Raw genomic sequence first — 253,012 nt, 5'->3', positions numbered from 1 at the left:
CCAGTTCTATATTTTACTGTACTGAGGATTTCATAAATGCCATTGCAGTGATGTTGGAGAAGCAAATACCAAGTATTTTAATTTGGACTACCTGCCTTTAGTCAGCTTAATTGAACTCTTATCCCTAGCCAAAACAGTCCCAGTGCCTGCATATAAAAACTGCTCCATAGAGACTATAAAGATTCTGAACCCTAAACCATGAAATCCCAGTAGCCAAATTTTTACTTGATGAATCCCTGGAACATTCAAGAACTACCACGAGTTAGATTTTTCATTGGACTAGTTTTATTATTTGAATGATTGCGTACTATTATATATAGCTCTTGGCTACTTTAAGGAGAAACAATCCATTCATCAAAATTATAAATGGAACCTATTGACCCACACTGTCATGAAGTTCATTGACAAAAAAAAAAACTCTTTCAGCAGCTGAAAGAGACTTTGTTCCTATATGATAAGAATACTAAGTAAAGAAACAAAATCATTTTAACTCCTCTCTACACCAGGAAGCACTAGTGCTCCCCACTCCACCAAATGAAATGGGAGGATCAAATCCTTTGGTTTTCCTCCTTGCCCAAAGCAGCAATGGATTCACCATAGGTCATTAACTCAGTATGGCAAACCTTAGCAAGATGAATATTAAGCTGGGAAATGCATCTCTCCCCCCCCCCACTTTTTTTTTTTTTTTTTCAATAAAAACTTAATATGTTGAAATACTTAATAACAGAAGTTTCACAGAAAAGCTTATTTCCTTACATTTGTACTACATAGTGTAAAAATGTTTTAGAATTATCCTAAAACATTTCTTCCATTAAAATTGATGGTGCATATACATTAATTATATTCATTAGGTTGAATGTTCACTTTTATTTTCATCATTCCTCTGTGCTGAATGAATACAACAGGAAAATGATCCTGTGATTTGCTCCATGTGCATGCTTGCATGCTCTACCAATGTAAATATAATATTTATCAGCCAAATCTTGAATACTTCATTTATTTCCTAGTTCAAGCTTGATATGCTTGCTAGCATTTTCTCTTTTAAAATCTTAATTAGAAGCTGTTAGTTTTACTCCAGTGCTAATTAGTATTAGATTAGCATACATATTTTTAATTACCATCATGAAAAATAAAGTTTATAAAGTTTTAGTTAAATGAAATGTTCTTTCAGCATAGAATTTCTTCATGTATATTAACGTTCAAGTTTTAAACATTTGCTCATTGCTCTCTAATATAGTTGCTGCATGTATGTTTTCTTAATAATCACAGTAATCTCCCAATTTACAAATGCCATGCATTCCTGAAGAGTAATTTGTATATTGAAAGTTTAAGCTGGGAGTGTGTTGTTGTTTTTTTTTTTTTTTCCTCAGCCTATCACTTCTCTCATACACATAAATAATATGACATGAGGATGTGTGCCAGAAACAATTTTTACCATCTTTTTTATAGTATTGTTGATACATTTGATGTGCTGGGGGGAAGAGCTTATAGCCCACCCCCATTTGGTCAAAATAGCATGAATAAAGTGTAGTACTGTATTATTTGTGCAGGAAAGAACAAGAATATTGAAATAACTAATAATATGCTTCATTCAAAAATCTGTGTTTATTTTAAATTTCTTTACTGAAATTGTATAAAAAACAATTTACTTATAATAAACAAAAACAATATGCATATTTTTTTATATGCAAATATATAAACATTATATATTTTTATTCATAGTACACTATGCATAAAAATACATAAATGTTTTAAAGTATTTTATTCTCATTCATTTTATTTTCAAATGGTGGTATTGTGTGGGGTTACTGAATTTGAGCAAAGTGTGCAAGATTGAGCTAAGAGTTCATTTTGAATTTCTGCTGTCAAAAATTCTTAATAAGATTTGAAAGTTTATAAATTGGTTGTTCTTAAATGGGGAGATTACTGTATATATCAGTTTGAAATCTTGTAATCTAGTAAAAGCTAATAATATACTTTTAAAATTTTCTAAAATTAATTGTAAAATAAAACATTCTTCACTTATAAAGTTAGTTAAGAGTGTTACATTTCAAATAGCATTTACTCTGAAAGTCACTTAGATTTGAATTGCAACTGAATTTATTAATTTTTCTTAAAACTGTTTTTACTCATTTTTTTTTCTTTAATGAGCATGATCAGTTATACGATATTTATAAGCAAAAAAAAAGGGAAAAAACACTATTCTGAGAGGGAAGTAATGAAAACTCTAGTTGGATCATTATAGAGGGTTGCCAAATTATTATACTTACCTGAGTGGTTAACTAACCTCTTTGGTGTTTTTGCAAGGATTATGAATAGTATTATATTTTTAATGATTTCTTTTTGTAACAGAATCAAACAAAAGTGTAATAAAACGAATAACAGAACTTTATATTTTTTAAAAAATTTGTTCGCATATCAGTATTTAGCAAAACCATCGTTTTCAATTTTTAGAGCTTCATTTCTTCTGGCCATGCTAGAAATGCATTTCTTAGGTCTTGGTTAAATCTGTCTAATTAGTTATTTCCTTTGAAATTTCTCTTTTAAAACTTTCACAAACATAACATTCTGAATTTGTTATATTGGGAGAGGTCCCCAACCAACTTATGGCAGCATAGTTTAGAATCATTGCAGTTTAGATACTATTCTTTTAATTTGGGTAGGAGTCTGGTTTCCAAAACATTTAATTAGAGAGAGAGAGAGAGAGAGAGAGAGAGAGAGAGAGAGAGAGAGAGTGAGTGTCTTTATTGCAACAACATTTCATTGTAGCTGGTTACAAGGTTAAAACAGTGTTGCACTTTCCCTTCATGGCCAAAAGGCCAGGGATTTACAGATAAGGTGTTAAAAAAACATTAAATAACATAAGAACAATTTTTGGTAAGTGACATTAAATGATATAGGGTGCTGTTAATTTACATAAGACATTAAGGTGACTAGAACTGCCATTAAACAAATTACATTACAAAGATAGTGTACAATGAGATTTAGAACATTAAACTTAAATTAACCAAATGACAACTGATACACATACGATTTACATTAGTGACTATTGTCCTCACAGTTCATGGGAGAGAGCAGTGACAGGCTCATTTTCCATTGTGCTCATTAGTTAATTCACGGGGATCTCCAAGTATGCTGCCTTTGGATGTGAAGAAAGAAGGCTTTTCCTTGTGCACACTGTCTGAACAAATGTAGAGTATTCCTTACTGGGAGCAATGGTGGCACCACTTCTCCTAGGGTTGCCATTCCCTGTTTTAGGAGTTCGGTGATTGGCAGGTATGGCTAACAGTTCACGGTCTATGGGTGTGTGTGGGGCCAAGTATTCCACATCTATATCATCAGTTAACAGCATATTTCTGAAGGTCGTCATCGATGTCCTGTATTCATCTGACCATCTAGTATGGTAAGAAACAATCTGATAGGTAGAAGCGTGAATGAAAAGGGCAAATAGTTGGTGGCTCTGAGCTGGGCAGGTGGAATCCTCCAGCCACAGAGATTCCAGAATGCAGATGTGATCAGACTGGACAACATTTTTACTGTGATTACCAGTCTTTTTTTCATCAGTAAAAGAGGGCAGCCTGGGGATTCCCAGGACCTGGGTCATTTTGGTCGTATGAACATGGGGTGGTAACCTATGCTTGTAGGTTTCCCATTTGAAGAGCCAATGCTGCCCAGATTTCAGCTGCATAAAGTAGTGGGGAGTATATAATGGTCCTGACATATTTTGTTGCTGTGACCCTGCCTGAGATGTAATACAGGTGTTTACACATTTATGTAATGCATTACTGGTTTTTGATGCATTATACCATTTACATCGAGACACCTGTTTCATTTTCTGCTAAGAAAGACCATATTGTGATATATATATATAAAGGATATTTTACTCTTTCCATGCACTCCTGGTTGCATTTTTCATTCAGCTTTAGATGGATAGACTTTTTATCTGGTAATATTTTATTTTATCGAGGACTCATCTGAGAAGCAAACCTATGAATGAAAATCAAAAATATGGCTAGGTTCAGTTTTAAAGAAAAAAAAAAAAAAAGAATACATCTTTTATACATGAAAAAATACGCAAACATTATTCCTGTCATTTTCAGTACAGTTCAAATGCTTTTTTTTTTCCTCTCATTAAGTTTTTCAGAGGTCTACAACATTTGAATTCCGATACAATCTGATACACCTATACAAGCATCCTGAACAATTTTTCTTATTATTTCTGTAGGTTTTTGTCTGTTTTCCAAACAAATGCACTGAATCTGAATATTACTTTTGCTTCTTGGTATTGTAATGCATTTTCTGCTGAATTTACCAACACTTAGTTTTGAAGGACTTGTTATTTTTCATTTTACTATTTATATACAGTCAATTCTGGTTATTTGGGACACATCGGGACTAGTGCATTTTGGCCCAATTAAGCAGCTGTCCCAATTATCTGAAGTTTCATGTAAAAGAAGTTAAAAATACAATGGACCCCCGCTTTACAATTGGTTCACTGTACGATCAAATCACATTACGATGGAGTCACCATAGTAAAGTACCATTCACTATTCGATGTATAGTAAGTGCTGGTCATTGTGATCACATTTGTGAATTGAATTTTAATTCTATTAAACAGTGATTCTAATTAGCGAAAATAGGAGGAATATTATGCACAGGCTATAAAAGTAAAGATATATTAAGCACAAATTTACCCTTTATTACCTTACCAATTAAAAAATTAAATGATACATGAAAATCGGAAGAATATATGTGATAATCGAAATAATTAATACGTACTGTAATATGTACATACTAACTAGTTGACATTTCCGTTCACTGAGGCGCCTCTGTAGCCAGGTGGGCAGAAGCAGCAGTGTCTAGCACACGCTTCTTGATTAGACCGGGGTTCGAGTCCATGACCACCAAATATGGCGGATGCAGAAAGGTCAGGGAATGACCACCGCATATCCCCGGAGCAATATGGCCTTAGTTGCTAATGCTCCTAAAAACCAAATAAAAACAAACAAAAATAAACTGTTCCCTGACATTTGTGGGTGGGAATTAAAATTTAAAACAGTAAAAAGATAAGTAAGCAATAACAAAGAACATGGCACACACAAATTGTAAGTAACGTGCAAATGAGAACGGAGTAACAGGTTACAAAGCTTTACAAATAGGACTGAAGAGAAGATTCTGAAAATTTATTTTTTTATATGATTGAAGATTCCATGGAAGTGTAAACATATTTCACCATAATAACCCACAGAATTCTAGCTGTCGGTATTATCGCTAATTCAATAAGATTGAGTTTACTATCCATTTATGATAGATTGCACTAACAGAAAAGCCCAATAAACAGGTGACTGCTAATTGTTTTATGGTTGTGACCTCCAGAAATCCAGCCGAACCAGGTGGTACGGCCGGAGACAATCGTAGGGTAATCTCCAGTGCTTGCAGTCTCCTACCCCGATTAAATGACATGTTGTCCCAATTAAGCGAAGTAAACCCTGGCTATTTTCTCGATTAGGTTCTGTTTTTTAAGATTTGTCCCAAATAAACGGCTGCCCCGATTACCGGTGGCCCAAATAACCGGAGTCCACTGTGTGTGTGTGTGTGTGTGTGTGTGTGTGTGTGTGTGTGTGTGTGTGTATAATGTTATGTGGTTATTACGTTTTAGATGTATATATTATTTTAGATTTGCGTGTTCTTCTGTGCTGCGTTAATGCCATTGTATTTTTGTCATAGGCCAATTGTACTTATACGCCCTAGTATATATTCGTTTAATTGTAGATTGTTACTGATTATTGAGGTTTTTCATATAAGTATTAGTGTTCATACAAATCAATCTACAATTAAACGAATATATGCTGGCGCGTATAATGTACAATTGGCCTATGGCAAAAATACAGTGGCATTAATGCAGCACAGAAGAACACACAAATCTAAAAGAATACATACATCTAAACATAATAATCACATAAGATAACCAAACTAGGATAACTTGATTACAAATTTGTATAAACACTAATACTTATATGAAAAACACCAATAATCAGTAACAATCTACAATTAAACGAATATATATATATATATTTTTTTTTTTTCAATTTGTGCAAAAAAGAAATACCAATTACAATGCATGAAGATAAACCAATAAATTCAGAATACATAATAGAACACATTGAAATATTGTAAAATAACAAATTTAAAATATTCAGAATATTCATAAAAGAGCTGAACATAAAATTATAAATAGCCAAAAATACGATGTTTTAATACAAATAAAAATTAAACAAGTTTAACCTGCTAGCATTCTACATTTCTTCTAGCTCTTGTATTGATGATCTTTGTAAACCACCTCTTTCCATTCCCAGGAAAAATCTTGACCAACCTTAGCACATTTATTGGAAAACTGTGGTTTAGATAAATGGTGGAGTATGGAATAAAGGATGATCTGAGGTGCCTAGAGGACCACTCACCTCAGCCATGTACTTGAAGGGTTGTTTGTGAGAAAAAGATCAAGATGTCTGGAACAATCTGTGCGAGATCATTAGTAATTACAAAAGCCTCGGCATCTCAACCAGCAGGTCCGTGTGACTAGAAAATGGAAGCCAGTTAAAGTTGTGAACATTAAAATTGCTGAGGAAAAATTACCCCACTGTTAGGACAGTTGGACTGGAGAAAGTGAAGCCTTAAAGAAAGGAAGTCAGAGTTCCAAGTGATTAGTGGAGTTGTGAAAACAATAGAGGCAACAGATGAATTTAACAGAATGGGGTAGAGAGAGATTTTCAGCCAGAGAAGATTGAAAAGAGGAGATTCCAAATTACTAAGTCTCTAATGGGGATATCAGATCAGACATCTGCCAACATGCCACCTTTGAAGTGAGAGAAATTGTACAGCAAATAATTAGGACAACTGAGATGAGCAGGTTGTTGAATCAACTAATAATTGGCTTCTCTCAGAAAAAAGTAAGTGGGACTTGGCAAACTGTAAATGGAAATGGACATCCTTGGAATTGGAACCAAGACCATGAATATTAGAATGAATAAGGAAGTGTTTAGGAAGTTTAGATCTTTTTGCAGGTAAGTTTGTTCAATTAGTTTGACTATTCATGATGTATTCAGTAGTAAGGAAATGTAGGGAGAACAGGCTGTATGAATTAATGAAATTTTTGCCATGGTAAAAATTATACACATGGAAAATTATACCCATCTCCTTGACATGGTAAAAATTATACACATGGAAAATTATACCCATATCCTTGACATAATGTTACCTCTACAATGTCCCTTCCCTCTCACTTACACACTACTTGGTCTCCCTCCAGTATTATACACTACCTGATTTGGATGCCTCCTTAGAGTTACCGGTAAGTTCCGGTGGACAAGCTAGTAGGTGGCCTGTGAACTCTGTTTTAGACCTGTACCCTCAAATTGTAAGGAAGATTGGATCTTGCCATGATGTCCATTATAACCTCAAAAGACATACATCAATCAAACTGCATGATGGAAGAGATGAGGGGTGGGTGGAGCTCTGCAGACTAAACACAAATTTCACCACTTCAAGTGTAGTCTCACCGGTTCAGGTGTAGTCTGTGTGAAAAGATAAGGTTCTGTCTGACAGTTTTCTGCAAGTGACTCAGAAATTTATAAGAAGGAAGAGGTTGGAACAGATGTCATGAAGTTTAGTGATGGTTCTTTGTGAGAAGAGCACAGCTATTACATCATTAAATGAGTGAATCAAAGTGCTAGGAGGCCAATAAGCTAAGTCAACGATGGTAGAAATATTGTTAGGGTCACATGGTATGGAGTAAGATAATTATGAGTATTGTGTTTTAATTTTATGAATAGAAAAACTAATATTAAATATTTCCCTCAAGAAAAAAAAAAACATTAAGAATATCAGCTGTGACACATTGGGAAAAGCTTAGAAACAAAGAAAAAAAAATAAATTTGTTTTAGGAATGAGGATGCAAAATTGTTTTTCAAAAATTAATCAAATTGGATTTAATTGATAACATTATTTCACATTAACAGTTCATTCAATTTTCTGTTTTTAAACAGTGGTGTAGGGTTGAGGATATATACAATAAATATTGTTATGGGCATCACTAAATAGTGTATAAGAAAATATATTTATATAATATCAGTGTAAATACACCATAGATAATGCTTAAGAAACTACGATGGTAGTGTGGGGGGGCATCCTTTGCTCTGTATCTCATATTGTGCTCTTCCTTCACAATGAGTTGCCATGGTATTGCACTACCTCTAATAAGTAATGCTTCACTAACAGAGAAGACTAGACTATTGTTACTTATTCTCAGTGAGTACTATTAGTGAAGCGTTACTTATTTCGAGGTAGTGCAATACCTCGAATTCGTTGTGAAGGAAGAGCACAATATGAGATACAGAGCAAATGATGCCTCTCACACTACCATCGTAGTTTATTAAGAGTTGTCTATGGTGTATTTACACCGATATTATATAGATATTAAACTCTTATTCTTAACGTATTATGCATTTAGTTATTTTTAAAGTAAATATATTGCACATAATCTCCACCACCAAGCAAAGGATGGTTTAAAGTTGGAATTGCGAATACTTGAAGAGGTCCCCTCTCATCGTATGGTTGAGTAATCAGTGCATTCAGCTGCCAAAGCAAATGGATCTTTTGAGGCATAAGGTGAGTTTCAGAGTGTTTGCTGTCAATTGGCAAGAGAACCTTCATAGAGACTGGAACAGAATGATTGAGCATTAAAGATTAGTATTAGTAGTGGCAAATGAGGCAAGAAAGCAGATTGTGGAGTAAAGAAAGAAGATTGTGGACAGTTACAAGCAGCACTGACAAATGCTTTTGATACTCTGTACCTAAATTTAGTGGAACATCCCTGGTTGGTCAGAGGGTCCCTAATGGAAGTATGTGCATCGTCGGTAGATGATCAATTTTGCGAGAAAAAGTTGAGGAATATCAAATGTTTCACTAAATCTTCAGCAGTGGAGTTAAATTCGCTGTGTATGTTATGCAATGATAATGTAATTGTATAATGAGAATGCTGTCTTTCAGGGGATCGGTAATGGTAAACTTAAAGAATTTCATGAGTATAATAATTTGGCAAGTCTTTGTATGTTAAAACAGTATTATTACCACTTCAATATACTTCACTTAATCTTTCAAGGACATTTATTTTTATTTCTTGATTTTTAATATAGGTCTATTATATGTATTGTCTGATTATGTCCGTTAAGGTAAGGTTATGAGGGGAAGATTGACATGATTTAATATGTACACAATACCCAAGAAGTTATTTAACACATTTGCTGACATAATATACAAGTGAAAGTGATGTGCTATGATAGGAAGAACATGATAAAATGATGAAATTTTGATGTTTTAAATTAACAAAAGTTTATTACATGTACATAAACTAAACTCAGAACAAGCACAGAACAAATAAAACTTGTACTGAGTTTTTACTGTACACGGTTGATGAGAGAGAGATATATATATATATATATATATATATATCTATTTAAAAAAAGAAAAGATGCATTGTTGCAGATAGCACAGAATTGAATGTTCTGATATCAGGTGGTTTTTAATTTCATGCGCTTTTACTTTTACAGCACTCATTTATTGACCTTTTAAGAATGACTATATGTGGTCATCCGTTACTTTCCTGAGTGATGTGCATCACAGCACATCACTCAGCATATATTTATATCTATATCAGCAGCAGCAGCAGCAAGGGTGTTGATACTTATAAACAACAATATTTCTTTAACAAACAAACCTACATATGTCAAATTAGCCATTCTGTTGTCCTGGTGTGTGTGCACAGAATCAGCAGTGTTCATTCCACATCCATTGAAATTTCTTTTTTTTAAATTTTTTTATTGTTCTTTATATATTTTGTATGTTCTTCTTTTATATAAAATACTATGTGTTTATTGTGGTGTAATAATATATGTAAATTTAATTTCTGTTTGGATAACTCATGAAAGTTCCAGCTAGAAATTAAAAAGTAATCCTGATTTCATGAAGACCCTAGAAATCAAATAAAAGTAGTCTTGATTTTGTCAAGGTGCTTGTTTCACCCAAATACCATTCCTTGCATGCAATATATAATGTAAAAGTACATCTTTTATGGCAAGTTATTATGTAGCACAGAGCAAAATGGAAGACAAAATAAAATAAATGACAAGTTTAATGTTAAATTGTAAAACAATCTTTTGATGCTTTGCATGACACACGATGTGCTATCGATTTTGACAGACCTTTAAATGCCACTTCTATTATTCTAGATGCCTGTTTTGAAAACTCTTGAACTATCTTAGTTGATTGTCTTGGTATTATCAGCCAATCTGTATGCTCAGAATCAGCAGTGTTCTGCACCATTCTTTTCTGTATAAGAAATAGCAGTAGTCAGAAAATTTGATCCTAATAGCAGATGTAGATCAGATGATGTTTTATTAAGGCTGTTGTGGTAGACTTTTGCCAACCATATTACCTTTGCTAACACAATGTGAACTTCATTATGTCTGAATGGTGTCATTATTGCTGAATTGTCATATTCTGGTCTTACTACTATCACTTCTGTCTGTTTTATGCTTGTGTGGTGTATATACTTTTCAAAATTGTTTCCACAGTCACAGGGCCTATGCCATCACCAGGACTTTTATACTTATAGCTGTATATGTTGGCCTCCCCTTTCAAGGTTTGAGACTAAAGGTATAAATCAATTTAAGAAAATAAAAAAGTTAAATTAATAAACAATAATATATATGGTATAAGAGTTTTTTAGACATCATTAGTTTTAAAACTGTCTAGTAGTGTGTGTATTTACTCCTTATTTTTTACTGTAATCAAAGATATTTTAGTTAATTTTGTTGCAAGTTGTAGAAAAGTTTCTAAATTTTACTTTATTATAGTTTTATATGAAAACTACAGTTAAACAAATTATAAGATCAGAAATGTGTAATACAGTTTGCCATTTTTGTGTTATATATAGGTTTTAAGGAAATAGAATTTTGAAAATTAATTTATCAGAGCTACTACTATTTTGTCAATCATTTTTTCATATCTGCTCAACCAAAGTATCAAATTCTAAAGACTTCTTGTGTGTTCATAGTAATATATGCCATTTATAACTTAGAATAGAAAATTGCACACAGGTATAATACCAACACAGACTGTTGGTATTATACCTGTCGTGGTATATTTCAAGTATATGATAATTCAGTAAAGATTGTGTTGAATTCTGCCCATCTGCTCTTTACATGAGACATCACCCAGATTTAATGATGGCTAGGAAGTAAGTTATGATGAACCTGGGTCAGCTAAGTAGACCACATATCTGAATATATGTATAATGAAGATAAACATATGTTGATAAACTTAATATCTGAACCAGAGAAAGCAAAAAAGGAATGGAATTACAGTAATGATATTCAATGTAGAAAGAAAATAAAATTAAAACAGAAACCAAAAATATGGTGAAGGTTAACGGAACACTTATAAACACAAGTGAAAATTTACTGTACAAGAGAAAATTAGATAGTATGAATCAGAGCTGTAATACTCAATATGTTCTACGTTGATAATAATATTAGTAAATTAATAAGAGGAGTTTACCTCAATATAGTACGTGGAACACTTCCGTATGATACCCTCCAGAAATTAAAACGGAAAAAACGAAAAAATCGACAACTTACCGGTCCATTAAAGTAAAATATAAATAATTAAAGTAAAATATAAATAATTAAATAATCAATTTAACACAATTCAAAATCAATTCAAAACAATTAAAATTCAAATTAACGCAATTAAAAGAATAACGAAAATATTCAAAACGATCTTCCTTCCTGAAGCTGACAATGCTTTTCGACCGACTGTCGTGATCACAGGAATGAAAATCACCGAATCAGGCAAAACCTGCAACTTAAATAGTGATTATGTGTCTTCGCGCATGCGCGTAAAGGTCCACGCATCGGAGATCAAATATGGCCGCCGAACATTAACAGAATTCTCGTGTAATTTAATTTCAATGGTTTCTGCAATTAATAGTCGCGTATAATTACGTTGAACGTTAAGTATTTTGGCCTCGTTAAATAAAAAAGTATGTTTTTCGTTAATGGCATGAAAGGCTAATTCTGACGCTGCTGAACGAGAAGCACGAACTGAGGCTTCGTGTTGATTTACACGAATATTAAGAGAAAACCGCGTCGAACCCTGATAAGACGAGTCGCAATCACCGCAAGAAATGTTGTATACTAGATCATTAATTTGTGTTGCGAACGCGGAAAGAACCGAGCGATTGTTCAGTATAGTGTGTAACTTCCGTATAGGCCTAGCTATAATTTTAAATTCGGTATCTTTAAAGAATCTGTTAAGCTGTTTGTGCCACTGTTCAACGTATGGGACAGAAATAAAGTATTTTTTGATATTACTATTGTTGATTGGTGCAGTATTTTGTATCCTATCCTTAGCTTGTACCCTAATTCGATTTATTGTGTTAATGGGATAACCCCTGTTCAAGAATCTGCTAGTTAATATTTGTATTTCTGAGTCCAAAGCAGAATCGGTCGTTGAATATTTATAGGCATTTAGAAATTGATTAAAGATAATCGATCTTTTGTAGGTGAACGGGTGGTAGCTATTATAATGTAGAAGCATACCGGTGTTTGTGGGTTTTCGATAGATGCTAAATTGTATTTTGTTCGAGTCCCGGGTAAGCGTGAAATTTAGAAAGTTTAATGATTTAGTATCCGTATCTTCCCTTTCCAATGTAAATTTGAGTCTAGAATGAATATTATTAAACGAATGTAAAATGTCTTGGATAGTACTACTATCGGTAATAACTAGAACATCGTCTAAATACCTCCCATAGTATGTGATACGGGGACGAAAAGGTGTCAAATGTATCTGCTCAATCGTTGAGGTAGATCTCTGACATTAAGCCACTCAGGCTCAAACCCATTGGTAATCCAAAAATTTGTTTGTACACCTTGTCTCGAAAGGTGATGTAGTTAGCCTCAACTAATAGTTTAATTAAGTGAAAAATTTCCTTAATAGGCAGCTTCGTATAATTAGTCGGTGTCGAGTTTTTATTTAACATATCCCAAATAATATCTAATGTGTATTCAACGTTTACATTCGTATATAATGATGTAACATCTAATGAGAATAAATTGTCATTGTCGCCGAGTCTACAGTCTTTAAGATTATTAAATAATGTATCGTAATTCTTAATCCCAAATTGTATAACCTGTCTAAAAGGTTTTATAATGTTATATACATATGTGGCTAAGGCTGAAAATGCCGAGTTCCTGTAGGAAACAATAGGTCGAATCGGAAATCCAGGCTTGTGTAATTTTACCTGACCAAAAAGTGCAGGAATATTGTATGTTCTGGACTTCAATTCCTTCAACTTTAAAAATGTACAAGAGAAAGGAAAACATATGTGGAAATATTTTGACATTTGGTGGTCTCCAAAACTTTCGAATGATTGGGACATTCTTGCAGTCTTTTGGACAAGCTTATTATTGTTTGATTCCATTCCACTTTTTTTTTTTTATGTGAAATATCTTTAGGGGCACCTCAACAGACTAAATCTGATCGGTCAAGAAAAATGCAATGCGGAAGTGACACCATCTGCAGCTTCCGCCAAAGATGAATTATTGTAAATCATACAAGTATGATTGCAACAATACAAGTATTTGATTACAAACACTTGGATTTTGTACAATCAGGCTACAGCGAAATGGGTAATTAGGCCGTTGGTTTGGTTTCACTAATCTCTTCCAAGCCAAGGATGGATGTTTCACATAAAACCATCTACCGTGTGTGCCCAGCACGTGTTTTTTATATATATATATATATATATGAACAAGTCATTAGGTCTGTTGAGCCAGTAAAGTAGACTTGTCCATAGTGAACTGACAATCATTGCATTGGCATGCAGTGTGTGCCATAGCAGCAGCTTCTAATAAATTTACTAACACCTTTAAATAGGTAGATGAGTAGAATTAAGTCCATTCTTTACTGATTTCTCATGTACAAATGATCTTTCAATATTATTTGAAACATTTATTAAGCAGGTAATATGCATGGTGCACATAAGAAAGATGGTATCGAGAAGGATAACAAAGTTTTTGTTCACTATCTATAACAGCTTGACTATTGACACTGTCAGCTGATCACATCAAAACAGTATTCCACTTTGTTAAATGGCATCGTGGTCAATTTTTTTTCTGTAAATGAAACAGGCATAATTTGTCTTTAACATATCCCAAAAAAGCAAGAAATCCACAAAAGATAAATTGGAATTGCTTAGAATATATGGAATGGGACTGCACATCTCTGTGAATTAAGTAATGCTTCATTCAAAAGTGCATAATATTAAGGAAAGGGGATTTAGCAGTTCAACTTAAAAAAATCACATTTAGAATATTCTCCAGTAATTATGACACCAGACTCAGTAAATATTAAGTTAATTTCTCACATTGGTTTTGCACTCTGTAGAGAAGAAAGAACATCTACTTTTTTTTAGGGAACTGCACAGAATATGAACCTTAAAATAATTCTCTTAAATATCTCTTACATTCATACATATATGCAGATTTTTCCTTTTTAGATGTGAATGTTCTGTTAATTCTCACATTCAAATATGCAGCCTGATTACTAAAGGCAATCAAAAACATTCTGCTCTGTTAGGCATAAATGCCTACATGTACAGTTTAGTTTTCAGGCAGTTACTCGGCAAAAATTTAATGGATGGATGTGAATTTAATGGATGGATGTGTTTTTTGATGTGAAACATCCTTGTGGGCACCTACAGAAATTTCAACCAAGTAAATCTGATTGGTCACAAAAACGTGTGTCATGGAAGTGATTATCATCCACAGCCTTCACCAGAGGTGCTTCCAGCACTCCCACCACTAGTCTATGCCGAGCACTCAATGCGAAGGTAGTGTGATTAGAGTGTGTTATGCATATTTTCGTGACCAGTATGATATATCAAGTTCTAGTGAACCAATTAACAAAATTCAAACACCATTCATTTAAATTTCATCAAACTGCATTAGTAAAATATAATAAAACAAATAATTTTCAAAAATAAAATTTACATGTTCAATGATGCCGAAGTCAAGTTCAGCGCATTCTCAAGAGTATCAAATAAGAATGAAAGTGACAAGACCTAAGAAAATAAAGATGAAGGTAGCAATGAGTGCATGATAACGAAAAAGACTTGAGATTGTAAAAGACAAAAAATCAAGCATTGGATTTAGCAGTGCCACTCCATCTAACACTGATATACCCAAAGTGACTATTAATTATGCACAACAGAACATTTCTCCAATTGCAGAGCAGATGAGTTTAAGTTATCAAGCTCCCTTTCCTTATGCCAACTATTGTTTACATAAGAATGTTCACCCAGCCGATTTCATTGACATTCACAGTCTTATGTAACCGAGCTGTCTAATCATAGCGGATAGATCATGCTTACATTGAGCCCAGTAGTAGCTAGAGTTTGGAATTGTCTTTAGGAAGGCTGCTGTTCAAGTTCATTGCATTCACAAGTATACATCTCTTACTTTAACTATCATAACCCCATTGTACCTTGTCTTCTAGCTGAAATTATGGAAATTTGTGAATGATCAATAAAATATTTACAATGCAAAAGCTCATTTCGTAATTAATATATACAAATCAAAATACCTAAAAGAGATACGAAGGATGTTTCACATAAAATCATCTACCATACATTCTTGGCACATGCACATTTTTTTTTTTCTCTGTATATACACCTTCTCTGTGACATCTTTTACCAATCATGAATGGGAGATTTTGGTGAATAACTTCTTCTGCTAAGTTGAATTATTACTATGCACTTTTCACTGATTCCATTTCATAAAATGCTGTTGTCTTGATCAGACCGGGTTTTGAGCCCGTGACCACCAAATACGGATGATGTAGAAAAGTCAGGAAATGACCACTGCATATTCCCAGAGCAATATGGCCTTAGTTGCTAATGCTCCTAAAAACTAAATAACAACAACAACAGCTGCTGTCTTGCATACCATACTCTGGCAGAGGGAGTAAAACTCCCTAGTTAGTTATTCCAGCTTTGTCAGTTTGCATAAACATGCACATCACGAACATGCACAAGATTGCCTAGTGTGCCGTCTTGCAGAATTGGCATTGCATTATTGCAGAACTTTAGGAACAGTGACTAATGTCATCAAAATATGTAGGAGTTTGAGTTGCTCTTCCAAGTGCTGTTTTCTTATATACTGTGCATATTATTTGAGCAGTAAATTTCAAATATGAAAAATCAGTCGTGCACAAGTGTTTTGCTTCCATTCCATTACAGTTAACTGTATCTGTTATATCTTTTGATGCATATATTATTACCATATTCTGTATTTCAAGTTACATCAGGCAAGTTTTTTTTTTTTTATGTTTGCATGTATTTTTATCTTGCCCAAATTACTTTACTGTAGTTGTCATTTTATATTATATTTCTATAGATATTTTTCTTATTATAATTATACTGCACTGATCATGGTCTTAAGTTTTAGCTTTATAATTAAAGCAGTTTAGTTATAATACTTCTAAAAACTCAAGTTGTCTGATAAGGTAAATAATATTTTATGTTGCACTTTCATTTCATTTCAATGTTTCATTTCAGACGTTTGTGTATTACTTTATTGAATTATTAACAATTTACATTGCGTTTAATAAAATCCCTTAAATAAGCAGGTTGGTGGTATTTTTGTTTTTTGTATATTTAATATGGATTGTTACTTAAATTGCATATGTCTAAATTAACAAAAAATATGGAGTAAATATTTCACACTAACGTCTTCCAGGTGTTAGTTAATGCATAGGAAAGATGAAGTTCTTCCTACCATTCTCTGCATGTTATACTGCCATAATGTGTCTGTCATTCTGCTTGTACATAAAAAAAATTTATATAAAAATTGCAGTTATTTGAGGCAAGTTAATTTTACCATCAAGTGCAGAGAACTACTTAAAAAAAAAAAAAAAAAACAATATTTCTAATATATAGGTATAAAGTCTTCCTGTAATACACTCCAATTCCCTTTTGTTTTCCTTTAAGTTTACTATTCTTAATTTTTTGAGGAAATGTCTTTGCACACAGGCTCATTGCAACAAGTCATCCTGAAAAATTACCCTGAATGTGCATTATTTATAAATGAACAGAAATTATAAATTTAATTGTCAGATTTAAACATCTTAATCTCAAAATTTACTGGTTTTGTTACTTTGCTTTTCTAATGCTTTCTGATGGTGAACAAGATATACCACAACTACATCTTTTCTGAAAGCAAATATTTGAATTGGGAAAGGTTTTTCTCTATTAGTCTGGCCCTAATTAATAAAAGTAGTCAATGACCTGACAACTATTTTGATGGTTATTATATTAAGTATAGATGTAAGTTTCCCTGTTTTTAATAGTATCCTAAATGAGCATGATTTTATTAAGATCTTTGGTATTTGTAAAATTCCCTCCTGAATAATTCATCTTGATCACTTATGATAATATAATTACATCATTATTATTTCTCATTATATTACAAAGTGCAGGTTCTTTTCCATTCTTTCATGAATGCCAATTCCACTTATTCATTTTTACATTCAATTGATTCCCTCCAGAATGGAAAAAGGATTATCGATTCTTTAGATATTTTGCATTATCTGTAGTAATGATGACTATTATTTAAACCGTGCTGCTTCATATTGAATATACGTAACAGATAGTAGAATAAATAAAACAGCTATAATGCTCAATGAGTCCTACATTTTTATTAATATACAGAAATAGAGGAATTTACCTCAATGCTTTTTTATAGGATGCTTCACTACAATACTCTCCCAAATTTAAACAGACGTAAAATTATCACTCAATGTCTTCCTTCCCCCACAGACATATAAATGGTCCGACGTATCCATGATCGTTAGTCGAGATCTCCCAACCCGACCACCACATAACCCTGAGAGTCAGAAAACATCTTATATAATATTAAAATCAGTGAAATGATCGTGGCGTATAAAAGTTAAAATTCAAAATAGCTAAAATAATTTAACCCAATTTTGAATAACTTCTCTTCCTAAAGCCGACTGGGACTTTTCGGCTGTCTGTCTTGGTCACAGAATAGAAGTAACATAATGGGAAATTCTTAAACCCTTTGAGATTATTTAATATCTTTTTTACTTTTATACGCCATGACCATTTCATTGATTTTAATATTAGACAAGATGTCTTCTGACTCCTCGGGTTATGTGGTGGTGGTGGTTTGATATGTTGGTGGTCGGGTTGGGAGATCTTGACTAATGATCACGGATACGTCAGACCATTCATATGTCTGTGGGGGAAGGATGCCGTTGAGTGATAATTTTACATCTTTGAATTCGGGAGAGTATTGTAGTGAAGCATTCTACAAAAAAGCATTGAGGTAAATTCCGCTTTATTTCTGTATAGATAATAAGAATCAACATCTTTTAATTGGTATTAAGACTACATAATGAATTCTTCTACTATTTGTAATTATATTCATAATTCCAAATGATAGAATCTCTAATAAGCACAAAAAAAATTGTTATAATAATAAAACTTAAGTTTTATTATACCATGGTAACTTAACTGCTTTATTCTTCATCATAATATTACAGAAGCACAATGTTTCAACCCCTATGTCTGATCCAAAACGGCAACCTTCTCTTTACTGTTTGCTATCTGCAGGTCCAGCATGGTGCCTGAAATATATTTCTGCATAGTTTTGTTGCATAATAAAATAGTAAGTTTTCACGATTCCAGAGTTATTTCTGTAATGAGCAGTGCTGTATTCCCATTAGAATCAAATTTCATTTAAAGAAATGAAAGATTTTTAAATCAACTTTTTTTTTTTTTTTTTTTGTTCTTGATTAAGTTTGTTCTAAAAATTAAGTTCAAAAATTGACAAAATAGCTTTTAAAAATTTAAACTTACTTCTACTATTGAGAAAAACTTCAAAAATAAGCTTTTTAAATCCTGCTTTTTTTCATATAAAAGATATTAGATATTATCACAATTCTGTACATAAATAAATGGTTGTGCTGAATGACTATGCCAGGATTTCAATTGTGAGCTCCAGTTGTATTTTAACCATGTGTATATCATTTCTTTTAAGCATGATGTTAGCTAATGAATATATATAAATAAAAAAATTTTATTTTATTATTAAAATAAATAACAAAATTGTTTATTTTTATTTATTTTTTTTAGGCAAAATGTTTATTAAAGTAACAAATAGTTTAACTACTCTTGGAGCTATTAATCTAGCCAGTTTTCTTAACAGTTAAATGTTAATAATGGTTACTGATAAATTTAAATGTAAACTGTTATTGGAGTTAGTTTTTTTAGAGACATCTGAACTGATCTGTAGTTTTGAAGATATGAATTTGTTAGGTTTACATGTAGGTTGTAGCATGACAGTATCTTTATATAACCTGGAAATGAGGGTAATATTAATTGTAGAAATTTGAATAGACAAACCTGAGAGAGCACAGATTTAGAATCACAAACATATATATATATATATATATATAAATGCAGTTGTCTTGAACATATTCAGATATGCTTTTAAATTAGCTATTTTTCCCATCAAAAGATAAAAAGAGCTATGCCCGTATGCCACAGTAATAAAATGTTTATTTTGGGAGCAGTTTTACAGAACCAAACATTATTATGTGGGATCTGTTCCAGTCTTTGATCACATGCATGACAACCAAAATAAAAGTTGCATAAAATTCTTCTGTAGTGTTTGTGTGTATTGAAAATGACATCACACTTCTTCTAAGGGCGTGTATATATGTATGTTATCTCTATAATTAGAGCCAACTTCCTGCAACCTAGTTGACTCTAATCACAGTGATAACAGGTGTACAGGAAATGTGAGGCTTTAATGTATGTAAATTGCAAAGAGGAATTTAAATAACTAATTTCATTTTTCTTGCTGTTATGCATGTGATCAAAGAACTGGGATAGATTCCATAATATGATGGATAATTCTGTAAAGCTTCTTGCAGAATTAATAATTTTATTTGTGACACATGTATAGTTCTCTTTATTTCATGATATTGAAAACCAGTTCATTAGAGGAAAGTGTAGAAAAATCCCAGTTGTATCAAGTGATATATGAATGATAGATAGTAGAAATTATGATCTTATAAAAGCTGTGAATTCTTAATTACGTGAATTGTAATTTGGATGGTACATTGTGTGAAAGCTGTGTTGAGAAAGGAAAAAAATTGATTAGAAACAAATAAGGATAATTAAGATAAATTCTGCATTGGTTAGAGAATTATAATGCCTTGACAGCTTCATTACTGGAAGTATAAGAACAAACTCAGATGCTTTGTGCCATGCTCATTTAAATAAACTTGCTGACCTTTGTGTTAATTATATAGCATTATATAATGCTATATAATTTATAGCATTTTATTCAAAAGAATTACATTACATATACAAATTAAAATGACTGGAAAATGCATGAAAAATTTATTTATTTTGCAAATTTTTATTTATTTATTTTGACTGTTATTAGACCAAAAAAACCTAACTGATATATGTTTATAACCAGTTAAGTTAACATGTAGTTGATATGCATCAAGATTTGATCATAAGCAAAGAAATCATAAATAAGAGGTATAAAAGAAGAATAATAAAGAAAGGCAGAGCAAGGTTATAAAATTAAGAGGTGGTCAAAATTAAAATCATGATAACTTGATATTTATCCTTACCAGTGTGTTGGTTTATATAATATCACAAGTTAATTATTACACTGTTTTTATGCATTTAACTATTGCTTATTATATATTTCATAACCAAACAGAATGATGGTACACTCCAATTCAGATTTATGTGTATATTATGCCTTTAGAAACTTGTGTTTACAGGAAGAAATCCTTCACCTCTACACTCCTTTTCACTCAGGTCTAATTTTAGAGACCTGAGCAAAAAAGGAGTGTCCAAAGAAATTCCTTCATTTACCAACAAGATTTGAGCACAGGCCTTTCCAAATGAATTTACTTAAAGCAGTTTTGTTTCCCCCCTTCCAGTTTCAGATATTCTTGAATAGTGAATATAGAAAATCAGGTTAAGTGACATAATTTCCAGAATATTTGATTCAGTAACTTGAATTATGATTGTCATTTTGTAATTCACTGAGATTTCACCTATATATGAAATCTGTAATGTAATAACTTCTTATCAGTCTGAAATATTAATATTGTTGTGTAGTGAATATACAGAATATCCTAGTAAAATAATATCACACTTTGGCACTCTCCTTGAAGTGGAAATTTAGCTTAGCTCATATTGGAACTAAACAAGTTACAGCAATCACTTCCTAGTTTGTCTTCTTCAGATAGTCATCAGTCTGGGTGATGTCATTTAGAAATTATATCACATAAGGAATTATATTACCAACAAGAAGAAGCCCTTGAAAGTATTCAAAATGGCCACTCTCAGTATCCATGCATGATCTGCAGTGACCACCAAAAGGGTATAGAGAGAGGGGATGCACTTCTAAAAAATAATGTATATATTAGTAGTCTCTTGAGTTCATTTGTTGCAGGCCTTTGTAGAATGTGCCGTATTCCCAAAGGAATAACTTTTGCACCACATTCCCAAAATATATAAAGCATGAATAGGTAAAGCATCTGTAATTGCCTTAGTCTTGTTCCTACTGTTCATCTGTCCTTCAAATGCCGTTATATATCCAGTCTTGAAAATGATGGGTTGATGAACACTGGCAAAACACCAAGCATAATCATTACTACTTTTATTAAAGTTTCTGTAATGAAAATTTCATCGTGTTGCATGACTACATCACATTACAGACATACTGTGGTATTACAAGGGCCGCATGGCAAGTTGCAAAGATATGTCATTAAAGCTAAGAATTCTGTGCCTTGTGAAAAGCATAGTTTTATTTGTGTATTTTAATTTGTATATTTTGTTTCAGCCATGGTTTGATTTATAGTCGAGGCATTCTATGTGGCAAAATGAGATACCGAAAGATATCATTTCCTCAATAACAAGTACACAGTAATGGTGCACAGGAGATTTAGATAATTATCACCTGTTACTCCATGATCAAAGAAAAATGGGAACCAATACATATGACAAGACCTAGATGATTTATTGACATTCCTCATAAAATGATGGGATTAGTAATTTGTCTATTCTGTTTATATTTCCCATTCAGATTAAGGTTTACTTTATTTGGCTGGAGAATGCTGTAAGCAAAGCCTGTCATCTAGGTTGTTTGGTCTGATATCATATTTAAAATTTCTACTTACCAGTACAAATCATTGTTTGCTGTTTGTAAACGTAGAGGAATGTATGGTTTCTAGGATGTACATGTCAGGAAATGGCTCTGTATTTACTCACTCAAGACCTGGAACATCGTGTGGATTTCTTCTGTAGTTGTTAAATCTTGCTAGCACCTCTGCAATATTCTGTTAACTCCGTGCATTACATCTTCCATTGTTGCATTTTCATTTATTTTTTACTGTTTCATCATCATTAAATTTGTTTCAATATCATATGATTGCTTAACAAGATAGTGAATGGGATCTAAATCATACCCATGTATCTGGTGCTACCACTCTATTCTTGAATTTCATTGCCACTTCATCATATTATTCAAAACATTCTCTGCTGTTGAGATAACTTCATTGTGCAGAGCCCATTATTTGTGATGATAGCCTTATTTTCTTCATCTATAAGGCATTTCAAATATAACAAGTCCCATTACTTAGATACCCCTTCACAGCAACATGTCAAAGTTTGATAATATTTTCTGGCATACTTATATCTGTTAACTGAGACACAAAGATTTATCAAAACAAATACTTTAAAAAAAAAAAAAAAGTGAAGAAATATATTGCTAATAGAATTTTATCCTTGTGAAATGATTTAACTGTACACATGAACAACTCTGTGTGTATACTTTCATTATGATGTGTTTTTTTTTTTTTCCTTTCATTTTGACTAGTAATATTATCCAGATTAAACTGATTTTGTTATTCAAAATTGGAATTGTATAATAATTTTCTATGTGTACAAAATGTGATAACAGATGTCATTTTGCTTCTGCTTTTTGAATATATAAAGCACATAATGGTACTTTTGTAGATCAGAAGTACCTTTATGATATTCATCTTGATTTCAGTTCTGACATTTATTTTTATTTCTTATTTTAATCATGAAACGTTATACACTCTGTATTTTAAAACCTGTAAAAATCTTCAAATGTTCAGTTTCTGTACTTGTTAAATAGAAGAAATATGTGCAGCCATGTGAATCTAATCTTCTAAATGCTTTAACGAAATGGGAATTTGTCATACAGTATGTTACATTGTCATAGAAAAATTTATTGGTGCATGTTTTTATATGAATATGTGTACTATTTGAGCAATTTGATTATATATCATTTAAGATCCTGTGAAGAGAAACAATTTTGTTTTATATTGTAAATAAAAATTGGTCACCAAAGGTTTTATATATTATTGCCCTTTTTTTTTTTTTTCTTTTTTTTTTGTTTACAGCTTTTAGAGCATTGTATTTTGAAGAGCTCTAGTGATGACCTGTTTTACAAACAATCATATTAACCATAAAAGTATTAATACTGAAAAAATAAAAATCTGTTAAAATAGGGTGTGAAAGACTGCCATAAAATAATTCTCTATCTTTTGCTATGATATGGTTGATATTGTACCTGTTTGAAAAATATGGATTTATTTTATATATATATATATATATATATATATATATATATATATATATATATATATATATACAGTACAGCTTTCGTTGATCTATACAGTACATTTCATTGATACTGTAGGTATAATGTGGTGACTTTTCTATTTTCATCGTTTTCGATATATAATTTTTCCCTCTCTTTCTCTCTCTTTCTGTATATGACTCAACTTGTTGAATGCAAAATATATTTTTCATCAGCTATTCTTTGTACTTCATTTTTACTAATTCACATATAGCACTTTTATTCATGTTACAAATACAGGAAATTAAAATCTGGAACCTAAAAATATGGAATTCTTTAAATTCTAGCACATTTTACAAAAAAAAAAAAAAAAAAATCATTTTAATCTGAAAACATTTAAGAAAGTGATCTGGCATTCAGCAATCACATTTTTCTTGAACAAAAAAGTGGGGGGGGGGAGCTTCATTTTTCTCTCTTTTATTGCTATTGCTTATTCAGTAAAATTTTTTAACTTGGTGTGAACTGCTCCTGCATATTACAGCTATACAGCATGTGTATGAGCTATTGGCTAGTAAGACTTCATTTTAGAACAGCTGAGAGCAAAAAGACATGGAAAATGCCAAATTGAGAGCATAGTTGTAAAGATATATGCTTCATTAAATCTATAGTTAATCTCCTTCATAAACAGCAACCTACTGATGCACACAACCAAGCTTTTGCTGCTATATAACTAGTGATACAGTTCAACTGCATAGCAAGCTATAATGGCAGAAAAACCAAACTTAGCAATCTTTATTATTACATGTGAGAAACTGATTGATTAAATTTCTCTACAGTACATTATTAAAATCAAAACATATGAATTGATAAAGATTTTCACATGCCTCTTAATTATTCCTTAAGAAGAACAATGAATATTATTTTTTTTTATCCTCCAGTGTGAAAGTAATTTTTCTGCGAAGCACATTCATTAACATTCTCTCTGATAATAGGTGTGTATTTAAAATGAAAATGTTATCTACGTTACAGTAGATAACATTTCAATTATTATCATCATTTGTTTTTATTTAACAAATTTGAAGTGTAATTTACATTATAATCACTAGTTTTACCTGTTAGTCATTGCAAATGTTTATAGATGTAAATAAGTTTAGTTTTTAGTGCTTAATTTGCTCCAAAATTTAAATGTGCTTCAAAATTGCTCAATTGCTAGATGTACCTCTTTAATATCTAGTACGTCTCATTCCCCAGGAGTGCTGAATTTTCAGGTGCTAAATAAAATTGGACTGAAGATTGATATAAACACTGCACTCCTAAGTATTCAGACATTAGTATTGTTTCAAGAAACTGATGCTTACTCAGGAAATCAATAATGTTCAGATCCCTTCCTGGCCTTAATGATAGCAATGATTCTTTTGGAAATTTATAATAGTTGGCAGCTGATTATTTTATTGCATTCTTCTCTTAGAGCAGTCATCAACTTCACATTCAAAAAGTTTCTTGTCCCCTGATCTGGTTCCAGTTTATCTAAGGGTTGTTTTTGTCAGGAATCAGTGCCAGTGAGGCAAATTCTGTAATATCATTTTCCTGAAAATCTGCTAAGTAGAAGTATGTGAATGTTGCAAAATTACAGATAATGGGGTTGCTTGTCTGTTTCAGCACTAATCTAACTTCTCTCTTCACCCATTTTCCCTATTTTTTTTTTTCTTGTTAATTTATTCTATCTTATTTTATTGTTTATCTGTTTTACTTTATAGTTTCTCTCACTTTTTCTTTATATATATATATATATAAAATTTTATGTATAAAATATTGTGAGTAGAACGTGTGAAGGAGATTTTATTGAAAAATCTAATGAATATACGGTATACATTGGGAGTGATATATGGTACGAAAAAGAGGAAGAAATGGACCGGAAATTAAAATAAAGATAAGAATTGAATATTTTAATTTCTGGTCCATTTCTTCCTCTTTTTCATAACATATATCACTCCCAGTGTATACCGTATATTCATTAGATTTAATTCAATAAAATCTCCTTCACGCGTTCTACTTACAATATTTTATACATAAAATTTTATATATATATATATATATATATATATATATATATATATATATACACATTATGGCTGTAGGGTACGTTTTGCTAATGCAGTGTCCCTGATCCATAAGTTATGTTATCTCCTTTTAGTACAGGCACATTTCCCTCCCTATATTAATTAGCTTCTCAATACCATTATTCTTGATTTTTTTTATATATATATATATCCGATAATAACCAATTATAAATGATAATAAATTAAATCAAATTATAAATATATGCCAGTAGCATGGCAAAACTGTAGAGCGAAAATTTAACTTAAAATTAAATCAACGGGGGGGGGGAGCAAAGGTGACAAGACAAACTGTAGCCGAAAGCCTCCAAATAATTTAGAAATTCAGTTAAATCCAATTAATAGTAAGGCCAATTATATATAAATTTAGCGGCACCCCCCCCCCTTGTAATGTACCAGTTCTGAGAGATGCGAAATATCACCAAAAATGGGACTAAATTGAACTACTAAAATAAAACAAAGTAACAAAATAATAGACTGACCATTGTGCCCCCATATCGATGGAGGACCACGAGGCCAATAATGGTCATGGAATCGCTACATTTCAATCGCTAGACAAATTGTCGCAAAGGCGAACGATTAAAGGACCAAACCACCCCTCCATCGTCCGATCAAACCACAAATGCAGAGGATTTGCATAGCAGTGGTCCTTATGCAGCGATTTTTATGTTAAATTTTTGCTCTACAGTTTTGCCATACTACTGGCATATGTTTTAATTTGATTTTAATTTATTATCTCCTATAATTGGTTATTATCGGAGATGTAATGGGCATCATGTGGAGAATGTATAATTTTGCTGCATCTAATGATAGCTTTATATTTATTTTCTTATTTATTTCATTTTATTTTCTTAATGTCATTATTCAAACATATATGTATTCTGTTGGAGGATTTTAGAGCAATCTCAGGGAACCACCTAGGCAGAAATAAATGATATATATATATCACTCACTGGCTGCAATAGTGGCACAACTAAAAATTCTTAATTTTTGAGTTAATACAACTGAGTTAACAATGAGGTTGGTAAAGTGGACTCTACATTTATGCAATTAACAGTACAAAGTGAGTTCAATATTTCCTCACTAGTGGCACAAATATTGTTATACCATCTGAGTTTTTACTGCATTGAAAAGCATCAACAGTGGCACTTCTTCAGTATGTCCCCAACCAGTGGCGGATCCAGAAAAAAATGACAGGGGGAGCACCATTTTGTGGCTTGTTTGTGCATAGACAAGGCACAAAATAATGCACAAAACAAATGACACTCAAACGTAATGTGACTGGCTAACATAGGCACACAGCTAAACTTTGAATTACTTTGAAGTAAACATTACACACAACCAAACTGTGACGCCTCAAATTAAAATGGTGATCACATCAGCATCAGCGTTGCCAACTGTAGTCAGTTGAAAACAGCTGAGCCAAAATGCAAAAATAGATAAAATCCTATCTTAACAATGGAAAAAAAAAAAAATTTTTTTTGTAGCTAAAGAGAATTTAAACGATTGGTGTATATTCTCCAAAAAATGACAGGGCATGTGTCCCTACCCTGAATCTGCCTATGCCCCCAACCTTGGGAGTGAATGGAGTGCGTTCTCTTTCTCTCTCTTTGTGTGCGTGTACATGCACGTGCAGCAGTGACCATTTTTGATATGTCAGTATTGGAGTGTAATGCAACCTTCTTGCTTATAATATCAGTTGACATTATTTTAGTTGAGCCACGATTGTACTCAATTTATTATAACAACCTATTTTTATGCTGTGGCGAACTTTCGAATCAAAATTGTTACACACGAATTTCTTGTTTTAGAGCATATGCAAAGTGAGGGTGACTGTGCACACTCATTAATATAGAAAAATATTAAACGACTGCTGAAGTCTGGTCCTGTATTTGTCCCATCCTAATATGGTACATTAGTTAGAACTACCAGAAAGACAGGAAACCCTTTCAAGGGGTGCCTTCGTGGGCAGGAGCAGCAGTGCAGAGCACATGCTTCTTGATTAGACCGGGGTTCGAGCCCTTGACCACCAAATACGGAGGATGCGGAAAGGTCAGGGAATGACCACCGCATATCCCCAGAGCAATATGGCCTTAGTTGCTAATGCTCCTAAAAACCAAACAACAACCCTTTCAAGGTGACAGAGATGAGTCATTACAATTTTTATGACCTGGAAGATTTGCCCTGACAAACTTCTACAAAATTTAATGAAAATACTGATGAAGTGAAGTTCTACTTCAATGATATTGCTATCTTTAAAGCAGAAAAACAGCATTTAGACTTTCTTTTATAATCCGTCATACAAACAGGACAATTAGAAATCAGTTAATGTTAAAGCTAGTAAAACAAGAAAACCTTTGGAGTCATTTGTAGATTTTTAATTTTTTTCGTAATTGTAGATTTTGCCAAGTTTTTCTCATCGATTATCTCAGAATTATGATTTTTGAGTTAATGCCACTATTGGCACTATTGCAGCCAGTGAGTGATATATACACATACATATAATGCAGGATATAGCCATGAGTGCTCCAGGCACGAGAAGCAGCCTTAGAGAGCGAGAGTGCTAGAGAAGCACAGAGGTGTGACCATTCCAAACCAGGTACCTTAAGTTGCTTTTTTTTTTTTTTTTTTTTTTGTATCACCATCAAAAACCAAAGAATGGAACAACAGATCAACATCAAGTTTTCTAAAAAGCTGGGGAAAAGTCCCGCTGAGACACTGAAATGTTAAGAACAACTTGTGGAAATGAGGCTCTCTTGACACAAACATTTAGATGTTTTAAAGACTGCAGAGAGGCTGCAGCAAACAATCCAAGTGGACAACCGAAAATGGTCTGCAGCTCCAAATTGGACAAAATGTGCAATTTGCTAGCGACTGATTGCAAATTAACACTGAAAATACTAGCAAGTTAAATGTGAACAAATAATCAATTACAAGACTTGTGGAAAAAAAAATCTGTGCAAAGCTTATTCTACACTGTTTGTGTGATGAGAAGGAACTTGCTAATCTCAAGCAGGTTACGTGCTCAACAATACCCTTCTGATTTGGCTCCAGCAGACTTTTGTTAACCACATTAGTGTGCTTTCAGTCTCAATTTTTAAAATTGAGACTGAAAGCACACCAATTTGATAGTTATGACATTCAGAAGAATGTGACATCAGAACTATGATGTCTTTTCCAAGTCTCCAAAACTTGTATGAATGCTGTAACAAGTGTATTCGGTCTCTTAGAGAGGACTATTTTGAGGGAGACAAAAGATAATAGTAATGGAGGCATGTGATGCAAGAAAGCAACATATGAACTTATGTAGCATTAGCCAAAAAAAAAAAAATTTCACACCTTCATTTCCTCTAAAAATTTGTCCAGTTCCTCCTTGAATTTATTTAAGAGCTGTCAACTTCAACAACAACAAATGGAAATTTATTTTGGCAATTAACCACCCGCTGGCTAAAGGCAAATTTCTGCACATCTATTCTAGAACTGTCTTTTCTCAATTTGAATTTATGCCCCCTCAGGTTCATAATTAGCATTTAGCATTAGTGGAGGCATTTGATGCAAGAAAGCAAGCTTATGCAGCATCAGCCAGTAAAATAAATAAAATAAAATAAAATAAATAAATAATAAATAAATAAATAAAAATAACCACTTCCACTTCACCCCTCTGTTCGTTTGAAATACCTGTCCAGCTGAGCCTTAAATTTATTTATGCTATCAACCTCCACGACAAGGGATGGAAGTCTGTTCCACCAACCAACTACCCGCTGGCTAAAGGTAAATTTCCACACATCTATCCCACATCTGTCTTTTCACAATTTGAATTTATGCCCTCTCAGGCGATTATTCTGAGCAAGAGGAAGAATCCCATCAGCATTGAGAATGCTCAAACCATTCAAAGCTTTATACACCTCTATCAGATCACCTTGCCGGTGCCTAGTCTCCAGACACTGTAATTTGCAAAAAACTTAAGCCTTTCTTCGTAAGAGTACCCCTTTGTTCCAATCACTAATCTTGTTGGCCTTCTCTGTACTCGTTCCAGCAGCTCTACATCCTTCTTGAAATGAGGCCTCCAGACCTGTATACAGTACTCGAGGTGTGGCCTGACCATTGCCTTATACAAGGGAATAATCACCTCCTTATCCCTGCTAGAAAAATTCCTGTATATCATTGACAAGACACCATGAGCTACTCTTGCAGCCCGTTGCATTGCTCAGAGAACTTCATATCTGCCTGCACAATTACCCCCAGGTCCTTTTCATTCTCTACCACTGTCAGTGTAAACTTTAACTTATGTTTAACTTGAACAATTTCTCCTCCACTTTGCTCTCAGTTATTACAAAATCATTAAGCACGCTGTGGCATTTTGCTCCTTAATAACTCCTCGTGTGAATGTAGATGCAAAAAGCTCATTCAGATTATCAGCTATCTGAGCAGGATCATCAACAGTCGAACCATTGATATCAAGTGTACCAGTCTGATTCATCCCTTCCTTCTAGAGTTTATATAAGTAAAGCAGTCCTTGCTGTTTTTTTTTAGCATCCTTTGCCAAAGATTTCTCGTAATCTGCCTTTGCTTGCCTAATCTCCTTTGTGACTTGATTACAGACTAGCTAATATCTGCTATAAGCTTCTGTGTCAACTGATAATTTATATGCATCCCATGCATTTTTCTTCTCTTCCACGAGTCTCATTGGTTCACCTGACGTCCATTTAGGCCTAAACCTTGAACAATATTTCTTAATCGGTATGAAAAGCCTAGTAGCTTCCACGATTAGTTCCCTGAATGCTTCCCACATAGAATGGAAAGGTAACATCATTCGTTGGTCCTACTGAGAATTTAAAAACTGAGACCACTGTAGTCACCTTTACTGAAGCAAAAATCCTTCCTTTTGCCCCTGATGGTAATTATATCTTTAAATACATCCCACATCAGTACACTATAATCACTGCCACCTAGTGGTTCCTTTATCTGCAAATTCTTAATGCACGAATAATCACTGCTGATAACCAGATCAAGAGTATTACACTCTTGTTGCCTCTCGAACATGCTGCTGCTGCAAAAAAAAACAATCATCTAATAAATCGCAAAAGTCCTGCTAGTGTGTGAGTGACCAACTCACTAGTTCCAGTCAATATGTGGGAAGTTAAAATCCCCGATTATAACACATTTTGATTTACTGGCCCATTCTCATTAGAGTCATTAGACCTGTAATACACTCATATTCTCATTTTTTCTTTCCCAGTTCTTATGTCACACCAAACTGACTTAGCTTTGCACTGTCCATCTATGTCAACTGGATGCACTTCCTTGGATTTTATATTTTTCATAATTAACAGCATAACCCCTCCTCCCTTCCTATCTATTCCCCAAATTCCAATTCTGCACTGCTTATACAGTATCTGTGTGACACCACGTTTCTGATATCCTAAAAGTATCTACCTTTGATGTCATGACCAGTACTTCAAATTCATCAAATTTATTTACTATACTTCTAGCATTGGTGTGCATGCAAATATGCAGGCACTTATTCTTAGTTAACCTAACACAGCCCATGTATTTATTTGTCTCATGATGACCCCCAGCACCCTACCCTCTGGGTTACTGCTCATTCTATTAGAAGCAGTGCAAGAATCACTTTCACCTCTGCCTGCGGCTAATTTTAACCTTTTTCTGTGAATCCCCCCCCCAAAGCTAGCAGTTTTCCAACCCACCTTACACTGCCTTGATAGCATCAGCAAACTCTTGCATCCCTTCTATTTAAGTGTATCCCATCCATGTAGAAGTAGTCTCTCCTGTTAACAAACACAGACCACACTGAGAAAAATTATATCCCATGAGCCTTGCAAAATCCCTCCAGGGCCGAATTGATTGACAAGGCTCTCAATATTCATATTTTCGTTTTATATTCATATTTTGTATTATTTGAATTCAGTTTCATTACTTTTTTCAAAACACCACACTGTATGGTGTTTTGCAGGCAGATCTCTGAAACTCCATAAGACTTTTTATGGCCTGAATTGCTAATGATATCTGTGGTGTTCTTTGACTGTTTTACATCTGTTTTTTGTATGATTCAGAACTACTTCCAGTAGTGTACATGTAGCAAAGTAGTGCAATGTCCGCTACCAAGGGGGTAGCGGACATTGCACTATTTGCTACATGTACACTAAAAAGTATGCTACTCCAAGTGGATCTAGATAAGTTGGGCAAATGGGCTGAAAAGTGGCAACTGAAGTTTAACATTGACAAATGCAAAGTACTGCATCTGGCTAGCAATAACCGAAGAGAAACGTACCAACTGTGTGGTACTATCAGGGAAGTGGAAAGTGAAAAAGACCTGGGGGTAATTATGTAGTCAAATATGAAGTTCGCTAAGCAGTGCAGATGGGCTGCGAGGGCAATTCATGGAGTCTTATCATATTCTGTACGATTTCGGTTGTGAAAATTCTCCTTTGCGGGTTGAAATAAACACATCCGTCCGTGATCAGCAAAGGTGGCAAACAGCAGATTCCCGTGCACATGTATTTGCAGCAGTAGCAGTTCAATTCCACATTCTCTCATCATCTTCAGCAAGTAACAGTTTCATTGAGGCTTTTGTTGAGGTAGCAAAGGATGCCATCATCTCCAGAGTAGCAGATTCCCACGACATGTATTTGCAGCACTAGCAGTAGCAGTTCAATTCCACATTCTCTCGTCTGTTACTTGCTGTAGATGACAGCAAGTAACAGGTTCATTGAGGCGTTCTTTAAGGTAACAAAGGATGCCATCATCTCCAGAGTAGCAGATTCCCACGACATGTATTTGCAGCAGTAGCAGTAGTAGTTCAATTCCACATTCTCTCGTCATCTACAGCAAGTAACAGGTTCATTGAGGCATTCTTTAAGGTAACAAAGGATGCCATCATCTCCTGAGTAGCAGATTCCCACGACATGTATTTGCAGCAGTAGCAGTTCAATTCCACATTCTCGTCATCTACAGCAAGTAACAAGTTCATTGAGGCGTTCGTTGAGGTAGCAAAGGATGCCATCATCTCCAGAGTAACAGATTCCCACAACATGTATTTGCATCAGTAGCAGTTCAATTCCACATTCTCTCATCATCTACAGCAAGTAACAGGTTCATAGAGGCGTTCGTTGAAGCAGCAAAGGATGCCATCATCTCCAGAGTAGAAGATTCCCAGGCACATGTATTTGCAGCAGTAGCAGTTAAATTCCACAATTTCTCATCATCTGCAGCAAGTAATAGGTTCATTGAGGTATCAATGGATGCCATCATCTTCAGAGTAGCAGATTCCACGACATGTATTGGCAGCAGTAGCAGTTCAATTCCACATTCTCTCGTCACCTACAGCAAGTAACAGGTTCATTGAGGCGTTCGTTGAGGTAGCAAAGGATGCCATCATCTCCAGAGTAGCAGATTCCCGTGCACATGTATTTGCAGCAGTAGCAGTTCAATTCCACATTCTCTCATCATCTACATGTAACAGGTTCATTGAGGCGTTCGTTGAGGTAGCAAAGGATGCCATCATCTCCAGAATATCAGATTCCCACGCACATGTATTTGCAGCAATAGCAGTTCAATTCCACATTCTCTCATCATCTACATGTAACAAGTTCATTGACGCGTTCGTTGAGGTAGCAAAGGATGCCATCATCTCCACAGTAGCACCCATAGATCCATTCGACCAGTGACTCTCGCTATCAGATGAAACTGTAGTTTAACTGTTAAACTGTAGTGTTCTGTCTTCATCTGCACAATGGCAGCAACAGTACATTCTGTACGATTTCGGTTGGGAAAATTCTCCTTTGCAGGTTGAAATAAACACATCCATCCGTGATCAGTAAAGGTTGCAAACAGCAGATTCCCAGGAACATGTATGTGAAGCAGTAGCAGTTCAATTCCACATTCTCTCATCATCATCTGCAGCAAGTAACAGATTCATTGAGGCGTTCGTTGAGGTAGCAAAGAATTCATTGAGGTATTCGAGAAGGTAAATATAATTGATTAGCAATGGGATAATGAAAAAAAAAAAAATAAGAACAATAGTCCATTGAAATTTTCTGTATCTTGAGAATTTAGAAAGCAGATAGCCTGCTGGTAGTTGTCAGAAAAAAGTTGAGCACGCAGGAAAGATGCTCCATTGTATTAGATAAATTTTGACAAGTGTGCTCAACGCCGAAATCTCAAACTACACTATTTGAACATCAGAATTCTCTGAGACATAAATCTTAGCCAGAATTTGGCACCACACTTTTTCTTCTTTTCCTTTATTTTAAGCTGGTTAGCGAAGCGTTCTGCAGCATTATACAGAGTTCGTACAACCCGATGATCCTCAGCTAATTCTTCAAGAAATGTGATGTTTTCATCATCGTATCTGTAATGGAAATTAGCACGATTAAGTTCGTTTGAATTTAATAAACAAAAACAAGAAAATACATTAGGGACAGGCGCTTAATAATTTATAGTGAAATGCCTCGTCATAAATAGCAAGTGTGGTGCCAACAGCTATCAACACCAATTCCATTCCTTTTTTCTTTTCATTTCTGTTATCTTCTCCCTGTATATGTAATGCCCATGTGTGCTGAGTTGTTTGATACGTCTTTGAGCACAGGCGAATCTTAATGTAATTTGCTCACAATATATTGAATTGAGAAATATTTTTAATCTCGAATTAAAAAAATAAATGCACAGCATTTTTTTTTTTTTTTTTTTTTTGAAAAGATTCGCCCATACTAGCTGCACGATGTGCAATATTCGTCATAATATTGTTTTGAGAATTCATTTTCCATCTAAAGGTAGAATAATAGATGGTTCTTCGCTGATTTCCTGATACATAAGGCTTTATGATGTTATCCAACTTATTGATGCACACTATCTCTTCAATACCATCTACGTAATACGCTAATAAAGAGAACCCCCAGTTAAAATTTCTCTTCTGACGGTCCACCGCGCCTGAGTCATGCAATGTATTTTTAAGGATTCATTCCTGTACGTGAGTGCAGTTGTGAGGGCAGGGAACAACATTTATTCTGAAATCTTTAAGCAAGATCCTAGCAATGCAAATCGCAGATGGCAAACCGCCTGATTTTAGTTGGCAGTGGAAATAAACGAAACGTACCACGAAGTCTTGTTATTTGATTCTGCAATTCGTACAGCAGTTGCGTTCAGTGAAATACTGCAGATGTTAGAGCAGCAGCCTAATTACTACTGTACCTCAACACCTCTTGCTCTTATCGCCCCCCTCTAAAAACCGTACTACTCAGGTGTCATGACTGCTGTTGACATCATCCGTTGCTGCGTGCAAATTTGACAATAGAGAAGACAAAGGTTGTTACCTCAGCCGGGTGAAGTAATGTAGAAAGTTTTACGAAGATTTAGAAAGCTATGGATATTTAGATGTGTAATACACACTCCTTGCTATTTTTAATCTCTATGTAGTTGAAGTAATAACTAAATAACTATGAAGTAATAACTAAAACAGATTTGAAAGAGGTGTTCCTTTTTTTCCCTTTTAGTTTTACTAAAAGGTGTTCCTTTTAGTTTTATTCTCTTTGGATTACGATTAAAATGTAACTTCTTTAAAGTCTCCTTGCAATTATTTCCTGAATTTGATTTTAAAAGCTCACCAAAGTAAACGAATTTAGTCAATACTTACCCAATGAGATGCGACAGATCGATGTCATCTCTATTCAGCCTTATAAGTCTGAAGTCTGAATCGACAGAAAGAACTTCATCTTGTTCTATCCCAAAGTCCCCGTTGTTAAAATAAATTTCTTCTATAATGCTTGAACTTTCTGTAATTGCAGCCTGAGTTTCATCGTCATCTCGGTTGTAACCAGAGGTTCCTGGGATTTCTTCCCAAGCTACATCCCCAAAAACAGCTTTATCAGATAACTGAGTCGGATCCTGTTGAATAGCGGAAACTTCCGTTTCAGACGCGTTCTTGTCCGGTGTTTATAAGATTTGAATAATTAAGATTTATACAAATCTTATTTATACAATATTTTTGTGTAAATAAGATTTGTTTCTCCACAGAAGGAGACTTTTCCAGTACTTCAATATCGGATCCGACGCTGTTGCTCAGGTCATCATCTGACAGAGTGTATGACCCTCCAATACGACCCTCCGATGGAAATCGGCATTAACGACGAAAGTAGTTTCAGGTTTAACTGGAACCGTAACGGAGTACTCCACTTTGTCGAACCTACATACACAGTCTTTCCCTTCACTGTCTCCATGTTCGTCGAACTCAAACTCTGATTTTTGTAAATCTGCATCTAGCAGCCACAAGCCCCTGTTAAATACAATGAAGAAATATGTTTGGTAAAGAACAGTTTTAAGTCGGGCAGTTAAACAACAAACATCGATTGTTAAGAAGGGTTAATCAGTAAAACTCCTCGCAATTTAACTGCTAAAAAGTATTCTTGTTAATGAAAGGAAATTCGAGTAAATAAAGTAACAAATCAATTCCGACAAACAGGATTCAATATGAATAGTTACTTTGTAGAAAATACTTACTCTGAAATAATTTTCTCGTGATTCCCATTTTTCTCCTTTTTTTGTTGATCCTCGTATCTTTGACAAATTTGATTCCTAATTTTTAATTGCTGAAAACTATTCCGTTTTAAACCACCTCAAATTAAATGTATAAGATCCCCTTCCTTGCTGTGTCTGAGTGACAATCTTAATTTGTCGACAGAGTAAATAAATGAAAGGATTATTATTATTTAAACCGGAAGGAACGATTCAGTTTATTTTTATTTTTTTAAAAAAGTACTTTTTGTTTCTTTATTAGAATGAGTCAATCATCTTTGCGTCATAAGAAATTATTGAAGAGAAATATAAGTAAAACGAAAACCATTCAAGGAGTTTCCACGTAACCCACATTTTGGGGTTATTCCTTTATTGCGGGAACAGAGTGGAGGACAGTATCGAGAACCTTCATCAACTTGTATCATAATAAGAAGGATTTTGATATGCTCGCGCTAGTCAGAGTTGGTGTAATCTTGCTCCTGCTCCTCCCACCTAAAGTTTGAACCATTTAAATGACGCTAGGAATTCGATTGGATCTTTTTAGCATTGTAGTTGAGTTCGTTTCTCTCAGGCGTTGGTAACAGTGGTTTCTTTCTCGAGAAATATCGGGTCCTTCGTCCAGAAACATACAGTCCACCACAGAACACACGCCATATGCTGACATATTATATTCGACGCAATATGGCTCTAAATTGCTTATGCGCTTAGAGCCTTTGACAAATAACCGACAGTAAATTAAATTTATTTTTTAATAAATTAATTATTAAATTCATCAATTATATCATTAATAAACTCAGCTTCGCAAAAGTTGGAGAACGATGATTACAAACTTTTGATACACTCAAGGGCGTCGAGATAAAGCGTTGTGTAGTTTGAAATGGGGCGATTCCTCCACAAGAAGCGTATAATTCGACTAACGAAAGATTCAAATGTAAGCTAGGAAAACCGTTTAAGGCACATTTGCAGAAATCCATTCTTAAACTGCAGGTTTAATTGGACAGCGAAACACTAAACGCGGATTATTCGGAAGAGTGAATCTGCGAACCCTCTCACAATTCAACTGCTTAAAATTATTATTTTAAACCAAAGAAACAAGATTAACTAAACCAACAATTCATTTTCGGCCACTGATTGAATATCAATATTTATTCAGAGAAAATACTCACTTTGAAGAAATGCTTTAATTTTACCCATTATCTCCTGTTGTTCTAAAACAGATTTTATTATTTGTGGCACCTTTGACTTCCTAATATTTAATTCTGAAAACTATTCAATCTTCTACCGTTTAAGTTAAAGTAGTCTTAACACGTTCAGTTGAGCTGTGAGAGTGAGAAAGAGCGATTGTTGGCAGAGATGAACGGATTGAGAAATTGTTGTTATGGAACCCTAAGCAACAATTCTATTCATTTGGTCTGTAGTCGTAATAGTAGGTTACGTCATCATTATTGGAATGGGCCAATCATGTTTGTTTCACCAGGAAAAAAAATAATAAATAAAATGAAAAAAAAAAAGCCGGTTTATGAGGCTTTTTCTGTTACTGCAAGCCATTATAAACTCGATCTTCTTGCATTTGCGAAAATACCGATAGCTGGAATTGTCTGGTTTTTACGTTATTATTGTGAAATGTATTTTCCCCTTTACTGAAATCTTCAATCATATGAAAACATAAATAAATTTTCCTAATCTTCTCTTCATTAATTTTTTTAAGCTTCGTAAACTTGTTACTCCGCGCAAATCGTGTTAGTTGCAATTTGTGTGTGCCGTTAAAAAATGCTTATTCGTGCAATCGTGAAATTTATAATTAAAAGGGAAGATTATGTTAGAACCAAACAGCTCTTGAAACATTTCTGAAGAATACGACTCCTTGTGCAACAAACCAACGAGTGCCGAGCCAATAATAAGTAATCAATATTTACAACGTTAATTTCAATTAATCATTTTCTCAATCTCTATTTAAAAAATTTGGATTGAGTAGAGTCAATATACATAAAAAGAGAAACAAGTCCATTCATTGGCTAAATTGTTCCACCGAATACCGTCCTGGATCTCACACAGGTGAACCACGTTCTACTTGGCACTAACCGAAATCTGTTAAAAAAACATTTTTAGGAATACACATAACAAAAAAGCTTAAAATTAAGGTGATTTACAAATAAAAGTGGTAAATTATCTCTGTCTAGGGTACAGACCCCTCTCTCAAGCTGACTTCATAGCGAAACATAGAATGGACAGAGGACAATGATATGACTGCCAGCCTCCATCTCCGCGCAAAAGAAAAGGCCAGAAGGAACTTAGCTCAATTTAATTAGTCTAGACCTTAGGCTGTGCTCCATCCGAAAGGAAGAGGGATACAAATTGAATTGGTGCGAGGGTCTAACCCGTAATTCACAGAAGAGACTGAGAGCGAGAATATGAACATCTCTCTGCTATTCTCAGAGCTGTTCCAGCGAGTGTGCCATGTATTTACAACCAAACCATACATTGTTCTCCAGTCTACTGAAGCCACTGCCTCACTGGCCCCACCCAATCTGAGCACGATCGAACACCTAACACCAACGCTGGGTTACCCCGTGCGAGGTCACACAAGTCCAGTACGAATGACCAACAAGTCAGCAGGCAATTTACCTGAAAAAACCTGTATGTCATTTATAGGTTCGGTGCGATAAACACGGCCAACACCTAAAAGAGCGAATGTCTGGGCCGAAAGAAGATGTTTCTGTATTATTCAGTTTTAAGCCTTCATAAACTAATCTCTGTGGGCATGCGCGATTATGAGGAATAAAATACTTTTGTGTAATAGATTTAAACGACGTCCCTTAATTCCCCCTTTCGCCCTGCTAACCCCCTAAGCTTAGCCTAAAATAATTTAATTTTCTGGAGGAGTTTACTTATGAATGGGTAATGCACACACATCACTTCTTCTACTACTAACGTAGTTTCAATGCATCGTTTAAATTATATCTCATATTGTGAGTGCCTTCACGGCGAGTTTCCGTGGTATTGAACTACCCCGAATAAGTAATGCTTCACCTATGGAGAAGACTAATGTGGAGTTATAATTCATAACTGTGTTTTTACTATTGCAACAGCCGGGATATCTGCCCACCCACCGATGAGAAACCAATAAACTTCGAAACCGTTCCGCCTGGAGAGGGGTTTTGATGGGCCCTCGTTACCCCGAATAGGCAAACACGGTCTACTCTAATGGGAAAGGGTTGCTGACTAAGTTGGTTTATGAGTGGTTTAGTTCAGTGAATGAGTGTGAGGAGTAACTGTCCCTCTCCTCTTTGGACGGCGTTTCTTCCTCTCCCTCTCCTACCATCACTTTTGCTAAGTGGAATAGGGACAGCATATGGATAACACAGTGATTTATCCCACACTATTTTTCGAACGTTGCCCACTGGGTGGTGGTATTCGCCAGGAATAAATAACAGTAGTCTTCTCCTATGGTGATGCGTTACTTATTCTAGGTGGTGCGCATGACCATGGCAACTCGTTGCGAAGGTGATCACAGTATGAGATATAATTAAGACGATGCCAATTAAACAGATGTAATTACAGTAACATCTACGTTAGTCATTCTACCACGTAGCATGAGGCTGTTGCCCTAAAATTTCGATGCAGGGCTCAGAAAATAACGGGTGGTATATCTCGATAAGAATGCTGTGGAAAGAATAGATTTATGTTTAGTATTAAAGCTATAGAGAAACAATAATATTATAATTTCACACTACTTAACGATTTCACGGCTCAAAAATTAATTTGTGCGGTCTCCTCTCATCTAGACACCAATTACTGTATATAATACGTCTAACAGAATAGTATGCTGCACTGCCATCTATCATCTACTATGAAAACTACTAATATTCTTTAAATTTACAATTGTTTGTAAATTAATCATTTTCTGCACGATGTTACTGGTTTTTTACTAAGCTCGAATAAACTTTATTCCCTTCATTTGGCAATGTGGTGGGGGGGTATAGAGATACAGGTGAAAGCCTAACTCACAAGCGAAAATGAAATATTTCTCTCTAAAAGGTTTGACAGAGATCTGGAAGAGAGAAAAATATTGACAATTGATACCTCAGAAGAGGGCACAAAACATCATAGAAAGCAGAGATACTAAATGTTTTTCAAATATAGACATGTTGTTTAACTTCATAATTTCGACACTGTTCAGTGCAGTGTCGAGTCAGTTTGGTGTGACATAAGCATTAGGAGATTAGGACTGTTTTATAGGCCTAAAGACTGATGAGAATAATAAGGAACTGTACAGGGAAATAGAGTGGGCCAATAAATCAGACAGTCTTATAATGGGAGATTTTAATTTCTCAGTTATTGAATGGAATTTGTGGGTTGGTCACTCACACACTAGCAAGGCTTTTGTGGATTTATTGGATGATTGTTTTCTACATCAGCATGTTTGGGAGACAACTAGAGGAAGTAATACTCTTGGTCTGATTATCAGTAGTGATTCTTCATGCATCAAAAAAAATCTGCAGATAAAGGAACCACTAGGTGGCAGTGATCACAGTGTGCTGAAGTGGGATTTACTCAAAGAGGTAACTACCATTAGGGGTAAAGGGAAGGGTTTTTGCTTTCGTTAAGGCGACTACGATGGTCTGAGACAGTATTTAAATTCTCTACAGTGGGACCAACTGATGATGTTACCAACAGCAAATTCAAAATGGGAAGCATTCAAAGAACTTATCTTGGAAGCTACTAGGCTTTACATACCAACTAAGAAATATTGTTCAAGGTTTAGGCCTAAATGGATGTCAGATGAAATAATGAGACATATGGCAGAGAAGAAACATGAATGGGATACATATAAATTAACACGTGACACAGAAGCCTATGAGAGATATAATTTGATCTGTAACCAAGTCACAAAGGAGATTAGGCAGGCAAAGGCAGATTATGAGAAATCCTTGGCAAAGGATGCAAAGAAAAACAGAAAAGGGTTCTTTACCAATGTAAACTCTAGAAGGAAAGGGATGAATCAGATTGGTTTCCTGGATATTGATGGTTCAACTGTTGATGATCCTGCTCAGGTAGAACCTTACTGAAAGGTAAAACCAAATTAAATAAATTAAAGAACAGAAACAGTATTCATAACAAGAAACATAAGTTTAATAAACAAAGAGTTTTCATACGTGTGAGATATGGGCAATGATTTTTAACTGACAAGAAAGCATTATAAACATTACAGACCATCATTTACTTAGCGTGGACCTCTAGACAACTAGTATAGAATAAGTTCCATTTAACTTTATTATACTTTTTGAGTTAATGATTGTCTCCAGTTTTCAATCAAGGGAACATCTCATAACAATTTGATACCCATTAAAACTTACACGGGTAACTAACCTTAGAAAGAGATAGTGAGGCTGGAGAACACTGGTGTGCAAAATTTAAGAACCAGTCAGGTTTTCCCCTGTAGTGTTCCACAGGGGTTCTTCTGCTGGACATCATTCATTAAATGGAAATTAAGGCAATCAACTCTTACTATTATTCAATGTATACAATAAGGTTTCTGGACAAATTAGCATTAGCATTAGCATTAGTAGAGGCATTTGATGCAAGAAAGCAAGCTTATGCAGCATCAGCCAAAAAAAAAAAAAAAAAAAAAAAAAAGTAACATAAATAAATAAAAATAACCACTTCCACTTCACCCCTCTGTTCGTTCGAAATACCTGTCCAGCTGAGCCTTAAACTTATTTAGGCTATCAACTTCCACGACAAGGGATGGAAGTCTGTTCCACCCACCAACCACCCGCTGGCTAAAGGCAAATTTCCGCACATCTATCCTACATCTGTCTTTCCTCAATTTGAATTTATGCCCTCTCAGGTGATTTTTCTGAGCTAGAGGAAGAATCCCATCAGCATTGAGCATGCTCAAACCATTCAAGGCTTTGTACACCTCTATCAGATCACCCCGCTGGTGCCTAGTTTCCAGACACTGTAATTTGCAAAACTTAAGCCTTTCTTCGTAAGAGAACCCCTTTGTCCCATTCACCAATCTAGTTGCCCTTCTCTGTACTCGTTCCAGCAGCTCTACATCCTTCCTGAAATGAGGCCTCCAGGCCTGTATACAGTACTCTAGGTGTGGCCTGACCATTGCCTTATACAAGGGAATTCATTCGGGTATTGATGTTCCAGAAAACGCCTGTGTTTTAAATGATCGATTAATGGTTTATATTTTAGGACAACAATCTCGTGTTCTCAAGATCTATTCTGAATCGTGGAGAATAGACTCGCAACATCAAAATCGGCGTTATGTTTATTCATTCTGAAATCTTTCTATTAGTTAGACCTCAAAATGCCGCATAACGTGGTTCTTTTAATACAAAACGTGCTGTGGATAACGTGTAGCAAGAGAATGGCTAGAGGCAAGGAAGATCAAATAAAACATGGTTTATTAATCATAGCATACAGATAGTATAAGAATCAAATTGTTACATCTTTCGTAGAGTAAAATAAAAACTCTTTACCTCTTATTAATGAATAAATAATAGATTAATCGGATAATAATGCATATGTACAAGCTTGTCTGCGTTCTTCATGTAATCTTTAATTAGCACTGCTGCTCGTACTCTATGGAGCCAACAATCATCTCGCTATTCGAGTATTTGGATACAAGTGTAAGTGTACTGTACAGGTTTAACAGTATGGTAATCTATTAGTACAAATGGATCTTAAAAAAAAGGTAAAGTGCAGCCATTATCAACCCACTGCAGGGTGGAAGCCTCCTCAACAATTCATGCTGAGGGAAATGGACCGTAATCTGCCACGCTGGTCCAGTGCGGGTTGGCAGATCGACCGTATTTAGCAGTTAGGGGCTTGAACCCCGGTCTACTCAAAGAGCGCGTGCTACTGCACTCCCGCTCCTGACCACTTGGCTACGGAGGCCCTTAAACTAACTTCTAAGTGTTGTAAGATAGACGCTACCTTAGTGAGTGTTCCTATGAGGAGGATTGTTTCTCCTGGGACTCTATTAAATAAAGAGTTATGTATTAACGTCTGACACTTTCATTCTATTAATTATCGTGGGGTGAAATATAGGGTGAAACTTACCAGAATAGACTTTGCAATGTTCAGGGATTGATGACTAAGAGCAGGAGCCAGCAGCACAAGAGAAGTGCTTCCTCAGGATACGACTCTCTTCGTATCTTCTCTCTCTCTCTCTCTCTCTCTCTCTCTCTCTCTCTCTCTCTCTCTCTCTCTCTCTCTCTCTCTGGGTTTCTCCTCGTTTTCCGTCCTGTCTCTCTGTGCGTCCGGGCTCTAACCCCCCTCTCTGTCTCCCATCTGCATATACTGTATATATGTCCCCCCCCCTTCAAGGATCACACAGAAACTATGGGTGATACAATTAAAATAGTTTCCGTAGAACGAATAAAATTTCCATACAACGAATGGATTTCGAGAGATCCAGCTACACATTGTTCGCACCTCCGGCCTTTAGGCAATAAAGCTATTACTGTAGAATGCACAAATTAAGAACTAAAGGGACGTTCCACAATTTAGTAGTGTCCATAACCCATTTACAACTGACTCCCACATTCTGTGCGGAGAAGTCGCGCTGGTCAACTGCTTTCTTGTGTTCATAGTTAGTGGAAAAGATTAAGGCATATTCCCCACGCAGATCATAGCCGTGATCATCCTGTGTTCTTCTGTTACACCAGAATTAGGAGAGAATGATTTTCCTTTATTCTGGAAATTAATCTGTTCTTTTGCAGATATAAGTCATCCACACTTCCAGTAAATTCGTCTTTCTCTGTTTACATGGATGTAAAGTGGGCCCTAGTTTAGATCAGGGTGTTAAAAGAAGAAATCACTTTAAAATTTTGAGGATTACAAAGACTATGCGAGGCTTCCCCCTCTAAGGTGAGGTCCAAGGCTAGCGCCTATTCATAAGTATTAATTTTTAAAATCCCTTCCACGAGTACTTGTATCTACAAGATGAACAAATTACATTGCTTTCTCAGAGTTCGACAACTCAGACATACGAGGCAAAGAAGAGTCACCTAGACTGCATATATTTCCTGAACTAGAGACATCCTTCCAACTACTGATTAATAAGCTCTCAACAACACTCAGTCTTCATAATAAGCTCTCAACAACACTCAGTCCTCATAACCACGGGATCTGACTATCAACTCTGACTGCTAAATGCAAACCTCTTCTGAGGTGGGATTTCATCCTGGCACTACACTAGTGAGGGACCTTCCTTCTTACAAACCCATTCAGCGGTAGCATTGATGCTGACAATACTGCTTCTGAGTGTAGGATTTCACCGTTTTAGGCCTTAGATCAGGAATACTGACATCTAAACGCTAATCTCATTTGAGGTAGGATACAATGCAGGCACAATAAAGGTGCGGTACTTATCACTTTATTGCAAACCCCTTTTGGAGTAAAATAAATGTCTGATACTGTTTCTGCAGTGTGGGGTCCCCACAGTCATTGGATCTACAATGGCGATCAAGTGGAAACACCTGTTCCCTATGAACTTTTCTCCCCCTCTCCCTCATTTCTTCTAGAGGACCATCTTCTTTTCGGCCCAGTACTTTAACTCCCCTCATTCTTGTCTATTCCCAGAGGTCTTTTCTTAATAAAAACTTTTTTTTTATTTGATCTCTACCAGGAAGCTCAGATGACCCTGGCAAAGACTACCCAAAGAATGATGGACAGCCTAGCTCACCTTTTAGTGGTGTGTATGGGCAATGTGTGGTTTCGCTAGGGCCTTGCAGCCAAAAGCCAGAAGAACAACAGAACATAACGTCTAATCAGACAATGACCTTTTAGTTTTGTAAAATAGGTTTGTGAATGCCCTGCAATTTAAAGAAGCTGTTTAATTATCATTTTATGATTCCCCGAAATCAGTATGATTTTAACAATGATTTATTGAAAAGTTTGGTTTTCTTAAAAATAAATAAATAAATAAAACTTAAAGATGGTACTATAATGTGAAATTATCTAATTTATAGTCTGATGTCAACGATGAACCAACCGCTAAACTTCATATCATCGTACTTACTCTCAAGACACTTGCAGCTGTGACTGTTTTCCAGCTATGTCAGTTCTTTTTCATTTAAGATGCAGTTTTCAGTATTAATAAATTATGGCAAGGTTTTCCCTTTTCTTTTTCTTTAGAATTTTTAACCTTTCCGACCTCGTACATCTTTGCATGTACACCAATGCTACGGGTATAGTAAATAAATCTGAGGAATTTTAGGTGCTGGTGAAGGCATCAAAGACTGATGTGGGTTGGGATATCAGAGATATGATGTCACACAGATATAAGCAGTACAGAATTGGAATTTGGGGAGTACAATTTATACAGAAAGAATAGACTCGATAGGAAGGGAGGAGGGTTTACGCTCTAAATTAAGAAAAACATAAAATCTAAGGAAGTGCATCCAGCATAGATAGACAGACCGACCGGGCTAGCCGAGTGGGTAAAGTACCTGCCCGGCAACCCAAAGGTCGCGGGTTCGATTCCCGCCTCGGGCTTGGATCAAAGTACTGCAAAAAACCTTGGGAGGTGCAATATGGCCACAGAAGCCGATGCGCCAACAACTACCAAATAAAAAAAAAAAAAAAAAATCATAGATAGACAGTGCAAAGTTGAGTCAGTTTGGTGTGACATGAGCACTGGGAAAGCGAAAGTGAGAGAAGGAAGTGTTATGGACCTAATGACACTGATTAGTACAATGAACAACTTTACAGTGAAATTACAGTGGGTGGTAAATTAGATTGTCTTATAATGGGGGATTTTAACTTCCCAGATATAGATTGGAACTTGTGGATTGTATTAATCACACACTAGCAAGAATTTGGTGGATTGATTGGATGACTGTTTTCTACAGCAGCATGTTCGAGAGGCAACCAGAAGGAGTAATCTTCTTGATCTGATTTTCAGCAGTGATTTTTTCTGCATTAAGAATCTGCAAGATAAAGGAACTACTAAGGTGGCAGTGATCATAGTGTACTGATGTGGGATTTACTGAAGATGTAACTACCATCAAGGGTAAAGGGAAGGGTTTTTTCCTTTCATAAAGGTAACTACAGTGGTCTCAGAGATTTATTTAAATTTTATATTGCGGGACCAACTGGCGATGTTAACAACAAGCGAATTCTAAATGGAAGCATTCAAGGAATTAATCTTGGAAGCTACTAGACTTTTATTACCCTCAAAGAAAGGATAGGTACGAGGTTGATCAAATCCATCTGGCTGGAGGCACCGGAAAGTGTTTTTATGCTGCCGTTCTTACTGGCTGTACAACTGGAAGATCTACCCTTTTCTTGATCTCTCTCTTCCTCCCCCCCCTTGGTTTTTCCCTTTTCACTTTTTTGATATAAATATATATGTATGTATGTTTGCGTATATATGCTAAAAACCAATATATAATAATATTTTTTTTTTCTATTATTTATTTACTTTTTTTTTATTATTATTATTTTATTTTATTTTTTTGTTATCTTAGTTAATTATTTTTATTCATCATTATTTTAATCATTATTTTTATTCACTCTTCCTTTCGGGTTTTTTAAATTTTTTTTTTTTATTTTTATTATTTATTTTTTCTCCCTCTGTAGTGGGCCCCAGAGAAGGAAAAATTTTTTTTATTTATTATTTTTTTTTTTATTTGGTCTCATACTCTGAGACCATAGGTGTCCCATCTACTGGAACTGGCCCACCTTCCCGTGGTGTGGACGAGTGCCCAGAATCATCTGTCCAGGTGACTGATGCTTCTGGGTAGCCTAAGCGGTCAGAACAGAACACACACACACATAATACACACAAACCGACGTCACACACATCTGGCCCATTTGTAGTGATACTGTTCTTCACAGAGATACGAGGCGGAGTTGAACTGATGTTCTAGGAGCCGCCCCTTACATAAACACATGTCCACATGTCCACCATCAAAGAAATGCTGTTTAAAGTTTAGGCATAAACAGATGTCAGATTGACCTAATGAGACTCGCGACAGAGAAGAAAAATGCATGGGGTGCATATAAATTATATGGCATATGTGTCTATGGCAGATAGTCTGTATCAAGTCACGAAGAACGTTAGGGGAACCAAAGGCAGATTACGAGAAATCTTTGGCAAATAATGCAAAGAAAAACAGTAAAGACTTCTTTAATTATGTAAACTCTAGAAGGAAGGAGATGAATCAGAATGGTCAACTTGACATCGACGGTTAGATTGTTGGTGAACCTACTGGGGTAGCTGACAAACTGAATGAGTATTTTGCATCTACATTTACACATGATGAGGTCTGTAGGGAAATGGAGGCCAGAAGCATATCAAACTCTGACAGGGAGCTAAATGATTTTATAATAACTGAGAGTAAATTCGAGGAGAAATTCTTGAAATTGAACCTAAGAAAGGCACCTGTGGTGATGGGATCTATTCAATTATATTACAGAAGGTGGGGTGGCAAAGGAAGAAAACAAACCCTTATCCATAATTATTAAAACTTCCTTGGACTCAGACGAGGTCCTCATGAATGGGTGATGTGGAAATGTGGCCCCAATACACAAAGGGGGTTCAAAGGGGTGACACAAGTAATTACAAACCTGTTAGTCTAACTTCTGTTCCAGGAAAAATAATGGAGTCACTGGTTAAGTTAGTGATGCAGGATCATCTAGACAAGGCTTGCAGTTATAGTTCAGATGTAGCATGGATCTGTTAAGGAAAAGTCTTGTCTGACAAATTTGATTGGACAATATGGTATGGTCACAAAGGAACTGGATGCAAAAAATAATTTTGCTATTATATACTAGGATTTTAGGAAAGCTTTTGATACATGGAAGACTACTGTACAAATTGGAGGAGCATGGCATTAAGGGCAAGTTGCTACAATGGATAAAAGGATGGTTGAGTCGGAGAAGACAGAAAGTGGATATCAATGGACACTACTCTTATTGACTAATGTTATTAGTGGAGTCTCCCAGGGTTCGGTGTTGGGCCCATTGTTGTTTTCGGCATTTATCAATGATATTGATGAAGGTATATCAGGGTCTAAGTTTTTAGACGAGACGAAGGTTGGCAGGGTTGTTAATGACAGTAATGATTGCATGCCATTGCAACAGGATCTGGAAAAGTTGAGCAGATGGAGCAGATGGGCTGAGAGGTGTCGACTGAAGTTTAACATTGACAAATGTAAAGTACTGCATAAGGGTTCACACGGTATTCTGTGTTGTCCCAGAATACCGTATCAATTGGGTGGTACTACACTCAGGATAGTGGAGAATGAAAAGGATCTGGTGGTAATTGTGCAGTCAAATATGAAGTTTTCTTAACAAAAAAAAGGCTGAAAGAGTAGCTCATGGTGTCTTGTCAATGATATACAGGAATTTTGCTAGCGGGGATAAGGGGTGATTGTCCCCTTGTATAAGGCAATGGTCAGGCCACACTTTGAATACTGTATACAGGTCTGGAGGCCTCATTTTAGAAAGGATGCAGATTTGTTTGAGCCTGTACAGGGAAAGGCAACAAGATTAGTGAGGGGAAGAAAGGGGTCCTCTTACCAAGAAATGCTTCAGTTCTGCAAATTGCAGCTTCTGGAGACTAAACACCAGTGAAGTGACTTAATGGAGATGTATAAAACCTTGAGTGGTTTGAGCAAGCTCAGTGCTAATGGGAATCTGACTCTTGCTCAAATTACTCACCTGAAGGGACATAAATTCAAATTCAGGAAAAACAATTGTAGACTAGATGTGCCGAAATTCGCCTTTAGACAGCGGGTGGTTGATAATTGAAAGAAACGCCCATCTGTTGTAATGGATGCGAACAACTTAAATAAGTTCAAGACAGAACTAAACAAGCATTTGGAGTGAATGGATGGGTGAAATGGGAGGTTTTTTTTTTTTTTTTTTTTGGCTGATGCTATTTAAGCATGCTTTCTTGCATCATTGGCGTCTGGGCCTCTGCTAATGCTAATCTCATTAGGTGGCCACGCAAGAATAGTATATCCCACAGATCTGGACCATCACTGTTTTAATTGCAATAATTTCTTAATAAATAATTAATTTTTAAAACTCTAAAAGCTGAAAATTAAAAATTACAATTTTTATTTTTATTTTCTTTTAAACCAGCACACACACACACACGGTTTTATCAACGATTTTATCTTGCGGATCTAGTTGGCGCAGTCCGGATCCGCAGGAAAAACTGCTGGGTAGGAGTGAGATTGGCCTCCTATTAACGCTACCCTGTTACATCGAGGTTATTTTCTTATTTTGCTATTTTCTGAAAATCTGGTCACTTTAATTCTGACAGGAGATCAAAGAGATGTGGCATATGAAACAAGTAACGACCATTCCGATCATCGTGTCAACCGGTCAATAGGTCTCCCAGCGAACACCTACAAGGAACTCCAGAAAATCGAAATCCTGAACACCTGTAGGATTGTCAGAGAGTTCCTCGACCAACAGTAATACCAGACACTACAACAACCCTGTGTACATTGTAGCAGTACCCGTCACGGACTGGAATCCCATAATCAGGGAGAAATAATATAAATTATTATTATTATTATTACTGCTGTTATATTATTTTTCCGTGATTGGGGGTTCCACGTCGTGACAGGTATTGCTACCAAGTAAACAGGGTGGTTGTTGTTTATATCTGGTGTTACTCTTGGTTGAGAAACTCTCTGACTAATTTCATAGTATGCTTGCATGATGTACGTATTCATTTCGATGCTCCACTTCATGCGTTGGCGTTTTCTCCATTCCTGGGTGGTCACTAGCGTAGTTGCGCAAGAAGCACTTCCAGTTGGTGGGGTTGGATGGTCTTGCCCTTCTATTGTGGTAGCCATACAGGGGATAGCGCCACTTGCTCAACTGTCTTCCTTGGGTGACTCTCTCTGATTTTTAGAATCGACCCCTCTGCCTTAGGCCTGAACGCGAGTGACTTTATCCTGGGCCACACTCGATGCAGTAGGATTAATATTTCTCTGCAACATCATCCATTTATGGAGGAGGACCTGTTTAACTTCAGCTTATGTCCAGTGGTAGTTCTCGGGAGTGATGCCAGATGCCGCCACAATCTACCCTAGCCCTCATTCCTACCTTGGGGTAGGTAGGCCATTGGAGCAACTTTCACAATGTTTATTTATTCATTAATTTTTATTACTATTAATTAATTTATTATTATTATTATTCTAATTTTATTACTACTGTATTATTATACCAGTCTCCCAGGTGATGGAGCCGCGTTCGCTTCCGCCAAGGCGGTACTCGAACCTGGGTCCATCAGGCTGGTAGTTCAGTGCTGTAACCACTAATAATAATTATTATTATTTCTCCCTGGTTGTGGGATTCCACTCCGTGACGAGTACTGCTACCAAGTACACAGGGTGGTTGTAATGTCTGGTGTTACTGTCGGTCGAGGAAATCTCTGACTATCCTACAGGTGTTCAGGATTGCGACTTTCTGGAGTTCCTTGTAGGTGTTCTCTGGGAGGGAGGGAGGGGTTTCCTCACTTAGTTGAGTGGGGTATACCACTTGTCTATCTTCCTTATATCCTGGTGGAGTGGTGCTGTGTTGTTCTGGAAGTAATCCTTCAGGTTAACTATCGCTGTTTTGTGTTGTTCTATCAGGTCTCAGGCCCCTTCCTCCCTCTTTCCGAAGTATTGTTATTCTCTCCACTGCTGCCTTTGGGTGGTGTTGGAGACTCTTGGTCATCATTGTCCTCGTCTTTCGCATGATATCTTCCTGCTCGGTGTTAGTCAAATCTATGACACCGAATGTGTATGGTAGTACTGGAGCTGCATAGATGTTTATGGCTTTAACTGTGTTCCCTCCATTCAATTTTGCTTTCGGTAGGCTTCTGTGTCTCGGATGATATTTTTCGGTCAGGCCCTTCTTGATTTCTTTGTGTTCTAACTACTCAGCCTGCATCATCCCTAGATATTTGTCGGTCTCTCCTTCTCTCATAGGTTCCATCTCTTTACCAGTCAGCAGCTGGTAGTTTCGGCCAACTAATTTTCCATGGTACACTGTGTGGGTCTTGCATTTTTCTAGACCAAATTCCATCCTGATGTCCTTGCTGAATTTTTCGGTGATCCGGAGTAGTGCTGGAGTTGCTTCTCGGTTGTTGCATAGAGCTTGATGTCATTCATGTACATCAGGTGGGTGAGGATGTACAGGTTCTTTCTTCCTTCTTTGAGGTTATATCTATACTTGTTGCCGTTAAGCATGGTGGACAGCAGGTTGAGTGCTAGACAGAACCATAGTGGGCTCAGAGCATTTCCCTGAAAGATTCCTTATCTAATGGGGATTGGCCTGGTTGTGATGGTCTCGACCTTAATGGTGGTACTCCATTTCTCCATTGTTGCTTGTAGGAAGTTTGTCACTATCGGATTGACCTTGTAGATCTTCAGGGTCTCTATTGGCCAGCTATGAGGTACGGAGTCGAAGGCCTTGCGGTAATCGATGTAGGCTGTGTATAGGTTGCGGTGCTTCTTAAAGGCTTGCTCCATAACTGCGGCATCTATGGTTAATTGCTCCTTGCATCCTTTACTCCTCCGTTTGCATCCTTTCTGCTGTTCGGTCATTATGTTCTGACTCTCTAAGTGGTCTGATATCTTCTTGGTTATGCAGCTGGTCAGGATCTTGTACATCGTTGGGAGGCAGGTGATTGCTTTGTATTTCGCCGGGTTTCTTGTATCTTCGTTTTTAGGCTTCAGATATGTGACTTCTTCAGTGAGAAACTTCTGGATTTTCTCCGGGTGCCTTATCATTCGAGTGAACTGCTCTGCTAGGTGCTTGTGTATGCAGGTAAGCTTCTTGTGCCAGTAGTTGTGGATGTTATCAATTCCCGGGGTTCGCCAGTTCTGGGTGTTCCTGATCGACTGTTTTACTTCTTCTTCTCGTATCTCCCACTCTCTCATCTCTTGTATGTCCTTGGTTTTCTTCTGTTCTACTTCTATTCAGGGTGCTCTGCTGTTATATCTTACTTTACTGTTCCAGATATTACCTCATAACTCTTCGATCGTCGTCTTCTCGTGTGGTCCGTTTCCTGCTTTCTCATCTTCACTCAGTTTCCTGTAGAAAGCTCTTTGGTTTTCATCGAAAATTCGGTTGTTTATTTTCCTCTGGGAGCTCTCTTTGTATCGGTGTAGTCTCTTTCTGAGTGCGAGGTGGTTCTGCTTCAGTGTGTCCAAGTATTCTCCTATTCTCTGATTTGTGGTCTCATATTTGCTGTGGACGCTGTCTCTGTGGAGGATGCTCTTCACCTTTCCCATCAATTTCTTACTTCTATTACCCTGTTGGTACTGGGTGAACTGACCTATCTTGACTCTTAATTCTTCTATCTTCTGCTGAAGTCTTCTTTCCCAAGCTGGTGATTCCTTCTGTTTTCGGTTTTTCTGCTGCTGGTCTCTCGTTTCTTTTCCATTAATCCTAGTGGCTGCTATGGCAGCACAGGATACGGCCGTGTGGATAGCCTCGAGCATTGCACCATTGTTGTCAAGGTAATGTGGCATTATTTGCCGATTGAGGTCGCCTGTTACTCTCCACAGGATTTTATTTGGCCTCTGCTTAGGTATTATGTGAGTTCTTGTGTGGTCCATTCCTTCGAATTCTGTTAGGGCTTTCTTCCACTTGTCTTCTGTTCTGGATAGCATGACTTCGTCTCTTTCCACTTCGGCTACTCTGGGTTGTATTTTTTCTTGCTGTTTCTTCTCTTGTACCATGGTATGATGTTCCTCCTCTGGTTCCATATTAACCATATTCTTTGTGCTCTGTAGGTGATCGCTGACATTCTCCTTGATTTTTTCCAAGATGGCAGGAACTATTAGGTTCTTCGTGATGATGGTCCTTCTTTGGACCATCTGGGTCATCTCGCTGTTCAGTGATCTGAATATCTGGGTATTGTTCTAACCACTTGGTATGCAGTTGCTATCTGTACATTGTCATAACGGTCTCTAGCCTGGTTATTTCATAGTATGCTCGCATGATGTATGCATTCATTTCAATGCTCAACTTCATGCGTTGGCGTTTTCTTCCTTCCTGGGTCGTCACTAGCGCAGTTGCGCAGGAAACACTTTCAGTTTGTGGGGCTGGATGGTCTTGCCCTTCTCTTCTGGTAGCCTTATGGGGGACAGCGCCACTTGCTCCACTGTTTTACTCGGGAGAATATCTCCAACTTTTCGAACCGACCCCTCTGCCTAAGGCCTGAAAGCAAGTGACTTTATCTGACACTCGATGCAGAATGAATAATATTTATCTGCAACATCATCCATCTATAGAGGTTGACTTGTTTAGCTTCGGCTTATGTCCAGTGGTTTATTTATTTAGTTCTTGCGAGTGACACCAGATGGCGCCACTATCTGCCTCAGTCGTCACTATTACCTTGGGGAAGGTAAGGCCAATGGGGTAACTTTCGCGATGTTTTTTTTTTAACGGTCCCAGAGCATAATACAGCCGCGCTCGCTTCCACCAATGCGGGATTCGAACCCGGTTCCACCAGGCTGGTAGTCGTGTCTTAACCACTGGGTCATCTCGCCCATTATTATTATTATTATTATTATTATTATTATTATTATTCTTTCTTCTTCTTTTTCTTCTTCTTCTTCTTCCTCCCCATTTGGGGTTGTACCACCTCGTGTCAGGTAATTCTACCCAGTACACAGGGTAGTTGTTGTTTGGTGTTACTGTTGGTCGAGGAACTCTCCGACTATCGTACAGGTATTCAGGATTGCGACTTTCTTGAGTTCCTTGTAGGTGTTCTCTAGGAGAGCTCTTCTGCTAGGTTGGCACCATACTGGTGGACGACACGATAATCGGGATGGTTGTTACTTCTTGCATATGCCACATCTCCTTGACCTCATGTCTCAGGTTCGTGTGCTTCCTAATTTTTTCCTCATGGGTTTTCTGGACATTGCTAGCGTTGGGCACCGCTATGCCAATCAGTTAGGTAGCCTTTTCCATCTTGTCCACAAGGGTTATGTCCTGTCTGTTGTGCTTGATGATCTTATCCATTATTATGGCGCGGTGCCAGTACAGCTCTTGGGTTTGGGTCTCTAGTATTGCCTGGGGTTCGTACTTGTAGTATGGTACACTTTATTTGGTCGATGGTATTTCCTCGCTAGCTTCTGATGTATTATCCTGGCTACGAGCTGTATCTGTGTCTATGAGCATACTCAGTTTGGGTGATAACCTTGCACTCCATTTGATGTGTTGGATCGTTTCTGAGGCCAGGTGGCATCGTCGACATGTGTCATCTGACATTCGGGGCTCCTTTTGCGATGTATTTTCTATAGTTTCTGGTGTTGATTACCTGGTCTTGGATGACTAGCATGAGTCCTTCAATCTCGGGGATGAGCGTTCCGCTTGTGAGCCATGCATTCGAAGCAATGTTATCAATGTGATCTTGATGGAGGTAATTGTAGTGTCTGCCATGGAGTGTCTTCTTTGCCCATCTTTCTAGCTTCGTTTCTTGGTCCGTCTGCGAGAGGGGGCTCCTCGCTTAGGTTGAGTGGAGTGTACCACTTATCTATCTTCCTTATGGCCTGGTGGAGTGGTGCTGGTTGTTCTGAAAGTAATCCTTCAGGTTAACTATCGCTGTTTTCTGTTGCTCTATCAGGTCTATCAGGCCCCTTCCTCCCTCCTTCCGAGGTATTGTTAGTCTCACCACTGCTGACTTCAGGTGGTGTTGGTGACTCTTGGTCATCACTGTCCTTGTCTTTTGCATGAAAGTCTCTAGCTTGGTGTTAGTCCAATCTAAGACCCTAAAGTACTGGAGCTGCATAGGTGTTTATGGCTTTAACTGTATTCCCTCCTTTCAATTTTTCTTTCAGCAGGCTTCTGAGACTCTGACGAAATTTTTCTGTCAGGCACTTCTTGATTTCCTTGTGCTCTAACTGCTGAGCCTGCATCATCCCTAGATATTTGTAGGTCTCTCCTTCTCTCATAGCTTCGATCTCTTTACCAGTCAGCAGCTGGTAGTTTCAGCCGACTAATTTACCCTGGTGCAGTGCGTTATTATTATTATTTATTTGTTTATTAGTATTTTTTTTTTTAAATCAGGGACCTTACCATCTGTTTGCAAGGTCATGAATACGCCACGGACATTGAGCGCCACCTATTGACACTTCAGGAATAGCGTAAATATTACTATGGCGTACGGTTTCCTGTGTGTTAATGTGAAGTGCAGCGTAATTTTAGCGTGCTTTGCTTTTCTTGCAACATTTATTTTAGATCTTGCAAGTAAGTTAGTATGCAGTTTGTTTTCTGTTAATATTTTTTTGTAGCGTGCAATTAGTCGGATAGCATATTTTTGAATTCTGCAGTGCTGAAGATGCTAACTACTGCAGTAGTTGTAGCGGTAGATGTTAAATTAGCGATTTCTGTTTGCCTGTGCACTTGTAGCATTGTGTGATTCTTAGATAAAAGTAGCAAACCATTCGCGGTGCTATCCATTCAAATTTAAATTACACAAGAAAAGAAGCGAAGTATTTTTTGATCCCCTCTCCATGTCAGTCCTTCTGTTGTACGCACTCTCTTATAGAATTGATAAGTAAATAACGTTCCGTTTTTGCAGGTGATGTAGAGCTACATTTGTCTCATATGGTCAGGATACGCTGCTCTTCACAAATTATCATTTAACCGTAATCACAGCAATTAAACTAATTTATTTTACGTGGTTAATAAGCAACGGGGGTTAGTAAAAACGTTGACAAGTTTAATGATTTATAAGAGTAGATTTTCTTTTTCTCCTTTTTTATGGATAAAAAATGAGTTCCCCACTACGATTTTTTTACAATGCAAAATACAAGCTGGCTCTTTTTTTGTGCATATTCATCACTGTTTTTTTTTTCATAATTAATTAGACCGGTGCTTCCCAAAGTATAAATTACGTTGCCCAACAGAAATGAATAGATGGATCTATGGTATTTCTCCACTGCGATGGCCCATAATATCAATTGATTAGTAGTTCTATTAATTGGTGTTATGCAAAAAACAAAACAAAACGAACTGTTCATAATCCTGTGGAAGGTATGCCTCTGATTAAAATATATGGTTGATATATGCTGGAACAAACTTCCATCTGTCATATTAGTTGATAGCTTAAATATATTCAAGGTGGAATTAGACAAACATTTGGAGCGAGTGAATGGGTGAAATGAGGTGTTTTTTTTTTTTTTTTTGGCTAATGCTATATGTTTGTTTTCTTGCATTGTGTGCCTTTCCTAATGCTAATTAGCATTAGCATATGATGCAAAAAAAGCAAGCTTATGCAGCATCAGCCAAAAAAAAAAACTGCTCCCATTTCACTCCTCCATTCGTTCCAAATACCTGTCCAGCTCAGCCTTAAATTTATTTACGCTATAAACTTCCAAAACCCTGCTCAAGAATAATGTTATTCCTGAACACAACCCATTTGAAATTAAATAAGTTGTTAATATTAACAGCTTATTTAATTTCATCTACTCAAATGAGTTTATTAAATTTGATACATTATTGTCTGATGCATATGCTGTCCTATCCTAATACTATATTGGCATAGCTCTACACATCATAACTTTTCCTGTAACTGTGACCTCTTTTGAGTGAAAAATTTATTGGTGACATAATCTACACCAAGATTACCCTAAATTCAGAAAGCAATTGCTTTCTAACCCTAAATTTTTATACCTCAAGATCTATTAGAGTAATTGCTATGGCCTTTCTTATTCTTACCTCCTTTCCCCCTTATGTCAGCATAAGCTTTCTTTTGCACCTGTATGTAATAAAAACATCACAGCTCAAGTGATATTTATGGTTGGCTCTCATTTTCTGTATTATTTGTTTCAAACTTGTCAGGCCATCTGTTATCTTGCCTGTTTGCTGTTAAATTTAAGTATAGACTACCTTAATGTTTATAATTTGGATCTAGTTAAACAGGTAGATAACAAACAGAAACAGATAGCCTTGCTAATTATTGACTGGATATATTGAATGGTGCTAGCCCTCGAAGAAGTGACATTCGAGGTATCTAAGTCTTTATGGGTTATTTTTGCCTAATGGACTGCTTTGTACTCTTATACTTTTATGCTAAAGTTTTATTGTACATCTGCTCTTTTGGGTTTGTAGACTCACTTTGAGCCCCTATATGTTACAAATTACACTCTTACAGAGTAATTAGATTACAGACTGATGTTTTTTTTTTTTTTTTTTTGGTAGTTGTTGGCGCATTGGCTTCTGTGGCCATAATGCACCTCCCAAAGTTTTTGCATTTTACTCTGATCCAAGCCCGAGGCGGGATTCAAACCCGCAACCTTTGGGTTGCCAGGCAGGCACTTTTCCCACCTAACTAGCCCGGTCGGCACAGACGGATGTAATGTTTAATCTATAATTGAATTGCATTAATCTGATTGATATACATTTTACCACTCTTCCTTTTACTGCCTTTATATTATTTCATAATAGATTAAATACATACATATACGTGTGTGTTGTGTATATATATACAGGGTGATTCACTACCAGTGCGACAAACTTGCAGGAGGTGTAGGGGGCACAAAGACGAATCGGAATCACATAGCATTGCAGGGTCCGAAATGCCTTCGTCATGCGGTAGAGGACGTTGAACGGGAGGTCGCGCTGTGAACAGCGATCCCGCTGGAAGTCAGCATTTGCGAACCGTTTCTGTTGAAGAAACCAAGTAGCAAAAGTCCTCCGGAGTGGATAATCCGCAGGCTCCAATGATTGGACGCGTTGCAGATGGTATGAACTCATTTGGTTTGTTGACAGTATCCTCCATACAGTGGATTGGGAAATACCCAATCGTTGGCCTATCGCTCGAGTACTCGTACTCGGATTGCCTTCTGCAAGACGTAGGACATTCTCCTCATTGTCTGGCGTCCTTGTCATTCGCTCTTGATTTATAGTATCTCTCGTGAAACAACTAGTCTCACGTAACCTTCTGTGCACACGTGCGAAAATCGTATGATGAGGAGCACGCCTGTGCGGGAAACGTTCCTGGTACAAGCGCAGAGTGGCGCGCCCGTTACAGTCCGCAGCTCCATACGCGAGTGCATGTCGGCCAGTTCAACGTTTGAATACTCCTCCATCCTACTCCCTCGGGAACCGGTTCACAAATGCTGACTTCCAGCGGGATCGCTGTTCATGCGACCTCCCATTCAACGTCCTCTACTGCATGACGAAGGCATTTCGGACCCTACAATGCTATATGATTCCGATTCGTCTTTGTGCCCCCTACACCTCCTGCAAGTTTGTCGCACTAGTAGTGAATCACCCTGTATATACTGTATACCTCGCTTAACACTGCGTCAAACAGCACGGGTTTTGCTATAAGACTGTTTTCAATTAAGTTTAATTTGAAAAGTTACTGTACATATATGCTGCGGTATCTCTAACTCACATGCACATATTCCAATAGCTCTCCTCAGGCAGCCAGTGGCAATGTGCAACAGTGTTCAGTATTCTTAATTCCAACCTGACAAGACGACATGATAGCTTTTCAAACTTTTCATTTAACAATTTATTTTTTACCCCTATAAATACGAAATGATGAATCAAAAAAAGGAAAAGTAATAAAAGAAGAGGTGGAGCTACTAAATGTAAACAGCTTACATTCAGAGAAAAACTTGATATTATCAAGTGCCATGAAGATGGTGCATCATATGCTAAAATCGTGTGGGAAAATGGAATTAATTAAGGATCAGTGTAAAGAGCAAGGAATTTCTGAAGCATCTTACATGACGAAAGTGGACTAAACAAATAGTTTGCTGTTGATTAATATGGAACATCTTTTTTAATATGGATCTAGAAGATTGTAATTAAAGTTGAGACAATTACCAAGGACATATCACTCACACAGTAGCAAGGCTTTTGTGGATTTATTGGATGATTGTTTTCTACATCAGCATGTTCGGGAGGCAACTAGAGGGAGTAATACTCTTGATTTGATTATCAGTAGTGATTCTTCATGCATTAAGAATCTGCAGATAAATGAACCACTTGGTGGCAGTGATCACAGTGTGCTGAAGTGGGAGTTACTCAAAGAGGTAACTACCATTAGGGGTAAAGGGAAGGGGTATTGCTTTCGTAAAGGCGACTACAATGGACTGAGACAGTATTTAAATTCTATACAGTGGGATCAACTGATGATATTGCCAACAGCAAATTCAAAATGGGAAGCATTCAAAGAACTTATCGTGGAAGCTACTAGGCTTTACATACCAACTAAGAAATATTGTTCAAGGTTTAGGCCTCAATGGTTGTCAGATGAACTAATGAGGCATATGGCAGAGAAGAAAAATGCATGGGATACATACAAATTAACACGTGACATGGACGCCTATGATAGATACAAGTTGATCTGTAACCAAGTTACAAAGGAGGTTAGGCAGGCGAAGGCAGATTACGAGAGATCCTTGGCAAGGGATGCGAAGAAAAACAGCAAAGAGTTCTTTACTTATGTAAACTCTAGAAGGAAGGGGATGAATCAGATTGGTCCACTTGAGATCGATGGGTCAACTGTTGATGACCCTGCTCGGGTAGCTAACAAACTAAATGAATATTTTGCATCGACATTCACACATGAGGAGTTATTCAGCGAGGGGAATGCCAGAGGTGTATTCAACTCTAGCAGTAAGCTAGAGAATCTTGTAATAACTGAGAGCAAAGTGGAGGAGAAATTGTTTAAGATAAACACAAGAAAGGCACCTGGGGTGGATGGGATCTATCCAGTTATATTAAAGGAGGCAGCAAAGGAGGTAAGCAAACCCTTAGCCATAATTATGAGAGCTTCCTTGGACTCAGGGGAGGTACCCATTGACTGGAGATGTGCAAATGTGACCCCAATTCACAAAGGGGGATCAAAGGCTGACACAAGTAATTATAGACCTGTGAGTTTAACTTCTGTTCCCGGAAAATTAATGGAGGCACTGGTGAAAGAAGCACTGCAGGATCATCTAGACAAGACTTCAGTTATAGCTAGGACACAGCATGGTTTTGTTAAGGGGAAGTCTTGCCTGACCAATTTGATTGGATACTATGATGCAGTCACAAAAGAACTGGATGCAGGGAATAACTTTGATATTATATACTTGGATCTTAGAAAGGCTTTTGATACTGTTGCACATGGAAGACTGCTGCACAAATTGGAGCAGTGTGGCATTGGAGGCAAGTTGCTGCTATGGATAAAGGGGTGGTTGAGGGGGAGAAGACAGAGAGTGGTAATCAATGGACACTGCTCATCGTGGACTAATGTTATTAGTGGAGTCCCTCAGGGTTCAGTATTGGGGCCTTTATTGTTTTCTGTATTTATAAATGATATTGATGATGGTATATCAGGCTTAATGTCCAAGTTTGCAGACGATACGAAGGTTGGCAGGGTTGTCAAGGACACTACTGACACTATGCTGCTGCAACAGGATTTGGAAAGGTTGAGCAGATGGGCTTCGAGGTGGCAAATGAAGTTTAACATTGACAAATGTAAAGTACTACATATGGGAAACAGCAACCCCAGAGCAACGTATCAACTCTGTGGTACTACACTGACAGTGGTAGAGAATGAAAGGGACCTGGGGGTGGTGGTGCAGGCAGATATGAAGTTCTCTGAGCAGTGCAGACGAGCTGCAAGAGTAGCTCATGGTGTATTGTCAATGATATATAGGAATTTTTCTAGCAGGGATAAGGAGGTGATTATTCCCTTGTATAAGGCAATGGTCAGGCCACACCTAGAGTACTGTATACAGGCCTGGAGGCCTCATTTCAGGAAGGATGTAGAGCTGCTGGAACGAGTACAGAGAAAGGCAACTAGATTGGTGAATGGGACAAAGGGGTTCTCTTACGAAGAAAGGCTTAAGTTTTGCAAATTACAGTGTCTGGAAACTAGGCACCAGCGGGGTGATCTGATAGAGGTGTACAAAGCCTTGAATGGTTTGAGCATGCTCAATGCTGATGGGATTCTTCCTCTAGCTCAGAAAAATCACCTGAGAGGGCATAAATTCAAATTGAGGAAAGACAGATGTAGGATAGATGTGCGGAAATTTGCCTTTAGCCAGCGGGTGGTTGGTGGGTGGAACAGACTTCCATCCCTTGTCGTGGAAGTTGATAGCCTAAATAAGTTTAAGGCTCAGCTGGACAGGTATTTCGAACGAACAGAGGGGTGAAGTGGAAGTGGTTATTTTTATTTATTTATGTTACTTTTTTTTTTTTTTTTTTTGGCTGATGCTGCATAAGCTTGCTTTCTTGCATCAAATGCCTCTACTAATGCTAAAAAATGCTAATGCTAAAACATTGTGAAGATTGGAAAGCGTGGGATTTGAAACTTTGGACACTGCCAATGTAAAGTGACCACATTGACTCACATGCAAATAACTTAGATGATATAACTCTCCTTGGCGCCTCCGTAGCCAGGTGGGAAGGAGCAGCAGTGCGTAGCACATGCTTCTTGATTAGACCGGGGTTCGAACCCGTCACCACCAAATACGGAGTATGCGGAAAGGTCAAGGAATGACCACCGCATATCCCGGAGCAATATGGCCTTAGTTGCTAATGCTCCTAAAAACCAAACAACGACAACGATAACTCTCCTTGAAATTGACAAGCAAACTGCATATGAAGAAGAGGAAGACAATTCTGAAGCAGATAACACTGAAGAGGCCCCAAAAGAATTTTCAACAGAAGAATTAGAGAAAGTTTTACAGGGGGGGTGACATCACCTGCAAGGCGATTATGAATGGAGATCCGAATGTTGAACGTAGCATCAAGATACGTCAAATTTTACAAGATGGGATTCAATGCTACAGTGACTTGTCGCTTCTTTTTCTTGGCATACAACTTCACCAGACTTCATTATTGAAATAACTAAATAAAGTTTTTTTTCTCATTTCCCATGATGTTACCTTTTCATTAATAAAATTTTTGCAATATTTCTTATTTCAAATACTTTTAATTGGCAAATTAAAATTAATTTAAATGCAAATTGTATATAGATTTATTATAATTTGTTTAGAGACTGTGTCTATGCATTCAGTTAAAACCCATTATAGTCATACCTCAATCAGCAAGGTTTCAAATAACACGGAAAAGTTTCGGTACCAATTATTAGTGCTATGTGGAGTATTGCTGTATACATATATGAATTCACCTAAAATTTGTCAAGAAATAATTTAGAATTGTTCACTTTTTGATGCCTTCTTTATTTTAAAACTACGATGAATACAACTCTGGAAAATACTTTTTTTATATATATATATATATATATTTTTTTTATATTTATATTATCAATTTTTGATAATATAAATATACAAACAGCTAAGTATGCAAACAGCTGTACAGAGAAATATTGGGGCAGTAAATCAGAATGTGTTATAACAGGGATCGAAAATTTCCAGATATTGACTGGAACTTTTTTTTTTTATGTAAACCCCAAACACTAGAGGTATTAGAACCTATAGTACTTAGTACTGTGCTTGGGTTGGAGATTGAGAAGATGAAAGAAGATATTTGTTGACATTGGACTTGAACTTCTGTAGACTGTAATTTTCAAGAAATATGTATGAAGGAAGGTTGTTCCAGAAAACGGCAGTTGAATGAATAAACGAGGAAGATCAAAAGTTGGTTCTGTGAGTTTGAATTTGGACAGTAAATGGATGTTGGCTGGTTGCGGCAGGTGTTCGAACTGTTTTGAAAGAGAGAGCGGGAATTATAGAAGCCAATTCAGAAGAACAGCACCCATGGAAGTATCTGTAGAAGAGGCATTCAGCAGAAACAGTACGTCTATGAGACAGTGAGTGGAGAGACTGATAGAGATGAATCATTAATTAACCTAACTGCCCTCTTCTGAATGGAATCAAGAAGCCTGAGAGAGGTTTTGGGGGCACCACCCCAGATGTGGGAACAATATTCCATGGCTGGGTGGATTTGCGATTTATACAGAGTGATCAACTGTTTGGAAGAAAAGTAACGCCGAGAGCGAAAGAGAAAATCAAGTTTTTTTAGATGCAGAGGAAGCAATATTTGTAATGTGCTTGTGCCAAGAGAGATTAGAAGTCAGGGTAATCCCCAAAAGAGATATATCATTTTGCCTAGAAATCTGAGTGTCACTAAAGATAAGCACAGGAGCAGAAGAATCCTTTTTGTGAGATATAAGACAAGACTGAGTTTTAGAAGGGTTGAAATCAACTAAGTTGTCTTTGCCCCACTGGAGAATTACCTGAAGATCAGCATTTAAGGCATTGGTAGCAGATTTTCGAGAAGTTGAAGCTGATTGAACAGGGCAGAGTTTCTCAAAATGGAAAGTGGAATGCAATGTGCTATCATTGACAAAACTATGGATAGGATTTCCAGTCAATGGAAGAAGGGCATTAATATACAAGAGGAAAATAGTGGGGGAAAGAACTGAACCTTGGGGGACATCGGCATTAGTGGAGAAGTTAGAAGACAGAGAGCCATCTACCATCACCCCCAGTGAGCAATCAGAGAGAAAACAATAACCAATTACTAAAAACAATTGGCAAACCATAAGCTGGAAGCTTGTTTAGAAGACCTTTATGCCAAACACGATCGAAAGCCTTTGAGATATCAAGAGCAACTACTTGTGTTTCTCCGAACCTTTCCATTGAATTAGCCTTTGAGATAACAAGAGCAACTACTTGTGTTTCTCCGAACCTTTCCATTGAATTAGTCCGTAAATGGGTAACATAAGCCGGAATATCACCAGTGGATCGACATTGACAGAATCCGTACTGGCGATCATTGATCAGATGGAAGGTTTCTAAGTAGTTTAAGAGTTAGCGGTTAATTGCTTTCTCCATTACTTTAGAAAGAGTAGAAGTAATTGCAATGGGACGATAATTGAATGGGAGGGATATGGCACCCTTTTTAGGAACTGGCTGGATATGAGCAAATTTCCAAGCAGAAGGAAAAACACCTTTGGAATAAGAAAGTGAAAAAAAAGGCGGCAAAGAATAGGAGTAAGTTCAGGAGCACAGGTTTTGAGAACAAGTGGAGAAATACCATCGGGACCCAGAGCTTTCTTAGCATCAAGATTCGTCAAAATCCTTCTGACATCCTTTTGACGGAAGACCACAGGAGGAATTGAATGGATTATGTTGGGAATGGTGGGATGTATTTTACCAAGATCATTAATACATCTGTTGGAAGAAAAATGGGATGCTAGCAGGTCAGCTTTATCCTTGGCTGACCCACTTTTGCCCACAGAGGTGGGCAAAAGTCGCGGCCAATAGCTTTGGCAAGAGACCAGAATGCTCGGCTACCATTAGGGCAAGAAGCAAGTTTTCTACTCTTAGCATATTCAAACTCTAGTTTGGACTGATTAATAACTGCTTTACAATTGTTGCGAGCTTTGGTGTAGGCAGAAAATGAAACTGGAGAATTGGAAACAAGCCAATTACGATATGCAACATTCTTCTCTTGAACAGCCTTAGCACATTTATTGAAAAACCAAGGTTTATTTAAAGGACGAGATTTTAAAGTGGAGTGTGGGATAAAGGATTCCATTCCTGCAAGAATAATTTCACTGACACGATCTGAGCAAACGTTGACATCAAAAGTTTTGAAACAGTAATCTGACCAAGAAAAAGAAGAAAAGAAATCTCGCAGCTCATCCCATTTTGCATTCTTGTAATGCCAAACAACACGAGGTTGGGAATAGCCACGAGATAAAGGTTCCATTGGAGAAGAGACAATCACCAAGTTGTGATCTGAAGTGCCTAAAGGACCTCTCACATTGACCGTTTACTTAGAAGGGTTGTTTGTGAGAAAAAGATCAAGCGTATTGGCTGTATGATTAGGATTGTCCGGTATTCTTGTAGGTAAATGAACAATCTGTGCAAGGTCATTAGTAATTGCAAAAGCCTCAGCATCTCGACCAGCTGGGTCAGTGTGACTAGAAAATGGAAGCCAGCTGGAGTTGTGAACATTAAAATCACCAAAGAAAATTACCTCACTGTTAGGAAAGTCGGACTGGAGAAAGTCAGGTTGCAAAGAGCTCTAAGTGATTAGTGGAGTTGGGAGAACGGTAGAGACAACAGATGAATTTTACACAATGAGGTAGAGAGATTTTAAGCCAGAGAAGATCAAAGAGAGGAAATTCCAAATTGCCAAGTCTCTGACAGGGAATATCAGAACGGACATATGCACAAGAACCACCTTTGAGGCGAAAGGAATCATACAGCGAATAATTTGGGCATCTGAGATGAGCAGTAGTTGAATCAACTGATAACAGAGATTCTGTCAGAAAAAGTACATGGGGTTTGGCAGACTGCAAGTGGAAATGGACATAGTTGAGATTAGAATTGAGACCATGTATATTTGTGAAATGAATTAGGAAGTGCGTGGGAGGTTTAGATCTTTTCGCAGGTAAGCTTGCTCTATTAGCTAGACAATTCATGGTGTATTCAATAGTAAGAAAAAGTGAGTGGGACATGCTGTATGAAGTAATGAAATTTTTGGATATGCCGTACACATGGTAAGAATATACCCAGATCCTTGACATAACGTGGCCTCGACAATGCTCCCCGCATACACACTACTCCGACTCCCTTCAGTCACCATCTGGCAGAGTAGAGGGTACAGCTCTAAAACACCGTTTTAGAGCTGTACCCTTGAAATGTAAGGAATATTGGATCTCGCCACGATGTTCATCATAACCTCAAAAGTCATCAATCATACTGCATGATGGAAGAGATAGGGAAGGGTTGACCGGAACTTAGCTCTAGAGACTAAACATGGGTTCCACCACTTCAAGCCTCCAATAAGCAAAATGGTGGTATTGCACTGGTTGATGAGTCATCTACCACCTAGTACTGCCTGGTAACATAGAGGGGCGGCATTCCTCCATGTGGTGTGGGCGCCACACCTCGACCCCTGCTTACGTTGGTTCACACCTGGATGGTTATCCACATTTACTTGTGCATGGAGGTTACACCCAGGAATACTAAAAGTCCCACCATCGTGAAGGTGCAAGCAGAGGATTTGGCTGTTACAGACCGTCCGGACTTTGCCGAAATTGGGCCCCTTGACTTGAGTGTCACCCGAATATCAGTTCCATCAGTGTTTTAGACTCCCAGGTAGCAAGTACAGTGTGTCTGGCATTAGCATTAGTAGAGGCATTTGATGCAAGAAATCAAGCTTATGCAGCATCAGCCAAAAAAAGAAAAAAAAAAAAAAACACTTCCACTTCACCCCTCTGTTCGTTCAAAATACCTGTCCAGCTGAGCCTTAAACTTATTTAGGCTATCAACTTCCATGACAAGGGATGGAAGCCTGTTCCACCAACCAACCACCCGCTGGCTAAAGGCAAATTTCCGCACGTCTATCCTACATCTGTCTTTCCTCAATTTGAATTGGTGCCCTCTCAGGTGATAATTCTGAGCGAGAGGAAGAATCCCATCAGCATTGAGCATGCTCAAACCATTCAAGGCTTTATACACCTCTATCAGATCACCTTGCTGGTGCCTAGTCTCCAGACACTGTAATTTGCAAAACTTAAGCCTTTCTTCATAAGAGCACCCCTTCGTTCCATTCACTAATCTTGTTGCCCTTCTCAGTACTCGTTCCAGCAGCTCTACATCCTTCTTGAAATGAGGCCTCCAGACCTGTATACAGTACTCTAGGTGTGGCCTGACCATTGCCTTATACAAGGGAATAATCACCTCCTTATCCCTGCTAGAAAAATTCCTATATATCATTGACAATACACCATGAGCTACTCTTGCAGCCCGTCTGCACTGCTCAGAGAACTTCATATCTGCCTGCACGACCACCCTCAGGTCCCTTTCATTCTCTACCACTGTGAGTGTAGTACCACAGAGTTGATAAGTTGCTCTGGGTTGCTATTTCCCATGTGTAGTACTTTACATTTGCCAATGTTAAACTTCATTTGCCACCTCTCAGCCCATCTGTTCAACCTTTCCAGATCCTGTTGCAGCAGCATAGTGTCAGTAGTGTCCTTGACAACCCTGCCTACCTTTGTATCGTCTGCAAACTTCGACATTAAGTTTGATATACCATCATCAATATCATTTATAAATACAGAAAACAATAATGGACCCAACACTGATCCCTGAGGGACTCCACTAATAACATTAGTCCACGACGAGCAGTGGCCATTGATTACCTCCCTGTCTTCTCCCCCTCAGCCACCCCTTTATCCACAGCAGCAATTTTCCTCCAATGCCACACTGCTCCAATTTGTGCAGCAGTCTTCCATGTGCAACAGTATCAGAAGCCTTTCTAAGATCCAAGTATATAATATCAAAGTTATTCCCTGCATCTAGTTCCTTTGTGACTGCATCATAGTATCCAATCAAATTGGTCAGGCAAGACTTCCCCTTAACAAAACCATGCTGTGTCCGAGCTACAACTGAAGTCTTGTCTAAATGATCCTGCAGTGTTTCTTTAACTAGTGCCTCCATTAATTTTCCTGTAACAGAAGTTAAACTCACAGCTCTATAATTACTTGTGTCAGCCTTTGATCCTCCTTTGTGAATTGGGGTCACATTTGCACATCTCCAGTCTGTGGGTACCTCCCCTGAGTCCAAGGAAGCTCTCATAAATATGGCTAAGGGTTTGCTTACTTCCTCTGCTGCCTCCTTTAATATAACTGGATAGATCCCATCCACCCCGGGTGCCTTTCTTGTGTTTATCTTCAACAATTTCTCCTCCACTTTACTCTCAGTTATTACATGATTCTCTAGCTTACTGCTAGAGTTGAATACACCTCTGGCTTTCCCCTCGCTAAATAACTCCTCATGTGCGAATGTCGATGCAAAATATTCATTTAGTTTGTTAGCTACCTGAGCAGGATCATCAACAGTTGACCCATCGATATCAAGTGGACCAATCTGATTCATCCCCTTCCTTCTAGAGTTTTCATAAGTAAAGAACTCTTTGCTGTTTTTCTTTGTATCCCTTGCCAAAGATTTCTCATAATCTGCCTTCGCCTGCCTAACCTCCTTGGTAACTTGGTTACAGATCAACTTGTATCTATCATAGGCTTCTGTGTTATGTGTTAATTTGTATGTATCCCATGCATGTTTCTTCTCAGCCATATGCCTCATTAGTTCATCTGACATCCATTTAGGCCTAAACCTTGAACAATATTTGTTAGTTGGTATGTAAAGCTTAGTAGCTTCCAAGATGAGTTCTTTGAATGCTTCCCATTTTGCATTTGCTATTGGTAACACCATCAGTTGGTCCCACTGTATAGAATTTAAATACTGTCTCATTCCATCGTAGTCGCCTTTACGAAAGCAATAACCCTTCCCTTTACCCCTATTGGTAGTTACCTCTTTGAGTAAATACCACTTCAGCACAGTGTGATCACTGCCACCTAGTGGTTCATTTACCTGCAGATTCTTAATGCATGAAGAATCACTACTCATAATCAAATCAAGAGTGTTACTCCCTCGAGTTGCCTCCCAAACATGCTGATGTAGAAAACAATCATCCAATAAATCCACAAAAGCCTTGCTAGTGTGTGAGTGACCAGCCCCTAGCGTATCTGAGAGAATGTCTGTGACAACCTCAAGCACTAATTTTGGGGCTAAATTTGAAAGTGTCTGCAATTCTGCCCAGACACGATAGGAGGGACTATATGATGAGATACTTTTTGATCAATTCAGCCCTGGAGAGATTATGCAAAGCTCAAGGGGTAGAAATTTTCTCAGCTTTGTCTGTGCTTGTTAACAGGAGAGACTGCTTCTACAGGGATGGGATACACTTAAACAGAAATGGTGCAAGAATATTTGCTGATACTATTGAGGCAGTATTAGGTGGATCGAAAAACTGCTAGTTTGGTGGGGGTTATACACGAACTTATAGATTAACAGTAGCTGCTGGCAGTGGTGAAAGTGATTCTTGCACTGCTTTCTATTGGGATGAGCAGCAGGCTGGAAAACAAGGTGAAGAGGATTTCAGAGACTGCTGGGAGTCATTGCAGAACAAGTAAATACATGGGCTGTTAGGGTAGCTTAGAATAAGAACAGGTGTATGTATACTTCCGTGTACACCAATGCTAGGAGTTTGGTAATTAAATTGGGTGAATTTCAGGTGTTGGTCAAAACATCAAAGGTAGATATTGTTGGAATATCAGAGGTATAAAGAATTGGAATTTGGGTAGTACAATGTGTACAGGAAGGATAGACAGGATAAGAAGGGAGGAGGGGTTGTGCTATTAGTTTGGGACAAGTGCAGAATGCGCTGGTCCCAAAGGAACTAGTAGTTGTTGGTGACTCTATTGTCAGGGAAACTGGAACATGCTTTGTAAAAAGGATAGGTGGAACAGGACCAGGGTATGTGTGCCAGTGGCAAAGGTTGATGACGTTGTAGAGCGGATATCATCTTTTAAGGGCACAAAAGGTGATATAATTAGTACACGTTGGCAATAATGATATCAAGAGTAGGAGACCGGCATAATTGCTTAACAAGTACAGGTCACTGTTGAAAAAAAGCCGTGAAATAGGGTTGAATTTGAAAGTGTCTGCAATTCTGCCCAGACACGATAGGAGGGAGTATATGATGAGAGCCTTGTTGATCAATTCGGCCCTGGAAAGATTGTGCAAGGCTCAAGGGGTAGAATTTTTTTCAGCCTGGACTGTACTTGTTAACAGGAGAGATTGCTTCTACAGGTATGGGATACACTTAAATAGAAAGGGTGCAAGAATATTTGCTGATGCTATCGAGGCAGTGTTAGGTGGGTCAGAAAACTGCTAGCTTGGGGGGAGACAAAGACGAATAGATTAACAGTAGCCACTGGCAGAGGGGAAAGAGATTCTTGCACTGCTTCTATTGGAATGAGCAGAAGCCTGAAAAACAAGATGCAGGATATTTCAGAGACTGCTGGGAGTCAGTGCGGTACAAGTAAACACATGGATTGTGTTAGGGTAGCTAAGAATAGAAATAGGTGCATGTATACTTGCGTGTACACCAATGCTAGGAGTTTACTAAATAAATTTGATGAATTTGAGGTATTGTTCAAAACATCAAAGGCAGATATTGTTGGGATATCAGAGACGTGGTGTCACACAGATATAAGGAATGCAGAATTGGAATTTGGGGAGTACAACGTCTACAGAAAGGATAGACTGGATAGGAAGGGAGGAGGGGTTATGCTATTAGTTAAGAAATACATAAAATCCAAGGAAGTGAAGCCAGTGGACATCGCTGGACAGTGCAGTGGCGAGTCAGTTTGGTGTGACATAAGCATTGGGAGATCAAAATTGAGAGTAGGAGTGTGCTATAAGCCTAATGACTCTGATGAGTATAATAAGATACTGTCCAGGGAAATAGAGTGGGCCAGTAAATCAGAGAGTCTTATAATGGGAGATTTTAATTTCCCAGATATTGACTGGAATTTGTGGGCTGGTCACTCACACACTAGCAAGGCTTTTGTGGATTTATTGGATGATTGTTTTCTACATCAGCATGTTCAGGAGGCAACTAGAGGGAAGAATACTCTTGATTTGATTATCAGCAGTGATTCTTCATGCATTAAGAATCTGCAGATAAATGAACCACTAGGTGGCAGTGATCACAGTGTGCTGAAGTGGGATTTACTCAAAGAGGTAACTACCATTAGGGGTAAAGGGAAGGGTTATTACTTTCGTAAAGGCGACTACGATGGACTGAGACAGTATTTAAATTCTATACAGTGGGACCAACTGATGATGTTACCAACAGCAAATGCAAAATGGGAAGCATTCAAAGAACTTATCTTGGAAGCTACTAGGCTTTACATACCAACTAAGAAATATTGTTCAAGGTTTAGGCCTAAATGGATGTCAGATGAACTGATAAGGCATATAGCAGAGAAGAAACATGCATGGGATACATACAAATTAACACATGATGCAGAAGCCTATGATAGATACAAGTCGATCTGTAACCAAGTTACAAAGGAGGTTAGGCAGGCGAAGGCAGATTACGAGAAATCTTTGGCAAGGGATGCAAAGAAAAACAGCAAAGAGTTCTTTACTTATGTAAACTCTAGAAGTAAGGGGATGAATCAGATTGGTCCACTTGATATCGATGGGTTAACTGTTGATGATCCTGCTCAGGTAGCTAACAAACTAAATGAATATTTTGCATCGACATTCACACTTGAGGAGTTATTTAGCGAGGGCAAAGCCAGAGGTGTATTCATCTCTAGCAGTAAGCTAGAGAATCTTGTAATAACTGAGAGTAAAGTGGAGGAGAAATTGTTGAAGATAAACACAAGAAAGGCACCCGGGGTGGATGGGATCTATCCAGTTATATTAAAGGAGGCAGCAAAGGAAGTAAGCAAACCCTTAGCCATAATTATGAGAGCTTCCTTGGACTCAGGGGAGGTACCCAGAGACTGGAGATGTGCAAATGTCACCCCAATTCACAAAGGAGGATCAAAGGCTGACACAAGTAATTATAGACCTGTGAGTTTAACTTCTGTTCCAGGAAAATTAATGGAGGCACTACTTAAAGAAGCAGTGCATTATCATTTAGACAAGACTTCAGCTATAGCTCGGACACAGCATGGTTTTGTTAAGGGGAAGTCTTGCCTGACCAATTTGATTGGATACTATGATGCAGTCACAAAGGTACTGGATGCAGGGAATAACTTTGATATTATATACTTGGATCTTAGAAAGGCTTTTGATACTGTTGCACATGGAAAACTGCTGCACAAATTGGAGCAGTGTGGCATTGGAGGCAAATTGCTGCTGTGGATAAAGGGGTGGCTGAGGGGGAGAAGACCGAGAGTGGTAATCAATGGACACTGCTCGTCGTGGACTAATGTTATTAGTGGAGTCCGTCAGGGCTCAGTGTTGGGTCCATTATTGTTTTCTGTATTCATAAATGATATTGATGAGGGTATATCAAGCTTAATGTTGAAGTTTGCAGACGATATAAAGGTAGGCAGTGTTGTCAAGGGCACTACTGACACTATGCTACTGCAACAGGATGTGGCAAGGTTGAGCAGATGGGCTGAGAGGTGGCAAATGAAGTTTAACATTGACAAATGTAAAGTACTACACATGGGAAACAGCAACTCCAGAGCAACGTATCAACTCTGTGGTACTACACTGACAGTGGTAGAGAATGAAAGGGACCTGGGGGTGGTTGTGCAGGCAGATATGAAGTTCTCTGAGCAGTGCAGATCGGCTGCAAGAATAGCTCATGGTGATATATAGGAATTTTTCTAGCAGGGATAAGGAGGTGATTATTCCCTTGTATAAGGCAATGGTCAGGCCACACCTAGAGTACTGTATACAGATCTGGAGGCCTCATTTCAAGAAGGATGTAGAGCTGCTGGAACGAGTACAGAGAAGGGCAACAAGATTAGACTGCCTCCCAGAAGATCCAAAGAAGTCATCAGGAGCAAAACCTGCCAAATTGCACCTTTTCGCGATCACAAAACTCACATATGGGGTCCTCGCGCTCGAGACCGGATAATGCTCTGGCTGCGGAAGTACATCACAATTGTGGCTCCACCTCAAACAACGTGAGGGGTAACCAATATACAGGGACTACGATTGTATCTAATGTAAAGACCCATAGAGACACTACAACGTATGCAATGATTGCAAGCCAACGAACAAAAGAACAAACACTGACCCGTAATCCAACTCTTAAGGAACTGAGCCCCAATCTTAAAGTTATTGGAACCAATTTGCACTTCAGCAAGATGCAAATTGCGAACACTAGATTGATGGACAAGCAGATGCGTAATGTCTTCATTAGTAGGCTCTCCCCTGCTACCTCAGCCGATGATGTGGAAAACCTTCTTGCTGCATTCAAAATGAATGGTAGAGTCACTAAGCTGTCCACGAAATATCCCACCTACGCCTCCTTTAAGATCGATGTAGCTGATGCAGATTTTGAAGCACTCTTCAATCCTGAAATCTGGCCTGCTGGAGCTCTTGTTATGCCATATCTTGGGCAGCGATATAGACATAATGGAAAGGACTTCCACCAATGGTACCCTGATTCATAGCAGTCCCAGATCTTGTTACCGCAACCAGAATCACAGACACAGAACACCAATATGCCGATCCCTGTGCTCATCAGTCCTAGAGACACCCTGCTGAATCGAGTAGTGCCATGTCAGAGACCACCCGTCCGTATCAAAGTACCCAGAGTACCTGCCTGCACCATCTTTTATCAGAATGTGCGTAGTCTTAGGAACAAGCTTGATACTATGGAGCAAATTCTGCTCCCCGGACATTTTGACCTGCTTGCCATCACCGAAACCTGGCTGAATGATGATGAAGAATTCCTAGCGGCAGCTGCCCCAGCTGATTATGGGGTCGTATTCACATCTTGGATTGCACGCAAGGGTGGAGGCGTCGCATTATTCTACAAGAAATCCGCTTTCAAGCTGTTGGATAATAAATCCAGTAACTCTCCTAACTATGAAGCAATCCTCGTTACGTTAGGATACAACTTCGTGACGTTTGACGTCTGTGTGCTGTATATACCCCCAAAGCCGTCCCAGCAAATCATCCTTGAAGTTTCCAACTGGTTAATCAATCAGCTGCATCCCACAGCTTCTCACTTAGTTTGTGGTGATTTCAATTTACCTCCTCAGCTATCTAATCTGAAAAAGGATCTTCTGACACACTTGAGATGTGCTGACCTACAACTTATTAATGAAGCTCCAACCAAGAGGAATAACCTCTTAGATCTAGTTCTAGCCTCTTTTCCTTGCACCCTTGATTACAGAAACGTCATTTGACTCTGATCATGTCCCGATACATGTGACCGCATATCTGCCAGCCCCCAAATTAGAAGCCAGAAGGACAACAACAAAGGTTGACATTACTAGCCCCAACTTACTTGACGTAGATAAGTGCATCAGAGCCGCCTCTCTCATTCCCTGGGTGGCCTTAGAGACTTGTGACCCAGAACTAGCTGTGAACATTCTCACAAACTGGATCAACACGGTTGCCAAATATGCTGCTTCTAAAAAGATCACAATCAGTCCATATACAAGACTTTGGTGGAATTCTGAACTCAAAATGAGTTTCCAGCTGAAGCAACAGCTCTATCGCACATGGAAACAATCTCAAAATATCAATGATCATATCGTTTATTCAAGGGCACGGGCTCAATTTAATTGCATGAAATCTGAGGCAATCAAATTATATGTTAACCGTGAGCTGGCTAAAGGAAAAATTCCATACAAGAAAGTGAACCCTCATTTTCCTTTACAACTTGATCCTGAATTGTGGCTCGATTTCGTCACAAGATTTAACCGTAATCCTATGCCAAACTCAGATCTAGCTCTACTAACAGAGCCCATCCAGCAAGAAGTTTTGAACAACATACAGATTACAAAACAACAACTGATCGTAGCCATCAATTCTCTACCTGCCTCGTCAACCACCGGTGATGATGGAGTTCCCCAATTCATGCCCAAATGCCTAAGTCCGTACATTATTCAGCCACTTTTAATTATCTTCAACCAGTTACTCTCGAACAAAATTTTCCCACAGCAGTGAAAAAACTATCTCATCAAACCTTTAGCCAAAGTTCAGTCGCCATCGAAACCTAAACACTTCCGACCCATCTCCAACTTCTCCAGCCTGCTGAAGCTCCTGGAGAAGGCCTTGCTCCCCATCCTCACTAAGCAGATCTTGCCCAGTAATCCAGCCCAAATTCACTACTCCCTTCCAAACAGATCAACGATCACCAATCTGCTAGCCACCACGAATACTATCTTGTCAGCATTGGAGAATAGGCAGGAACTAGCTGTGACTTACTTAGACATTGAGGCTGCATTTGATGCCGTCCAAGTAAACCAACTTCTCACTCTCCTGGAATGCTACTTCCAGATCACAGGGAACATATTATGCTTTCTCTCCTCTCTTCTGAATAACAGAGTTATAAAGCTTCATACAGGAGATAGCACCCTTACTAGATCCATCACCGCAGGAGTCCCACAAGGCCTTCTGTTTTCATCCATTATCTTCCCACTGGTTGCACATTCTCGATGTCTACTGAGCTATGCGGACGATATCAAGATACTCACTCCCATCATTCCCGGTAAAGACCTAGATCTGGTAAAAGTGGAAATTAACAACACTCTCACCACAGTCACATCTTACCTCTGCCAGTTTGGGCTCAAGATCAATCCTGCTAAGTCCGAATTCATGGTGTATTCATTGAAGCAAACTCCTTCTCTCCAGCCTTCGGTCGGCAACACCCTCATCCCAATTGTGTCCAGCCATCGTGATCTGGGCGTTGTATTCGACCCAAAACTTCGATTCAACGCCCACATGGATATGCTCCTCACACGTGCTTCAAGACTCCGGTGGATAGCAAAACAACATCTCCTTCATATCACAGATAAAAAGATAACCGTGAGGTACATAAGAACAGTTATCTTTCCACCTTTACTCTATGCTGCTGAAATTTGGGCGTCAGTGGCACCGTCAATAAAGAAACCACTCTTTGTCACAGAATTCTGGCTCCTAAAGTGGGCCAACAGGAAGCACAACCTTCCAGCTCTGATTTGTACCACACAGCTTGCCAACTCTCTCGGAATTCCACGCCTTCCCACCTTAGTCGACGACCAACGCCTGAGGTGAATTAAACTCTGGCAGTGAACTAAATGATTTTGTAATAACTCAGAGTAAAGTGGAGAAAAAATTGTTGAAGATAAATGTAAGAAAGGTATCTGGGGTGGATGGGATCTATCCAGTTATATTAAAGGAGGCAGCAAAGGAAGTAAGCAAACCTTTAACCATAACTATGAGAGCTTCCTTGGACTCAGGGGGAAGTACCCATGGACTGGAGATGTGCAAATGTGACTCCAATTTATAAAGGAGGATCAAATGGTGACATAAGTAATTACAGACCTGTTAGTTTTACTTCTGTTAAAACGAAAATTAATGGGGGCACTGGTTAAAGAAGCACCGCAAGATCATTTAGCCGAACTTTAGTTATAGCTCAGACACAGCATGGGTTTGTTAAGGGGAAGTCTTGTCTGACCAATTTGATTAGATACTGTGGTGTGGTCACAAAAGAACTGGATGCAGAGAGTAATTTTGATATCATATACTTGGATCTTAGGAAGGCTTTTGATTTTGTTGCACATGGAAGACTGCTGATCAATTGGAGCAGTGTGGCATTGGAGGCAAATTGCTGCTAATGATAAAGGGATGGTTGAGTGGGAGTGACAGAGAGTGGTAATCAATGGATGCTGCTCTTCGTGGACTAAAGTTATTGGTAGAGTTCCCCAGGGTTCATTGTTGGGTCCATTTTTGTTTTCTGTATTTATTAATGATATTGATGGTGGAATATCAACAATATCATTAATAAATACAGAAAATTTCTAAGTTTACAGATGATGAGAAGGTTGGTAGGGTTGTTAATGACAGTATGCTACTCCAACAAGATCTAGAAAAGTTGAGCAGGTGGGCTGAGAGGTGGCAACTGAAGTGTAAATTTGACAAATGTAATGTACTGCATATGGGTAGCAGTAACCCCCCCCCCCAGAGTAATGTATTAACTGTGTGGTGCTACATGAGGGTGGTAGAGAATGAAAAGGACGTGGGGGTAATTGTGCAGTCAGATATGAAGTTTTCTAAGCAGTGTAGACAGTCTGCAAGGGTAGATCATGGTGTCTTGTCGATATACAGGAATTTTTCTATCAGGGAAAAGGATGTGATTATCTCCTTGTATAAGGCAATGGTCAGGCCACACCTTCAGTACTGTATACAGGTCTGGAGGCCACATTTTAGGAAGGGTGTAGAGCTGCTGGAACGAGTACAGCGAAGGGCAACAGGATTATTGAATGTAACAAAGGGTTGCTCTTACGAAGAAAGACTTAAGTTTTGTAAACAGTGAGTACTGTAATTTATAAAAGGAGACTAGGAGCCTAGTCTTCTTTTGTCCTCGTAGGTGCCTAGTCTCCTTTTCTGGAGACTAGCCACCTACGAGGTGATCTGATTGAAGTTTATAAGGCCTTGAATGGTTTGAGCATGCTCAGTGCTGATGGGATTCTTCCTCTTGCCCAGATTCGCCTGAGGTGACATAAATTCAAATTGAGGAAAGACAGTTGTAGAATAGATGTGCGGTAATTTGCCTTTAGTCAGTGGGTGGTTGATTGATGGAACAAACTTCCATCTGTCATTATAGCAGTTGACAGCTTAAAAATTCAAGGCAGAACTAGACAAACATTTTGGAGCAAATGGCTGGGTGTAATGGGAAGGTTTTTTTTTTTTTGCTTTCTTGCATCATATGCCTCTGTTAATGCTAATTATAACACCTGCATATAATGCTCTCCCACTTTTAATGATCTTTTCTTTTGGCCCATTGAGAATCTTATGAAATGTCATGCATATTTTAGTAGCTATAGCACTTGCATTTAAAAATGGTTTCCATGTTATATTGTATTTTTTAAGGTCCCAAGAAATGACAAACCCCAGTTTAAACCTTATTGCTCTTGATTTTAGTTTTGTGTTAAGGTATGATAGACTAAATTCTGTGAATTTTTTTTTTTTTTTTTTGGTATAGGTGATGTTTGTTCATTTTATATTTAACTCATAGGTCTGAATGTATAAATGCTGCTCTTTGCAACTTTATGTCCAAGCATTTATTTTTTGCGTTTGCTTGCCCCTTTTTAAATTCAACTTTGTTGGCGTTGTAATTAGTATCTTTTTATGTGTATATGTTTTAGCATGACATCAGTAAGTTTTGTTACTGAGTGTTCTTATTATTATTTTGTTAATACTCCATTTATCATGTTTATAATACTCAAGATATGTTTCGTTTGAAAATTTTTAAAAATATTTTATTAAATAATTCTTTTTAATAGCATGCAAAGTAATTGAAGATGACAAAAAGCAAGCAGAGTACATTATGCAAGCATTTTTTAAAATTTACATATAAAGCATTGCTTCATAACACTGCTAAAAAAAACTGAAAAATTAGCCTACCAAAATGTTGATATATAGACCTCCTACTTATAGTGCTTTTTGGACTAGCATTCTTAGAATGCACTAAAATTGAGTCTACTCTCATATCCATAATCTGTTCAGGTCCTTGTTAGAAGAAAGTCAAGGATATTTGTGCCATTTGTAGCTTACTTGACATGGTGAAATAAGTCATCTATTCATTAAAAAAATATTATTCTTGTTAGGTGAGTGGTCCATCTACAAGTTTCAGTCAAAAGCTAAAAGTTTGTCTCCCTTAACAAGACCCTCACATTTACTTGCACACTCAAGTTGCCTATAAAGACATTGCATTTCTTGTTATTTATTGAGTAGCAATATTAGCATTAGCAGAGGCATATGATGCAAGAAAGCAAGCTTATACAGCATCAGCCAAAAAAAAAACAAAAAAAACCCGTCCCATTTCACCCAACCATTCCCTCCAAATGTTTGTCTAGTTCTGCCTTGAATTTATTTAAGCTTTCAATTTCTATAACGACAGATGAAAGTTTGTTCCAGCAATCAACCACCTGCTGACTAAAGGCAAACTTCTGCACATCTATTCTACGACTGTCTGTCCTTAATTTGAATTTATCCATTCAGGCAATCTGGGCAAGAGGAAGAATTCCATCAGTTCAACCCATTCAAGGCCTCATACACTTCAATCAGATCACCTTGCAGGTGCCTAGTCTCCAGACACTGTAATTTGCAAAACTTAAGGCTTTCTTTGTAAGAGCAACCATTTGCCATTCCCTAATCTTGTTTCCCTTCTCTGTATTTGTTCCAGCAGCTCTGCATGCTTCCTAAAATGAGGCCTCGAGACCTGTATACAGTACTCAAGGCGTTGCCTGACCATTGCCTTATAAATATGTCCCAACCCACTCATTCTTCATTATTAACTCATACTGCACGGACTTGATTAACACATGGTCTCCTTCAGTATTTGATGTTGCCCTCTCCTTCCTTGCCTTCTCTTCTGCACACATTCAGGCTATAATGAAATTCAGCTTCTACTGTCTCAGGGAGACACCATCATCTCTATTACTTCTGTTACATCTGCATTTGTCAACTAGACCAATAGCCCAGATTCATCCATTTTATTGACTTCACTCTTGATATTACTAGGTTAAATTTTTCAATTCCCCACACAGTGAATTTCTAGATCACTCACAAGAACCAGTATAATTTGCCACCAACTTTTTTTTTTTTTTTTTTTGTTATTTTGTCCTCCCATTTAGCCAGTTCCTTGAATTCCTCGATGGCAGCAGCAAAGACTGCATCTCTTCTGTTTAAGTGGATTTCATTTACATAGGCCACATTCTACCAGTTAATTAATGTAAGCTATGCTGAAAAATCCCCCCCCACTTCCCAGTGAACCTTCTTGCAACCATTTATGTTAATCAAGGTTCTCATCATATTCTTGAAATTCATTGACTAGTAATATGCACCCCCTCCACCACTCATTTCTTCATTACTAGACTGCATAGATTTGCTGTATATGTGGGCTTGTATCAGGCTTAATGTCTAAGTCTGCACTTGATACAAGCTGGCAGGGGTGGTATGGTTAATGACAGTAATCAGGGTATTATACTGCAAAAAGATTTTTAAAAATTTGGCAGATGGGCTCAAAAAATGCAATTGAAGTTTAACGTTGACAAATACAAGGTACTGCATATAGTCAGCAATAATCCCAGATTAATGCACCAACTATGTGATGCTAGACTCAGATTAGTGGAAAATACCCTGGGGGTAATTGTGCAGTCAGGTATGAAGTTCTCTAAACAGTACAGTACTCAAGATGTGGCCTAATCACTGCCGAAACAGCTCATGGGGTTTTGTCAATGATACAGGAATTTTGCTAGCAGGGATAAGGAAGTGATTATTCCATTGTGTAAGGCAGTGATTAGGCCACATCTTGAGTACCATGCAGGTCTGGATGCTGCATTTTAGGAAGGATGCGGATCTATGAATGGGTGCAAAGGACAATGAGCTGGGTGAGGTAACAAAAGGGTGCTCTTACCAGGAAAGGCTTTAGTTCTGCAAATTGCAGCATCTGGAAAATAGGTATATGTGTGGTGATCTAATTGAGGTTTTTAATGAATTGAGTATGCTAAATGCTGAAGCCATCCTTTCTCTTGCTCTGACAACACACATTGAGGTAGCATAAATTAAATTGAAGACTTGGTTGCAGGATACATGCACAGAAATTTGCTTTCAGCATGTGGATAGTTGATTGTTGAAACAATTTACATCTGGTGTTGTGGAAGTAAGTAGTCTGATTAAATATAAGGAAGAACTAAGCAAACTGTTGAGGGGAATGGACAGGTGATATGGAAAGTGTTGTTTATTTATTTATTTTTTTCTGATGCTGTATAAGCTTTCTTTATTGCATCACTTGCCACAAATAATACTAATATACTCCTGTTGTCTGAGCAATAACCACACACTCTTTAGTACAAGAAATGGCAACTGTTTAGTAACGTTTCTGTTTCTGCTCTAGGTAGATACACTTTCAGTTCCATTCTGTCTTTATTGAAAATAATTTCCCTCTTCCTTACAGTAATTTCCTCCAGTAAAACAACCTTCTCTGGAACCAGAGCATTCTGCACCAGATGAATTAGATGTATATCTGTTTCTTTAATTTTTTTTTTTTTTTTTAACAAACTTCGTAATACTTAATCTTGAGTTTTTGTTAAATAAAAATGATATGATTTTTTATGAAACTTATTCATTTTCATTTTAAATAGAGAAAAAATATTTCTGTTGTATCAAAATTTTTTTAACAAAACCTGCAAGCATCAGAGGTAAAAAAAAAAATAATAAAAATAAATTAATTATTGAAGTGCAAAACTGCATCATACCTCTAACAGATAAAAAAAATTGCACTATAAACACTTCAATCCCTGCATAAATCCCTGAGACTTATTTTTGCTCTAGTGTAAGTTTTGACTCAGTCATCATGTTTCTCTAACACACAAAAATGCATAATTTTCAGTTAGAGCCAAAGCCTAGCTTACCTGGTTGTAGCACTCCTGTTACATTTTATATGGCAGAAAACAGATCACAGTAAAACACAATTATAAACTCAATACTATTTACCAAATGTACTCTTTAATGAAAACAGAATAGTTCAAATAACTGTTTTGTTTTTAGATTGTTGTTAACTGAATGTTTTTTTCTCTGTAGAGCTGTTATTCTTGTCATACATGACATCTCTCTGAGCTCTGACAGTTCTCTTAATTATTTAAGCTATAACAGAAAATTATAGCATGGCTATTTATCTTCAAGAGTGCTGCCATTAGTTTAGCGTATATAGCAGTTTGCACTTGGTGATCAGACAAGGCATGAATCAGACAAGCGCATCAGACAAGGCATGAATTTCAGAAGTTACATCTGCAGAGACAATAAAATGCTGCAGAAAATAGTCACCATAGTGACATGGTACCTAGGATTCTGCCTTCTGCCATGCAGTTAGACTGATTAGAATTGCATTGTTATGTAGAACATGAAGAAAGTTTTTCTACATGACTTCTCAAGCTGCAGTCTCTGTAACTGGATTTTTCAAGCTGTAGAGACTACCATCAACAGTTTCATAAAATATCATGGTAAACTGAGACAAAATAAAATATTTTTCTTGTTTGTCAAGGATAAACATCTATTGCCAAAAAACTGTAGACTGCAAGCTTAACTATTAAGGAACTGGATCTGATCTCTTTTATGTACATGCAATATATGTTGTCTCATTAAGATCATGAAGTTGTTTTATCACAATCACTGAAATATTTACAAGGAGGGGTTCAAATAAGATTTGTTCACCCAGAAGTGATAGAAAGATAATTTTTGTTTGATACATTTCTGTAGCATCCCCACACATTTTTTTTTTTCCCCTTTGCAGCACTGAATGAAGCATAGTCACAGTGGATAAAGTGGAATGCAGATCAGTGGTTCAGTTCCTCTTTCTGCAAAGGAAAACAATCCATGAAGAAATGGTTGCTGTATATGGAGACTGCTCATGTTAGTGTTTTTGCACATTGGTATAAACAAATTAAATGTGGAAGAACCTCAGTGCAATAAGGAAATCGTAGGACACCCAGCAACTGCTATAATAGAAGAGAGAGTGCTACAAAAATTGAGGCATTAATCAAAGAAGATTGCAAAAAAAATTTTGTATTAGCATCAAAGAACTAATACAAAAGCTCTTTGATGATAAATTAGTGTAGGGTTTGTGGAGAATATCATCCATCAACAGTTGCATATGAGTAAAGTGTCTACCATGACTTCCGACCCATTACCAGAAGAAGAAAATGGTGCAATGTACACATATAATGTGGTTTCCTAGCATACCAACATATAATATGTTGGTATGCTAGGAAAAGAAACGGAAGTTTTTTTCAGCTAGTCACATGGATGAAACTTGGAACCATCACTATGATCCTGAAATTAAACAAATGTCAAAACAATGGAAGCATGCAAATCATCTCCCAAAAAGGCAAAGGTGCAACCAAGTGCTGGCAAGATGATGCGGTGGAGTATTATTTCAATCTCCTCATAAAGCTAAATGCTGCTGTAAAAGAAAAGATGGGAAAAGCTGTGCACCTGTTCCATGATAATGTCCCTGCACATTCTTCACTTGCTGCAGTGAAGTGTACCCACAAATGTGGGTTTGAAATATTGCTGCATCCTGCTTATTCACCTGACCCTTGGATTTCCTCCTCTTTCCTGCCCCGATGTCCTTTCTTCATGGTAAACACTTTGCTCCTGCTGATGAGATGAGATGATTTCTGTTGCCGAGTTGTGGTTGAAGGGCAGTAAGAGGACTTTGACAAAAACTGGCCTGTGGAAGTATATTGAGAGATGGGAAAGATGTCATTTTGTCTGGTGTCATGTTAAAAAGTTTAATACATGGTGTTTAGTTCAACCTTCTGTTGCAATTATTTCTGGGTGAATACAAATCTTTTTTTAATTCTCCTTGTATTTTTAGTTGAACTTTGCATGTACCAGTTCCATCCATATCGTCCAATCCATGAGTAAGCATAGCAAAGTTGAGCAACATGTTAAAATCAAGTTTTCTGTGATCTAAAGAATTCTCCATCTGAAGATTTTCCAGGTACTGCACCAGTTTGTGATACATTGCTTTGTAAAAAAAAAAAAAAAAAAAACAAGCAAAAAAGCATTTTTGCAGTTCCTAAGAAGATAGCAGTAATGATGCCCGAATTGATTGGCTTTTGATGATCATGATGGAGGACTTGCATTCCAGTTGTCTAGTCTTCATAAAATAATTTTTGGATAACAATGCTGAGAAAGTAAAAAAAAATAAATTTTTTTTAGTAAATGTTATGTTCTTGCTCAAGTATGAATATAATGAAATCCTTTCTATCTTCCAAACTTGATATCATTTCCAATTATAATGGAACTCAAATCTTTGAGTTTGTCTTATCACTGTGGGTGAAGTGTAGATCCTGCAATTCAAACTCATAATTTATTATGATCCAACAAGGTATACATGTGTAATTAAATGGAATAGAAATGTTCATTTCTATTTCACAGAGTGCATATTGAATTTGTATCAGTTTCTGTTATAGCACTTAGACCTTGAGAGGAAATTCATTTCTCTGTAGCCACTTGTAGAGGTAAAAGTGAGGTCACTGATTCAGAGTGCACATGTGTTTTTTATGATAGTTTTCTATCTACCATAAGGTCATGCTTCTATACCTCAAGATGTGCCAGACTTAATCTTGATTTCATCCCACAGAAATTTCCTCTAGGCTGACATTGAGAGGAATATAATTAGGTTGCTGAAACAGTTCCTAATCAGAAATGTCTTCAGCAGTTATACACAACTGTTTTCAAAGAGATCACTGCAAGCTGAGTTGTGTGTTTGTGTGTGTGTGTGTGTGTGTGCATGTATATATATATATATATAGGTGCTCATCAGTTCTGTGAATTTAGTGATGGACATAATAATAATAATGACCTTTTGTTTATATGTTAGTAATGATTTTAGCGATATGATATTGATAGTATTATTTGTACCAAATAACTAATTATCATTTAAGAAAGATTAATTTTCTTATTTGATTTTTTTATTATCAGATCACTTCAACTATTTTTCATCCAATTGCAGAATTTAAGTGGTATTAGACAAAGAAAGTGCTCAATAATAGGTGACCATTTGGAAGTGGTTACCTGTTTATCAGCTGTAACATGTGCTTTAGGAAACTGGCTGCTATTTGCATAATACTGTGCATGTGTGTTGTGGAGTCAGTATTCTTATGAAAATAAAGATCTATGATGGGGTTTTGTTTTGTCTAGTTTATGGAGGGTATATACTGTAATACCATACAAGTTTTAAAACTGCAATACCATAACAAGTTTTAAAACTTGTTATTCTGGAGTGCTGTGCTTAAATTTCAGTTTATTTGAAGAGACTTTGATATTGATTGAATTTAAAGATCCTTAAATGAAAGAAGTACAGGGAAAAAACTCTAAAGACAGAGAAATAAAAGTTTAAAGATCCTCAAGTAAAAGAAGTATTGACCACCATGAAGGAACAGAAAGAAGTCTGATGAGGCTAGTTCTGATAAAAAGGTGAGTGTGCGGCAGCAGTTCGTACCCTCTCTGATATATTTAGTCATTGCAATTGCTGATGTGTGAGCAGGAGAATTTTTTTTTGTAATTCAAGTGTTCTCTTGTCAGCATTCCTTTTCTTTTAGACTTGATAGCATCTCATAATTGATGTAATGATGCAAAGTGTACTTCTGTTACAGTTTGTCCTGTTGAAACAGTTCATCATTATTTCAATAATAAATCACCATTTCCAGCCAGTGGAAACTGTTTTAACCTTTATTGTAGGCAGTGAACTCTGTCTTTGTTGTTTGGGCTACTGCTTTGATCAGGCTGATGGTGAAGTGGATCCATACCTTAGTCATGGTTACAAACCTTGCCTAAAATTTTTGAGATTTGCTTTGTATTGTGTCAGCAATTCTTAGGAAGTCTTGGTACCAATCACATTTTTGATCAGATGTTAAATGATATGGGACCCAGCTTACAGAAACCTTTAGTAAACCCAGTTCCTTTGTCAGAATGTTTTTTTGCAACCATTCATATGAGATGTCTCTTGTCCATACTGTTTTGTGCATTGATAATCACCCACAATCACCATATCATATGATGCATCAGTGGAATGTTTTCTTTAAAATTACCCATTTGTCATTTGCTTGAAGATCATCTTTGATTCCCCCCCATTCCCTCCTTTGAATTTTGCTATTCATATTTTTCACCATGGCATACAATGGATTTTATATACTCAAACATATATACCACATCATCATGGATTTCTTTTGGTGTTAAATCATTGTTCTGTGTGTATCTTATGACAGCTTGATGTTCATTGATTTCTCAACAGAACATAAAGTTAAACTTGTATTTTGGCATTTGTTTATAAAAAGGACCAACAAATCAAATAAGATGTTCTTCATTTTATCATTATTTCTATGTGAGGCTTTAAACTTTTCAATACTTCTTTTGTAAATAATATTTACTTTATGTTGGTAATTTATACATGAACCATCAGCATTAACAGAATCCTTGTAGGCCTGCAGTGTTAGATCTAATGTTAGATATGACAACAGCAAATTAGTTATGCATAAAACTGATTGATTGACATGCGCTATTCCCAACTAGTAAAATCACCTGGGAACGTGATTGATTGAGAGATGCTTCCAGGCTAATGAACATGTAACTAAGACAGTTTCCTGTGTAGACATAAATAACCAATAGCCAAAGGTTAGGTTTGGCACCATGATGGGTGAAGTGTGATCACGAACCACGAGTAATCAAAGCAGCTATCTAAAATCCATAAAACAGGGTCTTAAAACTTACCATTAATAAACAAGTCAGAGAATGGTAAAGCTTCAAACTGCAAGATTTTACTGTATAAGATCCTCACATTGCATTTCATTAAATGGTCTTATTAATTCCACAAACATAATTAACCCTAACAGTTAAAAAATTTTAAAAATATGTTAGCTTTGGAAGTATATTTTACTCTTTCAGTGACTTATATTTGGAAATTATGCATTTCCAAGCTGAATAAGGTCATTTACTTTGTTTCAGGCTGTCATATCATTAGGACACAGTCCGATGTAGACATAAATAGTGCTGACAGAAGGGTTTTGACAGATAATAAAGCAGTGGCTTGGTTTACAGAGACTTCTTCCTATAGCTTCCAATCAACTGTTCAACAACCTGGTGATGTAAAGGAAGTAACATTTGAAACCACTCAAACGCCTGTTGTGCCAAATTATCATTATACATCGAATGTCCATCTTATTCCAAACATATATAAGATAGTTGTGGTAATTTTTTATTTTTGTTTTTTTTATTTTTCTGTTAAAATAGCAGTTATGCATGAAAATTATTGCAGAAAACATTGATCTGACATCCATTACTGATACTAAAATAGTATTAGTATTTTTTGTATAATGAGATTTTTTTTCTTCTTTCTTCTGAATATTACCTGTTCAAGCTTTTGCAAACAGGAGTAATAGAATAAAGAAGAAAACAGGAGAGAAACTAGTGAAGCAAAAATTCTTGAATTACATTAAAAATTTTGTAATAAACAATATACAGTTAGACCTCAGGTTATACATTTTCAGATTATGCTGTTAAACCTGTGTTTTATATAATGTGATCAATGTTTCAAAATATGTGGAACCCTGCTTCATATTTATGCAGTACATGTTATTTTGATTACATTTACCAATTTTGTTTTTGCCAAATTTCATTTACTGGCCAAGTCTGCTGTTTGTGGCCAGCCAGTGCATCACAAAATTCCATTTATTCATCTGGTTTCTTATCACTAGCATCATCTCTTATCTCCTTGCAGTTTTTTGGTTAATTTAATCCCTGAAAAAGTATAATTTCATTGAAGGAAAACTTGTCCTGTGGGCCCAAGAGTGTGCAATTTTAACGCAACCAATAAAGTAGAAACCCTGGATGGTGCTGGATTGATTGCCAAAATGATTGCCAAGTTGATTGAATTCACAATTTAAAAGAAATGGTGAAATATTTAGCATTAATCAGGTCAAGTGATGCAAGGAAGCAAGCTTATTGCATGAGCAAAAAAAAAAAAAATAATATATATATAAAACCCTTCTGAATCGATCACAATTAATTCAACTTTGAAATTCAGATTATTTACTTCATCTACCTTGGGAGGCAACTTATTTCAGCAATGTACTGCCTACGTGAAATCTAATCTTATAGTACTTCCCAAAACTTTGTTTGTTCCCTTGTTCTCGTTTCATAAGTTAACATTGAAATTACCTCCCTCGTTCATTCTGCTTATTCTTTTAAGGGCTATAAACATCTATATCAGGTCACTCCTCAGGTGATTGATCTCTAGGTGTTTGTCTACATCTTCCTGGGTGTTTCTCATAAGGTCACACCTAGATTTCTTTTCTCCAAATGCAAAATGTTATTAAACTGTAGTTTGCATCATTCATACAATATATGTAATTGATCTGCCCTTCTGAAGTAGTATAGCCATCTCCAGTTGCAAACCATCATACCTACTTTTAACTCATCAGAAAACTTTAACAGCTTTCCTTGTATATCCTATTAATATCATTGTAGAAAATCAGAAGCAAGAGCAAGCACCAACACTGAACCCTAAGAGATTCACCTCCTGCATTAATCCATTCCAGAGAATGCTCACCCTGTATGTCCTCTCATTTAGCCAGATCATAATACACTTAGTATTATTAAATTACATTGGAAACATGTTTATACAGCATTAGCAAAAAAAAAACCACATGCCCAACCCCCTAATAATAGTTTATCTAATCTTTCCATGTACCAGAGTATAACTGATTTTCCAACAATCAATTACGCTTTGACTGAAAGCAAACATCTGTCCTGCAACCATCCTTTTTCAATTTATGTTCCTTTACAGGTCATCTAAAAAAAAAAAAAAAAAATAGTAAAAATACCATTAGGATTTAGTTCAGTTGATTCATTTAAAGCTGTAAACACTTCAGTCAGGAATGCCTGAAGGTTCCTAGTACAGTCTGTCCTCGTATAGCACGATAGTTGCGTTCCTAGAAACCCTTGTGCAATGCAAAATCGTGCAATATAAACAACAGGCCCTATGGGAAAAGTAGGGTTAGGTGCCGACCACCCAAGATTGAACACACATTTGGAACCAAAACATTACCAAACACAATAAATAATCGGGTAATTTTAATCGTTATAAAATACTTACATATTTTATAACGATTAAAATACGTAATAAAAATAATATTATATTATAATAAAGTATTTTTAGTATTTTTTAATACTAAAAAAGTATTTTTTACGGATAAAATACGTATTTTATTCGTAAAAAATTTATTATATTAAATAAAATAGTCGTAATAAAATACTTACTTATTTTATAATACCTAAGTATAAATTATAATACGTAAGTCGTAATAAAATATTGCTAATGCTTTTGCTTCTATCGTAAGCAAACTTGCTTTTTGTTTGATTTTCTATCCAAACAGATGATAGCCGTTCCATCTCTTCCAATTTCTTTGTGTCTTAATCTAATGGATTTTAATTACACTTTGAGTTGTTCCCGCTATGAAAGTTGTTTTTATTTTCTCTGCATTCTTTGTAATTCTCCGCGTTGCCTCATTTAGGTCTGTAGCACGTGCAATATCACATGGTCTTTCATTTCGCTCAAAGTGTTTCAAAATTTCATATTTTTTCTCTATCGACAGAAGCGGACTGGCCATAAGCCTTACGGGGGAAACCACGGTGGGCCGGAGGCCGGTGTGATTTTGGCCATAAACCGTAGTATGAGGCCACTACAAATTTTCCCGGGTAAGAATTTTTGAACCAGTCCGCCTCTGTTTATCGATATTGCTTCTTTTTTTTTCTCTCTGAATCTACAGTGTCTTAGCCAAGACGCTTCCTTTTCACACCTTTTAAGTATTTTACTAATTTTTAGGGAATAAAGCACAATTACAAACAAGGTGGCACGCTTGATACACAGAAACAAAGCTGTGCGCGTGTAGCAACTGAATAAACAACACCGTAAAGGCCGAGATACACTATTAACACCTCACATTTTACTAAAGCACATTTCTGGGGGTTACTACCATAAAACAATAAAAACAATTTCCAGTTGCGTTTCTGCTAGTGGAATCTGTTATAAACTGGTAGTAAACTCCATAGCTGGAATTGTTGGTTTTTACGTTATTATGGTGAAATGTGTTTCCCCTTCACTGATATAAAACACATAAATACATTTTCAGAATCTTCTTCGTTCCTATCGTGTTGCGTTCAGTTGGGGTGATTCCGCATTCGACTGCCATTTCTTGTAAACACAAAGGCGAATCGTGTATAAGCGAATTCGGTTCGTGTTATATAAGATAACGTTCCCCTATTTATAAATCGTGTACGATCGAATTCGTGTAATGCAAACACGTGTTATACGAGGACCGACTGTATACTCTTTTGTACCCCTTATCATCTTATTGCTCTTCTGCACCTGTTTTGAAAATGAGGCTTCCAGACCTGTGTGCAGTACTGAAGTACAATCTAACCGTTGTCTTATGTAACAGGATAATAAGCTCCTTGTCCCTGCTGGTAAAGTTCCTTTGCATCAATGGAACTCCCTAACTTGTCTAGAAACTTGTCTTTGCCGGTCAGAGAACTTCATATTGGACTGTAAAATGTTCCTAGGTCTTTTTCATTCTCCACTGCTGTGATGGTGACAGCACAATTGGAATGTTATTCTAGGTTTACTGCTATCTGTATCCAGTTCCTTACATTGATTAGTGTTAAACTTTAATTGCCACATCTTGGCCCATCTCCCTAATTTCTCTAGATCCTGTTGCAGTAGCAAACCCTGATTCTCATTAACCATCCTGCCAAGCTTTTTCATCAACAAACTTACAACATTAGACTTGATATTGCTTCATCCTTATGTTTAATAAATATTGAAAACAGTAAGGATAAAAACATTGAACCCCCAAGCGACTCCACCCATAACATTAGTCCAGGAAGAGCAGTATCCATTAATAACCACTCAATGTCTTCTGCTACTCAACCATCCCCTTATCCTCAGCAGTAACTCGGTGGCACTGATGCCACATTTTTGCAGTCTTTCATGTGGAATAGTGTCAAAAGCTTTACTAATATCAAAGTATATGGTCCTTGAGATCAGTCATAGACATTCTCTTAGGTATGAAAAGCCTGGGCTTATTACCTGGGAGTCTAAAATGCCAATAGAACTAATATTCAGGTGATACTTGACTTAAATGGACCAAAGTTTGGTGAAGTCTGGTTCTGCAACAACCGTATCTTCTACTTGCACCTTCACAATGGTTGGACTTAGTTACCCTAGGTATAACTCCCATTTGCAAGTCTCAAAAGGTGTGAACCAACATAAGGAGGGGTTGAGATGTAGTCTTCACCACATGCCACCCCTTTATATTATCAGGCAATGCTTAGATGATGACTCTTATCAACCAATGCAATATTACCATTCTGTGAATTGGAGGTATGAAATATTGAAACCTACGTTTAGCTGCAGCAACCCCCATCTCTTCCATCATGCAGTATGTCCGATGTCTTTGAGGTTCTGATGAACATCATGTGAAATCCAGTCTTTCTTACATTTCAAGGATACACTCAAAAATAGTGTTCACAGACCAGCCACTAGGTAGTCCACCAGATCAAACCTCTATTGGTAAGTCTCTAGGTGGCACCTCAATCAGTTAGTGTATAATCTTACTACATCTGCTCTGCCAGATGACTAAAGAGTCCATGTAGTGAGTATGCTGCTGTTGGGGGGGAAGAGATTGTTGAGGCCACATGCCAAGAATCTGGGTGTATGCCATTATCTAAAAATTTCATTACTTCATACATGTCATTCCCCGCCTTTTCTTTACTAGTAAATACATCATGAACTGGCAAACTAATAGAACACAAACTTATTTGCGAAAAGATCAAACCTCCAAACACTTCCTCATTCATTTCTGAAATGTGTGTGGTCTCGGTTCAATTCTCGATGACATCCATTTCCACTTACATTTTGCCAAAACCTACTTGCTTTTTTTAACAGAATCTCAATTATCAGTTTCTTCAACCACTACTCATGGCAGTTTACCTAATTATTCACTATATGATTCCTTTTGCTACAAAGGTGGTAACTGTGAATATGCCCACTCTGATATTCCCTGTTAGAGATTGATGGTCCTTATTTGAAATCTCCTCTTTTTGATCTTCTCTGGATTAACATCTCTACTTCACTCTGTCAAATTCATCTGCTGTCTCTATTGATCTCCCAGTTCCACTAATCACTTAGAAATCTTGACTACCTTCATCTGAAAAACTGCTTTCTCCAGTCCAACTTTCCTAACAGTGATTAATTTTCCTTGCTAATTTTAGTATTCACAACTCCAGCTGGCTTCGGTTTTCTAGTCAAATGGACCCAGCTAGTTGAGATGCTGAGACTTTTGCAATTACAAATGACCTCACACAGATTGTTCATTCACTTACCAGAATATCAGACAATCTTAACCACACAGCCAACACTCTTGATCTTTTTCTTACAAACAAACCTTCCAAGTATGTGGTCAAGGCGAGTGGGTCTCAAGCACATCAGTTCAAATCTCAGTGATGTTCTCTTTTCCAGTGGAGACTTTTTCCCATGGTCATTCTCAGCCTTGTGTTGTTTGACATTACAAGATTGCAAACTGGGATGATCTGCGAAATTTCTGTTCTTCTTTTGCTTGGTTCAATTTCTGTTTTAAATCTTCTGGTGCCAATGTTTACTTAAATTGTCAGTGAAATTATTCTTGAAAGGATGAAATCCTTTATTCCACACTCCACCTTGAAATATCATCCTTTATCTAAACCTTAGTTTTCTAATAAATGTGCAAAGTCTGTTCAAGATAAGAATGTTGCATATTGCAATTGACTTGTATCCAAATCTCCAGCTCTGGATGCTTGCAATTGTGATATGCAACAACAATTTTAAAACAGTTATTAATCAGTCCAAACTAAATTTGAACAGGCTAAGAGTAGAAAACTTGCTTCTTGTTCAAATGGTAGTAGCCCTCTTCTGGTCTCTTGCCAAAGCTGTTGGCTGCAACTTTTGCTCATCTCTATTCCCACCTCTGTCAAAACTAGATGGTTCTGTTGCTACTTCAATCAAAGATAAAGTTATCATGCTAGCATCCTACTTTTCTTCTAACTTGTGTATTGATGATCTTAGTAAACCACCTCCTGCCACCCTCCAGTACACTCCATTTAATGCCTCCTGTAGTCTTCCATCAAAAGGATGACAGAATTTTGAATGGTCCTGATACCAAGAAAGCACCTCCTAATGCTGTTTTTCTATTATCAAAACTTGTGCTTATGGAGTAAGGTCCTGAGCTTACTCCTGTTCTGTGTCCTCTTTTTTTTTTCACTTTCTTATTCCACTAGTGTTTTCCCCCTTTTGTTTAGAAATTTGCTGATATCCAACCAGTTCCTAAAAAGGATGACAAATCTCTCCCATCAAATTGTCATCCCATTGCATTTACTTATACTTTTTCTAAAGTAGTGGAGAAATCAATTAACCAACTCTTAAGCTATCTAGAAACCTATCATCTGATCCGTGATTGCCAATATGGATCCGTGAGTGTTGATCCATTGGTGATATACTGGCTTAAGTTACTCATCTGTGGAAAAACTTGGTGAAACTCAAGCAGTTGCTCTTGACATTTCTAAGAATTTTTATGGTGTTTGGCATAAAAGCCTTCTGAACAAATTTCCATCTTATGGATTGCTTACTGTTTTTTGCAGTTGGGTGTCCAGTTTTCTCTCTGACTGCTCACTGCAGGTGATAGTTGATGTCTACTAACTTCTCCACTAATGCTGGTCTTTTCTCAAGATTAGTTTTTCTTCCACTGTTTTTCCTCTTGTATATTAATGATATTCTTCAAATGACTGGAAAACCTATCTGTAGTTTTACTGATAGTAGCACATTGCATTCCACTTTCCAGTTTGTGAAACCTTGCTCTACACAATTTCATGTTCTTGAATATCCACCACCAATTCCTTAAATGCTGATCTCCAAGTAATTCTGTAGTGTAACAAGAATAAGTTCCTTAATTTCAGTCCTAAAACTGAGTCCATTCTTGTTAAAAGAATTCTACTGCTCCTACAGTTATCTTTGATGACACTTAGATTTCTAGACAAGACCATTTTTATTAAAGACTACCCTGACTTCTAATCTCTTTTGAAATAAACATATCACAAATATTGCATCCTCTGCATCTAAAAAAAATGTTTTTCTCTTTTGCTCTTGAGGTTAATTTTCTGCTAAACAATTAATCACTGTGTACAGATCTCAAATCTTCCCTAACTTACAATATTGTTCCAACATGGTGGAACAATATTCTAAGGCATGGAAGCCTGTGATAGATAAAAGCTGGTCTGTAACCAAGTCACAAAGGAGATTAGGCAGATTATGAGAAATCCTTGGCAAAGGATGCAAAGAAAAACAACAAAGTTCTTTACCTATGTAAACTCTAGAAGGAAAGGGATGAATTAGATTGGTCCACTGATATTGATGGTTCAACTGTTGATAATCCTGCTCAGGTGGCTAACAAACTAAATGAGTATTTTGCATCTACATTCACCCATGAGGAGTTATTCAGGGAGAGGAGTGTCAGAGGTGATTTAAACTCTGGTAGTGAGCTGGATGATTTTGTAATAACTGAGAGGAAAGTGGAGGAGAAATTGTTGAAGATAAACATAAAAAAGGCACCCGGGGTGGAAGGGATCTATCCAGTTATATTAAAGGAAGCAGCAAAGGAAGTAAGCAAACCCTTAGCCATAATTATGAGAGCTTCTTTGGACTCAAGGGAGGTACCCATGGACTGGAGATGTGCAAATGTGATCCCAGTTCACAAAGGAGGATCAAAGAGCAACACAAGTAATTATAGACCCGTTAGGTTCCAGGAAAATTAATGGAGGCACTGGTTAAAGAAGCACTTCAGGATCATCTAGACAAGACTTCAGTTATAGCTCGGACACAGCATAGTTTTGTTAAGGGAAAGTCTTGCCTGACCAATTTGATTGGATACTATGATTTGGTCACAAAGAAACTGGATGCAGGGAATAACTTTGATATCATAGATTTGGATCTTAGAAAGGCTTTTGATACTGCTGCACATGGAAGACTGCTGCACAAATTGGAGCAGTGTGGCATTGGAGGCAAATTGCTGCTGTGGATAAAGGGATGTTTGAGTGGGAGAAGACAGAGAGTGGTAATCAATGGACACTGCTCATCGTGGACTAATGTTATTAGTGGAGTCCCTCAGGGTTCAGTATTGGGTCCATTGTTGTTTTCTGTTTTTATAAATGATATTGATGATGGGTATATCAAGCTTAATGTCCAAGTTTGCAGACGATATGAAGGTTGGCAGGGTTGTTAAGGACACTAATGACAGTATGCTGCTGCAATAGGATCTAGAAAAGTTGAGCAGATGGGATGAGAGATGGCAAATGAAGTTTAACATTGACAAATGTAAAGAACTACATATGGGAAGCAGCAACTCCAGAGTGACGTATCAACTCTGTGGTACTACACTGACAGTGATAGAGAATGAAAAGGACCTGGGGGTAATTGTGCAGGCAGATATGAAGTTTTCTGAGCAGTGCAGACGGTCTGCTAGAGTAGCTCATGGTGTCTTGTCAATGATATACAGGAATTTTTCAAGCAGGGATAAGGAGGTGATTATCCCCTTATTATAAGGGAATAATCACCTTTATATAAGGTGTGGCCTGACCACACCTTGAGTACTGTATACAGGTCTGGAGACCTCATTTTAAGAAGGATGTAGAGCCGTTGGAAAAAGTACAGAGAAGGGCAACAAGATTAGTGAATGGAACAAAGGGTTGCTCTTATGAAGAAAGGCTTAAATTTTTGCAAATTACAGTGTCTGGAGACTAGGCACCTGCGAGGTGATGTGATTAAGGTGTATAAAGCCTTGAATGGCTTGAGGATGCTCATTGCTGATGGAATTCTTCCTCTTGCTCAGAATAATCAATTGAGAGGGCATAAATTCAAATTGAGGAAAGACAGATGTAGGATAGATGTGCGGAAGTTTGTCTTTAGCCACTGGGTGGTTGGTTGGTGGAACAGACTTCCATCCTTTGTTGTGGAAGTTGATAGCCTAAATAAATTTAAGGTTGAGCTGGACAGGTACTTGGAACGAACGGAGGGGTGAAATGGGAGCATGTTTTTTTTTTTTTTTTTTTTTTCTGTGTCTGATGCTGCATAAGCTTGCTTTCTTGCATCATATACCTCTGCTAATGCTAACATCTGGAGTGATGCCCCCAGAACCTTTCTTGAGCTTCTAGGCCCCCATTCAAAAGAGTTAGGCTAATTAGTGACCCATTTTTACTAATTCTCTCCACTCTCTATCTACTAGGCATTCTGTTTCTGCTACATGCCTTTTCTGTAGATACTTCCATGCAGGCCTGGCACTAGGGGTGTGCAAGTAAGGCACTTTCCACAGGCATTCCTAAAATAAGTGCTGCTAGATGCACTACTGGATATATATGCAAGTTAAGATAAAATATGAATTAGACACTGTTACAGGGTTTTGCATCAGGCGCCACAAATGCTAGCACCAGTCCTGCTTCCATGCACACTTGCTTTTCTGAATTGGCTTATGTAATTCCTCCTCTCACTTAAAAAGTAGTTGAAACACATGCCACAACCAGTCAGCATCTATTTACTGTCTGGATTTAAACTTACAGAACCAACTTTTCTTCTTCATCATTTATTCCTTCAATTTCTGTTTTCTGGAATAACCTCCCTTCATACATATTTCATATAATTATTTGAAAATTACAATCTACAGAAATTTAATGTCAAGTATCTGTTTCTGTTTTCTGGAAATCTGATATCTTACTTTCTGGATGCCTATACCTGCTACTGATCTATCAGTCGCTGTATTTCCTCTTGTCCCCCTCCCTATCTAACAGTTTATTGACCCATGCAACAGAACCTCAATAGCATCAGCAAATATTCTAGCACCTCTTATATCTAATCTCTGTAAAAACGGTCTCTCCTGTTAATAAGTATAAACCACTCTTAGAAAAATTCTGCCCTATGTTTCTTACACTTTTGATCCTTCTTTGGATGACAGCCTGGCTTAAAGTTAGATGACAGAGGGTAGTCATAAATGGATATTCATAGCAGACCAGTATAGGAATCAGTGCTGGAACTCTTGTTTCTGATTTTCCTTAATGGCACTGATGAGTAAGCACAGGAGAAGCTGTAAAAGTTCACTATTGGAATGGCCATTGATGGCCAGAACCATTCCATGTTGCTGATAATTTTTATAAAAAAGGCACTAAAGTTTAATTCTTCTAAATGTAGGATTTTTCACTTCGGGAAATCAGGAATTAAAGCTGAGGGGAGTGGAGTTATAAGTGGTTAGAGACAAAAAAAATACTTGCAGTTATGGTACAATCACATGAAATTTACCATTTAGTGTAAACAGGTTCCTAGAGAGCACTTGGTTTGCTGTCTATGATTTATATGGACTTGTAAGTCAGGAGAAGGATGCTGTTGTTCCTGTGTGTAAGGTGCTGACTGAAAATCTTGGAAATTGGATGTCTTGGGGGGACCTGAGATGTTTAAAAGGCCTTAAATGGGATTGTAAAGTTAACAATGGAGATATACTCTCATGTGTAGCAGAGGTAAGAACCATGCAGCTGAAATATAAACTCTTATGAAGTAACAGAAACTTATAAGTCCATAATGTGCTGTCCAAAGGTAGCACATTGTGGATCACTGGAATAAATAACTTACTAAGTAACCAAGGCAGAGTTTGGTAAAGTTTAAAACATAATTGGATGGTCACTTTTTGGTGTTGGGATAGTTCTGCAGCTTGATAATATTTGAAGAAACACCTTATTTTGCATGTGTTTTAACAGGAAATCCAACATGTTTATTTTAACAGTATTTATTTTCTTATATTTTTAATTTGTTTTTATAGTTTTATATATAATATTCAATTTTTGTAGTAATTTAACATTAATCATATTGTGCATTTTATCTTATATATATTTGGAGGGATTCATTGCCAGTACAGCATAATTGACAGTACTTGCAATCTCTGTGTGGTAAGTGAACAGTAGCAAGAGAGGTACATGGATGATCAGTCATCAGTTAATTATTTGAAAGGATGTAGTGACACCAAAGTTTGATAGACAGGCAATGCTCAAAAATGTTTGTCTTTTCATCTCCTCAATGCATCTTTTTTATCAGTGGCAAGTTTGTAATTTGAAACCCTGATTGAAAGCAGTCTCAGGAGAGCATTGAACCAGTGTAGTATAAAATGTTTAGTGGCAAAAAAAAGTTATTGGGATGTGCTACAGACTACATGATAAGTCTCTATATGCAACTTGAATTAGCCTAAATGCTTTCTTCTATGATTTTTCAACTTATTTCATCGATTGCAAATTGAGGATTGATAATTTCACTGCAGGATATGTTTAAAGCATTCATATTTATCCCATCATAGAATGGAGTCACCACTTTAAGAGGGAGTTTTGAACTTTCATCTTCCATTTTACAAGGAGCAACAGAAGTAACTGACAGAAGAAAATATAAGGTAATGGAGAATTATCTCTTCCTTCAAGGCTCAACTGGCTCTTCTGGGACTGCCATTTTAGGAGAATCAGCCATGTGATCCTTCTTTGGATGATAGCCTGGCTTAAAGGTAGATGACAGAGGGTAGTCATAAATCGACATTAGTAGAGTCTGATATGTGAATATATCCGACTTTAGCCATAATTATGAGAGAATCCTTGGACTTAGGGGGAAGTCCCCATGGACTGGAGGTGTGCCATTTTCACCCCAATTCAAAAATGGTATCAAAGGGTGACACGAGTAATTACACACCTGTTAGTTTAACTTCTGTTCCGGGGGAAATAATGGAGTCGCTAGTTAAAGAAGCATTGCAGGATCATCTAGACAAGACTGCAGTCATAATTCAGACAGCATGGGTTTGTTAGAAGTATTGTCTTACCAATTTTATTAGATACTATGTGGTCACAAAGGAACTGGAGGCAAAAAATAATTTTGATATCATATACTTGGATTTCAGGAATGCTTTTGATACTATTGCACATGGAAAACTGCTATACATATTGGAGCAGTATGGCATTAAGAATCTGCAGGTAAATGAACCACTAGGTGGCAGTGATCACAGTGTGCTGAAGTGGGATTTACTCCAAGAGGTAACTACCATTAGGGGTAAAGGGAAGGGTTATTGCTTTCGTAAAGGCGACTACAATGGACTGAGACAGTATTTAAATTCTATACAGTGGGACCAACTGATGGTGTTACCAACAGCAAATTCAAAATGGGAAGCATTCAAAGAACTTATCTTGGAAGCTACTAGGCTTTACATACCAACTAAGAAATATTGTTCAAGGTTTAGGCCTAAGTGGATGTCAGATGAACTAATGAGACATATGGCAGAGAAATAAAATGCATGGGATACATAAAAATTAACACGTGACACAGCACAGAAGCCTATGATAGATACAAGTTGATCTGTAACCAAGTTACAAAGGTGGTTAGGCAGGCGAAGGCAGATTACGAGAAATCTTTGGCAAGGGATGCAAAGAAAAACACCAAAGAGTTCTTTACTCATGTAAACTCTAGAAGGAAGGGGATGAATCAGATTGGTCCACTTGATATCGATGGGTCAACTGTTGATGATCCGGCTCAGGTAACTAACAAACTAAATGAATATTTTGCATTGACATTCACACATGAGGAGTTATTCAGCGAGGGGAATGCCAGAGGTGTATTCAACTCTGGCAGTAAGCTAGAGAACCTTGTAATAACTGAGAGTAAAGTGGAGGAGAAATTGTTGAAGATAAATACAAGAAAGGCACCTGGGGTGGATGGGATCTATCCAGTTATATTAAAGGAGGCAGCGAAGGAAGTAAGCAAAACCCTTAGCCATAATTATGAGAGCTTCCTTGGACTCAGGGGAGGTACCCATGGACTGGAGATGTGCAAATGTGACCCAAATTCACAAAGGAGGATCAAAGGCTGACACAAGTAATTATAGACCTGTTAGGTTCCAGGAAAATTAATGGAGCCACTGGTTAAAGAAGCACTTCAGGATCATCTAGACAAGACTTCAGTTATAGCTCGGACACAGCATGGTTTTGTTAAGAGGAAGTCTTGCCTGACCAGTCTGATTGGATACTATGATGTGGTCACAAAGGAACTGGATGCAGGGAATAACTTTGATATCATAGATTTGGATCTTAGAAAGGCTTTTGATACTGTTGCATGGAAGACTGCTGCACAAATTGGAGCAGTGTGGCATTGGAGGCAAATTGCTGCTGTGGATAAAGGGGTGGTTGAGGGGGAGAAGACAGAGAGTGGTAATCAATGGACACTGCTCATCGTGGACTAATGTTATTAGTGGAGTACCTCAGGGATCAGTATTGGGTCCATTATTGTTTTCTGTATTTATAAATGATATTGATGATGGTATATCAAGCTTAATGTCCAAGTTTGCAGACGATACGAAGGTTGGCAGGGTTGTCAAGGACACTACTGACACTATGCTACTGCAACAGGATGTGGAAAGGTTGAGCAGATGGGCTGAGAGGTGGCAAATGAAGTTTAACATTGACAAATGTAAAGTACTACATATGGGAAACAGCAACCCCAGAGCAATGTATCAACTCTGTGGTACTACACTGACAGTGGTAGAGAATGAAAGGGAACTGGAGATGGTTGTGCAGGCAGATATGAAGTTTTCTGAGCAGTGCAGACGGGCGGCAAGAGTAGCTCATGGTGTATTGTCGATGATATATAGGAATTTTTCTAGCAGGGATAAGGACGTGATTATTCCCTTGTATAAGGCAATGGTCAGGCCACACCTAGAGTACTGTATACAGGTCTGGAGGCCTGATTTCAAGAAGGATGTAGAGATGCTGGAACGAGTACAGAGAAGGGCAACAAGATTAGTGAATGGAACAAAGAGGTGCTCTTACGAAGAAAGACCTAAGTTTTGCAAATTACAGTGTCTGGAGACTAGGCACCAGCGAGGTGATCTGATAGAGGTGTATAAAGCCTTGAATGGTTTGAGCATGCTCAATGCTGATGGGATTCTTCCTCTTGCTCAGAATAATCACCTGAGAGGGCATTAATTCAAATTGAGGAAAGACAGATGTAGGATAGACGTGAGGAAATTTGCCTTTAGCCAGCGGGTGGTTTGTTGGTGGAACAGACTTCCATCCCTTGTGGTGGAGGTTGATAGCCTAAATAAGTTTAAGGCTCAGCTGGACAGGTATTTTGAACGAACAGAGGGGTGAAGTGGAAGTGGGGGTTTTTTTTTTTTTTTGGCTAATGCTGCATAAGCTTGCTTTCTTGCATCAAATGCCTCTACTAATGCTAATTCTAATGCCAAGTTGTTACAATGGATAAAAGGATGGTTGAGTTGGAGAAAATGGCGGTAATTAATAGACAATGCTCTTCTTGGAGTAATTAGCATTAGCAAAGGCACATGATTCAAGAAAGCAAGCTTATATAGCATCAGCCAAAAAAAAAAAAAAAACCCTTATTTCACCCATCCACTCGCTCCAAATGTTTGTCAATTCTATCAACTTCTACGACAGATGGAAGTTTGTTCCAGCAATCAACTGCCCACTGGCTAAAGGCAAACTACTACATATCAATCCTATCTTCCCTCAATTTGAATTTCTGCCCTTTCAGACAAGTACTCTGAGCAAGAAGAATCCCAACAGCATTGAGCATGCTCAAACCATTCAAGGCTTTATACACCTCAATCAGATCACCTCGCAGGTGCCTAGTCTCCAGACACTGTAATTCGCAAAACTTAACCCTTTCTTCGTAAGAGCAACCCTTTGTTCCAATCACTTATCTTGTTTCCCTTCTCTGTACGCATTCCAACAGCTCTGCATTCTTCCTAAAATGTGGCCTCCAAACCTGTATACAGTACTCAAGGTGTGGCCTAACCATTGCCTTATACAAGGGGATAATCACCTCCTTACCCCTGTTAGAAAAATTCCTGTATATCATTGACAAGACACCATGAACTACTCTTGCAGACCATCTGCTCTGCTCAGAAAACTTCATATCTGCCTGCACAATTAACCCCCAAGTCCTTTTCATTCTCTACCACTGTCAGTGTGGTACCATAGAGTTGATATGTTACTCTGGGATTACTGCTTCCATTTTTTGTAGTACTTTACATTTGTCAATGTTAAACTGCATTTGCCACCTCTCAGTCCATCTGCTCAACTTCGCTAGATCCTGTTGCAGCAGTGTACTATCATTAGTGTCATTAACAACCATACCTGCCAAACTTCGTATCGTCTTCAGACTTTGACATTAAGCCTCATATACCATCATCAGTATCTTTTATAAATACAGAAAACAACAATGGACCCAACACTGAACCCTGAGGGACTCCACTAATAACATTAGTCCACAAAGAGCAGTGTCCATTGATTACCACTATGTCTTCTCCCACTCAACCATCCCTTTATCCATAGCAGCAATTTGCTTCCAATGCCACACTGCTCCAATTTGTACAGCAGTCTTCCATGTGCAACAGTATCAAAGGCTTTTCTCAGATCCAAATATATGATATCAAAGTTATTCTTTGCATCCAGTTCCTTTGTGACTATATGATAGTATCCAATCAAAGTAGTCAGAGAAGACTTCCCCTTAACAAACCCATGCTGTGTCCAAGCTATAACTGAAGTCTTGTCTAGATGATCCTGCAATGCTTCTTTAACCAGTGCCTCCATTAATTTCCCTGGAACAGAAGTTTAACTAACAGGTCTGTAATTACCTGTGTCTCCCTTTGATCCTCCTTTGTGGATTGGGGTCACATTTGCACATCTCCAGTCCATGGGTACCTCCCCTGAGTCCAGGGAAGCTCTCATAATTATGGCTAAGGGTTTTCTTACTTCCTTTGCCGCCTCCTTTAATCCTGGTGTGGATGGAATCTATCCTCTGGATAGATTCCATCTACACCAGGAAAACACAAGAAAGGCACCTGGAGTGGATGGAATCTATCCTCTGGATAGATTCCATCCACTCCAGGTGCCTTTCTTGTGTTTATCTTCAACAATTTCTCCTCCACTTTACTCTCAGTTATTACAAGTTAACTAGCTTACTGCCGGAGTTGAATACACCTCTGGCATTCCCCTCCCTGAAAATTATAATGTTAGTTGAGTCCCCAGCATTCAATTTTGGGCCCATTGTTATTTTGTATATATAGTTTTTATCAATGATATTGATGATCAGGCTAGAGTTGGTAATGACAGTAGTCATAGTATTCTACTTGATCTAGAAAGGTTGGACAGATGGGCTGAGAAGTGGCAACTGAAGTTTAACATTGACAAATGCACAAAGTACTGCATATGGGTAGCAGTAATCCAGAGAAACATACCAACTGTGTGGTACTACTCTCAGGGTGGTAGAGAATGAAAAAGACATGGGAGTAATTGTGCAGTCAGATATAAAGTTTTCTGAACATTGCAGACAGGCTGCCAGAGCAGGTCATGGGGTATTTTCAATGATATACGGAAATTTTGCTAGTAGAGAAAAGGAAGTGATTATCCTTTTGTATAAGGCAGTGGTCAGGCCGTGCCTTGACTACTGCGTACAGGTATGGAGGCCTCATTTTAGGAAGGATGTAGAGTAGCTTGAGCATGTACAGGGAAGGGAACAAGGTTGGTGAGGGGAATGAAGGGGTCCTCTTACCAAAAAAGACTTTATTTCTGCAAATTTCAGTGGCTAGAGGAGACTAGAGGAGGGAGTACCACAAGGATCAGTATTAAGCGTTATGCTTTTCGCCATCAAAGTAAATTCCATCACAGAACAACTTCCTCCAACTGTAAACAGTGCCCTCTATGTTGATGACGTTAGCATATTTTGTCATTCATGCAACATGAGGGTTATTGAAAGACAACTGCAAAAAGCCATTGATTGCCTTAATTCCTGGGCACTTGCTAATGTTTTCATGTTCTCGCCTGAGAAGACGTTTGCGTACACTTTTGTCGTAAGCATAATCTTCATACTGAACCTGAATTAAGGCTCAGACAAAATGCTATTCCAGTAGTGGCCGACACAAAATTCTTGCGACTCGTATTTGATAAAAAGCTGACCTTTCTGGATCACATCCCTCAACTCCGCACAAAGTGCACAAGAGGCCTGAATATTCTTGAATGGTTTGAGCATGCTGAATTCTGATAGGATTCTTTTGCTTGCTCAGATTATGAACCTGAGAGGACATAAATTCAAATTGAGGAAAGTCAATTGTAGAATAGATGTGTGGAAATTTGCTTTTAGTCAGCAGGTAGTTGATTGCTGGAACGAACTTCTATTTGTTGCAGAAGTTGATAGCTTAAAAAATTCAAGGAAGAACTGGACAAACTTTTAGAGCGAATGGGTGGTTGAAAAGGAAAGTGGGTTTTTTTTTTGGCTGATTCTGTATAAGCTTGCTTTCTTGTATCATATTCCTCTGCTATTGTTAATGCTATAAATCATTAATTTTAACAATCATTTTATTATGTTTAAGTATAGTGCGAAAACAACAATAATACATAGCCAAATCGGAATTAACAGAATGTTAGCAAAACGGCATTGTTTTAAGTTATATCTCATATTGTGAATACCTTCACAACAAGTTGCCATGATATTGCACTACTTTGAATAAGTAACACTTCACCTGAGGAGAAGACTAATGTTACTTATTCTCAGATGGATACCACCACTCAGACGGCACAGTTTTAGGGCTATTTGGCCCTTCTTCGGTGGGTATGAAGTATAACTCATATTGTGCAGTTATACTTCATAACTGTTTTGCCATCATTGCATCACTTGGGTACTTACCCACTCACCACCAGTTACCCATGTAACTGGCAATCTGGCTCTGTGTGTGCATGCATTTCACTTTGCATTAGTTCAGGCATATGATGCAAGAAAGCAAGCTTATACAGCATCAGCCAAAAAAAAAAAAAAAACTTCCCATTTCACCCATCTGGTCACTCCAAATGTTTGTCTAGCTCAGCCTTAAATTTATTTAAGCTATCAACTACCTGCTGGCTAAAGGCAAACTTCCGCACATCTATTCTACAACTGTCTTTCCTCAATTTGAATCTGTGCCCCTTTCTTAATCTGAGCTAGAGGTAGTATCCTGTCAGTATTGAGCCTGCTCAAACCATTCAAGCTCTTATACTCCTTGATCAGATCACCTCGCAGGTGCCTAGTCTCCAGATGCTGCAGCTTGCAGAACTTAAGCCTTTCTTCGTAAGCGCACCCTTTTGTTCCTCTCACCAATCGTTGCACTTCTCTGTACTCATTCTAGCAACTCTACATCCTTCCTAAAATGAGGCCTCCAGACCTGTATCCAGTACTCAAGGTGTGGCCTGACCATTGCGTTATACAAAAGGATAATCACCTCCTTGTCTCTGCTAGCAAAATTTCTATATATCATTGACAAAACTCAGACCTACTCTGGCAGCCTGTCTACACTGCTCAGAGAACTTCATATCTGACTGCACAATTACCTCCAGGTCTTTTTCATTCTCCACTTCCCTGAGTGTAGTACCACACAGCTGGTACATTTCTCTTGGGTTACTGCTACCCATATGGAGTACTTTGCATTTGTCAATGTTAAACGTCACTTGCCACTTCTTCTTCTGGCGCCTCCGTAGCCAGGTGGGCAGGAGCAGCAATGCATAGCACACTCTTCTTGATTAGACCGGGGTTCGAGCCCATGACCACCAAATACGGAGGATGCGGAAAGGTCAGGGAATGACCACTGCATATCCCCAGTGCAATATGGCCTTAGTTGCTAATGCTCCTAAAAACCAAATAACAGCAACAACTTGCCACTTCTCAGCCCATCTGCCTAACTTTTCTAGATCTTGTTGCTGTAGCATACTGTCATTAACAACCCTGCCAACCATGCTGTGTCTGAACTATTACTGCTGTCTTGTCTAGGTGATCCTGTATTACCTCTTTAACCAGTGATGCCATTATTTTCTCTGGAACAGAAGTTAAACTAAGAGATCTATAATTATTTGTGTTACCCTTTGAACCCCATTTGTGAATTGGGAATACATTTGCACATCTCCAGTCCTCATAAGTATGGCTAAGAGTTTGCTTATTTCCCTTGCTGCCTCCTTCATTATAACTGGATAGATTTCATCTGCCCCAGGTGCCTTTTTTATGTTTAACTTCAACAATTTCTCCTCCACTTCACTCTCAGTTATTACAAAATCACTTATCTCCCTGTTAGAGTTTGATGAACTTCTGGCATTCCCCCCCTTGAATAACTCCTCATGTATGAATGTAGATGCAAAATGCTCATTCAGTTTATTAGCTACTTGAGCAGGATCATCAATAGTCAAACCATCTATGTTAAGTGGACCCTGATTCATCTGTTTCCTAGAGCAGTGGTTTTGAACTGGTGTGCCATGTAATTTGGGTTTAAGTTACTTAAAGTTGTTATTATTTATTTATTTTTAATTTGTATATTTATTTCATTATAAAAAGGTGTACGGCATCCATTGTGCCATATCATTTTAATTTTGTGGTGATCTGTAATTGATCTTTGTTTAGTATCTCTATATAAAGAATAAAATTATTATATAGGTATGTATTAAAAGGTCACCAACCACTGTGTTAGGTATTTCTTTTGGCCTAGGGGTGTTGTGAAAAAATTACTGGGGCACTAAGGGTGCCGTGAACTGAGAAAGTTTGGGAAAGTCTGTTTTTCTTTGTGTCCTTTGCCAAAGATTTCTCGTAATCTGCCTTCGCCTGCCTAACCTCCTGTGTGAATTGATTACAGACTAGCTTATATCTGCCGTAGGCGTCTGTGTTACCTAATGATTTATATGCATCAAATGCATTTTTATTTTCTGTCACGAGCCTCATTAATTCATCCGACATCCATTTAGGTCTGAACCTGAACACTATTTCTTAGTTAGTATGAAAAGCCTAGTAGCCTCCAAGATTAAGTCCTTGAAGGCTTCCTATTTAGAATTCACAATTGTGAATTCTAATTGTGAATTCCCATTTAGAATTCACAATTGGTAATATCATCAGTTGATTCCACTGTATAGAATTTAAAAACTATCTGAGACCACTGTAGTCACCTCTACGAAAACAAAAACCCTTCCCTTTACCCTTGATGGTAGTTACATCTTTAAGTAAATTGCACATCAGTGCACTATGATAACTATCACCTAGTGGTTCCTTTATCTGCAAATTCTTAATGCATGAATAACACTAGTTTACAAATTTAAGTTTGTTCACCGGGGTTTCAATTTCAATAGGTCCTACTGCTGAAATATGTTACTGTGATATCAAATATGACTTAGATATTTTTCTATCACATCCAGATACATCACAATTTAAGAAATAAAAAAGTATTGTTTTTTACGAAAGTATATAACTTTATTGTATTTAGTAATGACAAATTGATAGGATTACATTTATTTATATCAAAAAATACGTAAATACTAACAAGTATTAATCAAAATTCTGAAACTTTCATTAATCAGACCTTTGTCTCTTTGTTTGAAAAGAATGTTTAATCATTTTTCTTTTATGTACAGTGCCAGGTTTCTCTCTTTTTAAACACCGGCAATAGTTGGCCATCATGCTTGTTTTCCTCCTTTCCTGGTACCTCTGCTCCATCTCCTTTATATCCTGGTGGAATCTCTCCCCTTGTTCTTTGCTCATCTGTGCAAGATTTTCGGGGAAAAAATCAAGATGGGCATGCAAAAAGTGAATTTTGATGCTCATATTGCAACCTAAATTGCGAAGCTTTTCGAGCATATTTTGTCAATTTTCTCATAATCCTGTGATTTATGATTTCCTAGAAAGTTTTCCGTTACACTTTTAAAAGTAATCCAGGCTTCCCTTTCAACATCAGTCATAATAGTTTCAAACTGACCGTCTAAAACCAATTTTCTAATTTGGGGACCAATGAAGATACCCTCCTTAAGTTTTGTGTCACATAAACCGAGAAATTTACTGCAAAGGTACTTAAAGCAGTTGCCATCCTTATTCAGTGCTTTAAAAAATTGCTTCATTATGCCTAACTTGATATGCAGTGGAGGTAAAAGTGTTTTATCTGGCTTCACCAAACTTTCGTGCACAATATTTTTTGACCCCGGTGTAAGATTGTGCCTCTGAGGCCATTGCTTCTTTGTCCAATGCAGTGCTTTAGCTCTGCTATCCCATTCACAAATAAAGCATGGCATTTTAGTGTACCCACCCTGTTGCCCCAACAATATACATAACACTTTTAAGTCTCCACATAGTTGCCATTTGTGATGTTGATATTTAATTTTCTCCAGAAGCAACTTTAGATTGTCATAAGTTTCTTTTAAGTAGACTGAATGAGCAACTGGCACAGATGTGTACTTATCTCCATTATACAAGAGAACACCTTTTAAACTAGTCTTAGAAGAGTCTATAAATAGTCTTCATTCACTAGGAACATATGATGGAGCTTCTAAGATAGCTTATTAAACCAGCCATATCACTGCAATGTATGAGAGGACCTTCTTGTGAAAGATACTGTATAAACTCCCTTTCATGATTGATGTACCTGGAGCAAGTAAGTTCTTTGCTTGAAGTCTGGATCCCAGAATTTCAGCAGCATACTTTGGAAGACCTAAGTTGCTTACTAAATCATTCAGTTTGACTTGCGTGAATTGCTGTGGTGTTAAAATATTTTCTGGTTGATAACATTCCTCTTCACTAACCTCTTTAGCTTCTGCTTTGGTGGAAGATGATGTGGACTCCAAAGTTTCTTCTGGAGGTTTTACAGGCAGATCAGGTCCATGTGGAACTGGTCTTATGGCTGACTGGATATTTAATGTCCTTTTTATTTTTTCAATTATAACCTTTAATGTCACATACACAAAATTAACATTCGGCATGGCTTACTGGTTCACGCCACACCATAGGAATAGCAAATGGCAAGCACACCTTTTTTCCTTGACTCCATTTTCTAAGATATTCAACACATGTATGGCATACTTTATGCAGTGCCCACGATTTATCCTGATTGCCTAGTTTTATGTCAAAGTATGCATAATACAATTTTTTTACAAAATCAGTAATATTTTTCGCCTCTGCTTTACAGGAACAAAACAACCACATATGCAACAAAATATGTCGGGACTGTTTATACTCTTTCTGGTTGCCATACTAAAAGAAAACTAACACACAATGAGAGTTCACGACGGTTTTTACAGGAGTACTGTGACCGCATAAGGGATGTGCCACTTATATAGGCTCTGTGATTGAGTGGACTGTACAAACAAGTGAGTGCATGCTCAGACAAGTTTAACTCGTAACTACACACAGTCTCCCAGACCCCACTCGGAAAATAAAATTCTGAGAATCACAGATGGGCCGGAAGAGCAGGGTGGAGTCCGTCTACCTTCCTGGGTCAAGGTCGGCTACCTTGCAGTGTGTGTAGTTAGGGGTTAAACACGCACGATCTGTTGTATTTAAGGCAAATATTTGATACTGATTACGAATATAGGGGTATCAAATACAACAGGTCGTGCACTCAATCCTCCAATAAATCCACAAAAGTCTTGATAGCGTGCGAGTGACCAAACCACAAGTTCCAGTCAGTATCTGGAAAGCTTAAAATCCCCCATTACAAGACATTCTGATTTTCTGGCCCATTCTGTTTCTCTGCACAACCATTCATTGTACTCTTTAGAGTCATTAGGCCTATAACATACTCCTACTCTCATTTTCCCTTTCCCAGTGTTTATATCACACCAAACAGACTCAACATTGCACTGTCCACCCGTGTCAACTGGATGCATTTCCTTAGATTTTGTGTCTCTTAACTAACAGCATAACCCCTCCTCCCTTGCTACTCTATTTGGGGAGTACAATGATTGACATTGTACTCCCCAAATTCTAGTTTTGCACTGCTTATATCTGTGTGACACCATGTCTCTGATATCCAAACAATACTGCCTTTGATGTCTTGATCAGCACTTCATCAATTTTATTTACTATACTTCTAGCATTAGTGTACATGTAAGTATACATGCACTTGTTCTTACTCTTAGTTACCTTAACACAGCCCATGTATTTACTTGTTCCATAATGACTCCCAGCAGCTCTTGAAGTCCCCAGCAACTTGCTCTCCAGGCGATCCACCTAACACTGCCCTGAAGCATCAGAAAATATTCTTGCACCCTTCCTGTTTAAGTGTATCCCATCCTTGTAGAAGCAGTCTCTCCTGTTAGCAAGCACAGACCACGCTGAAAAAAAATTCTACCCTTCAAGCCTTGCACAATCTCTCCATGGCCGAATTGATTGACAAGACTCTCATCATATACTCCCTCCTATCGCAAATTGCAGACACTTTCAAATGTAACCCTAATTCGCGACTTTTTTCCAGCACTGACATGTACTTGTTAAGTAAATCTGGAGATCTCTTACTCTTAAGGTCATTAGTACCAACATGTACAACAATATCACCTTTTATGCCCTTAAAAGATAATATCTGCCCTACAACGTCATCAGCTTTTGCCCCTGGTAGACTTAACAGCACTTGGCAATTTTGATTATAAGAAATTTTATGCAGAAACCATTTGTGCTGTATTTCTCATGAATTTTCAAAAAAGTCAAAAACATTATTGAATGTACAGGTACTATTTTACAATTTTTAACTTTAAGCTTTGCCAAAAGGTCTGCTTTTTTTTTCCAGTGAGAATGATGTAACCATCATTCAGAGACATCAAAAATTTATTTTCAAATCTCCATTGAACCCTCTCAAAATGTGGCATTGAAGCAGGTATGATAAATCATCTATAAGAGGTAATTATGAAAGAAGCCCACCAGAAATTTCTGTTACATTTTCAAATTATAAAAATGACTACTGCTGTTTGGCCTCATCAAGATTATATTGAGTTAGGAGAATCATCCTATATTCTCATGTTTTTTTGTGGCCTACAGGATCTAAACTGTTTATTAGCCTTAATGCTGAAAGGAACAAACTGTCTTCATAAGTTTTTGAAAGTAATGCAATACTTTGCACCACTTTCATTGCTGAAAGGTTAATCTGCCATTTATTTAAGAAGGGGTCACCACTATGATCGCCTGTTTCATCTGAAGACAAGACAAGACATTTTCAAGCCTGAAACAAGCTGTCGTTACAGTTTCTCATTTTTTTTAATTAACCAGATTAACCATTTGGAGTATCATTTGTTTTAAAGTAATGCAATACCAAGGTAGCTTATGAACGAAAAGTTTGTTCTTCATTGAGCTTTTAAAACCATTGCATTAACTAAGCAGTTTAAATCCTGCTGAATGCTAAAAAAAAAAAAAGAAAAACACAGTATCTGTAATCCTAAATACCAATTACCATTTACAATTTTTAAAATAACAGAAATTTCTATCATGTTACATGTAGCAGATTTATACCTACTTGGCATTGAATTTGTGTGATCGGGGGAAGCATGCTTATTTTTATCTTGTAAATCAGGAGGTCGGAGAATAAGAACTGCTTTCTCATTGACAGAAGAAAAAAAATTGATTTGGCATATTTAAAATTGCAAACCCTAAAAATTATGTATTCACTTTATACTGATTTTGATTTGTTATCTTGAAAATTTGCAAGATATTTAGCAGAAAAGGCCTCTGCCTAAACCCTAAAATCAAAACTAAGCAAATTAACATTGGTGCATATTACATGAATGCATATATGTATATAAAGTGAGAGGGGGAAAAAAGAGAGGATAGACGGTAACAAAAAATATGTATAATAAGAGATGAATACAGGTAGTCCCCTATATACACCAGGGTTACTTTCCACCTCCTCAGGGTCGTTAGCTGAAGCTGCTTAAATCAAGGAAAAATTATAATGTATTTAAATGAGATAGGTTCCTTCACTACGAAAATTGAACCATAAGAGTTAATATAAGTGTTTTATATTAAATATTTGTAGTTATTTTATAATTACAAAATATAAATAATATTTATACATAAAATATGAGTAATAAAATAAAAATTTAACTTCCTACTTCGTTCCTGTAAAGCCATCCTTGGAGTATGTAGTAATGCCACTGTATCCTCCCCTACATTGATGTTCTTTGACAGTGGCGTAATGGGGTGGTGTTAATGGGATGGGCCTGATGGTGTGTCAACCAGTTCTGCAGACTCTTTGGCCTTAGAAAAGAACTGCAGCAATGATGTCTGAGTCTTTTTCTTTCAACATATTGTAGTAGGGCTTCAATATGTTAGTAACAGCTCTTTGGATGGAAGAGCTGCATTCCCAGTCTGGGTCATTATCACATAGAGTTTCACAGCCTGTTTATATTTGTGCCAAAGACGATTGAAGTGTCTTTGGCATGGCTTTGCAAGAACTCAGTAACATCATCAATGGCAACCTTGTCAAGGCATCCTCAGCAATCCGAGTGACATCTTCAACCACTGCTGGAACTGGCTCAAACTCAAGAAAGTAAGACACTGCATCAGGCCACAATTTCCTCCAAATGCCATTTATGCATGATTGCGACACTTCTTTCCAGGCTGCAGCAATTTTACTTATGGCCTTAAGGATGTGGTAGAACCTCCAGTAGTCCCTCGCAGTCACTGAGTTAGATGCCTGCACTGCCTCAACAATCCCTTTGAAGGTCATACATAAATAGGCGCCTCCGTAGCCAGGTGGGCAGGAGCGGCAGTGCGGTAGCACACGCTTCTTGATTAGACCGGGGTTCGAGCCCGTGACCACTAAATACAGAGGAAGCGGAAAGGTCAGGGAATGACCACCGCATATCCCCAGAGCAATATGGCCTTAGTTGCTAATGCTCCTAAAAATCAAATAACAACATACATAAATAGTATGCCTTGAAGGTCACAATAATGCCCTGATCCATTGACTGCAACAGTTAAGTGGCTTTGGGTGGCAAATAAACAACCTACACATTCAGAACATCATTAGGGATATCTTCAAGGTTGGCTGGATGTCTTGGAGTAGTGTCGAGGACTAAAACGTTTTTTGGGCAAGTTGTTTGCTGCACAAAATTGGGCCACCTCTGGACAAAAGTATGAAATGTAACATTCACTAAAAAGAGTCTGGGTCACCCACGCCTTCTTATTAGAGCTCTAGAAAACAGGAAGTCAAGTCTTCATAACACGTGAATTCTCTGAATGGTACATCAACATCGACTTTGACTTAAAAGTGCCTGATGCAATACCACACAGAAGTAATGTAAGCCAATCTTTTCCAGCCTTATAACCAGGTGCAGACCTCTTCACAGGCTATGTATTCCTATGAGGCATCTCCTTCCAGTACAGCCCCATTTCATCAACATTAAAGACCAAGTCTGGGATGTAGCAGCCTTCATCTGTTAACTTTTGGAATATGGGAGAATATTCCTCAGCACCTGCAGTGTCTGTGCTACCTGCATCACCAGTAATTTTTACATTGTGAATTCTGGTCCAGTTTTTGAACCGGGAAAACCAGCCCATATTAGCTGAAAATGATTCAGTCCTTCCCAGTTCCTCAATTTTTGTGAACAAGCTCCAAGCCTTGTCCATAACGACATTCCTGTTACAGGAATGTTATTTTGATTCATGTTGTCTGTCCACGGCACTAATAACTTCTCCATTGTCTCACCCCTTGAATAAGTTGTTCTAGAAATGCTTGCATTAACAATTCCTGTATGTGACTACTTTATCTTCTCAGCACTATTCATAATGGTCGTAACAGTAGAAGGTGCTAAATTTAAGGTCTTGCACACCTCCAAACGCTGCTCACCAGATTCCATATGACGAATAATGTCCAATTTCATTTCGGTCATTTTCGAGATTTGTGGCTTTTTTTTTAACATGTGCAGGCACAGATTCACCATTACGCTTAGAAGATGTGGTTGCACAATTTATTTTAAATAATAAGGCACTAATGAACACAGGAAATTATTAAACTTTAAGGCACAGCTCACAAAGTGTGCACACTGGCAGACGAGGAGAAAGCAACTGACGTCGACACTAGTGCCGTCTGGGTATCCACTTCCTGTGCTGCATTTACATTTGCGCTTTCAAATTTTCTTTTTATATATATATATATATATTTTTTATTTTTTCATTATTATTTTAAAAGGCCACTAATGTAAAACAGCATAAATTGAAGCATCATAAAGCAGGGCCTACCTGTAATTACAAAATTGACAAAATAAGGATGCTGCCATACAACTTTTAAAGCTGGCCTCTCATCAGGATGTCAACAGCCAGGACACCTGACAAGAGGCTGATTTTGAAAGTTGTGTAGCAACATCCTTATTTTATCAATTTTGTAATTGTTTATCTCTTATTATACATTTTTTGTTACCTTCTGTCTCCCTTCCTAAAGCCTTAAACAGCTCAATCAGATCACCTTGCAAGTGCCTTTGCAAGATTGGTGTGCAAAGACAACACACAATAACAACGGTTTAGTATCACTTTAGTAGCACTCAGCACTAATGGCAACTTGCCCTAATGAACACTTTCTGTGTGTGTGTGTGTGTGTGTGTGTGTGTGTGTGTGTGTGTGTGTGTGTGTGTGTGTGTGTGTGTGTGTGTGTGTGTGTGTATTGGGAGCTTGAATCCCTCCTGAAGTAGGGGGGTAACCTTTTTTCTTTAGAATCACAGATCACAGTCATATTTAGAAATATATTCATAAAAAATAAATTTTTTTGACTGTATTTTTATTTTCTTGTGCAATAATATGCCCTAATGGTGAAAAAGGGTCAGGTGTAACCTGACCTTTTTCCCATGGGATTCACAAACACTTGAATCCCATGGGAGCTTGAACCCCTCCTGAAATGGAGGGGTAACTTAACCTTTTTTTTTTTTTAGAATCATGGGGGACTAGTGCATGAATTGTTTATTAACAAAATATTATTAATTTTTTATTACTGTACTTTTATTTTAAAGACACTCGTGCGGATACCATGTATCATAACGTCAATAGCTATTCACTGTGTGTGTGTGTGTGTGTGTGTGTGTGTGTGTGTGTGTGTAAAGAATCATCTTTCTTTCTTTTCCAGTTATTTCCTAACCTAACATTTAAGGTTAGGTCACAAAATATAAGGAAACCCTTTCTGTTATTTCCTAACCTACCATTTAAGGTCAAGTTACGAAATATAATGAAAGACAAAGAAACCTTTTCCTTTTTTATTAACCAAACCGAAATCAACAATATAGTAAAAACACTCACGAACTCCAAAAATCTGAATTTAATAATGAGAAAAAACATTAGCATTAGCATTAGTAGAGGCATTTGATGCAAGAAAGCAAGCTTATGCAGCATCAGCCAAAAAAAAAAAAAAAAAAAAACCCACTTCCACTTCACCCCTCTGTTCGTTCAAAATACCTGTCCAGCTGAGCCTTAAACTTATTTAGGCTATCAACCTCCACCACAAGGGATGGAAGTCTGTTCCACCAACCAACCACCCGCTGGCTAAAGGCAAATTTCCGCACGTCTATCCTACATCTGTCTTTCCTCAATTTGAATTTATGCCCTCTCACGTGATTTTTCTGAGCTAGAGGAAGAATCCCATCAGCATTGAGCATGCTTAAACCATTCAAGGCTTTATACACCTCTATCAGATCACCTCGCTGGTGCCGACCGGGCTAGCCGAGTGGGTAAAGTACCTGCCCGGCAACCCAAAGGTCGCGGGTTCGATTCCCGCCTCGGGCTTGGATCAAAGTACTGCAAAAACCTTGGGAGGTGCAATATGGCCACAGAAGCCGATGCGCCAACAACTACCAAATCAAAAAAAAAAAAAAAAAACCTCGCTGGTGCCTAGTCTCCAGACACTGTAATTTGCAAAACTTAAGCCTTTCTTCGTAAGAGCACCCCTTTGTTCCATTCACTAATCTTGTTGCCCTTCTCTGTATTCGTTCCAGCAGCTCTACATCCTTCTTGAAATGAGGCCTCCAGACCTGTATACAGTACTCTAGGTGTGGCCTGACCATTGCCTTATACAATGGAATAATCACCTCCTTATCCCTGCTGGAAAAATTCCTGTATATCATTGACAATACTCCATGAGCTACTCTTGCAGCCCGTCTGCACTGCTCAGAGAACTTCATATCTGCCTGCACAACCACCCCCAAGTCCCTTTCATTCTCTACCACTGTCAGTGTAGTACCACAGAGTTGATACGTTGCTCTGGGGTTGCTGTTTCCCATGTGTAGTACTTTACATTTGTCAATGTTAAACTTCATTTGCCACCTCTCAGCCCATCTGCTCAACCTTTCCAGATCCTGTTGCAGCAGCATAGTGTCAGTAGTGTCCTTGACAACCCTGCCAACCTTTGTATCGTCTGCAAACTTGGACATTAAGCTTGATATACCATCATCAATATCATTTATAAATACAGAAAACAATAATGGACCCAACACTGAGCCCTGAGGGACTCCACTAATAACATTAGTCCACGATGAGCAGTGTCCATTGATTACCACTCTGTCTTCTCCCCCTCAACCACCCCTTTATCCATAACAGCAATTTGCCTCCAATGTCACACTGCTCCAATTTGTGTAGCAGTCTTCCATGTGCAACAGTATCAAAAGCCTTTCTAAGATCCAAGTATATAATATCAAAGTTATTCCCTGCATCCAGTTCTTTTGTGACTGCATCATAGTATCCAATCAAGTTGGTCAGGCAAGACTTCCCCTTAACAAAACCATGCTGTGTCTGAGCTATAACTGAAGTCTTGTCTAAATGATCCTGCAGTGCTTCTTTAACCAGTGCCTCCATTAATTTTCCTGGAACAGAAGTTAAGCTCACAGGTCTATAATTACTTGTGTCAGCCTTTGATCCTCCTTTGTGAATTGGGGTCACATTTGCACATTTCCAGTCTATGGGTACCTCCCCTGAGTCCAAGGAAGCTCTCATAATTATGGCTAAGGGTTTGCTTACTTCCTTTGCTGCCTCCTTTAATATAACTGGATAGATCCCATCCACCCCAGGTGCCTTTCTTGTGTTTATCTTCAACAGTTTCTCCTCCACTTTACTCCCAGTTATTTCAAGATTCTGTAGCTTGCTGCTAGAGTTGAATACACCTCTGGCATTCCCCTTGCTGAATAACTCCTCATGTGTGAATGTCGATGCAAAATATTCATTTAGTTTGTTAGCTACCTGAGCAGGATCATCAACAGTTGACCCATCAATATCAAGTGGACCAATCTGATTCATCCCCTTCCTTCTAGAGTTCACATAAGTAAAGAACTCTTTGCTGTTTTTCTTTGCATCCCTTGCCAAGGATTTCTCGTAATCTGCCTTCGCCTGCCTAACCTCCTTTGTAACTTGGTTGCATATCAACTTGTATCTATCATAGTCTGCTGTGTCATGTGTAAATTTGTAAGTATCCCATGCATTTTTCTTCTCTGCCATATGCCTCATTAGTTCATCTGACATCCATTTTGGCCTAAACCTTGAACAATATTTCTTAGTTGGTATGTAAAGCCTAGTAGCTTCCAAGATAAGTTCTTTGAATGCTTCCCATTTTGAATTTGCTGTTGGTAACATCATCAGTTGGTCCCACTGTATAGAATTTAAATACTGTCTCAGTCCATCGTAGTCGCCTTTACGAAAGCAATAACCCTTCCCTTTACCCCTAATGGTAGTTACCTCTTTGAGTAAATCCCACTTCAGCACACTGTGATCACTGCCACCTAGTGGTTCATTTATCTGCAGATTCTTAATGCATGAAGAATCACTGCTGATAATCAAATCAAGAGTATTACTCCCTCTAGTTGCCTCCCGAACATGCTGATGTAGAAAACAATCATCCAATAAATCCACAAAAGCCCTAAATAACGAAGAACATAAAAATGAACAGAATGAAACTTTTATTAATTTAGTTTTCATCAAAAAATCAACCAACATTTTATTTTCCTTACAAATTTCTTCCATCTTTAAAAGATTCCTTGCTACTATTACCTGTTTACCGTTCATAACAAAACTATTATGCACTGTTCTTTACCATAAATACACATTATAATGCCAACCAATGACTACACAGTAGCTTGTCGTCTGTCGCACTCGCCACCAATCCTTTCATCTTTTGCCATGCCTACCTGTCATTCAATATATCCTTTTCGATTTCGGCTCCAGACCGATAACACCTACCATCTGTTTACCGAGCGAGCAGCGCTTGAGTCCAGTGTGAGGAAACTAATTTTCTGCATAAGTTATCCAACGTTCTCTCGTCATTCTCTTGTTGGCTTTCTTTACCTTAGCCGATAATACTTCTTTAACCAGTGACTCCATTGTTTCGCTGGGAACAGAAGTTAAGATGACAGGTCTAATTATTTGTGTCACCTTTTGACCCCCCCTCCCCTTTGTGAATTGGGAATATATTTGCACATCTCCAGTTCATAGGTACCTTCTCCGAATCCAAAGATGCTCTCATAATTATGGCTGAGGGTTTGCTTGCCTCCTTTGCTGGCTCCCTTGATATATTTGATTGATCCCAAGCACTTATGTTTAGCTTGATCAGTCTCTCTTCTACCTTTCTCTTCTACCTTAGTTTTCACAAAATCATTTACATTTACAGGTGCTAGAAGTTTATCAAGCCCTGTTTGAGCTTAATAAACTTAGCATTAGTAGAGGCATATGATGCATGAAAGCAAGCTTATGCAGCATCAGCCAAAAAAAAAAAAAAAAAAACCACTTCCATTTCACCCTTCCGTTCGTTCGAAATACCTGTCCAGCTGAGCCTTAAATTTATTTAGGCTATCAACTTCCACAAGGGATGGAAGTCTGTTCCACCAACCAACTACCCGCTGGCTAAAGGCAAATTTCTGCACATCTATCCTACATCTGTCTTTCCTCAATCTGAATTTATGCCCTCTCAGGTGATTATTCTGAGCAAGAGGAAGAATCCTATCAGCATTGAGCATGCTCAAACCATTCAAGGCTTTATACACCTCTATCAGATCACCTCGCCGGTGCCTAGTCTCCAGACACTGTAATTTGCAAAACTTAAGCCTTTCTTCGTAAGAGCAACCCTTTGTTCCATTCACCAATCTTGTTTCCCTTCTCTGTACTCGTTCCAACAACTCTACATCCTTCTTGAAATGTGGCCTCCAGACCTGTATACAGTACTCAAGGTGTGACCTGACCATTGCCTTATACAAGGGTATAATCACCTCCTTATCCCTGCTAGAAAAATTCCTGTATATCATTGACAAGACACCATGAGCTACTCTTGCAGCCCGTCTGCACTGCTCAGAGAACTTCATATCTGCCTGCACAATTACCCCCCAGGTCCTTTTCATTCTCTACCACTGTTAGTGTAGTACCACAAAGTTGATACATTGTTCTGGGGTTGCTGTTTCCCATATGTAGTACTTTACATTTGTTAGTGTTAACTTCTAGCATCCCTTCTCTAAAGAATTCTTCATGTGTGAATGTAGATGCAAAATGCCTATTCAGCCTGTCAGCAACCTGAGCTAGAGCATCAACAGTTGAACTAAAAGCAGTCTTTGCTTTTCTGTCCATTCTTTTCCAGAGACATCTCATAATCTGCCTTAGCTTGCCTACTTCCTTTGTGACTTGCTTACAGACTAGTTTATATCTATCACAGCCTAGCAGCAATAGGTGGGAGACCTATTGCTGCTAGGCTGTTTTGTGGGATCTTTGGCACCATACCGGTGGTTGACACAATGATCGGGATGGTTGTTACTTGTTGCATATGCCATATCTCTTTGATCTCCTGCCTTAGATTCGTTTACTTGCTGACTTTTTCCCCGTGGGTTTTCTGCAGGTTGCCAGTGTTGAGTAGCACTATGTCAGTCAGATAGGTAGTCTTTTCCTTCCTAACCACAAGGGTTTTTCCAGTCTTTTGTGCGTGATTGTTGTTATTATTATTATTATTATTATTATTATTGGCTATATGGTGCAAGGAAGCCTGAGGCTTTTACTGCACCAACCAAAAAAAAATTTAGTTACCCTGAGAGAGAGAAGTAGAAAGGAATCACCAAGGAAGAGAAGAATGATGATATCCAGCTCAGGACCCTGGGTGTGCCAAGCCCATACCAGATGTGAGCACCTGGGTTTCATATTGTAATCAGTAGCGAGACTTTTGGATTGTTTTGAGTGCAAAATTGTAAAGATATCATATTATAAGACACTTCATTTGAGAGTTATAAATGTTACAAACTGTTTTATTGATAATATTGTAATAAGTTTTGTGATTTCAATCCAATTTTATTGTCTATATATTGTCTAGAGGCAGCAAGCATGTCTCAGGATGGCATTAGCATTAGTAGAGGCATATGATGCAAGAAAGCAAGCTTATTCAGCATCAGCCAAAAAAAAAAAAAAAAACCAACCACTACTCCCATTTCACCCCTCCGTTCGTTCGAAATACCTGTCCAGCTGAGCCTTAAATTTGTTTAGGCTATCAACTTCAACAACAAGCAATGGGAGTCTATTCCACAAACCCACTGCCCGCTGGCTAAAGGCAAATTTCCGCACATCTATCCGACATCCGTCCTTCCTCAATTTGAATTTATGCCCTCTCAGGTGATTATTCTGAGCAAGAGGAAGAATCCCATCGGCATTGAGCATGCTCAAGCCATTCAAAGCCTTATACACCTCTATCAGATCACCTCGCCGATGCCTAGTCTCCAGGCTCTGTAATTTGCAAAACTTAAGCCTTTCTTCGTAAGAGCAACCCTTTGTTCCATTCACTAATCTTGTTGCCCTTCTCTGTACTCGTTCCAGCAGCTCTACATCCTTCTTGAAATGAGGCCTCCAGACCTGTATACAGTACTCAAGGTGTGGTCTGACCAATGCCTTATACAAGGGAATAATCACATCCCTGTCCCTGCTAGAAAAATTCCTGTATATCATTGACAAAATGACATGTCTTGTCATTGCTGAATCACCTACACATTACAGCCTATTTACTTGCACAAACTATTGCTAATTGGCAGTGATAACTTTCTGTGCTCAAGGTAGGAAATGTGACAATCTTTAGTTAAAACTTGGCTTACTAATGGATGAAACAAGTGACTGCTATAGAAAGTAACATCTGGGAGCTGAGATGTTACTCAGGTGTCCAGCACTAAGTCAGATGCACTCTGAAGGATCTGGATATCAGTAATGGATTTCATACAGGACACTGTGAATTTATAATTTAGAAGAGGCAAAATCAAAAAGTCTCCGCAGGATGGGTTGCTGTGGTTTTTGGTTTTGCATCTTCTAAATTATAAATTCAGTGTTCTGTATGAAAGCTACAGATTTAAACAGCAGAGTTGAACAAACGTTCTTGGCTGCCAAACCTATGACTTGCATACATACATACGTACATCAGCAATGGATTGGCAGATGGAATGTACTCTGGTTCCAAATGAAGTAATGTTTGTTGGGATTCATTGTTTGAGAACTGGGAATATATTGTATAGTTGAAATTGATGGAACAGAACCAGGCATATCTACCAGGTGCTGAAATTGATGATGCTACTAAACAGTTCTTAAAAGAACTAAGAACATATTGTTTGTGGGAACTAAGGACTTAAAACAAAAATGACCCAGTGACTTGGTTAAATGTAAATCATGCTGGAAGCCAAGAGATAGGAAAAATTTTTAATTCATGCGCAGTTGTGTCATGTGTGGTCGGAGTTACTATATCATATGATGAAAGCCTTGTGGATTAACTCAAGATTGAGGACTCTGCAAGACTTATTGGGGGAAAGCTTTTCTCGGCATGCCTGGGCCCAGTTAATAGAAGGGATTTTTTTTATAAGGATAATTCACAAAGGTGTGAGAGCCTTTGCTGACATCATAGACGTCTTAAGGGTTCAGGGGAACCACTAATTGGAAGGAGAGGAGAGGATAGGAAAGTCCCCCAGTAAAACTCAGATTAAGGGTATTGACCAAAGTTACACTTAGTGGTGAAACTATAAATTCTGCACCCCCCCTTCGAGCCCATCACCACCAAATACGGAGGATGCGGAAAGGTCAGGGAATGACCACCGCATATCCTGGAGCAATATGGCCTTATTTGCTAATGCACCTAAAAAAAAAAACCAAATAACAAATAATCTGCCTCCCCCCCCCCAGATTGCAAAGAGCAGCCCATTCTTTAACAACTTTACCAAACCAGTTATACAACAGCAACAAAGAAAAAAACAAAAAAAAACATTAATCAACAAATAAATTATATTTAATCATACATAACCAAAATGTATGATTAAATATAATTTGTACCATCATTTTAATTTCTGTCATTTGCTCCTCACAATTATACTGCCACTAATTATTAAGTGGAGTTTAATTTAAAAAAAACTCAACTGAAAACTTAACATTTTTATTTGTTTAGTAACAGCCATCTGTAGTGCTGAACATGTAATTTAATAAAAATTTTGCATATGATTTGTACACTGACTCAAAAATAAGCCAAAGCTTGTCATCATAGCTTTGGCTCCTCTAGTCATTACCCTAATTTAAATAAGTTAAAGATTGCATTTGATTATTTATAAAATATACATTTTTGTATATATTTTTTAAATGCAATTTTATGCTTTTTTCTTTGTTATGAACACCTGTTTAATAATATTATACTAAGCTTTTAGAGGCCATTCTTTTTATAGACCATCAGAGCCATTCTTTATAAAGCACTTATTTCAAATAATTGCATTTGAAAATCCAATCCATATGAATTGGATGGCCATTATTTACATACAGTATTAATAAGAAATAGAATTATGCACAGAAATTTGGTGTAAATAATACTATAAATATTTATACTTTTATTAATGAATTATCAGTTCTTTTGCTATAATGATGTCAGACTTTTGTTTTTTTTTTTCATATGTCATAATCTTGGGGTATGATTTTTTTTTTTTTTTTTTTTTTTTTTTTTTTTAGTATTACTTAATATTTAGTGTGTAGGTGAGTGAACTAAGTCAAATAGCAAGTGACTGAGTTTACTTATTCATTCACTAAGTGTGGCTGAGTAAGAATGCTTAAACACATTCCTCATTCTGCTGTAAAATGTGCAACTTTTCTGCAGTTGAATTTCTCTTTATTTAAAATAGTTTCTTCATTTCTGAAACCTACCGCTCCCCTCATTTTTTCAACTGTGGAATTGAATGTAACTTTTTTGAAAAGTAGTTTCAGGATTTATATATTCAATTTTGATTTATCATCAGTTTCAATAGTAATGAAACACTGTTAATAGCCTTCGGTTTGCTGATTTATTTCATAACTGTGTAGCTTTTGCTATAGTAAATAATCAATATTAACATCAAGTAAATAATACCTAGGAATAACTTTTTTCATATTTAATGCTATATGCTTTTTATCTTCATATTTATTTATCATTTTTCTTTTCTCTGTTTCTCTCTCTGTCTCTAGACATTTTCTTCTGCTAGTCAGGTTAATAGCCACACAGTCAGATGTCTTGTTGAAGCATTAGCAAAACAGCTAAATTTGTCTGTGGACAACATTGTTGTAATCAGCTTAAAGGTATGTATTTCTTTATATGTCATTTGAAGCTGGTAAAAGTGTTACTTTTCAACTTAATAGTGTGGTCAGTTTTAGCTGACTGCACTTTTGAGTTGAGAAATAACATATTTTAATAAGTATAACATGTGATCTAGTGGTTAATTGCATTTCATTGATATATTAGAGAAAATTCTATGTTGCTAACGAAAGTATTCATTTCTTCAAAAGAAAATTGAAATAAAAAACTAGAAATATTGATAGATTGGTATTTACTGTTATCGGTTTAATTTTATTTTAATTTAATTAGCTGCATGTGAAAACCAAATCATCTAAATAAAAAAAATTTCAATTTCACAAGGAAGGCAGTATTACACAATGTGGCAATTGGAAAACAAGATTGATGCTTGAAAAAATAATGATCCCCTATATGAGAAAACTAAGTTTATTCAAAGTAACTCTCTTCTGCATCCAGGCACTGCATGTAACAGTCACAAAGCAACTGGAACAACTGAATAGAAGGCCACGACTGGTGTACTGTTCATTGTTCTCATCACAGCTCTTTATTGGTCTCAATGTCATGAAAATAACAGCATTTCTGTGGTGCATTGCGCTTCAGGAACACAAAGAAGTTGCATGGGGTTATTTCTGTTGAATACAATGGGTGCGATAGTACCCAGACCTTTTTGTTAGCCAAAAAAATCTCGAACAGTGAGAGCCTGGATGCTTGGTGCGTTGTCATGCAAGAGGAACCAACTGCTGTCTTCTCCATACTGAGGCTGCACATGATGGATTCTTTACAACAAATGTTTCAAAACATCTGGGTAGTAGGCAGCAGTAGCATTGGGCACAAACTCCTTGTGTACAATTCCCATTCTGTTGTAGAAAGTGATGAGCGTGGTTTTGATTTTTGACCTTTCTTGACAAACTTTTTTGGCTTTGGGAGAGTTTGCTGACTTCCACTTCACACTTTGTCACTTCATTGCTTGGTTGTACTGAAAGCACCACATCTTGTTACCCTTAACGATCAAATTCAGGAAGTTGTTTGCTTTCTGTAGCCTGAATAAGTTCTCTGCAGTGTTAAACTCATGCCTATCATTGATTGTCTGCTAACAAAGGGACAAACCGCACACAGATCTTCAATTTCTTTAAATTTTGGGTTATTATTTTTCAAATGGTTTTCTTATTAATGCACTGATCTTCTGAAATCACTCAGAGCATTGCATCCACATCTTTTCAGTCAACTCTAACATTGGAATTTTTTCCAGGCCAGATGTTTGTCATCTTCCAGTGATTCTCTTCCATGGGTGAAATTTTATACCACTTGAACACACGTGCATCAGACAGGCAGTTCTCTCCATACACTTGCTTCATTGTTTGAAACATTTCCATGGCACTTTTGCTCATATGAACACAAAACTTGATGTTTGCTCTTTGCTCCATTGTCCCTCCATAACACATGCAGGAGAAGTGTGCAGCTCAGCTCGCACTACATTCTGAAATGGCAACAATTTCTGCTGACCTTGACTGCGGTGCTTGAGGAACAATCACTCTTTTGTTTCATGTGTACTTCTAGTAGATGGCAGCACCAGCACTCATCTCATAACATCATTCTCGTTTTCCAATTTCTGCACTGGGTGATCACTTGGAGATAAACAGCTGCATACCACAGTATATAAGGATAATTATCTTAAAATATTGAACACCTTATAATGTCTATATACAATAACTCCTGATTATGTGAGGTAGATGAGAAATAAATTTGCCCGGATGATCTGCAAAATTTCTTTGTTCATACATATCATGTAGGCTATCCATATGCTGTTTATTTTAGCTGAAATACGGAAAATTAAGTTTGTTGCCAAGTACTCATTGGGGAGATGAATGAGCAGTATAGTACATCTGCAGAAAAGAAATGTTGATAAATGCATTTGAAACTCATTGCTTTTTGAGCTGCTTTTTTGTTATCAGTTAATAAATGTATAAATCATAAATTGTTAGTTTTCTTATTATATTAATCCAAGATTAATATAATAAGAAAGAAATATTAAATACATCTTATTAGACTAAATGATGCAAGGAAGTATACTTTTTCTGCATCTGCCAAAAAAAAAAAAAAAAAAAAATATATATATATATATATATGCGATTTGAATATAAATAAAGAATATGGCAGTCATATGACAAGCCAAATAAGTGGTGAATAGAAAGTGAACCAGTGCATAACTACAGCAATAAATGAAGAAAGGGAATAAATCAAGATAAAGGGTGTTGCAGAAGGAATACACTCCTAAAATAATTTAGAAAATGCCAATTAATAATAAAACTACCAAATAATAATAATAATTGACAAAAATGCCGATTAATTCAAATTTAGTGGCATCCCTTTGATGGCAGGGCCAAGTTACATGAAATATCACTATATACAGAAATGAAAGTCAACAAATTATGTAATTCACATAATTTGTTTACCTCCTGTTTTTTAGGGAATTTCACTTACTGTTTGCAAAAAAAATGCCTGTTTTTCACCTCTTTTAGCCCAAAATGCCTCATGCTTACAAATTCCTGATCCCCAGCACTTTGAAAGTCAAAAGTTGGTATCAATGCTCTTTCTTAGGATGGCACACACACACACACACACACATGGACATAAATTCAAATTGGAAAAGGATGGATGTGAAAATTTGCTTTCAGACAGAGCAAGCTACCATCTGGTTTTTTGGAATTTCATAGTTTTAGCTTGAATAAATTTAAAGGATTTGACAATTAATAAAAAGAAAGTACAAATGTGTGTGGGTTTTTTTTTTTTTTTTGTGTGATAATTACTAATATTATTTCCTGCTAATTACTAATATCCTTTTGTGAATCCCTTAGACTGCCGTCACCTACAATGCTGTTTATAAATAGTTGTTTCACCCAGATCTTGTTCTGCTTTAAACTAGATTGTTTCTCAGGTGTGGTATGCTTTTCAAAATCACCTTGGGTGAGAGATCCATTCCATCATCAAACCATCTAAAATTCCACTTTGTAAGATTTTTGTATCTCCTTTCCAAAGCCTCTATGTTGAAACAATTATATAAGTCATATAAACAAATATTTAAGTTATCTCTGTTGCTTCAAAGTAAGCAGTTATGTCTAGCATGTTTTTAAATTGAAATCCCTGCCAGGCCATCCCACATGCGAGTTGAGTTTTTGAGTTGTGATGAGAAAATCTGGACAGCACCTGTTAGAATATCAATTGACAGATTTCAAAATCAGTGAACAAGCAATAGGTAAGTAATACATTTAACATACACCCCAAGTGCTTTTAGTACAGAAAATAATGGGAGGTGTATCAAGCTTGTAGCATTACACTATTTTCTTAAAATCTATTTTAATATATATTAAAATTATTTTCTATATTATTAAATTTTGATATTATGGAAATCTTCATAGCAAAATAAAAATAAATTAAAATTAAATTTCATTTCAGCTTTTATTTTTATTTAATAACTTATCCATATAATTATTATAATATGTCCATGATATGCTTTAAGTGATAAATTTAAATAGAGGACATTTATTTATTTTCCAGCCTCACAGCAGAAAAGTAGTGTTATTCTTCATGTATAGCATGGCACACAGTAGTCAAGGAGCAATGCACACGGATGTATCTGTGTTGTTGCCAGCATCTAAAGTCTTGAATCTGATATCATTTAAACAACTAAAAGCAGATATGGCACCAGCAAAAATTATTAGCATTCAGTCAAAAGATAGTTTAGAGGTAAGTTTGAAATGTGTGTGATTAATAAATTCTCTAACACTGCTTTCAAGTTTAACTGTCCATTGTTCTCACTTTAAATGGAACACAGCTGTTGACAAATCACAGGATTTAGATGCTATTGGAGATTGAGAAAATTCTTAGTCTCTTCAGTGGAAGTTGTAGGTAGCTATTCTTAAGGCATGGGGAGTAGGGTTTGTACTGAATTATTTTAGGATTTTTCAGTCTGATATACAAATTGGCCTGTGAACCCAACTTTTACAGATATAATACATGATAAACCACATGTTAGTTAGTCAACATGCCAAAAAAAAACCACAAAGCAGTAACTTGCTGGGTATCTTATATTATACTTATATATGTATCTTACATTATTTTCCTGCAATATTTATCACACTTGTGGGATGAAAAATTCTAGGAAAATACAAATAATGATTACAGAGGTCCTCCTCTTATTCATCTAATTTCCCTAATTTCCATCACAGAAGCTAGGTGAATAAGGGGAAGGCATACTTGCATATAAGTATTCCAACAAAAAAATTAATCTGTTAAAATCTCTGTTAAATTTAAATTTACCTCAATATAGTACATAGAACACTTTCGTATGATACTCTCCAGAATATGGAAGTGTTCTGCGTACCATATTGAGGTAAATGTCTGTTATTTTTTTACAAATATTGATATCTACGTTTACATTACAGCTCTGGTTCATACTATCTAGTTAAATTTAAATGTAAACAGAAAATAGTGTATCATCATTGAAAGATTAGTGGGGAAAGACATGAGAGAGAGAGAGAGATGATCCAAATTCAAAGGAATAACAAGAGAAAAAAAATCATCTGTCAGATGCCATGTGAGTGATGGAGGATTTTTTAGTGTTTTTTTTTGCTCTTTCCTCTTCTCTTTTGCATATTTTAATATGATGTTATAGAGTTCAACCCAGTTCTTGATGCCTCTGCCTTTGTCACATAAAACTGCAGTGATTTTTACTTTATCATATTTATAATGTACTAAGTTTTTTGATAATCTGTGTGAATGCCAGGTAAAATATCTAAGTAATAACATTATGGAGATATGTATAGTAAATTAAATTTTTTTTTTTTCATTAAAAACTGCTTAAACATTTTGTTTAAAAAATTAGAATGATTTTTAAAATTGTATAACTTGCTATAAAGCTAAGCTAAAGTATGCCAATAATAAGGTTTGTTTTATTAATTAAATAATTTATCTTTCCTTTCATTGGTTTAAAAGTTTTATTAATTTTAATAAATAAAATTATAAAATACATTTTTTTATTGTACCATTTGTAATTTAAGTTTACAGTAATCTGAGTTGGTTCTGGTTCCAATTTACTCTGGATTATCAAATCTCTATTGCATGCATTAATAATATAATAATAATAACACTATGTAAAAAAAAAAAAGTGTTTATATTTAACTATTTCATATACGGGCAGTTCATGCTTTGAGATTTTTTTTTCCAAGTATCAAGTATCAACAAATTCGAAAATATGAATGTTAAACATTCATGAATACTGCATTCCAAACCACGTGCGTAGCTAAACAATACATCTAGTAGCTATACAAAGTGTATCCCGCTTTACGATATTAATCAGTTCCAGAGACACCATCATATCGTAATGTGAACCCAATAACACATTGTTTTTTAGTAATTTGTTTCACGACCTCGGAAGTTGAAATTTGTTGTATAACTAAGCTGTTTATCTCTAAATTGTCATTTTTAAGGTCACGAGCGTGATTTGTAAATTGTATTAGTTACCAATTCAAATCATTAAAATGCACTACACTTTCATCGTTATCATATGTTCTGTTATAAGAATCGGTTTTAAACGCCTTTGTGATATTTTTCTAAAACATTTCTGGAGGTCACAACCATAAAACAATAAAACCAATTTTCACTTTCCGGTTTGTTGGGCTTTTCTTTTTTCTGTTAGTGCAATCAATTATAAACGGGTAGTAAACTATGTTATTGCATTTGCGGAAATACCGATTTTTTTTTTTTTTTTTTTTTATGTAAACCCCAAACACGAGAGGTATTAGTACCTATAGTACTTAGTACCATGCTTGGGTTTGAGGTTGAGAAGACGAAAGAAGATATTTGTTGACATTGGACTTGAACTTCTGTAGACTGTACTGGAATTGTGTGGTTTTTTACATTATTATGGTGAAATGTGTTTCCCCTTTACTGAAATCCAATCATAAACTACTATCTACATAAATTTTCAGAATCTTCTCTTCATTCCTTTTTTTTTTAAGCTTTGTAAACTTGTTACTCCGTGTGAATCATGTTAGTTGCAATTTGTGTGTGCTGTTAAAAAATGCTTATGCATATGCAATCATGAAATTTATAAATAAAAGAGAAGATTATCTTGGAAACAAACGCCTCTTGAAACATTTCAGAAGAAGACAACTCCTTGTGCAACAAACCAACGAGTGCCGAGCCAATAATGAGTGATTGAGTGCATTTAGTCAATGATGATGAAGAATAAACATTCTTTAACATTTGTAAGTTGTAAATAATTTCTTTATTATTATAATTTGCTTGATTTTACAGGCTACATTTTCATTTCTTTGGATAAATCAATCATTGTTTAAACATAAACTAATTAGCTAACTAATTTCATTGTTGATAATGTAACCCCTATTTTTAACATTGTCTATGGGAAATAAATTCCCACTTTACGAGTTTTTGCTTTTGAGCGCTCGCTAGAAACAAATTAACTCATAAAGTCGGGAACTACCTGTATGTATTTTGTGTGCTGAATCCAACAGTGTCATTTGTTTTCTCTGTTTTTAATATTTGGCAGCAACTGTAAATTTTATGTTTTTGTGACTTATGTAACACATTACAAAAACATATGTGCATACCAATACTGTGATATATAATAGCCTGTAGCACCTAATATCTACTACTGAACTTAATAATTCAGCATTACAAGATGAGAACGTAACTTAGTAGAAATAGCTTCATAGAAGGTAAGAATTAAATTTACAAACTATTTAAACAAATTAAGGTAAACAAAATTTGTCTTCTAAACTTGCAACTAGAGGTATCCAACACATGTCTGTCCTCCCTGACAGCTGGACACAGATCATTCAGCTAGCCAGTTGGGAGTGGGGAAAAAAAAGGCACTCAGTTCAGATCTCTTTCTAATGGAACTTTGGAAATGTTCTTGACAATCAATTACAGTCAGCAGGGCCATTGCTATAAGAAATACAACTTTTATCAAACATTTTTGAAGTCGGTAAAGTCTGCAATTTACCTGCCTCGAAACAGTCATAATCAGTTGCTGTTTTCTAACAGACAAGCTAAACAAAATTCACCGACAAAATTCTTAGGTGCACTAATTTTGAATGTATATTGTCCTGGTAAATAATCTGATTAAGTTAAAATAAAATGATCTAATTAAAAAATCCAAACTTGGGATCTGAAATTAAATAAATAAATTTAATTTTAGGTCCCAGGTTTGGATTTAAAATCTCCTGCTTTTGAAATGCCAAAGGTTGGTAACTATGAATATAGCATAGTATCTGCAGTAAACACTATTCATATTCCATTGAGTCACCCTTAAGAAAATAGAGACATGAGGCTTATACACTAGCTTATCTGGGTGCTTCCTGGAACATTACCTGTTGATTTAGATTGGTGTGTCAGCCAACCGGGCTAGCCGGGTGGGTAAAGCGCCTGCCTGGCAATCCAAAGGTCGTGGGTTCGAATCCCGCCTCGCGCTTGGATCAAAGTACTGCAAAAACCTTAGGAGGTGCATTATGGCCACAAGCCAATGTGCCAATAACTACCAAAGAAAAAATAAAAAAAAAAAAAAGATTGGTGTACTATCTAGTAGTCAACAGTGGGTGGGCTGAAAAGATTTTTAATCTGTGCTTTGTGATATAAGGAATTTTGATCAGTATCAAAGGTGAGATCCAAAAGATCTCACCTTTTGATACTCATCAAAACACCAAAAGATAGAAATATTTCTGTTAATTTGGAATGGCCATGTGATCCATTTTGGAATTTCAGGACTCATTTAGAATATATATACAGTACAATGTCAGTTATCTGGAATAATTAATGCCAGACCTCTTCCGGAAAGCAAAATTTCCCTGATAATTGGACATAAAGTAAAAGACTTTAAATAGCGTGAAAAAATGAATTTATTTAATTTTAAAAAAATAATAAAGTAACTTAAATTTATACATTTACATATGTATGTATATTCAGATAGATAGTTTATTGCATATTTTATGTGGAAAAAAATTGAAAGTAATTTTTTTAAAATAATGTTCAATTGTTTTTGTTTTGTTTATTGTGACCTTTTTTGCTATGAAATCTCTCAAGTTCCTTAATAATATCAATTTGATTATATTGCATTTTTCCTGGTTTTCTGGTAATTTCAGTTCTGTTTCTTTTCGTTGAAATTTTACCGTAAAAAAACTGAGAAAAATAATAAATCGCACAGTTTCAGGCCAATATTATTCTTACCGAATCTGGAGCTAAATCTGGAACCGAATTTGCTTATGAATCATCATCATTAATCGATGAAACTTAGAGCTACCAAGTTATACTTATGTTTGTGACTTACAGAATTGAACTTCCATTCATCTGCTACACAAACACGAAGATTACCTTATTGGCTTTTATAATAATAATAGTGTCCAATCCCCACTACCACCCTTTTGTGCCTCCATTAAGTGGAGGTCTTATATCAAGTAACAAGAATCATCTACCACCTATAGTTATGCCATTTTTATACAAAATATTAAGTTGAATGAATTGAAAATGAACCCATTCATATTAATAATTTAATCTCTTTTTCCTGTTATTGGATATTTATTTTTATAGGAAAAGTTCTCTGTGAGATCACAAGACGAATTTAGACTATGGAGTATCTTCAGAGATCATATATGGTCATCATGGCAGTTACCATTAATTGTGTCATCTAGCCTTTTTGCAGTATTTGCTCTCACTCTACTGATGGTAAGGAATTAATCACCAAATAAGTTAATCTTTAAAAAAAATTATGCTCTCTAAAGTATTACACCAGCACTTTTCAAAAAACTGTTTATTCATTAAATTAATAAATGCATTAATAAATTCAGTAAATAAAAACTAAAATGTGAAAACCATAAGTGACTAAAAAGCTTTGAGCCTAACTTTGGTTGAAAGAAGCAAGTAAGAAAGATAAATATCTATTGTTTTTCTTCATAAACTCTCTCTTTATCAATACATTTCTGTCACTGTTTATACAAAGCTTTAAATCCATCCTCAAAGAAGGTTGATGATGTTAGACCTCATTTCAAAGATTCAGATCGTTGACAACTGAATCTCTATGAATATGAGTCCTAGCCAAATGTTTATTCAGGTTAGGGGAAAAATGTGAAAGTCTGATCTTAAATAAGGTGAATAAGGCATTCAGGCTTTTCTGACTTGGAAAATAAATTATTCCCATTGCAATGCACACAATCAGAGCACACTAATGAAGGGCCAGATAACCTTGATATTGTTGGATAACCTCAAGAATTCTAGTTCGTTGCAACATCAGCCAATGTTGATAAGATGTTCTGAGGGTAGCAACGTTTCAAATGAGGGAAAAGATAAAACTTGGGATACAAACCTAAATAACTTCAAGAGGTGTGTCAGGGTAAAACCATAGAACCTTAATCTGAACTATCTGCAGTAATGTTAGGAGTATTGTCAATAAAATGGCTGAATTTGAACTCCTGGTTAGGACACCTAATACTAATATAATAGGGTTAACAGATATGTAGTACCACCTGGAAATTGGGAATGATGAGTTCAGTATGAATTTCCACTGCAGTATGAATAATGTATTTAGGGTAGATAGAAGGGGTGGAGGGGTTATGCTTCTTATTAAAAGCAGCCTGAGAGCGAAAAGAGATTTTACTGAGCCTGAATTTACATGTGTCAACATAGAATCTGTGTGGTGCAAGTTAGTTGGAAGCAAAGGTATAATGAATGGGAGTAATCTAAAGACCAGAAGATTGTGACAAGGGTCTCTACATGCAGATGGAATGGGCAAGCAAGTGTGAATGTCTTATTATTATGGGTGACTTCATTCTGCCCTAGATTGATTGGAATAAGTGGGAGGGGAAACTCACCACTGAGAATTTTTTTAAATAAACTAGTTGATTATTATTTGTACCAACATGTTACAGAGAAAATACTGGGGGGTGGGGGAATATTCTTCATCTCATCATTGCTCAGGAATCAGATAACATGACAGTGCTTAAACTACAGGACCCATTGTCAGGTAGTAATCATGCAATAGTCAGTTGGAAGGTGAAGAAAAATATGTTGCAGTAGTTAAAGGCAAGGGTTTTATTTCAGAAGCAAGAACTTTGACAATTTAAGACACTATATCGCATCTTTGAATTGGATGGATTGCTAACGGAGGATGAATACATTTGAATTATGGTATACTTTTAATGCAAAAATCACAGAAGCCATGAACGCATACATACTATTAAGAAAATATTGCAGGAGGAGGATGCTGAAATGGATTACTGCAGAGCTGGCCGGTCAGATAGAGCAGAAAAAATGATCGTGATAGTTAGAGCAACGAAAGGTACTGAAGCCTACAGTGGGTACAAGTTGATCTGTAACAGTACCACGAAAAAACTTAGGGAGGCCAGGGCTGTGCATGAGAAAGCATTGGCTAAGAGAGCAAAGAATGGGGACAAGGAATTTTTCATGTATACAATGAAGAAGAAGAAGAAAGCTAATCAGATCAGACCCTTGTTCACTGGGTGTGGGAAATTCTTGCTGAGGTTGCAGATGAACTGAATAGTTATTTTGCATCAGTCTTTACTGACGAAAGACCCTTCATTCTGAGAAGAGGCTGTGCCATACAAAATTAGTGATTTTGTAAATACAGATGATTGAGGTTAATTATGAGGGCATCTTTGGACTCAGGGGAGGTTCCTTTGGATTGGAGAAGTGCCACTGTATCGCCAATATGTAAAGGTGGTTCTAAGAGTGAAGTTGACAACTACAGACCAGTTAGTCTGACTTCAGTGGTAGGAAAAATCTTAGAGGCAATGATTAAGAGTGCAATCCAGGAACAATTAGATAGATACGGCATTCAGGACATGCAAAATGGCTTTGTTAAGGGAAAATCATGTTTAACTAACTTAGTAGGCTATTTTGACACAGTTACTCATGAGCTGGATTTAGGGAACAATTTTGACATAGTTTGTTTGGATTTTAGCAAGGCATTTGACTTGGTTCCTCATGAGAGTTTACTGTATAAGCTTGAACAGGTTGGGATTACTTGTGAAATTCTAAGATGGATTGCTGGGTGGCTCCAGGGCAGAAGGCAGAGAGTTGTGATTAATAGATATTCTTCAGATTGGTATCAGGAGTGCGGTCCCTCAAGCATTGGTTTTTGAACTACTGTTGTTTCTCATTTTCATAAATGATATTGAAGGGATAGAAGGCATGATGTCAATTTTCAGATCACATAAAGATTGGTAGAGTTGTTAATGATCAATGCCAAGTAGGGGCACTGATCATTAACAGCTCTACTTGATCTGTAACTTGAAGTCTGTTCAAGTCATCCTTCAGGATGACTTGAACAGACTTCAAAGATTGTCAGAGATGTGGCAGCTATGTTTTAATACTGCTAATTGCAAGGTCTTATACTTGGAGTAGTAAACCCTGATTAAATTATATGCTTTGCTGGGTTCAATTAAAAACTGTGGAGGAGGAAATCGATCTGGGAGTTACAATACAGGCAGATATGAAGCTTTCTGAACAGTGTAAACAGGCAGCCAGGAAAGCCCATGGTGTCCTATTGATGACTTATCAAATGTTATCCTGTAGAAATAGGGAGGTCATAATCCCAATGTATAAGACAATTGTAAGATCACATTTGAATTACTCTGTTCTGGTATGAAGACCTCAGATGAGGTCTTCATATTAGAACAGAGAACTTCTTGAAAGGGTCCAAAGGTAGGCAACTTGAATGGTGAGGTCGGCAAAAGGATGACTGTACGCAGAAAGACTTTGATTATGTGGACTGCAGAAATTTGGCAACCAGGCACCTCAGAGGTGACCTGGTTGCAAAATTGAAGTTTATAAAGGCACTGAGAGAGAGAGAGAGAGAGAGAGAGAGAGATTAACAAAATGAGTGAAGGTGGAATTTTCACTGTTATAAAGAATTTCACAACCAAGGGTCCATAAATTCAAATTACAGGGTTGCAGTTTAGATTAGGTTCTAGGAAGTTTTCTTTTAGCCAGCAAGTCGAGGTGAGCAGACACGCTTCGTCAGGGCTCCTCAGTTAAGTGGATTGGATTACTGTTGATTAGTGCTTTTAAATATTTGATTTATTTAGATATTGTTGGATTATTTTGATATAGGTTTTTCCTGTAACAGTTTTTGATTTTAATAATATTTTTTAAAGTTAATTTTCATTGATATTTAGTTAATTTTATAATGGTAGTTACGAGATCTGCCTTAAACACGTCACAGGGTATCGTGACGTTTAAGGCAGATCTCATGGAAATAGCCGATGGCGATTTACGGGTGAGTCATGATTTAATCCATTGCGGAACCTGTGGGATGTTTTCCAAGGTCGACCTGGTGACTAATCATAGCTCACCTGGGGATTCTTTTCTTTGTGATCAATGTAAGGAGTACACAGATCTTAAATTACAATTTGGTGCACTGATGGAACAATTTGAGTCCCTGAAAAAATGGGTGCTTGTCCTCGAGAATAATGCATCTGGGAGCTCGTCAGGGACTCAAGACTCCAGCAATCTGCCAAGGGTTGCACACCCGATTCAGGCCTCAAAACAGAAAAACAAATCAAGTGCAAACTACTCTGGTTAAAAAGGACATTGTTTTATTAGGAGACTCCATTGTCAGGGAAACGGGAAATATTTTTTGTAATAAGGATAGGTGGAGTAGAACCAAGGTATGTCTGCTGGGAGCAACTATTAATGATGTCACCAACAGATTGTCAGGTTTTAAGGGGGGGGGAGTAAAGAGAATATTATTATTCATGTGGGGACTAATGATATTAAACGTACACGATCTGACGATTTGTTGGAAAAATACAGGACCCTGCTGAGGAAATGCCGCGAGCTAGGCCACAATGTCTATGTGTCTGCAATTCTGCCCAGACACGATAGGAGGGATTATATGTTAAAAGCCTTGTGGATTAACTCAAGACTTGAAAGACTCTGCAAGGCTTTAGGGGTGAAATTTCTATCAGCATGGCCCACACTTGTAGGTAGAAGGAATTTTTGTAGAGATGGGATACACTTAAACAAAGGTGGTGCAAACGTTTTTGCCAGTATTATTGAGGATACCTTAAAGGTTCAGGGAAACTGCTAGTTGGGGGGGGGATGTGGGTAATACTGACACGTGTTTATCGGATAATATTGGTCAAAGTAACTCTTGCACGAGTTACTCGAGTTACACGAGTTAACAGTTAAGAACTCTTGCAAGAGTTCTTAACTGTTACCCCAACTGGATATATTATCTAGATGTTCTGGGGGCAGAAACGTTTCAAGTGAGCAGGTAGCTAATGCCAGGGAAGAGAGCCTAAAAAACTTCAAGGGTTGTTAAATATAGGTAGGCTGCCGTAGCCTAGTGCTTAAACACCTCAATCAGATCTCCTCTAAGGTGTCTAGTTTCCAAACTCAGGCGCGTGGGTGCTTAAGTACACGTGCCTTGAGTGACCAGGGTTCAAGCCCGTGACTACTGAAGGTACTGTTTCTTGTATTCAATCTATCATGCGAACTCCTCTGACCGTTTGGTCGTCCCAGAGTATAAACAGAAAATTTATTAATTTATATATACAAGAACAGTAAGTCTTAATTGTTTATATAGTAATGTTAGAAGTGTCGTCAACAAAATGAGTGAATTCGAACTGCTGGTTAAAACAAGTAACGCAGACATAATAGGGCTTACGGAGACGTGGTGCAACCTGGAAATTGGGGATTATGAGTTTCAATATGACGTGTATAATGTATTTAGGAAGGCTAGGGTAGATAGAAGGGGTGGTGGGGTATCAGAAGCAGCCTGAGTGCGACGATAGCTTTCCCGGATTCAGACGTTTCACATGCTAGTATAGAATCTGTATGGTGTGAGATAGTTGGAAACAAAGGTATAATGCGAGTAGGAGTAATCTACAGACCAAGTGATTGTGAAGATTATGACGAAAGCCTCTACATGCAAATGGAATGGGCAAGTAAGCGTCAATGTCTTATTATGGATGATTTCAATTTGCCTCTAATTGATTGGAGTAAATGGGAAGGAAACTCGATGGGAACAAAATTTTTAAATCAACTAGATGACTGTTTTTTGTATCAACATGTTAGGGAAACTACTAGAGAAAAGAATATCCTAGACCTCATCATCACACATGAATCAGATGACATAATAGGGCTGACAGTAGAGGAACCAGTAGCAGGAGGTGATCACAGAGTTCTACGGTGGATGATGATGAGAGAGGTAGCAGCAGTAAAAGGCAAAGGAATGGGTTTTAATTTCAGAAAAGGAAATTACGATGCCTTAAGGTACTACATGGCCTCTATTAACTGGGTAGATATCGTGCAGAAAATGAATATATTTGAACTGTGATACGCTTTTAAAACATTAATCACAGATGCCTTGAATGCGTATATACCATTAAAAAAATACTCCACGAGGAGGGTTCCAAGTTGGATGAATAGTGAAGTTGCCACATTACTTGAGCAGAAAAAGGTGGCATGGAAAGGTTACACAGCAATAAAAAGTACTGAAGCCTCTAACAGCTACAAGATGATCTGCAATAGAGCCACAGAAAAGGTTCGACATGTAAAGGCAGTTCATGAGAAATCACTAGCAAACAGCAAAGAGTGGGGATAAGGAATTCTTCACATATATAAATGCCAATAAGAGCAGGACAAACCAGATCAGACCTTTACGGTGCCTCCGTAGCCAGGTGGGAAGGAGCAGCAGTGCGTAGCACACGTTTCTTGATTAGACCGGGGTTCGAGCCCGTCACCACCAAATACGGAGGATGCGGAAAGGTCAGGGAATGACCACCGCATATCCCGGAGCAATATGGCCTTAGTTGCTAATGCTCCTAAATAACAAACAAACAAACATCGGACCTTTACGTAAGGAAAGGAGATAGTATTAAATACACCAACTGCCGTTGCAGATGAACTCACAGTTATTTTGCATCAATATTTACAAATGAAAAACCTTTTGTGGCAAATTGTCGGAGTGAAATTGAAAAATATGTAATTAATGATATTGAAATTTCGCAAGATTATTTAATGAAAAAACTTTCGAGCCTACAGGCCAATAAGGCTCCTGGAGTTGATGGAATATACCCTAAAATCTTAAAAGGAGGTGGCAAGTGAGTGCATTGAACCATTGGGGCTAATTATGCCAGCATCACTAGACTCTGGGGAGATTCCCTTGGATTGGAAAAGTGCCAATGTATCTCCCATACATAAGGGTGGCTCTAAGAGTGAAGTGGGAAATTATCGACCTGGCAGTCTGACTTCAGTGGTAGGAAAATCATGGAGGAAATGATCAAGGGTGGAATTCAGGATCATTTGGATCGAATTGAAATTCTCAAGGATACTCAGCATGGTTTTGTAAAGGGAAAATCATGTTTAACAAATCTGGTTTGCTATTTTGAAAGGGTCACTCAAGAGCTGGACTTAGGAAATAATTTCAACATTTTTATTTGGATTTCAGCAAAGCATTTGACTCAGTCCCGCATGAGCAGTTACTTTATAAGCTGGAACAGGTTGGAATCACTGGGAAAATCCTTAGGTGGATGGCTTCAGGGCAGGAGACAGAGGGTTGTGATAAATGGCTATTCCTCAGATTGGGTTGATGTAAGAAGTGGGGTTCTCCAAGCATCAGTATTAGGACCACTGTTGTTTTTAATTGTCATGAAGGGATAGAGGGTGTGATGTCTAAATTTGCAGATGTTAAAATTGGTAGAGTAGTTAATGATCACTGTCAAGCTGAGCTTCTTCAGAGAGACCTAGATAGACTTCAGGAATGGTCAGAAAAATTGCAGCTGTGCTTTAATCCAACAAAGTGTAAGGGATTACACCTGGGAAACAGTAATACCAAAATAACTTATTCACTTGGTGGAGTTCAACTGAACCCAGTACTGGAGGAAAGGGAGTTGGGCGTTACAATACGGTCAGACATGAAATTCTCTGAGCATTGTAAACAGGTTGCAAGGAAGGCCCATAGTGTCCTATCGAACTTTTGCAAGTAGAGATAGGGACGTGATAATCCCATTATATAAGGCTTTTGTTAGACCACACTTGGAATACTGTGTTCAGATATGGAGACCACACCTAAAGAAAGACATTGAGCTTCTTGAAAGGGTGCAAAGACAGGTAACTCACCTGGTGAGATCGGCAAAAGGGCGTCCTTATGAAGAAAGATTTCGAATATGTGGGTTGCAGAGTTTGGAAACTTAGACACCTTAGAGGAGATTTGATTGAGGTGTTTAAGGCTGTGAGAGGCATCGGTAAATGAATGAGGACAAAATTTTCAAGATTATAAATGATGCTAGAACTAGGGGACATAGATTCAAGTTATGGGGGGGGGAGGTGTTTAGATTGGACTGCAGGAAGTTTTATTTTAGCCAGCGAGTTATAAATTACTGGAATAAGTTGCCTACATGGGAGGTAGAGGCTGACAGTTGGGGAAAAATTCAAAGGTCATCTGGATAGTACCTTCGGGTGAGGGAAGCGCATAGGATAGGTTTAATTTCCTTTTCTTTTATTAATTATTATTTATTTTTATTTTTTATCATTGTTTTATTCTGGGTTTTTTTTTTTTTTTTTTTTTTTTTTGGCTGGTGCATCATAAGCCATAGGCTTTTTTGCACCATGCGGCCATTACTAATACTAATACTAAGTCATTGATTGCTGGAACAAGTTGTACTCGCAGGTAATTGAGGCTGACAGTTTCAATAAATTCAAAGGTCAGCTGAATAGTTACCTGTGTGAGAAGAGAAACATATAATTTGTATTTTCTTATTTACTTAAAGTGAAAAGTAATTTCTCCTGTGATGGTGTTGTGCTTTTCTAAATAATTAACAGTAATCACTTGCCAGTGCAAGAACATTTGGCCTTGGCAGGTATGAAGGCCATTTCTATTACGTACACTGTTCTTTTCTCTCTGTTTAGAAAAAGCAGACTTTTTCATCCATCGTCACAAATTTAACAGTAAAATTCATTGAATCTTCCTCAAAATAATAAGGATGTCCTGTTGAGAGCCTATGTTGGAATTAGTATTACCATATGTTGCAAGGAAACTCCAATTTGTCATAGATCTAATAAGGTTCATCCAGAATAAATCAATAAAGAAATTAAAATAATTAAATAAAAAAATAAAATAAAAGAATTGTTTGAAAACACAAGTGATGTTAATCCCTTTATAAGAGTCTTTGCCTGTTTTTAACATGCAAGCAATCTGCAGATCTGAATATAATATGAATTTTATATAGTAGGGAAAAAATCACAACAAAAGAAATTAAAAATTGGATTGAGATAATGCCACACCACCATCATAACTGAATATCTTTGGCTATTGAGCAGTAATCCTTTGTTGAACATGACAGCTCACATGACTAATAAGGTTCATGCCATAACAGAGTGCTGGAAAGGGTTAATTATGGCTTGTAATTGTCAGCACTTAACTGTAATCAGTCATTTGATGATGCATCGGATAATGCACAAATTTCAAATTATGTGGAAAGACAAAAATTTCCGAACTTCATGGTGCCAAAAGTTTTCTTGGCACCCAGTTTTTTGTGATCTGCTTATGTATATTACCCATATAGTAGATGGTCAGTCTTCCAATATGTCATAGATCTGATTGACAGTAGGGCTTGCAAACCGGTTTTATAAAACTGGTTAAATCGGTTTTCATATTGAATTGTTAAAACCGAAACCGAGCCTCTAAAACCGGATTCGAATATTTTCTTAGTTAGCCCTCGAATATAGTTTTTTGTTACGCACATTTGCTTTTGTTTGTTCGTTTGTCTGGATCGTTCAACTGCTTTATGTTTTAAACATTTTTTTTTATTTTATTTTATGTTTAGGTACGAATCTCATGGGCAAGTGGCCCAAATCTAGAAGGGGTACCTTCTTCCCACCTGTATCATGGCACGATGCAGGTGTACTCATTTACGACTGAGTGAGTCGGAGCGATAGCGTTAAAGAAAATGCTCAACATTTCTCAATTCCATCTATCTTGTTCTCCAGGCAAGTTATGGAAAGCGCCTAATTGATAGTTATCCACTAGAACAGATTCGCTGAATATTGCATCAAATTTCAATCGTAGAAAGTTTTTTGCTTCTTTATTCCTATTAAATTTGCAATCAAATGTTCTCCAAAAAGCAGCTTCACCAAATTTAGCTTTTATATAATTTTGAAAATACAATAGATTTAATTGGGGGAAAAAAATTGCGAGTAAATAAATAAAAAATTTCTTTCATGAAAATTTTGAAACTTGCCTCATTTAGACTCTATTCAGTGCTTGCGGGAGTGACACATAGTATTGTGCCTTTGTTATCTTCAATCTTTTTATTTAAAATTGTCGGTGATATAAATTCCTACTAATTAATATTTATTACTCTTAATGTCTAAGATGAAATCAAATGTATGGAATTATTTTGCTTGAAAAAGCAAAGATGAAGCACAATGTTCGAAATGTCAGAAGATAATGAAGTCGTCTGGAGGATCTACATCATCTTTGATGTTGCATTTAAAGAAAATGCATCAGATTGACATTAAACAAGATAATAGTGAACCTTCCGTAAAAATGGTAAGAACATTAGAAAACTTTATCGTTAAAAAATCTATGGAAGAAGAGATTTCAAAATTAGCTGCTTTAGATGGATTTTCTTTTAATTCAATTGCCAAGTGTGAGTTTATACAATCAAGCCTTCACCTTCAGAGAAATAAATACGATAAATTATCACCAGCCTCAGTGAATGGAATTAAAAATATGGTTCTGAATTATTATAAAACTAAGAAAGAAGAACTCATTCAGCATTTCAAAAATTCATTGGTTTTGGGTGCACTGTATTCATTGACTCTAGACAAATATACGTCTATACAAAATAAAAGGTATATGAATATAAATGTGCATTCAAAAGACAATCATTGGTTGTTAGGTCTTATTGAGATTAATGGTTCACTTGATAGCAGAAGAACTGAGCAAATTGTGAAGGGACACACTTAAAGGAATTTGGTTTGAACTTGGATGAGGATATTGTTGCCTGCACCACCGATGGAGCAGCAATGATGATTAAGTTTGGCAAGCAAGTTATGCCTAATCATCAACAATGTATAGCCCATTGTATACATCTGTCAGTTATAGATGTACTTTATGAAAAAGCAATCAATTATGGTGCCACAGTCTCCCAAAGACAATGAAGAAAATGAAAATAATGAAGAAAGTAGTGATGATGATGAAGAAGTTAAAGAAAGACAGCAAAGCATGCTTTATCAAACCGACTTTACCGATGAGCTCATTTATTCCCTCAATCCAATGGCCAATATTGCACAAACTATTAACAAAGTCAGAAAAATTTGCAAGATTTTTCGAAAATCGCCTACCAAAAATGACATATTACAAAATTTTGTTAAAGCAAAATTTAATGAGAAAGAATATAAACTTATATCAGATTGCAAGACTAGATGGGATAGCACATTCTATATGATTGAGAGATTTTTGAAATTGAAAAATTGCATTCCAAATGCTCTATGTGCAGTACTGTCAACTGAAGCTGTGTCTGACGACGACTGGAAAACACTTGAATTGCTATGTGAAACTTTGTGACCAGTTGAAATGATTCTGAAGGCTATAACCTCAGAAGATACAGACTTACTTAAAGCAGAGTCTTCAATAGAATTTCTGCTTGCTGAGCTTGATACAGCAGAAAACCCATTTGCTTTAAAGTTTCACCAAAGCCTTTTTCAGCGTTACAAAGCAAGATGAAATTGCCAAACTGCGGCTTTGCTGAGCAATCTACACAACCCCAAAAAGTTTAGGAAAGAAGATTCAGGTTCAAGAACTTTTGATTTTCCTAGTAAGCAAGTTTTGAAAAAGCATGCCGAAGAGATTTATCAGAGATTATTTGCAAAACATTCCGAAGGAGTCTTAGCGTTGAATGAAGAAACTGAAAATAAACGAACTGTTCTTTTAGAAGAAAACAAAGACTCATCTAGTTCCGATGTTGGAGATACACTCATGCGAGAGTATGATAGTGTAATAAAGAGATTAACTGTGAAGAGCCTTCAAAATATCCGAGTGAATTGGAAATCAGCAAAGAATTTTAAATTTTGGAGGCAACTAGCAGTAGAAGTGAAAAGATGGAGAAAGTTTATAGAGCACTGCTGACCATTAAACCAACAAGTGTCCAGTCTGAGAGAGTTTTTGATCACTGGTCTCTTTAACACAAAAATAAGGTCAAGTCTATCAGGAAAAATGCTTAATATGCTGTTTTTTAAAGGATCATTTTCAGAAAAAAGCTGAGCAATAAATAGTAAAGTAATTTCCCCAAGCTGTTTCTTTTCACATTATTTTTATTTATTTATTATTATAAGACTTATTATTTTTTTGTTTACTATACGAGAAGATAGTTTTTATTCAAAGGATTTGAATACAATTTGTAATTTTGTATAATCGCAAGCTGGTTACTTTTTTTGGAGCATTTTAATTTTTTTATTTTTTTTTTACTATAAGAGGTGATAGATTTTGTTTAAAAGGTTTGATTACGATTTGTAAAATAAATACCTGTGTTATAAAGCTTTTAATTATTTTCCCTAAGTCTGAGAAAATCGGTTTTAAAACCTGTTTTAAGTGTAAACTTCGGTTAAACTCGGTTTTGAAATTTCTCGGTTTTATGCAAGCCCTAATTGACAGTATCAGTTGTGATGGTTTAAATTTTTCTGGCATTTATCCCTTCTGTGATGTTAGCTCTTTCTTATATTTATTCAAATGACTGCACAATCATGTTCTTATCCCCCCACTTCCCCCAGCTTTCCATTAACATCGTTTTGGGTGCTTATCAAATTATATATACAAGGTGTGGCAATAAACTTCCCGGACTAGTGCTGTTGTGGTCACATTCAATGAGTTTGAAAATAAATGGAAGTGGTATGATGCAGTTAAAACTTCCTCCAACATATGGTAACAGAGATTATCCAGCAGGCTCATAGGTTGCAAGTAACAACCAGTTACATTAGTAGTAGTAATATCTGTGTTACGATTTTGCAGTGAAGCAATGAACTAATATCAAATTTTGATTTTAACAGGTAAAATCTACAGAAACATGAAATGTTAAAAACCGCTTATGGTGATGAAACATTAAGTCATACCAGTGTGTTTTAATGGTATAAGCAGTTCAAAGATGGACATCAGGATATTCATGATAACCCAAGAAGTGGGCATCTGTCAGCCTCTCCAAATGAGGACAGAGTTGCAAAAGTTTGGAAGAGATGTCGTTTGACCTTCAAAATGGTGGCTGATGAGTTGGATAGGAATAAGGAGACAATTTGTCAAATTCTGCATGAAGATTTAGGGAAAAGGATGGTCTGTGCAAAATTTATGTTACGCAGCCTCACGGATGAGTAGAAGCAATAAAGCGTGTCATCATGCAAAGACTTCGTGTACATGCTGTGACTGCAGTAAAACTGCATGTCTGTCTAGATGGTCCAGTAACTCAGTTTTATGTTTAGCTTCAATTTCTCCTCTGCTTTCCTCTCAGTTATCACATAATCACATAGTTCCTTGTTAGCAATTGATAAATTCCCTGACTGTATTGTCACTATAGATGAATGTTGGGTGTTTCAGTACAATCCAGAGATGAAAAATCAGAGCATGTAGTAGACTTCCAAAAAATTGTTTACAGAAGTCCAGGATCAAAACAATACTGATCATGTTTTTTGACAAACATGGTGGGATTTACAAGAAATTTGTATCTGAAAGGGAGAGAGAGTCAGTGCTACATTCTACATACAGTTGCTTCAAAAGCTATTGAAGCACATTTCCTGGGTGATGCTACACATTCTGCACTTGTTATGAAAGCATTTCTGATGAAACATGCCATTGTACAGATCATCAACCATCCATTCTACTCTCCTGATTTAATACTAGTGGACTTCTTCCTCTTTCCCAAGGTGAAAACTGCCCTCAAAGGAAAGAGATTTCAGGATGTTGAGTGTTGAGGACATAAAGGAAAGGGTAACTGCTAAACTGAACTGAACTGAACATCATCTCTTTGGATACCTTCGCTGATTGTTTTCAGAAACTTTTAGAATTGTGCAATAAGTGCATTCAATCAGGTGGTGACTACTTTGAATAAAAATAAACTTTATTACTACACCTCATACATTATTGTGCAGACTTCAAATCTGTAGTTAATCATATGAAGGATAAAACATAATTCACTCAATGTTTAGAGATTGTACCACTTCTAATTTTGTTGGCTCCCTTGAATAATTGAAATAAAATATTAGCAAACAGCTAATATTTTACTTTGGTCAATCACCAACTCTGCATTAAAAAGAAAAAAAAAAAAAAAAGATTTGGCATTCTATCTCCTCATTGTAGAGAAGGTTGTTCCATGGAATCTGCATAGAGTTCTATGCTGAATTCCTTTCCAAGCAATTTCTGTAGTATTCTCAAAGTGGGTGCATAAAGATCTGGCTTTGTGGATCATTATCATGTTATTACAGTAAACCCATGATTTAAAGGTCTTGATTTAACAAACTTCAGATGTAGGGACAAAAAAGACTGGTACCAGAGTGTACTTTGAGCATGCTCCTGACATATGGAAAACTGGGAACTTGAGTCACAGCAGCCAACTGCAAGCATTCCCAGTCTGTTTATGGACACTCACTGTCATACTGTTAAGTGTTCATCTGTCTCCTGGTTCTTTTTTATAACCTCACTTTCCATGCATTATCATGTCCCTAAGAAAACTGGTGAAAAGAGTAAGCATATGAGTGTTGGTGCAGAAATTGAAGCCATTCCATTTCTATAATTAGACTTTGGTGTGTTTGTTTCCTGCATCTGTGAGAAACTGTATTAGTGTTATAATGAATGGAAACCACAGGCTTTTGCTGCACTGGCATAAAATAAATAAATAATAAAATAAATACAAAAAATAATGAAGATATAATGGAAGATAAAAAAAAAAAAAAAAAAAAAAGAGTAGTTTTGCATGGAAAAACCTATAACAGCAAACACTATATCTGAGAGAACTGGCGTCTGTATTTGTCAGGTGTTATATTCAAGGTATTCCTTGAGTGGTGTAATGTGTAGGTAAACTGTTTGAAGATAATAAAGCACTCAAAACCTATGTTTGGTATTATTATGTTTATTTCCAAATTGGAAATATGTACATAATGGGGTCAAACATTTCATAGTATTTTCTTACCACTTATTTGGTGTTATATTCAGTTATGAAGTGAATTTTTTTATTGGAAATCTCATTTTAGGAAGAGTAGAATCTGTTGGAAAGGGTATAGAGAAGAGCAATAAGATAGTGGGGAGCACAAAGGGATATTCTTACCAAGAAAAGCTGGTGCTTCTGTAAATTAATCTCTGGAAATTAAGCATTTGCATGATGACTTAATTGAAGTGTATAAGGTTTTAAAAGAGTTAAGCAAACTAAATGCTGATGGCATATTTACTCTTTCTTAGTATTAGTAGTAGTAGTGGCATGTGATGCAAGAAAGCAAGTGTATGAGCTTATGCAGCATCAGCCAAAAAAAAAAAAAATCACACCATTCCCTCCAAATGCCTGTCCAGTTCCTCCTTAAATTTATTCAACCTATCAACTTCCACAACTCCAGCAATTAACCACCCACTGGCTAAAGGCAAATTTACGCACATCTATTCTACATCTGTCCTTTCTTAATTTGAATTTATGCCCCCTTAGGTTTGTAATCTGAACAAGTGGAAGAATCCCATCAGAATTCAGCATGCTCAACCCATTCAAGGCCTTATACACCTTGATCAGATCACCATGCAGGTGCCTAGTCTCCAGCCACTGCAATTTGCAGAACTTAAGCCTCTCTTGTAAGAGCATCCCTTCATTCCCCTCACCAATCTTGTTGCCCTTCTCTGTACACACTCAAGCAAATCTATATCCTTCCTAAAATGAGGCCTCCAGACCTGTACGCAGTACTCAAGGTGTAGCCTGACCATTGCCTTATGCAGAGGGACAATCACCTCTTTTTCCCTGCTAGCAAAATTCCTATATATCATTGACAAAACCCCATGACCTGCCCTGGCAGCCTGTCTGCATTGCTCAGAAAACTTCATATCTGACTGCACAATTACTTCCAGGTCTTTTTCATTTTCTACCACCTTAAGTGTAGTACCACACAGTTGGTACTTTTCTCTTGGGTTACTTCTACCCATATGCAGTACTTTGCATTTGTCAAGGTTAAACTTCAGTTGCCACTTCTTAGCCCATCTGCCCAAATTATCTAGATCCTGTTGCAGTAGCACACTGCCATTACTGTCATTAACAACCCTGCCAACCTTTGTATCATCTGCAAACTTCAACACTAAGCCTGATATACCTTCATCAATATCATTGATAAATATGCAAAACAACAGTGGACCCAACACCGAACCCTGTGGGACTCCACTAATAACATTAGTCCACGAAGAGCAGCACCCATTGATTACCACCCTCTGTCTTCTTCCACTTAACCATCATTTTATCCATTGTAGCAACTTACTCTTAATACCATTCTGCTCCAATTTGTACAATAGTCTTCCATGCGCAACAGTGTCAAAAGCTTTCCAGAAATCTAAATTTATGATATCAAAATTATTTTTTGCATCCAGTTCCTTTGTAACCACATCATAATAACCAATCAATTTTGTCAGACAAGACTTTCCCTTAACAAACCCATGCTGTGTATGAATTATTGCTGTAGTCTTGTCTAGATGATCCTGCAATGCATCTTTAACCAGTGACTCCATTATTTTACCCGGAACAGAAGTTAAACTAACTGGTCTGTAATTATTTGTGTCATCCTTCGATCCCCCTTTATGAATTGGGGATACATTTGCACATCTCCAGTCCGTGAGAACCTCCCCTGAGTCCAAGGATGCTCTCATAATTATGGCTAAGGGTTTGCTTAGTTGCTTTGCCGCCTCCTTTAATATAACTGGATAGATCCCATCCACCAAAGGTGCTTTTCTTATGTTTAACTTAAACAATTTCTCCTCCACTTTGCTCTCAGTTATTACAAAATCCTTAGGTATCCTGCTACAATTTGATAACCTTCTGTCATTTTCAAACCTTAATAATTCCTCATGTGTGAATGTAGATGCAACATACTCATTCAGTTTGTTTGCTATCTGAGCAGGATCATCAACAGTCGAACCATCGATGTCAAGTGGACCAATCAGATTCATCCCCTTCCTTTTAGAGTTTATATAAGTAAAGAAATCCTTGCTGTTTTTCTTAGCATCCTTTGCCAAGGATTTCTCGTAATCTGCCTTCGCCTGCCTAACCTCTTTTGAGACCTGATTACAGAATAGCTTATATCTGCCATAGGCTTCTGAGTCGCTTGATAATTTATATGCATCCCATGCATTTTTCTTCTCTGTTAAGAGTCTCATTAGTTCATAGATCACCATTTAGGCCTAAACCTTGAACAATATTTCTTAATAGGTATGAAACTTTTAGTAGCGTCCACAATTAATTCCTTGAATGCTTCCCACTTAGAATTTACTGTTGGTAACATCGTCAGTTGATCCCACTGTACAGAATTTAAAAACTTTCTGAGACCACTGTACTCACCTTTACGGAAGCAAAAACCCTTTCCTTTACCCCTGATGGTAATTAAATCTTTAAGTAAATCCCACATCAGTACACTGTGATCACTGCCACCTAGTGGTTCCTTTATCTGCAAATTCTTAATACACGAATGATCACTACTGATAACCAGATCAAGAGTATTACTCTCTCTGGTTGCTTCTCGAACATGCTGCTGCAGAAAACAATCATCCAATAAATCCACAAAAGTCTGACTAGTGTGTGAGCAACCAACCCACAAGTTCCAGTCAATATCTGGGAAGTTAAAATCCCCCATTATAAGACATTCTGATTTACTAGCCCATTCTATTTCTCTGTACAATTGTTCATTGTACTCATTCGAGTCATTAGGCCTATAACACACCCCTACTCTTATTTTTGCTTTCGCAGTGCTTATGTCACACCAAACTGACTCAACAGTGCACTGTTCATCTATATCAACTGGGTGCACTTCTTTCGATTTTATGTTTTTCTTAATTAACAGCATAACACCTCCTCCCTTCCTATTCTGTCTATCCTTTCTGTTCACATTGTACTCCCCAAATTCCAGTTCTGCATTCCTTATATCTGTGTGACACCACGTCTCTGCTATCCCAACAATATCCGCCTTTGTTGTCTTGACCAACACTTCAAATTCATCAAATTTATTTACTATACTTCTAGCATTGGTATAAATACCTATTCCTAGTTACCCTAACACATCCCATATACCCACCTATTTCACGATGACTGCCATCCGTTTCTGAAACCCCCAACACCCCTCGCTCCAGGTCGCTACCTGTTCTAATAGAAGTTGTGCAAGAATCACCTTCACCTCTGCCTGATGCTACTGTTAAACTATTAGTCCTTGTATCCCCCCAAGCTAGCAGTTTTCCGACCCACCTAACTGCCTCGATAGCATCAGCAAATATTCTTGCACCCTTTCTATTTAAGTGTATCCCATATACCTGTAGAAGCAATCTCTCCTGTTAACAAGTACAGACCAGGCTGAAAAAAATTCAACCCCTTGAGCCTTGCACAGTCCTTCCTGGGCCGAATTGATTGACAAGGCTCTCATCATATACTCCCTTCTATCGTGTCTGGGCAGAATTGCAGACACTTTCAAATTCAACCCTAATTCCCGGCTCTTTTTCATCAGTGACCTGTACTTGTTAAGTAATTCTGCCGGTCTCCTACTCTTAATATTGTTAGTGCAAATGTGTACAACTATATCACTTTTTGTGCCCTTAAAAGATGATATCCGCTCTACAACGTCATCAACCTTTGCACCTGGCAGACATACCCTGGTCCTGTTCAACCTATCCTTTTTACAAAGCATGTTCCCCGTTTCCCTGACAATAGAGTCACCAACAACTACTAGTTCCTGTGGGATCAGCTCATTCGGTGAGACACAAGGGAAGGTAAATTGAAAAATATAGTTGCAGAATGGATAATGTTGAAATTTTGCATTCAGCCAAAAAGTTGATTATTGGAAGAAACATTCACATAGTGTTGGAAGTGGGTAGTTTAAATAAATTATTGGCAAGAATGGGCTAATGAAGTGTTTTTAATAATTTATTTTGTTGGTGATGTATAACTTTATTTCAATACTAAACATACATGGTGGTGGTTAAAACATTCAGCACTGAATGTGCAGCAGCAACACTATATTAAAAAAAATATTTGATATAAAGAAAGTAAGCAGTATATCCCATCTCTCAAATATGGTACTTTAACAAAAAGTTTACCATTTAATACCTTTTAATATCTGTCCATAGTAGTCTCATGCCAAGATAAATATACCAGTGCCATACATTAGGTACCATATTCTATCATAAAAAAGTGTCAAATAAAGCATTTGCAGCAGTCACTCTATTATAACCTATTTCATAGGAGATTGGTAAAAATTTTGAGCAATTCATATGAACACCATATTATTTACAGAAGTTTTTGACAGATGTGAATTTTTTTGCACAAAATGTACATAATTTCATTATTGAAAGGGAATGGGCCTGTAGCACATGGTTTCCATGGTTTAGAAGAAGAAGAGAATACAGCAGAGCCAATAGAAGTAGTAACTAACTAAATTTAATAAGTTTTAATATGACAAGTAGCTTTTGGAGTAACAAACCCTTCTTCAGCAATACATACAGAAATGTATTAAGAATCTGCAGATAAAAGGAACCACTTGGTGGCAGTGATCATGTGCTGAAGTGGGATTTACTCAAAGAGGTAACTACCATCAGGGGTAAAGGGAAGGGTTTTTGCTTTCATAAAGGTGACTACAGTGGTCTGAGACTGTATGTAAATTCTATACGTTAGGACCAACTGATGATGTTACCAACAGCAAATTCAAAATGAGAAGAATTCATAGAATTAATCTTGGAAGCTACTAGGCTTTTCATACCATCTAAGAAATATTGTTCTAGATTTAGGCCTAGATGGATGTCAGATGAACTAATGAGACATGTGGCAGAGAAGAAAAATGCATGCGATACATATAAATTAACAGGTGACACAGAAGCGTGTGATAGATATAAACTGGTCTGTAACCAAGTCACAAAGAAGGTTAGGCAGGCAAAGGCAGATTACGAGAAATATTTGGCAAAGGATGCAAAGAAAAATAGCAAAGAGTTCTTTACTTATGTCAACTCTAGTTGAAGGAAGGGAATGAATCAGATTGGTCCACTTTATCAATAGTTCAACTGTTGATGATCCTGCTCACGTAGCTAACAAACTAAATGAATATTTTGCATCTACATTCACACACGAGGAGTTATTCAGGGAGGGGAATGCCAGGGGTATATTAAACTCTGGCAGTAAGCTAGATAATCTTGTAATAACTGAGAGTAAAGTGGAAGAGAAATTGTTGAAGATAAGCATAAGAAAAGCACCTGGGGTGGATGGAATCTATCCAATTATATTAAAGGAGGCAGCAAAGGAAGTAAGCAAACCCTTAGCCATAATTATGAGAGCCTTGGACTCATTGGAGGTTCCCATGGACTGGAAATGTGCAAATGTGACCCCCAATCCACAAAGGAGGATCAAAGGGAGACCCAGGTAATTACAGACCTCTTAGTTTAACTTCTGTTCCAGGGAAATTAATGGAGGCAATGGTTAAAGAAGCACTGCAGGATCATCTAGACAAGACTTCAGTTATAGCTCGGACACAGCATGGGTTTGTTTGTTAAGGGGAAGTCTTGTCTGACCAATTTGATTGGGTACTATGATGTAGTAACAAAGGAACTGGATGCAAAGAATAATTTTGATATCATATATTTGGATCGTAGAAAGGCTTTTGATACTGTTGCACATGGAAGACTGGTCCAAAAATTGGAGCAGTGTGGCATTGGAGGCAAATTGCTGCTATGGATAAAGGGGTGGTTGAGTGGGAGAGGACAGAGAGTGGTAATCAATTGACACTGCTCTTCATGGACTAATGTTATTAGTGGAGTCGCCCAGGGTTCAGTGTTGGGTCCATTGTTTTCTGTATTCCTCAGTGATAATGATGATGGTATATGAGGCTTAATGTCCAAGTTTGCAGAAGATTCGAAGTTCATCAGGGTTGTAAATGATACTAATGCAGCATGACATATGCTGCTGCAACAGGATCTAGAAAAGTTGAGCAGATGGGCTGAGAGGTTGCCACCTCTCAGCCCATCTGAAGTTTAACATTGACAAATGCAAAGTATTGCATATGGGAGGAAGTAATCCCAGAGTAATGTATCAACTATGTGGTGCTACACTGACAGTGGTAGAGAGTGAAAAGCCTGGGGGTAATTGTGCAGGCAGATATGAAGTTTTCTGAGCAGTGCAGACAGTCTGCAAGTGTGGCTCATGGTGTCTTGTCAGTGATACACAGGAATTTCTGTAGCATGGATAAGGAGGTGATTATCACCTTATATAAGGCAATAGTCAGGCCACACCTAGAGTACTGTATAATGGTCTGGAGGCCTCATTTTAAGAAGGATGTAGACTGTTGGAATGAGGGCAACAAGAGAAGGGCAACAAGATTAGTGAATGAGTAAAAATGAATGAGTACAGAGAAGGGCAACAAGATTGCTCTTACAAAGAAAGGCTTAAGTTTTGCAAATTACAGTGTCTGGAGATTAGGCACCTGCAAGGTTGTTGTTTTGGTTTTTTAGGAGCATTAGCAACTAAGGCCATATTGCTCTGGGGATATGCGGTGGTCATTCCCTGAACTTTCTGTATCCTCTGTATTTGGTGGTCACAGGCTCGATCCCCGGTCTAATCAAGAAGCGTGTGCTACGCACCGCTGCTCCTGCTCACCTGGCTACGGAGGCACCACCTGTGACGTGATCTGATTGAGGTGTATAAAGCCTTGAATGGTTTGAGCATGCTCAATTCTGATGGGATTCTTCCTCTTGCTCAGAATAATCGCCTGAGAGGGCATAAATTCAAATTGAGGAAAGACAGTTGTAGAATAGATGTGCGGAAGTTTGCGTTTAGCCAGCGGGCGGTTGATTGCTGGAAAAACTTCCATCTGTCGTAGAAGTTGATAGCTTAAACAGATTCAAGGCAGAACTAGACAAACATTTGGAGCGAGTGGATGAGTGAAATGAGAAGGGTGTGTCTGTTTTTTTTTTTTTTTAAATCTGTATAAGCTTGGTTTCTTGCATCATATGCCCTTGCTAATGCTAAATGCAAACATGACATAAATTGTTAGATTCATATATAGTTGGCTACTTTATATATTGAAATATACTGAAAAAATACTGTTTCTTTCCTTTTTTTTTTTTTCACTCAGTATTTTGCGACATAATGTGTTAGCAATACAGAATAAGTAAAATTATTGATCATATTAACATAACACACCCCTTCCCCGTCTATAGGCTCACTCAACAGTGTGGTTCTATCTGCAGCAGCAATGGTATTTGAAATAATCAGTAAACATTTCAGTTTTAATATCACTGCTCATGCGGACAATATTATAATTTTTAAAATGTATTTAACAGCTACTTCATCAGTTTTTCAAATGTCATCATGAATAGTGCAATATATCCTGAAACATTTACTGATTATTATAATGATTATTATTTCCAAGGACTTGTAGGACACATACTGTACATATGTTGAAAGCTATAGTAATCCTCGGCAGGATACAGACAATGATGTTTATATAATAGCCTGTAAAATACCAGTTACCAGATTGTTTTTATTTACCATGGTAAAAATGAGTAAGTGGTTTGCATCGCATAGATATAAACTAAGTAGATTTTGTAGCAAAAAGGCAGTGGTTTTTTAATAGGATTACAAGTATTGTTTAAAATTATCCTTATAATTTAGGGGGAATGCTTTAAATGTGAATATATAAACTACAGTATTTGTTGACACCTTATCTTTTAAATCAGTATATTTTAAATTAGTGTATATATATATATACATACACATGAACACTTTTTTTACTATTTGTAGTTATTTTTATGTTCACGACGAGAATTAAAACAGAAGTTAGCCTCTGTGGAAGAACCACAACAAGTAGTTTATCAGCCATTAGTCAAACCTGTTGTGAAAGGTACTGATAATGTCCAGCCTGAAAATAAGGACAGTTACTTAACTGAAACAGAATCCGAGCATACTCCCAGTCCATCCCGCAGTCCTCTTCGCATGAAGGCTAAGGGACTACTAGAAAGGTATAGTTTTGTATGTATAATGTGTGCATGTATGTACATTTGTCTGTGTATATGCATGACACCTGCACAAAAGTGAATGTGTTTTGCATTTATTTTAAAAAATCAGTATGGTTTGAAGCACGAGCCTTGTAATCAACAGAATTGTGCAGTTGAATCCATTTACTATTAAGTAGAAGTTTTTGTTTCTACTTAAGTAGAATTGTATGTTAAATATATGGTTTTGTGAGATCTGTAATGTTTTCTTTGATATTTTGTGTTTATGTAAGCTATGGCTTTTAAATAGCGTTTACTTTTTTGACACTGAAATAAAGTTCAGGACTAAGATAAATCTAATGTAAACAATAGTTATTTATTCTCATTTTCTTTCTAATTACTTTGATATGCTGCCTTCCACAGGAAATTTCTCAAGTTCTGTGCATGTTAGTCAGTAGAAATGAAACTCTTGCATGTGGCAGATCTGCTTTGTCCAATATGGCATGAAATCATTTTTCAAGGAGAAAATTAACAATTCTTGGTAGGTATCTTTCTTGAATAAATTGACTTGGTGTAACTACAATTATTCCCATTGGTCCTTACTGTTGACCTGGGTGTCCTATTACTATAGTAGTTTGGTGGCTTATATAGCAAATGGCCAAAACATTTACCTGTTGCATCTCTTTAAAAAGAGATGTAAAAGCTGTAAATTAAGTGTTTTTAAAGGTTTGGCAGTCTGGTACCTTTCCCTATGAGGATAGTCACAGGGACTGATCTGCAGCAGCACTAATGAAGGGCAAAATTCAAATTTTGCATTTTGTTTATTTTACTTCAACTTAAAGCTTTTTTAAACTAATTGACATTTGTGTAGTAAGAACTATTATCAGCAGGTGCATTTTGTCATGAGTGCCACTTTATGTAAAATGATTTGTGTTTTTTATCTTCAATTTTTTCTAAAGGCTTAAGAAATTTGTCTATAATATAGGACAATTCAAAAAGAATATGCTTTTCATATGTTTATTGTGAAGTAACCAATGAGCCTACAATCATAATATGCATTAATCATTAGAAAAACTCAAAGTTTGATTTGACTTGTTACAAAAATGGCAACTTCACTGCAAAAGACGAATGAATTGTGTGACAGTGATGCAACAGATGTTCCATATATTTTGTAATTAATCTGCCAACTAGGAGCAATATTTACTATTAGTATAAGCTTTTCAAAGGAGACTGTTGTACCTACAAAAGGGAAAGCACTGATCGTCCTTGTGAATCAGAAGAGAATATTGACCAAATTCAGCAACCGTTCCAGTTGCCCCAGACAATCAAATGACTTCTTCTGTGATTATCTACAAAAGGTTACATATTGCAGGTGGTACATTCTCTAAAATCCAGTGATAAAGTAAATGGTACAGTATCTCTGTACAGATGCAGGCTGACATGGAAGATGACAAATTTTGCAACCCACCTGATCTTCTGTGATTAAGTGACATTTCACTTAAATAGTAAAGTGAATTGCAATAATGTGCATAACTAGAGCACTGAAAATATGTATCACATCATAGAGCATGAATAGGATTTGCTGAAAGTGAACATCTTTTGACCATTTTGCAGTGAAAGATGAGCCAAGCATTATGCCAACCTACCTAATGAAGTTGGTCCTCCACATGAAGCCAAAATAGCTTGTACTCGGTGAGATATGGATGCTACAAGATTTCTAAATGTGCCTTCTGGTATCTACATGTAGTATCAGCATGTTTGGGAGGCAAATAGAGGGAGTAATACTCTTGATTCAATTATCAGTAGTGATTCTTCATGCATTAAGAATCTGCAGATAGAGGAACCACTACGTGGCAGTGATCACAGTGTGCTGACGTGGGATTTACTCAAAGAGGTAACTACCATCAGGGGTAAAGGGAAGGGTTATTGCTTTCGTAAAGGCGACTACAGTGGTCTGAGACTGTATTTAAATTCTATACAGTGAGACCAACTGATGATGTTACAAATTCAAAATGGGAAGCATTCAAAGAACTTATCTTGGAAGCTACTAGGCTTTACATACCAACTAAGAAATATTATTCAAGGTTTAGGCCTAAATGGATGTCAGATGAACTAATGAGACATATGGCAGAGAAGAAAAATGCTTGAAATATATATAAATTAACACGACACAGAAGCCTATGATAGATATAAGTTGATCTGTAACCAAGTTACAAAGGAGGTTAGGAAGGCGAAGGCAGATTATGAGAAATCTTTGGCAAGGGATGCAAAGAAAAACAGCAAAGAGTTCTTTACTTATGTAAACTCTAGAAGCAAGGAGATGAATCAGATTGGTCTACTTGATATCGATGGTTCAACTGTTGATGATCCTGCTCAGGTAGCTAACAAACTAAATGAATATTTTTCATTGACATTCACACATGAGGAGTTATTCAGTGAGGGGAATGCCAGAGGTGTATTCAACTCTGGCAATAAGCTAGATAATATTGTAATAACTGAGAGTAAAGTGGAGGAGAAATAGTTGAAGATAAACACAAGAAAGGCACCTGGGGTGGATGGGATCTATCCAGTTATATTAAAGGAGGCAGCAAAGGAAGTAAGCAAACCCTTAGCCATAATTATGAGAGCTTCCTTGGACTTAGGGGAGGTACCCATAGACTGGAGATGTGCAAATGTGACCCCAATTCACAAAGGAGGATCAAAGGCTGACACAAGTAATTATAGACCTGTGAGTTTAACTTCTGTTCCAGGAAAATTAATGGAGGCACTGGTTAAAGAAGCACTGCAGGATCATCTAGACAAGACTTCAGTTATAGCTCAGACACAGCATGGTTTTGTTAAGGGGAAGTCTTGCCTGACCAATTTGATTGGATACTATGATGCAGTCACAAAAGAACTGGATGCAGGGAATAACTTTGATATTATATACTTGGATCTTAGAAAGGCTTTTGATACTGTTCCACATGGCAGACTGCTGCACAAATCGGAGCAGTGTGGCATTGGAGGCAAATTGCTGGTATGGATAAAGGGGTGGCTGAGGGGGAGAAGACAGAGTGGTAATCAGTGCACACTACTCATCGTGGACTAATGTTATTAGTGGAGTCCCTCAGGGTTCAGTGTTGGATCCATTGTTTTCTGTATTTATAAATAATATTGATGATGGTATATAAAGCTTAATGTCCAAGTTTGCAGACGATACAAAGGTTGGCAGGGTTGTTAAGGACACTGCTGACACTATGCTGCTGCAACAGGATCTGGAAAGGTTGAGCAGATGGGCGGAGAGGTGGCAAATGAAGTTTAACATTGACAAATTTAAAGTACTACATATTCGAAATAGTAACCCCAGAGCAACGTATCAACTCTGTGGTACTACACTGACAGTGGTAGAGAATGAAAAGGACCTGGGGGTAATTGTGCAGGCAGATATGAAGTTCTCTGAGCAGTGCAGACAGGCTGCAAGAGTAGCTCATGGTGTCTTATCAATGATATACAGGAATTTTTCTACCAGGGATAAGGAGGTGATTCATTCCTTGTATAAGGCAATGGTCAGGCCACACCTTAAGTACTGTATACAGGTCTGGAGGCCTCATTTCAAGAAGGAAGTAGAGCTGCTAGAATGAATACAGAGAAGGGCAACAAGGTTAGTGAATGGAACAAAGGGTTGCTCTTACAAAGAAAGGCTTAAGTTTTGCAAATTACAGTGTCTGTAGACTAGGCACCGGTGAGGTGATCTGATAGAAGTGTTTAAAGCCTTGAATGGTTTGAGCATGCTCAATGCTGATGGGATTCTGTCTCTTGCTCAGAATAAACACCTTAAAGGGCATAAATTCAAATTGAGGAAAGACAGATGTAGGATAGATGTCCGGAAATTTGCTTTTAGCCAGCGGGTAGTTGGTTGGTGGAACAGTCTTCCATCCCTTGTTGTGGAAGTTGATAGCCTAAATAAATTTAAGGCTTAGCTGGACAGGTATTTCGAACGAACGGAGGGGTGAAGTGGAAGTTTTTTTTTCTGGCTGATGCTGCATAAGCTTGCTTTCTTGCATCATATGCCTCTACTAATGCTAAATGCTAATCTGGTACCAACACGTAACCAACAGATACTTTAACTCCTGTAAGGTCTGTGGTTGAGACGCCGCAGATCGGAGTTGCTGTTCCAACACAAACCACCAGATGCTTCGTGGGATTGATGTCTGGGGAATTTGGGGATCTTGCTGAAAAACGTGGGGAAGACCATTGCCATGAAAGGGTATACCTAGTCAGCAATGATATTTAGGTCGGTGGTAGACCATTAGTTAGTACACCGGACTGAACCTATTGGTAACTCTGTAGGAGGCTTCCGGATCAGCTAGTGTATAATCTTGCTACCTCTACTCTGCCAGATAGCGACTGGAGGGAGTCCGAGTAGTGTGTATGCGGGGAGCATTGTCGAGGCCATGTTATGTCAAGGATCTGGGTATATTCTTACCATGTGTGCGCCATATCCAAAAATTTCATTACTTCATACAGCATGTCCCACCCACTTTTTCTTACTATTGAATACACCATGAATTGTCAAACTAATAGAGCAAGCTTATCTGCGAAAAGATCTAAACCTCCCAAGTGCTTCCTAATTCATTTCACAAATATACGTGGTCTCAATTCTAATCTGAACGATGTCAATTTCCACTTGCAGTCTGCCAAACCCCATGTACTTTTTCTGACAGAATCACAGTTATCGGTTGATTCAACTACCGCTCATCTCAGATGCCCTTATTATTCGTTGTAGGATTCCTTTCATCTGAAAGGTGGTACTTGTGCATATGTCCATTCTGATATTCCCTGTCAGAGACTTGGCAATTTGGAATCTCCTCTCTTTGATCTTCTCTGGCTTAAAATCTCTCTACCTTATTGTGTCAAATTCATCTGTTGTCTCTATCCTCCTAACTCCACTAATCACTTGGAGATCATTGACTTCCTCTCTTTGCAACTTGACTTTCTCCAGTCCAACTTTCCTAACAGTGAGGTAATTTTCTAGTCACTTGGTAGTTTTCTAGTCAAGAAATTTCCTTGGTAATTTCTAGTCACACTGACCCAGCTGGTCGAGATGCTGAGGCTTTTGCAATTACTATATATAACCTTGCACAGATTGTTCATTTACCTACAAGAATACCGGACAATCCTAATCATACAGCCAATACACTTGATCTTTTTCTCACAAACAACCCTTTTTAAGTACACGGTCGAAGTGAGAGGCCTTTAGGCACCTCAGATCACAACTTGGTGATTGTCTCTTCTCAAATGGAACCTTTATCTCATGGCTATTCCCAACCTCGTGTTGTTTGGCATTACAAGAATGCAAAATAGGATGACCTGCAAGACTTCTTTTCTTCTTTTCCTTGGTCAGATTTCTGTTTCAAAACCTCTGATGTCAACGTTTGCTCAGATCGTGTCAGTGAAATTATTCTTGCAGGAATGGAATCCTTTATCCCACACTCCACTTTAAAATCTCATCCTTTATCTAAACCTTGGTTTTCCAATAAATGTGCTAAGGCTGTTCAAGAGAAGAATGTTGCATATCGTAATTGGCTTGTTTCTAATTCTTCAGTTTCATTTTCTGCCTACACCAAAGCTCGCAACAATTGTAAAGCAGTTATTAATCAGTCCAAACTAGTTTGAATAGGCTAAGAGTAGAAAACTTGCTTCTTGCTCTAATGGTAGCCGAGCATTCTGGTCTCTTGCCAAAGCTATTGGCCGCAACTTTTGCCCATCTCTGCTCCCACCTCTGTCCAAACCAGATGGTTCTGTTGTCACTTCAGCCAAGGATAAAGCTGACCTGCTAGCATCCCATTTTTCTTCCAACTCGTGTATTAATGATCTTGGTAAAACACCTCCCACCATTCCCAACACGCTCCATTCAATGCCTTCTGTGGTCTTCCGTCAAAAGGATATCAGAAGGATTTTGATGAATCTTGATGCTAAGAAATCTCCAGGTCCTGATGGTATTTCTCCACTTGTTCTCAAAACCTGTGCTCCTGAACTTACTTCTATTCTTTGCCACCTTTTTTCACCTTTTTTATTCCAAAGGTGTTTTTCCTTCTGCTTGGAAATTTGCTCATATCCAGCCAGTTCCTAAGAAGTGTGACAAATCCCTCCCATCCAGTTATCGTCCCATTGCAATTACTTCTACTCTATCTAAAGTAATGGAGAAATCAATTAACCACCAACTCTTAACAACTACCTAGAAACCTTCTGTCTGATCAATGATCGCCAGTATGGATATGTCAGTGTCGATCCACTGGTGATATTCTGGCTTATGTTCCCCATTTATGGACTAATTCAATGGAAAGGTTCGGTGAACCACAAGTAGTTGCTCTTGATATCTCAAATGCTTTCGATCGTGTTTGGCATAAAGGTCTTCTAAACAAGCTTCCATCTTATGGTTTGCCAACTGTTTTTAGTAATTGGTTATCCAGTTTTCTCTCTGATCGCACACTGAGGGTGATCGTAGATGGCTTTCTGTCTTCTAACTTCTCCACTAATGCCGGTGTCCCCCAAGGTTCAGTTATTTCCCCCACTCTTTTCCTCTTTTATATTAATGGCCTTCTTCCATTGACTGGAAATCCTATCCATAGTTTTGCCAATGATAGCACATTGCATTCCACTTTCCATTTTGAGACACTTTGTCCTGCTCAATCAGCTTCAACTTCTCTAAAATCTGCTACCAATTCCTTAAGTGGCAATCTTCAGGTAATTCTCCAGTGGGGCAAAGACAACTTAGTTGATTTCAATCCTTCTAAAACTCAGTCTTGTCTTATATCTCACAAAAAGGATTCTTCTGCTCCTATGCTTATCTTTAGTGACACTCTGATTTCTAGGCAAAATGATATATCTCTTTTGGTGATTACCCTGACTTCTAATCTCTCTCGGCACAAGCGCATTACAAATATTGCTTCCTCTGCATCTAAAAAACTCGGTTTTGTCTTTCGCTCTCGGCGTTACTTTTCCAAACAGCTGCTCACTCTGGATAAATCGCAAATGTGCCCTGCCATGGAATATTGTTCCCACATCTGGGGTGAGGCCCCCAAAACCTCTCTCAGGCTTCTTGATTCAATTCAGAAGAGGGCAGTTAGGTTAATTAATGATTCATCTCTAACAGAGTCTCTCCACTCGCTGTCTCACAGACATACTGTTTCTGCTGCATGCATTTCTACAGATACTTCCATGGGCACTGTTCTTCTGAATTGGCTTCTATAATTCCCGCTCTCTCTTTCAAAACAGTCCGAACACGTGCCGCCACCAGCCAACATCCATTTACTGTCCAACTTCAAACTCACAGAACCAACTTTTCATCTTCCTCATTTATTCATTCAACTGCCGTTCTCTGGAACAACCTTCCTTCATGCATATTTCCTGAAAATTGCAGTCTACAGAAGTTCAAGTCCAATGTCAACAAATATCTTCTTTCCTCTTCTCAACCTCCAACCCAAGCATGGTACTAAGTACTATAGGTTCTAATACCTCTCGTGTTTGGGGTTTACATTAAAAAAAAAAAAAAAAAAAAAAGAGTGCCCGGTACATGGATGACTGGATCCAGGGTATTCCAACAGAACATTGCCCAAAGCATGACACTGCCACCACTGACTTGTTTTCGTCCCACAGTGCATCCAGGCGCCATCACTTCCCCAGGTAAACGACGCACATGTGCCCAGCTGTCGACATGGTGCAACAGGAAACGTGATTCATTGGACCAGACGACCTTTTTCCAATTACTCAAGGTCCAGTTTCGATGCTCGCATGCCCATTGTAGGCATTGTCGCCAGCGAACCATGGTTAGCATGGGCACTCGGAGTGGCCTGCGTCTATGCAGCTCCATTTTCAGCAGGGTTTGATGTACTGTGTGTTGTGACACATTACTCCCGTCACCAGCATTCCAATTACAGGCAAGTTGTGGCACAGTCACCCTTCTGTTGCCATCTGGAAGAGCCTTTGCTCACCTTGAGCATCGATGAGCCGTGGTCTTCCAACACCTCACCGGCAGTTCGTGTGTTTTCCCCTCCTCTGACCAGTTTCGGTAGGTACTAACCACAGCTGCCCGTGAGCATACCACCAGCCATGCCATTTCGGATATGCTCTGACCTAGTTGTCTGGCCATTACAATTTGGCTTTTCAAACTTAAGTCCGCAATTAATGGAGCTCAATATCAGGTGTTTTTTATACCATGTCCTGACCCGTGCACTCGCCGTAGTTCACCTGCAGTTGCTTCGATTTGCATAATGAATCGCTGGTCATATTTTGGCTCATCGGTGTATGGCCATTTTTCTACATAGAAAACATGATCACTGGGATTATCTATCAGGACTTGCTGATGAACTGGCTTTTCCCTCAGTTAGAGGAAGATTCAACTCTGTCTCATTTTCATTGCAAAGTCTGCTGTTACCTCGATGAAACCCCTCTGCCACTGGATTGGACATGCCACCGATAGTGACCTGGGACACCAATTGTGTCCTTCCACAATTGGCCTCCTAGATCTCCAAACCTCACCCCATGCAACTTCTTTCTCTGGCGGTTTGTGGAGGACATCATCCATAGACTACCCCTACCACGTGATCTTCAGGAATTAAGACAATATTTCATCACAACAGGTATCAGCCATAAATAGGAACATGCTGGAGAAAATATGGCAAGAATTTGATTATCAGCTTGATGTATATCATGACATGGGGTGTGCCCACATTGAAAGTTTATACAAGATGTGGCTATTAAAATAGTGAGACTATTTGCAATAAAATAAATATAATGAAATATCTCATACTTGTTATTGTTATTATTTGATTTTTTAGGAGCATTAGCAACTAAGGCCATATTGCTCCGGGGATGTGCAGTGGCCATTCCCTGAACTTTCCCCATCTTCCATATTTGGTGGTGACGGGCTCGAACCCCGGCATAATCAAGAAGCATGTGCTACGCACTGCTGCTCCTTCCCACCAGGCTATGGAGGCGCCTGAAATATTTCATATTTCATACCTTACAAGTTATCCCCCTCAAAATAATTGCCTTGGGCTAGTGCATACTGTTCCATACATTTCATCCAAGTACAGAAACATTTCTGGAAGCCCCTTTTAACACTTTGGTCATTTTTTCTGAATGTTCTTTAATGGATTGAAATGGGTTTACTTAAGTACTCTTTTCAGTTTAGGGAAGAGAAAAAAGTTACAAAGGGTGTGGTTTGGTGAATAGTATACATATTCACTCGCAAGGATTTGTTTTTTGACCAGAAACTGGCGAACAGAGTGCATTGTGTGCTGGAGTATCCATCCTTCCAAATTTCATGTCTCTTCCTTTAAATTTTTTTCATGCAGCCTTGTTAGAACTTCAATGTAGTATGTTTGATTGACATTCAGATTTGGATTCTTATTTGACATTCTGATTTTGCTGATACTCAATTGGCCTTGAGAAATGTACTTTAAACAAGCTGGCAGGCCGTGCTTGCTACCCTTGGCTACTAGCTGCAAGCAGTATTGGACTAGTACCAATGACACACACTGCCGTCAACAACAAATCAATCCTTAAAGAGGGAAGGGGGAGCTTCAGTTAATCTGGTGAGCCAGTTGGTTACTTTCAATACGAGAATTCTCAAAGGTTCATCTTTAATTTTGGACCCGTTTCTCTCCTTTTTTTCTTTTTTTCACCTTTATAAATGATTTGTGTGGTTGATATTAATGTTAAATATTTATTTTTATAGTTAGTCTTATTTTTAAAGTTAGACTGTTCACTCTTCAGTTAAATTGCAAATTGAATTTAGATTTTATAGAGAGCACAATGAGTAATTTTCGGATAAATGTTTCAAATTAGAGCATGCCAACCTTTGAAATGCAAGGTGTTTAAGAAAAGACAATAGGTGAAATTCCTGTATGTAATGTATTGGACTAACATTGGTTAATTCAATGTCATGAAACATGTAAAACATTGGAATATTTTTACTGGTTAGTGATACACCCTACTCCAGAAATTCTATAAGAAAAATGGAATACACTACTTAACATTGTGTTCTTTATATGAAAAGGATATATTAAACTGTTAGTTTATGTTATAGTACAATGTGAGTTTAAAGTAATAGGTTGCAGAAAAAGGGTTAAGAAAGATTAACAGTTTTGAGGTTAGTAAAGAAGTTTGAACAGTGATGCTCAATATAGTATTCCACATGCAACAGTCATTTCAGTTTCTTTTGACTGCTAGTAATTACCTTGTGTGCACTTCAAATGTCACAGATATTCGTATTTACAGAAAGCAATTATTTCTAGTCCAAAGAAATCTTTGAAATGGTTGTTGCATCAGTTGGGTTTAAAATTGCATGTGTCCTTAGACCTGCTGGTGTAAGGGGTGTAACAGTTTTTGATTGTTACTTACAGATTAATGTAATTTAAAATCCATGCCTGTATGTTAATTTTTAAATAAATGATTGTGATTTTAATCCCTCCTTCCACAGAAATAAATTCTTGACGTGACTTATTAACATTTGTCAATAGACATTCACACACACAAAATTATCTGTGAAAGAAAGCACGTCATTTTTAAAGTGAATTCATATTTTATAATTGTTTGTAATCCATTTTTTGTCAGAAAATAATTACTATTTTCTTTCCATAAATAGACGTGGTTCCAATGCTTCATTAACCCTAGATTTAAATCGTTCTCAAGAAAATATACACTGTGGTACTCCTCCGAAGGAATGGTAAGTTAAGGTGTATCTCTTAATGAACAAAATCTTTTATCACTGTGGTGAAGTGTCAGTTTATTGAATTTAAAAATAGCTTTTATAATGATATATGATTTGTTAATTTGGGTCACTTTTTATTTATTTATTTATGTATGTGATTTAATATAGGCACTCATGTTATTCATTTTATTTTGTTGTTGTTTTGAATAAAATTTAATTACAATGTAGTAATGTTTGTTACGAGTAACTGATCAAAGTTTTCCAAAATAGCTCATATATATATATATATATATATATATATATATATATATATAAAACTATAAAATGTAAGGTAAAAATAATGAAATGTATGCCAGTAGAGTGGCCGACCAATGAAGAGAAAAAGATTTTGACAAATAAAACAGCAATAAATACAAGGATAATGAGGAATAGAGAACTGTTGGAGAAAGAATCCTAATTAATTTAGATAAAAGGTTCCAATTTAAAAGAAATTTAGTAATCACCAGTTTCTGAATTACGTGAAATATCACTATATGCAATTGTAATCTGCCAACACGACAAACAGATAAGTAGAAAAAACTGAAAATAATATCGAATTGGACAGAAAAGACTGACAATTATGTCCCATCTCATCGGAGGACCATGAGGCCATAATAGTCAGGGAGACACCACATTTCAAGCACTAAACAAATAAATGCTACAACAGAATGATGCCAGCATCAAGCTCATGTTTGCTGCCACAGATGCTTGCTCTACTATTTTCTTTTTAATTTTATTTTACATTTCATTTTTGCTGTCTATTCTTTGATCCAATTGGATTTAATTTGATTTTTTTTTTTTTTTTTTTTTTTATGTAAACCCCAAACACGAGAGGCATTAGAACCTATAGTACTTAGTACCATGCTTGGGTTGGAGGTTGAGAAGACAAAAGAAGATATTTGTCGACATTGGACTTGAACTTCTGTTGACTGTAATTTTCAGAAAATACGTATGAAGGAAGGTTGTTCCAGAAAGCGGCATTTTGAATGAATAAACGAGGAAGATGAAAAGTTGGTTCTGTGAGTTTGAAGTTGGACAGTAAATGGATGTTGGCTGGTGGGGGCACCTGTTCGGACTGTTTTGAAAGAGAGAGCGGGAATTAGAGAAGCCAATTAAGACAGTACATCTATGAGACAGAGTGGAGAGACTCTGTTAGAGATTAATCATTAATTAACCTAACTGCCGTCTTCTGAACGGAATCAAGAAGCCCGAGAGAGGGTTTGGGGGCACCACCCCCGATGTGGGAACAACGGGGATTTTCCCGTTGTTCCCACATCGTAGGGCAGATTTGCAATTTTTAAAGAGTGAACAGCTGTTTGGAAGAAAAGTAAAAGCGAAAGAGAAAACCGCGTTTTTTAGATGCAGAGGAAGCAATATTTGTAATGTGCTTGTGCCAAGAGAGATTAGAAGTCAGGATAATCCCCAAAAGAGAGAGATCATTTTGCTTAGAAATCGGAGTGACACCAAAAATAAGTATAGGAGCAGAAGAATCCTTTTTGCACGATATAAGACAAGAATGAGTTTTAGAAGGATCAACTAAGAAATCAACTAAGTTGTCTTTGCCCCACTGGAGAATTACCTGGAAATCGGTATTTAAGGAATTGGTAGCAGATTTTCAAGAAGTTGAAGCTGATTGAGCAGGGCAAGGTTTCTCAAAATGGAATGCAATGTGCTATCATCGGCAGAACTATGGATAGGATTTCCAGTCAATGGAAGAAGGTCATTAATATACAAGAGGAAAAGAACTGAACCTTTGGGGGACACCGGCATTAGTGGGGAAGTTAGAAGACAGAGAGCCATCTACCATCATCCTTAGTGAGCGATTGGAGAGAAAACTAGATAACCAATTACAAAAAACAGTTGGCAAACCGTAAGATGGAAACCTGTTTAGAAGACCTTTATGCCAAACACTATCGAAAGCCTTTGGAATGTCAAGAGCAACTGTTTGTGTTTCACCAAACTTTTCCATTGATTCAGTCCATAAATGGGTAACATAATCCAGAATATCACCAGTAGATCGACACTGATGGAATCTATACTGGCGATCATTGATCAGACGGAAGGTTTCTAGGTAGTTTAAGAGTTGGCGGTTAATTTATTTCTCCATTACTTTAGAAAGAGTAGAAGTAATTGCAATGGGACGATAATTGGATGGGAGGGATTTGTCACCCTTTTTAGGAACTGGCTGGATATGAGCAAATTTCCAAGCAGAAGGGAAAACACCTTTGGAATAAGAAAGTGAAAAAAAATGCAGCAAAGAACAGGAATAAATTCAGGAGCACAGGTTTTGAGAACAAGTGGAGAAATACCATCAGGATCTGGAGCTTTCTTAGCATCTGGATTCCTCAAAATAACCCCAGGGTCTCACATCTGGTGAGTATGGGCTTTGCACACCCAGGGTCCTCAGCTGGATATCATCATTCTTCTCTTTCTTGGTGATTTTCTTCTACTTCTCTCTCCCTCTCCCTCCCTCCCTCCCTCTCTCTCTCTCTCTCTCTCTCTCTCTCTCTCTCTCTCTCTCTCTCTCTCACACACACACACACACAGGGTAACTCAAATTTTTTTTTGGCTGGTGCAGCATAAGCCTCAGGCTTCCTTGCACCATATGGCTAATAATAATAATAATAATAAATCCTTCTGACATCCTTTTGACGGAAGACCACAGGAGGCATGGAATGGAGAGTGTTGGGAATGGTGGGAGGTGTTTTACCAAGATCATTAATACATGAGCTGGAAGAAAAATGGGATGCTAGCAGGTCAGCTTTATCCTTGGCTGAAGTGACAACAGAACCATCTGGTTTGGACAGAGGTGGGAGCAGAGATGGGCAAAAGTTGCGGCCAATAGCTTTGGCAAGAGACCAGAATGCTCGGCTACCATTAGGGCAAGAAGCAAGTTTTCTACTCTTAACCAGTTCAAACTCTGATTTGGACTGATTAATAACTGCTTTACAATTGTTGCGAGCTTTGGTGTAGGCAGAAAATGAAACTGAAGAATTGGAAACAAGCCAATTACGATATGCAACGTTCTTCTCTTGTGAACAGCCTTAGCACATTTATTGGTATACCAAGGTTTAGATAAAGGATGAGATTTTAAAGTGGAGTGTGGGATAAAGGATTCCATTCCTTCAAGAATAATTTCACTGACACGAACTGAGCAAACGTTGACATCAGAAGTTTTGAAACAGTAATCTGACCAAGGAAAAGAAGAAAAGAAATCTCACAGGTCATCCCATTTTGCATTCTTTTAATGCCAAACAATACGAGGTTGGGAATAGCCATGAGATAAAGGCTCCGTTGGAGAATTATATATGTATATATATATATGAGGTGCAAGCCAAAAGTTTCCAGAGTGAGGAAATAAAATTAATTTAGACTTACATTAGTTACATGATGTTTTCCTCTTAAGTACCCTTCAGAGTTTATACATTGATCCCAGCACTTCTCCCACTGTTTGAAGCAACTCTGGAACTCCTGTTTCATGATACTGTCTAATACTTTCTGTGATTCAGCTTGAATCTCCATGATATCTTTGGAACACAGGCCAAGTTGAGAGAATGGCAAGGGGAACCATTTTGTTCTTAGTAAAAAACTGATGGCCCAAGAAAGCTGTCTGGTCTGGCACATTGTAGATGCTGAAGCCAATCCTGAGTGCACCATTTGTCTGGGCTCTTTCTCCCAACACCCACCCTCAATTCATTGGCAACATTAGCCGGGTTATCTAAGATATTCCCACACCTGTTATACAAGGGTCTGATTTGATTCAATTTCTTCTTATTTGTATCTGATACATAAAAAAAAAAAATCCTTGTTCCCCATTCTCTGCTCTCTAAGCCAGTGCTTTCTCATATTCAGCCTTGGCTGTCCTAATCTCTTCTGTGGTACTATTACAGATCATTTTGTAGCTGTTGTATAAAATATATCCTTCAAGTTATTAATTAGAAAGATTTAATATGTATGATTGGCTTAAATATTATATTCTTTTTTAGCTCTACAGAGGAATTTCTCCTTTCAGCTGGAAATCGTATGACCCGTAAACAACTTCGTAATTGCTTAAAAGATGTAAAAGCTCTTCATTCAGAATTCTGGGTATGTGAAATATGAATATAAACTGTAGTTATATAAGAAATCAAAGCATTTGTCACTTTAATTTAGTTTGCATAAAGTTGAATATTAGTTGATTTTTGAATGGATAAAGGCATATCAGAGGAAAATTTTTGCTGCAGAGTAACAGTAAAAACATTACAGATATTGAACTATTTTATGTTTCCTTGCTTTGTTTATAGTATGGTATGGTGAAAAAATCAGTTTAGATGTCCATAGTTCAGAAACCTACTCCCTCACCTGCAGCAACAACCCGTAATGGAATGTTGGTGCAGGGTCAAGTTTTGGATAGGAAAACTTTGATGTTATGGATCCTTGTTCTCATGATCTTATTTCTCTGGTTCCTAATATATACAATAACAATGTTAACCCTTGTGGAATGGGTCCATGGGGACCTGTGGTGACTTGCAAAACTAAACTGACTCCATAATTAAGTTATCATGAAAGTATCTGCAGTGATGGAAGACAGATGCCTATTTTCAAGTGTGAGATTTAAATCTAAAATTTTCCTTTGAAAGTAAAGTGTAGTTGAATAAAAAAAAATACTGTCCAAACCTTGCTCTTTGTCCAAGTAATTGTTAACACTGAGATGGATGGATAGATGGATGTGATCGTCAATAAAGTGGAAAAGTGCCTGTGTGGAGAGATGTTGGTGGTATTCATCAGTGTCCTTCCTTTAACCCTTTTTTTTTTTTTTTTTTTTTTTTAAGGGGCCAAAACAGATAAAATGCCAAAGACTGCATGGGTTTTCACTTTCCACAAGCAAAGTTCCTTACGACGCAAGAAAGCAAGCTTAAATAGCATCAGCAAAAAAACTACGCACTTCTCCCATCCAAGAATTTGTCTAGTTGTTCTTTGAATTTATTCAAACCATCCACTTTCACAGAAACAGATGTAAGCCTGTTCCAAAATTCATCCTTCAACTTAAATTTATGCCCCTCCTAATGTGTGGTCTCAGCAAGAGGAAGAATGCCATTCATATTCAGCTTACTCAATCCATTCAAGGCCCTAAACACCTCAATCAGGCCACCTTGCGGCTTCTGGAAACTGAAGCATTTCTAGATAAGTGCACCTTTTTGTTCCCTACAATCTGGTTGCCCTTCTCTGCACCCATTCCAGCAGATCCACACTGCTTGACAAAATTAACAGAACACGTAAAAAATGTGTAACTCGTGCAGCTTGAGGTGAAGCAGGAAAAAATTTGGTGTGGTGGTGTACTATAGAATAATAACAAAATGAGAAAGCCAGTGAGAAACATTAGAAAGGAATAAGGAACATTTATAGGGGTTGTATAAGAATTGCCAAAAGGTCACATGACACCAGTACAGTGTATGATCGTCCTCCGATGGCTAAACAGGCCTGACAGCGTTGAACCATTCTCAATGGAAGGGTGTCTATAAAATCCTGCGACAACAAATTCTATTCTTCCACCAGCATAGGCGTTAGCTCACCCAGTGACCAAGGCACCAAGTCAGCATGCAATGTAACGCCCAAGGACGTTCCACACGTTCAATCGGATTTAAATCTGGTGATCATGGTGTCCACAGCAGTCGTTGGATATCTTCAGTTTCAAGATATTTTTTCACCACTTGAGCTCTGTGTGCAGTGGCATTGTCATTCATAAAAAGAAAATCTGAGGCAAACGCACCCCTAAAAAGTCATATATAGGGTTCGAGAATCTGTTCTCAGTACCACTACAAAAACATGAAAAGGGGTGCGGCCGTTGATCATTATTCCCCCCCCCCCCACAAGAATGCCGCCTCCACTGCAAAGTGCCCTTTCTCTGATGTTGGGGGATGGTACTACATTCCTTGTCTCCAGATGCAGTGGTTTGAGGTTAATGGGATACAAACTACTGGCATCCTTGTGTAGAGTCCACTTGAATTGAGTCTTCTTAACACAGTCCAGTTGCAAATGTTTTCACCCTTGACTGCAGCAAACTCAAGAGACAGTTGATGACAGGATGTTGTAACGTTCTGTCTTGCTGTTAGAGCCAGATAGCAGTCTGTTTTGGATGACGTTGCCAAAGTACATCTCCAGCCGTCGGTTATAAAGCCTTCCTGGAGTATAACTTCTTTGCTTATAGCTGTATTGTGCTCCTTTTGACCTTGATTTTATACACATTGACCACATAAAAAATTTCATTGATATAAACCAAAATTGCTTGCTGTACATCTGAAAATTAGATGGCAGTTCATAGATTGTACAATTTTTTTTTTTTAGCATTGGAGGCTAAAATCACCAGAGTTTTTTGATCCCACATGCCTCCTTAAATTAAATATGGTTTCACCATGTTTAACTTAATTCTTATACCTAATTTTAAATTTCATCAAACTCTTGCAGAGTAAACTGTTAGGATTTTCCTTTAAGTTGATTCTAACTTAAGAAACCTAAGTGGTAGACAATTTTTTTATTAGAAATAACATTTATTTTAAATATAAAATTTATTAAGAGTACTTTGAATAATTTCACTGATAACTGTTCTTGAATTAACATAAATAAACTTCATCACTGTTAATTTTTTAAGGGGACAAAATCACAGAATTAGAAATGTGTTTGGAGACGGGGATACATAGTTAAAATTCATTGAACAGGAACACATAGTTCAGGAGGCGCCTCCGTAGCCAGATGGGAAGGAGCAGCAGTGCATAGCACACGCTTCTTGATTAGACCGGAGTTCGAGCCCGTCACCAACAAATACGGAGGATGCGGAAAGGTCAAAAACCAAACAAACAAACAACAACAACATAGTTCAGGAGCAGGTATAATTTTCCTACACTTGAGGGGAGTGAAATTTCATGTGCTTTTCAAGATGTTTCAGGTCATTAGAAACATGTTGTAAGAATTTAGTTATATTAAAAATTATTTCAAAAATTATTTATTTATTAAAAATTATTTCTCTTATATACAGAACAATTTAGCTCAATCCTTCCTACTTTGATAATATTTAAAAATATAAGAGATTTCACTCGTACCTTGTTTCCTAAAAATAATTCTGTATTCAATATCCATAATCTACTCTGCCAAAAGGAAGAGCAAAGCGAAGTCGATGTACATCAACCCACTAAAAACTAAACCACCCAGCAATAATGGATAGGAAATTGAAGACTATTGTCAAATTTACTAAAATATTTTTAGACTAAACTTCTTAATAAAGGACAAAGTTATTTCGGGATGGTCCGGGCTCACAAGTACTCAAGTACCTGTATACAGTACTCAAGGTGTGGCCTGACCATTGCCTTATACAAGGGAATAATCACCTCCTTATCCCTGCTAGAAACATTCCTGTATATCATTGATAAGACACCATGAGCTACTCTTGCAGCCCGTCTGCACTGCACTGCACTGCTCAGAGAACTTCATATCTGCCTGCACAATTACCCTCAGGTCCTTTTCATTCTCTACCACTGTCAGTGTAGTACCACGTTGCTCTGGGGTTGCTGTTTCCCATATGTAGTATTTTACATTTGTCAATGTTAAACTTCATTTGCCACCTCTCAGCCCATCTGCTGAACCTTTCCAGATCTTGTTGCAGCAGCATAGCGTCAGTAGGGTCCTTAACAACCCTGCCAACTTTTGTATAGTCTGCAAACTTGGACATTAAGCTTGATATACCATCAGCTATATCATTTATAAACACAGAAAACAACAATAGACCCAACACTGAACCCTGAGGTACTCCACTAATAACATTAGTCCACGATGAGCAGTGTCCATTGATTACCACTCTCTGTCTTCTCCCCCTCAACCACCCCTTTATCCATAACAGCAATTTGCCTCCAGTGCCACACTGCTCCAATTTGTATAGCAGTCTTCCATGTGCAACAGTATCAAAAGCCTTTCTAAGATCCAACTATATAATATCAAAGTTATTCCCTGCATCCGGTTCTTTTGTGACTGCATCATAGTATCCAGTCAAAATGGTCAGGCAAGACTTCCCTTTAACAAAACCATGCTGTGTCCGAGCTATAACTGAAGTCTTGTCTAGATGATCCTGCAGTGCTTCTTTAACCAATGCTTCCAATAATTTTCCTGGAACAGAAGTTAAACTCACAGGTCTATAATTACTTGTGTAAGCCTTTGATCCTCCTTTGTGAATTGGGGTCACATTTGCACATCTCCAGTCTATGGGTACCTCCCTGAGTTCAAGGAAGCTCTCATAATTATGGCTAAGGGTTTGCTTACTTTCTTTGCTGCCTCCTTTAATATAACTGGATAGATCCCATCCACCCAGGGGCCTTTCTTGTGTTAATCTTCAACAATTTCTCCTCCACTTTACTCTCAGTTATTACAAGATTATCTAGCTTACTGCCAGAGTTGAATACACCTCTGGCATTCTCCTTGCTGAATAACACCTCATGTGTGAATTTCGATGCAAAATATTCATTTAGTTTGTTAGCTACCTGAGCAGGATCATCAACAGTTGAACCATCGATATCAAATGGACCAATCTGATTTATCCCCTTCCTTCTAGAGTTTACATAAGTAAAGAACTCTTTGCTGTTTTTCTTTGCATCCCTTGCCAAAGATTTCTTGTAATCTGCCTTCGCCTGCCTAACCTCCTTTGTAACTTGGTTACAAAGGAGGTTAGGCAGGAGGAGGTTGTAACTTTGTTGTGTAAGAGATCAACTTATATCTATCATAGGCTTCTGTGTCATGTGTTAATTTATGTATCCCAAGCATTTTTCTTCTCTGCCATATGTCTCATTAGTTCATCTGATATCCATTTTGGCCTAAACCTTGAACAATATTTCTTAGTTGGTATGTAAAGCATAGTAGCTTCCAAGATAAGTTCTTTGAATGCTTCCCATTTTGAATTTGCTGTTGGTCCCACTGTATAGAATTTAATTACTGTCTCAGACCATCATAGTCGCCTTTACGAAAGCAATAACCCTTCCCTTTACCCCTGATGGTAGTTACCTCTTTGAGTAAATCCCACATCAGCACACTGTGATCACTGCCACGTAGTGGTTCCTCTATCTGCAGATTCTTAATGCACGAAGAATCACTACTGATAATCAAATCAAGAGTATTACTCCCTCTAGTTGCCTCCCGAACATGCTGATGTAGAAAACAATCATCCAATAAATCCACAAAAGCCTTGCTAGTGTGTGAGTGACCAATCCACAAATTTCAGTTAGTATCTGGGAAATTAAAATCCCCCATTATAAGACTCTCTGATTTACTGACCCACTCTATTTCACTGTACAGTTTCTTATTATACTCATCAGAGTCATTAGGCCTATAGCACACTCCTACTCTCAATTTTGATCTCCCAATGCTTATGTCACACCAAACTGACTTGACACTGCACTGTCCAGCAATGTCGACTGGTTTCACTTCCTTGGATTTTGTGTTTCTTGACTAAAAAAGTTGATAATTGAGAACTGTTAAGTGCTCGATAATTCCTATATTCTATTATATTATAAATCAACAGGGATTACCTTTATTTTAGATATAGGAAGCTTCTTTTCCAACTCTCCTAGTCCAACTTGCTAATAATTCTTGAGGATGGCGATATCAATTTTGCAAAACAGGTGAGACATCTTCCCCACTGTCAGAACCATAGTGTTCAGACCGTGCGTCTCAACAATGAGCGCTCAAGACTTCTGTCTTCAAACACCATACCTCTGCCAGCAAGGAAACCATTACTTGGATTGGCATAAAATTAGATTTTTGAAGGTCTAAACTGTTTAATAAATATGGACTGATTATTTCTTTTCGTCCTGTAGCTGGACTAATAGCATAACCCCTCCTCCCTATCCTGTCTATCCTTTCTGTAGACATTGTACTCCCCAAATTCCAGTTCTGCATTCCTTATATCTGCGTGACACCACGTCTCTGATATCCCAACAATATTCGCCTTTGATGCTTTGAGCTGTTGTTGTTTGGTTTTTAGGAGCATTAGCAACTAAGGCCATATTGCTCCGTTTGCTTTGAGCATTACCTCAAATTCATCAAATTTATTTACCAAACTCCTAGCATTGGTGTACATGCAAGTATACATGCACCTGTCTTTTTTCTTAGCTACTCTAACACAACCCATGTGTTTACTTGTACCGCAATGACTCCCAGCAGTCTCTGAAATATCCTGCATCTTGTTTTCCAGGCTTCTGCTCATTCCAATAGAAGCAGTGCAAGAATCACTTTCACCTCTGCCAGTGGCTACTGTTAATCTATTAGTCCTTGTATCCCGCCTAGCTAGCAGTTTTTCGACCCACCTAACACTGCCTTGATAGCATCAGCAAATATTCTTGCACCCTTTCTATTTAAGTGTATCCCATTCCTGTAGAAGCAGTCCCTTCTGTTAACAAGTACAGACCAGGCTGAAAAAAATTCTACCCCTTGAGCCTTGCACAATCTTTCCAGGTCTGAATTAATCGACAAGGCTCTCATCATATACTCCCTCCTATAGTGTCTGGGCCGAATTGCAGGCACTTTCAAATTCAACCCTAATTCGCGGCTTTTTTTCAACAGTGACCTGTACTTGTTAAGTAATTCTGCCGGTCTCCTACTCTTATATCATTAGTGCCAACGTGTACAACTATATCACCTTTTGTGCCCTTAAAAGATGATATCCGCTCTACAACGTCATCAACCTTTTCCCCTGGCAGACATACCCTGGTCCTGTTCCACCTATCCTTTTTACATAGCATGTTCCCTGTTTCCCTGACAATAGTCACCAACAACTACTAGTTCCTGTGGGACCAACGCATTCTGCCTTCGGGGTTGCCGCTGTGTTGCGTGATGACCAAGTACCTGCCCGGCAACCCAAAGGTCGCGGGTTCGATTCCCGCCTCGGGCTTGGATCAAAGTACTGCAAAAACCTTGGGAGGTGCAATATGGCCACAGAAGCCGATGCGCCAACAACTACCAAATCAAAAAAAAAAAAAAAAAGCAAGTGCAAGCTCTGAACGTTGATGTGGGCAGCTGAGAGCTTAATGGGCCCCTCACTTTAAATCCTTCGAGGCCATCCACCCTGTCCTTCAAGCTCTCATATAGGCCAATAACAATGCTGAGTTGTCGCCTGATTTCATTACACTCTTTGCATTGCGCGCACACAAAGGCATCCCCCATGGCAATATCATGTCCCGTAGCCGATTCCTCCACAAACATCATGCAAGCAGTGCATTTTAAAAGGCTGTGATTCAGAGGGCAGCTGCCCCCCCCCCTCAGTTCTCCTCTGAGCTACAGCACTTCCATTAGCTTGAGCCTTTTGCTTTGCTTCTCTGGTCTGAGTCATGATGTCGATTTAATTTCAATAAAATTTCAATTTCAGTACAAAATTATAACCCTAAACTTTTATCCCAACACAGTTATAATGCTATATATTTTTTTCATTATCAAATATTATCTACGACTTCTGTTTATATAACTTCCGTATCAAGTTATGTATTAATTAATTATGTTTCGTTTGTAATCTAAGTCGTTATATGTGTTTAGTTAAAAGTACAATTTCATTGACAACGAAGTTTAACAAAATTAGTAGATTTTGCTGATTAATTGACAGTATTATATTATATACTATATATACGATACTATACTAACGCTATCTAGTTCGGGATATAACGTATCATATAAAAATGGCGCAAGTTACGAATGGTAAATCTACGGACACTTAAGTATTAATTAACTTCCAAATTTCGCTGTCTCTATTCAGAATAAACTAACGATCCTGACTAGGTCTATAAGTTACTTATAGAAAATAATTTGATGTATCAATTGGACAATAAAGCGGCTAAATATGGCTAAAAAAACTTCTCATTCACCGGAGTGCAACTCGTAACACGTGGATATGATACCCTTACCGATACTTTTATGCAATTACAAGGCCGAGTAAGGAATAAATACACCAGATTAATCAGAAAGACAGAAAATAATGCTATGCTACTAAATTTAAATCAAGAGTTTTAGAAAAACAATAATTTCAAATGAATAATAAGAATCTTGATGCTAAGAAAGCTCCAGGTCCCGATAGTATTTCTCTACTTGTTCTCAAAACCTGTGCTCCTGAACTTACTCCTATTCTTTGCCGCCTTTTTTCACTTTCTTATTCCAAAGGTGTTTTTCCTTCTGCTTGGAAATTTGCTCATATCCAGCCTGTTCCTAAAAAGGGTGACAAATCCCTCCCATCCAATTATCGTCCCATTGCAATTACTTCTACTCTTTCTAAAGTAATGGAGAAATCAATTAACCGCCAACTCTTAAACTACCTAGAAACCTTCCATCTGATCAACGATCGCCAGTATGGATTTCGTCAGCGTCGATCCACTGGAGATATTCTGGCTTATGTTACCCATTTATGGACTAATTCAATGGAAAGGTTCGGTGAAACACAAGTAGTTGCTCTTGACATCTCAAAGGTTTTTGATCGTGTTTGGCATAAAGGTCTCCTAAACAAGCTTCCATCTTGTGGTTCGGCAACTGTTTTTTGTAATTGGTTATCCAGTTTTCTCTCTGATCGCTCACTGAGGGTCATGGTAGATACTCTCTGTTTTCTAACGTTTCCACTAATGCTGGTGTCTCCCAAGGTTCAATTCTTTCCCCTACTCTTTTCCTCTTGTATATTAATGACCTTCTTCCATTGACTGGAAATCCTATCCATAGTTTTGCCGATGATAGCACACTGCATTCCACTTTCCATTTTGAGAAACCTTGCCCTGCTCAATCAGTTTCAACTTCTCGAACATCCACTATCTATTCCTTAAATGCCGATCTCCAGGTAATTCTCCAGTGGGGCAAAGACAGAGATATTTCCATGGGCACTGTTCTTCTGAATTGGCTTCTATAATTCCTGCTCTCTCTTTCAAAACAGTCCAAACCCGTGCCGCCACCAGCCAACATCCATTTACTGTCCAACTTCAAACTCACAGAACCAACTTTTCAACTTCCTCGTTTATTCATTCAACTGCCGTTTTCTGGAACAACCTTCCTTCATATGTATTAAAAATTACAGTCTACAGAAGTTCAAGTCTAATATCAACAAATATCTTCTTTCGGCTTCTTAACCTCCAACCTAAGCACAGTACTAAGTACTATAGGTTCTAATACCTCTTGTGTTTGGGATTTTCATTAAAAAAAATAAATAAATAAATTTGCATCGTGTAAAGTGAAAAGTGGTATAATTTTTTTCAAATGGCGATAACTGAAAAACACATTAATCGAATTTGCATTATGCGAGCTGTGGCTGTATATTAGCAATTTTAAACCATAATATCGCGTCATTAACTTATTTTGATATAATGTATTAATTGGGTTAATTTTGATGCAAGTGTCAGGCCGATAAAACTTCCTATAAAAAGGAATGAATTAAATCTCTTATATTTTTAAAAATTTAAAATTATACACGATGATATTTTATATATATATATTTTTTTTTTTTTTTTTGTTTGTTTGTTTGGTATGTATTTTAATTTTTTTTAATCCTTTACTTAGGAAATTCCTATGAATCACCCAGAAAAGGTAGAGATTCCTGGATCAGGTACCAAAAATCGCTATAAAACTATATTACCAAGTGAGTACATAAAAATCCTTTTAACTATTTGTTAAAAAAATTATTCGTAGTACAGAAGTCTCATAATGTAAATTCAGTTTATACAAAGTAAACATAGTTCCCCCTTTAAAACTTTTCTATATATTCATATATTACAAAATTTGGTTAATATGTATTATTCCTTTTTTATCTTATGAGAAATAAAATACGGGATGTTGTTTTTTTTTGTTTTTTTTTGTATGGTAAATGCAAAGCTTGGTAGAGTTCTAATTAATTAATATTTAATTTATTCCCAAAGAAAATACTTTCTGTTCGAGAAGTCGTGCAATTGTAAAAATTGAAGAATTCAGATGGAAAACTGTTTCCATTTGTAATAACAAATTTTTCATGCCAAGATGTTTTAAAGTACTTTACCAACTTCTGTGTAATTATGAGGCCAAAAGGAGTGCTTGACTTGCAAAATTTTCTTTAGCCTTTTTTGCTGAGAATTGGCAAAAGAATGGCTTCAGAAAAAAGGAACATTTTGCGATTTTAAATTGTGGTGTACAACATGTTCTGCTGAGACACTTAAGCCAAAGAACCTCAGATGCCACCAGTTTTATGTAGCAAGTGAATTAAGGCAGTATTTATAAACTCAGGAGAGCATATAAAGCCTGTCTGATAAGGTCCTTGATGTGCACTGTGGAAGCAAACAGTTTGCAATGAAGATGGAATGGCTTGGATGCTATTCTTAATAATTTCATTGCTTGGAATAGTATAGTGTTAATTGTAATGAGGCTTTGGGGATTCCCACCAACTCCGCGTATTGCTTGGGATAGTATGAAGCCTGTCATATTGGGATAGTGTCATTGATAGCATCAGATCTATCAATTGGGATAGTAATGACCACTCAGCCAACATAGCTGAGCAGTCAATAGCATGCACTCTTTGAGTGGACTCTGCTTCAAGCCTACATCACTGCTAAACGCAATTGACAATTGTATTAATGATTTATTGTAAGCTCCTCTAACTTTGTAGTTGTACCAGAGTATAAACAAGAATATTACATCAAGCATTATAATCAACTCTTTCACATGGCTCTGGTGGGAATATTGAAAAATCTGGTCCAGCAAACAAATGGGATATTAGTAGCGAGAGATAGAACTTGAAGGAGCATGCAGATTTTTTTTGGAGAATTTAAGGTTTTTTAAGATGATGTTGCTATTACAGCAATGCCAACACCAAAAGTAAACTATCTTCCTTCCTTGTGTGGAAATGTATGTCTACCTGCAGGCTCCCTGCAATCAGTAAGGCAACTCCAATCTTATGGTAGAAACTGCCCAATTTCAGCATTCTACAAATCTGTTAAGCTGGCAGCCTTTGGTGGACACCCAATAAAAGTTACTTCCCATGTCACTCTGAAATCTTTAAAGGGAGCAATAACAGAATGGGACTTATTAACTTTATCAGAGGAGGAGATTGTCAGAGTGCTATGTGAACAAAGGCCCAGCTAAGCAAGGAGAATCATGACTTGAAAAGATGGTAGGCATGCTCTGACAAGGTGTATAATCCTCACTTTTAGCTCTTCTAACTTAACCAATATCTGTCAAAACAGGCTATCACCGTTACTGCATGTAACCGTACATTCCTAACCCTCAGATGCCACCTCTGTAGCCAGGTGGGAAGGAGCAGCAGTGCGTAGCATACGCTTCTTGATCAGACCGGGGTTCGCGCCCGTCACCACCAAATACGGAGGATGCGGAAAGGTCAGGGAATGACCACCGCATATCCCGGAGCAATATGGCCTTAGTTGCTAATGCTCCTTAAAACCAGACAACAACAACAATAACCCTCATATGCCAAAAATAAGGCACTCCCAACATGTCAGAGTGAGGCAGTGTGCCCTAATAATAGATCAAAGGAGCAAAACCAATCTTGTTGTGCTGTTAGCACTCCTCATTACCCAAACTCTAAATGTAACTACTCATCAAACTCCAAAACATGAAGTGATTTTGGTGAGACTGCATTGATTGTTCCTATTCAACTAACTCATCTGTATTTGCTTATTGGAGAAAACCCTTCTCTGTTCATTCTGCCAATCCCAGCTAATAATCAAGTATATCCTCATTGAATGCACTCAGCAGTCAAGTATCCAGAAATCCAGCTTTAGCTCTCTGTCTAACTTTCAGGAACTGTTAACATTATTGCAGATTCTTGGCAGTGATTCAAATTTTGAAGAACTGTTTCAATATTTAAAATGCATAAACTTATATGATTGTATCTGAATAATCATGATATGGGAGATTTATACATAAAAGTTTTGCCTTCAGACCACAAATAGGCACAATACGGCCAAGTGCCAAGAGGCCCTTGTACCATAAACCTTCAAAACAACAACAATATCTAGTTTCATGGCCGTCTCTGAGTATAAAACAAAATAAATGAAGTTAAAAACTAACTGGGTGAGCTTTAGCAAAAGGAAGCTAAAGGTGTAGCTTAGTAAAACAAAGAATTTATTTTATTTTAGCCATTATGCTGCAAAGCATAATGGCTAAAATTGGACAACACCACTATTGCATTTATTTATGTGTGTGAAACATAACTAAATAGCTACCTAATTTGGCTTAAACTTGCTTAAATTCTTCTTTCCTGTTAATAAATTAAGTTTAATTCCTTATGGAATATAAATTTTATTTTTCATTAGTGCTTAATAATTTACCTCTATCAATTAGTGTATAGCTGTATATACTAGTTTTAATTGTTGGTAATTTTTTCAATTTATAGATGAACACAGTCGAGTGCAGTTGATAGAAATAAATGGAGATCCATTGTCTGCTTATATGAATGCTAATTTCATTAGAGTAAGTTCCAGAACTTCCTTTTATTTATAATATTTAACATTACAAAAATGAAATTCTCTTCATAATTCATGCTGGCCCACTAAGCTTTTAAATACATACAGTAAACCCTCGCTAATCCGGATCGAAATAGGAAAAATTCTGTTCACAGTTGAGTACTTTGAAAGACACACTGGATTTAGGAAGGCAGATGAGTAACTCTCACTGCATGCTGATTGACTGCGCAGGGAGGGATGGAACATACATCAGATTGTCTTGTGTGTTGTTCAGTATCGTTGTTGACTCTGAGTCAGATGGATGTTATTGCTTATATCACTTCATTTGCATACTTCTCTATACGTATACACATATGTACATAAGTTACATATTTTATATATTTATGAGTTCTAAAGAATTAAAAAGTGAAATAAAAAGAAAACACTTTAACTATCATTAACAAGCTCAAAGTGATAGAACAACTTGAAATGGTGTTCCTGGAAAAAAAATTGCTGAAGAATTTGGTATAGACCAACAGACTGATTCAGATATTAAAAAACAAAAAGAATCTATAAGGACATTTCCTTTAAAATTTCATTTGGGGAGTGATAAAATCAGTGTATCAAATAGACAGACATTAAAAAAAGCTAAAAGAAGTGTTGCTGGAAGAAACTTATTTAAGTGGTATGCCCAGCAACGATCAAGTGGGCGTGCGTGGTATGCAACGCTAGTGCCACCTGATAAATGTATAAAAAGACAAAACACAATACATTTATCCATCGATAGATGTATTGTATTTTTATAGTTTTTAAATAAAGGCTCTACAATGATATTTTTTAATTTATTTTCATCAGCACTACACTATATATCATTAATTTTCCATTTATTTTTTTATTTATTATTTATTTATTTTTTTTATCCAGATTATTGCTTAATCTACATGACCTCTCCCCAATTACTCTGGATTAGTGAGGGTTTACTGTAGTTATCTTTAAGCATAGAATTAGTGCAAGTTGTACATCTGCTATGGACTAGGGGTTGTGTTCCATTAGCATTAGTAGAGGCATTTGATGCAAGAAAGCAAGCTTATGCAGCATCAGCCAAAAAAAAAATAAAGTAAAATAAATAAATAAAAAATAACCACTTCCACTTCACCCCTCTGTTCGTTCGAAATACCTGTCCAGCTGAGCCTTAAACTTATTTAGGCTATCAACTTCCACGACAAGGGATGGAAGTCTGTTCCACCTACCAACCACCTGCTGGCTAAAGGCAAATTTCCGCACACCTATCCTACATCTGTCTTTCCTCAATTTGAATTTATGCCCTCTCAGGTGATTATTCTGAGCAAGAGGAAGAATCCCATCAGCATTGAGCATGCTCAAACCATTCAAGGCTTTGTACACCTCTATGAGATCACCTCGCTGGTGCCTAGTCTCCAGACACTGTAATTCGCAAAACTTAAGCCTTTCTTCATAAGAGCACCCTTTATTCCATTCACTAATCTTGTCCTTCTCTGTACTCGTTCCAGCAGCTCTACATCCTTCTTGAAATCAGGCCTCCAGGCCTGTATACAGTACTCTAGGTGTGGCCTGACCATTGCCTTATACAAGGGAATAATCACCTCCTTATCCCTGCTAGAAAAATTCCTATATATCATTGACAATACACCATGAGCTACTCTTGCAGCCCCATCTGCACTGCTCAGAGAACTTCATATCTGCCTTCACAACCACCCCCAGGTCCCTTTCATTCTCTACCACTGTCAGTGTAGTACCACAGAGTTGATACGTTGCTCTGGGGTTGCTGTTTCCCATATGTAGTACTTTACATTTGTCAATGTTAAACTTCATTTGCCACCTCTCAGCCCATTTGCTCAACCTTTCCAGATCCTGTTGCAGCAGCAGCATAGTGTCAGTAGTGTCCTTGACAACCCTGCCAACCTTCGTATCGTCTGCAAACTTGGACATTAAGCTTGATATACCATCATCAATATCATTTATAAATACAGAGAACAATAAAGGACCCAATACTGAACCCTGAGGGACTTCACTAATAACATTAGTCCACGATGAGCAGTGTCCATTGATTACCACTCTGTCTTCTCCCCCTCAACCACCCCTTTATCCATAGCAGCAATTTGCCTCCAATGCCACACTGCTCCAATTTGTGCAGCAGTCTTCCATGTGCAACAGTATCAAAAGCCTTTCTAAGATCCAAGTATATAATATCAAAGTTATTCCCTACATCCAGTTCTTTTGTGACTGCATCATAGTATCCAATCAAATTGGTCAGGCAAGACTTCCCTTAACAAAACCGTGCTGTGTCTGAGCTATAACTGAAGTCTTGTCTAGATGATCCTGCAGTGCTTCTTTAACCAGTGCCTCCATTAATTTTCTGGGAACAGAAGTTAAACTCACAGGTCTATAATTACTTGTGTCAGCCTTTGATCCTCCCTTGTGAATTGGGGTCACATTTGCACATCTCCAGTCCATGGGTACCTCCCCTGAGTCCAAGGAAGCTCTCAATTATGGCTAAGGGTTTGCTTACTTCTTTTGCTGCCTCCTTTAATATAACTGGATAGATCCCATCCACCCAGGCGCCTTTCTTGTGTTAATCTTCAACAATTTCTCCTCCACTTTACTCTCAGTTATTACAAGATTCTCTAGCTTACTGCTAGAGTTGAATACACCTCTGGCATTCCCCTCGCTGAATAACTCCTCATGTGTGAATGTCGATGCAAATCAGATTGTAATCTGATTTTAAGGTTGTAGTGATAATGTATAGTAGAACTTTGGATTTAATTCCCTTTTTATATTAGTATATTTGTTAGGTGGTTTTTTTTTTTTTTTTTGTAAAGTTGTAATACCAAACATGAAAGTGGTGAGAAAGCATTAGAAACTTTACTACTCTATTATTTTGTTATTTGTCAGGAAGACTTGTTGATAGTAAACTAAAATTTCCATAGGTTACCATTTTCATTAAATACAAAAAAAAAAAAGCAATTCATGTATTAACTTAAATTCTAATGTTTGCACCTAAATTGTCCTGTAATAAAAGCCGAAGAACTCAGTAAGGTATTTTCTGTTCAACTCTTGGTTACCTGCATTAGCACTGTGCCCTTTAATGACCATATAATAGATGAAAATGAACTCGCTATTTGTATATTTCAGGGTTATGATGGAGAATCTAGTGCTTATATTGCCACCCAGGGACCTCTAGCACATACTGTCAGTGACTTTTGGCTTATGATATGGCAACAGAAGGTTCCTATTATAGTGATGATAACAAAGCTCAAAGAGAAAAACAAGGTAATGTTATTTTTAAATTTGGTATGGACAAAGTAGGTTTTTTTTTTTTTTTTTTTTAATGAGTCTTATTTTGTAATGTAGTTTTTTCTCCCTAGTTTAACAGAGTTCAAAGAATAAATAAGGTTGTGCAATTTTTATTTAATAAGATGGTTTTTTGATAAAGAAAATCATTTTGTAGTTGGTTTTTTTTTTTTTTTTTTTTTTTACTCTTTCAAACTACAATTTATGTGGGATTTTTATTTTTGAGAATTTACAGTGTATTTCAGTAACTGAATAATTTTATAATAAAACGTTTGCTTTTTTCTTTTATATTCTTATTATATTATTTTGTGCTTTTTAATTTAGGCCAAATGTGAGCCATATATTCCTGACTACTGTAGCCATTTTGGAGAAATTGAAGTTACTGTCACTAAAGTTGTTCCACGAGATGGGTATACTATCAGAGAATTATATTTAAAGGTAACGTCACTATATAAGTTAATCATGACAAAATTGGAATAAAAGCAGCAGCAAAACAGTTAAAATGATAACTAATGTAAATTATATACGTAGGTAGTTTAAACATATTTCCAGTTACAGATTAGCACTTTTTGGGACAAAGCAAGAAACCATAGAGGAGGGCACATTTGGTACAAAGATGTCATATTTACCACAAGGAACACAAACTAATATGCAAATTTGGACATATGTTGTTGTTTCACCCCCTCCCCAGTTGCAGACTGCAGAATTTGACAATATGTATTTAAAATCAAACATTAAGTGCATGTTTACTTTAATTTCTAGTAAAAGTAGCAAAAGATGTTTGACACGAGTACAGCTGCTTAACGAATAAAAAATATTCTTTATTTTAATATGTGGAGAAAAACTGTTCTTTATTTTTTATTTAAAGCATTTTTTCCATGTAAATAATGCCTTGCCATTTGTTTGTTGACGTCAGTATTCATTATCAGTACTTTGTATGCTTGTGAAGAAATTTATTTCTTTTAGTGTGTTGTATTCTTTTAGTGCTTTGTTAAAAAACAAAAAAGCTCTGAAATTAATATCTTAATTTAAATTGCTATCTTTTTTTTTTTTTTTAGGAATTGAGTTAATTTGGAATTATGTTATTTTTGACCATTCATTGATCACTTAAATATGTAGGTTTTTTTTTTTTTTTTTTTTTTTTTTGCAAATTTCCGCTTCTATTAACAAGTTAGTTGTCAGGTATGCTGTGGTAGTTTACATTTCCAAATAGAATGCATTATTTTCTGTTAGGTGCAGTAATTTCATAGTACTTGTGTAGTGCAAAATTAATTAGTAATGTCTTTCAGTAAGAAGAAATACAAATAAAATTTCAGAAGACATATGCATGGTTTTCCATGTAGACAGCATGCCAATTAAATGGCGCCTCCGTAGCCAGGTGGGCAGGAGCAGCAGTGCGTAGCACACGCTTAGACCAGGGTTCGAGCCCGTGATCCACCAAATACGGAGGATGCGGAAAGGTCAGGGAATGACCACCACATACCCCCGGAGCAATATGGCCTTAGTTGTTAATGCTCCTAAAACACCAAATAACAACATGCCAATTAAATAACAAGACTGGCGCTACTACAAAAAAAATGAATAACACTAACAGCAAAGTAAGGTGATATATTTTTGAAGTAATCACCTCTGATGTGTACACACTGTTTACATCTTTTATACAAGTTTTGAAAACACTTGTGGAACTCCTCTTCTGGTACTGCTTTCAGCTGGTCGGTCACTGCAGCCTGGATGTCCTCTGTCATCCCGTATCACATTCCTTTCATGGCTGTTTTCATTTTGGGAAACAAAAAATCTGCGTGAGCCAAATCTGGAGAAGATGGGAGTGTTTGATGACTGGAATCGATTTTTTTTGCCAAAAATTGCTTCTCTTTTCTTTTCTCATTGCTCGAAACTCAATGAATGCAGTACAAAATGGGAACAAATTTTTCTCTTACCCAGATCTTTTAGAATTTCTCGTACAGATTCCTTATTACTACCGATCATCTCAGCAAGCAACCTCGTTGAAATTGATCGTCTTCAGTCACAACCTTTGTGACAATCTCCGGTGTTCAAACAGAGATCAGTCGACCTAGTCAGGGATCAACTTCTAATGACTCACGTCCTTTACGAAAACGAGAAAACCATTCAGACACTCTTTGTCGAGACAAGCATTCATCAGTACAGCAGGCCCTCGTTATAACGCTGTTCACTCTACACTGATTCGCTATAACGCTGTTTTTATATTATAACCTATATCTTGCTGTAAAGCTGTCACAACTCACTATAACACTCTTTTACCAGTGTACAGATTGAATTTTTGTCGTGTCTAAATTAGCGTGGGAAAATTTCGCAAGTCAGCGTGGGAAACTTTGCTATTCATTTTCAAGCTATCGACTGCATCAGATGAAACATTTTCATTAATTGCACTATGGTGACTTGTTAAGTAGTTCCAAGATCAACATTTTAAAAAAATTATCAAGTATATTGCTTGTAATATTTGCGTTATATGCATTTATTGGAAGTTTAGACATCATTAGTTTACTCGAACATTGTATCATAATTAATGCAACATTCTTACATTTTCAAAGATTAATAATGGTGGATAAGAATTAAAAAGGAGCAATGTCTGGACGTGGTACAAAGCCTACTAAGGTAAGAAAAATACTGAATTGGTAAATTAAATTATACGTTTTGAAGCGAATTGAATCCGTTCAATGACAGGTGGATGTGTCCAATAATTATTTATTGAAGGTAACTGATATTACCTTCAATAAATAATTATATTGAAGGTAATATCACGTAATATATTTATTACTTTCAATAAATAATTTTATTGAAGGTAATATCCAAAGCACAATTCCGTTAAGTTAAATATTATTAAAGAAAAATCAATTAGCCTATATGATGATCTAAAGAAAGCTTACCTTTAAAAAAATTAATAAAATAAAATGTGGAACCATTTAAAGCTAGTAAGGGCTGGTAAGATAGATTTAAAATCCAGGGAGAAGCCGCAAGTGCAGATCAAGAAGGAGCCAAAACTTTCAAAAAAGAACTTCTAAAAATTATTGAGAAGTGGTGTTAAACTTCTCAACAAGTTTTTAACATAGGTGAAACAGGAATTTTTTGGTAACGAATGCCTAAAAGAAGTTTCATTCGAAAGAAGAAGAAAAAACATGTCAGGCTTCAAAGCAGAAAAGGATTGGTTGATTTTATTGTTGGGTGGTAACGCTGTGGGGATTTTAAAGTAAAACCCCTTTTAGTTTACTAGGAAGACAGCCAAAGTACAACCCAAAATCGACCAAAGTTATGAAAACTCGACAGCCCAGGGCCATCGGATTAATAAATTCATGATTTTAATTGGCTTTTTAAGTTTAATTTTGATATGTAATGTAGTTAGTTACCACATAATTATACGTGTATGTAATGGAGAATATTTTAATGGAGAAATGTACAAATTTTTAATATTAAATATTTTGACCGATATTTGTGTGTCTTTTCGCTACCGTTTATTATTGATTGGGAAATATCTTATGGCATAGATCGAAACTCACAAATGCATAGGTTACGTTACAGGAAAATACGGTGCTCGCTTAGTGCTCTGTTTTTTGTGAACGAATTATCGGCGTTAAGTGGGGGTCGCCTGTATAAACTTTTTTTAAATTTTCAGTTTCCATAGCACTTTTTCCCAAGTTACAATGAAATTTGATAACTGCTCTTTGCTCCATTTTCAATTTTTTTGACGGCATGCACGAAACTACTATTACTCTTTCCGCCATAAATCACAAACTACTGACCGGACAAGTTTCAACTTGCATTTGTTGGAAAGAGCACACTCTAGCAGATCTAATCATGTACTATTTTGTCCCCTTATGTTAATACTAGATGCAGAGTGCACACAGTCTCATTATTTAATTGGTGCACTGTGTATAGTAAGTTCAGTGATTGATTTAGCCACATTGCAAAAAAGCCCATAAAAATTTCATGTGTCATTGATGGGATTCAAACTCAGGCCATTCCCACTCAATGATTATGTCCACTGTGCTACTTCTAAGGGTTTTTTTTCACTTATAGTAAAATCTGAAAAAGGTCACACATTTGGTTTGTATACCATATGTAGATGTGATTTTTTTTCAATTTCAAGCAGCAGGAAGATCTGAGTTTGAGTCCCATCGATGACATGAGGAATTTTGTGGTCTTTTTTACAACGTGGCTGAGTTAGTTGATCTCAGGCTAGTTGGCATGGTTTTTTCTCTCTGAAACTCTGGTTTTTCATAACCCCAGAACATATGCCGTTTACAGACAGTATACTCAGAGAAATATTGCCTTATCACTGACACTCCTAAAACCCTATGACATTCAGTACTAACTAAACATGACACTTTGTAATCTGATATGGTTTACCAACGTTTTTATTCTGAATGACAAGAGGACAAAATGGGCATGGTCTTGCTTATCCTAAACAATGTGCCATCTCATTCTTCAATGGAAACATTAAACAAATTAGACAACAGATTCGAAGTCATGTTTCTTCCATCAAATGTTACCACACTTCTCCAACTGATGGACCAGGAAGTCATCAAAAAGTTGAAGAGAATCTAAAAAAGTCTTACATTGTTTACTTTTAGTAAAAAGCATCGTAGCTTTTTAAAAAAGCTCCGCCTCAAGGACAGGTGCTACATGTTAGCTGACATGTGGGAATCACTCACTGAACAGAATTTAAAAATCCTTGTTAAAAACTGTGGCCTATTGCAGAAGAAACCGTAGGCGATGGGCAAAATCAAACAGAAGGTGAGGGACAAATACTGAATGAGATTATGAAATTGTTTGAGTCAATCCCTGGGTTTGAAGATTGCAATGAAGGTGATGCAAGAGTGTGGATGGAAAATGATATTGATGCTACAGGGTTTCTCATTTTGAATAAAAATGAAATTGTGAATGTAGAAGAAACTGGAGCTCCTGAACATGATATGGACAAAGACGGCGACAAAGAAAATGATATCAATGCTGGGCCTATGCATGCTGAGGCATTTGCTGCACTAAGAGACTGTGATTGCTTGGCACAAGCAATAAACTGAATGCTGTCCAACTCAACTACTCTTGCTGAAAAGAGTGAAAGAGCAAAGAAATGAAATTGAGTAATTATTTCCGTTAAAGCCTATACATGTGTTATTGTGGCTGAAAGTTCCATTTTTTTTTTTTTTGTTATCTATGAATAAAAATACGTAAGTACAACTTAGTGATTTTATTTCTAAACTTACTAAACCTTTTTTTTTTTTTTTTTTTTAGTCTCCAGAACAGAATTTTTGATAAGTTTGAAAATCCAAACAAATCGGAATCAGAAGTCCAAACTACCCCGGGTCCCAATTAGTTCAGATTATCAATGCTCTGCTGTAGTTGAAAGTCAAAAGTTGGCAGCTCTTTGTTTTTTAAAGATTAAACTACTTTGAATTTGTTGAATAATTTAACTGCACTATGGTAGTGAGTTTGTGTTTGTTGGCATGGTGTACCATAGTTAACTTCAGCCAGGTCATAGAGCATAAAATTTTGTATACCTACCTAATACTCTGTTATTGAACAGAACTAGGGGTGGGAGGACAATAATAAACCCAAGCAATGAACTTTAAAAAGTTATTACATTTCATGCATTTCACTGCAGCACATACATCATCATTAATTAATTATTGCTTAATTTGAAGAAAAGTGGAAACACATTGTCAGAGTACAGTTCTAAATTGTACTGGCTATAAAGGTGGATCTCTTTAAAAATTCTTCAGATTTTGAAATCCTAAAAGTTGAGAGATATGTATTAGTCTCATATTTTGGAGTCACTTTACTGTTAGTTGCCATGATAGTGCGTGCACTGCACACTATTTGGGGTAGTGCTTCTTTAGGTTAGTATTTTTTAAACAAAAAGCACTACCCCAAAAGAAGAAGTATATTGTTATTTAAAATGCCATTACACCCATACTGCGGTCCTTGGCACTTATCAGTGCCTCATCAGTGGGTAAGTAGCAAACTCTGTTTGCTCATAACGAAACAGATTATTGACCTAACCTATACAATTACATTTCACGACTCTTATGGCATGAAACTTTTGCCCTTAATTTGCTTCACTTTTCAAAACTCATCTACCAACTAGCATCTCACATACTGTTGTCATTTCACTTCACTAGGTCATCAGATCGAATGATCACAGTGTCTATTTATATTTGTGCTACAATACTGAAGTGCCTCCACAATTGAGGTTGATATATCAACCTCATAGCCTCAGCTCACAGAACTGAGGTTATTACAGTTGTTAGTTTAAATACCTCTTTTGTGGTGAAGTTAATGAAACAAAAAAAGTTTTATCAAATTTTATCAGCATGTTACGTATTAATTACTGTTTCACATATACCAACACTGCCATTATGATCTGTCAGATATACTGTATATGAAAATGACATATTTTTGTATTTCTTATTCAGACGTGTTGCATTGATTAAACATTGCATATTTTTAACAAACCAACATCACATTTTATATATTCCATGCTATCCTCAGAAGTATTTGAACTTAACCCCTGAAAGTAGTAGAAATGAGTTGGATGTCTGCAGATAAGAGATAGATATAAAACTTTTCTGGAAATACCAATGGTAGCAGTAAATACAGAACAGCTTTATAATACAAAGGGTACTAGGAAAGTTTTGCAATATGACGCAACAATGAATCACAGGAAGCTGCTTGTTGCTGAATGTTGAGACATGTTCATACGTGCATAGTAGCCGCTGCGCCAAGTCGATGGGCTCAGTTATTCATTAGTAGTGAGAGTGTAAAATGCTTGCGATGGCATCGTGGTCACGAAATGAGATAAGGACAGTTTTGCGGTATAATTTCGTGCGTGGTTTAACCATAGACCAGTGCTTAGAAGAAATGACTCTTGCACTAGATGATGATTGTCCACATCGTACAACGATATTCAGGTGGTATAGAGAATTCCAAAGGGGAAATTTCACTCTGGAGGATTCTAAGAGGCCGGGAAGGCCACGAACGTCAGTTACGGAGGAAAACGTTACTGCTGTGAGGAAAATGCTTGACGAAAACAGGCGAGTGACCTACCAACAGATAGAGGATACTTTGGGCCTAAATGCACCAGCAATTCGTTCGATTCTGCAAGATCATTTGCACGTGAAGAAACTTTGTTCTCTCTGGGTGCCGCATCAACTGACTGAAGAGCAGATGACACGACGTGTGACTTGGTGCCGGGAGATGTTAAAAAAGTTTGATAAGGGACAATCTCGGTATGTGAACAACGTCGTGACAGGTGACGAGACTTGGCTGTACTATTACGATCTGCCGACCAAGGCTCAAAACAAAGTTTGGGTCTTTGATGATGACGACACACCCGTAATTGTCAGGAAATCCCGATCTGTAAAGAAGAAAATGATAGCTGTATTTTTCAAATCGAGTGGAATTGTGGAACGTGTCGTTTTGGACACGCAGAAGACACTCACATCTAAGTCGTATACTGAACAATGCCTGCCTAAAGTCATTGGATCTATGAAGAACCTGCGGCCAAAGTCGAGAATGGACACCTGGTACCTCCATCATGATAATGCTGCAGCTCACCGCGCCAAAGCCTGCACCGAATATTTGACCACGACAGGACTGAAACTTCTGGAGCACCCTCCCTACAGTCCAGACCTTGCTCCCTGCGACTTTGCACTGTTCCTGCATGTGAAAATGAAGCTAAAAGGGAGGCGGTTTTCCAGTGATGAGGACCTTCTACGGGCTTGGGACAACGAGTGTGCTTTACTCCCTAGTGAAACTTGGCAGAACTGGTTTAAAGATTGGGTTCGGAGGATGGAGAGGTGTATTGAATGTAGAGGAAATTACTTTGAAAAAATTAAATAAACAAAGCTGTATTGCAAAACTTTCCTAGTACCCTTTGTACTAATACAGATCCTTTGCATCATCCAAAATCAACAATGGCCAATGTTATGAAAAGATGGAGAACCAGGAATGGCACAATAGCTAATTAATGATCCAAAAATCAAGAAAATTAACTCTTAGGTATGATATAACTTTGAGATAACAGAAGAGGAGAAAAAGCAGTACGTTCTGGAACTTAAGAACAAGTTTGAGCTTCTGCAGACGGCTCAGGACCAAGATATCGATGAGGAATATTACAACTTTCTGAAAGTGATAAAGCCCGAGAAACCTATAGGTAAAAAAGAAATCCAGAGAAGAAAAAATTAGTCAAGAAACACTTGTCACGATGAACCAAAGACGACAGATGAAGAGCAAGATAAACACTGACAAGGAGAAAATTGAGTGTACTGAGTTATGCAAAGCCATTAGAAAGAGTCTCAAAGAGGACATAAGATTTAACACAAGAAAAGTAGAACAAGCATTAAGGGAAAACAAAGGATTTAAATCAGCAGCCATGAGCAGTAATACAGAAAGACAAATGATACTGAAACTGAAGAATAGTGGTGGTGTACTTATAAATAGCAGAGAAGGCATAATTCAAATAGCAGAAGACTACTATAGAGAAATATACAAGGAGCGAGAGAATGATGCCAGCAGTGGGGAAGATGGATTGCAAATTAGTAACACATACGACATACCCGATGAGGTAGAACATGCGTTGAAGAAAATGAAGAATCAGAAAGCTCCAGAGGAAGATGAAGTTACTGTAGAGTTGTTAAAATTGGGAGGAAGAGACGTGGCACAAAAACTGGCAAGACTCTTCACAAAATGCATTAGAAAAGGTGTGATACCTAAGGAGTGGAATAATGCAATCATAGTTTTGCTGCATAAGAAAAGAGAAATTGGAAATTATAAACCAATCCCACATCTACTAGTTGTTCACAAGGGTCATTACTAACAGATTAGAAAGAATACTTGATGAGAATCAACCGAAAGAGCAAGCTGGCTTTAGGACAGAATTCTCAACTATGTATCACCTTCACGTAATATCACAGCTAATGGAGAAAGCGAATGAATATAAAACACCATTATGCCTGACATTTGTGGATTATGAAAAGACATTTGACTCCATACAGCATAAGGCAATGTTTCAGGCACTGGAAAGACAAGGCTCGAAGACATGATGACAGAGGGACTAAGAGAATAACAGAATGGTACCCAAGAGGAGCTAGATGAAAACCTGATTTTGAAGAAAATATATAAGAACGCTACCTCCTTTATTAGACTAGACAAAGATAGTAGCAAATTTAAAATTGAGAAAGGAGTTCAACAAGGGGACACAATATCTCAGAAGCTGTTTGCTGCTGCCCTTGAGGAAGCTTTCAGAAGATTAGACTGGTTGCAGAAAGGAGTCAATGTGAATGGAGAGTACCTAAACCATTTACTGTATGCAGATGACATTGTGGTCATAAGCCACGATCCCAAAGAATTAGAGGAAAATCTTAATCAGTTATGCAGAGTTAGTAAGGATTTTGAACTAAAGATGAATATGGCTAAAACAAAAGTAATGATGAACAAGTATGCCATAGAAAGGGATATAATGATTGAAGGAGCAGTAATTGAAAAGGTGGAGTCATATACTTATCTGGGACAAGTCATCAGCTGTAATAATGATAAATGACTGGAAGTCAAGAGAAGAATAAATTTTTGGATGGATAGCATTCAGGAAATATAGTCACATACTGAGGAGCAATATCCCAATTTGTCTGAAACGTAAAATAATGAACCAACGTATACTACCCACCATAACTTACGGAAGTGAAACTTGGGCACTCACTAAAAGAATGGAAGAGAAGCTGAGAACGACGCAGCGAAGATTGGAATGAATTATATTAGGAATCAGACCATTAGATAAGAAGAAAAACACATGGATTAGGCAGCAAACTCAAGTAAAGGACATTCTTCTCAAAACTAAAGAACTAAAATAGTCTTGGGCAGAACACAGCTTGAAGACATGATGACAGAGGGACTAAGAGAATAACAGAATGGTACCCAAGAGGAGCTAGATGAAAACCTGGAATTCATGAGTTTGTGGGTAATAAATGGATGGCCATTGCACAAAACAGAAGGAACTGGAAAGTTGCTGGAGAGGCCTTCATCCTGTAGTGATAATGGCTGATGATGAATGATGGTATAACTTTTGTGATATATCATAAAAGTTTTTGGAATCGAACAGGATGAAACTGATTGAAATTATATAACATCGGGGTTCAGTAAGGAAGTAAGGAGTAAAAAAGCAGCAGGAAACTGACTAGAATATAGCATTTGTTTTTCATCATAATCACCAAAAACATTTATACACTTCTCATTATTTTATCAAATTTTGGAACCTGCTGTGTCAGAATATAGATTTTCTAATATTTTTGCCTAAATTATTTACATAATTTATTTGCCATAACAAAATAAAGATTACATTTTAACTTTTAGTCTCTATTCCCTGCAATATTTTTATTTTAGTAAGTTTTATTTTAGCAAGCGAGTTATAAATTACTGGAATAAGTTGCCTTCATGGGTGGTAGAGGCCGACAGTTTGGGGAAATTCAAGGGTCATCTGGATGGTGCCTTCGGGTAGGGGAGGCGCATAACACTGATGGATCCAATATCTCTCTATTACAGAAGATTTAGGAGAAGTCCGGTTGGCCTGCCTCCCTAAAATCCACTCATGCACACCTTCTCGATGGTAAGCCCTGTTACGTCACTTAGGTGGCAACGAACGTGTAGAGTGGTTCTCTTCAAGACGCCTGGTCAGTGTGAAGAGGAAAAGACCAAACCCTCCAGCAATGAGAGCACAATAATACAAATGGCCCTCAGTCCCCAGCAGCTTTCACTCTCCCTCTTACGGCAGCAAGAGGATTAGAGTGGAAGCAGAGGGTGCTAAGAATCTCTGGGTACGACCAGGCTGCCATGCACAGAAATTGAACTTGGCCTGTTATAACGTACGATCACTCATCGGTGAAGACAGGATATTAGAGCTGGAAAAGGAATTAGAAAATGTGAATTGGAATATCATCGGTTTGGCTGAAACAAGAAGAAGAAATGAATCACTTATAAGTTTATCAAGTGGAAATCTGCTGTACACCAATGGAAACAGTGAAAGGAGTGAAGGTGGAGTTGGGTTTCTGGTCCATAAAGATTTTAAAAACAACATTTTGTAATTCAAAAGTACATCACCAAGGGTGTCAAGACTAATATTCAAGATTTCTAAGAGGTACAAGCTAAAGATTATAATGATTTATGCACCAACATCGAGCCATGATGATGAAGAGGTTGAAGAAATGTACACTGAAATTGAGAGTCTTCTAGATGAGCAGAAAACCCACTACACTATTATTATGGGGGACTTCAATGCTAAGGTTGGAAAAAGGCAAAACAGTGCAGAAAGAGGAACTATAGGAAATTTTGGAATTGGTGAAAGAAATAAAAGAGGTGAAAGACTTGTGGAATTTGCAGAATCTCAAGGACTGTCAGTAATGAACACTTTTTTTCAAGAAAAGGGTGAACAGAAAGTGGACATGGAAGAGTCCAAATGGATTAACAACTAATGAAATCGACTTCATCCTCACTAACAGAAGATATATTGTGAATGATGTTACCGTCCCGAATAAGGTAAATGTTGGAAGTGATCACAGAATGGTAAGATGTACACTTGATATAGATGTAGGAAAGGAAAGAAAAAAACTGACTCGAGTAAATAATACAAAGGTCTTTGAAATAACAGAGGAGGAGAAAAAGCAGTATGTACTGGAACTTAAGAACAAGTTTGAGCTTCTGCAGACTGCTCAGGACCAAGATATCAACGAGGAATATTACAACTTTCTGAAAGTGATAAAGCCCAAGAAACCTATAGGGAAACAGAAATCCAAAGAAGAAAAAATTAGTCAAGAAACACTTGTCATGATGAACCAAAGACGACAAATGAAGAGCAAGAAAAACACTGACAGGGAGAAAATTGAGTATACTGAGTTATGCAAAGCCATTAGAAAGAGACTCAGAGAGGATATAAGAAGATTTAACACAAGAAAAGTAGAACAAGCATTAAGGGAAAACAAAGGATTTAAATCAGCAGCCATGAGCAGTAATACAGAAAGACAAATGATATTGAAACTGAAGAATAGTGATGGTGTACTTATAAACAGCAGAGAAGGCATAATTCAAATAGCAGAAGACTACTATAGAGAATTATACAAGGAGCGAGGGAATGATACCAGCAGTGGGGAAGATGGATTGCAAAGTAGCAACACATACGACATACCCGATATTCTTCCTGATGAGGTAGAACATGCATTGAAGAAAATGAAGAATCGGAAAGCCCCGGGGGAAGATGAAGTTACTGTAGAGTTGTTAAAATTGGGAGGAAGAGACATAACACAAAAACTGGCAAGGCTCTTCACAAAGTGCATTAGAAAAGGTGTGATGCCTAAGCAGTGGAATAATGCAATCATAGTTTTGCTGCATAAGAAAGGAGATAAATCAGAAATTGGAAATTATAGACCAATTAGCTTGTTATCCCATATCTACAAGTTGTTCACAAGGGTCATTACTAACAGATTAGAAAGAATACTTGATGAGAATCAACCGAAAGAGCAAGCTGGCTTTAGGACAGGATTCTCAACTATGGATCACCTTCACGTAATATCACAGCTAATGGAGAAAGCAAATGAATATAAAACACCATTATGCCTGGCGTTTGTGGATTATGAAAAGGCGTTTGACTCCATACAGCATAAGGCAATGTTTCGGGCACTGGAAAGACAAGGCATAGATACTCCATATATTATGATTTTGAAGAAAATATATGAGAGTGCTACATCCTTTATTAGACTAGACAAAGACAGTAGCAAATTTAAAATCGAGAAAGGAGTTCGACAAGGAGACACAATATCTCCGAAGCTGTTTACTGCTGCCCTTGAGGAAGCTTTCAGAAGATTAGACTGGTCGCAGAAAGGAGTCAATGTGAACGGAGAGTACCTAAACCATTTACGATTTGCAGATGACATTGTGGTCATAAGCCACGATCCCAAAGAATTAGAGGAAAATCTTAATCAGTTATGCACAGTTAGTAAGGATTTTGGACTAAAGATGAATATGGCTAAAACAAAAGTAATGATGAACAAGTATGCCACGGAAAGGGAAATAATGATTGAAGGAGCAGTAATTGAAAAGGTGGAGTCATATACTTATCTGGGACAAGTTATTAGCTGTAATAATGATAAATGGCTGGAAGTCGAGAGAAGAATAAATTTTGGATGGATAGCATTCAGGAAATATAGTCACATACTGAAGAGTAATATCCCAGTTTGTCTGAAACGTAAAATAATGAACCAATGTATACTCCCCGCCATGACTTATGGAAGTGAAACTTGGGCACTCATCAAAAGAATGGAAGAAAAGCTGAGAACTACACAGCAAAGAATGGAATGAATTATATTGTGAATCAGACTGTTAGATAAGAAGAGAACATATGGATTAGGCAGCAAACTCAAGTAAAGGACATTCTTATCAAAACTAAAGAACTAAAATGGTCTTGGGCAGGACACATAGCTCGAAGACATGATGACAGATGGACTAAGAAAATAACAGAATGGTACCCAAGAGGAGCTAGAAGAAAACCTGGTAGACAAAGGCGGAGATGGATAGATGAAATTCATGAGATTTTGAGTAGTAAATGGATGGCCAGTGCTCAAAACAGAAGGAACTGGAAAGTTGCTGGAGAGGCCTTCATCCTGCAGTGGATTGAAAATGGCTGATGATGATGATGGGATGATAGGTTTAATTTCCTTTTTTTTTTTTATTTTTATTAATTATTATTATTTTTTTTGTTTTGTTTTTATCATTGTTTTGTTCGGATATTTTATTTATTTATTTTTTATTTATTTATTATTTTTTTTTTTTTTTTGGCTGGTGCAGCATAAGCCATAGGCTTTCTTGCACCATGTGGCCATTACTAATACTAATAAACTCTTGTATAAACATGTCAGGGAAAGTACTAGAGAAAAGAATATCCTAGACCTCATCATCACACATGAATCAGATGACATAACAGGGCTGACAGTAGAGGAACCAGTAGCAGGAAGTGATCACGGAGTTCTGCGGTGGATGGTGATGAGAGAGGTAGCAAGAGTAAAGGGCAAAGGAATGGGTTTTAATTTCAGAAAAGGAAATTACGATGCCTTAAGGTACTACACGTCCTCTATTAACTGGGTAGATATCGCGCAGGGAATGAATACATTTGAACTGTGGTACGCTTTTAAAACATTAATCACAGATGCCTTGAATGCGTATATACCATTAAAAAAATACTCCACGAGGAGGGTTCCAAGTTGGATGAATAGTGAAGTTGCCACATTACTTGAGCAGAAAAAGGTGGCATGGAAAGGTTACTCAGCAATAAAAAGTACTGAAGCCTATAACAGCTGCAAGATAGAGCAATAGAGCCACAGAAAAGTTTCGACAGGCAAAGGCAGTTTATGAGAAATCACTAGCAAACAGAGCAAAGAGTGGGGATAAGGAATTCTTCACATATATAAATGCCAAGAAGAGCAGGACAAACCAGATCGGACCAATGACACCAGCTGCCATTGCAGATGAACTGCAATGGCAGCTGGTGTCAGTTATTTTGCATCGATATTTACAAATGAAAAACCTTTTGTGGCAATGGGAAATTGTGGGAGTGAAGTTGAAAAATATGTAATTAATGATATTGAAATTTCGCAAGATTATTTAATGAAAAAACTTTCGAGCCTACAGGCCAGTAAGGCTCCTGGAGTTGATGGAATATACCCTATAATCTTAAGGGAGGCGGCAAGTGAGTGCATTGAACCATTGAGGCTAATTATGCGAGCATCACTAGACTCTGGGGAGATTCCCTTGGATTGGAAAAGGGCCAATGTATCTCCTATACATAAGGGTGGCTCTAAAAGTGAAGTTGGAAATTATTGACCTGTCAGTCTGACTTCAGTAGTAGGGAAAATCATGGAGGCAATGATCAAGGGTGGAATTCAGGATCATTTGGATAGAATTGAAATTCTCAAGGATACTCAGAATGGTTTTTTAAAGGGAAAATCATGTTTAACAAATCTGGTTCGCTATTTCGAAAGGGTCACTCATGAGCTGGATTTAGGGAATAATTTCGACATTGTTTATTTAGATTTCAACAAAGCTTTTGACTCAGTCCCACATGAGCAGTTGCTTTATAAGCTGGAACAGGTTGGAATCACTTGAAAAATCCTTAGATGGATAGAAGGATGGCTTCAGGGCACGAGGCAGAGGGTTGTGATAAATGGCTATTCCTCAGATTGGGTTGATGTAAGAAGTGGGGTTCCCCAAGGATCAGTATTAGGACCACTATTGTTTTTAATTTTCATAAACGACATTGATGAAGGGATAGAGGGCACGATGTCTAAATTTGCAGATGATGTTAAAATTGGTAGAGTAGTTAATGATCACTGTCAAGCTGAGCTTCTTCAGAGAGACCTAGATAGACTTCAGGAATGGTCAGAAAAATTGCAGCTGTGCTTTAATCCAACAAAGTGTAAGGGATTACACCTGGGAAACAGTAATCCCAAAATAACTTATTCACTTGGTGGAGTTCAACTGAACCCAGTACTGGAGGAAAGGGACTTGGGTGTTACGATACGGTCAGACATGAAATTCTTTGAGCATTGTAAACAGGTTGCAAGGAAGGCCCATGGTGTCCTATCGATGATCTATCGAACTTTTGCAAGTAGAGATAAGGACGTGATAATCCCATTATATAAGGCTTTTGTTAGACCACACTTTGAATACTGTGTTCAAGTATGGAGACCGCACCTGAAGAAAGACATCGAGCTTCTTGAATGGGTGCAAAGACAGGTAACTCGCCTGGTGAGACCGGAAAAAGAGCATCCTTATGAAGAAAGACTTTGAATATGTGGGTTGCAGAGTTTGGAAACTAGACACCTTCGAGGAGATTTGATTGAGGTGTTTAAGGCTCTGAGAGGCATCAGTAAAATGAATGAGGACGAAATTTTCAAGATTATAAATGATGCTAGGACTATGGGACATAAATTCAAGTTACGGGGGGAAATGTTTAGATTGGACTGCAGGAAGTTTTATTTTAGCCAGCAAGTTAGAAATTACTGGAATAAGTTGCCTACATGGATGGTAGAGGCTGACAGTTGGGGGAAATTCAAAGGTCATCTGGATAGTACCATCGGGTCAGGGAAGCGCATAGGATGATATGTTTAATTTCCTTTTTTTATTAATTATTTTATTTATTTATTTTTTTTTTGTTTTTATCATTGTTTTGTTCGGATTTTTTTTTTTTTTTTGGCTGGTGCAGCATAAGCCATAGGCTTTCTTGCACCATGCGGCCATTACTAATACTAATTAACTAATACTAATAAATTAATTAATTAATTTGTTTTTCATCATAATCACCAAAAACATTTATACACTTCTCATTATTTTATCAAATTTTGGAACCTGCTGTGTCAGAATATAGGTTATCTAATATTTTTGCCTAAATTATTTACGTAATTTATTTGCCATAACAAAATAATGCAAAGTGCTTTGACTTCAGAAACATGATGCTAGAAACTCTGTAGTGCCAATCAAGGTCGGTGCACCCACTGCCAAGGCCTATACAGTATGGTTTTAACCTTTCATTTTTCAATGACAGAAATAGTTATTAAAAAAGATAAATAAATAAATAAAAACCCCCTCAATAAGTGTATAAATGATTTTGGTGATCATGTATTCTGTTAGAGATTTTATCAATCCATCAGTACATATTTTACATGAAATATATGTTGTGTACTATTCAGCTGAAGAAATATAGCACATTTAATGAATTTTATGAAGAATTGTAATAGCTTTCTTTTCGTGATGTATATGCAGAATATATGGTTTTTTGATGTGTATGATGATATATCATAAAAGTTTTTAGAATCAAAAGGGATGAAACTTATCGAAATTATAATGGGTGTGGTGTTCAGTAAGTGAATGAAGCAAGGGAAGAAAAAGCAGTAGGCTCTGACTTCAACATAGCTTTCTTTTTTGTTATTTTATAATAATCATACTGAAAATGCATGCACTAATCCCATCATTTTATAAAATTCTGGAACCTTCTGCATCATTGATATCCCAGTAGCTGTTGGTAACCATTGACTACACGAAACTCTAAATTCTTTCAGAAGTGTACAATATGATGCAACATTCGTGGTATCTCCAGAATTTTTTAAAATGCACAAGAATGCCATGGCAGGCCCAGGAAGCAGTCACTTTTCTTCCTGATGGCATGGGGGATGAAGTAAGAAGCTTCTTAGTTAATTCCCCCATGTCATCATGCAAAGCAGGTTTCCAGAATATAATAAAGATAGAACAAATGTATAAATGATTTTGGTGATCATGTTGAAAAAATTATGATCCTCTTAAGCAACCTGAACAGGTGCATCATATCAAATAGACCAATGTTGTTTCATCTCTTTCCTTCTAGTGTTAACATGAAATCTTTTGATATTTTTCTTTGTATTCTTAGCTGAGGACTTCTCATAATCTGCCTTAGCGTACCTAACCCCAGTGACCTGATTACAGATCAGGTCACTAATGGGGTTTGTACTTACTGTAGGTTTCCTTTTGTATTATAAGTAGTTTTAATAAAGACTTTTTTTTTTTTTTTTTTTTTTTTGAGCCCCTTGTTCCCAGGGTGGACAAGTTGGAAAATACAGTGAAGGCAGACAGATGTTTTGGTCCTGCTTTTAGTGGTATGGAAAAGCAATATTGTAACACTATTCATTAACACTAAGTCAGTTTTATGGTACAGATCTTATATTTTCCATGTTGAAAAATATATGGTCTGTACAATAATTTTCCCAACCCATGCTATCACAAACGTGATAGCTTGGTTTGGGAAAGTTATGCAACACTGTTGGACTGCTCTACATTTGATACAATCAAAGCATGGTTGGGAAAAGTTTGTATAGGAACAGTCCATGGTAAAGAAGCACTTACATAAAACAAGACACTAGTCACGCTCAGTATTAAAACACTTATCCATTTGAAGAATATAAGCTCCTTTTGCTGGCCAGGTGGAGATGTAATTGTTTCTTCTTGAATATTCAACAAACAGATTCTTATAATATTGCAGCCACATTCACTGTATGTTGTTTCTGTACCTGATTTTAGCAAACTACTTCACTTATCATTGAGAATTCTGGATGTTATTTTAAATTTGTGCAGAATACATTTTGGATGGATGGATTTAGAATTTCTGAATAATTATGCTGAACTGTTCTGCAATTACCTTGTTTGTTTGTTTGCTGACTTCATGAATATACATTGTGTTTCCCTTTATGAAATTAGCAGTAGTTTTACCTGTTTTGTTGTCCACTTCTCTGTCTCTATTATGGTAATTGCATGTTATTCCATACAGTAAATTTTAAAAAAGTTATTATAAAATGTGAATGTTTATTTTAATTTTACAGTATGGTGAGAAGGTACATCAAGTTCTTCATTTCTGGTACACTGCATGGCCAGATCATAAAACTCCAGATTCAGCTAAACCACTGCTTGCAATGTCACTAGAAGTGGAAGCCCTCAGGCATGATAACAATGGTATTACTAAAGGCCCTACAGTTGTTCACTGCAGGTAAATATTCAATTTTTTGCATCAGCTATATGTAACTTTTCTTTGTAAAAATAAATAAAATAATAATAAAAGAGGCCTACGTGCTCCGGATTCATAATGCGAAAAAATTTATTTGTTGCACAGAGCATTAAACTACAATACATAAAATTAGCTTTCGGCTGGGTGGCAGCCTTCATCGGATGAAGGCTGCCACCCAGCCGAAAGCTAATTTTATGTATTGTAGTTTAATGATCTGTGCAACAAATAAATTTTTTCGCAAATAAAATAATAAGTAAGGCTACAATAATCTCCCCTTAAATCTCTTGCCATTAAACATGGAGGGTACATTTAAATATTGTATTGTATTTTAATTATTGTATAATTGTAATTATTGTATTGTAATATTGTACATTGTAATTTAAATATTCCAAAGCTGCAGTAAAGATTTATTTATAATACTAGTATCAAAAGGTTCGTACCCTGACCTAGATAAAACATCAGTAGGAAGATGCCTTTTTTTAATATAAGTTGTCTACATATTCAATAACTAACATGCGAAATTTTCATTCCCGTAGGTGATTGTACAACAGAGGTGGAGCCCAGAATCTGAGGAAGGACACTATGGTTGACAAAGTGGAGTATCGAGCAGTAATCAAGTTCTTGCATTTGCAGGGCAAGAAAGCTCGGGAAATTGACTAAGAAATGAAAGCTGTGTATGGACAAAATTGTCCATCCTATAACACTGTAAAAAAAGTGAAAACGGGAGTTCCAATGCGGTCGTACAATCGTCTTTGATGAGCCAAGAGAAGGAAGGCCACCACCATTCATAGACAGTGAGACGGTTCCAAAGGTTGAGCAGCTGGTGCTGAGTGACAGACGTGTGATAATTCATTTCATTACAGATGCAGTGGAAATTAGTTATGGGTCTGCCCACAGCATTTTACATGACCATCTGCACATGTCTAAGGTCTTCGCACGATGAGTTCCAAGATTGCTGATGCCTTTGCAGAAGCAATGTCGAATGCAATGTTCTCGCCAACTGTTGGATTTGTGTAATGCAGATGTTGAGAACTTTTTCTGATTGCTTGGTGATAAATAACGAATGCTGGGTGTACCAGTATGATACGGAGACTAAAGACGTCAAAGTAGTGGAAGCACAGCTCCTCCCCATCTCCCAAAAAGCAAACACCACTCCATCTGCAAAGACTGTGATGTTATCCATGTTTTGGGACAGAAAAGGGGTTATCCTGACAGATTACCTACCTCGTGGTTCCACACTTACCGGAGAATACTACATAAATCTTTTGAAAAAGTTACACAATGCTTTGAAGGTGAAAAGGTGTGGAATGTTGCACTGGAACAATGCACTGGCTCACACGGTCGTTGCCACCACCAACTTTGTTGCCCAGTGCAGCTTCGAACTACTGCAGCTTCTGCCCTATTCTCCTGACCTAGCACCGTCAGACTTCTTGTTTCGAGAAATGTGAAGAAACCATGCAGTGGTTTCTTCACATTGCATTTGATTCGTCTCAGAAAGTCATCAATGAAGTGCCGACCGGGCTAGCCGGGTGGGTAAAGTGCCTACCTGGCAACCCAAAGGTCGCGGGTTCGAATCCCGCCTCGGGCTTGGATCAAAGTACTGCAAAAAATTTGGAGGTGTATTATGGCCACAGAAGCCGATGCGCCAACAACTACCGAAAAAAAAAAAAACAATGAAGTGGAATCATGGTTTCAGGCAAAAAGTGCAGACTTCTGTGATCAAGGCATTAAAAAACTGATCCATAGATGGGAGAAGCATTAAAGTTCCTGTGAAGTTTCACCTTTCTAGGGCTACTATTTCTAGGTAAGGGTACTAACTTTTTGATATCCCTCATGCTGTTTTTGAGGCAATAAATTTATTGCTAATGAAAACAATTATTTTGTATAATAGTGTGTGAATTATAAATCAAATATGGGCATATGCATAAACAGTACTTGGAGATATTAACACTTAGTCAGCAGTCTAATACACTTTGGATGACTCTGCAGTAAACCCTTGATTTTACAGAGTTATGGATTGGAGGGGGTTGTCCATTATTCTCCGACGTCTATTAAAAGTTTTTTTTTTTTTTTTAAACCATTTCTACTACACATAACTGAAAATTTAAACAGTTACTTGTGTATATATATATATATATATATATATATATATATATATATATATATGTGTGTGTGTGTATATATTAGAAATAGTGATTTAAAGTTAAACAATAAAAATCAATCTTTTATTTACCTTGACTTTATTGGTAAATATGTGATACATAGCAGAAGGTAATTTACCATTGCTACATGGTTCCAACTCTGAAAAACTTATTCAGAGTTGGAGCTAAGTTATGCAAAGTCGAGATCCTGGCAAATCTTTGGAATCATGCTCCTTAAAAACTTTAAAAATTTTTATAAACTCCTTAAAAGTTTAGACTTTGTTTTAACAATGTCCAACTTTTTTTTTTTTTTTTTTTTTGTCATGCCATATTCCTCACAGACATGGGAAATGCTCACCAGAGTAGCTTCTGTAACAACTATAATTTCTGAGCAACACTCAGATGCACATTTTCTTTTTTTGCCAGTTTTCACAGAGCCATGATGATACACTATAAATGAGGTTATAATAAAGAAACGTCACAGGCGAGCACTTAACAAAATAATAGCGAGTTCCTGGTTTTTTTTTTTTTTTTTTTTTATCTCTTTCTCACAAATGCACTCAGGATACACTGTGATGCCAGTGAAATTTTTTGTCAATTAAATCAAACTCTGTGAAAATGAGGGTTTAATTAGCTTTAACCATTGAATATTCTTTTTTATATAATGATTCTTAGCATGCACCATTACTTGCCATTATCAGATGATTAAGATTACAATCGCTGCCTCTAGACAAGTTCAATTTCTGAATTCTGTTTTTCAGACTAACAAATTAAAGTCAGAAATTGCACAATAATAAATCAGTACAAAACAAAATGAAATCAAAATCAATATATTTCTTGCTGACTTGACAAACATGTACAAAGACATATAATGGTAATTTTATCCTTTTCTGAAACATTAATTGAACACATTTCTCTTCTGTTTTATTTATTGACATATCAGCAACTAAGTTGAGAATCCTCAATTCATTCATATAAAATTTTTATCCTTGTAGCCCTCTTTCTTTCTGATTTTTATTTTTTATTATTTTTTATTTTTTTATTACTGCATCAGTGCTTCAGCTTAAAAAAAAAAACTTTTGAGGTTCATTTGCAATATTCATTTTATCCCTAAAGTACATATGTTTGTAATTTAGGCTTATATATAACCCATGCAAAAGTTTCTTAATACTAAATTAATTATTATTTGTCTGGTTGCTATGTCCTTTTAGAAAGACTTCATTCATTTACAAAACCTTTCTTAGCAATTCTGACACTAAATTATAACTTAACGATAAAACAAGTGTGGGTCAAATTATATATGTGGAATTTGTAATCTAATGTTTTCTGTTATCTACTTTAATACATTTTAAAAAAATTTTAAACTATGTTAAAATATATATATATATATATATATATATATATATATATATATATACAGTCGAACTTCCCTATAACGAATTCAATAAATCCAGCGAAAAAATTCGTTATAGAGAAATTTTATTATACAGAGAATATCTTTTTTATTAGAAATTATCTAATTAGAAAGATGGAAACAAATCTACATTTATTTTTAATGTATTTTATTTCAAAAACATACTTATTTAAATTACGTTTACACAATTTTTGCCGGTAAGTATCACAAATTAAAAAAAAAAGTCTGTAATTTTCATTTGCACAGTACAATTAAAAAATTGTCTGATTCTCAAAGAAAACCTCACATTTGTTCAGAGCATTAAAAACATTATCAGGAACATTTTCACAAAACTGTAGACCCATGCGAAACGGCGCCTCCGTAGCCAGGTGGGAAGGAGCAGCAGTGTGTAGCACACACTTCTTTATTAGACTGGGGTTCGAGACCGTCACCACGAAATACAGAAGATGCAGAAAGGTCAGGGAATAACCACAGCATATCCCGGAGCAATATGGCCTTAGTTGCTAACCATTCAACCCATACGAACCGTTAATCAAGCGTTAATCATTTCTTCGCGAGTTGGCTTTTCTACGGGTTGTTCTGATGTGTCATCGTTAATTTCTTCGTGATCACGGTCGCATTTAACACTGTTCAGCAGTATTTCATCTTCATTTGGATGTTCTGCTGTGATGATCTACATAAACATAACTATCTAGTGTTATTTCATTTTCGATGTTTCCTGACAATTCTAATAATGTCCAAAAGTTTTTCAGTTGTGAAAGGGACAGTTCATCTAGTTCGTCCAATCGTTGTTCGACTTCTGTATTCAATGCAAATCCTGCTTTCGAAAAACAATTTTGAATAGTATATTCTGTGACATCGTTTGTCCAAACTTTTGCCAGTTCAGAGATCTCTAAGGTTAATTGTAACCTCCAAGTTTCTATTTTTGATAATGCATTGACAATCTTCATTATTATTCTCTTTTGATAATGAAACTTAATTTTTAATAATTAATAATTTTTTAATAATTTTTAAATAATTTTTAATAATGCCTTGGTCCATTGGTTGGTAACAGACAGTTGTCAGTTACCAACGCGATTTTCCTTTTTTCTTTTGTTATACGCTTGTCTAGTTTTAATATCCATTCTTCAAAAATATCACTTGTCATCCATGCTTTTTTTATTAAAAGGTGTAGTCAACTTCCAAAGATTTTGTGCCTCTAAAACATCTAGGGTTTTTTGATATTCTGATGACTAAAAGTCTTAATTTTTCACTTCCTGTCATATTTGCTCCAACTAGCACAGTGATTCTTTCTTTGCTTTGTTTTCCGCCAAAACATTTATCATCCTTAAAAGCAAGTGTTCTATTCAGTAAACATTTAAAGAATAAACCCATTTCGTCAGCATTAAAAACATCCTTACGCTCATTCTTCCAAAATCTTCTTTGAGGTATTGTTCCGCCAACTGTTGCAATCTTCTTCGCTTACATTAACGCTTTCTCCACAAATAACCCTTTCCACAATTCTGTGGCGCTGCTTAAATTTATCTAGCCACCCAGTGCTCGCATTAAATTCTATGTCCAAAGGACTGTGTAAATTTCAGAGCTTGTTGCTTAATTATTAGGCCCGATATTGGGATATTCTTTTCACGTATCATTTGCACCCATTTTAGAACAGCTTTATCAACATCTTCGTATATACACAACTTAATTCGCTTCTTGTCTGCTCCTCCTTCAATTGCATTTAAAATCGTAGATAAACTGCTTGCAGATGTGCTATATTTATCCGCAACATCTTTTTTCTTAAAACCCTGGTCAATATCATAACAATCTTTGCTTTATCATTAATACTTAAACACTTTCTCTTCGACATTGTTTTCGCAATTGTAAAAATTACTGGACTGCAGCTTTTGCTGATACATACACCACAAACTTCGCTGCACTAGCCATATAGTGAATTGTTAGTACAGGTACCGCCTACTCAATGACGTTCGCTTGCCAAGTCAACAGTATCACTCACTTTGAAGAAATATACGACTTTGTGAATTTCTTTTATTCTGCTTTCATTCATATATACACGAAAGAAAATTTATGATTAATGTATGCTGTATGTTACTTTTCAGAAAAAAAAATAAAAAATACAAGAGCATATAGCCTATGTGATTGATGACGAACAAAATTAAAAAAAAAAAAAAAAATCATGAAAACCATCTACTGGGAGTCCAGTTAGACGAGAACGGACATATCATATAATGATTGACATGAAGGTCACGTGGTACAATTGCGGTGAGAAGCGAATGTCACTCAGTAGGCGTTACTAAAAACGGACTATGGTAGCATTCTATGTATTGCCGCCGCAGCATGCTAAAGGTTTACCGCAGCGAATTTCGTTTTCCCCTGAGCCACATCAATTTACAAATCTACCCTATTTATTGTAAAGTTTATGATCACTTTTAAGAAAACCCATTTGGTTTAATAATTGTAATAAAAATGAAACAAAGACCCTCCTACAGGCATCAAATAATCATCCTTTTAGTGGCCACACGTGTTCACTAAAAGGATGATTATTTAATTCCAGATGCTAATGCACAATTTCGGAAGGAAGGAGGCAGTATATTTGAGCGGCTGTTTAGCAGTAAATGCTTGAAAATCTTCAAAAATGCTTTTACTAATTTTTTAAAAATTCGTTATAGAGAGACTAACACTTTGTTATATGGGGTTAATTTTACATGTAATTTCGTTTCAAGTGCAATGTTTCGCGAAAAGATTCGTAATATAGAGAAATTCGTGAAATAGAAGTTCCAATGTGTATATATATATGCAGGGTGATTCATTACAAATCAGAATCACATAACATTGCAGGGACCGAAATGTCTTCGTCATGCGGTAGAGGACGTTGAACGGGAGGTCGCGTGAACAGCAATCCCGCTGGAAGTCAGCATTTGCGAACCGTTTCTGTTGAAGAAACCAAGTAGCAAAAGTCCTCCGGAGTGAATAATCCGCAGGCTCCAATGATTGGACGCTTTGCAGATGGTATAAACTCATTTGGTTTGTTGACAGTATCCTCCATACAGTGAATTGGGAAATACCTAATCGTTGGCCTATTGCTCGATTGCCTTCTGCAAGATGTAGGACATTCTCCTCATTGTCTGGCGTCCTCGTTGTTCGCTCTCAATTCATGGTACCTCTCGTGAAACAACCAGTCTCACGTAACCTTCTGTGCACACGTGTGAAAATCGTATGATGAGGAGCACGCCTGTGCGGAAAACATTCCTGGTACAAGCGCAGAGCGGCGCGCCCATTACAGTCCGCAGCTCCATACACGAGGTGCATGCCGGCCAGTTGAACATTTGAATACTCATCCATCCTACTGCCTCGGGAACCGATTCGCAAATGCTGACTTCCAGCGGGATCGCTATTCACACGACCTCCCATTCAATGTCCTCTACCGCATGACGAAGGCATTTCGGACCCTGCAATGCTATGTGATTCCAATTCATCTTTGTGCCCCCTACACCTACTGCAAGTTTGCCGCACTGGTAGTGAATCGCCCTGTATATATATATATATATATATATATATATATATATGATCTTTTCGTTACTAGTGTACATAGTGAATTGTCACATCTCTCAAATTGCGTTATCATTACGCATTGTTGTCACATGCTAATGATTGATAGAGAGAATTCACAATAGATTAGCTGTTCATACAGTCTGGCTGGTATAAAGCTTTTTAACAAAGTAAGCATTTTTTCTTCATTCTTACAAGTTTCATCTTTAAATAAATGAAGCTCAAGTCCACATAACTTATCCAAACAGTATAATAAAGGGAATAACTTACCCAGTCTGTATATTGGTTACATATATGGGAAATCAATAAAAATTCTACAATATCAGTCCAGCAGATTATCAACCACTTACTCTAAGTGGTTGATAATCTATTTAGTTAGTATACAGTCTTATGGTTGTATATTAATACAAAAAGCATGTGTTGTTAGTGAAATTTAATTTCATGCTAAGTCATCAGCTATACAAAGGTACGTGAAGCAAACTGAAGATGGTATGGACATCTAGAAAGGATGGGAGAAGGAAAATTAGCTAAACATATATATTCAAAACAAAAATGAATGGTAATAGGTCCAGAGGTAGACATAGAAGTTGGATTGTTGGTGTCAAGCAAGGATTAAATGAAACAGGAATTGCTGTGTTTTCATCTAAAGATCTAATATGAATTTGTATTGCATGGAGAAAAATGATACCGATAGTCCTGAAGGACCTGATTTGTGCTGTCATAGTGACATACACCCACCACGTACTTTTCATTTCATTTAATTGAAGCAGTATGCTAGTCACTCCCCATGCTAGGCGCCTCCGTAGCCAGGTGGGAAGGAGCAGCAGTGCGTAGCACACGCTTCTTGATTAGACCGGGGTTCAAGCCCGTCACCACCAAATACGGAGGATGCGGAAAGGTCAGGGAATGACCACTGCATATCTCGGAGCAATATGGCCTTAGTTGCTAATGCTCCTAAAAAAAAAAACAAATAACAATAACTTCCCATGCTGTTGCATATATGTGACTAGAGCTCATCTGCTTATAGTGACCTAGCATAGCAAATCAGTAGGTTTTTTTTTTACAGTTGTTTTATATAACAAGAACTGTAAACAGAGACCACCACTTTGGGTAAACTTAAACAAAAAATAAAATTAAAGAGATTTTGAGTGTGATATTTTATGTTGCACCCTGGGTATTTGCATTCAAGTGAGCCAGCAAGTTAGTTGCCCCTTGTGCAAATGCACATATGCAACTATAGCTCACCTGCTTGTTAATTACAAAACTTTTCATTCAGTACATTTTGTAAAAACAAAACAGAAACTCCACTACTTAAACACACAAAAAACAAAAGAGATTAACATTGAAAGCAACTTTAGCCTTGTGGTAGGGATGGGGCCATCACATCCTACCACAATTGGTAGGTTACTACTGTCTAGGCCAGTGGTTTTCAACTGGGGTGCCGCAGCACCTTAAGGTTATTTCATTATAAAACGGTGTACAGTATGGTAGGGGTGCTGCAAAATAAAATAAATTACTTAGGGGTGCCGTTATTAAAAAAAAGGTTGAAAACCACTGGTCTAAGCTCTCATTTATAATCGTATCATTTTCTTTATTAGTTTTATTAATCCTTTTTATGTGTTTTTGATGAACATGTACTAAAATGCTCAACCTTATATTTAGCCTTTATTTTGACCTTATATTTAGCTTTCTTAAGCTTGATATTTGTTTATTACTTATTTTAGAGAGAGAAATATTTTTAATTTTTGGCATATAAATTTTAGCTTTACATTACCACTGTAATAAATATATGTATTGGCTTTACTAACAATTCTTATTTTAAGTAATCTACTTAAAGTTAAGTTTTTCACTTAACTGATTTAATTGTGGCATGTAGAGCAAATGAAAGATTGTTCTTTATTATATAAGAAAAAATATTATTATACTAAAGTTTTTTGTCATTTTTTTTCTTTCTTAGTGCTGGGATTGGAAGGACTGGGTGTTTTATAGCAATTAGTATTGGAATACAACAATTGTTAGAAGAAAATATGGTTGATGTGTTGGGAGTTGTATGTGCTCTTAGAATGGACAGGTAACGTAGATAATTTTTATTATTATTAGGCAATAAATTTTTATTACCTAATATAAAAATAATATAAATTTATAATTAATATTTAGGTGCTAAATATTTTTCTTTGAATTGCACTGATTATTCTGGTTCTGATTTGAAATGTTCTTCAGGCATTTCATAGAAATACCTAACTTTCTTTTTTGGAAGGAAAAAGAAAACTTACTTAGATATGTGTCAGCTGTTTTCAGTACCTACACTAATTAGTGGTAGTTTTCTTTGAAGTGTATTTTTGTTATAAAAATAATATAATATTTTCATTATTTTTGTTGCAGTTATTCCCTCCTCCCCAAAATGGATTATATGATACCCATGCCTGTAGGTTTTTGCTTTCAACATGGGGACAACAGTGCATGTTTCACTAGGCACAGCTTGGTCATCTTGCTTGGAATGATTATTATTAAGGGGAAAATGGGATGTCTGGGATTAGACAAAAACTAGGGACTTATGCCCCTTCCCCCCCTCCAATTAGCAGTTGATACTCACCCAGTATTAATTGCTAATGGGGGGGTTCAGTAATATGAACCGTCCTTTTACAGCATTTTGGGACTCATACTATTTATCTGGCTTATTTCATGTTGCTTACATTGACCTAGATGAGGTTTGGGTTATTAATTTGAACAGAGGTCAAAAGACCTGCCATTGGTTCAAGGGATTCCATCCATATCTGCAGCACCTTGCCTAACATTAATAATCATAGGAGGGTTGGGGTGGAGTAATATCTATCTTTGAGGCATGATATATGTTGTAGAAAGGTACATAATGGTGTGTGTGTGTGTGTGTGTGTGTGTGTGTGTGTGTGTGTGTGTGTGTGTGTGTGTGTGTGTGTGTGTGTGTGTGTGTGTGTGTGTGTGTGTTGGAAAGAAAGTAATTGGCAAGGTACTATGCACTGGCAGAAGTTGCATTGACATCCTCATTTCTTGGTGCCCATGTCACTGTTTGCATTAAAGGAGGTGTAACGATTCATTGTGCAGCAGTTACTGAAGACATACCATTGTCAAACCCCTGCATATGCAGTTTTATTTTAAAGTTTTCATATACAATAAAATCCTGTGTCAGTATACTTCGAGGTATATGAATCATTTCTTTGTATCAAAATTTCATTCTAATGATATTGCTTAAAATTATCACTAAAAAAAACCATTATTTGTTCAAATAGGCACATTATAGCCACAGCAGCTTATGTGGCGTAAAAATCCCCATAACACACACACACACACACACACACACACACACACACACACACACACACACACACACACACACACACACACACTTGTTCAGATAAATTCTGCTGCACTTTTCTAATATATAGACATAACAGCTTACACTTTAATTTACTTCAGTATTGACTTTAAAGTCAGTAAATAATAATTTTTAAAAAAATTGCCAGTATGCGGTACCAATTAGATTTTAGCATAATCATTCAAAAATGGGAAAACTTTTAACAGAAGGTGCAAAACTAAATCCTTTTGCCGCATCATGTAAAACTTTTGTTCCTTAATTGACCCCTCCTATAGCCATACTTGCATTATGATGGTCATTCATAATATTCACATATGAAAATCAACACACACACACCCACATAGGTAAACTTTGAAAATAATTCCTTGTACTGAATTCTTTATTGGAACTGTTTTGCTCAAAATAGATTTACAAATAAGGGAAATTGGCCAGGACCTGTAAATATTTTGCAAACTTTGAAAATAATTCCATGTACTGAATTCTTCATTGGAACTGTTTTGCTCAAAATAGATTTACAAATAAGGGAAATTGGCCAGGACCTGTAAATATTTTGGTTAAATTGAAACTTTCTTTGAAATTCGTTGTAACTGGATTTTATTGTATTTTTAACTGCTCTTTTAACTTTAGGTTTAGTAATGTGTTGAAGTATGTAGACTGAACCTGAAAAAAGACATCAAGCATCTTGAAACGGTCCAAAGATGGGCAGTGTGCTTGGTGAGATTGGCAAAAGGATGTTCATATGAGGAAAGACTGAATATGTGAACTATGTAGCTTTGTAACTAGGCACCTTAGAAGAGACATTGGGGGGAGGTATTTCTAATTTTAATTTTATGTGTAAAGTGAATGCTGCTACAGGCAATTATCATGGCCAAATTAAATTAACTCATCTATTTTTGAAAAATGGACAACTGAGAAACTTTTAAATAACCTGCCAGAAAATGCTGGCATGTTATGTAAAAAAGTATTATTACAGTAATCAGCAATGTGCATTTCAGCCAAGCAAGCCTCCAAAATCATCAGGTAGAAAAAAGTTGTCTAGGAACAATATATACCCTGCAGCAAACCATTAATTAAGAAACGTTGAACTTTTAGATATGGTTACAAGAAATATCCCACTGAATAAAAAATATATGCAGGCTGTTCAGTAAAGAATGATCATAATTTTTCATGAACAACCATAAATTTTGCTATTTCTAGCTGAGCTGCAGAATTTAAGACCAAACCAAGCTGCATCACATAGAAGTTGCACAATTAATTCATGCATTTAGTGTGATCTTATCTGTCTTCCATCAGCTTGATGGAAGAAGTGTGCAAGCTTTTTTTATACCTACTGATGATAGCGAGGATGAGAGAGAAACAGAAATGATGATGATGAAAAGGTGGTGATAATGAAAAGTAATATTAAAAAAAGGTTTGTTACTAATAATGTTGGGTATTATGTTTTTTCCTAGTTTTTCTTTTCACATTTGTATATTTTTAAATATTATCTGCAAGTTATATTTATCATACCACTGCAGCCATATTTTTGCTAGTTTGTGGCATTTGATAATTAAGGGAATAATTTTAAACATTTTGCATGTGTGATTTCTTCATTTTATATATAAACAAGCATTATACTTATTTTATTAAACTTTCCTCTGTAGAGGAGGAATGGTCCAGACTGCTGAACAGTATGAGTTTGTCCATCAAGCCTTGTGTGTATTTGAACACACGTTGCCAGACCAGTCAGGAGAATGAAGTCTAAACCAAGGTAAATCTGCTAACAGGCTCACATAAATGCTCATCTGAAGTCATCCACTGCCCTGTGCAGATCTGCGCAAGTATGCCTTGCAATAGCCAACTGGAGAAGCAGAGCACAGGTTGTTTCACTCACTAGTATTTTTGTTCTACTACACAAAATGCATGCACAGACACACAGATGCAATCATAATACATTCCATTTACATTTTGTGTGTGCATATGTGCAGTATTTCTCACAGGCACTGTGGTGTACATGCTGTATTGAAGTTAGGAGTAATTTCTTTAACATCTAGTCATATGTTCCTTCTCATTGTTTTATAATTTCACTTCATTATATTGTGCCATTCCATTTTTATTGGACAAATATATTTTGACTATTTTATAGAACAGTATAATTTTGCCTTTTTCATTAGGAAATGATATTTTTGTTGTAAATATATTGTTACATTCAGTATTAAGGTTAAAGATAAGTTTTATTTTATTTTTATAATAATTCATGTGAATTGTTTTCTACTTATTGTATATGGATTATTTGTTTTGACAGCTCTGTATTGTCTAGAAGTATGTATTTGTATAGAGCACTGTAGTATATGCAAGTAGATAATGTAGGGGTGTTTTTTTTTTTTTTTTTTTTTTCCCCACTGTATTATTTCTCATGTTGTCAGTGAAATGCGACATTCTTTTGCTGAACTTCTTGTCTTCAAGTTTAAAACTTTTTTTAATCAGAAGTGTCATCCTTGAGAATTTTGGAACCTTTAAGATTTTCTCAGAGTATGTGAGAAATCGTACAAGCTACTACATTTATCATGGCAAAACTGTTGTCAGGTGCTGACTTTGATATCACAAGTGTTTAGGAAAATAGTGTCATTCTGTTACAGGAATAACTGAGCAAGCATTTGTCTACCCATAATCTTCAGATTAACAAATTTCATGAAAAAAAAATGGTCTTTTATTTTTTATTTATTTATTATTATTTTTTTTTTACCACAATTAAAATTGTTATGCAGGATATGTGTAAGTTGTTATGCAAGAAAATATCATTCATCAGATGTGTATTAACTTCTGGTGTTGATTAAATTAAAAGGAAAATGAATATTCTCTATCTTAGATCGTAGGTATAGCTTAGCTTAATTTTTCTCTTATTCTCTACATTTAATCAAAGAAAATTTTTCATTTTAATTTATCCAAAATTGTAGCATTGCTATTATTTATAACAAATATGCTACATATATTGTGAATGTAATGCACATGGGATCATTTCATATAATCACGTGCTGGTTTATGTTGTTGAAAGTGATAGAAGCTATACCAAAAAATTTCCCATAAAATATAATGAAGGATATGTTTCTTTTTTCCTTTTTTTGTGTGTTTTCACACATAATGACCAGCTCATGGCCAGATATAGGCACAACTTAAAATTTTTCAAGATAATATACACTTTCAGTAATATCACAGATTTTACCTTAATTCTGTGACAGACTAAACAAAATACTGTCATAGAAAAACAATTTTTATATGACAGTATTTTGTCAATTATGTTTGTGTTATACAGGAAATTGTATATGAAATTGTAAAGATAACAACAGTCTTTGCAGTGTAAGGACCAGAAATGGAACATCATCTTTATTTTTAATTACTCTTTCTCAGGTGACATATACAAGGGAACATTGATTTAAATTGAGAAAGGATGGCTGCAGAATTGATGTGTGAAAATTTGCCTTTAGCCATAAATAATGACTGTTGGAAGGCTCCCATTATATCTGGTGGAAATGGAAAGTTTATATAAATTTAATTTAAAGGGGAATATTTTGAAGAAATGGGTAAATTAAGATAAATGTAATATGAGGGAGTAAATGTAATTGTACATTTACACTCTCTCTCTCTCTCTCTCTCTCTCTCTCTCTCTCTCTCTCTCTCTCTCTCTCTCTCTCTCTCTCTCTCTCTCTCAAGTTATTTTGCTAATACTAAAATCGGATTTAATCAGCAGAAATATTCTAATGTAGAGTTAGGTACTAGGTACTGGATAGTTACAATTAAAATATCCCTATTTAAAGCTGTGTGGAGTATGATCTAATGGAAGAAATGCAGATAAATTTGGCCATGTATGTCCTTTAGAAGATGTGATAGAAAATTACACAAAAAAAAAAAAAAAAAAAAGTATAGTACCGTTGTCATTTTATTGCTTGATGTTCATGTAAAGAGCATTATTAGCAACACATGACATATGGCATAGCTAGTGTCAAGTATATTAGCATACATTAACAGTGTGCTCCTGTTCCTGAATAACTATAATGATCCAATCAGTTCTCAATATGTACCTTGGTGTGGTCACCATTGTGGTTTATTAAAACCTCAAACCAAGTAACAGTGTGGTCATCTGCAGGTGACCACGCTGTTACTTGGTTTGCTCATGGTGGAATTTGTATGAATACAGCACATGAGAAACATGCTGCACATTGCTGTCCTTCAGGGTTTGCTAGGTCAGGAATATTGTCACAATACACAATTTCCTACAAGCAGTCAAGGCAGCCAGGCTGAAAGAAATGAGTGGTCGATTACCTTTTCAGTGATAAAGTACTGCCACAGCAAGTTCTTGTGAAGGTAATCCATCTTGCATAAAATTTGTTGTTTCCAGCCATTCTTTTTACAGTTGTGGAATGACGACAGTCAGTAATATGTCTCAGTATCATTGGGTGATTATTGAAAATGTTACACATCCAGTAGGATGGCTTCCTTCAAAGAAGGCTAACAACAAAGTTGGCTATAAACTGTATACCATACATTGACCTCAGATGGATATCGGGGAATTTCTTGTATTGCACAGAATTGCTACATTGATTCCTGAAACTTCCTAAAAATACATTGTTTCATTTTAATAGGATGTTCATTGCCCCATTCAAATGAAATGGACCTTATTATTGTCTGCCTCCATTCCATTATTGCCAAAAAATTGAAAACAAATGTCAGTAAAGTTTTGCAGTTGTTGTTCTTATTGGAATTTGTAGATTTGAACCACACTGCTTCCATTTCAGTGGTAGGGCTCCATAATCAAAACATGGTCTAGTAAATTTAGAATGTTGTGCTCGTAACATTACTTTATCCTCAACTTCAGTATCTTATACCTTCTATTCCATATTTATGTGCAAGTGGAATGGAGATGTAAACTGTTCACATCACATCTTTTCTGTTGGTTAGTGATGATTTTTAGGACAAATTTTATTTTTGATATAATTCTATATGGCGTTCTCTGAAGAACATAACTGCCAAATTTCATTGCACTTCCTCCATTAGACTTTTCTCCAGACAGCTAAATAGAAATACTTTAACAATGGGCACCTGATATATATATACACTGAGTGATCACTGAATTATGACCACCTACCTAATACTTCGTAGGTCCTCCTTTTTCTCTCAGCACAGCAGCTATCCAACGTGGCATTGATTCAACAAGATGTCGGAAGCGTTCGGGAGGTATGGCCAGTCAAGCTGTGTGTAATGTGGTCAGCAATGCAGGTATGGAGGTGATTGGTGTATCCAGACACCTGATATGCCTTTCCATAGTGTCCCACAAGTGCTCTGTGGGATTGATTTCAGTGTAACCATTCCTACACAAGTGCCCAATGACTCAGCGCATTGTCATCTTGGAAGACACCATCGCCATTTGGGAAAAGTGTAATATAGCGGCGTGTACACAGTCAGCAAGTAGTTGATGATAGCTGAGACCACTGATATGTTGTTCCACATGCACCACGGGTCCAGGTTCCTGCCAGTGAAACATGCCCCACACCATACAACCACCTCCACCGGCCTGCACTGTCGATACCATGCATGATGGATGAAGAGCCTCATGTTGTTGACGCCAAATCCGTACACGACCATTCACGGTGTGTAGTAAATAACTTGACTCATCCGACCAGCCACCTTCTTCCAGTCTTCTAACATCCAACTTGCATGCTCTTTGCACCAGGCAAGTCTTTTACGCCGATGAACCTTGGTTAGGAGAGGATGCCGTAGAGATCGTCTGCTGGTATAGCCCATATGTGTGATGCATGGTCATGCCAGATATTGTTTCGGGTTGGCCCATGTTGTATTGGGTAACCAACTCTTGAACAGTGCTGCACCTGTACGAGTCATCGGACCCAGCACTCACCTCTAACATCAACCTTTTGCTGACTTTGGTCATTGTTTGACCATTTTGATGCTCATCCTGGTACACTTTAACTATGGTGGCTCTCAAACACCCCACCAGTTCAGCCGTTTGGGAAATTGAGGCACCAGCTTGTCGAGCACTCACAATCTGTCCTTTATCAAAATCTGATAAAACTTTCCTTTTACTTATCACGCTCGGAATTTTACTACCTACTGAACCACTGACACCTTATCTATGCTACGTAGGTCAACTAATTCCGCACTCTCGTACCTCACGTGGTCAATGGATCGCATTCAGTTTTCATAGGGGTGGTCATAATTCAGTGATCACTCAGTGTATAGACAGTATTTCGAATGTAACATATTTTATAATGTTAGCCAATCAACTAGAGCCATATAGATACAATCTATATACCTTAAATGGCTTAGATATGGATATTAAAATTCTGTCATTAAGATAATTTATCTAATTACCCAAATATTTGAGAAGATTCTTCTTCCAAAAAATGTGTATCCTAAGCTTATATTGCTTATATTTGTACCATTTCAGCCATATGGCTGAAATGGTACAAACTTAGGATACCTTTATAGAATGTTTGGAATAACAACTAATAAAACTTCATTTTTGTTGATCATAAAATTTGTGCTAGCATTTTTATCCATGACTGAACACTGAGTTATGACCAACTACCTAATGCCGTGTTGGAGTGCCATTCACACAGATAACAGCTGATATTTGCCTAGTCATTGACTCCAGTAGATGTCTGACGAGATCTATATGGATCTGCAGCATACTGCCGCCTGCAATGCTTTCCACATCGTTGGAATAGATGACAGTTGCATGTCCATATGCCTCACTTCCCATTCCAAGACATCCCACAGGTGCTCAATTGGATTGAGGTCAGGCCAATTTGGAGGTCAATCAAGATTGGTGATATTGTCACTGTTCCTTGAAATCACTTATGCACAGTGTTGGGCCTGATAACACAGCACATTATCATCTTGGAAGATCTTATTTCTGTCTGGGAAAAAATGCAACATGGCAGGGTGCACCTAATCTCCTAAGAGCTGCCAGTAGATCTCACTAGTGAAACATTGGTCCATATGCACTAGGAGGTTCCCAGTTCTTTCCAGAAAAACATGCCTCATATTTAGCAACCACTGCCATCTGCCTGGATAGTGGGTACCATACACGATGGAATTTTGTTGCTTGCACCACTCATGAAGGTATTTGTCAGTTTGTTGCACTGTGTATTTGGATTCATCCGACCTGCATGCTCATTTCCAGTCCTTCAGTGTCCAACTAGGGTTGTTGACACTGCAGCATTCACCATCGACAATAATCAGCGATGAAGAGAGGGTGTCTTTTGGGTTGTCAGCTATGGAACCCCATGCATCTGAGTATGCAGCACATTGTCATTTGGGATATTGTTCTTGCAGGCCGCCGTAGCCTAGTGGTCAGGCGCGCGGGTGCATAAGTACACGTGCCTTGAGTGACCGGGGTTCAAGCCCGTGACTACTGAATACGGTGCTGTTTCTAGTATTCTGTCTGTCTTGTGAACTCCTCTGACCGTTGGGTCGTCCCGGAGTATAAACAGAAAATTTATTTATTTATTTATTTATTTATTGTATTGTGATGTCAACTGTTGCACAGTCACCTGCTATTGAGCTCATCAATGTGCTGCACCCTTTGCTAACCACAAATATCCACCTTGTGTGGTTCTTTACAGTTCTGTCAGTGGGAGTTGGTTTGACCTGTTCACACCATTCTTTGTACACCTTAATCACAGTGGGCCGTGATTAACCGACAAGACATGCTGTTTCTGATATGGAAGCACCTGACACACGAGCTCTCACAGTCATGCCCTTTTGAAACTCTGTGATATCTTTACTGTGTGCCATAACTGCTACTTTGTCACTTTGATTTGTTAGGGGGTGGTCATAATTCAGTGATCACTGAGCGTATATCTTTCCTATGTTATGATTTCCATGGAATCTTTAAGTAGATATATTTTTATGGGTTTAAAAGGGTATGATTATATGCAAGAATAAGATAATGAGTACACTTCTGTATAATGTAAGTTCAATTTAATTTAGAAGAAAATCATTTACAAATTAAATAAAACTAAATAATCCAACCTCTCACTGGAAGTCTACTTTAGTGGATAAAGAATTTTAAACTTAAAATAGCTGTTAATACTGTAATCATAACAATTGAACAAGGTTTGATTAATAATAGTATGTAAAAGTTATTTCAAATTTAAAAATTCTTATGCACTGTAGACATTCTCTATTCATTGACGGAATTTAATGTGCTGCTGGATGGGGTAATTCTGACCCTCCCCTTTTTTCTAACTTTTCTATTAAAAAAAATTTGAGGTCCCCATTGAATAGGGTGAAAATATGTTGCATAACTGACATCTTGTATATGAGTTCATACAGCTGCTAAATTTGGTTAAGGTTAAATTCTCTATCAAAATTCAACGCTATCTTGGGAGGATAGCAGCATTTGGTCCTGTTCAATTTGTGTACGTTTTTCTCTTTAAAATTAAATTGCTCTTAGTGCTTATGCAGTGATATATTTAGTGCTTGTTAAGTAGTAATTATATATATATATATTTAAATTAATATCTCTTTCTTATAAAATACCACAATGCAGTAATATTAAAACAAATTGACCTCGGACCTTCTGTAAAGGAGTCTTCTGATATGATAACTATTCTTTGGGGAAGGGGAAAGCGATTATAGTAGATTTTCTTGCATCTTCATATATCTTGTTCATTAGGAAAAACAAAGATAATGATGAAATATTCTTAAAATGCACAGTTTATTTCTTGCCCTTTGATAATCTCCCCGAGGGCCTTAGACTTTTCTCAAATTTTTATTTTCTGTGCTAACAGTATAATATCACAGCAGGAAACATATTGTGGGACAAGTGTGACTGCCGTGTTCTAAAATAGGTAATGTACAAAGAAATTGGACACAACTGTGTGCTACAGGCCAGGAATTTATTATGGCATGTGTTTAAGGATGTTTCTTGAAAGCAGCAAAAGCATTCAGTCCAGTGCTAAATAAAGAAACTGGAAAAGAAAAAGATGGAAATATGCCAAAATGGATGACAAAGAGTTGGAGTGTTTAATTCAGAAAAAGAAAAAAGTATGGCATAGTTACATTGCAAAATTAGGTAAGGTCCCAGCAGTAGTCGATATATATCCAGTTATGTATATCCATATGAGTGTATCAAATTGTTAGTTGTATTAATGGACTCTGGATGTACCCCTTAGAATGGTTCATTAGGAATAGGAAACAATAATGCATGGCCACGCTTGATGTGTTTGTGAAAGGAAGATCTTACCTGACTGGTCTTGTATTGTCAACCCGTAAGAGGTTATTGTATGAACTTGAAAAAAATTGGATTATGAAGAAGTTGCTTAAGTGGATCAGGGGCTGGGGAAAGATATTAGTAAGAGGTTGGCCATAAATGGGTATTCGGAGTAGATAAGCCTTTACTCCAATATAGGCATAAAATCATTGATGGGTGGAATCTTGTTTTTAATATTCCTTAACATTTTCAGTAGTATGTATGTAAATTTAAAATTTGCATGTATGAACTCTGGGGATTTTTGATCCAGAAATTGAATTAAATGATAAATAGATACAGAAGATATTACTACATTGAAAAATAATCGCTAAAAAAAAAAAAAATTTGGAATTTTATTTTATTTTTTTTGAAGAAATTCTGATTTGATTTCATTCAGGTCAAATGGGCAGTTCAGATCAATGGGCATTCAGGTCAAACTAAACACAAATTAATATTTATTTTATTTTTATTTTTTTGATAGCAAGATACACAACAGGTAACTATTAGCAGTGTATCTGAGAGCAAGAACGACGAACAGAAATGAAAACTGTTATAAGAGAGAAATCCAACAGTTAAATAATCCATTAAAATACATTCAAACAATAAAATCATATGTATAAAATAAGTGTACATTAAGTTTAATTACTGGTAGAAGAAATAATAATAGAAAGAAAAGAAGAGGAAAACAAAAAATTTTAAAGATATTAAATACATAAAAATAAACCAGAAGGTTAAATGAGATTAAGTCACTTTGCAGTCCAAGAGATGAGGCATACTTGTGAATGGAGTTCATCAGAGATTGAGAAGTGTCAAAGTCAGCAAGAGAATTGTTTGCAGATCTGCTAATTCTGTTTAATGGACTGAACTTCATAAAGTCTGTATTGGCAGAGATAAGGCAAAACAGTGTGAGTTTCCTGACTTATGTAAGAAATTTAAAAGCATTTAGACACATTAATATTTAAAAATAAGCACTAATTAATATTTAAAAGCATTTAGGCACACAGTTTTCACTGGTATAATTTTTTTAAACTTCCATAAAAGAATTCAATCTGCAGAGTGTAGTGGAAACCTCATTACCATGAGCCCACATATTCAGCAAGCTCACAAAGGAAAGTATTAACAATTGCAGGAGAAGTTATCAAAGTTTGCTAATGATTTGAAGGTTGGGATGGTGTTACTGATCACAACTGGCTTGTGTTGCTTCAAAATGGCTTTTACAGATATGGTCTTGTACCTGGGAAACATAAACTCAGGAATAACTAACACTGTGTAGAGGGGGTGGGGATTGAAGATGGTTAAGTTTGAAAAAAAGAGGATCACAGTACAATCAAATGTGAAATTCTACTAAACAGATAGCCAGGAAAGTACATGGAATCCTATTAATGATTTATCAGACTATTCCAAGTAGGAAGAAGGATGTTATTCTTTTTTTATGAAACGATGATAAGACTGCACATGGAATATTGTATTCAGATTGGAGGCTACACAACAAAAAGCCGACCGGTCTAGCCAAGTGGGTAAAGTACCTGCCCGGCAACCCAAAGGTCGCGGGTTCGATTCCCGCCTCGGGCTTGGATCAAAGTACTGCAAAAAAACCTTGGGAGGTGCAATATGGCCACAGAAGCCGATGCGCCAACAACTACCAAATCAAAAAAAAAAAAAAACACAACAAAAAAAAAAAAAGAGAAGAAGAAGAAAAAACACGCCATGAAGCTTCTAGAAAGTTCAAAGAAGTGCAACCACATTGGCAAGAAAAACAGGTTAGGTTCTAATCATTTGCATTATGAAGAATGGCTTTAGAATGTGCAAACTTGCTATGCTTGGAAACCAGACACTCTTGGGTGTGGTGTGCACCTAGTCCCTGAAAGGGATGAGTAAAATGAGTTAGTAAAATATATTTTCTTATACCTTACTAACTCATTTTTCATATTGATAGGGGAGATGAGAAACCAGCGGACAAATTTAAAATATTTGGGAGCAGCAGAAGGTTGAATCACAGTGAAGTAAGATGAAGTGGGATATTCATTTATCCCACTTCATCTGTCACCAAGAATTTCTAAAGCCTTCTTCAATCGAGATTTTAATTAGCTAATGTTGGTGGCAGATGAAGAAAGATTTTCCTCCATGATTTATCCTGGTTTTTCAGCCCACACAACATGAAAATCAGCATGTGAACATATAGCCTGTTGTTCATTTTTAGGCACGTAAACAACTTAGACCATTGAACTATTGTGCATATGCTTGTACAAGATAATAGTGCAATGGCTTAAGTTGTTAATGTGCCTAAAAATGAACAGCAACAACAGTAATAAGGTGACTGAGGCAGAAAGTTTGGTGCAGCTCAAGGTAGATTTGGATAGTCTCTTTTTGATTGAAAGAAAAGTATGAGTAATTGAACTTTATTTTTTGGCACGTGTAGAAAAAGTGTGCTGCTTTGCATCATTGAGCAAATAATACTGTCTTTGTTCACCATAAATCTCAACTTGATATGACATGAGAGAGAAAAATTTGAACTTCTTGAATTGTCAAAAAAAACAGAAACATCTTATATTTGAGAACATTGTTCTAACTGTTTTTAATGGAAAAGGCAATATTCAATTGCTGGAAATTTTATGATCAGTTTTTGGAAGTGTTAATTTACACTGTAAGGTTCAGCTTTTCCAGACTACTAAATATTTAGTGTTACTTTTTGTCAGTTTAACTTTTTTGCATTCCTAAGCAAAACTAGGAATTCTCCATATTCTTAAGAACTACTGCTTGTTAACTCCAGATTACCAACTATGAATGGAATACTTGAGTATTCCATTCATAAGTTGGTAATCTGCTCAGTATCACTACATTGAGAATGTTCTGAGTGAAGCAAATTTTTTTTTATATAATATGCTTTTTTACTGTTTTGAGGACAATTCTTAAATACAATTCAGATCATAACTTTTAAAATTGTTTTAAAAAATTTATAATTAAACTTTTTTGATATCTTAATTTGTTGCTTTAAGTATCTTGCATTTTAAAATGCTGTTTTAGTGGATTTTGTTATTTTTATTAGTATTAATAAATCTCTCTTTATAATCAAACTTCTCATCAATAATTAATTCAGTTCAGTAATTTATCCAAATTTCTGTCATATTTTCATCATTTTTTCTTTCTTTTTTTTTTTTTTTTCAATGTTTTATTTCTTTTCTTTTAGTCTAAATAAAGGTAATGGGTTTAGCTTTTTTTATGCATCTTAAAGATATTATTATTATAATTTGCCTTATGGTGCAAGGAAGCCTGAGGCTTTTGCTGCACCAGCCAAAAAAAAATTTCAGTTACCACACAGAGAGAGAGAGAGAGAGAGAGAGAGAGAGAGAGAGAGAGAGAGAGAGAGAGAGAGAGAGAGAGAAGGGAATCACCAAGAAAGAGAAGAATGATGGTGTCCAGCTTAGGACCCTGGGTGTGCCAAGCCCATACTCACCAGGTGTGAACCCCTGGGACCATTGCAAGGAATAAGCTTGTTTAAATAAAATAATGCAGTTTCAAACAAATAGATAAGTACTAGTGCATATGATAACGATGTAACAGCTGTGAACAAATCTGCAGCAAGACACATTTCTACATTTATGGCAACAGAATTAAATTCAAAGCATACATTAGTATAACTGTGAGCAAGGAAACTTTGTATTCTTTAATGCAGAGCTTTACAAAGTGGGCATCACATGCTCCAAAGAGTGCTACCAAATTTTGGCATCAGATCAGCAACTTCATTCTGATTTCCTTTTACTGCATATATTGTTGTAACTGATTGATTAAAATACAGTTACTTGATAATACAGTAATACCCCGAAGTTACGCGATAGGTGGGTCCGACGAAAATCGCGTAAGTCGAATTCGCGTAAGTCGGGGTACAACTTTGCATATAAATACATATAAATTTTGCTTAATTGGGACCAAGGACTAACAAAAACACTAGTTTAGAAGAAAAATATTAATAAAATTGCAGTTATTTATACATATTAATACAAAATATGTATTAAAAAACAAATGACTTACGTTAAAAAGTTATTTCGATGTCGATGGCTTCATAAAATCTAACAAATTCGTCTGACGACACAGAGACTTCTTTTTTTCACGCAGAATTTCTTCGTAGCAAGCTAATAATTTTTTTATTCCTTGCTTTGTAGCTATAACGCGTTCTTCGTTGGAGTCTATGTTTTCTAAAATTTTTAAGCCCTTTTAAATTGAGCCCTTTTCAATTTTCAACCTGTCAAGTTTGCAATTGTCATGTGCTTTTCGCCGTTGCTTCGTTTAGGCCTGTAGCACGTGCAATATCACATGGTCTTTCATTTCGCTCAAAGCGTTTCACAATTTTATATTTTTTCTCTATCGACAGAGGCGGACTGGCCATAAGCCTTGCCGGGGAAACCCCGGTGGGCCAGTGTGATTTTGGCCATAAACCATAGTATGAGGCCACTATAAATTTTCCCAGGTAAGAATTTTTGACCCAGTCCGCCTCTGTTTATCGATAATTGCTTTTCTTTTTCTCTCTGAATCTGCAGTGTCTTCACCAGGACGCTTCCTTTTCACACCTTTTAATTAAGTATTTTACTCATTTTTAGGGAATAAAGCACAATTACAAAACGAGGAGGCACGCTTGATACGCATAAACAAAGCTGCGCGCATGTAGCAACTGAATAAACAACACCATAAAGGCAGAGATACACTATTAACACCTCACATTTCTAGGGGTTACTACCATAAAACAATAAAAATCCAGTTGCGTTTCTGCTAGTGAAATCTGTTATAAACTGGTAGTAAACTCGATCTAATTGCATTTGCGATTATACCGGTAGCTGGAATTGCGTTGGTTTTTACGTTATTATGGTGAAATGTGTTTCCCCTTCACTGATATAAAAAACATAAAAGCAGCAAAGTTGAATTTTGTTCATCTTTCGCTCTCATTCTCCGCCGTCGCACCGTATATCGATAATATATGAAAAACGACCTTGAAGATAGTGGGCGGCAGCGTTGCCAAACGAAAAAATCAAGAACCGCGTAACTCCGAGTTCGCGTAAGTCGGGGTAGCGTAAGTCGGGGTATTACTGTACATTAAAATTTACATTTATTTCTTCATGTGCTTCAGAATCAGCAGTCAGAAAGCTCTGTATATTTTTCTCTCTTTTGAAAGGCTGATATAACTGACATAGCCGAGGTCAGATGTTCTAGATTAAGCTTGTGCTTAGTACTGTACATCTTGCCCACCTCCCTTACCAAAATATGTAAAAATGTGTCTGCCATCACATACTGTTGCATCTACCAACAACTTAAGGAATGAAAATGGTGTAATATTATTTTTGGCATGTAGATAATGTGTGGCAAAATAGTTGGAAAGCACTGCAGTGTGTTAGTATCCATATAAAATCTTTACTGCTCATGCATTTTTCCTGATTTTGATCTCAAGATGGAAAACATTTCTCACTACTTACCAGCTAGTTTATTTTATTATTTATTTATTTATTTTTTTTTTTAATCAGTCAAAATTTTTGATTGTTTTTTTCTACTTTTGTGTGAAATAAAAATTCACCACTTCAATATGCCATATACATCACTAATACAGTGATGTATATGGCATTTTGCAGTGCTAACAGTATTAAGTCTACACACACACAATGTGGTAAGAAATTGTGCATCTGTTTGAGAAGAATTATCTGAAGCTCAAATAAATAAATGAACTTATTCTAAAAAAAGAATTTAAATAAATTTTCTGTTTATACTCTGGGATGAACCACAGTCACTCAAAGCTCATGCTGTTTTGTACCCTTGTGTTTGATCGCTCAGCTACAGAGACCTTCAGTTTTTTCATATTTCTGGCTCCCTGTAATGCCATATTGGGCAAGATCTCTATGTGGAAATAGTTACAATATTTATAATAATTTCTTTCAAGAGATTTGCATCTGTAATAATAATAATACCAAATTCCCATCTCCCTGTAATCTTATTTTTTCTGCAGTCATATCTTTGGCAAATATATTTTGGGGTGTATAGTGTTTCACTTGAAATAATGACATAAGTCATACCAGAATACTGTGAGTGTTTTTAGTGGCCTGTTTGAAATGAGACATAAAAATGTATGACCAGTGGTGTTAATGTTTCTGGTTAAAACATATAAGTAGATACTAAATATTTATTTAGTACAAACTGAATGCACCCACTATTGGACAAGATTATCTTCCCTGGAGGAGTTCATCTTTATTACAAAAATAGATCTCTCTCCTGAATTACTTTGGTTGTCGTTATGTCAATAAATATACACAGACAAAGAATGTTATCCTCAATGAAATTGTAAAGTCTCTAAACATTTAAACATTTAGTTTGTAAATGTTTATATACTTAAATTGACCCACAAACCGGTGATTTGCATTTTAGAGTTATCAGTTATACAAAAAAAAGTTCAAAATTTCAATAGTTTACTTGTTCACGGTTTGCCTATCAAAAATGGTTTTCATTATGATGTGGTTAGCTGAAAGTTGATGGTATAAAAATCCTTAAAATCCTTTATTCAAAATAAAACAAATATTAGCATCACCTGTTTGAAAAATGTAAAATATTTAGTTAAGTTTTGGGATTGGTTACTTGCCTTTTAACAATTCCCAAGATTATTTAAGGTTAAAATGTTCAGGTTATATATATTTTTTTTAATACAGAGATGTGTGCATATTAAAGATGCAAAACAAGAAAGCATATGTTAGATAAATTTGCTCAAATTCAGATAGTTTTTTTTTTTTGCTAATTCTTCATTTTGCTGTGTAAAGCACTTTGTATGGACCACTGTTTACTAGTTACATTAATATATATGTTATTATTTTATTATCTAATTATACACATTTTATTTTACCAATGCTAGACAGTTGTTAACTGTTTCTGTGTGGCGCACACATATTCTGATTAATGTGTTATTTTTGCTTGCTAATATAATTGTTATTGGTTGTCGTGAATCTCTCTTGTTTATTGTCAGAGAAACTTTTCAATATATATATATATATATATATGCAAATGATGGCATTTCTAGACTATCACCTATATGTTGAATGTATTTGATGCATATAAAAAAATGTTTTATAGTTGTGCGCACTTTGGTTTTTGTGCATGTGTGTGTATGTGGTAAACAAAAACCTCCGTGCACCTTTATGAAAGGTTTTTAGTTTTGCATCTTGGCAGGGTTTTGATGTATAATAAGATAGAAAAAAAATGTGAATTTTATTCGTAGTTTCCATTGCAATATTATGAAATAACTCCATATAATGTCCTGTTGTTATGAATTTGACATTAGGATGAAAAGCATGCATTAGATATTTTTGCATATTCATGCCTCTGTGTTCATAACATCATATGGATTTTTTAATTCACCCATGTTTGTTGTAAAAATATTGCACAAATACATATTTTGAGCATGGTTGTTGATGAACTATGTTGATTAATAAAGGCAAGATATTTTCTTTGAGTGGTAGCGACATTTAGACTGTGTGTGTACACATTAAATAGACAAAATATTACAAAACTTGGTGTGATTATCGATATGATTGTCCTTGAGGTGGTACTAGTTTTATTATAAGAGAGCTGTTACTTTGTGTTTGCTGTATAAGGAAACATCTGTATATTATATATATATAGCAAGAAAGAAAGAAAACAAACGTGTGTATGTGTGTATGTATATATATACATATATATATTCCTTGATATATTTACTATACACAAGCAATATTTGACTTGTTGTGTGTTGAAATAGCACTTGTGAATTTTAGATAAATAGTGTTCAGCACCTGTGTGATTGACTTGTCTGTTATTCCTGTATATGTATAAACATGGGTGATTGTTTAATATGTTTATACAAATTTTGAGCTGTACTAAATGTATACAATTTTAATAGGATGTTTTGTGTTCACAGGTGATGATTGTTATGATAATATTATGTGTATTCATTACTGTCCATATCAGGGTATACCATTCTTATAGAGTGAGTGTGCTCGTGTCCAAGATCATTTTGTCTAATATCAAGGGAGGGGGGGAAATTATCATCTGTTGCTTTCTTTTGACCAACGTTCCACTCATAATGGTGAAAACTTGTCTGGTGACATTCCACTTTGTTAAACCATGGTGTGCTATGGATTATAATGTAACTGTTTTTGTTTGTTAATGTAATGGAATAATGTTACATTATATATCAAATATACCATACATATAGTAACCTGCTTACTGTTCATAAAATGTTGGCTTATTTGGTTTGGGTGTGGTATGGTGATAATGGTAGTGAAATTAGCTCTGTTAAACTATTAAAAAGTGTTTTCCAATGATTACTTTAAAAAATTTTTCATTTTCTTTTAATTGGAAACAAAAAAAATCAAAATAACATTTGGTGATAAATTGTGCTTGTATACGTGGCAAATGTTATGTATATATATTCATGTTTTGCTGTCCAGTGTGTTTGTGTGTGTGTGTGTCTATATATATATATATCTTTGGATATTTGTCTAATTTTTATTAGTAGGTGTTGTAAAAATAAGTTATCCCCCCCCCCAACTCATTTGGTTTCAGCAAGTTAAATGTTGCACTCTTACAGGAGTACAAATGATCTGTAGATATTTTGTGCTTTTAACTGTTTGTGTGTCATTTGTTATAACAGTTCCAAGTGTGTTCAAGTAACTGTTACCTCTTTATCTATTTCAGGAATTTTATATTTATTCTCTGTTATACTAGTATTGTTGCAACTGAAAGTCATTAAAGAATTACGGATGCATTGCTTTTATTTTTAATTAAAATACAGTCTCTCACATCCAGTAAAAATTTTGAATATGAGCTTTGTACTATAATTAAAATTACTTTATACTATATAGTTAATTATAAATAAAGCTTGACAATTAGATAAGTTATAGAATTTCTTAAAGTACCGATATGATTGGACTCAAGTTTGAATAGCAAAGCTTAATAAACGGTACTCACCTACTTCATGTAACAACAGCAGATTTTCTAAGGTGAGTACCATTTATTAAGCTTTGCTATTCGAACTTGAGTTATAAATAAAGCTTATTAACTTTAAATTACATGATTTAAAAAGTTTTGTGAATTAAAAAAGCTCAAAACAGAAAAAAAATTCCTACCACCAGAAGTCAGTGTTTATATGTTAAAATAAACTGTCTATATTATAAAAGGATATATTAAAATTTTTGATGATTAATGTATTAAAAATTTTGGAACTTTAAAGAGGGACAGTAAATGGAAAATAATTCCATTTTCCTAATACAGTAGGCCCTTGATTTAACGGATCCCGATTTAACAGACAAAACATTTCTGTCCTAAAGTCAATTTAGAACCTATTTATATCTAATAGCATCACACATCAGACAACACATCGTCTGATGTGCGATGCTATCAAACAGATGTGCTGAAAATTCCTTCACATGAAATAAAGGCTGTTTTGCTGCTAGATAATGCATCTGCTCACCCTAATGCTGAGAGGTTAATTAGCAGAGATGGGAGGATTAAATGTGTTTTTCTGCCTCCTAACACTACTTCACTGATACAGCCAATGTATCAGGTGTAATCATTGCATTTAAGGGGTTGTATACAAAGTTTTTGGAAGATGCAGAAGATGCTACAAGAGGCACCAGGACACTGCAAAAGTTACATGCATACAGCATCAGATCTGCTATCGTCAACTTAGCAGCTGCATGGAAAGATGTGGAGATACCTTGGCCAATACTTGGAAGAAGTTGTACGACGTAGAACCTGAAATGGACTTTGAGGGAGTTTAGGCATCAATTTTCAGGACACTCTTCTGAGGGCCGGCAACAAAAATACAACTGAGAATGATGTGAAACAGAGGCTTGAAAATGATGGTGATCCAGGCTATCAAATTTTTTGTAAGGTAGAGATTGCGGAAAATGTTCATGGAGAACATTTACCTCAATTGATGATGACGAAGAATCAGTTGCACCTCATCCTAAATGTCTGTTATAAGACAACATATGGATGACATCATACATTATATTGAATCATCAGACCCTGATGTGCTTCCTTATTATGAACATTTTACAGAATTTCAATCTACAGTAATAAGAAAGCAGCACCCAGGTGTAAGGCAACTGAAGCTTGATTTCTTCAAGACCACTTCATCAACTGGATCTGTTTCACCAGAACCCTCTACCAGCAAGAAATTAACCTCTCCCTCCAAATGACAGTTGTTTCTGACTCTGAAAATTGTGATTCTTCCAATTAAGTTAATATTACTATTGAATATTATGTATCTTTTATAAATGTTTTGTTTTTTTTTTTTTTTTGTATTTTTTATTCAATGGGGTTTAAAGAATTTTAAAGTATTTTTTTTTTTCCCTCTAAAATGGATTTAAATGAAAAAACTAATGTTCCATTGAAAACAACTGTGTGAGCTTTAAGAAAAAAAAATTAAAAGCAGTGGAAACATTGTATAGTTTTTGATATGGTTAAGTTTAGTTCCTGTCGTAAATTTATTTTTAACAGATGTTTTTAGTGGCGTGTATAAATTACTCAATGCACATTATAATAATATTTTATTTATACATTATAATAACATTTTAATACATAGTGTACATTCTAAGTTCGTTATTAATATATGATTTTAAAATACATTCGATTTAACGGACTTTTGGTATTCGCAGACATACCTTCCCCCAATTAGTCCGTTAAATCGAGGGCCTACTGTAATTAAATTTGCCTCCCCCCCTTAGTTTGTCACAGTTGGAAATCAGAAGAGAGAATAGTGCAGTGCTTAAGCAATGGCAATTCAAAAATGAGAGGAGTGTGTTATAGGACTAATGACAATGAGTATAACAACAATACAGAGGGCTAGTAAATCAGAATGGCTTATGGGGTGATTTTAACTTTCCAGATATTGACTGGAACTCTTGCAAACTAGCAAGACTTTTGTGGATATGTATTGGATAACTCTTTTATACAACAAGAGGAAGCAATACCCCTGATTTGATTATCAGCAGTGATTCTTTATGCATTAAGAATCTGCTGATAAAAGAACTACTAGGTGGCAGTGCTCAATGTGTATTGGTGTGGGATTTACTTAAAGATGTAACTACCATCAAGGGCGAAGGGAAGGGTTTGTGGTTTCACATTTTTTAATTTCTATACAGTGGAACAAACTGATGGTACAAATAACTTCTAAATGGGAAGCATTCAGGTAAGTAATTGTAGAAGCTATTAGACGTTTCATACCAACTAAGGAACACCATTCCAACTTAGACCTAAATGGATGTCAGCTGAACTGATGAGACTTGGGGCAAAGAAGAAATATACATGGTATTTGTATAAACTAGCAGGTGATAGAGCAGCCTGTGGTAGATATAAAGTAGTCTGTGATCAAGTCAAAAAGGAGGTTCAGCAAGTTAAGGCAGATTATGAGAAGTCTGGCAAAGAATGCCAAGAAAAGCAGCACAGATTTCCTTTGTACATTAGCACTAAAAGAAGGGGTTGAATCCCATTGGTCTAGTTGATGTTGATGGTTTAACTGGTTTCTGACAAACTGAATAGGTATTTTTCATCTAACATCATACATGAGTTCTTTAGGGAATGGGATGCCAGAAGTTTTATCAGACTACTGAGGAGCTAAATGATTTTATGATATCCAAAAGGAAAAGGGAAGAGAGATTGTTGCAGCTTAACATTAAAAATGCCCCTCGGATAGATTGAATCTGTCCAATAATATCCAATCATATGGTAAGAGATTATTATATATTAGCCGTATGGTGCAAGGAAGCATGAGGCTTTTGCTGCACCAGCTAAAAAAAAAAAAATTTCTAAGTTACCCTGAGAAAGAGAAGGGAATCACCAGAAAAGAGAAGAATGATGATATCTAGCTGAGGACCCTGGGTGTGCCAAGCTCGTATTCACCAGATGTGAGCCCCTGGGGTTCATGTCCAATCATATAGTAAGAGGGGCAGCAAAAGAGGTAAGCAAACTCTTAGACTTAACTAGGAGAGTATCTTTGGTACAGGGAAGGAGCTTATAGAGATGGGTTTGTATTCTATAAATAGCTTAATGGCCCTAGTCATGCTGATTAGACTATTTTTTAATTTAGCTAGAATTTTATAGGTTCTGTATATATATATACAAGACTTTACTTACTAGAAGAAAGGGAACATTGATCCAATTGATAATGATGGTTTAACTGTTGATCCTGTTCAGGTTGCTGACAAGCTCAATATGTATTCTAGGATCTACATTCACACAGGAAATGGATGCCACAAGTTAATCAAATTCTAACAGGGAAATTATTTTGTAATGGTGGAGAGGATAATGGAAGAGAAATTGTTGAATTTAAACTTAGAAAAGGCACCTGCCATGGATGGGATCTATCCAATTGTATTAAGAGACTTCCGCAAAGGCAGTAAGAAAATCAGCCGTAATTATGAGAGAATCCTTGGATTCAAGGAAGGTCCCTGCAGAGTAGAGATGTCGAAATGTTATCCCCAATTCATAAAGTGACAAGTAATTATAGACCTGTTAGTTTAAATTCTGTTCCAAAAAAATAATGTAGAGACTTGTTAGAGATGTAATGCAAGAGCATTTAGACAAGGCTGCAATTATATTCAGAGAGCATGGGTTTAAGGGGTAATCTTGTTTGACAAAATTGATGAGATACAATGATGTCACAGAATGATACAAAGAATAATTTTGATATATAATTAGATTTTAGAAAAGCTTTTGATACAGTTGCACCTAAAAGACTGCCAAATAATTTGGAGCAGTGCAGAATTAAGGGCAAGTTACTGCCCCTTAATTCTGCACTGGGGATGGTTGAATGGGTGATGACTGGGAATGTAATCAATGGACACTTCTCTTCATGGACTGTTATTAGTGGATTCTCCCAGGGTTCAGGGTTGGGCCCATTATTTTCTGTATTTATTGATGAATGCATATCAGGCTGAATGTCCAAGTTTGCAGATGATACCAGGGTTGTCAGGGTGGTTAATGACCATTCTGCCACAAAAGGATCTAGAAAAGTGGCAGATAGGCTAGGAATTGCTATTTGAAGTTTAACATTGACAGATTCAAAGTACTGCATGTGGGTAACAGTAACCCCAGAGTAATTGTATCAACTGATACAATGTAATTGTATCAACTGATATCAACTCAGGAGTGGTGTGATATACGTAGTGATAAATGAAAAAGCGTAATTGTTCAGTCACATATGAAGTTTCTGTGCAGTGCTGACAAGCTGCCAGGACAGTACAAGGCTTTCTCAGAGAAGTACAGGAATTTTTCCATCAGGGATGAGGTAGTTTTCCAAATGTATAAAGCAATGGTCAGACCACATCTTGAGTATTTTATACAGGTCGAGGCATTTTAGGAAGAATGTAGAGCTGGAATGAGTACAGAAAAGGGCAACAAGATTGGTGAGGGGAACAAAAGGATGTCTTACCTAGATAGGTTGTGGTTCTGCAAATTGCAGTGTCTGGAAAATAGACATCTGCTAGGTGATCTGATGGGGTGTTTAAGGGTTGAATGAGCAGCTCAGTGCTGGTGGGATTCTTCCTCTTCTATGACTGCACAGGGCACAAATTCAAAGTGAGGTTGGTTACAAATTAGATGTGCAGATGTTTTGCCTTTAGCAAGTGAGTAGTTGATTGCTGGTACAAACTTCTGTCATGGAAGTTAATAGCTTAAATTCAAGGATGAACTAGACACTGGTAGGGAATGGATAAGTGATATAGGATTTTTTTTTTTTTTTTTCTGACTGATGCCATATAAGCTTTCTTTTTTTCATCATTTGCTACTACAATACTAATACTTGGATTTCAGGAAAGTCTTTGATACTGTTGCACGTAAATGACTTCTGTACAAATTGTAGCAGTATATCATTATGGGCAAGTTACTGCTGTGGATATGGTTGAGAGGGAGAAGACTGGTTATTAATGAATACTGCTCTTCACGGACTGATGTTATTAGTAAAATCCACCAGGGTTCAGTGCTCGCTCCATTATTTTCTATTATATTATTATCATTAGCTATGTGGTGCAAGGAAGCCTTAGGCTTATGCTGCACCAGCTAAAAAAAAATTTCCAAGTTACCCTGAGAGAGAAGTAGAAGGGAATCATTGAGGAAGAGAAGAATGATGATATCCAGCTCATGACCCTGGGTGTGCCAAGCCCATACTCACCAGATGTGAGCCCCTGGGATTACTTCATACAAAGAAAAAACCTATTCTGTAACAGCTCACAGAATATCTTGTGTGACGAAAGAAAGACTGATATTGTCGTCATACACAGTATTGCTGGATAAAACTATTTTTAAAGAATATAAGACTATTTTTAAAGCATCAATGTTACAGAACCTACACCAGTTCCTTTTTTCATACATAATTCTTATTAATGATCCAGACAAGTCTGGCTTACAGTGCTGTGGCTGTTTTTTCGGTCCCTTATTTTTGTTAAAATAAATTTTAATTGGGTATAATTAGCATTAGCAAAGACACATGATGGAAGAAAGCAAGCTTATATAGCATCAGCCAAAAAAAAAAAAAAAAACTTATTTCACCCATCCACTCGCTCCAAATGTTTCTCAAGTTCTGCCTTGAATCTATTTAAGCTATCAACTTCTATGACAGATGGAAGTTTGTTCCAGGAAACGGAAGTTTGCTGGAACAAACCACTGCACATCAATCCAACTATCTTCCCTCAATTTGAATTTATGCCCTCACAGGTGATTATTCTGAGCAAGAGGAAGTATCCCATCAGCATTGAGCATGCTCAAACCATTTAAGGCTTTATATACCTCAATCAGATCTCGCAAGTGCCTAGTCTCTAGATACTGTAATATGCAAAACTTAAGCCTTTCTTTGTAAGAGCAAACCTTTGTTCCATTCACTAATCTTTTTGCCCTTCTCTGTACTTGTTCGAACAGCTCTACATCCTTCCTAAAATGTGGCCTCCAGACCTCTATACAGTATACTCAAGGTGTGGCTTGACCATTGCCTTATACAAGGGAATAATCACATCCTTATCCCTGCTAGAAAAATTCTTGTATATCATTGACAAGACACCATGAGCTACTCTTGCAGACTGCTCTGAAAACTTCATATCTTCCTGCACAATTACCCCCAGGTCCTTTTTATGCTCTACCACTGTCAGTGTGGTACCACAGAGTTGATACGTTACTCTGGGATTACTGCTTCCCATATGAAGTACTTTACATTTTTCAACGTTAAACTTCATTTGCCACTTCTCAGCCCATTTGCTCAACTTTTCTAGATCCTGTTGCAGCAGTGTACTGTCAGTGTCATTAACAACCCTGCCAATCTTCGTATCGTCTGCAAAATTGGACATTAAGCCTGATATACCATCATTAATATCATTTATAAATACAGAAAACAACAATAGACCCAACACTGAACCCTGAGGGACTCCCCTAATAACAGTCCATTGATTACCACTGTCTTTTCCCACTCAACCATCCCTTTATCCATAGTAACAATTTGCCTCAAATGCCACACTGCTCCAATTTGTGCAGCAGTCTTCCATGTGCAACAGTATCAAAGGCTTTTCTCAGATCCAAATATATGATATCAAAGTTATTCTCTGCATCCAGATCCTTTGTGACTACATCATAGTATCCAATCAAATTAGTCAGACAAGACTTCCCCTTAACAAACCCATGCTGTGTCTGAGCTATAACTGGTTTTGTCTAGATGATCCTGCAATGCTTCTTTAACCAGTGCCTCCATTAATTTCCCTGGAACAGAAACTAACAGGTCTGTAATTATCTGAGTCCAGGGAAGCTCTCATAATTATAGCTAAGGTTTTGCTTACCTCCTTTGCTGACTCCTTTAATATAATTGGATAGATTCCATCCACCTTTCTTGTGTTTATCTTCAACAATTTCTCCTCCACTTTACTCTCACCTATTACAAGATTATCTAGCTTACTGCCAGAGTTGAATATACCTCTGGCATTCCCCTCCCTGATTAGGTTGTTAGCTACCTGAGCAGGATCATCAACAGTTCAACCATCGATATCAAGTGGACCAATCAGATTCATCCCTTCTTTTCTAGGTTTACATAAGAACTCTTTGCTGTTTTTCTTTGAATCTTTTGCCGAAGATTTCTTGTAATCTGCCTTTGCCTGCCTAACCTCCTTTATAACTGGGTTACAGACCAGCTTGTATCTATCATAGTCTTCTGTGTCACATGTTAATTTATATGCATTTTTCTTTTCTGTCACTTGTCTAATTAGTTCATCTGACATCCATTTAGGCCTAAATCTTGAACAATATTTGTTGGTTTGCAAAGCCTAGTAGCTTCCAAGATTAATTCTTTAAATGCTTCCCATTTTGAATTTGCTCTTGGTAACATCATCAGTTGGTCCCACCATATAGAATTTAAATACTGTCTCAGACCACCGTAGTCACCTTTACGAAAGCAAAAACCTCTACTCCTGATGGTAGTTACATCTGAGTAAATCCTACTTCAGCACACTGTGATCACTGTCACCTAGTGGTTCCTTTATCTGCAGATTCTTGATGCATGAAGAATCATTACTGATAATCAGATCAAGAGTATTAGTCCCTCTAGTTTCCACCCGAACATGCTGCTGTAGAAAACAATCATCCAATAAATTCGCAAAAGCCTTGCTAGTGTGTGTGATCAACGCACAAATTCCAGTCAATATCCGGGAAATTAAAATTTCCCATTATAAGGCACTCTAATTTACTGGCCCACTCTATTTCTCTGCACAATTGCTCATTATACTCATCAGATTCATTAGGCCTATATAACACACCTACTCTCATTTTTCCTTTCCCAGTGCCTATGTCACACCAAACAGATTCAACATTGCATTGTACACCCACATCAACTGGATGCATTTCCTTAGATTTTATGTGTTTCTTAACTAACAGCATAATCCCTCCTCCCTTCCTGTCCTGTATATCCTCTCTGTACACATTGTACTCCCCAAATTCCAGTTCTGCACTGCTTATGTCTGTGTGACACCACGTTTCTGATATCCCAACAATATCTGCCTTTGATGTCTTGACTAGCACTTCAAGCTCATCGAATTTATTAACTATACTCCTAGCATTGATGTACATGCACCTGTTTCTATTCTTATGTTACCCTAACAGCTCATGTATTTACTTGTTCCACTATGACTCAATTGCATTTCAATAGAAGTAGTATTGAAGACATAGGCTTAATAACTAAATTTGCAGATTATATTAAGGTGGTCAATGAATGTAATCAGGGTTAGCTACGACAACAAGATCTATAAAAAATTAGGAATTTGCTGAGAAATGGCTGTTGAAGTTTACATTGACAAATGCAAGGTACTGCATATGAGTAGCAGCAATCCCAGATTAATGTACCAAGTGTGGTACTTCATTCAGAGTAGGGGAAATGAAAAAGACCTGTGGTAATTGTGCACTCAGACAATGTTTTGGCACATTATAGCCTTAGACACTAATGTACCATTAAATCCTAACACAACCAACTGTAAAGTTCTTTGAGCAGTGCAGAGAGGCTACCAGGACAGCTCATGGTTTTGTCAACAATGCACATGAATTTTTCTATTAGGGAACAGGAGGTGATTGTTCCATTACACAAGGCAATGCTTAGGCTGCACCTTGAGTCTGCAGACCTCATTTTAGGAAAGATGTAGATCTGTTGGAATGGATGCAGAGAAGGGCAACAAGATTGGTAAAGGGAATGATGGGGTTGTCTTACCAAGAGATTTAGAAAGATTCAGTTCTGAAAATTGTGGAATCTGGAGATGGCCTTTGTGCAATGATCTGATTGAGGTGTTTAAGGCTGAATGGATTGAACAAGCCCAATGCTGATAGCATTCATCGTCTTGCTCTTAGTATGCACATAAAGGGACATAAATTCAAATTGAGGAAGGATGGTTTCTCGATAAATGCGTGGATTTTTCCTTCAGCCAGTGGATGGTTGATTGTTGGAACCAACTTCCATCTGTTGTTTGAATAAATTCATGGAAGAACTAGACAAATTATTGTAACGGATTTACAGGTGGTATGTGAAGGGGTTTTTTTTTGGCTGCTGCTATAAAATCTTTCTTTCTGGCATATTGCAATATATTGCTTAATCTCCTCTTAATTTAAGTGTCATTGTTTAATGCAGCGACTCTTAATCAGGGTCCATACCCCTTGGGGTATAGGAACTGAATGATGGGAGACTCAATCTTTGAACAATTTTTTAAAAAATTAGATTAGATTATTAACTATCATCAGTACGGATTGAGGAGATCAGATGTCACTCAGCACGTACATCTTGCCAATTGATATGTTGGCATGGAGTTAGATTGCTCCCTTCATCCAGCCCTTGCGTACACTTTTCTTTTTGTTACAAGTGAGTGTCTATTTCGAAATAATATTTTTCGGATACTGTTACTTCATAAAAAAATTATTTTTCATTTGAAATTTAAATTTCGATTTTGTGTTTTAATTTTTTTTTATTATTTTTTCAAAGAATTGTGAAATGTCTGTCAAAAAACGGAAGTGAAATGAATATGTTGGTTTTAGCTTCTCCTGTGATAGAAAATGGAACTGAAAGACCCCCATGCATGATTTGCAATTTGATAATGAGCAATGGAAATTTGAAGCCATCAGGATTGAGAGAACATCTCAAAACCGAGCACAGTAATCATGTTGGAACCTCGATTGATGCTCTCAAGTTGAAAAGAATTCGTTATGATCAGAAAGGAAATCATTCATCATATGGGTCTGTTCCTTCTGGGAAACCTAGAAATCTACAAAGTTTCGCACATGATTGCCAAAGAAAAGAAGCCCCACACAATCGGAGAAAGCCCTGTGTGCTGGAGGTGGCTAAAATTGTGCTGGGAGAGGATGCCGTGATGCTATTGAGTCAGGTGTCCTTGTCCAACGACACTATGCCAAAGAATTAAAGACATGAGTTAGGACATAATCCAAGTTGTCAGTGAGATAAAAAAAAAAAACAGTCCTGCAAAAATCAGCATGCAGCTTGATAAATCAACTGATGTTTCAAATCATAATAGAGACGTGCGGAAATTTGCCTTTAGCCAGCGGGTGGTTGGTTGGTGGAACAGACTTCCATCCCTTGTGGTGGAGGTTGATAGCCTAAATAAGTTTAAGGCTCAGCTGGACAGGTATTTTGAACGAACAGAGGGGTGAAGTGGAAGTGGGTTTTTTTTTTTTTTTTTGGCTGATGCTGCATAAGCTTGCTTTCTTGCATCAAATGCCTATGCTAATGCTAATCAATTGCTCTGTATTTGTACGCTACATTCATGAAAAGAACATCAAGGAAAAAGTTTTTATTTTGTGATCGACTAGAAACTACCAATGTCTTCAAGTTGATCCAATTGCTCTGATTTGCCATGAGTTAGCATGGGATTTTATTGGGTCTATTTGCACAGATGGAGCTCCTGACTTGATTGGCAAGAACTCTGGATTCGTTATTCTGGTCAAGGAAAAAGCTCCACATGTGTTGATCACACACTGCATTCTATCTCGCCAAGCTTTGGCGTCGAAAGCCGTCAAAAAAAAACAAATTATGGGAACAATTGTGCAAACAGTCAACTTTATTCATGGATGTGCATTAAATCATTGGCTATTTCAAACATTCTGTGATGAAATTGGAGCAGAACAGACTGTTTTACTGTACCACACAGGTACGTTGGCTAAGTCGTGGCCATGTTTTCGCACGTATAGTGAAACTTCGGGATGAAATTTTTAAATTCCTCAGACATCAACAGTCCCCTCTTGCAAATTTTGAAGATGAGCATTTATGGCCACAGGGCCCGTTAGTAGGTATGCAGTGTGTAATTCTGGGAAGAACCAGTGTGGGGTGCTAGGGTAGACTCCACTGACTTGGGGTATGAATTTTCTTTGTGATTTCTCCTTTACAGGACCGTCCCTCTTGCCATGCCTGCTGCAGGTGCAGCACCATCCTCGTTTTCTCCTGTATTATTCGCTGGATCTGTTGTGTGCCCTACGAACGTCGTTTGGATTCCTCTAGAGAGCATATACATTAGCCCACAATGCACCAGCTCTAGATCAAGGGGAAGCATGCTTGCCAGAGTCTGTAGGGCATGGGTATTCGCCGTACAGCAGGCACGAGTTATAGTTAATAGAATATTTCTCTGGATGATGTCAAGAATTCTTTTGTTAACAGCTGTAACTGCCTTGGTAAATCATACCGGCGAGCTGTAGGTTATTGACGGGATAAAAATCGCTTTGTAGTAAAGTGCCAGAGTTCGTTGTTTTAGTCCCCAGTCTTTTTTAATGATACTTGCAATTATTTTATTGCCATGTATTTTCTGAGTTTCTCCTTCCAGTAGAGATGTTGCTTGAAGGATAAGTTTGAGTCTAAAATGATTTCAAGATACTTTAGTTGCGTGCTAAGCTTGATGGTTGCGCCCTCAATTTTAATCTGTGGGGCTGACGAATGTCTAGTGTCCCTTTCAATAGGATTGAGTCCCATCTTTGTCAACGAAATTGTCAATGAGTGCAGCTTCGTCCATTCCAGTAACTTTTCCAGCACCCTGTTTGCCTGGATTTCCAAGCTGGACCTTGAGTTCACTTCCATGGTGAGGATGAGGTCATCTGCAAACGCTAGACTGTTAACCTCTCCTAGGTCCATCGAAAGGAAATCATCTAGAACTACATATTGCACAGGAGCCGAACCTTGCGAGCAGCCCCTGTGTACGGGTCTGGTTATTTTCTAATTCGGTGTTATAACTTACACTTTTCTGTCCTGTAGGTATGATCTTATGGTGTGTAGATTCATCGGTAGGCCAGTCTGCCGAGGACGCTCGCCACCAAAGGGAGTCGAACGCCCCTGCAAAGTCAATGGAATGCACCAGGAAGTATTTCTTGGAACTGTTTTGCTTCTTGGATAAGTTTTTAGAGTGCACCTATTGTTGATGAACCCAGTTTGAAAGCATTGTCTGCTAGAGGTGAGGTTTGCTGAGTTGAAGTGGCTAATAATTCTCATGTAGGAGTCTCTCAAACAGTTTGCTCACCATGGAGAGCAGAACAATTGGTCTATAGGTGTCCAGCATATCTGTTTTCCTAATTGGATTTTTTATAATCAGCCTCAAGTTTGCAGTTTTCCAGCTAGTTGGAAGTGTTTCCTGTCGTGAGGCAGCAGTTGAACAGTTGTAGTGGGAGGTTTGTGGCCCTTTATACCACTTTCTTAATAATTTCTGGCTACAGCAAATCTGGGCCAGGACATTTTTTATTTCTCATTTGCACAGTTGCAACTTGAAGTTCATCCATTATAAATTGTGGTTCCATCCTCTGCGTAGTATATGCATCGGCCTGACAGATCGTTTGTTGATCAGGTGTCAGCATGCTCGATGGTTCCCCTAGAATTATATTCAGTATTTTGGTTGTTGAGTCTTCCCAGGGTTGTTGTTATAGTAGCTTGTGGCGTCTTGGTTGCCATTTGAACTGGGGAGTTTGTTAGTGGTTATTTTGTAAACCACTCCCCAGGAATCTGTGTTCCTAATCGTGGAGACTAGCTGTTCCCAAGATGCCCTCTTGATTCTGTCAGTATATCCGTTCCTGGCTTCCCTATAGCGCTGGTGCAGATGCTCCACCTCTTCGGGCGGCCAGGATCTACGCACCCACTGGAACTCTGCTTTTTGCTTGGACTTCTCACTTCAGCGCCTGGAGCTCCGGAGTCCACCAGGGCTTCGCAGCCGACGTCGGAGTCTTTCTTCTCATCGCTGCCGTTGTAATTAGTTGGGTTATTATCCTTTTTAGGATGTCCTGGTGCTTCCTGGAACAGCTGCCTGTTTGCTTTTTCTATTGAAAATCTTCATCTTCAGCCTGATGGTAGGTATCGTCATGGTTCTGTCAATTTGGTATGTTATGGTGCGATGACCAGATGTGATCCAGGCTCTTTGGACTTTCCAGTTTGAGGCATGCTGTAGTATGTTCCTCGTAGTTAGTGTGATGTCGATTGCAGCCTCCCATAACGTATTACTGTAGGTTGAGAGCTTCTGCACTGTGTAGGTAGAGTTTGATAAACAGTCTTCCAGTTGCTGGCCGTTTGAGGTGTCTTGTTGGTCTTGGGTTATGTTGTGCCAGGCTGGCGAGCAGCAATTAGCATCTGCTCCCACTATTTTCTTTTGTCCTGGATAGCCTGGAGGTATCTTATATGTTGGATGTCCTCCCCCTAGCCTATAGCAGAGCGCGATCACGTAAAGATTGCCGGTGGTGGTGGTGACAATATGGGCGCAAGCTGCCCAGGTAGTACATAATTGTGGAATACGGGTCACAGTTACCTCTGGATTGCAGATAACAACAGCCACCCTGGGTGTATCTTGATCAGTGTGGATCACTTTGTTGGCCAGGGGATATCCTCTCACCTGTTTCATATGAGTATATGGTTCATGAAACAGGATTACATCCGCCTTAATACGGACCTGCGCAACCACTGCTCTGGCTCTCTGTGCGTTAGCTGGTGTATTTTGAGCACTCCGTAGTTAAATTAAGCCTTGTCCCCATAATTAATTCGAAGTTGGTATGTGCTTTTGGCCTTTAAGCAGGTAGAATACTTGGCATCTCTAATAGAGTGTGCGTGATCCAACCGGAGAGACTTACAGTTGGCACACACAGGTTCGTTTGTCTTGTTGGAGCAGTGTTACTAAACCCATGGCACTTCTCGGAGCAGTGGCCGCAGGTCGATGTGGTCTGTGTACATGTATGGGAAGTGTGGCCGAACTTACATTTAAAATATTTTGGAACAGCCACATGTTCTCTGAAGCAGTGACTTCCCCACTCTATACAGATCCTGTTCTGCACCCGCAGTACCTGCCAGGCTTCCGGGGCCAACTCAACGATCCAATTCATGTTACCATTGCTTCTTGTTTTGGTCATATACTTATCAGATCTATGCAACACCATAATGAGTTCTTTCCATAGCTCATAAACATTGCTTCTCAGTTGCCATTGTTTTGAATATGGCGCTACCACCCTGCAATGAAAATGATATCTTATTAGGGCAAGAAAGCACTAAATCATTCAATAGACCCAATGTGCAGAATTCACTAAGAAAACATTCAAAACTTAATGCAACATGAACAAATAATAAAGGAAACACTTTACACAACATGATAAAGAAGCTATTAAGTAATGTAGAGTTAATAAACAATAGGAGTTATACACGCTCTGCCCAAAAAATTACGAATATTAGTATTGACAGTCACAGACAAGAAATGCAAACAGATACAAAGAAAACTAAACAGCCTATGGAATCCTTATACTCGTTGAGTATAAATACTCCACAGACTGTTCTACTGCAGTAATCTGAAGCCAGAATCTATCAGACCGAAAAGGGTCTTATCGTGGGTTCACGTTCAGCAGGAGCCACGATTCAAGAAACGAATGACATAACGTTTCTCAAAAACATCCATCTCAAAGGTTTTTCATGACTGAGAGCAAGTGGTTCTTCCACAACTCAAAGGTGTAAATGTGGCAGAAAAACAATACTTCAAGAGCAAAGCTGTCTTGCTCTAAGGGGGACTACAAAGAATAGAACGCCCAGTTTGCAGCAAATAACATCTGATTTACTGCACCCTGAATGTCACACTTTTACCCCGAAGGTGATGGCCACTTTATGGATGTCAATGCATCGTGCAAGAATAGTTTGGACACCATGACACCGATTTCCACGGAATTCCCTAGTCCCAGCATTCACCCAATCTGAGTCCTATTGAGAATGTGCTGGAGAGCTATTCAGCAACAAAGTCCTCTTCAACTTGTCACAGCTGCACAATACTTTGTTGAAAGAATGGCTACAATTCGAGCAAAATGCACAAACACTTTATAAAATCCATGCCACACTTCACACTTGCTGTTATTTGAAACAAAGGCGGCTAGATTCGATACTGAATAAAGGTTCCTTTTGGCCAGTTACAGTGGCCAAAAGGTTAAAGTTAGTGTTTAATGCTCCTATACATATAATGAAAAAAAAAAAAAAACTGAACAATCTGACACATAAATAATCAGTTTGTATGTAAAATTTCAACAGCACTGAAGATCACTAGGTCGACAGTCTGTGATGCAATCTGCAAGTGTAAACGGATTGATAGTGAAACCAACAGAAAATAACAGAAAATCTCTAAAGCTGGTGGAACATGATTGCAAAGAATTGCCTGCTTGGAACGTAAGTTCCAAGCAGACAATTCTTTGCTAGCGTAGGGCGACACATAATAGGGATTATCACAGTTGTGCAAACGCCCACAAGCTACCAATCATCTCGACTAATGACAGACATCATATAGCTTGTTGTAAGGCCTGCTGCTCTTGGACTGGAGATCAATGAAAAGCTCGGCTTTGGAATGATGAGTCATGGCACCATGATCTACCAGTCTGACAGTTATACCTCGGTATAGCAGATGTCGGGAGAAAGCTACCTGCCAGACTGTGTTGTTCTAACAGTGAAGATTGGCGGAGGAAGCATGATGGTCTATGGAAAATATGGTTATTTTTCATAGTTTGGCCCTGGACCATTGGTTGTTTTGAATACAACCGCGATATACATCACGAATAATGCATTACCTACGCTGTAGCACATCACGAAAGGCCCATACCTGTAACTGCAGGAAAATGCTCCATGTCCTACTGCTCACATTGTGATGGACTGGTTTGAGAACATGAGCATCAAAAAATTGGACTGGCCAGCCCAGAGCTCTGACCTCAATCGTAGAGAACCACCAGGATGAATTGGATCATCAGGTGCATGTGAGGAGAGGCTGCCCAAAAAACGGCTGAACTGGTCACTCTGTAGGCTACATAACGGAAAATATTGCAGAACATTTACAAAAAATGGTGGAGAGCGTTTTCTGGAGACTACAGGATGTGTAGTCTCCAGAAAACGAGATAAAGCACCTCTGAAAAGAGTTCCATAGGGCTCAAAGATTTGATTTTTATTTTTGAGTAGTCAAAATGCCTCCCTCAAAAATGTGGAGATGGTGTAGCCATTTTTCTTGATCTCTCTCTCTAGGCTATCAAGCCATAAGGTGTGCTTTATATGCTCATCAGATGAAAACATATTGAGAATTAGCCTTTGACTTTTTGCTGCTAACATGACTGCAGAGTTTCTAAAATTTTTTTTTTTTTTATTTGTAAATGAAATCAAATCCTTGTGTACCTCTGCCTGCCAATATTCTCTAAGTAATTTTAATGATATAACACGAATCATGGGAACTTAAATTTTATAAAGTTTAGCATTTAACAGATGTCATCCAAACTAACACATCTATTTTAGTCAACTCTTGTTCTCATGGTATCTGTGAAATGCCAGCAAGAGCTGTGTAATTTTGCTGTAGAGCTTTGGTTCTACTAGTTAAATTGAAAAAAACTGACAAAAACACAGATGTTTTGAATGAAATTATAAGAAATACAATAAAAATATTGGTTTTATTTAATATTTTGCAACTGAGTTTAGAAAAATAAAATAGAACACTATTTAAAAAAAAAAAAAACGATTTTCTCTTTTTATAAGCATGCCATACCACAGACTCCATGTGCGAGGAGCATTTGTTCCTTTTAGGCAAAATTGTTCTTATAGTAGAGTTTTAGGAGCATCCAAGACCAACTGCTTCAGCCACTTTGTGAAAAAGCAATAAAATTCCTCGCATTGTTGACGGGAAACAGGTCTTTTCCACCCGGACAACCCATGAGGCCACCACCCCGTCATCATTTTTCCAAAAGCCATTCACTGTGCTGAATCTTCTAAAAACATCAATCTTGCATTCTACAGGAATCAAATGCTCGCTAAGGCCAACAACATACAATTTTTATCCTGTTTTCAGAGCTTAAATGATACTTAAAATCATGTACCGACTTCACATTTGACTCTATTATGTTAAACTTAATCAAAACGTTTGATATAAAAATGAATGCAATTATACATTTAGAAAAATGTGATTGCAGCTTCTCATGGACACCAGTATATTTGCATATCCACACCAAAAGGTGTGGATATGCAGAAATGGCATTCCATTTTGCAAGGATCCCAGGCAGGGCTATAGCCTCTTCCCCATTATTTTTAGAGCCTGACTACGTCCAAATGTGGTTCACTCATATCTACCCTTCCAATGGCTCTCCATCACTGAGAACAATTTAAGATGTGCGTGCTGTACAGCCCTATAAAATAAAATCATGTTATAAACATTCTCCTACTTGCTTAGTAGGAATAAAATTGAAAGATTTCATTTGATGGTGTTCAAGAAGCATGTGCTAAGCAGTGCATAGCACATGCTTCTTGATTAGACCGTGGTTCGAGCCCATGACCACCAAATACGGAGGATGCGGAAAGGTCAGGGAATGACCACTGCATTTCCCCAGAGCAATATGGCCTTAGTTGCTAATGCTCCTAAAAACCAAATAATTATCACCTTATGCATCAAAAAGGTGACATTACACACGCTGGCCTTTGTATTTAGATAGTCACACACAGAAGAAAAGCAAATAAGTGCCAATAAATTCAGATAAAAACTGTGACGTGGCATTATCCCCAGGGGCTCACATCTGGTGAGTATAGGCTTGGCACACCCAGGGTCCTGAGCTGTACATCATCATTCTTCTCTTTCTTGGTGATTCCTTTCTACTCTCTCTCTCTCTCTCTCTCTCAGGGTAATAGGGAAATTTTTTTTTTTTTTTTTTTTTTGCCTGGTGCAGCATAAGCCTCAGGCTTCCTTGCACCATATGGCTAATAATAATAATAATGACACACACACACTGCACAGGCTGTTCAACGGCAGTAATTTGAAGAATTAGAAAAACGTGTGCTCTATCAAACTGAAAACACCATCCTCCCCACACTGGATGGAAAACCCAGTGTGGGGAGGACAGTTTCGAATTCCGTCCGTCGAGACGAGAGGAACTTTAATGGGCTTTTTTCTTTTTTCACTCCGTGGCTGAGTTAGTCGGTCTCATGCATAGATAGCAACGTCTCCCCCCCCTCCAGAAACTGGGATTTTTCGTCCAGCAAAACAGACAAATCGACCATAGAACACATGCAATTAACAGACATAGACACGCAGCACAGCAGATGAATTTAATTATTCGGGTGGCCTAAAAATTAGTTTTTATCAAACTGAAAAGGTCTTATCATGGGTGCATGTTTAGAATTGTTGTTGAAGAGTTTTAGGAGCATTACCAGAGAGTGGTAATCAATGGACACTGCTCAACGTGGACTAATATTATTAGTGGAGTTCCTCAGGGTTCAGTATTGGGTCCATTGTTGTTTTCTGTATTTATAAATGATATAGATGATGGTATATCAAGCTTAATGTCCAAGTTTGCAGACGATACAAAGGTTGGCAGGGTTGTTAAGGACACTACTGATGCTATGCTGCTGCAACAGGATCTGGAAAGATTGAGCAGATGGGCTGAGAGGTGGCAAATGAAGTTTAACATTGACAAATGTAAAGTACTACATATGGGAAACAGTAACCCCAGAGCAACGTATCAACTCTGTGGTACTACGCTGACAGTGGTAGAGAATGAAAAGGACCTGGGGGTAATTGTGCAGGCAGATATGAAATTCTCTGAACAGTGCAGACGAGCTGCAAGAGTAGCTCATGGTGTCTTATCAATGATATACAGAAATTTTTCTAGCAGGGATAGGGATGTGATTATTCCCTTGTATAAGGCATTGGTCAGGCCACACCTTGAGTACTGATACAAGTCTGGAGGCCTCATTTCAAGAAGGATGTAGAGCTGCTGGAACGAGTACAGAGAAGGGCAACAAGATTAGTGAATGGAACAAAGGGTTGCTCTTACGAAGAACGGCTTAAGTTTTGCAAATTATAGAGTCTGGAGACTAGGCATCATCGAGATGATCTGATAGAGGTGTACAAAGCTTTGAATGGCTTGAGCATGCTCAATGCCGATGGGATTCTTCCTCTTGCTCAGAGGGCATAAATTCAAATTGAGGAAGGACGGATATCGGATAGATGTGTGGAAATTTGCCTTTAGCCAGCGGGCAGTTGGTTTGTGGAATAGACTTCCATCACTTGTTGTTGAAGTCGATAGCCTAAACAAATTTAAGGCTCAGCTGGACAGGTATTTCGAACGGAGGGGTGAAATGGAAGTAGTGGTTGTGCTTTTTTTTTTTTTGGCTGATGCTGAATAAGCTTGCTTTCTTGCATCATATGCCTCTACTAATGCTAATGCTAATTTGCGACTAAGGCCATATTGCTCCATACATACCGTCTGTCAATTGCATGTGTTCTGTGGTCGATTTTCTGCTTGCTGTACGAAAACCCCCGAGTTTCCAGAAAAAAAAAAAACCATGCTGCCCTCGTCTGAAATTGACTAACTCGCACGTTTTGAAAAAGGCCCATAAAACTTCCTCACGTAATGGATATGACTCAAACTAAAATCTTTTGTACCTAGTGAGGGATCCTACCAACTGTACTATGTTTAGCAGGAATCACGATTGAAGAAATGAAAGACAAATAGTTTCTCGAAAGCATCCATTTAAAAGGTTTTTAATGACTGGAAAGCAGGTGGTTGTTCATCTCAAAGGTGTAACTACTACAGAAAAATACTCGAGGAGTGATGTTGTCGTACTCTAAGGACTGTACAGGAAAATAGGACATGTACAGCAAATAACATCTGGATTCAACCAAGCCCAGACTGGCCTATTTCAATTTTGACCCATAACATGCACAGGGAATTGAAGAAGAAATAGTGTATTGGCAGTCATCTGCCTATTCAAAAGCCACTTGTTTCAGAGAAAAACAGAAATATCTGTATTCAGTGGTGCCAAAACCATCGTGATTGGACAGTGAAACAATGGAAGAGTCATGGTCAGACGACTCACAATATACTTTGTTTTACACTGATGGTAGGCAGTATGGTGAGAACCTCACAAAGTGATGGACCCTGCTTGCCTTGTTAAGACAACCCACGAGAATCTGGAGGTTGGTATCACAGTATGGGGAATGTTTTGTTGGCACAGATGGTGGGTCTGTTGATACTGGTGGAAGGTTGAAATGTTATGCAGAAAGAACCTGAATTATGTATCAGATCTGCACCTTGCAATGTTTTTCTTAAAGGTGATGGTCACTTTATGGATGACAATGCATCTTGCAAAGGTGGTTTGGAGAACATGACATGGATTACATCTTTCCCACATTCACTGATTTCAATCCTATTGAGAATTTGTGGGATATGCTGGAGAGAGCTATTTGTCAACAAAATCCTATTCAACTTGTTACAGCTGTGCAATATGTCACTGGAAGAATGGCTACAGTCAGAAATAGAAGGGAATCACCAAGAAAGAATGTCGAGCTCAGGATCCTGGGTATGATAAGTATGGCCTTTGCACACTCAGGGTCCTGAGAGCTGGATATCACTCCTCTTTTTTTGGTGATCCCCTTCTACTTTTTTTTTTTTTTTTTCTCTTTCAGGATAACCCAGAATTTTTTTTCTGGCTGGTGCAGCAAAAGCCTCAGGCTTCCTTGCACCATATGGCTAATAATAATTAGATCAAAATGCACTTAAATACCTTATAAAATCCATATATAAATATAAATTGGTTATTTGAAACAAAGGTGGCACAATTTTATACTGAATAAAGGTTTGTATATATTTTTTGGCCAGTGTGTGTATTAGCATATACTATTAATTCCTCACTCCCATGAACTATTTCTGGGAAATGATACTGATCTCATAAGTTAGTTATTTTTCTTTCTCACTTGCCTCCAATTATAGAATGTGTACCCTTATTCAGAGTATATAGTGACTTGCGTTTCATTATACCCTGCTTCACTGAAATTGTTCCTGAATTCTTTTAGCTCAAAATAAGTGGAGTGACAGAAAAGATAAAACTTTGTGTATAAATTCATTAGTACTTACAAAAATGCAGTGCACGTTCATATAAAGCATGACTTCAATGAACAGTGATACAAATCTCCAAACATCACAGTAGGGAATCAAAAAAGTAGTGAATGTATCTTGATGAACACGCCATGCTTCTCGCACTCGTGCTCCAAGGTGGGAAACATTTGGGATATGAGAGACGAATGTCCCACCATATCTCAAATGTTTG

General features: G+C 37.0%; 2 protein-coding genes across 3 annotated transcripts; both read left to right on the top strand.

Annotated features, from left to right (window-relative positions):
• Positions 1–55,566: 55,566 nt before the first annotated feature.
• On the top strand, positions 55,567–241,514 carry LOC150079966 (tyrosine-protein phosphatase non-receptor type 5-like). 2 transcript variants are annotated; one of them, XM_090382829.1, is made up of 16 exons: positions 55,567–55,663; positions 86,464–86,705; positions 122,828–122,938; positions 126,489–126,677; positions 131,538–131,672; positions 153,962–154,179; positions 164,783–164,863; positions 168,874–168,973; positions 178,424–178,502; positions 181,245–181,321; positions 184,465–184,602; positions 184,948–185,061; positions 203,040–203,203; positions 212,283–212,396; positions 215,321–215,427; positions 241,427–241,514. In XM_090382829.1, exons 1-15 carry the CDS (start codon positions 55,573–55,575, stop codon positions 215,412–215,414), a joined length of 1,947 nt encoding a protein of 648 aa, XP_090238955.1. In that variant the 5' UTR covers positions 55,567–55,572; the 3' UTR covers positions 215,415–215,427; positions 241,427–241,514. The 2 variants fall into 2 exon arrangements, with proteins under 2 accessions (XP_090238955.1, XP_090238954.1); XM_090382828.1 differs by lacking the exon at positions 241,427–241,514 and having other exon boundaries at positions 215,321–215,730.
• LOC150079965 (protein ZBED8-like) lies at positions 241,461–241,862 on the top strand. Its single transcript, XM_090383294.1, has one exon. The coding sequence runs from the start codon at positions 241,461–241,463 to the stop codon at positions 241,860–241,862; it is 402 nt and encodes a 133-aa protein (XP_090239420.1).
• The last annotated feature ends 11,150 nt before the right edge of the window (positions 241,863–253,012 follow it).

The sequence above is a fragment of the Mastigoproctus giganteus genome, chromosome 10 (genome assembly GCF_048544385.1).
Source record: "Mastigoproctus giganteus isolate SK-2022 chromosome 10, ASM4854438v1, whole genome shotgun sequence".
NCBI lineage: Eukaryota > Metazoa > Arthropoda > Arachnida > Uropygi > Thelyphonidae > Mastigoproctus > Mastigoproctus giganteus.
The sequence above is the reverse complement of the archived record's forward strand: the minus strand, read 5'-3'. Positions and strand labels throughout refer to the sequence as shown.

Coding starts and splice junctions, on each gene's coding strand:
- LOC150079966 (XM_090382829.1), top strand. CDS start 55,573: ATGGCGTACGGTTTCCTGTGTGTTAATGTGAAGTGCAGCGTAATTTTA. Junction 203,204..212,282: donor CCTACAGTTGTTCACTGCAG/GTAAATATTCAA, acceptor TTTCTTTCTTAG/TGCTGGGATTGGAAGGACTG. Junction 212,397..215,320: donor TGTGCTCTTAGAATGGACAG/GTAACGTAGATA, acceptor TTTCCTCTGTAG/AGGAGGAATGGTCCAGACTG.
- LOC150079965 (XM_090383294.1), top strand. CDS start 241,461: ATGAATATGTTGGTTTTAGCTTCTCCTGTGATAGAAAATGGAACTGAA.